Source organism: Pristiophorus japonicus, chromosome 18 (assembly GCF_044704955.1).
Source record: "Pristiophorus japonicus isolate sPriJap1 chromosome 18, sPriJap1.hap1, whole genome shotgun sequence".
Taxonomy (NCBI): Eukaryota; Metazoa; Chordata; class Chondrichthyes; family Pristiophoridae; genus Pristiophorus; species Pristiophorus japonicus.
This window is the reverse complement of record NC_091994.1, coordinates 88,376,461-88,664,818: the sequence shown is the minus strand read 5'-3', so window position 1 is coordinate 88,664,818 and position 288,358 is coordinate 88,376,461. Positions and strand designations below refer to the sequence as shown.

The window sequence follows — 288,358 nt, the reverse complement described above, 5'->3', positions numbered from 1 at the left end:
AAGCGCATTTCATAACCTCAAGGCATCCCAACATTACAGCCAATAAAGTACTTTTGAAGTGTAGCCACTGCTGTAATGTAGGAATTGCCGCAGTCAATTTGTGAACAGAAAAGTGCCCCAAACAGCAATGCGATAAATAAGCAGATATTCCGATAATTTTAGTGATGTTGGCCGAGGGATAAATATTGGCAAAGACACCAGGGAAAAACTCCCTGGCTCTTCTTCAAATAGTGTCGTGGGATCTTTTACATCCACTTGAGAGGGTAGACAGGGACTTGGTTTAACATCTCATCCGAAAGACGACACCTCCAACAGTGCAGCACTCCCTCGGCACTGCACTGAAGTGTCAGCCCAGATTACATGCTCAAGTCTCTGGACTAGAACTTGACCTACGGCCTTCTCACTCAATGGTGAGAGTGCTACCATTTAACCAAGACTGACACGTGGCAGTGTTACTGCACTGTGTTATACACCCCAGCAACATTGGCTTCACTGTGTATACACTCTGTCAATGCTGGCTTCACTGTGTTATGCACCCTATCAGTGTTCCCTGCACTATGTTATACACCCTGTCAGTGTTCCCTGCACTGTGTTATACACCCTGTCAGTGTTTCCTGCACTGTGTTATACACTCTGTCAGTGTTCCCTGCACTGTGTTATACACTCTGTCAGTGTTTCCTGCACTGTGTTCTTCACTCTGTCAGTCTTATACAACCTACAGAGTGATACTAGGGCTCAAAGGGTTAAATTATGAGGACAGGGTGCATAAACTTGGCTTGTATTCCATTGAGTGTAGAAGAGAGAGGGATGATCTGATCGAAGTGTATAAAAGGATTTGATAGGGTAGATACGGGGAAACTATTTTTCCTTGTGGAGAAATCAAGAGCGAGGGACATAATTTTAAAATGAGAGCTTAGCCAATCAGGAGCGAAATCAGGACGCACTTTTTCACACACAGGGTGGTAGAAATCTGGAATTCTCTCTCCCAAAAGTCTGTGGATGCTGGGTCAATTGGAGCTTTCAAGACTGAGATCGATAGATTTTTGTTAGGTAAGAGTATCAAGGGATATGGATCAAAGCAGGTTAATGATGTCAAGGTACAGATCAGCCGTCATCTAATTGAATGGTGGAGCAGGCTCGAGGGACTGAATGGCCTACTGCTGTTCCCACGTTCCTATCTGCATTGGCTGCACTGTATTATACACCTTGTTATTGTTGACTGTGCTGAACTAAACAACATGTCAGCATTGGCTGAGCTGTGTTACACATCCTGTCAATGTTAGCTGGACTGTGCTTTACCCTGTCAGCATTGACTGGGCTAGATTGGAGAATGAAACTGCAAAGGGGAATGTTATATATGCAGACTATATATATACTCTCTGTGTAGTCACTGCATGGTTGCATAAGATGGAGATTGTTACCTGATGTACTATCAATAAGGTTTACACTCTGTATATACTGTGCTGGCACCACTAGAGAGTACAACTGGTGGAGACCGGGGTTTCCTGCCCCTGTGGCAGAGGCTGTCCATCAGAGGGCACTGCGGTGGGAGATCTGAGGGTCACCTGCATAGCCCAGTATAAAAGGCTGCTCACCATGCTTGTGCCTCACTCTGGAGTTACGAACAAAGGACCAAGGTCACTACAGTTTGAGTACAACACTTTGCCTCGTGGAGTCATTCATAAGTGCATTACAGACATAACAACTGGCGACGAGAATACGGACTTTCACGCGATTATGGCTACCTTTGGCACACTATAAGACTGCGCAGAGGGTGATGATTGGGATGCCTTCACGGAAATGTTCGAGCAATATTTCGTGGCAAACGACCTGGCGGGGGAGACGGACAAATTGGCGGAGAAGCGCAAGGCAAGACTGCTGACCAGTTGTGGGCCCGAGGTCTACCGCCTCGTCAGGGACTTGCTGGCACCCACGAAGGCCAAGGATAAGCCATACAATGAGCTGACTGAACTAATTCACGACCAATTTAAACCAAAACAGAGCATCCTCACGGCCAGGCATAGATTCTACACTCACCGCAGACCTGAGGGCCAGGAGATTGTAAAATATGCTGCCGACCTCAGGAGACTTGTGGCACCGTGTGATTTTGGCACGCACCTCAACGAAGCATTGCGAGACATCTTCATTATGGGAATTGGCCACGAGGGCCTCATTCACAAGCTATTATCTGCCCACACCACAGTCAACCTGCAGAAGGCCATCAGCATCAGTCAGGCATTCATGACCTCGACCTGCAGCACCAAGCAAATTATTCATCCTGTGGTCTCAAACCCAGCAAGTATTGTACACAGAATGGTGCCTTTCACAGGCAAGACTGTAGAACATGGTTCTGCCCAGGGCAGAGAGCACAGACCTCAGGGTTCCAGAACTCAGAGTCCGCCGAGGGGTGATAATCGAGTAGCACCAGGTTGGCGTTGCGGAGGAAACCATAGGGCTCACCAGTGTCGGTTTGCTGAGTACATATGCAAAGCCTGTAACATGAAGGGCCACCTCCAGCATAAGCGTAAAAGAAATACGACTCACCGTCTTGCAGAGGAGCTGGTAGATGACGTTGAATCCAGCGGGGAGTATGATCATTTGGCCAGAGAGGCAGCTCAGCCCCAAGAAGAAGTGTACAGAGTGTATACCTGCTCCATCGATTGTCCTCCAGTGAAGATGGAAGTCGAGATAAATGGCATTCCAGTCTTCACGGAAGTGGACACGAGAGCGAGCCAGTCAGTGATGAGCCAGGATGTCTTTGAAAGGCTATGGAATGAAAAACGACTCAAGCTGGTTCCAGTACAGGAAAAGTTGCGCACATACACCAAGGAGCTGATCCCAGTCGTTGGTAGTGCAGATGTAAGTGTAATCCATAATGGCATGGTGCACAAGTTACCTCTGTAGATTGTTGCAGGTGATGATCCAATGTTACTCGGAAGAAGGTGGATGGGGAAGATCCAGAGGAAATGGGAAGACCGCTTCACTCCAGCAATCGATGTCCCCTGTGCTCAGAGACAGAGTAAAACCTGCCCTTCGCTTGGGCCAGGCACCAGAGAACAGACCAGCGCAGCACCTGAGGTACAGACCGTCCATCATGACTGCGTGGCAATGATCCGACCAGAACGACCTAAATATACCTTCCAGTGGCAGGACTCCTAGGGAGGAAGATCGAATTCACAGACACTCTTCCAACTTTTGTGGCAGAATCGCGGGAGAGAAGGATCAAGGCAGTCGATCTCAAGGAAAGAGGCAAGATGGTGTCCCTGCTGCAGCGAGGTGCAGCGTTGCTGAAAAAAAAATGGCCGCGGCAATACCACGAGGTGCAACGCTGAGAGACCAACACGTGGTGTCTAACAAAGGACTTGATTGGAGTAAAGCCAGCAGGCCTTCTTTTAAAGGAGACCTGCAACCAACTGAACTTAAGGAGACATTGTATGCAGGGCAATCAATGTAATGAACCGATTAAGATTGTGAACAAAATGTTGTTGCGAGATGTCGGGAATAGAGTGCCCCCAAAAGTAGCAAGCCAGTGAATTAGGGAGGGTAAAGGCGCTGATCCTGATGCCCTGCCCCAGGTGTCCCCACAAGTTATAGGCCAGCGACCTCAGGAGGGTGAAGGCACTGATCCTGATACCCTGCCCCAGGTCTATCCCATGCTGCAGGCACCTGATGGCACCATTCGCCACGGACCTGTAAACGAAAACGGTGCCAATACACGCAGTTGGCCGCCATTGCCCACCATCCGGGGGGAGACGGCGCAGCCCCCAGACCCTGTCACTACCTCGACCATGTCCCGGAGTGAAAGGTCAGAACCAACGAGTTCCCCAAATGGGACCTGGAACAGCCAGGTTCCCAACACCATTAGAGAGCAGGAAGAAGATTCTGCAGCCCTCAAAGGAGGACAGGGAGGCCACACACATCTGTGGCTCTGCCCACCACTAGGCAATGGCAAAGGGCCGGAGTCCTGGCAAGGTGAGCGAGCAGGGGGCACAGCACCGCCATCAGACGACTTGGACCCGTCCGGTTGTTCTGGCACGAGCGTCCTCGCATACCTCAGCACCGATCATGAATGCAATCTACCCAATCCTGGCGCACGACCGTAAAACATAACGAATGTAAGTCACTGAACCAAGATGACACGATACAAACTGTAACTTCCTTTCTTTGTAATTGCACTGTGTCTGGTCCCGTATGTTAATGTAACGGGCCTGCTGCATGATCTCGCTGTGGGGGGTGGGGGGGTGGGGGGGGGGGACTAGATGTATGTAGCCATGGACACACACATAGATCACACCCAGAACCCACTGGAACCTCCACTGCATCATCGAACCATCCAATCTGGTAACCACTACCCAACGTTGTGGCAAAAGGACTTGGGGGTTAACACGGAGAGAGCCAAGCCAAAGCACAGCCAAGGTGCAAGGGCTATTGACACTTAAGTCTGGGGAGAGTTAAGCCAGAGCACATAATGCAAAGATAATCGGCACAAAGGACTTGGGGGAGAGTGATGTTATATATGCAGACTATAGATATACTCTCTGTGTAGTCACTGTATAGTTGCATAAGATGGAGATGTTACCTGATGAACTTTCAATAAGGTTTACACGGTGTGTATACTATGCTGGCACCACTTGAGGCTGCAACTGGTGGAGACCGAGGTTTCCTGCCCCTGTGGCAGAGGCTGTCCACCAGAGGGCACTGCGGTGGGAGACCTGAGGGTCACCTGCATAGGTGTGCAGGGTCCAGTATAAAAGGCTGCCCACCATGCTTGTGCCTCACTCTGGAGTTACGAATAAAGGACCAAGGTCACTACAGTTTGAGTACAACACATTGCCTCGTGAAGTCATTCATAAGTGCATTACAGACATAACAGGGACTGTACTGTGGGCCTAGTAAGGGTGAGCAACCCTTATCGCCACATCATTCAGTTCCAATGTAAAACCTCTCCCTTGAGATAACTCATGTCTGGATTTGTGAGTGGAGTGAATTGACAGCAGTCAGGACTCGCCTCTGAGGGAGCACTGCACTGTCGGAGGTGCCGTCTTTCAAATGAGATGTTAAACTGAGGCCCCGTCTGCTCTCTCAGGTGGACATAAACGATCCCATGGCACTATTTCGAAAAAGAGCAGGGGAGTTATCCCTGGTGTCCTGGCCAATATTTATCCCTCAATCAACATAATTATCTGGTCATTATCACATTGCTGTTTGTGGGAGCTTGCTGTGCGCAAATTGGCTGCTGCGTTTCCCACATTACAACAATGACTACACTCCAAATGTACTTAATTGGCTGTAAAGTACTTTGACACGTCCGGTGGTTGTGAAAGTCTCTACATGAATCCAAGTCTTTCTTTCTTTGTGAGCAATTTCCCTATACAATTGGAACTGTATTTTTATAACGCTGTATCATGATGGAATATTTCAAAGCATTTCACACCATCAATTACTCTGAAGTGCAGTGAGTCGTATGTAGGTGAGTGTGCAAACCATGCTGAGGCTGGAACTTCCCACAAACAATAATGAGATGAATGACCAGTTAACATGTTATTTGGTGGTACTGCTTGGGGCAGAATGATTAATCAGAAACTGTGAGAACTCCCTGCTTTTACTAGATAAATGTCACGGAATCTTTAACATCGACTTGAACAGATAGCTAGCGCTTTGACTTCATACCTCATTTGAATGGTGGCACCTCCGACAGCGTAACATACCCTCAGTATTGCACTGGAGCGCGGCCTAGATTATCAACAACAACAACTTGTATTTATATGGTGCCTTTAACATAGTGAAATGTCCCAAGGCGCTTCACAGGAGTATTATGAATTTTTTTAAAATTTGACACCGAGCGGCATAAGTAGAAATAAGCACAGGTGACCAAAAGCTTGATCAAAAATGTATGTTTTAAAGAACGTCTTGACGGAGGAAAGAGAGGCGGAGAGCTTTAGACAGGGAGGCTCAGAGTTTGGGGCCTAGGCAATAGAAGATACGGCCATCAATGGTTGAGTGATTATAATCAGGGATGCTCAAGAGGGCAGAATTAGAAGAATGCAGACATCTCGGGGGTTGTGGGGCTGGAAGAGATTACATACAGAGGTGGGGAGGAGCGAGGCCATGGAGGGATTTGAAAATAAGGATGAGAACTTTGAAATCGAGACGTTCCTTAACCGGAGCCAATGTAGGTCAGCGAGCACAGGGGTGATGGGTGAGGCAGACCTGGTGTGAGTTAGGACATGGGCAGCCGAGTTTTGGATCACCTTTAGTTTATGTAGGTCTAACTGGTGATTTATAACGGTTTACCATAACTTCCTTGCTTTTGTACTCTATGCCTCTGTTTATAAGAATGTAAGAATTAGGCTCGTCCCCTCGAGCTTGCTCCGTCATTATTCTTCTTCTTCTTCAGCAGTCCCTCGGATTCGAGGATGACTTGCTTCCACACTAATATGAGTTCTCAGGTGACTGATGAGACCAATGCGGGACCTACAGTCTCTGTCACAGGTGGGGCAGACGGTGATTGAAGGGACGGGTGGGTGGGGTGCTTGGGTTGTCGTGCGTTCCATCTGCTGTTTGCGCTTGGCCTCCGCGTGCTCCCAGTGAAGAGACGCGAGGTGTTCGGCGGCTTCCCGGATGCTTCTCCTCCACTTTGGGCGGTCTTGAGCCTGGGATTCCCAGGTGTCGCTGGGGATGTTGCACTTTTTCAAGGCGGCTTTGAGGGTGTCCTTGAAGTGTTTCCTCTGCCCACCTGGGGCTCGCTTGCGGTGTCGGAGCTCTGAGTAGAGCACTTTTTTTGGGAGTCAAGTATCGGGCATGCGGACGATGTGGCCCGTCCAGCGGAGCTGACCGAGCATGGTCTGTGCTTCGATGCTGGGGATGTTGGCCTGAGCGAGAACACCGACGTTGGTGCACCTATCCTGCCAATGGATTTGCAGAATTTTGCGGAGGCAGCGTTGGTACTTCTCCAGTGCTTTGAGGTACCTGCTGTACATGATCCACATCTCTGAAACATATAGGAGGGCGGGTATCACTACTGCTCTGTAGACCATGAGCTTGGTGCCGGATTTGAGATCCTGGTCTTCAAACACTCTCTTCCTCAGGTGATCAAAGGCTGCACTGGCACACTGAAGGTGGCATTCAATAAGATCATGGCTGATCTTCTACCTCAACTTCACTTTCCTGCACTATCCCCATATCCCTTGATTCCCTTAATATCCAAAGATCTATCGATCTCTGCCTTGAATATACTCAAGGACTGAGCCTCCACAGCCCTCTGGGGTAGAGAATTCCAAAGATTCACCGCAGTTTCTCCTCATCTCAGTCCTAAATGGCTGACCCTTTATTCTGAGATTGTGACCCCTGGTTCTAGACTCCTCAGCCAGAGGAAACATCCTCCCTGCATCTACCCTGTCAAGCCCTGCAAGAATGTTGTATGTTTAAATGAGATCACCTCTCATTCTTAGAACATCTACAGAATATACAGTCTATTCAATCTCTCCTCATAGGACAATCCCCCATCCCGGGAATCAGAGGCAAGCTAGTCTATCTAACTGAGCCTATCTGATATCCTTCCCTTCTGCTTCACATTGTACCCAGTCTATCCTTTGTTGCTGCGCTATGCATCCCGTCAGCTGGCAGCATTTGCTGACGACTGCCAGTCCCAAAATATCTGATCAGGAGTCACACAGGCATTGGAAGACACCGTGACAGACACTAACTAGCGACTGTGAGTGGTAAAAGTCACTGTGCGCATCAAGGACAAAGGACAATTACCCCAAGTTCCTCCCTATATTCTGTTCCCCTGGGCACCAGTTGGAGGTGAGCACTGGTTTATTTGTTATAACAGCATAAAACATAACTTTACATGGAAGTCCAATATTTAGCCAATCCACCCAGTCTTATGCAACCAATGCAGCAACATGGATGTTGTGTACCCACTTAGTCCTCACAGTGGAGTGGTTCTGTTGCTGGTAACCCTACCATTCTACGCTCACTGCTACCATGTATTTTCCATACAAAGTTGAAGACAGCAGAGTGGGTAAATACTCATTCATTTTGGTGGCGTACTTTGCAGTTCCTGCCCAGACCACTACAATCATAATGTCGATATGAAAGCCGTTGCCCCCGTTCAGATTCTAGCTGACCTTCCGTGTGTTTCCACTGTGGTGAAAATGGCAACTAGTTACTGAGCAACCAAACATGCAACCATTGTCGCTGGTTTGAATTCGGCCCCAAGTTTCGAGGGCTTGAGATCTATTCCTCTCGTTGGCACCTGTCGTTCCATTGAATCCGGAAGAAATTTCCCAACAGTGTTGGAATCTGAGGGAGAGGCATCGTTTATCGTCGGATTGGCTAGCTTTGTTGAACAAACCAATCTAGCTTGGAACTAGTTTACTGCCGCAGGACAGCTACTTACTTAATTGACAGCTCTCTACAAGTATTTCACATAATTACACATCAAGAATAAATTAAAGCAGACACTTGTAGGCTGGCCTGGGAGCTGCTTCCCTCAGTATCAGCTTTCTCACAAAGTACTGTGCTGTTTGAGGCCAGATCCACAGCACATATAACTCTCATTGTGGTGCAGAAAGTGACTACAGGCTCATGCTAGAGAGCCACAGGGAGCTTGTAGTAATTTGCTGTGCACTCCTCTATAAAACTTCTTAAACAGGGCAGGGAAATTGATATAATACGACCGTGCTCCCACACAGATGACTGAGAGGGCCATAACATTTTTCGGAATGGCTGGATTTCCCGGGGTCATGGAGGCTTTTGATTGTGGTCATGTGGCATCACGTGACCCAAAAGTACGTTCCCATAGATATATGAACTGCAAAGGCTGCCATTCCCTAAATGTGTAGCTCACTTACAATGACGAGCATAGCTTCTTGCACGTGAATTCATAACATGCTGGGAGCTGTCATGACGATTTTATACTTTGTCAGTCCAGTGTCTCAACAGCAAGTGCAAGGGGCAGGATGGCTGATGGGTCACAAGGGCTATCCACAACAGGAAACAGAGAGTAGCTGTAGTGGTGAACGGTTGTTTTTCAGACTGAAGGAATGTATGTATACAGTGGTGTTCCCCAGGGATTAGTTCTAGGACCACTGCTTTTCTTCATATATAAATGACTTGGACGTGGGTGTACAGGGCACAATTTCAAAATTTGCAGATGACACAAAACTATAGTAAACAGTGAGGAAGATAGTGATAGACATCAAGAGGACATAGACAGGCTGGTGAAATGGACAGACACGTTGCAGATGAAATTTAACGCAGAAAAATGTGAAGTGATGCATTTTGGTAGAAAGAATGAGGAGAGGACATATGAACTAAAGGGTACAATCCTAAAGGGGGTGTATGAACCGAGAGACCTGGGGGTATGTGTGCATAAATCGTTGAAGGTGGCAGGGCAGGTTGAGAAAGCAGTTAAAATGGCTTACGGGATCCTGAGCTTCATGAATAGAGGCATGAATAGAGGTATAGAAATTATGATGAACCTTTATAAAACACTGGTTCAGCCCCAACTGGAGTATTGTGTCCAATTCTGCGCACTGCACTTTAGGAAGAATGTGAAGGCCTTAGAGAGGGTGCAGAAATGATTTACAAGATTGATTCCAGGAATGAGGGACTTCAGTTACGTTGATAGACTGGAGAAGTTGGGGTTGTTCTCCTTGGAGCAGAGAGGATTGAGAGCAGATTTGATAGAGGTGTTCAAAATCATGAGGGGGGGACAGAGTAGAGAGAGAGAAACTATTCCCTTTGGTGGAAGGATCGAGAACCAGAGAACACATTTAAGAACCAATGGTGATGTAAGAAAAAACCTTTTTACGCAGCGAGTGGTTAGGATCTGGAATGCACTGTCTGAAAGGGTGGTAGAGGAAGACTCAATTTTATCTTTCAAATGGGAGTTGGATAAGTAACTGAAGGAAAATAAATTGCAGGGCTACGGGGAAAGGGCGGGGAGTGGGATTAGCTGAGAGTCGGCATGGGATCGACGGGCCGAATGGCCTTCTTCCGTGCTGCAACTATTCTATGATTCTACTCCCATGGCTCATGAAGCCTCCTTGTAGGACCACCAGTCCTGGAGAGGAACAGTACATTGACACATCAATTCAAGGAGCAAACCATTGGGACGTCCCATCAGCATTATTTAAATGAGCTGATCCCGGGATTTCTGAATTCTTTGCAATTCAAATGTGCCACAGGATTATTATTGAGCAACCTGATGGCTCCGTTGATGCCGCCAATGAGGCCCTGCACTTTTGAAACCCCAGCCACTGGCAGAAGTGCTGCATCTCACAAGTTCTTTTCTCCATTCCATGGGGAAAGTGACGTATGTGTTGCCCCTGACAGACAGGGCTGCGGTGACCTGCGTAATGCCCCATTGGACGGACATCTGACTGATCTGCACGCCTCACCAGTGGTGACTTGAAATGAGCCCAAAGGTTCAATGTGTTTTGAGTGCAACGGGTAGAGCTCTCCCAATAATATTGTGTGTAGCCTGCAGGGAAGGCATCAGTAAATGGCATAACTTGGTGACTGCCTCCCTGATAAGCAACAACTACTACAACTTAAATGTAACGTTAATGTAGAAAAATGTCCCGAGAAGCATCACAGAGGCGTAATCTTAAATAAATGGATGCTGAGTCAATGGAGAATGCATGACCTTGGACCATGTTGGGTATTCCAATTACAATCATCCTCTCCAAGTGTTTGTTTATTGTATCTTATATAATAATTAATGTACTTAATATTCAACAGGGTATTCTTTATTGAGAATGATCCTCATCCTTCAACACATTCATCCCATTGTAAAGAAAGAAAGACTTGCATTTATATAGCACCTTTCATGATCTCAGTGTACAACAACTTGCATTTATATAGCACATTTGAACATAGAAAAACAGCTCAAAGAGCCTCGCATAATTAAAAAACACAGAGAGCCAGAAGACAGGGATTAGACAACTGACTGTAACAAGAAATAGTGGGGGCTTCTAAAAAGGGAACAACAATAAACATGGTGATTTTAACCTCCATATTGATTGGTCTAATCAAATTGGTCAGGGTAGCCTTGAGGAAGAGTTCATAGAGTGTATAAGGGACGGGTTCCTTGAGCAGTATGTAATGGAACCCACCGGGGGGCAGGCTATTTTAGATCTGGTCCTGTGTAATGAGACAGGATTAATAAACAATCTCCTAGTAAAGGATCCACTTGGAATGAGTGATCATAGCATGATTGAATTTCAAATTCAGATGGAGGGCAAGAAAGTTGGATCTCAAACCAGCGTACTAAGCTTACATAAAGGAGATTACAAAGGTCTGAGGGCAAAGTTGGCTAAAGTGGATTGGGAAAATAGATTAAAGTGTAGGACAGTCGATGAACAGTGGCGTACATTTAAGGAGATATTTCATAACTCTGAAGAAAAATATATTCCAGTGAGGAGGAAAGGATGTAAAAGAAAAGATCGCCATCCTTGGCTAACTAAAGAAATAAAGGATGGTATCCAATTTAAAAAAGGGCATGCAAAATGGCCAAAACTACTGGGAGGACAGAAGATTGGGAAGCTTTTAAAAGCCAGCAAAGAATGACTAAAGAAATGATTAAGAAAGGGAAGATAGATTATGAAAGTAAACTAGCACGAAATATAAAAGCAGATAGCAAGAGTTTCTACAGGTATATAAAAAGGAAAAGGATGGCTAAAGTAAATGTTGGTCCCTTAGAGGACGAGACCGGGGAATTAGTGATGGGGAACATGGAGATGGCAGAAACTCTGAACAAATATTTTGTATCAGTCTTTATGGTAGAGGACACTAAAAATATCCTAACAGTGGATAGTCAAGGGGCTATAGGGGGGAGGAACTTAACACAATCACAATCACTAAGGAGGTGGTACTCAGTAAGATAATGGGACTAAAGGCAGATAAATCCCCTGGACCTGATGGCTTGCATCCTCGGGTCTTAAGAGAAGTAGCAGCAGGGATAGTGGATGCATTGATTATAATTTACCAAAATTCCCTGGATTCTGGGGATTTCTCAGCAGATTGGAAAACTGCAAATGTAATGCCCCTATTTAAAAAAGGAGGCAGACAAAAAGCAGGAAACTATAGACCAGTTAGCCTAACATCTGTGGTTGGGAAAATGTTGGAGTCCATTATTAAAGAAGCAGTAGCAGGACATTTGGAAAAGCAAAATTCGGTCAGGCAGAGTCAGCATGGATTTATGAAGGGGAAGTCATATTTGACAAATTTGCTGGAGTTCTTTGAGGATGTAACGAACAGGGTGGATAAAGGGGAACCAGTGGATGTAGTGTATTTGAACTTTCAGAAGGCATTTGACAAGGTACAACATAAAATGTTACTGCACAAGGTAAAAGTTCATGGGGTTGAAGGTAATATATTTGTTATGTCTTTAATATTCTTATGAATGACTCCACAAGGTCTCGTATTGTACTTGAGCTGTTGTGACCTTAGTCCCATTTATTGTAACTCCAGAGTGAGGCACAAGCATGGTGGGCAGACTTTTATACTGGGCCCTGCACACCTATGCAGGTGACCCTCAGGTCTCCCACTGCAGTGCCCTCTGGTGGCACACCTTATGTGACTATACAGTTAGGATACATGGTCTACATACATGACATCACTTCCCCCCAATTCTTTAATGCAAATTGACTCGTACATTGATGGTGACCTGGGCTTTGCTCTTCCTGATTGACCATTGGAGAGTCACTTCTAGCTTGGGAGGGTTGGTAGTGAGATTTGTTGTCAGTAGACGTCCCCGTGGTTTCTAGTTGTGAGTCCATGACTACTCCATTCTCCCCCCCCACCCCACCACACACAGAGATCATGTTAATGGCCCGTTACATGCAAGTTGCATTCAAGTTCATCACATGGGTTTTACATTTACATCTTGATACATTTGTTGGGTGGATTACAGTTGCGTTTCTTTTTGTGTGGGACATTTACATGATCAGTACTGGTATCTCAGTACAGGTACACAAGGACAGTCTAGTTCCAGCACGGCCGGATGAGATCCGGGTCGTCTGGTGGCGGTGCAGCGCCCCATGCTAGTGGGTCTGTGGGCGAGGTGAGCTCATTCTGCTCGAGTTGCCGGAGCTCAGGCCTCTTGCCGTTATTCCTAGTGTCGGGCAGGCCCAAAGACAGCTGATGTGTCTGTGACCTCTCTGTCCTTTTCGTTTGCACAGTGTCGCTGTTGCTCCCTGGGAAGCGGTCTGAGCAAGTGAGCGTTTCGTCTAAGCGACGGTGGAGCTGCCTCGTCTTGTCTAGCAGTTTGCAGGGGACTGCTGACTCACTTTCCTTGAGGGCACCGTTGTGAGCACTCCCTAGTTTGGGATGCTGGCTGGTCCAGGTCCCGTTAGGAGGAGCTGTTGCGGGTGACCCTTCGCTCTTGGGTATTGTCGTGGTGGTGAGTGGGTTTGTGGGCTGCGCATTTTCCACCCGGGTGGTGGGCGACGGTAGCCGACTGTGAGCATAGGCGCAGTTTACTGTTTCTGGCCCATGGCGGTTCATACCATCGGGTGCCTGCAATGTTAAACCGATCTAAGGCAGGGTATTGCTACCGGTGCCATTTACTCTGCGGCTTGTCTACTTCTGTCAGCTGTGGGGACACTTTATGATACATCGTTCTGGTCCCGGGGACGCAGGCTATAGCATTGAGTAGCCCGCTGGACCTGTATATGACCGTTAGATGTTCGCACGCTACATTGGCTGATTGCAATTTACACCCGACATCGCTCAACAACATTTTGCTTGTTACAGCTGGACTCTTACATTGATTACCAATTTCAAGCAGTTCATTCAAAAATGGCAGGTTGCTGGCCTCCTTTAAAATGGCCTTACTACTTTTACCCCAATCATCTTCCTTGCATGGAACCACGTGTCGTTGCTCCATTAGCGCTGCACCTCGTGGCTTGGACGCCATCTTTTCCCTGTCCATGATCTTCTTTCCCAGGGATTCTGCCACTGAAGCTGGGAAGGCACCTTCGGATCCAATCTTCCTCCCCAGGAATGCTGCCACTGAAACCGGGAAGGTGCGTTCGGGTCGTCTCGGCCGGATCATCGCCACGCAGTCGTGCTGAGCGGTCTGTGCCTCAGGGGCTGCGCGGATCTGCTCTCCGGTGCCTGGTCCAACTGAAGGTGGGGGCTTGCTCTGCCTCTGAGCACAGGAGACGTCGATCGCTGGAGGGATGAAGTCTTCCCAGTTCCAATGAATCTTCCCCATTCATCTTCTTCCAAGTACCGTTGGTCCATCACCTGAAACAATCCACAGTGGTAAATTGTGCACCATGCCATCATGGGATACACTTACATCCGCACTACCAACAACTGATATCAGTTCCTTGGTGTAGGTGCGCAGCTTTGCCTGAACCGGGACCAGCTTGGGTCGTTCAGCTTAATCGTTCCAAAGCCTCTCAAAGGTATCCTGGCTCATTACTGACTGACTCGCCCCGCGTCTACTTCCATGATGTCTGGATTGCCATTTATCTCGACTTCCATTATCACTGGAAGACAATCTGTGGGTGCAGGTATATATTCCATACACTTCGTCCTGGGACTGAGCTGCCTCTCTAGCCATCTCCTCGTAATCTGCGCAGGATTCACAGCCATCTGCTGACTCCTCTTCCATGTGGTGAGTCTCAGCTCTTTTGCACATTCGCTGGAGGTGCTGCAGCCTTTGCACACATAGTCTCTGAACGGACACTGATGAGCCCTGTGATTACCTCCGCAACGCCAGCATGGTGCTACACGACTTACGTTTGCACCCCTCGGCGGACTCTGAGTTAAAAGACTTGGGGGGCCTGTACGCTCGGCCCTGGGCAGATTCACGTTCAACAGTTCTGCCTGTGAAAGGTGCCATTCTATTTACAGTATTTGCTGGGTTTGAATCCTGAGAGTGAGTCATCATCTGCTTGGAGCTGCAGCTTGAGGTCATGAACACCTGGCTGATGCTGATGGCCTTCTGCAGAGTGACGGTGGTTTCGGCAGACAGCAGCCTGTGAAGAAGGGTCTCATGACTGATGCCAATTACGAAGACGATCCGCAATGCATCGGCGAGAGATGCGCCGAATTCACACGGTCCTACGAGCCCCCTGAGGTCGGCAGCGTACTTCGCGATTTCCTGACCCTCAGGGCAGCGGTGTGTATAAAATCGATGCCTGGCCGTGAGGATGCTCTCCTTCGGTTTGAGTTGGTCCGGCATTAACACTTTCAGCTCCTCGTATGACTTGGTCGTTGTTTTCTCTGCTGCAAGCAAGTCCCTGACGAGGCCGTAGACTGCGGGCCCACAATTGGTCAACAGGATAGCTCTGTGCTTATCTGCCAGCGTGGCCGGATCATCGCCTACCAGGTCGTTTTCTACGAAATATTGGTCAAGCCGCTCCATAAAGGCTTCCCAATCTTCACCCTCTGAGAACTTTTCTAATGCATCAATGTTAGTCATTTTTGCGTGAAAGTTTGTAATCTCGTCGCCAGTTGTTATGTCGTTAATACTCTTATGAATGACTCCACGAGGTCTAGTATTGTACTTGAGCTATTGTGACCTTAGTCCCATTTATTGTAACTCCAGAGTGAGGCACAAGCATGGTGGGCAGCCTTTTATACTGGGCCCTGCACATCTATGCAGGTGACTCTCAGGTCTCCCACTGCAGTGCCCTCTGGTGGCACACCTTATGTGACTATATAATTAGTATACATGGTCTACATACATGGCAATATTAGCATGGATAGAAGATTGGCTAACTAACAGAAATCAGACAGTTGGGATAAGTGGTTCATTCTCGGATTGGCAATCAGTAACTAATGGGGTGCCGCAGGGATTAGTGCTGGGACCCCAACTATTTACAATCTATATTAACGACTTGGATGAAGAGACCGAGTGTAACGTAGCCAAGTTTGCTGATGATACAAAGATGGGAGGAAAAGCAATGTGTGAGGAGGAAACAAAAAATCTGCAAAAGGACATAGACAGGCTAAGTGAGTGGGCAAAAATGTGGCAGATGGAGTATAATGTTGGAAAGTGTGAGGTTATGGACTTTGGCAGAAAAAATCAAAAAGCAAGTTATTATTTAAATGGAGAAAAATTGCAAAGTGCTGCAATGCAGCTGGACCTGGGGGTACTTGTGCATGAAACACAAAAGGATAGTATGCAGGTACAGCAAGTGATCAGGAAGGCCAATGGAATCTTGGCCTTTATTGCAAAGGGGATGGGAAGTCTTGCTACAGTTATACAGGGTATTGGTGAGGCCACACCTGGAATACTGCGCATAGTTTTGGTTTCCATATTTAAGAAAGGATATACTTGCTTTGGAGGCAGTTCAGAGAAGGTACACTAGGTTGATTCTGGAGATGAGGGGTTTGACTTATGTGGAAAGGTTGAGAAGGTTGGGCCTGTATTCATTCGAATTCAGAAGAATGAGAGGTGATCTTATCGAAACATATAAGATTATGAGGGGGCTTGACAAAGTGGATGCAAAGAGGATGTTTCCACTGATAGGGGAGACTAGAACTAGGGGGCATAATCTTAAGCCGCCCATTTAAAACTGAGATGAGAAGGAATTTCTTCTCTCAGAGGGTTGTAAATCTGTGGAATTCGCTGCATCAGAGAGCTATGGGTCATTGAATAAATTTAAGACAGAGATAGACAGTTTCTTAACTGATAAGGGAATAAGGGGTTATGGAGAGTGGGCAGGGTAGTGGAGCTGAGTCCATGATCAGATCAGCCATGGTCGTATTAAATGGCGGAGCAGGCTCGATGGGCCGTATGGCCTACTCCTGCTCCTATTTGTTATGTTCTTATGTTCTTATGTATAATCGCTGATTGGCACGTGATGCTCAAACAGGTTCATGGAAATCTTTAGGATCATAAATGATGAGATTTTTGCAAATGAGATATGGATTAAAAAAGCAGCAAAAAGTTGACTAATGTGATATAAGCAAACACGCTGGCAGGTCTGTGACATGTCTGTATGTGGGTTTCTGCAGTTTCCTCAAAACTATCCACCTGTCATGTGGAATTTCCTACCTGATTGTTCAGTCAAAGGTCTGCCCAGTGCCAATGGATTATCCAACTCACAGCAACCTCCGGTGTCAATATATTAAACATGTTTACATTTCTTTTAAGCCATTGAGACCACCCAAAATTTCAGTGGCAGAGTATACAGCCACTTATAATTGAAGGATAGAGACACACAAACTGCTGTTTTTGCCAAACAAATCTTCTATGGACGTGTACTCTGCAATTAACCTCACAACTTCTGCCATTCACAACATTCCTCAGCACGAGCTAGCCCAGGTTTACCCGACAATCTCTATTAACTACACCATCTTTAAGAAGAGCGCTATGCTTTGAACTTGTCCCTTCTGACCTCTTCCACTTTGCTCTCTCTGTGTCTCTCTGTATCTCTTTTCTGCCTCTTTCTCTTTGTCTCCAGATTTGCGTCTTTACCTTTCTCTCTGTGGCCTCGCCTCTTTTTTCTCTCTTCTCTTTTCTCCCTCTCCATGCTTCCACGATCACATGCTTATCCAGGTTTCCAGGTGCCATAGACGTTGATGCATGGATTGGAAGGATGTGGGTTCACTGCCCCCAAACCTCCACGCGGTAAATCATCAGACTCAGCTATGCTATTACAAGGAGCAAAAGGTAGGGGTGTCCTAAAGGGGCAAGGATCACCATCCTGCACCACCCAGTAGCTGTCTGTCAATGAGCACTGTTGTTTATAGAAACATAGAAAATAGGTGCAGGAGTAGGCCATTCGGCCCTTCGAGCCTGCACCGCCATTCAATGAGTTCAACTCCTTTAATAATGGATTTGCATGGATACCTGTTTGGGTGTTTGGGAAGAGAACTGGAGGTTATAAGAAGTACACCTTGATTAAGATGCTCAAATACTCCACAGCACACAGTAGTTCATGTGCTGCAGGATAAGGGAAAGATACTATCTGTGGAAGGTGGCCAGCCAGGGTTGAATACTGGAGATGTGGCCATGGTTGAATAGCCTGGGGTTTTGCTTGTTTGGCCTTAGGGTTCAGGGAGTAATTACACAGGATATTCCCTCATGAATTGATATAGGCGGGGGAGAGATCATATTAGTGTGAAATGTAAATGGTCTGTGGATGGAGCAGGAAGAGTGGGCTGAATGGCCTTTCTGGTTCCATTCTCCTTATGTATTTAAGGCTCAGAAGCAGAGAAGGAAAAATAATAAATACCTTGCAGAAGATAAGCAAGGGCTGTGCAGATTGATTCGACCAGAGTGTTGACAGTTTTTAAGTTACGTCCTGTCCCCTAAATCCCATGCTGATTTGAACATTTCTTTAGTGTAAAATCAGGGCAAGTACTTTTTATGACCAGCAATTGGGGCGGAAGCTTTTCTGTCAGATTTCCGAGCCAAAATTGATGCCCCGAATTTCCACGTGCTTTTTAGCCCTTCCTGCGATCCATCCACTTAAGACCCCAGCCATTTAATTAGCATATATTATAATGATAACTGGTGAAATTAGCATATATTATAATAAGAGCAAGTGGTGCCGCAGCCCCACGTTCCCTGGTTTTACACTCACTATGCACTCGGGATAAGTCGGAGTGAGACTTAAGGTGCAGCTGTAGCAAGGATCAGCTGACACTGAAGATTGCTAAAGCTGAGTTGCAATTACTGCAGTTCAGAATGAATTTTTGGTGTGATTTTATTGCTTTCTTTCAGTCTAGACAGCGTTCAGCTTGCTTCTCACTGCCTGTAGGAGTGTGAGCCCACTGGGCGATTTCGATCCCCCCCAACCCCACAATGAGGGTTCCTCAGTACCCAAACTAAAAAATTACAACATATCAGACCTCTTTGCCCTTCCGTGACCATGCCAATAATAATCACTTGATTGGATAAGTCAGCACAAATAAGTGTACTCTTTCTCTAATCTCCATGAGTAACAACATTATAGAAACATAGAAACATAGAAAATAGGTGCAGGAGTAGGCCATTCGGCCCTTCGAGTCTGCACCGCCATTCAATGAGTTCATGGCTGAACATGCAACTTCAGTACCCCATTCCTGCTTTCTCGCCATACCCCTTGATCCCCCTAGTTATATAAGTGATAATTCTAATATGATAAACTTCAAAGTGAACAGAAGCTAACCTACTCTTTCTTAAGTGTGCTTCTTTTTCTTTATTCATTGGATGTGGACAATTAATGCCCATCACTAATTGCCCTTGAGAAGGTGGTGGTGAGCCACCATTACAGAGGGCAGTTAAGAGTCAACCACATTGCTGTGGGTCTGGAGTCACATATAGGCCAGACCGGGTAAGGACGGCAGATTTCCTTCTCTAAGGGACATTAGTGAACCAGATGGATATTTATGAGAATCCGGTAGTTTCATGATCACTATTACTGATACTAGCTTTTTAATTTAATCAACATAATTTAACTTCCCCAGTTGCGATTTGAACTCACATCTCCAGATCATTAGTCTAGACCTTTGGATTACTAGGCCTGTAACATAACCACTGTGCTACCCTACCTGTCTCCTGGGTGTCTAAATGTGTAAACTGAGTGCCCGTATTGCAAAGGTTGCTCCCGTGCTATATAACACTCATGGAATTGAAGTGAATCTTCTCAGATGGCAGCTTGCTCCTGAGAGGGTGTGGCTACTTGCTGCATCTCTGGAGTTTGTGCCGCGGCAGGCTGATGTTGCAGCGAGTAGCCACTTCCTCCCAGGAACCTGGCAGGTCCTGGCATGTCCTGAGAGATGACAGCCTCAGCAAGTCTGTTCCAGGTGTCACCATTCCACTGGGATCTGTGGCCCCACTGATCAGCAGGCTGGCCGGTCGAACAGCACCTATCAGCTCCTGAAAGCCCTGAGAGGTAACAGTTTATATGTTGCCCCCAGAGGCTGCAAGCTGGTATGCAAGGTGCTGTTTAATCTGTCCCCCTCGGTGCTGTCAGTCTGTGCTTCTGTGCAGGCGACGACACTGATTGGTCCCTGGCTGCGGCTGTGTGCTGCTTCCCAGGGATGCCACATCGACTGGGTAGGTGGGCACCCACTCATCGTAGGCAGCCCCTCGTAATCGAGGAAGACTTGCTTTCACTCTAAAAGTGAGTTCTCAGGTGACTGTACAGTCCAATACGGGAATTACAGTCTCTGTCACAGGTGGGACAGACAGTCATTGAAGGAAAGGGTGGGCGGGGAGTCTGGTTTGCCGCACGCTCCTTCCGCTGCCTGCGCTTGCTTTCTGCATACTCTCGGTGACGAGACTCGAGGTGCTCAGCGCCCTCCCGGATGCTCTTCCTCCACTTAGGGCGGTCTTTGTCCAGGGATTCCCAGGTGTCGGTGGGGATGTTGCATTTTATCAAGGAGGCTTTGAGGTTGTCCTTGAAATGGGCACCCACTAACCAGGTGCCGGCACTAAACCCCGACCGTGCCATCACCCGCAGCAAGTTCAGAGTGCTTCCTCGTCAGCTCGCTGGCTTGCTCTTCATAGTGGGTGATATCCTTGATGGCATTACCCCTGCAGGTGGCCTGTCTCTGCATGGGCATCATGCTCAGGTTTCTTCTGCAACAAGATTGAGCGTATTAGATGAAGGATGGCAATTGATTCCCTGGTGGCACAGGCAGCTGATGTAAGGGCTAGCTATGCAGCTTATAATTTTAGAGGGTAAAAAGTGTCCTGGTGCCCAAGTGAGTAAAGGGAGAATGGTTGATGTGTTACCTTTGCTAGCCTGGTCAGGTCATTGAACTTCTTGTGCTGATAGTGGAGGTGGGGTGTGAGAGAGTACATCTCCCTCCACATGGCACATGAGACATTTCCTTTGAGGATTCCCCCTATGCAGACCAGTCTGTCTCTCCTTAAGGAGAGTTTGGAGGTTGATCTCATTGAATTTGTCACCTCTTTTGTTCATCCTTGCAATGCCCCTGTGCCTTTTTCAGCTGTCTCTGCCACAGTCCCCAGAGGAAGACATTCTGGAAAAGTAGAAGAAAATCATTTAGGCACCACCTAGTGCAGCTACCTGGCAATGAGCTCAGTGATCCACTTTCTGACTTCCCTGCTACTCCCACAAACTGCTACTGCATAGAAGGCACATCAAGTTGCTGGAGATATATCACCAACGATGTCGCCGCAAGATCCTGCAAATCCCCTGCGAGGACAGGCGCACCAACATCAGTGTCCTCGTCCAGGCTAACATCCCCAGCATTGAAGCACTGACCGCACTTGATCAGCTTCGCTGGGCAGGCTACATAGTTCGCATGCCAGATACAAGATTCCCTAAGCAAATGCTCTATGCGGAGCTCCTTCATGGTAAACGAGACAAAGGTGGGCAGCGTAAACGTTACAAGGACACCCTCAAAGCCTCCCTGGTAAAGTGCGACATCACCACTGACACCTTGGAGACCCTGGCCAAAGACCACCTGAGGTGGAGAAAGTGCATCCAGGAGGGCGTTGAGTTCTTCGAGTTTCAATGCAAAGAGAATGGAGAGGTCAAGCGCAGACAGTGGAAGGAGCGCGCGGCAAACCAGCCCCACCCACACCTTCCCTTGACAAATGTCTGTCCCACCTGTGACAGGGTCTGTGGCTCTCGTATTGGACTGTTCAGCCACCAGAGAACTCATTTTGGGAGTGGAAGCAAGTTTTCCTCGATTCCGAGGGACTGCCTATGATGGTGATGATGTTGCAGTCTTCAGCCAGACTTGGCTTTCCAAACGCTGCACTCTAAATTACAATCACCCCCAGCACAATAAGTTTGTTTTACACTGGATCTGCACTGAAGAACTTCCGATGGATATGCAAATAATCTCACGCATTTTAATGGTAAGTATGTTTGCAGGGTTGTAGAACTGTTGATCCACCGGTACGCTCGCTGCCTTCCGCGAGAGGCTGGCACCGGAGGGACTAGAGCGCATCATCTCAACAGGGAACAACATTTTAATTTAATTTGATTTGACAAGGTTCCCTTCAATGTTTAATTGTTAATTTGTGGTTTTTGGTGCCCTTAAAAAAAAGGGGCACTTGATTTTAAGTTACTTTAAAATAGTTGTAGAGCTGTTGAGTTGTGAGTGGCTTAGCCAGTCATGTGGTGTTCACAAGACTCCATAAAACCCCAGCCAGTTGGGTTCAGTGGATCCACGATGAGGCAGGTGGTTGTGAGCCTGGTGGATGAACTGGTACTGTGTAGTGTGATTGTTAAACCTTTGCTAATAAACCAACTAGTTCTTAATGGCAATATGTTGCTAGGAATTCTTAAGCAAAGAACCCATGAAGCAAAGAACTCATGAAGCAAAAACATTACACACATGAAATTCTGTTGGTCCAGCTCTGTAGAGCAGCGGTGGGCTGAACTCCAGGTGCAAATCTAGTGCAACTCATCACGTGGAATTTTGGGGCCACTTCATTTATTTAAATCCCGATTCAATAAAATTGCTCTCATATGCATTTTAAGTAATTTTCCTCCTTCTATGCTTTATTTCCACACTTCCTCTGGTATCTTTGTGCACACTCTATCCCCCAACTAAAGCTGCTTTCATACTGGTGTTGTGCCGTGTTAGTGACACTGGTTCCTGATGCCTGGGTCTCATGCAGCTGACAGCAACCCCAAGCGAATCTTTGGGTTTGCTTTACGATGCCACCTCGGTGCATGAGACCTGTGAGTCAGGAGCTGGACGCATTGACCGGCACAGAAGCAATATAAAAGTTGGCAAGGAAGCATCTCTCAGAAATAAAAATAGAAAATACTGGAAATCTCAGCGGGTCCGGCCGCATCTGTGGAGAGAAACAGAGTTAACGTTTCGGGTCGATGACCCTTCGTCAGAACTGACGAATGTTCAAAACAACAGATTCTTAAGGCACACTGAAAGGGGGAGGGGAAGAAAGAACACAAGGGAAGGTCTGTGATAGGGTGGAAGACAGGAGAGAATTGAGAGACAAAAGGAATGATGGGCCGACTTGAGATGGTAATGGCAGAAGATAAAAAAAGATTAGGGTGTGAATGGCAAGCTAATTACCAGCTGCCATGGGAAACACAGAGAGAGAGAAAATACATAAGAGCAAAATATGGGCAGAGGTTAAGGTCTGAAATTGTTGAACGTGATGTTGAGTCCAGAAGGCTGTAAAGTACCTCAACGAAAGATTAGGTGCTGTTCATCGAGCTGGTGTTGAGCTTCACTGGAACAGGGCAGGAGTCCGAGGACGGAGAGGTCAGAGTGGGAATGGAGCGGAGAATTAAAGTGATCTTTCAGATCTCTGCTAGACCCGGTTGTCAGGGGTACATCAGATTCCCTCTCCCTTGTCCCCTCACTCGATGCGAGGGAGTACCTGCCCACTTCTTCGGATCTGCTCCTTACTGCGTTACAAGTTGGACCTTGCTGAAGCTTGAAGTGTTACCTGTGGTACAAGCCCTGCCTGCAGGCTTCAACCTACGGTGATTTGAGTCCTTCAGAAAAACCAGGCAACAGGCAGAAAGGATTAAACAATGTGCCTGTGCAGATAATTACCGGCTGCTTGACTTCGAGAAAGAAAACAAGTAGCGACAGGACATGGAGATATTTAAAGGTTTCAGTCAAGTTTCAGTTGTTCAAGTGAATGTCAGGAATTTGCTTAAACGCAGTGAGTACCTAATGGGAGGAGAGACTGAATAGTTCGAGAGGAATGGAACTTATAAAACAATGCCATCAATTGTAGTCCTTTGCTTGTTTTCTCCATTCCACAAGTTAGGAAAAAGTGCAATGAATTAACACAGTATTGTGAATGGGAAAGAGAGAAAGAGGGGTTAGGATTAGGGGTTGCTGAATAAAGATGCTTCTGAGATGTACGTTCCACAAGTTTAATTTGCAGTCACTAATTTCTGTGCACCCTCTATTAGAGGGATCATCTCTGGATACTGAGGTTCCATCTTACTTCAATGGGTAAATGTAATTGCTGTTTGCATGTAGGTTAGTGATAATACTCGTTTCCGTAAAACATGTTTGCACTGTAACTGATTCTGTCTGTGTGCGTTTGCATATGGCCAATTCAAGTCTCCTGCACCTACCTTTCTCCCTAACGATTGACTGCATTAATTAGGGGCCCAGTGAGTAACCTTGCATCACATGCAATTACTAGCTCCAATTATATGAGCTCACTACAGACGCTAACAAGAGCTGATAGATCCAGATATTAAGGGTAGGCAATATGCAGAATAAATGCTACGGAACTGTACTTTATACAAAATAAGCCCCAAGTGGTGCTGACTGGGTCCAATACTCCAATGACACAAATTTGGAGGCTATGCACACCCATGTCAGAGGGATTATGTGTCTGTGATGCATTGAGTGGTTCACACCCAATTTTTGCGGCCTATTTTGATTCGGGTACAAGAGAGCTTGCCTTGAAGCACGTTTGGCTGGGATTGCAAAAGTGGGGGTAGGAGCAGCTCGTAAAGGGCTGCAGCTCACTTTAAAAGAGAAAGCTGTGGTGGGGACAGAAAAGTTGACTAAATGTTCTATGGAAACTTATGGGCAATGCTGCTCCCTCCCTTTGATGTTGAAGGTTTGGGAGTCCTGCTGCAGAATGTGAACCAAAGTTAAGTGGCCTTATTTGGGGCTGTAGGCCACCTTTCCGCAAAAGGACAGGGTTAACTGCAGGAAGAGAGATCTGCACCTAAATTAATGCAGTCTGCCAGCATCCTTGTACTTGTCTGCAATGAGGAAGACATGTCCTGCTCTCAGGAACTAGACAAAATGGGTGTGTTCCTCTCTTTAGTGACCCTCTGAATCTTACATGCTCCTCCCTCCATAAACTCCAAATTGTCCACATATTTTTTGCGAGGCCTATCAAACATGGCACAGACCCTCTAAGAGATAATCATTTCAAGCTTAGCCCTATTGCATATACTCTTTCCTTGTGTCCAAGCTGCATGGCACACATTTCTTATAGATAAAGCCCTCATCCATGCCTTTGTTACCTCTAGACTTGACTTTTCCAATGTACTCCTGGCTGGCCTCCTACATTCTACCCTATGTAAACTAGAGGTGATCCAAAACTCGGCTGCCCGTGTCCTAACTCGCACCAAATTCCGTTCACCCAACACTGGCTCCCGGTTAAGCAACGCCTCGATTTCAAAATTCTCATCCTTGTTTACAAATCTCTCCATGGCCTCGCCCCTCCCTATCTCTATAATCGCCTCCAGCCCCACATCCCTCCGAGATGTCTGCACTCCTCTAATTCTGCCCTCTTGAGCATCCCTGATTATAATCGCTCAATCATCGGTGGCCGTGCCTTCTGTTGCCTCGGCCCCAAGCTCCGGAATTCCCTGCCTAAACCTCTCCACCTCTTTATCTCTCTTTCCTCCTTTAAGACGCTCCTTAAAACATACCTCTGTGACCAGTCACCTGCCCTAATTTCTCCTTATGTGACTCGGTGTCAATTTTTTTGTCTCATAATACTGCTGTGAAGCATCTTGGGATGTTTCACTATGTTAAAGGTGCTATATAAATACAAGTTGTTGTCGTTGTGAAGGTGACAGAACTGCATCAGAGGCTCAAGCCTCCAGCACAAGGCTGTTACGGGATTATTCAGCAGCCATGGATGCAGAGGATACCTTAGCACTCCTAACAACCATCCACCTAATATTTTGCAGCCCTCACAGAATGTGGGCACCATGGGCTATTGCTTCCTGGATAATGCTCGCTGATATGTATGATGACGTTTTTATTGGTCAGATACCACCTGAGCATTGACTTTGTGCAAATCCTTTTTCTTCATAATGGCCATGGCCGCTGAGGCCTACGTAGGGTCCACCTGTGATTCTTTGCACTCGTGAGAACCCTGCTATCCATCGGACGCCTTCTTTCCACAGAAAAAGTGATGAAGGTGCTGCCCATTGTCAACAAAGGCATTGTCATTTCCCCGATAAATTGACACTGTTAACTGCCTGATGTGACGGATCTCCAGGGGTAAGTTGGAAGGATGTGGTTGCTTCATGCTGTGATTGTTATGTCTATAATGTACTTATGAACTGTAGTGACCTTGGTCCTTTGTTCCAAACCCCAGAGTGCTGTACAAGCATGGTGTGCAGCCTTTTATACAGGGCCCTGCCACCAGGGCAGAAAACCCCCTGGTCTCCACCAGTTGCACCCTCTAGTGGTGCCAGCATGTATGTACACAGTGCAAACCTTATTGACAGTACATCAGGTAAACCAGTCTCCATCTTATGCAATCACACTGTGACTACACAGAGAGTACATCCATAGTCTGCATATACAACATCACTCTCCCCCAAGTCCTTTGTGCCCATTACCTTTGCACTATGTGCTCTGGCTTAGCTCTCCCCAGACTTAAGTGCCTATAGCCCTTGCACCTTGTTGTGCTTTGGCTTGGCTCTCTCCCTGTTAACCCCCAAGTCCTTTTGCCACAAGGTTGGGTAGTGGTTATCAGATTGGATGGTTCGATGATGCAGTCGAGGTTCCAGTGGGTTCTGGGTGTGATCCATGTGTGTGTCCATGGCTACATACATCCATTCCGCACCCCCCCCCCCCCCACACGAAATCATGCAGCTGGCCCGTTACATTAACATACGGGACCAGACACAGTGCAAGTACAAAGAAAGGAAGAAAAAAACATTTTTTTTCAGTTTGTATCATGTCACCTTAGTTCAGTGACTTATATTTGTTACATTTTACGGTTGTGCGCCAGGATTGGGTAGATTGCATTCATGGTTTAGTCATGGTCAGTACTGAGGTAGCAGTACAGGTATGTGAGGACGCTAGTTCCAGAGCAACCGGACGGGGTCCTAGTCGTCTGATGGCGGTGTTGCGCCCCCTGCTAGTGGGGTGGGCTTGGTTTGCTGAGCCAGGACTCAGGGCCCTTGTCGTTGCCTAGCGGTGGGCAGAGCCACAGATGTGTGTGGCCTCTCTGTCCTCCTTTGAGGGCTGCAGACTCTTCTGCCTGCTCTCTCACGGTGTTGGGAACCTGGCTGTTCCAGGTCCCGTTTAGGGAACTCGTGGGTTCTGACCTTTCGCTCCCGGACATGGCTGAGATAGTGACTGGGTCTGGGGGCTGTGCCGTCCCCATCCAGGTGGTGGACAACGGCGGCCGACTGCGTGTATTGGCACCGTTTTCGTTTCCAGGTCCGTGGCGAATGGTGCCATCGGGTGCCTGCAGCGTGGGATAAACCTGGGGCAGGGTGTAAGGATCAGTGCCTTCACCCTCCTGAGGCCGCTGGCCTATAACTTGTGGGGACACCTGGGGCAGGTCATCAGGATCAGCACCTTTACCCTCCCGAATTCGCTCACTTGCTACTTTCGGGGACACTCTATTCCCAACATCTCGCAACAACATTTTGTTCTTTACATTAGGACTGGTACCGACATCTCGCAACAGCATTTTGTTCTTTACAGTACGACATCTCACAACAACATCTTGTTCACAATCTTAATCGGTTCGTTACATTGATTGCCATGCATACAATGTCTCTTTAATTTCAGTTAGTTGCAGGTCTCCTTTAAGAGAACCTTGCTGGCTTTACCCCAATCAAGTTCTTTGTTGGACACCACGTGCTGGTCCCTCAGTGTTGCACCTCGTGATATTGCCGTGGCCATCTTTTTTTTCAGCCACGCTGCACCTCGCTGCAGCAGGAACACCATCTTGCCTCGGTCCTCGAGGTCGACTGCCTTGATCCTTCTCTCCCGTGATTCTGCCACAAATGCTGGAAGGGTGCCTGTGAGTTCGATCTTCCTCCCCAGGAGACCTGCCACTGGAGCCAGGAAGGTACTTTTAGATCGTTCTGGTCGGATCATTGCCACACAGTCATGATGGACGGTCTGTGCCTCAGGTGCTGCGCTGGTCTGTTCTCTGGTGCCTGGCCCAAGGGAAGGTGAGGTTTTGCTCTGCCTCTGAGCACTGGGGACATCGATTGCTGGAGTGAAGAGGTCTTCCCATTTCCACTGGATCTTCCCCATCCACCTTCTTCCGAGTAGCGTTGGACTATCACCTACAACAATCCACAGAGGTAACTTGTGCACCACGCCATTATGGATTACACTTACATCCGCACTACCAATGACTGGGATCGGCTCCTTGGTGTAGGTGCGCAACTTTTCCTGTACTGGAACCAGCTCGGGTCGTTTTTCATTCCATAGCCTCTCGAAGGCATCCTGGATCATCACTGATTGGTTCGCTCCAGTGTCCACTTCCATGAAGACTGGAATGCCATTTATCTCGACTTCCATCTTCACTAGAGGACAACCGGTGTTGCAGGTATACACTCCATACACTTCTTCTTGGGGCTGAGCTGCCTCTCTGGCCAAATGATCATACTCCCCGCTGGATTCAACGCCATCTACCAGCTCCTCTGCAAGACGGTGAGTCGTATTTCTTTTACACATACGCTGGAGGTGGCCCTTCGTTTTACAGGCTTTGCATATGTACTCAGCAAACCGACACTGGTGAGCCCTATGGTTTCCTCCGCAATGCTAGCATGATGCTACTCAATTAGCACCCTTCGGCGGTCTCTGAGTTCTGGAACCCTGAGGTCTGTGCTCTCTGCCTTGGGCAGAGCCATGTTCTGCAGTCTTGCCTGTGAAAGGCAACATTCTGTGTACAGTACTTGCTGGGTTTGAGCCCACGGGACGAATGATTTGCTTGGTGCTGCAGGTCGAGGTCATGAACGCCTGACTGATGCTGATGGCTTTCTGCAGGTTGATTGTGGTGTCGGCAGCTTGTGAAGGAGGCCCTCGTGGCCAATTTCTATAACGAAGATGTCTCGCAATACTTCGTTGAGGTGCGTGCCGAAATCACACGGTGCCGCAAGTCTCCTGAGGTCGGCAGCATATTTTGCAATCTCCTGGCCCTCAGATCTGTGGTGATTGTAGAATCTGTGCCTGGCTGTGAGGATGCTCTCTTTTGGTTTAAATTGGTCGTGAATTAGTTCAGTCAGCTCATCGTATGTCTTATCCTTGGCCTTCGTGGGTTCCAACAAGTCCCCGTGAAGTGGTAGACCTCGGGTCCACAACTGATCAACAGTATAGCCTTGTGCTTCTCCGCCAATGTGTCCGTCTCCCCTGCCAGATCGTTTGCCACAAAATATAGCTCGAGCCTTTCCATGAAGACATCCTAATCATCACCCTCTGCAAAGTCTTTTAGTGTGCCAAAGGTAGCCATGATCGCGTGAAAGTCCTTATTCTCGTCACCAGTTGTTATGTCTATAATGTACTTATGAATGACTCCACGAGGCAATGTGTTGTACTCAAGCTATAATGACCTTGGTCCTGTATTCCAAACTCCAGAGTGCTGTACAAGCATGGTGTGCAGTCTTTTATACAGGGCGCTGCCATCAGGGCAGGAAACCCCCGGTCTCCACCAGTTGCACCCTCTAATGGTGCCAGCATGTATGTACACAGTGCAAACCTTATTGATAGTACATCAGGTAAACCAGTCTCCATCTTATGCAATCACACAGTGACTGCACATAGAGTACATCATATACAACAGTGATAACCATCACTTGTCCAGGAAGAGCCATCTCTAATCCAGATGTTTTGTGCCAATCAAAAGACAACAGATGACACAATTTTGTGGCAAGTTATCCTGTGAATTGGAGGGGTAAGATGGGACATCTCTGACTTGCCCACATATGACTCATAGAGTAGTGACAGGTATGGCACAAATGCCTCAGAAATGATTGCACGTTGATTATTAGGCCCCTGATGAATTCTCCTTATTTTAGTTATTCAGCATGTTTGGAACTTCTGGAGATATAAACACCGTTGCCTATTCGAAAGGTACCACATCAAAGTGAACATCTCTTATCTAAATAAAATCAATAGCCTTGGAAAATAAGTCCTTATAACTCACAAACTCCTCTCCTGTAATTGCGGTGTCTTGTTGGCTCACAGCACCCTCGGTGCTGGCAGAACTCCTGTACCTCCACCCAGTGGTCATTCTTCCTGTGAGAGCCCAGGCAGGGAGTGTTGAGAGGGCATTCAATTGTGGAGGCATCGCAGCAAAGTTTAATCCTGTCCTCACCCGACATCCACATTGTGATATATTCTTACTACATCACTAAGAAGCACTAAGGTGGCTCTTAACAGAAATGGTCATCATGTGACTTTGCCACATGACCCTTTTATTGTATTTACATCAGTAGTTGCATTACCAGAGGTGACGCAGTAGTCCACTAGGAGGAGCTCTATTACACACATATTTTCACTTTCAACCTTGGAATGTTGATCGATAAAGATTAGGAATGAGAACTCCTGCCTGATACCTGCTGCCCCACCCCCCCAACATTCCCTGGCCCAGGAGTGCTGTTATTGCTGCCTCAGCAGAGATCAATTAACTCAGCACACACTGGAGATCAAATGTGGGATTTTATGGTCAGTGCGGCTCAGTCATATGCTGACTTCCTGATGAGGCTCGTGGTCTCCCCGCCCAGGGATCTGTATTAGAGCCTCAGCTTTTCACTATATTTATCAATGACTTAGATGAGGGAATAGAGAGCTGTTTATCCAAGTTTGTTGGTGTCAGCAGTGGCTCAGTGGGTAGCACTCTCACCTCGGAATCAGAAGGATGTGGGTTCAAATCAGAAGGTTGTGTAAGCACAAAAATCTAGGCTGACGCTCAGGAAGGATATATTGGCCTTGGCGGAGGCGCAGCACAGATTAACCAGAATGATTAACCAGAGTGTTTAAATTATGAGGGCAGGTTGCACAGACTAGGCTTGTATTCCTTTGATCAAAGAAGATTAAGGGTGATCTAGTTGAGGTTTTTAAGATGATTAAAGGATTTGATAAGATAGAGAGAGAGAAACTATTTCCTCTGGTGGGGGAGTCCAGAACAAGGTGGCATAATCTTAAAATTAGAGCTCGGGCGTTCAGGGTTGATGTCAGGAAGCACTTCTTCACACAAAGGATTGTGGAAATCTGAAACTGCATAACATAAAAACACAAGAATTAGGAACAGGAGTAAGCCATACGGCCCCTCGAGCCTGCTCTGCCATTCAATAAGATTATGGCTGATCTGATCATGGACTCAGCTCCACTTCCCCGCCCGCTCCCCCTGACCCCTTATTCCCTTATCTTTTAAGAAACTGTCTATTTCTTAAATTTATTCAATGTCCCAGCTACCACAGCTCTCTGAGGCAGCGAATTTCACAGATTTACAACCCTCTGAGAGAAGAAATTTCTCCTCATCTCAGTTTTAAATGGGCAGCCCCTTAGTCTAAGATTATGCCCCGTAGTTCTAGTCTCCCCTATCAGTGGAAACATCCTCTCTGCATCCACCTTGTCAAGCCCCCTCATAATCTTATACGTTTCGATAAGATCACCTCTCATTCTTCTGAATTCCAATGAGCAGAGGCCCAACCTACTCAACCTTTCCTCATAAGTCAATCCCCTCATCTCTGAAATCAACCGAGTGAACCTTCTCTGAACTGCCTCCAAAGCAAGTATATCCTTTCGTAAATATGGAAACCAAAACTGCGCGCAGTATTCCAGGTGTGACCTCACCAATACCCTGTATAGCAGTAGGAAGACTTCTCTGCTTTTATACTCCATCCCCTTTGCAATAAAGGCCAAGCTTCCATTGGCCTTCCTGATCACTTGCTGTACCTGCATACTATCCTTTTGTGTTTCATGCACAAGTACCCCCAGGTCTCGCTGTACTGCAACACTTTGCAATCTTTCTCTATTTAAATAATAACTTGCTCTTTGATTTTTTTTCTGCCAAAGTGCATGACCTCACACTTTCCAACATTATACTCCATCTGCCAAATTTTTGCCCACTCACTTAGCCTGTCTATGTCCTTTTGCAGTTTTTTTGTGTCCTCCTCACACATTGCTTTTCCTCCCATCTTTGTATCGTCAGCAAACTTGGCTACGTTACACTCAGTCCCTTCTTCCAAGTCGTTATTATAAATTGTAAATAGTTGGTGTCCCAGCACTAATCCCTGTGGCACTCTACTAGTTACTGGTTGCCAACCAGAGAATGAACCATTTATCCCGACTCTCTGTTCTCTGTTAGTTAGCCAATCCTCTATCCATGCTAATATATTACCCCCAACCACATGAACTTTTATCTTGTGCAGTAAACCTTTTACGTGGCACCTTGTCAAATGCCTTCCGGAAGTCCAAATACACCACGTCCACTGATTTCCCTTTATCCACCCTGTTTGTTACATCCTCAAAGAATTCCAGCGAGTTTGACAAACATGACTTCCCCTTCACAAATCCATGCTGACTCTGCCTGACCGAATTTTGCTTTTCCAAATGTCTTGCTACTGCTTCTTTAATAATGGACTCCAACATTTTCCCAACCACAGATGTTAGGCTAACTGGTCGATAGTTTCCTGCTTTTTGTTTGACTCCTTTTTTAAATAGGGGCGTTACATTTGCAGTTTTCCAATCTGCTGGGACCTCCCCAGAATCCAGGGAATTAAATTACAACCAATGTATCCACAATCTTTGCCACTACTTGTCTTAAGACCCTAGGATGCAGGCCATCAGGTCCAGGGGATTTATCTGCCTTTGGTCCCATTATCTTACTGACTACCACCTCCTTTGTGATTCTGATTGTGTTAAGTTCCTCCCCCTGTATAGCCTCTTGACTATCCACTGTTGAAATATTGTTAGTGTCCTCTACCATAAAAACTGATACAAAATATTTGTTCAAACTCTTCCTCAAAAAGCTGCTGAGGCTAGGTCAATAGAAAACTTCAAAACGGAGATAGATTTTTGTTAGCTAAGGGGATTAAGAGATAGAAAACAAATTGAGGTGAGATTTCGATCAGCTGCGATCTAATTGAATGGAGGAACAGCCTTGAGATGCTACTCCTATTTCTATGGTCCGATGATCATAACAATTAAGGCATTTTTATTTAACTCAGTCAAGCTTCAATAATGTTTTCATGATTTACTTCAGTTTAGCTGTAATTCATATTTCAAATGCAGTTTGACACTGAGTGATTCATTGTCGTTCAGGTGTGTCACTGCACGTACTGTGGGTGGGGAGCAAGTCAGTTACTGGCACGTCTTATGAAAATGAGCAATTATATTTAAATTTCAAGCAATTTTATCAATTGATTCAAGAAATTGCACTTTGAAGTGTTTGTTCTTTGTCAGCACTTGCAGCCCTACCCTGGTGTCACCAGATAATGACACAGTTTGTCCACCGTGAGAGTCAGATCTCCAACATACTCCAATTGCGACATCTTAGGATAAGAGAGAAATTTTCCTTTCTCTGACTATAGCAACAACAACAACTTGTATTCATATAGCGCCTTTAATGTAGTGAAACATCCCAAGGTGCTTCACAGGAGTATTATGAGATTAAAAAATTGGGTCCAATTATCATCATCATAATAGGCAGTCGCTCAAAATCAAGGAAGACTTGCTTCCACTCTAAATGTGAGTTCTCAGGTGACTGTACAGAGAATTACAGTCTCTGTCACAGGTGGGACAGACAGTCTTTGAAGGAAAGGGTGGGTGGGGAGTCTGGTTTGCCGCACGCTCCTTCCGCTGCCTGCGCTTGTTTTCTGCATGCTCTCGGCGACGAGACTCGAGGTGCTCAGCGCCCTCCCAGATGCTCTTCCTCCACTTAGGGCGGTCTTTGGCCAGGGACTCCCAGGTGTCGGTGGGGATGTTGCATTTTATCAGGGAGGTTTTAAGGGTGTCCTTGAAACGTTTCCTCTGCCCACCTGGGGCTCGCTTGCCATGTAGGAGTTCCGAGTAGAGCTTGCTTTGGGAGTCTTGTGTCAGGCATGCGAACAATGTGGCCCACCCAACAGAGCTGGTCGAGTGTGGTCAGTGCTTCATTGCTGGGGATGTTGGCCTGATCGAGGATGCTGACGTTGGTGCGTCTGTTCTCCCAGGGTATTTGCAGGATCTTGTGGAGACATCGTTGGTGATATTTCTCCAGCGATTTGAGGTGTCTACTGTATATGGTCCACGTCTCTGAGCCATACATAGGAAATGTGCCTCAACCCAGTTCCCTGCAGAAATGGGCCGACCGCACAAAACTGGTGCTAAATTCGCAATTTCATTCAGAGAGTCTTTCTGGATCAATGAGCTAGCATTAGCCAGATAACCTTTCAATCGGTACTTCGCTTGTGAGAGACCACCGGATGGCTGTTGTGGGAAATGGAAAAATGTTACAGTACAGTAGGAGGCGCTCTTCGAAAGTTAAGGTCGCGTCGAAAGGGTTTGACTTTACATCCAATCCGTGCTGTTTCTAACCTGGGAGTGTTTGGTGGGATAATGTAGAGGGAGACTTACTCTGCACCTAACCGGTATAGTTTGTGACCTGGAAATGTTTTATGGGACAGTAGAGGTGGAGCTTTACCTTGCTCTACTTGACCTCCTTTATACTGAGACTAGATAAGTAAAGTTTCACAAAGAGTGCACCACTCCCTAGCACTGATGTTCTTCAGCTTAAACAGCATAGAATTCACCTCAAAACAAAAACAATAATCGCTGAAGTAGAAAATATAGGTCTCAGTCTTGACTCAGTGGTAGTGCTCTTGCCTCTGAATCAGAAGGTTGTGGATTCAAGCCCCCCCTCCAGAGATTTAAGCATATAATCTAATCTGACAATTCAGTGCAGTACTGAGGGAGTGCGGCATTGTAGGCAGTGCTGCCTTTCAGATGGGACATTAAGCTGAGGCCCAGTTACTCTCTCAGGTGGGTGTAAAAGATCCCATGGCACTATTAGAAGAGTAGGAGAGTTATCCTGGTGTCCTGGGCAAAATTTATCCCTAAAAAACAGATCATCTAATCATTTATCTCATCGGATTTGGTGCAACCTTGCCACGTGTAAATTGACTGCTGAATTTTCCCGACATTATAACAGTGATTATGCTTCAAAAGTATCTCATTTCCTGAGGTCATGAAAAGCGCATATAGATCTGTTCTGTCTTTTATTTTGTGACAGCTTTAAATCATGACTACAGATGTTGCCGAGTGATCATATCAGCCCTTCGACACTGGCATTTTCATAACATTTCATCATGTCGCACTATCACTTGTAAGATGAGCTCCACCCACACATTTGCACGCAATGAGAGGGATGAACAATGGGCCAACATGACAGGAGCTCACTAAAAACAACTCCTTTTTAAAAACCTTGACAGGTAAACAAAATATGAACAAATAGCAAAATACTACAGAGGCTGGAAATCTGAATGAAAATGGAATCACTCAGTGGGTCGGGCAGCAGCTGTGGAGAGAAAAGTCAAGTCGACGTTTCTGGTGTGTAGACTGTTTGTCAAGACTGGAAGATGTTACTGATCAACAACGTTTAAAAAGGAACAGAACAAGGGGAAGGGGAGAGAAAACACACGCACGTAAACACAAATTAGCTGTGTGAGCTGTTCTAGTACACCTACAACACTGGCATTTACTCGACAATGTTGCAGCTGTCTGTGTCCTAACTTGCACCAAGTCCCACTCTCCCGTCACCCCTGTGTGAACTGACCTACATTGGCTCCTGGTTAAGCAACACCTCAATTTCAAACTTCTCATAATTATTTTCAAATCTCTCCATGACCTCGTCCTTCCCTGTCTCTGTAATCTCCTCCAACCCCCCGCAATGTCTGCACTCCTCTAATCCTGCCCTCTTGTGCATCCCTGATTATAATCGCTCAACCATTGGTGGTCATGCTTTCTGTTGCCTAGGTCCCAAGCTCTGAAACCTCTCCGCCTCGCTACCTCTCTTTTCTCCTTCAAGACGCTCCATAAAACCTACCTCTTTGACCAAGCTTTTGGCCACCTGTGCTAATGCAGGTCATCTACTGATGTGGCTTGGTGTTAAATTATTTGTCTCATAATACTCTTGTGAAGTGCCTTGGGATGTTTCACTATGTTAAAGGTGCTATTTAAATACAAGTTGTTGTTGTTGTTGACGATGTGGAATATGCCCAGAAGCCCGACACCGTCCAGGACAAAGTGGTTCACTTGATCGGCAGCCCCCTTATACATCCACTCCCTTCACCACCACAGCACTGTGGCTGCAGTGTATAGGCCAATCCCATCAGTCTACTCCTAATCATCAGCAAAGTGATGGAAGGTGTCGTCGACAATGCTATCAAGCAGCACTTACTCACCAACAACCTGCTCGCTGATGCTCGGTTTGAGTTCTGCCAGAATCATTCAGCTCCAGATTTCAATCCAGCCTTTGTCGAAACATGTACACAAGAGTTGAATTCTAGAGGTGAGAGTGACATCCCTTGACATCAGGGCAACTTTTGACCCAGTGTGATACCAAGGAGCCTTAGCAAAACTGAAGTCAATGGGGATCATGGGATAAACTCTCTACTGGCTGGAGTCATTCCTGGCACAAAGGAAGATGGTTGTCATCATTGGAGGCCAATCATCTCAGCCCGAGGACATCGCTGCAGAAGTTCCTCAGGGCAGTGTGCTCGACCCAACCATCTTCAGCTGCTTCATCAATGTCCTTCCCTCCAACATAAGGTCTGAAGTGGGGCTGTTTGCTGATGATTCCACAGTGTTCAGCCACAGGTGCGCCACAATTCCTTAGATAATGAAGCCATCCATGCCCGCATGCAGCAGGATCTTGACAACATTCAGGCTTGGGCTGATAAGTGGCACGTAACCATGGCACCACACAAGTGTCAGGCAATGACCATCCCCAACAAAAGTGAGCATAACTACCTCCCTTGACATTCAATGGCACTACCATTGCCCGGGACCCCAAATGTCAACATCCTAGGGGGTCACCATTGAACAAAAACTGAACTGGACCAGCCACATAAATACCACAGCTACTAGAGCAGGTCAGAGGCTGGGTATTCTGTGGCGAGGGGCAGAATACCTGACTCATCAAAGCCTTTGTACCATCTACAAGCCAGGGGTGAATTGGAATACTCGCCGCGTTGCTGGAAGAGTCCGGCTGCAGCAAACTCAAGAAGCTCGACACTATCCAGGACAAAGCAACCCATTTGATCAGCACCCCATCCACCACCTTAAACATCCATCCCCTCCACTACCAGTGCACTGTGGCTGCAGTGTGTACCATCTACAAGATGCACTGCAACAACTCGCCAAGGCTTTTCTGGCAGCACCTCCCAAACCAGCGACCTCTACCACCTCCAAGGACAAGGGCAGCAGGCGCATGGGAACACCACCACCTCCAAGTTCCCCTCCAAGTCACACACCATCATATATCACCGTTCCTTCATCATTGCTGGGTCAAAATCCTGGAACTCCCTCCCTAACAGCACTGTGGGAGCATCTTCACCACATGGACCGCAGCGGTTCAAGAAGGCGGATCACCACCACCTTCCCAAGGGAAACTAGAAATGGGCAATAAATGCCGACCTTGTCAGCAACGCCCACATCCCAAGAATGAATAAAAAATACAGGTGCACAGGAAAAAATATTTTTTGTGTTTTTTCCCTTTGCTTTGCCTAGTTTTGTTCCTTTTAAACACTGTTCATCAGTAATATCTTCCAGTCTTGAAATGTGTCCACAAACCCCCACCGTCGACATGTCTGTCCTCTCCACAGACGCTGCCTGACCAGCATTTTATGTTTTTGTTTGAAACAATTAGAAACACAGCTTTTATAAATGTTATGAATCAAATTTAGAGTTAGTAAGCTTTCCTTTTGCATAAGCACGTTTGCTCTTTTACGTCACTCGGCAGAAAGTATCTGGGAAGCAACAACGACTCTCAGCATCCAGAACGAGGTTTTATTGAAACCACCAGCTGATCTCCTGTAGCCCGAGTGCCTCTGCTTGAAGAAACATTCAGCCAGGATTCCTGCTCCTGATCGCTATCCACTGACCCCTCCTGGATGTGGGCACATATGTGAGGACAGAGTCAAGCTCAGCTGTGATTCTCTTCATGATCAGAAAGATTGGCAACAATCTAATGTCAGGCTCACACATGAATGGCCTCTGGGTGAGATACTTGGGGAAGGAGTCAGCAGTTTCAGGAGAGGGGTGACAGGGAGAAAACTGATAAGGAATATACAAGACCCATCAACACTCAGTCCCCCACACTTTGCACGAGTTATATACAAACCAACCCAATGCTGAATTGAAAATCTATCACAAACAGTAGTATTGCCACCATTACATGCACAGCAATCAGAATAGCTGCACCCCTTTGGAAATCTTCTAATTACTGTGCCAACAGACTACAATGGCACCAAAGGTTTCTTAAGGACTCATTTGTTTCCTTGAGATGACAATGCTGATCTTCCTAGGGTCCACACTTGCCAACGCAACATGTGGGTGGAAGTGCACTGTGCCCAACTGCGACGTTTCAGTGTCTCAATTTCCTGTCGAGGCTTATTTTAATGGACGCGGCTGCTTGGAGGTGAGTGGAATAAGCTGTGATTCGGTGCAGTCATGAGCACGCAGGTAACGGGAGCACTGCTACAGGCTTTAAAGGGGATACAGCTCCTTGTTTCTGTGTGAAAGCTTATGAAGGAAAGGCGACAGACAGGGGGAAGTGGGCGATTTGGAAAGCCTGCAACTTCCCTCCAAGAATTCTGGAGCGAGTCGGAGGAGGTTTTATTTTTTGCCAGCAGATCAAAATTCAGAGACCCAAGGAAGTGTAGCTGGTGGCTGAGTGAGACGATTGTACCAGCCATCACCATGCCGAGCAGGAGGACTGGGCATGTAAAGGGCACCCCGCCTTGAGGAGAAAATTGAATTGTAGGAAGTGGAACAAAAAAGGGATGCCCCACTTCCCTGCCCGTAAGGACGATATTCAAGGCTGGGGCATGCAGAGCATGGCAAGAGGCAGCCAAGGTCACAAACTCCAGCAGCACTGTCTAAATGGCCTACTCTTGTTCCTATGTTCCTGGAACCTGCAGGAAGCAGCTCCCCGGCATCCTATCCTGTCCTCCTGCATGAGGCCGTTGCTGGCACTTGGGTGTACTTACAGCCTGTGGGTGGAGCAGACCAATCAGAACCTTGCAACTGTCCGGATCCTGTCCTGCTCACCCACCTGCCCTATCCTCACTGACCTCCATTAGCTTCCCAACTCCCAACATAAATATTCAGAATCTTTGTCCTCATTTAATAGTCCCTACCTGGCTTCACACCACTCCTTCTCTGCAACCTCCAACACTCCTCCGTCCCGGCCCACGCCCTTTGTTCCTCCGACTGGTTTCTCTACCTTTGCTCCACCATTGGTGCCAAAGCCCTACTCTCTGGTACTAAGACGCTCCCCCCCGCACCACCACCGTGCTACTTTTCCGGCTGCTTTATAGTCTCCTGAGAACCTAATCTTTTGATCATATATTTAGTCTTCTCTCTTAACTCTTCGACTAATGTTTGGTGATCACTTGAGACATTACTACGTTAAATGTACTATATAAATGCGAGTTGTTGTTGTTAAGGAATTAATGGAGGTGACCAAAGGAGGCTTTTGAAGATGGGGAGGGATACAACATCTATCAACTATTTACAATCCAACTATTTACAATCTATATTAACGACAGGGAGGAAGGGACTGAGTGTAACGTAGCCAAGTTTGCTGACAATACAAAGATGGGAGGAAAAGCAATGTGTGAGGACATAAAAAATCTGCAAAAGGACATAGACAGACTAAGTGAGTGGGCAAAAATTTGGCAGATGGAGTATAATGTTGGGAAGTGTGAGGTCATGCACTTGGCAGAAAGAATCTAAGAGCAAGTTATTATTTAAGTGGAGAAAAATTGCAAAGTGCCACAGTACAGCGGGACCTGGGGGTACTTGTGCATGAAACACAAAAGGATAGTATGCAGGTACAGCAAGTGATCAGAAAGGCCAATGGTATCTTGGCCTTTATTGCAAAGGGGATGGAGTATAAAAGCGGGGAAGTCTTGCTACAGCTATATAAGGTATTAGTGAAGCCACACCTGGAATACTGTGTGCAGTTTTGGTTTCCATATTTACGAAAGGATACACTTGCTTTGGAGGCAGTTCAGAGAAGGTTCACTAGATTGATTCTGGGGATGAGGGGGTTGACTTATGAGGAAAGATTGAGTAGGTTGGGCCTCTACTCATTGGAATTCAGAAGAATGAGAGGTGATCTTATCGAAATGTATAAGGTTATGAGGTGGCTTGACAAGGTGGATGCAGAGAGGATGTTTCCACTGATGGGGGAGACTAGAACTAGAGGGCATGATCTTAGAATAAGGGGCCACCCATTTAAAACAGAGATGAGGAGAAATTTCTTCTCTCAGAGGGTTGTAAATCTGTGGAATTCGCTGCCTCAGAGAGCTGTGGAAGCTGGGGCATTGAATAAATTTAAGGCAGAAATAGACAGTTTCTTAAACGATAAGGGGATAAGGAGTTATGGGGAGCGGGCGGGGAAGTGGAGCTGAGTCCATGATCAGATCAGCCATGATCTTATTAAATGGTGGAGCAGGCTCGAGGGGCTGTATGGCCTAGTCCTACTCCAATTTCTTATGTTCTTATGTTCTAACAAGGCAAAGGAGTTTGGGAAGCAAATTCCAGAGTGTAGGAATGAGATGGTTGAAGGTTGTGCTACCAATGGACCAGACGATGGGGAACGGACAGTAAACCAGAGGCAGCAGAGGGTGTGAATGGGAAAGTAGGGCTTGACATGGGGCAATGGAGGAATGTGTTGATGAAGATCAGCATTTAGTAATCAATGCAATGAAGGAAGGAAGTGAATGGAAATTGGTAAGTATAAGGATAATAGATGCGCAGGCCTTTGTGTGGAACAGGATGTGGGTGGCAGATTTCGAGAGTTGGAGTATATGTAGGATGGATTTCAGGAGACTGGGGAGGAGAATTTTGGAAAAGCTGAGCCTGGAATTGACAACAGTGTGGATGATGTTCCAGCAGGTGTGGGTATACGGTTGGAGCAGAGACAGACAATATTGGGGGAAGATATCATCATAGGCAGCCCTTCGAATCAAGGATGATTTGCTTCCACACTGAAAAGAGATGAGTTCACAAGTGTTTCAATGAAGGACCTAATATTCCAGATCCCGAACTATATCTTGAAGAGTGGAAGATGCCTGTACGTGGATTTTTTTAACATGTGGTGGCTGGTGTGCAACGGTCACCACACGGGCTTGACAGAGCTAGGTCCAGTGGCAAGGATTAACCAAGACGACTGGAAACCAGCTCTGCTGCATGGACCTAGTGCGCACACATATCGCAGTGTGGGCTGGCCCGTGCTGCCCCTGGGCCCTCGCCTCTTCTGGGCCCCGATCACATCCCTCTACGAGCTCTTGCCGCTCCTTCGCCCCGACCTCACCACTCCTGCTGTACCTGCCCCGCACTGCAGTCAGCCGTCGCCCTCCTGCAACAGCACGTGCTGCTCCCTGCAGTGGTATCCCGCCACACGCTGCTCCCTCCAATGGCCCCGGCCTGCTGATGGTCTTTCAGGCCGAGATCGCGCCGATTTCCGGGGAAGTAAGTGGTGTTGACGATGAAGTGGATACAGGATTTGAAACTGAGCTCAGGGTCAGCGATAAAAAAGAAAGACTTGCATTTATATAGCGCCTTTCACGACCTCAGGATGCTCCACTACCCTTTACAGCCAATGGAATGCTTTTGAAGTGTAGTCACTGTCGTAATGTAGGACATCGAGGTTGTACAGCATTGGGTTCGAGCAAAGTGCTAGGAAGGACCTAAATTCAAAGGCTGAGGTGCAAAGTTTCTGGTGCGAGCTAAACACAATGGCGTTGTACTTGCCAATATTAACAATTAACACACGCAGCATAAAACCTTTGCTAATGACATCCCTTCATTGTGTACACTTTTCATCTTTCTTGTTATCCTGTGCCACACCTTATATTTTAGCCATTAAAATCCAATTACCCATTTAGCCACCTACTTGATTTATCCTGATCTTTTGAATGATACTTACCTGCCTTGCAATAATGAGATCGAATAACAAGAGGCAGTGTAAAACTTAGGCTGAAAAATTGGCCTCCTTAGCACCTCCCGTTATCACCTCCGGGGGGCGATAACGGGGTGCTAATGACTTACTGACCGGGCATGGCGCAGGAAACACCTCCCGCCAAATTTGCCGAGAGGTTTGCGGCAGCGGCAATACCTGCGCCCAGAGATCGTGACGTCATCGTCCTGCGCATTGTCCCGGTAGCGCCCCAGACCCAAACTTCGGTTCTGTCCCCTGCAGCATCGCCGGGCGACAACATCAACAGCTACAGGAGGCGTTGTTCGGGAGGCCTGGTACTTCGGGGGAGCAAGTTAAAGGGGAAGTTGGTGCGGTAAGTAGAAAAATTGTTCCAATGCATAATGTTAATTTTTTCCGATTTTTCATCGGCCGCGATCCATCAGCACGGGACTCTGCTGGAGTGCTTGGGACTGTTCGGGCCGGATTGAGGTTGCTGTCGGGGACCAGTTAACTGGTCCCAATGCAGGACCTGCAGCGATGGTCTTTCCCTTTAAGGGAGGGAAGGGCCTCAGACCCCGGCAGCGCTGCACGGGACATAATATAAGAACATAAGAATTAGGAACAGGAGTACGCCATCTAGCCCCTCGAGCCTGCTCCGCCATTCAACAAGATCATGGCTGATCTGGCCGTGGACTCAGCTCCACTTACCTGCCTGCTCCCCGTAACCTTAATTCCCTTATTGGTTAAAAATCTATCTATCTGTGATTTGAATACATTCAATGAGCTAGCCTCAACTGCTTCCTTGGGCAGAGAATTCCATAGATTCACAACCCTCTGGGAGAAGAAATTCCTTCTCAACTCGGTTTTAAATTGGCTTCCCCGTATTTTGAGGCTGTGCCCCCTAGTTCTAGTCTCCCCGACCAATGGAAACAACCTCTCTGCCTCTATCTTGTCTATCCCTTTCATTATTTTAAATGTTTCTATAAGATCACCCCTCATCCTTCTGAACTCCAATGAGTAAAGACCCAGTCTACTCAATCTATCATCATAAGGTAACCCCCTCATCTCCGGAATCAGCCTAGTGAATCGTCTCTGTACCCCCTCCAAAGCTAGTATATCCTTCCTTAAGTAAGGTGACCAAAACTGCACGCAGTACTCCAGGTGCGGCCTCACCAATACCCTATACAGTTGCAGCAGGACCTCCCTGCTTTTGTACTCCATCCCTCTCGCAATGAAGGCCAACATTCCATTCGCCTTCCTGATTACCTGCTGCACCTGCAGGTGCAAGGGTCAAGGATGTCTCAGAGCGGATGCAGGACATTCTGAAAAGGGAGGGTGAACAGCCAGTTGTCTTGGTGCACATTGGTACCAACGATATAGGTAAAAAAAGGGATGAGGTCCTATGAGACGAATTTAAGGAGCTAGGAGCTAAATTAAAACGTAGGACCTCAAAAGTAGTAATCTCGGGACTGCTACCAGTGCCACGTGCTAGTCAGAGTAGGAATCGCAGGATAGCTCAGATGAATACGTGGCTTGAGTAGTGGTGCAGCAGGGAGGGATTCAAATTCCTGGGGCATTGGAACCGGTTCTGGGGGAGGTGGGACCAGTACAAACCGGACGGTCTGCACCTGGGCAGGACTGGAACCAATGTCCGAGGGGGAGTGTTTGCTAGTGCTGTTGGGGAGGAGTTAAACTAATATGGCAGGGGGGATGGGAACCAATGCAGGGAGACAGAGGGAAACAAAATGGAGACAAAAGCAAAAGACAAAAAGGAGATGAGTAAAAGTGGAGGGCAGAGAAACCCAAGGCAAAAAACAAAAAGGGCCACTGTACAGCAAAATTCTAAAGGGTCAAAGTGTAATAAAAAGGCAAGCATGAAAGCTCGGTGCCTCAATGCAAGGAGTATGCGGAACCCAGGAGAGGGCTCTGAGCTAGTTAGAGTGGGTGAGAGCTCAGATGAACAGGACCCCAAGAAAGAATGCAAAAGGCAGGAGGCAACAGAGCAGAGTAGCACTGGGGTAAGTGTAAACGACAAGGTGATAGGAAGGGACAATATGTATGAATATAAAGGGGCTGCAGGAGGGGTCAAAACTAAAAATCATGGTTTAAAAACTAGTATTAAAACACTCTACCTAAACGCACGCAACATTCAAAATAAAGTAAATGAGTTGACGGCACAAATCATTACAAATGGGTATGATTTGGTGGCCATTACAGAAACGTGGTTGCAGGGTGGCCAAGACTTGGAATTAAACATACAGGGGTATCTGACAATTCGGAAAGATAGACAAGAAGGGAAAGGAGGTGGGGTAGCTCTGTTAATAAAGGATGATATCAGGGCAGTTGTGAGAGACGATATTGGCTCCAATGAACAAAATGTTGAATCATTGTGGGTGGAGATTAGAGATAGTAAGGGGAAAAAGTCACTGGTGGGCGTAGTTTATAGGCTCCCAAATAATAACTTCACGGTGGGGCGGACAATAATCAAGGAAATAATAGAGGCACGTGAAAAAGGAACGGCAGTAATCATGGGGGATTTTAACCTACATATCGATTGGTCAAATCAATATGGTGAGAAAGCAGGAATGGGGTACTGAAGTTGCATGTTCAGCCATGAACTCATTGAATGGCGGTGCAGGCTAGAAGGGCCGAATGGCCTACTCCTGCACCTATTTTCTATGTTTCTATGTTTCTATGTTTCTAAATCGCACGGGGTAGCTTTGAGGAGGAATTCATAGAATGCATACGGGATTGTTTCTTAGAACAGTATGTTACAGAACCTACAAGGGAGCAAGCTATCTTAGATCTGGTCCTGTGTAATGAGACAGGAATAATAAACGATCTCCTAGTAAAAGATCGTCTCGGAATGACATTGAGCAGCGCTGCACCACGACCGTCCCGCCTATGACCTTTGGCGCTCCAACGGAAGTGGTATCGCCTGATTTAGCGCTCCACTTCCTTCCTGGAACGCTAACACCCAATTTAGAGAAAGCTGAGAACCATTAGTGCCTGGTGCTAAATTTTCCAGCTTTCAAAAGTTAGCGACCCTGACCGAGCCCTCCCAAATTTCTCCCCTAAATTAGTGTCATCAGTAAATAGCACCAGACTAATGCAAATAGCCTCTTTCAGGTGTATACACAGCAGGAGACTCAGACAGGCCATTAATATTCCCTGCTCCTTCAGGCAGAGTCTTTTCCATTCATCATCATCTTCTGTTTTATGTTGATGAACGAGTTTTTGAATCTGTAATTAAATTGCCATTAATTTCATAAATGTTAATCTTCTGGCTGGGATTCAAGTCCAGGTTCAATAGAACAATGCTCTAAAAAGTTGTGCAACACAGTGTATATGTTAAATCAACTCTCCCTCTCTATTGTGCTCATTGACTCCTCCATGTCAGTCATCTGATAAACAGACCAACTTAAATACATGGGATGGAAGCCAAGATATAAATCACAACTGTTTATAAGTTTTATGAGCAGAATTGTGAGAGTCTGATTCTTCTTGAATGTGCCTTTTCTCTTACTATGCATGATGTTCCTGGAATAAAAAACAGAAAATGGTGGAAACGCTCAGCAAGTCAGGCAGCATCCGCAGAGAGAGAAAAACAGAGTTGATGGCTGGTGGGTTTGGAGTGTGTGAGGTAGTTAAAATGTTAAAATAGGATTCCTAACCTGATCCAGTCTCCAACCCGGAGATGGGATGGGCGTGGAGGAGTGGGGGGAGCAACACTTTCCCAGGGTGTAGAACGTCGATTTAAATATTGTAATGAGGCTGAAAGTCTCTTTTTTCGCCTCCATTTTGAATGTGACTGCCTGTGGACAGGTTTCACACAATCCGTGAAAGCCAGCAGTTAAACCGAGACGGGACTGCTGCATCCAGGAGATAAGTGGCTTTATATCTTCCTCCTGGATCCAGGGTCCCGACCTAACGGGCAAATCAAGCCCTGCCCTTAAAGTGGGCAGGACCTGAAGGAAACTCCGCCTCCCGGGTTTCCTGCCCGCTTCGGAGGCCCTCAGCCCACCTACCTGGAGAAAACGCCACCCAATGTTTCAAGTCGATGACCTTTCATCAGAACTGGAAGAAGTTAGAGATTTAACAGTTTATAAGCAAGTACAAAGTCAGGATTGGCGGGGGGGAGTGATCAAAACAGGTCTGTGATAGGGTGGGGGCAGCAGTGACTAAATGATGACGGTGATGTTCCTGGGTTTACTGAAGCCTACCACGAGCTTCCTGCGAATGTTACAGCAGCATCTCCAAACACACCAAGAGTATCTCGGGAGTGCCAATATTACACTGGAATGTGCCGCAAGTTGTAAGCCCAAATAAAAGGTTCTGGGACTGAGCTCCTTGGGCTCCGTCTATAACATATTTCCACCAATCTTAATGCTTGGGGGGCACTAAGGGAAGTAATTAAGATGCCACATAGGGAGTCAGAGCACTCCCGGTGCCAACTAGAAATAGCAAAGCTTAAAATGTAAGTTAGGGGAGCAGCAGGCCCTTGTATCGGTAGTAACACGGGGAGCCATAACGGAGAGAGCATGGCAGCCCTGACCTGCGAGAGACCATCAGAGGCAGGTCGGGCCTTTAAAAGGAGCGGCGAGCGGTGGCCATGAGCAGTGTGGCGTCATACCACTGCAAGGTACAGCGCGAGCTGGTGCAGGAGGGCATCGGCAGCGAAGAGGGCGACCGGATTGGACGTCATCAAGGTCCAGATCGGTGATTGGAGCGTGGGTAGGTACAGCAGGAGCAGCGAGGTTGGGCGCAGGAGCGGCGAGTGATTGTGGAGCGACATGATCGGGGCCCGGGAGAGGCGTGAGTTTGGGGACCAGAAGAGGCGAGGGCCCAGGGGCAGCACGGGCCAGTCCACACTGCTGTATGTGTGCGCACTAGGTCCGTGCAGCAGAGCTGGTCTCCGGTCGTCTTGGTTAATCCTTGCCACTGGACCAAGACCTAGCCACCACACGTTAAAAAAATCCACGCACAGGCATCTTCCACCCTTCAACATGTAGTTCAGGACCTGGAATATGAGGTCCTTCATTGAAACACCTGTGAACTCACCCCTTTTTGGCGTGGAAGCAAGTCATCCTCGATACGAGGGACCGCCTATGATCGATTGATTTCCACCAAGCTGTCATTGTGACTTACCTGTCCAACAACAGGGCTTCTGAGGAAGGGTTCACAGATAATGCCTGACCTGCCGATTGTTTCTCGCATTTTCTCCTTTTGCTCAGTTTGACTGGCAGGTTCTTTTTGATGGGCGAGTTTCCTCTGGCCCACACAATGAGTGAAGTCTTTACAGGTTAATCAACATAACGAGCCTTTATTTGCATTCCCAGACATCCCAGCCTCAAAGACGACCTTAGCTGTTGCTCAGAAGAATTTTGAGACACCTTGCTGCTAAAGATATTCTTCGATTCAATTAACCAGCATGGTATACAGACAGTCAGGCAATGAGAAGTCTCATTCTTCACTAAAACATTATAGGCAATTGAGAAGCCCCAGCCTAGGGTAAAAAAAATAGAAAGACTTGCATTTATGTCGCACCTTTCATGACCTCATTTACAATGACGTTGACAAGTAAAGAAAGAACTTGCATTTATATACATCATCATAGGCGGTCCCTCGAAACGAGGATGACTTGCTTCCACGCCAAAAAGGGATGAGTTCACAAGTGTTTCAATGAAGGACCCGAACTACATGTTAAAGGGTGGAAGATGCCTGTGTGTGGATTTTTTAACATGTGGTGGCCGTTGCACACCAGCCACCACACGGGCTTGACAGAGCTAGGTCTTGGTCCAGTGGCAAGGGTTAACCAAGATGACTGGAGACCTGCTCTGCTGCACGGACCTAGTGCACACATATCGCAGTGTGGGCTGGCCCATGTTGCCCCTGCAGCAGCAGTGTATGACACACACACACACACACACACACACACCCCTATAGCAACAGTGTGCCACACATACACACACACACAGCCCTACAGCAACAGTGTATGACACACACACACCCCTATAGCAGCAGTGTGCAACACACACACACACCCCTACAGCATCAGTGTGCGACACACACACACTCCTTTAGCAACAGTGTGCGACACACACCTACAGCAACAGTGTGCAACACACACACACCCCTATAGCAACAGTGTTCGACGCACAAACACCCCTATAGCAACAGTGTGCGACACACACACACACACACATCCCTACAGTAGCAGTGTGCAACACACACACATCTCTATAGCAACAGTGTTCGACACACAAACACCCCTATAGCAACAGTGTGCGACACACACATACCCCTATAGCAACAGTGTGCGACACACACACACACACCCCTATAGCAACAGTGTTTGACACACAAACACCCCTATAGCAACAGTGTGCAACACACACACACACACACACACACCCCTACAGCAGCAGTGTGTGACACACACACACACACACACACCTACAGCAGACTGCAGGCAGTCCCAAAGTGCTTTATAGTCAATGAAGTACTTTTGAAATGTAGCCACTGTTGTAATGTAGGAAACATGACAGCTGACTACACATAGCAAGATCCCACAAACAGCAATTCAACAAATGACCAGATCATCTGTTTTTTTAAGTGTTGGTTGAAGGATAAATGTTGGCCAGGACGCTGGGAGAACTCCCCTGCTCTTCTTTGAATGGTTTCACTTGATCGTTTACATCCATCTGAGAGGGAAGACATGCAAAAGACTGCCACACTCCCTCAGCACTGCACTCAGATTATTGTGCTCAAGTCTCTGGAGCGGGGCTTAAACTCACAACCTTCTGACTCAGAGGCGAGAGTGCTACCCATTGAGCCAAAGCTGACAAATAAAAAGCAAAAATAATGTAAATATTGGAAATCTGAAACAGAAAATGCTGAACACGTACAGCAGGTCAATCAGCATCTATACAGAGAATAGAAAAATCTGCTTCAAAACATTGAAGTAAGGTCTGCATCGGAAACATAAACTTGTCTGTTTTCACCACAGATGCCGACCAACTTGCTGGTTTCTTTCCAGCATTTTCTCTTTTTGCTTTAGTGACTTTGACAGCTGTCCCGAGACCTCTTGAGAGGGAACAGTCCGACCAATTGGATGGCGCTTTCTATGACGGGCAGTTTGGGGAAGAAATACTTTTACAGAATTATATGGGAAGTTCATACAAAAGCAAAATACTGCGGGTGCTGGAACCTGAAATAAAAACAGAAAATGCTGGAAACCTCAGCGGGCCAGGCAGCATCTGTGGAGAGAAAAACAGAGTTAACGTTTCGGGTCGATGACCCTTCGTCAGAAGGTGAAATATATCTATTTCATTAGTGGTTTCAGGGCAGTGAGAGAACTTTGCAATCAACAGCTAGAGGGTTATCTGTGCTTTAGAAAGTCGTCTGAGTTTAGACAAGGGAGCTAGGCTGATTGTGGCTACAGCAAGCAAGCCTCTGTTAGAGATTACATTACAGGAGCGTATAAATATAAATATTTCACCTTCCGAAACTGATTACTGTTCATTCATCTAGCTTATGCCAATATCATCATCATAGGCAGTCGCTCGGAATCGAGGAAGACTTGCTTCCACTCTAAAAATGAGTCCTTAGGTGGCTGAACAGTCCAATACAAGAATCACAGTCCCTGTCACAGGTGGGACAAATAGTCGTTGAGGGAAGGAGTGGGTGGGACTGGTTTGCCGCACGCTCTTTCTGCTGCCTGCACTTGATTTCTGCATGCTCTCGGCGATGAGACTCGAGGTGCTCAGCGCCTTCTCGGATGCCTATCCTCCGCTTAGGGCAGTCTTTGGCCAGGGACTCCCAGATGTCGGTGGGGATGTTGCACTTTATCAGGGAGGCTTTGAGGGTGTCCTTGTAACGTTTCCTCTGCCCACTTTTGGCTCGTTTGCCGTGAAGGAGTTCCGAGTAAAGCGCTTGCTTTGGGAGTCTCGTGTCTGGCATATGACCAATGTGGCCTGCCCAGCGGAGCTGATCAAGTGTGGTCAGTGTTTCAATGCTGGGGATGTTGGCCTGGTCAAGGACGCTAACGTTGGTGCGTCTGTCCTCCCAGGGGATTTGCAGGATCTTGCGGAGACATCGTTGGTGGTATTTCTCCAGCGACTTGAGATGTCTACTGTACATGGTCCACGTCTCTGAGCCGTACAGGAGGGCGGGTCCTAAGCTTGTGCCTCAATTCGTTTAGAGTGTGTAACCAGCCCAGCAATTAAAGAGTGAAGTATTACATGGTGGCATGTGATACATTCTAGTATCCCATACAGCGTAAGGGTTTTCTGTTACAATCCCTGGGTCTTACAAATTGTTTACAACAACAGCAACAACATGTTCAAGAGGGCAGAATTAGAGGAGCGCAGACATCTCAGGGGGTTGTGGGGCTGGAGGAGATTACAGAGATAGGGAGGAGCGAGGCCATGGAGTGATTTGAAAATAAGGATGAGAATTTTGAAATCGAGGTGTTGCTTAAACTGGGAGCCAATGTAGGTCAGCGAGCTCAGGGGTGATGGGTGAGCAGGACTTGGTGAAGGTTAGGACACAGGCAGCCGAGTTTTGGATCATCTCTAGTTTATGTAGGGTAGAATGTGGGAGGCCAGCCAGGATTGCGTTGGAATAGGAAAGTCTAGAGGTAACAAAGGCATGGATGAGGGCTTCAGCAGCGGATGAGCTGAGGCAGGGCAGAGACGGGCGATATTATGGAGGTGGAAATAGACAGTCTTAGTTATGTTGCAGATATGTGGTCGAAAACTCAGGGTCAATGATGACACCAAGGTTGCAAACAGTCTGGTTCAGCCTCAGACAGAAGTTGGGGAGAGGGATTACCTGGATAATGGATATGAAAAGCACTCCTCGGCACATAAGGGACGCAAGGTCCACTTACGGGATTGACTGGTGAGTTTATACCCGAGAAAGTATCTAATGTAATAACCCCAAATCTGACAGCAGCTTTGAAGCCCACATAAGCTGCAGATTGTTAACTATCTCTTATGGGTTTAAAGATATGCAACAATAGTTAATAACTAAAGAATGGTTATTTAAGAAATAAATCTCATTCAAGGAGTGCCCCAGTGAATGAGCCCTCAGGCACAATCAGTACTTTATGAAATCTTTTGCAGAGTTATTTGGAACGAAGGCTCAACTTTGACTAGTTAATCCAGGCCCAGAGGTTTGATCAGCTCCTGCCAATCAAACAAGGATTAGATAGGTGAAAGATGAACAATTTACTTGTTAAAAACATTTTACTTCTGTCATGTGAGTGCGGTACCTACAAGGGTTCCTCATGTGTGCGGCTCGGAGGGAGGAATTGAGAAGGTAACACAGCAGCTTTTAGGCAGAAATGTGGTTTCAGCAAGACGTGCCTTGTGTGGAATACACAGCAAAACCAGACCTGCCTTGTATAGAATAAGCAGCAAAACCAGACCAGCCAAGCGTTGCTGGAGCTCAATCCAGATCTTCCACGTTGACACCGTGAGAAGAGGAGGTGCTGCACCTCCTCAGTCTGAATCAAAATTAAAGCTGTTATGGATCTGGACTTGTATATACTCTGTACAGCCATCAGAGGGCTCATTCACCAGAGTCCCAAGGGATCTCATAATCCCTTGGGAGCACAGGTATTTAAGGAGGCTTCACAGGTTGGAGAGGCATTCTGGAGACCTGCAATAAAAGACTAAGGACACACTTCACTTTGAGCTCACGGTGTTCAGTCTGACTCTTCCTACATACACTACAACTGGCGACGAGATACAGATAGCGAACCCAAAGATGCAGTGAACAGTGGGCATCCTGGAGAAATTCTCGGAGGGAAATGATTGGGAGACTTTTGTGGAGCGACTCGACCAACACTTCGTGGCCAACGAGCTAGATGGGGAAGAGAGCACTGCCAAACATAGAGCGATCCTTCTCACCGTCTGTGGGGCACTAACGTATGGCCTCATGAAGAATCTGCTCACTCCAGCGAAACCCACGGAGAAATCGTACGACGATTTGTGCACACTGGTCCGAGAGCATTTGAACCTGAAGGAAAGCGTTTTGATGGCAAGGTACCGGTTCTACACCTACAAAAAATCTGAAGGCCAGGAAGTGGCGAGTTATGTCGCCGAGCTAAGACGCCTTGCAGGGCATTGCGAATTTGAAGGACATTTGGAACACATGCTCAGAGACTTTTTCGTACTTGGCATTGGCCACGAAACCATACTTTGCAAACTTTTGACTGTAGAGACCTCAACCTTGAGTCAGGCCATAGCGATAGCCCAGGCGTTCATTGCCACCAGTGACAATACTAAGCAAATCTCTCAGCACAAAAGTGCTGCTACAAGTACTGTGAACAAAGTGATATTGTTTTCGAATCGTAACGGATAGGGCAGGTCACACATACCTGCAGCTGCACGTTCACAGATGACTCAGAGTCCACCATCAAGGGGGATGAATACAAGGCCATTAACACCTTGTTGGTGCTGCGGGGATGATCATTGTTTCCATTCATGTTGATTCAAAGGATACATTTGCAAGGACTGTTGAACAATGGGACACCTCCAACGAGTGTGCAGGTAAGTAACTAGGCCTGCTAAACCTGCAAACCACCACGTTGCAGAGGAGGACAGATCCACGGAGGATCACGACGAAACAGATCCACTGATAGAGGAGGCAGAAGTACATGGGGTGCACACATTCACCACGAATTGTCCCCCGATAATGCTGAATGTTGAACTAATGGACTCCCGGTGTCAATGGCGCTGGACACGGGTGCGAGCCAGTCCATCATGGGCAAAAAGACTTTCGAAAGGTTGTGGTGCAACAAGGCCTCAAGGCCAGTCTTAACTCCAATTCGCACGAAACTAAGAACTTACACGAAAGAACCGATTCATGTAATCGGCAGTGCTACCGTAAAGGTCTCCTACGATGGAGCAGTGCACAAGCTGCCACTTTGGGTGGTACCGGGCGATGGTCCCACGCTGCTCAGCAGGAGCTGGCTGGGAAGGATACGCTGGAACTGGGACGACATCCGAGCGCTATTGCTCACTGACGACACTTCGTGTGCACAGGTCTTAAACAAATTTCCTTCGCTGTTCGAACCAGGCATCTGGAAATTCCAAGGAGCAAAAGTGCAGATCCACCTAATTCCGGGTGCGCGACCCATCCATCACAAGGCGAGAGCAGTACTGTACATGATGAGAGAAAGGGTAGGAATCGAGCTCGACCGGCTACAAAGAGAGGACATCATCTCACCGATCGAGTTCAGCGAGTGGGCCAATCCTATTGTCCCAGTCCTCAAGGGAGACGGCACCGTCAGAATCTGTGGCGATTACAAAGTAACTATCAATCATTTTTCCCTGCAGGACCAATACCCACTACCAAAGGCCGACGACCTCTTTGCAACACTGGCGGGAGGAAAGACATTCACGAAGCTGGATCTGACCTCAGCCTACATCATGACGCAGGAACTGGAGAAATCATCGAAGGCCCTCACCTGCATCAACACGCACAAAGGTCTTTTTGTTTATAACAGATGCCCATTTGGAATCCAATCAGCGGCGGCGATACTCCAGAGAAAAATGGAAAGTTGACTGAAGTCGGTCCAGCACACTGTGGTCTTCCAGGATGACATCTTGGTCACAGGTCGGAACACAGTCGAGCATCTGCAGAACCTAGAGGAGGTTCTTAGTCGGCTCAACAGCGTGGGGCTCAGGTTAAAACACTTGAGGTGCATTTTCCTGGTGCCTGAAGTGGAGTTCCTGGGAAGGAGGATTGCGGCGGACGGCATCAAGCCACCAACGCGAAGACGGAGGCAATCGAGAATGCACCGAGGCCACAGAACGTGACGGAGCTGCGGTCGTTCCTGGGACTCTTGAACTACTTTGGTAACTTCTTACCGCGTCTCAGCACCCTGCTAGAACCACTACATGTCTTACTATGAAAAGGGGGCGAATGGGTTTGGGGCAAAAGCCAAGAAATTGCCTTTGTAAAAGCGAGAAAATTGTTATACTCAAACAAATTGCTTGTGTTGTATGATTTATGTAAGCGTTTGGTACTAGCATGTGATGTGTCGTCATATGGTGTCGGGTGTGTATTACAACAAGCTAATGATTTTGGGAAACGACAACCGGTTGCTTATGCATCCAGGAGTCTGTCTAAGGCCGAGAGAGCCTACAGCATGATTGAAAAAGAAGCGTTAGAGTGTGCCTATGGGGTAAAGAAAACGCATCAATACCTGTTTGGGCTAAAATTCGAATTGGAAACTGACCATAAGCTACTTATATCCCTGTTTTCCGAGAACAAAGGGATAAATACCAATGCATCAGCCCGCATCCAGAGATGGGCGCTCACGTTGTCCGCATACAACTACGCCATCCACCACAGGCCAGGCACAGAAAACTGCACCGATGCTCTCAGTAGACTGCCATTGCCCACCACGGGGGTGGAAATGGCGCAGCCCTCAGATCTAGCCATGGTTATGGAAGCATTTGAGAGTGAGCAATCACCCGTCACTGCCCGGCAGATCAAAACCTGGATAAGCCAGGACCCCTCATTATCTCTAGTCAAAAGCTGTGTGCTTTTGTCCCAGTGGAAATGCAGGAAGAGATAAAGCCGTTCCAGCGACGCAAAGATGAAATGTCTATACAGGCAGACTGTCTTCTGTGGGGCAATCGAGTAGTGATCCCAAAGAAGGGCAGAGACACCTTCATCAATGACCTCCACAGTACCCACACAGGCATCGTAATGATGAAAGCGATAGCCAGATCCCACGTGTAGTGGCCCGGTATCGATGCGGACTTAAGAGTCCTGCGTTCACAGATGGAATACATTCTCGCAGTTAAGCAATGTACGCAGGGAGGCGCCGCTAATTTATGGTCTTGGCCCTCCAAACCGTGGTCTAGGGTACACGTCGACTATGCAGGCCTGTTCTTGGGAAAAATGTTCCTTGTGGTTGTAGACGTGTACTCCAAGTGGATTGAATGTGAGACAATGTCAGCTAGCACGTCCACTGCCACCACTGAAAGCCTGCGGGCCATGTTTGCCACAGATGGCTTACCCCATGTCCTGGTGAGCGACAACGGGCCATGTTTTACCAGTGCTGAGTTCAAAGAATTTATGACCTGTTAAGGGATCAAACATGTCACATCTGCCCCGTTTAAACCAGCGTTCAATGGTCAGTCAAAGACAGCAGTGCAAACCATCAAGCAAGGCTTGAAGAGGGTAACTGAAGGCTCACTGCAGACTCGCCTATCCAGAGTCCTGCTTAGCTACCGCACGACACCCCACTCACTCACTGGGATTCCACCTGCTGAACTCATGAAAATAGCACTTAAGACAAGGCTCTCGTTACTTCACCCTGATCTATATGAACAGGTAGAGAGCAGGCGGCTTCAACAAAGTGCATACCATGAGAGCACAAATGTGTCACGCGAGATTGAAGTCAATGATACTGTATTTGTATTAAATTATGGGCAAGGTCCCAAGTGGCTTCCCGGCACTGTCCTGGCCAAAGAGGGGAACAGGGTGTTTCAGGTCAAAATTTCAAATGGGCTCATTCACAGGAAACACTTGGACCAAATAAAACTCAGATTCACGGACTACCCTGAGCAACCCACCTTGGACCCTACCTTTTTTGATCCCCCAACACACACACCAGTGGTAACCGACACCACGGTGGACCACGAAGCAGAACCCATCATCCACAGCAGCCCAGCAGGGCCCAACAAATGACTCAACAACACCAGCCTTCACACCGAGACGATCAACCAGGGCAAGAAGGGCTCCAGATCGACTCACATTGTAAATAGTTACACTATTGACTTTGGGGGGGAATGTTGTTATATATGCGGACTTGTATTTACTCTGTACAGTCACCAGGGGGCTCATTCCCCGGAGTCCCAAGGGATCCCATTATCCCTTGGGAGCACAGGTATTTAAGAGTGCTTCACAGATTGGAGAGGCACTCTGGAGACCTGCACTAAATGACTAAGGCCACACTTTACTTTGAGCTCACAGTGTTCAGTCTGACTCTTCCTCATACACTCCAAAAGCGTCTGCACAGAATCGGGGCAGTGAAGCTTTGCAAACCACGTTTCCTTTCCGCACAGCTCCACTCACCGCTCTTCCTGCTTTCACATCGGGGATTTGGTTTGGCCACCAACGAGCCGGCACAGGCATGACGGGCCGAATGGCCTCCTTCTGTGCTGTATGTTTCTATGGTCACAAGAAGTAGAATTTCTCCCATTCTTTCTGTGCTTCCAACAAGCACCAGCATCAAACCTATCGGTTATCTGTCTCCATTACAGTTGCAGTTGGCTGCTCTCCGTTATTTTGCTGCCAAATGTACAAAAATTAAGCCAAAAAAAGCTCTTTGAAAAGAATGTATCTCAAAATATCTGACTCAATCCATTCAATGGTGGGTGGGGGGTGGGTGAGGGGGTGGGTGGGGGAGGGGGAGGAGGGTGGGGGGTGTGGAGGGATTGGGGATGGGTGGGGGTGGGGGAGGAGGGTGGGGGTGGGGAGGGATTGGGGGTGGGTGGAGGAGGGTGATGGGGGATTGGGGGTGGGTGGTGAGGGGGTGTTGGGGAGGGATCGGGGGTGGGTGGGGAAGGGTGAGGGGGGTGGGGGATGAGGGGGTGATTGGGGGTGGGTGGGGGAGGGTGAGGGAGGTGGGGGATGAGGGGGGATTGGGGGTGGGTGGGGGAGGGTGAGGGGGTTGGGGGGTGGGGAGGGATTGGGGGTGTTGGGGAAGGATTGGGGGTGGGTGGTTGAGGGGGGTGGTGGGTTCACGGGAGTGGGGTGTGAGGGGGATTGGTGGTGGGTGAGGGGGTGAGGGGGAGATTGGGGGTGGGTGGTGGGGTGAGGAGGGTGGTGGGGTGAGGGTGGATTGTGGGTGGGTGGGGGAGGGTGATGGGGGATTGTGGGTGGGTGGGGGAGGGTGGGGGGTAAGGGGGGATTGGGGGTGGGGGGGGGAGTGAGGGGTGCTGCAATTGACCTCAGTCCACAAAGGGGTTGGGTGGGGGGGGAATCGGCCAATGTCCCTGCTCCTGATCACTCATCCGTTCCGCCACATTTCCACCCCACAACGTGCAAACGTATGGTCATTAGTGCAGGATTGGGCTCGGCTGTGATGCCCGATGGGTTAATACTCTGCCAACACACTTTGTCTCGGCTCGAAGATAAAGAATGACCAGTGGGTTGAGGTGCTGGAGGGTAGCATGTCACCCCTGGCGTCGTGCCCCAACCGAAGTCAGCGATGGGCAGACATGAGCGGAAAAAGAAGTGTTTAAAAATAAAAAGACCACACATGTTGCAAAGTGATTACTGTCTCTAATGGGTATGAAGATACACAGTAAAAGTTAATAAATATGGGAAAGATTATTTTAGCATAAACTTCAATGAGGGAGTGGCCCCTCTGAATGAGCTTTCAGGTGCAGTTAGTACTTTAGGAAATTGAATCAAAGCCAATTGCAGTGAAGGCTTTAAACCCATTTGACTATTTAATCCAGACAGAGCAACACAGCAACAGTCAAACTGAGAGCTCTGATTGTAAGGAGATCTTCACGTGTACAGCTTGAGAGGCAGGAATTTTCAGGGTAGATAGCAGCATTTTTTCATCTGGCTAATACATTGTCCTCTTCCGTTGATGTTGTTGACTCTTGCTGCGGTATGAAGCCACATAAAAAGGAGCCCCCCAATCATCATCATTATAGGCAGACCCTCGAAATCGAGGAAGACTTGCTTCCATTCTAAAAGTGAGTTCTCAGGTGGCTGTACAGTCCAATGTGGGAATTACAGTCTGTCACAGGTGGGACAGACAGTGGTTGAAGGAAAGGGTAGGTGGGGAGTCTGGTTTGCCGCACGTTCCTTCCATTGCCTGCGCTTGGTTTCTGCATGCTCTTGGCGATGAGACTCGAGGTGCTCAGCATCCTCCCAGATGCTCTTCCTCCACATAGGGCGGTCTTGGGCCAGGGATTCCCAGGTGCCGGTGGGGATGTTGCATTTTATCAAGGAGGCTTTGAGGGTGTCCTTGAAACGTTTCCTCTATCCACCTGGGGCTCGCTTGCCATGTAGGAGTTCCGAGTAGAGCACTTGCTTTGGGAGTCTCGTGTCGGGCATGCGGACAATGTGGCCCGCCCAATGGAGCTGGTCGACTGTGGTCAGTGCTTCGATGCTGGGGATGTCGGCCTGGTCGAGGACGCTAATCTTAGCGGATTTGCAGGATCTTGCGGAGGCAGCATTGGTGGTATTTCTCCAGCGCTTTGAGGTGTCTACTGTATATGGTCCATGTCTCTGAGCCATACAGGAGGGCGGGTATCACTACAGCCCTGTGGACCATAAGCAAGGTAATTCATTAGGGGCCAGGACGATGTGTGGGATTTGGGGTTTCTGCTCCTCCTGGCTCCAGCAAGCAAGGTTAGTCCAACTTACCTTAGCGGGCCACGCAGTGGGGCCCCCCTCAAATGCCAGTTCAGATTCCATCGGGGTCCCATGTACCGCACGGACCCTCAATTTGCATATGTTAATGAGGCTCCTGCCGGAATCTAGTAGGAGTGTCACCCGCCGTCAAAACCAGCAGTGTTAAAATTGCAGGTCAGCGGGAAATGGAGCCGTCCCATTGTAACTGCTCCCCCACTCTGCCCCCGCCAACCGGGAAGAGTTAAAATTGCTGTTTGAGTGTCGGTGGCCTCTACTCAGAGGGTCGTGAATCTTTGAAATTCTCTACCCCAGAGAGCTGTGGCGGTTGGGTATATTTAAGGAGGAGATAGACAAATTTTTGAACAATAAGGGAGTCAAGGGTTATGGGGAGCGGACAGGGAAGTGGAGCTGATCAGTACAGCCATGATTTATTGAGCAGGCTCGAGGGGCCGAATGGCGTATTCCTGCTCCTATTTCTTATGTTCTTATGTACTCAATCACCAGGGCCATCGCAGCTGTGCCTGATCTTGTCTCTGAATCTAAAAACCACACAGGGAGTTCTCTCGGTGCCCTGGCCATAATTCCTCCCTCAACCTGCACAACCAAAAACAGACCAACTTGTCTCAATGTGTTTTCTGGCAGCAGGCCGTATATTTGTTTGCATAACAGTGAGTGCACTTCAAACAGTAATTCATTGGATGTGAAGCGCTTTGAGATGTGATAAGGTGCCACATAAATCCAGGTTCATTCTTTGCTGCCAACTCCCGGCTGAGACTCACGAACCACGGCCCAGGGATTGATCCTGGGATCTTGTCAGCATGACTCACCAGCTAAAGTCACTGCGGGGAAAAGAAAATCGCCGTTCGGTACTCGCGCCTAACAGGCCATAATGAATCAGCAATTCATTCAAAACAGAATATGATGGAAACCATGCAGGAGGTCAGGTAACATTTGTGGAGAGAGAAACAAGTTAACAAGGCAGGTCGATGAGCCTTCCTCTTTTTCACACCCATTTTACTATATTACAGTCAATTAAAAAGAAAATCGGGAGGGGCATAAATCGTGGTGGGGAGGCGGGGAAGGGCTGGGTTTTTATATCGGGTGTGTAAATCGGGAGGTGTAAATCGGGGGGATGTAAAGTGGGGGGGGGGCGTTGTAAATCGGAGGGTGTGAATCGGGAGGGGTGTAATTCGAGGGGGTGTAAATCGGGGAGATATCGGGGGGGCTGTAAACTGGGGGGTGTAAATCGGGGGGTTTATCGGGGGGGGGGTTTAAATCGGGGGTATAAATCCGGGGGGGGTTATCGGGGGGCTGTAAATCGGGGGTTATCGGGAGGGGGGTAAATCGGGAGGTATAAAAATCGGGGGGTTTATTGGGGGGGGTGTAAATCGGTGTGTAAATCCGGGGGAAGTATATCTAGGGGGTTGTAAATCGGGGTATAAATCGGGAGGGCTGTAAATCGGGGGGGGGGGTAAATGGGGGGGGGCGTGATGTAACTCATGGGGGAGTAAACCGGGGGGGGGGGAGGGTAAATCGGGCGGGTGTAAATCGGGGGGGGGGTGCAAATCGGGGGGATGTAAAGTGGGGGGGGGGGTGGGTGTGAATCGGGAGGGGTGTAATTCGAGGGGGTGTAAATCGGGGGGATATCGGGGGGGCTGTAAACTGGGGGGTGTAAATCGGGGGGTTTATCGGGGGGGGGTTAAATCGGGGGGTATAAATCGGGGGGTTTATTGGGGGGGTGTAAATCGGGGAGGCTGTAAATCGGGGGGTTGTAAATCGGGGGGTTTATCGGGGGGGGGGTATAAATCGGGGGGTTTATTGGGGGGTGTAAATCGGGGGGTATAAATCGGGGGGGGATTATCGGGGGAGGTTAAATCGGGGGTATAAATCGGGGGGTTTATTGGGGGGTGTAAATCGGTGTGTAAATCCGGGGGGAGTATATCTAGGGGGTTGTAAATCGGGGTATAAATCGGGAGGGGTGTAAATGGGGGGGGGGCGTGATGTAACTCACGGGGGAATAAACCGGGGGGGGGGGTGTATATCGGGCGGGTGTAGATCGGGAGGGGGGTGTAAATCGGGGGTTTATCGGGGAGGGTGTAAATCAAGGGAGGTGTAGCCGGGGTGTATAAATCGGGAGGTATGTAAATCGGAGGGGTATAAATCGTGGGGTGTAAACCGGGGGGTTTATCGGGGGTGTAAATTTCCGGGGGGGGGCGGAATTGGGGAGTGTAAATCGGAGGCGGTAAATTGGGGGGTTGTAAATCACTGGGTGTAAATCGGGAGGATGTAAATCGGGGCCGGGGGGGGGGGGAGGGATAAATCAGGGAGTGTAAATCGGGGGGCGGAGTAAATCGGGGATTTATCGAGTGGTGTAAATCGGGGGGGGGGGGGTAAATCATGGGGATGTAAATCGGAGGGGTGTAAATCGGGGTATAAATCAGAGGTTGTAAATCGAAGGGTTAAAATCGGGGGGGTGGTGTAAATTTGGGGTTTATCGGGGGGGCTGTAAATCGGGGGGGGTGTAAATCGGGGCTTTATCGGGGGGGGGTAAATCGGGGCTTTATCGGGGGGGGGTATAAATCGGGAGGGGTGCAAATCGGAGGGTTGAAAATCGTGGGGGGGGGGCGAAATCGGGGGTGTAGCCGGGGTGTATAAATCGGGGGGGTGTAAATCGGGAGGGTGTAAATCAAGGGGTGTAAATCGGGGTGTGTGTGGGTATAATAGGGGGGTGTACATCTGGGGGTGTAAATCGGGGGGGGGGTAAATCGGGATGATGGGTGTAAATCAGGGGGTGTAGATCGGGGGGGTGTAAACCGGGCGGTTTATCGGGGGTGTAAATTAGGAGGGTAAATCGAGGGGGTGTAAATTTCGGGGGGGGGAAATCGAGGGGTGTAAATCGGGGGGGGGGGATATTGGGGGGGTGTAAATCAGGGGCGGTAAATCGGGAGAGGTGTAAATCGGGAGGGGTATAAATCAGGGGTGTAATTCGGTGTGTGGGTGTAAATTGGGGGCGGTAAATCGGGGGATGTAAATCAGGGGGGATATTGGGGGGTGTAAATCAGGGGGGGTGTAAATTGAGGGGTGTAAATCAGGGGGGATATTGGGGGGTGTAAATCAGGGGGGGTGTAAATTGAGGGGTGTAAATCAGGGGGGATATTGGGGGAGTGTAAATCAGGGGGGATATTGGGGGAGTGTAAATCAGGGGGGATATTGGGGGGTGTAAATCAGGGGGGATATTGGGGGAGTGTAAATCAGGGGGGATATTGGGGGAGTGTAAATCAGGGGGGATATTGGGGGGTGTAAATCAGGGGGGGTGTAAATTGAGGGGTGTAAATCAGGGGGGATATTGGGGGGTGTAAATCAGGGGGGGTGTAAATTGAGGGGTGTAAATCGGGAGAGGTGTAAATCAGGGGTGTAAATCGTGAGGGGCTTAAATCAGACTGCTGAGTCATTGTTTCTCGTTTTGCTCTACTGACAAACACCAGTTTCACGCCCACTGCGATATCAGAAGAATCACTGGGAAATTACATCTTACACTGAAATCGGATTACTACACCCTGCCGGCCATGCATGAAACAGCCACAAAGTTAGGTCTGCCATGGGTCAGACGATACAACATGTAAACAGACCATCCAGTCCATCAAATCTCTGCCCGTGCTTTTCTCCACATGAGCTATATAATTCTCTTCTTCTTCCTAGGCAGTCCCTCACGTCATGTATCCTACATGGCTACTGTTTGTACTATCACAAGCTGTGCCACCAGAGGGCACAGCAGTGGGAGACTTGTAGGTTACCTGTACAGGTGTGCCTGGCCTAGTATAAAAGGCAGGCCGCAAGGTGTGATCCTCACACTGGAGTTATCAATAAAGGACTAAGGTCACTACAGTTCAAGTACAAGAAACACATTGTCTCGTGGAGTCATTATCAGAGCATCCAAGGACATAACAATTGGCAACGAGATTAGGACTTTCATGCGAAAATGGCTACCCTTGGTACATTGCAGCAGTTCGCCGATGGTGATGATTGGGACGTGCGACCATTGTCTCCTGCCAGCAAATGACCTGGCAGGAGACAACCTGGCCACACTGGCGGGCAAGCGCAGAGCTATCCTGCTAACCAGTTGTGGGCCCACTGTCTATGACCTTGTCAGGGACTTGCTGGCACCAGTGAAGACAATGACCAAGACGTATGAGGAGCTCGTAACACTGATCCATGAGCAACTCAAGCCCAAGGATAGCATCCTCACAGCCAGACACCGGTTCTCCACCCACTGACGGCCCGAAGACCAGGAAATCGCGAAATATGCTGCAGACCTCAGGAGGCCGGCGACACCGTGAGATTTCGACAACCACCTCACCGAAGCGCTGCGGGACATTTTTGTCATTGGAATCGGCCATGAGGGCCTTCTTCATAAGCTACTGTCGGCAGATACCACAGTCACACTGCATAAGACCATCTCTGTGAGCCAGGCATTCATGACCTCGACCTGCAACTCTAGGCCGATGACTCACCCTCAGGACTCAAACCCAGCAAGTACTGTGCACAGAGTGGCGCCTTTTAGAGGCTGGACTGTAGAATGCAAACCTTCTCAGGGAAGAGAGAACAGGCCCCCGAGTCCCTTAACTCAGAGTCCGCCGAGGAGGGCTAATCGAGTAGCTCCATGCTGGCGTTGCGGAGGGAATCACAGGGCTCACCAGAGCAGTTTTAAAGACTATGTATGTAAAGGCTGCAGCAGAAAGGGCCACCTCCAGCGAATGTGTAAGAGAAATATGACTCACTGTGTCGATGAAGGGTCTGCAGATGGCCATGAATCCAGCGTGGATTATGAAACGATAGGCAAAGAGGCAGCCCAGTCCCACGGGGAGGTATATAGCATGTTTACCTGCACCACCGAGTGTTCCCCGCTGAGGATGGAAGTTGAGATAGATGGCGTTCCAGTCTTCATGGAAGTGGACACGGGGGCGAGCCAGTCAGTAATGAATCAAGAAGCCTTTGAGAGGCTATGGGACAATCAAGCTGAACGACACAAGTTGGTCCCGGTTCAGGCAAAGCAGCGCACCTACACCAATGAACTTATCCCAGTTGTTGGTAGTGTGGATGTTAAGGTACTCCATGATGGCGCGGTGCACAAGTTACCTCTGTGGATTGTTGCAGGTGATGGACCAACGCTGCTCGGAAGAAGCTGGATGGAGAAGATCCGTTGGAAGTGAGAAATCTTCACCCCTCCAGCGATCAACATCCTCTGCACTCAGAGGCAAAACAAGCCCTCACCTGAGTTTGGATCGGGCACCAGAGAACAGACCAGCACAGCACCGAGGCACAGACCGCCCACAGCACGACTGCGTGGAGATGATCCCGCTGGGACGACCCGAGCGCACCTTCCAGGCTCCAGTGGCAGGAATCCAGAGAAAGAAAATCGGATCCAGAGGTGACTTCCCATCTCCGGAAGCAGAACCCGAAAAGAAGAGGATCACCGCAGTTGACACCATGGATAGAGGAACGATGGCGTCCGAACCACGAGTAAATGCGCTGAAAAAAAAGATGGCGGCGGCCAGATCACGAGGTGCAGCGCTGAAGAAGCAACACGTGGCACCAAACGGAGAAGAGGATTGGGGTAGAGAAAGCAAGGCTCTCTTAAAGGAGGCCTGCAACCCACCACACTTAAAGGGACAGTTCCACACACTCAAGCAATGTAATAGCAACCGTGAGTTAGAGATAAAATGTGTAACTGATGATCAAAGTTGTGTACATGCAATAAGCAAGGAAAAGTCGGGCGATTGTGATCGGAGCTACAGGGTATTCACAATAAGTAATGAAACGTTGTGCGATGTAGGATTTCAACTGCACACAGCCAAGGCAGTGGGCAGACACCCATCGGGAGCACACAGGTCCAGCGAGCTATCCAACGCTGTAGCCTGCGTGCCTGGGACCAGAGTTATGCACCATGGAGTATGGCCACAAGCAGCCGATACACACAAGCTGCAGAGCAAGTGTTCTCAGGAGGGCAACGGCATCGGTATCGATACCCTGCCCCTGATCGGCTCTGCTTCTCAGGCACCCGATGGCACCAACCATCACGAGCCTGAAAGAGCAAACTGTGCTAAGGCGTAGTCCCCAGACCCCATCGCCACCAAGGCCATACCCGGGAACGAAGGGTCACCCGCAGCAGTCCTCCCAAAGGGGACCGGGACCAGCCAGGATCCCAAACCAAACAATGCCCAGGCTAGCGAGTCAGCAGTTCCCTGTACACTGCTCGACGACAGTTTCTCAGGGAGCAGCAGCAACCCAGGGCGCAAAGAAAGGACAGGGAGGTCACAGGCATCTGTGAACCTGCCTGACGCTAGGAACAACAGCCCCAAGAGCAGGCAACTTGAGCCAACCTGGTTCCCACTGCCAGCACTGGGTACTGTGCAGCCACCATCCAGCAGTTCTGGAACTAGCATGTCCTTATGCACCAGTCACCGCATCAATAATGTATCTCACCAGTCTAACATTCTTGTCTCACAACTGAACCACAAATGTAACGCAAACTTGTTTTTCTGGACTTGAATGTATATGAATGCAATGAGCTTCTGGCATAATCCATATGTGGGGGGGGGGGGTGGGTGTGGAGAGTGGAGTGGTCAGGGACACACACAAACAGCAACCACCAACACTTTACTGCCAACGTAATACCAACTACTCACCCAAGATTTGAACAACTCGCCAAGCGTCAACCAGATAGAGCTAAGCCCAGAGCACAGTCAATGCACTAAAGGCTTCGGGGAGATTGATGCCATGTATCCTACATGGCTACTGTTGGTACTATCACAAGGTGTGCCACCAGAGGGCACAGCAGTGGGAGACTTGTAGGTTACCTGTACAGGTGTGCCTGGCCTAGTATAAAAGGCAGGCCAATCGGTGTGATCCTCACACTGGAGTTATCAATAAAGGACTAAGGTCACTACAGTTCAAGTGCAACACATTGCCTCGTGGAGTCATTATCAGAGCATCCAAGGACATAACACCTCGTATTGAGGATGACTTGCTTCCACACCAAAAAGTTCACAGGTGTCACAATGAGGGACCTGACATTCCATGTCCCAAGCTACATGTTGAAGGGTGGAAGATGCCTGTGTGTGGATTTTTTTAACGTGTGGTGGCCGTTGCACACCAGCCACCACACGGGCTTGACAGAGCTAGGTCTTGGTCCAGTGGCAAGGGTTAACCAGGACAAATGGAGACCAGCTCGGCTGCACAGACCTAGCGCACACACATATCGCAGTGTGGGCTGGCACGTGCTGCCCCTGGGCCCTCACCTCTCCTGGGCCCCAATCATGTCGCTCTGCAATCTCCCGCCGCTCCTTCGCCCCGACCTCGCTGCTCCCGCTGTACCTGCCCGCACTCCCATCAGCGACCTGGGCTATAGCTACAAAAGGAGCGGCATGGATGCAGCCCAGCACAGAGCGGCCCTGACCTGCGAGGGAACATCAAACATCAAACATCCTCCTCCAAGTCGTCGCCCTCCTGAACCGACTCGCGCAGCTCCCTGCAGTGGCATGCCGCCTCCCGCCGCTCCTTTTGTAGCCATATAATTCCGTCTCACTGTCCTGCTTGTTTCCCACATTTTAACAGTTCTCATTTTTAAGCAACCATCTAATTCTCTTTCAAAAGAATTGATGGATTCTGCTTCACCAATGGTTTGTGGATGAGAATTCCACATTCCAACCATTACCTGTGTAAAGATGTGTTTCCAACCTTCCTTTCAATTTGTGCCACTTGATACTGCCTCACTGACCCATGGGAACAATCTATCATCTTCTCTCAACCCATTTTAATCAGGAAGAGCTCCATCAGGTCACCCCTTAGACATTTTGGCTACATGGAATAACCACAATTCCTTGCCGTAGACACGTGGAGTAACCAGGCTCTGTGATGTTGGGGGAGGCCGTGATGTTTTCAGTTCACTGCAACCCAGAACCTGCCATTGTTGATGCCAGTGGCTGAGTGTGTAATGCATTCTGTGGTTGTCCTCTGTGATCAATCAGAGACAATGGCCCTGAGTTTCCTTTGACTTTCTGTTTATTCTTCACCGGAAGTGGGGAGGAAACTCCGTCTCCATGTGTACACAAATCGCACCTCCGGCAAAGTTACCGCAGCAGAAAGTCTGAGGAAATTCAGGGTCATTAACTTATTCAAAATAACTTTGTTAATGCCTGCATTACTATCGCAGACAAAAGAATGTAGTAAGAATGTGTTTGGTGTTCATCCACTGACATCAACAGCAACTTCTGGGCATATCTCTTCTTAGACAGTCCCTCGGAGTCGAGGGTGACTTGCTTCCACACTAACATGAGTTCGAAGGTGGCTGATGAGTCCAATGCGGGACCTACAGTCTCTGTCATGGGTGAGGTAGGTGGTGGTTGAAGGGACAGGTGGGTGGGGTGCTTGGGTTGTCGTACGCTTCTTCCACTGTTTGTACTTGACTGCCGCGTGCTGCCGGCAAAGAGACTCAAAGTGTTCGACGCCTTCCCGAATCTTCTTCCCCACTTTGAGCGGTCTTGGGCCAGAGATTCTCAAGAGTTGGTGAGGATGTTACATTTTTTCAGGGAGGCTTTGAGGGTGCCCCTGAAGCGTTTTCTCTGCCCTCCTGGGGCTCGCTTGCCGTGACGGAGCTCGGAGTAGAGCGCCTGTTTTGGGAGCCTTGTATCAGGCGTGTGCACTATGTGGCCCGCCCATCGGAGCTGATTGAGCGTGGTCAATGCTTCGATGCTGGGGATGTTGGCCTGAGAGAGAACACTGACGTTGGTGCACCTAGCCTGTCACTGGATTTGCAGAATTTTGCGGAGGCAACGTTGGTAGTACTTCTCCAGTGCTTTGAGGTGCCTACTGTACATTGTCCATGTCTCTGAAGCATAAAGGAGGGTGGGAATCACTACTGCTCTGTAGACCATGAGCTTGGTGCCAGGTTTGAGAACTTGGTCTTTGAACACACTTTTCCTCAGTCGACCGAAGGCTGCACTGGCACATTGAAGGCGGTGTTGGGTTTTGTCATCGATGTCTGCCCTCGCTGTCAGGAGGCTCCAGAAGTATGGAAAGTGGTCCACGCTGTCCTAGGTCTTGTCGTGGATCTTGATGATCGGGGGGCAGTACGGTGAGGCGAGGGCAGGTTGGTAGAGAACCTTTATCTTATGGATGTTTAATGTAAGTCCAAGACTCTTGTACACTTCAGTGAAGGTGTCAACGCTGATTTGGAGTTTGACCTCTGAGTGTGCGCAAACACAAGCGCTGTCTGCATACTGTAATTCAATGACAGGTTGGGACAACCTTGGTACTCAACTGGCAGCGATGGAGGTTGAACAATTTCCTGTTTGTCCTGTAGATTAGCTCCACTCCAACGGGAGCTTGTTGGTGGTTAGATGAAGCGTTGCAGTGAGAAAGATTGAGAAGACCATTGGTGCAACGATACAGCCTTGCAGTCAAGACCACCTGCGGCCCAAGCACCCAAGGTCCTACCCCATTGAGGGCTAAGAACGGAGAGGTGCTCATCAGGGACAGAGAGGCAGTCAATACCTGCTGGAAGGAGCACTTCGAAGATCTCCTTAACCAAGACTCTGTGTTTGACGTGGAAGGCCTCGACTCAATCCCACAGCATGCCACCCGCCACCATCTCGGCACAACACCAGCCTGGCAAAAGGTAGAAAAGGCCATCTGGCAGCTGAAAAACAACAAGGCCTCAGGAGCAGGTGAAATCCCCACCAAAGTACTAAAGCATGGCGGAGAAGTACTCTTGGAGCGAATCCATGACATCACTCTCATCTGGAAGGAGGAGAGCATGCTGGGGGATCTCAGAGACGCTGTAATCGTGACCGTTTTCAAGAAAGGTGACAAGACTTATTACGATAATTACAGGGAAGTTTCCCTGCTGTCTGCCGCAGGGAAAATTGTTGCAAGAATCCTCCTCAATCTTCTCCTCCCAGTGACTGAAAAGCTCCTCCCAGAGTCGCAATACGGATTCTGCCCACTAAGGGGCACAACGGACATGATTTTCACCGTGCACAAATCCAAGAAAAATGCAGGGAGCAGCACCAACCTCTGTACATGGCCTTCTTTGACCTCAAAAAGGCCTTTGACTCTGTCAACCATGAGGGATTATGGCATGTCCTCTTCAAATTCGGCTGTCCTCAAAAATTTGACACCATCCTCCGCCTGCTTCACGATGACATGCAAGCCGTGATCCTCATCAACGGATCTACCACAGACCCAATACAAGTGCAGACTGGGGTCAAGCACGGCTGTATGGGCATATCAGAGCATGACTGGCGCAGCAGCACAGGCGTTATTGGAGACCCAAGGTTTCCAAGTCTGTGTCATGAGCACAGAAGCTGCTACAGTCACAACACCACTCTGCACCAAATCGAAATGTTCGCACTGAATTTCTGCAATCAAGCATCACATGCTTCTTCTCCTGCCTCCAGTGTTATATATGTGGACTTGTATTTACTCTGTACAGCCACCAGAGGGCTCATTCCCCGGAATCCCAAGGGATCCCATAATACCTTGGGAGCACAGGTATTTACGAAGGCTTCACAGGTTGGAGAGGCACTCTGGCGACCTGCAATAAAAGACTACGGTCACACTTTACTTTGAGGTCACAGTGTTCAGTCTGACTCTTTCTCGATACACAACAACTGCCGACGAGATACAGATAGCGAACCCAAAGATGCAGAGAACAGTGGAGCATCCTGGAGAAATTTTCAGAGGGAGATGATTGGGAGCGACTCGACCAATACTTCGTGGGCAACGAGCTAGATGGGGAGGAGAGCACTGCCAAACGTAGAGCGATCCTCCTCGCCATCTGTGGGGCACCAACGTATGGCCTCATGAAGAACCTGCTCACTCCAGCGGAACCCACAGACAAATCGTACAATGATTTGTGCACACTGATCCGAGAGTATTTGAACCCAAAGGAAAGCGTTCTGATGGCGAGGTACCGGTTCTACACCTACAAAAGGTCTGAAGGCCAGGAAGTGGCGAGTTATGTCGCCGAGCTGAGACGCCTTGCAGGACATTTGGAGCACATGCTCAGAGACTTTTTCGTACTCGGCATTGGCCACGAAACCATACTTCGCAAGCTTTTGACTGATGTAGAGATCCCAACCTTGAGTAAGGCCATAGCGATAGCCCAGGCGTTCATTGCCGCCAGTGACAATACTAAGCAAATCTCTCAGCACACAAGTGCTGCTACAAGTACTGTGAACAAAGTGATGTTGTTTTCGAATCGTAACCTACAGGCCAGGTCACACATACCTGCAGCTACACGTCTGCAGATGTCTCAGAGTCCACCATCAAGGGTGATGAATGCAAGGCCATTAACACCTTGTTGGCGCTGCATGGGTGCTCATTGTTTCTATTCATGCCGATTCAAAGGATACGTTTGCAAGGGCTGTGGAACAATGGGCCACCTCCAATGAGTGTGCAGGCGAGCTGCTAAGCCTGTTAAACCTGCAAACCACCACGTTGCAGAGGAGGACAGACCCACGGAGGATCACTATGAATCGGAGCCTCAGATAGAGGAGGCAGAGGTACATGGGGTGCACACATTCACCACGAATTGTCCCCCGATAATGCTGAATGTTGAACTAAATGGACCCCCTGTGTCAATGGAGCTGGACACGGGCGCGAGCCAGTCCGTCATGGGTAAAAAGACTTTCGAAAGGTTGGGGTGCAACAAGGCCTCAAGGCCAGTCTTAACTCCAATTCGCACGAGACTAAGAACTTACACGAAAGAATTGATTCCTGTAATCGGCAGTGCTACCGTAAAGATCTCCTACAATGGAGCGGTGCACAAGCTACCACTCTGGGTGGTACCGGGCGATGGTCCCACGCTGCTCGGCAGAAGATGACTGGGAAAGATACGCTGGAAACTGGGACGGCGTCCGAGCGCTATCGCCCACTGAGGACACTTCGTGTGCCCAGGTCTTAAACAAATTTCCTTCGTTGTTCGAACCAGGCATTGGGAAATTCCAAGGAGCAAAAGTGCAGATCCACCTAATTCCGGGGGCGCGACCCATCCATCACAAGGCGAGAGCAGTACCGTACATGATGAGAGAAAGGGCAAAGATCGAGCTAGACCGGCTGCAATGAGAGGGCACCATTTCACCGATCGAGTTCAGCGAGTGGGCCAGTCCTATTGTCCCAGTCCTCAAGGGAGACGGCACCGTCAGAATCTGTGGCGATTACAAAGTAACTATCAATCGTTTCTCCCTGCAGGACCAATACCCACTACCAAAAGCTGATGACCTCTTTGCAACGCTGGTGGGAGGAAAGATGTTCACGAAGCTGGAACTGACTTCAGCCTACATGACACAGGAACTGGAGGAATCATCGAAGGCCCTCATCTGCATCAACACGCACAAAGATCTTTTTGTTTATAACAAATGCCCGTTTGGAATCCGATCAGCGGCGGCGATATTCCAGAGAAACATGGAAAGTTTACTGAAGTCAATCCCGCACACTGTGGTCTTCCAGGACGACATCTAGGTCACAGGTTGGAACACTGTTGAGCACCTGCAGGACCTGGAGGAGGTTCTTAATTGACTCAACCGCATTGGGCTCAGGTTAAAATGCTCGAACTGCATTTTCCTGGCACCTGAAGTGGAATTCCTGGGAAGGAGGATTACGGCGGATGGCATCAGGCCCACCAACGCGAAGATGGAGGCAATCGAGAATGTACTGAGGCCACAGAACGTGACAGAGCTGCGGTCGTTTCTGGGACTCGTGAACTACTTTGGTAACTTCTTACCAGGTCTCAGCACCCTGCTAGAACCACTACATGTCTTACTACAAAAAGGGGGCGAATGGGTTTGGGGCAAAAGCCAAGAAAATGCCTTTGTAAAAGCGAGAAAATTGTTATGCTCAAACAAATTGCTTCTGTTGTATGATCCATGTAAGCGTTTGGTACTAGCATGTGATGCGTCGTCATATGGCGTCGGGTGTGTATTGCAAAAAGCCAATGATTTCAGGAAACTGCAACCGGTTGCTTATGCATCCAGGAGTCTGTCTAAGGCCGAGAGAGCCTTCAGCATGATTGAAAACGAAGCGTTAGCGTGTGACTATGGGGTAAAGAAAATGCATCAATACCTGTTTGGGATAAAATTCGAATTGGAAACTGACCATAAGCCACTTACATCCCTATTTTCCGAGAATAAAGGGATAAATACCAACGCATCGGCCCGCATCCAGAGATGGGTGCTCGCGTTGTCCACATACAACTACTCCATCCGCCACAGGCCAGGCACAGAAAACTGCGCCGATGCTCTCAGTAGGTGGGTGGAAATGGCGCAGCCCGCAGATCTAGCCATGGTTATGGAAGTATTTGAGAGTGAGCAATCACCCGTCACTGCCCAGCAGATCAAAACCTGGACAAGCCAGGAACCCTTATTATCTCTAGTCGAAAGCTGTGTGCTTCACAGGAGCTGGTCCAGTGTCCCAGTGGAAATGCAGGAAGAGATAAAGTCGTTCCAGCAGCGCAAAAATGAAATGTCTATACAGGCAGACTGCCTTCTGTGGGGCAATCGAGTAGTGGTCCCCAAGAAGGGCAGAGACACCTTCATCAATGACCTCCACAATACCCACCCAGGCATGATGAAAGCGATAGCCAGATCCCACTTGTGGTGGCCCGGTATCAATGCGGACTTAAGAGTCCTGCGTTCACAGATGTAATACATGCTCGCAGTTAAGCAATGTACCCAGGGAGGCGCTGCTAAGTTTATGATCTTGGCCCTCCAAACCGTTGTCTAGGGTACACGTCGACAATGCAGGCCCGTTCTTGGGTAAAATGTTCCTTGTGGTTGTATACGCGTACTCCAAGTGGATTGAATGTGAGATAATGTCGGCTAGCACGTCCGCTGCCACCACTGAAAGCCTGCGGGCCATGTTTGCCACACACGGCTTACCCGATGTCCTGGTGAGCGACAATGGGCCATGTTTTACCAGTGCTGAGTTCAAAGAATTCATGACCCGTAATGGGATCAAACATGTCACATCTGCCTTGTTTAAACCAGCGTCCAATCATCAGGCAGAGAGAGCAGTGCAAACCATTAAGCAAGGCTTGAAGAGGGTAACTGAAGGCTCACTGCAGACTCGCCTATCCCGAGTCCTGCTTAGCTACCGCACGAGACCCTACTCACTCACTGGGATCCCACCTGCTGAACTGCTCATGAAAAGAGCATTTAAGACAAGGCTCTCGTTAGTTCACCCTGATCTACATGATCAGGTAGAGAGCAGGCGCCTTCAACAAAGTGCATACCATGATAGCGCAAATGTGTCATGTGCGATTGAAGTCAACGATCCTGTAATTGTATTAAATTATGGACAAGGTCCCAAGTGGCTCCCAGCACTGTCATGGCCAAAGAGGGGAGCAGGGTGTTTCGGGTCAAACTTTCAAATGGACTCATTCACAGGAAACACTTGGACCAAATCAAACTCAGATTCACGGACTATCCAGAGCAACCCACCTTGGACCCTACCTTTTTTGACCCTCCAACACACACACAAGTGGCAACCGATTCAGCAGTTGACCATGAAGCAGAACCCATCATCCACAGCAGCCCTGCAGGGCCCAACACACCAGGCAGCCCAGCAAGGCCAGCTGCACAGCAGCCCAGCGAGGGCCCAACAAATGATTCAACAACACCAGCTTTCACACCGAGACGATCAACCAGGGCAAGAAGGGCCCCAGATCGACTCACATTGTAAATAGTTACACTATTGACTTTGGTGGGGGGGGGAATGTTGTTATATATGTGGACTGGTATTTACTCTGTACAGCCACCAGAGGGCTCATTCCCCGGAGTCCCATAATCCCTTGGGAGCACAGGTATTTAAGAAGGCTTCACATGTTGAAGAGGCACCTTGGAGACCTGCAATAAAAGACTAAGGTCACACTTTACTTTGAGCTCACAGTATTCAGTCTGACTCTTTCTCCATATGCTACATAGAGAACTAGATATCAAAAGAAGGAAAGCCTTATATAGTGTTGTTGACCACCTCAACACTTCCCAAAACGCCTTATAGCCAATGAAGTACATTTGAAGTGCAGTCACTGTTGCAAACTAGGCAAGCTTGGGAGCCAATTTTCACATAGCAAAGTGCCACAAACAACAATGAGATAAATTATCAGATAATTATTTTAGTCATAAAGCAAGATTTGCATTTATATAGTGTCTTTCAAGTCCATCGGGCATCTCAAAGCGCTTTACAGCCAATGAAGTATTTCTTGGAGTGTAGTCACTGTTGTAATGTAGGAAACATGACAGCCAATTTGCACACAGTAAGCTCCCACAAACAGCAATGTGATAATGACCTGATAATCTGTTTTTTGGTCGTATTGATTGAGGGATAAATATTGGTTAGGACACCGGGGATAACTCCCCCGCTTTTCTATCAAAATAGTGCCATGGGATCTTTTTTGTCCACCTGAGAGAGCAGACGGGACCTCAGTTTAACGTCTCACCCGAAAGATGGCGCCTCCAACAGGGCAGCACTCCCTCAGCACTGCACTGGAGCATCAGCCTAGATTTTTGTGCTCAAGTCCCTGGAGTGGGACTTGAACCCACAACCTTCTGACTCAGGCGAGTGGGACACCCACTGAGCAACGGCTGACACTGTGTGAGTTGAGAGATAAATATTGGCCAGGTCACCGGAGAGAACAACCTGTTCTTCTTTAAAATAGAGCATGGGATCTTTTACCTCCACCTGAGAGGGCAGACGGAGCCTCAATTTAATGTCTTGTCTGAAAGACGGCACCTCCGACAGTGCTGCACTAGTTCACTGCTATGCTGGAGTCTCAGCCTAGATAATATGCTCAAATCTCAGGAGTGGGGTTTAAACCCACAACCTTCTGACTCAGAGGTGAGAGTGGTACCACTGAGCCAATGCTGTCCCTACAAGCACAATATTTCCAGTTCTTGATATGCTCGAAGCAACCAGCAGAGCTGAATCTCTTAGATGTCTTTGTTACATTTGCCTGAAGCGGCTTGATGCTTTGCCACTAAATATACAAAACAAATCTCAGCCAAAAACAGAGCTCTTTCAAATTAATTTATTGGTACATGTCAGACTGAATCCAGTTATTTGAAATAGAAAGCGGGTGAGTGCACTGGCAGCTGTGGTGATTGAGTCGCACAGACCAGGAAGACCAGGAAGACGTGACCCCAAGCTTCCGGTCGCCTGTCACTTTAATTCTCCGCTCCACTCCCACTCTGACCTCTCCGTCCTCAGCCTCCTACACTGTTCCAACGAAGCTCAACGCAAGCTCGAGGAACAGCACCTCATCTTTCATTTAGACACTTTACAGCCTTCTGGACTCAACATCGAGTTCAGCAATTTCAGACCATAACCTGTGCCCATACTTTTCCCCTTTTCCTCCCTTTTGTTTTTACAACCCACCCCCACCTTTTTATTGTTTTTCTCTTTCCCATGGCAGCTGGCGATGATTCCTCCATTCACACCCCATCTGGACTCTTCTTTTGTTTCGTAACTTGTGCCATTACCATCTCATTTTTGCCCATCGTCTCTTTTATCTCTTAAATCTCTCCTGACATCCACCCTATCACAGAACTTTCCATTAGTTTGTTCCTCCGCTCTCCCTCTCACTGCCCCTGCACTTCCTTAAGAATCTGTTGCATCTCGAAGTTTTCCAGCTCTGACGAAGGGTCACAGACCCGAAACGTTAACTCGGTTTCTCTCCCCACAGATGCTGCCTGACCCGCTGAGTATTTCCAGCATTTTCTGTTTTTATTTCAGATTCTAGCATCTGCAGTATTTTGCTTTTGTCCAGGAGGACCCAGGTTGGATTCCTGGTTTGTGCAGGATTAGCTGATTTCATCTAGATCAGTAGTCGGAGCGCTACAACTGGTTTCAATGTGCCTGGACTCAGGAGGAGGGAGATCAGGTAGGGATCCTGATTACTCCCAGTGCTGCAACATGGATGTAGGTGTTACGGGCGGACAGGATCGGCCCTGGCGATTGAATATCACGCTGCCGCTCCCCATTCAGGCTCAGACATGAAGTGTTGCCACTCAGGTGACATCATCATCATCGGCAGTCCCTTGAAATCGAGGAAGACTTGCTTCCACTCTAAAAGTGAGTTCTCAGGTGACTGTACAGTCCAATACAGGAATTACAGTCTCTGTCACAGGTGGGACAGACGGTGGTTGAGGGAAAGGGTGGGCGGGGAGTCTGGTTTGCTGCACACTCCTTCCGCTGCCTGCGCTTGTTTTCTGCATGCTCTCGGTGACGAGACTCAAGGTGCTCAGCGCCCTCCCGGATGCTCTTCCTCCACTTAGGGCGGTCTTTGGCCAGGGATTCCCAGGTGTCGGTGGGGATGTTGCACTTTATCAAGGAGGCTTTGAGGATGTCCTTGAAACATTTCCTCTGCCCACCTGGGGCTCGCTTGCCGTGTCAGGGTTCCGAGTAGAGCACTTGCTTTGGGAGTCTCGTGTCGGGCATGCGGACAATGTGGCCCGCCCAGCGGAGGTTTAACTTTAGGTAAGGTACCGGAGGTTGACAACACCACTCGAACTGAACCCGATCGAGGAGTCAGTAACCTTGAGGAGAAGGGAGGAATGAGAAAGGATATAAAAATAAATGATAGTTTGGAATTTCCCCTTATTATTTGCTTGACAAAAGTATTCAGTGAATGCGTATGTGCTTTGACAAGTGATAAGTATCTAAATCATTCAGATGCACTTACCTACAAAGGATGGAATGTTTTAGTGGGTCTTTTAATGCCATGAATCACATTAGCACAGCCACACTAATAAGCAACCTGGTTAACTATTGGCTGACTCAGGTATTCCAACTTTAACAGCAACTCAAAGCTCTCGTGCCGCAGTCATGGTTAAACTCATTCCCGTATCGTTTTACTCACACTTGTCTTCTTCCAAAGCTGTTGAAGTGTGAGACCTTGCCAATAGCAGATCTCATCCCCTGCCACCGCAGCTTGTTTGATCGTTGTTGCTATGACGAGAGAAAGGGTTTTTTTTTAAAGCATTTTCTGTAATCCTGCCTGTTTGTGACTTGTGCGGGAATACAAGTGTTGCGTGTCAGGCAATCTGATAGTGTGTCCGGGAAGGCCTTTGAAATGGACTCGATTCGATGTGCTTCTGGAGAGAGAAGGGATTGGGCAATATAGAGAGCGGGTGGGTAAGTGGGGCTGACCATTGAGAAAGGAATGGACTTGTTGGGCCTAATGGCCTTTTCCTGTCACACAAGACCATCAGCAGGCCGGGGCCATTAGAGGGAGCAGTGCATGCTGCTGCAGGAGGGCGACGGCTGACTGCAGTGCGGACAGGTACAGCAGGAGCGGCGAGGTCGGGGCGAAGGAGCGGCAAGAGTTCGTAGAGGGATGTGATCGGGGCCCAGGAGAGGCGACAGTTCGAGGCCCAGGGGCAGCATGGGCCAGCCCACACTGCGATATGTGTGCACACTAGGTCCGTGCAGCAGAGCTGGTCTCCAGTTGTCTTGGTTAATCCTTGCCACTAGACCAAGACCTAGCTCTGTCAAGCCCATGTGATGGATGCTGTGCAACGGCCACCACACGTTAAAAAAATCCACGCACAGGCATCTTCCACCCTTCAAGATGTAGTTTGGGATCTGGAATATTAGGTCCTTCATTGAAACACCTGTGAACTCATCCCTTTATGGCATGGAAGCAAGTCATCCTCGTTTTGAGGGACCGCCTATGATGATGATGATGATGATGACAAGGTGACACAATGCCCTACACCATCATATTATCATCATCATCATCATCATAGGCAGTCCCTCGAAATCGAGGAAGACTTGCTTTCACTCCAAAAGTGAGTTCTCAGGTGACTGAACAGTCCAATACGGGAATTACAGTCTCTGTCGCAGGTGGGACAGACAGTCATTGAAGGAAAGGGTGGGTGGGGAGTCTGGTTTGCTGCATGCTCCTTCCGCTGCCTGCATTTGTTTTCTGGTGACAAGACTCGAGGTGCTCAGTGCCCTCCCAGATGCTCTTCCTCCACTTAGGGCGGTCTTTGGCGAGGGACTCCCAGGTGTCGGTGGGGATGTTGCATTTGATCAAGGAGGCTTTGAGGGTGATCTCGAAACATTTCCTCTGCCCAACTGTGGCTCGCTTGCCATGTAGGAGTTCCGAGTAAAGCGCTTGCTTTGGGAGTCTTGTGTCCGGCATGCGGACAATGTGGCCCGCCCAACGAAGCTGGTCGAGTGTGGTCAATGCTTCGATGCTGGGGTTGTTCCCTGATCGGGAACACTGATATTGGTGCATCTGTCCTCCCAGGGGATTTGCAGGATCTTGTGGAGGCATTGTTGGTGGTATTTCTCCAGTGATTTGAGGTGTCTACTGTATATGGTCCACGTCGCTGAGCCATACAGGAGGGTGGGTATCACTACAGCCCTGTAGACCATAAGCTTGGTGCCAGATTTGAGGGCCTGATCTTTGAACACTCTCTTCCTCAGGCGGCCGAAGGCTGCGCTGGCACACTGGAGGCGGTGTTGAACCTTGTCGTCAATGTCTGATATCGATGGCCCGATATCGATGCAGACTTAGAATCCTGCATGCACAAATGTAATACCTGTTCCCAGTTAAGCAATGCACCCAGGGAGGCACCACTAAGTTTATGGTCCTGGCCCTCCAAACCGTGGTCTGGGGTCCATGTCGACTATGCAGTCCCATTCTTGGGAAAAATGTTTTTAGTGGTACTCCAAATGGATTGAATGTGTGATAACATTGGCAAGCATGTCCGCTGCGACCATTGAAAGCCTATGGGCCATGTTTGCCACGCACAGCCTGCCTGATGTCCTTGTAAGTGACAATGGGCCGTGCTTTACCAGTGCCGAATTCAAGGAGTTCATGACCCGCAATGGGGTCAACCAGGGAAAGGAAGACCCCAGATCGACTCACATTGTAAATAGTTACACTAATGACTTTTGGGGGGGGGGGGGAAGTGTTGTTATGCATGTAAATCTGTAAATACCATGTCTAACCACCAGAGGGCTTATCCCCTGGAGTCCCAAGGGATCCCACAATGCCTTGGGAGCACCTGTATATAAGGAGGCCTCACAGGCTGGAGAGGCACTCTGAGATCTGTAATAAAGGACTATGGTCACACCTTACTTTGAGCTTGCAGTATCTAGTCTGACTCTTTATTCAAGATGTAACAGAAAGTAGTCCACGTTATCCAGGGCTGCTCCGTGGATCTTGATGACTGTGGGGCAGTGCTGTGTGGCGGGGTCAGATTGGTGGAGGACCTTTGTCTCACGGACGTTTAGTGTAAGGCCCATGCTTTCGCATGCCTTGGTGAAGATTTTGATGATGACTTGGAGTTCAGCCTCTGAATGTGCGCAGACGCAAGCGTCGTCTGCCTACTGTAGTTCAACGGCAGAGGATTGGACGGTCTTGGATCTGGCCTGGAGGCGACGAAGGTTGAACAGGTTCCCACTGGTTCTATAGTTTAGCTCCACTCCAGTGGAAAGCTTGTTGAGTGTAAGGTGGAGCATGGCAGCGAGGAAGATCGAGAAGAGGGTTGGCGTGACACAGCCCTGCTTGACCCCGGTCCGGACGTGGATTGGATCCCTTGGTCAGGATCACGGCTTGCATGCCATCGTGGAGCAGGCGGAGGATGGCGACAAACTTTTGGGGGCAGCCGAAACGGAGGGGGACGCTCCATGTCACTCGCGGATAACAGTGTCAAAGGCCTTTGCAAGGTCAAAGAAGGCCATGTACAAGGGTTGGTGCTGTTCCCTGCATTTCTCTTGTAGTTGTCACACTCGTAGGGTACTAGGTGACACAATCTCACACACCAGCACAGCACTAGGTGACACAATCTCACACACCCACACAGCACAGGTTGATACATGTCAACACCAGCAACTTACGTTGATATAACGCCTTTGATGTAGTAAAACATCCCAAGGCGCTTCACAGGAGTGTTACAAAATAAAATTTGACACCAAGCCAGATAAGGAGATAAGGGCAGATGAAGTAGGTTTTAAGGAGTATCTTAAAGGAGGATAGAGAGGTGGAGAGGTTTAGGGAGGGAATTCCAGATAAGGCCTTGGCAGCTGAAGACACGGCCATCAATGGTGAAGTGATTATAATCAGTGACGCTCAAGAGAAATGTCAATGGAAATGAATCAATGATCAGTGCCTGGAGTGAGGGCGTAGTAACTGATACCAACATAATGATTATTGTCACATTCACAGCTCTTGGCCCCCATAACATGTAGATGGTTACCGGATTGTTGCAGGTAGAGAGTGACTTAAACAATCACGCACTATGATTAAATTATAAAAATAGTTACAAAGTAGCAGGCGACACCATTTCTGAAGATGTTTTCCCTGGGGAGGATTGACGCTGGCACAGTTCACTTTGGCAATTAATTCTATTCCGTGCACTTTTCAGCACAGACAGTATCATAGGTGCCAGAGAACCACAGTGGGCGTGGTGCAGTCACTCCCACAATAGACCTGTCACTCACAGCACAACTCAGAAAGCTTCTGATCCTTTCGAAGCATTCACTGCCAAGATTAACTCATACCCGCATGCAACTCTAATTATTTTGTGGTCCACTGCGCTTTAAAAGAAAGAAAGGCTTGGATTAATATAGCGCCTTTCACGACCACCGGACGTCTCAAAGCGCTTTACAGCCAATTAAATACTTTTGGAGTGTAGTCACTGTTGTAATGCAGGAAACGCGGCAGCCAATCAGCTCACAAGCAAGCTCCGACAAACAGCAATGTGATACTGACCAAATAATCTGGGTTTTTTTGTTATGTTGATTGGGGGATAATCTCACAGGCAGTCCCTCAAAATCGAGGAAGACTTGCTTCCACTCTAAAAATGAGTTCTCAGATGACTGTACAGTTCAATACGGGAATTACAGTCTCTGTCTGTCCCACCTTTGACAATCATCGAGGGAAAGGGAGGGTGGGACAGGTTTGCCGCACGCTCCTTCCACTGCCTGCGCTTGGTTTCTGCACGCTCTCAGCGATGAGACTCGAGGTGCTCAGCACCCTCCCGGATGTACTTCCTCCATTTAGGGCGGTCTTTGGCCAGGGACTCCCAGGTGTTGGTGGGGATGTTGCATTTTATCAAGGAGGCTTTCCTCTGCCCACCTTGGGCTTGTCGTGTCGAGGCTCCGAGTAGAGCGCTTGCTTTGGGAGTCTTGTGTCCGGCATGCGTACGATGTGGCCCACCCAATGGAGCTGGTCGAGTGTGGTCAGTGCTCCGATGCTGAGGATGTTGGCCTGATCGAGGACGCTAACATTGATGCGTCTGTCCTCCCAGAGGATTTGTAGGATCTTGCGGAGACATCGTTGATGGTATTTCTCCAGCGATTTGAGGTGTCTACTGTATATGGTCCACATTTCTGAGCCATACAGGAGGGCGGGTATCACTACAGCCCTGTAGACCATGAACTTGGTGGCAGATTTGAGGGTCTGATCTTCGAGCACTCTCTTCCTCAGGCGGCCGAAGGCTGAGCTGGCGCACTGGAGGCGGTGTTGAACCTTGTCGTCGATGTCTGCCCTTGCTGATAATAGGCTCCCGAGGTATGGAAAGTGGTCCACACTGTCCAGGGCGGGGCCGTCGATGTTGTTGACTTGGGGGCAGTGCTGTGTGGCGGGGTAAGTTGGTGGAGGACCTTTGTCTTACGGATGTTTAATGTAAGGCCCATGCTTTCGTATGCGTCAGTGAAGATGTTGACTATGAGAACATAAGAACATAAGAGCATAAGAAATAGGAGCAGGAGAAGGCCAAACAGCCTCTCGAGCCTGCTCCGCCATTTAATACGATCATGGCTGATCCGATCATGGACTCAGGTCCACTTCCCCGCCCGCTCCCCATAACCCCTTAAGACCTTAACGGTTAAGAAACTGTCTATCTCTGTCTTAAATTTATTCAATGTCCCAGCTCCCACAGCTCTCTGAGGCATCGAATTCCACAGATGTACAACCTTCTGAGAGAAGATATTTCTCCTCATCTCAGTTTTAAATGGGCGGCCCCTTATTCTAAGATCATGCCCTCTAGTTCTAGTCTCCCCTATCAGTTGAAACATCCTCTCTGCATCCACCTTGTCAAACCCCCTCATAATCTTATACATTTCGATAAGATCACCTCTCATTCTTCTGAACTCCAATGAATAGAGGCCCAACCTCCTCGACCTTTCCTCATAAGTCAACCCCCTCATCTCCGGAATCAACCTTGTGAACCTTCTCTGATCTGCCTCCAAAGCAAGTATATCCTTTCGTAAATATGGAAACCAAAACTGTACACAGTATTCCAGGTGTGGCCTCATCAATACCCTGTATAACTGTAGCAAGACTTCTCTGCTTTTATACTCCATCCCCTTTGCAATAAAGGCCAAGATTCCATTGGCCTTCCTGATCACTTGCTGTACCTGCATACTTTTGTGTTTCATGCACAAGTAGCCACAGGTCCCGCTGTACTGCAGCACTTTGCAATTTTTCTCCATTTAAAATAATAACTTGCTCTTTGATTTTTTGCTGCCAAAGTGCATGACCTCACATTTTCCAACATTATACTCCATCTGCCAAATTTTTGCCCACTCACTTAGCCTGTCTATGTCCTTTTGCAGATTTGTTGTGTCCTCCTCACACATTGCTTTTCCTCCCATCTTTGTATTGTCAGCAAACTTGGCTACGTTATACTTGGTCCTTTCTTCCAAGTCGTTACTATAGATTGTAAATAGTTGGGGTCCCAGCACTGATCCCTGCGGCACCCCACTAGTTACTGATTGCCAACCCGAGAATGAACCATTTATCCCGACTCTCTGTTTTCTGTTAGTTAGCCAATCCACTTCCGTGCTAATATATTACCCCCAACGCCGTTAAACTTTATCTTGTGCAGTAACCTTTTATGTGGCACCTTGTCAGATGCCTTCCAGAAATCCAAATACACCACATCCACTGGTTCCCCTTTATCCACCCTGACTTGGAGTTCAGTCCCTGAATGTACGTAGACACAAGCGTTGTCCGTGTACTGTAGCTTGACAACAGAGGTTGGGACGGTCTTGGATCTGGCCTGGAGATGACGAAAGTTGAACAGGTTCCCACTGGTTCTGTAGTTTAGTTCCACTCCACTTGTTGAGTGTGAGATGGAGCATTGCAACAAGACCATTAGCAGGCCGGGGCCATTGGAGGGAGCAGCATGCGGCGGCCCGGCCCGGAAATCGGCACGGTCCCGGCCTGCAAGACCATCAGAAGGCCAGGGCCATTGGAGGGAACAGCGTGTGGTGGTATATCACTGCAGGGAGCAGCGCGTGCTGCTGCAGGAGGGCGACGGCTGCAAAGCCAGGTCGCTGATTGCAGAGCGGGCAGGCACAGCAGGAGGGGCGAAGGAGCGGCAAGAGTCCGTCGAGGGAAGTGACCGAGGCCCAGGAGAGGTGTGAATCTGGGGCCCAGGAGAGGTGTGAATCTGGGGCCCAGGAGAGGCGAGGGCCCAGGGACAGCCTGGGCCAGCCCACACTGCGATATGTGTGTACACTCAGTCTGTGCAGCAGAGCTGGTCTCCGGTTAGTCTTGGGTAATCCTTGACACTGGACAAAGACCAAGCTCTGTCAAGCCCGTGTGGTGGCTGGTGTGAAATGGCCATCACACGTTAAAACAATCCAAGCACAGGCATCTTCCACCCTTCAAGATGTAGTTCTGGATCAGGAATATTAAGTCCTTCATTGAAACACCTGTGAACTCATCCCTTTTTGGCGTGGAAGCAAGTCACCCTCGCTTCGAGGGACTGCCTATGATGATGATGATGAGCAAGGAAGATCGAGAAGAGGGTTGGCGCGATGACGCAGCCTTGCTTGACCCCGGTCCGACGTGGATGGGATCCATTGGTCAGGATCACGGCTTGCATGTCGTCGTGGAGATAAATATTGGCCAGGACACTGGGGATAACTCCCCTGCTCTTCTTCGAAATAGTGCCATGGGATCTTTTACATCCACTTGAGAAAGCAGACGGGGCCTCGGTTTAACTTCTCATCCGAAAGACGGCACCTCCGACAGTGCAGCACTCCCTCAGCGCTGCACTGGAGTGTCAGCCTAGATTTTTTTTGTGCTCAAGTCCCTAGAATGGGACTTGAACACACAACCTTCTGACTCAGGCGAGAGTGCTGCCCACAGAGCCACGGCTGACACTAAATCAGTTTGTGCATGTATAGCTTTAAAAAAAAAGTCACAGAATGTTACTTCTCACACATGCACCCAATGAGGGACACGCACATCAGCTTTAAAAATTAATTCATGGCATGTAGTCATGGCATTCCTAGTTGTCCAGAAAAAGGTGATGGTGAGCTGCCTTCTTGAACCGCTGCAGTTCGTGTGGTGAAGGTACTCCCACAGTGCTGTTAGGTAAGGAGGTCCAAGATTTTGACGTAGCGATGATGAAGGAACAATGTCCAAGTCAGGATGGTGAGTGACTTGGAGGGGAATGTGGAGGTGATGGTGTTCCCATCGACTTGCTGCGCTTGATCTTCTCGGTGGTAGTGGTCGCGGGTTTGGGAGGTGCTGTTGAAGGAGCCTTGGCGAGTTGCTGCAGTGCACCTTGTAGATGGTACACACTGTAGCAATGGTGCGCCGGTGGTGGAGGGAGTGAATGTTTAACATGGTGGATGGGCTGCTTTGTCCTGGATGGTGTCGAGTTTCTTCATTGTTGCAGCTGCATCAATCCAGGAAAGTGGTGCGTATTCCGTCACACTCCAGACTTGTGCCTTGTAGATGATGGAGATGCTTTGGGGAGTCAGGAGGTGAGACACTTGCTGCAAAATACCCAGCCTCTGACCTGCTCTAGTGGTGACTGCATTTATGAGGTTGGTACAGTTCATTTTCTGGTCAATGGCGATCCCCAGGATGTTAACGGTGAGATATTCTGTGATGGTAATGCCATTGAATGCCAAGGGGTAGTGGTTAGACTCTTGTTGGAGATGGACAACGCCTGGCACTTGAGTACCCTGCAGCACAAGGCATTGGCAACTCAACGCATTGGCAAAGCTGATACATCATCATCATAGGCAGATCCTCGAAGTCGAGGAAGACTTGCTTCCACTCTAAAAGTGAGTTCTCAGGTGACTGAACAGTCCAATACAGGAATTACAGTCTCTGTCACAGGTGGGACATTCAGTCATTGAAGGAAAGGGTGGGTGGGGAGTCTGGTTTGCCGCATGCTCCTTCCGCTGCCTGCGCTTGTTTTCTGCATGCTCTCGGCGACGAGACTCGAGGTGCTCAGCCCCTCCCAGATGCTCTTCCTCCACTTAGGGCAGTCTTTGGCGAGGCACTCCCAGGTGTCGGTGGGGATGTTGCACTTTATCAAGGAGACTTTGAGGGTGTCCTTGAAACATTTCCTCTGCCTACCTGGGGCTCGCTTGCCATGTAAGAGTTCCAAGTAGAGCGCTTGCTTTGGGAGTCTTGTGTCGGGCATGCGAACAATGTGGCCTGCCCAATGGAGCTGGTCGAGTGTGGTCAGTGCTTCGATGCTGGGGCTGTTGGTCTGATCGAAAACACTAACGTTGGTGCGTCTGTCCTCCCAGGGGATTTGCAGGATCTTGCAGAGACATCGTTGGTAGTATTTCTCCAGCTCTTCTACTGATACCCCTTCCACCTGCCCAGCTTCATTCCCTAAAACTAAATCCAGAACCACTCCCTCCCGTGTTGGGCTTGCTACATACTGGCTAAAAAAGTTATCTTGAATGCATTTTAGGAATTCCACACCCTATATAACTTTCACACTAATTTTGTCCCAGTTCATATTAGGATAGCTGAAATCCCCTACTATTACTGCCCTATAGTTTTTGCATTGCTCAGAAATTTGCCTAAATATTTGCTCTTCTATCTCCCTCTCACTGTTTGGGGGGTCTATTGTACATGGTCAGCAGTGTGATCGCTCCTTTTTTGTTTTTCAGTTCGACCCATATGGCCTTGTTTGATGATCCCTCTACATATCATCCCTTCTCACATCTTAATAGTTTCTTTAATCAATACCGTGACTCCCCTCCCTTTTTGCCCCCCTCTCTATCCCATCTGAAGATTCTGTAATCAGGAATGTTGAGCTGCCATACCTGCCTCTCTTTTAGCCATGTCTCTGTAATGGTTATAACATCATACTCCCAAATGTCTACCTGTGCTCTCAGCTCATCTGCCTTATTTTTGATACTCCTTGCATTGAAGTATATACCATTTAGTACAGCCAGACCTCCTTGTTGACTACTTTCTAGCCCTTGTTTCCTCTGTCCTTCAAATTCATTTTCTACATTTTTGCTTTCCAATTCCAACTTTACTCTCTTCCCTACTGAATCTATTCTCAGGTTCCCATCCCCTTGCCAAGATAGTTTAAACCCTCCCCTACAGCTCTAGCAAGCCCCCCCGTGAGGATATTGGTCCCGGCTCTGTTGAGGTGCAACCTGTCTGGCTTGTGCAGGTCCCACCTCCCCCAGAAGTGGTCCCAATGCCTCAGGAATCTAAAGCCCTCCCTCCTGCACCATCTCTCCAGCCACGCATTCATCTGCTCTATCCTCCTATTTCAGTACTCACTAGCTCATGGCACCGGGAATAATCTGGAGATTACTACCTTTGAGGTCCTGCTTTTTAATCTCTCTCCTTTGTCTCCTTTCTGATAGTAGTATAGACTGGTATGTCCATAGAGTGACACATAGCTACTACTGAGGTGCCTTAACTATGAGTGGGGTGGGGGGGGATCCAAAAACCTTCCAGTGAACAGACCCTGTGAAAGGCAGTCAGAAGAAAATGCAGAACTTTGTACAGACTCTCTCTTTGAACTTTTTGAAACCTTTTTCTTGCACTTTTCTCTGCAAAGATTCCAGATTCTTCAAGCTCACAAACTCAACAACAACAATGTGAATTTATATAGCGCTTTTAACCTAGTAAAATGTCCCGAGGTGCTTCACAGGAGCGTAATCAAACAAAACCTGACACATGAGCTATTCGGTTTTAAGCAGCATCCTAAAGGAGGAGAAAAAGATGGGAGGGAATTCCAGAGCTTAGGGCCTAGTCTGCTGAAGGCAATAGAGGGAGCCAATGTAGGACAGCGAGCACAGAGGTGATGGGCGATCGGGACTTGGTGCGAGTTAGGATACAGGCAGAAGAGCTTTGGAAGAACTCAAGTTTATGGAGCGTGGCAGATGTGTGCAACTTTCAGTAAAGATAAATCAGTGTAATGCCTTGCTGCTCCTTAGGATGGCGCTGTTGTATAATGGTGCAATGGTCACAGACGGCAGGTAATATTCTTGGTGATGCACTAGGTGGCACGATTGTATATAATCTCAGCCTTGGGTCTACAGGAGCCTTTGCAGGTTCCAGTGATCCCTGACAAGAGATTACGGACGGGTAATTCCTCAGCTTCCCCTGCTCCAATGCCATAGTTTCACCATAACTGTAGCGGAAACCCCATTTATGTGCACATGGCTCTGAAAGTCCTGTAGGGCCACACGATGGAGTAGAATTTACCCAAGCACTCAGCCCCAGACCCAGTCTTTGGCTCAGTGGTAGGAAAAAAGTGCATTTATATAGCGCAGTTCCCTTAGCAGAGGGGTCAATAATCAGGGGACATAGATTTAAAGTAATTGGTAGGAGATTTAGAGGGGATTTGAGGGGAAATCTTTTCACCCAAAGCGCTTTACAGCCAATGAAGTACTTTTCAAAGTGCAGTCACTGTTGTAATGTAGGAAATACGGCAGCCAATTTGTGCACAGCAAGTTCCCACAAACAGCAATGTGATAATGACTAGATAATCTGTTGTAGTGATGTTGATTGAGGGATAAATATTAGCCAGGACACTGGGGATAACTCCCCTGCTCTTCTTTGAAATAGTGCCATGGGATCTATTATGTCCACCTGAGAGAGTAGACGGGGCCTCGGTTTAACGTATCATCCAATAGACTCTTAACTCTCAGTCAGAAAGTCATGACATTAAGCCTTACTCCAGAAACCTGAGCACATAATCTAGATGGACAAATTCACTCCAGCTCTGATGGACTGCTGCACTGTCGGAGGTGGCATTTTTTTTCAGATGAGATGTTAAACTGAGGCACTGTCTGTAAAAGATCCCACGGCACTTTTCCAAGAAGGGCAGGGGAGTTCACCTGGTGTCCTGGCAAATACTGGTCCTTCAAATAACATTACTAAATAATAATTACAGATCATCTGGTTATTTATCTTGTTAGGTATACTAGAACTCCACGAGGCTGAGTACTGTGAGCTAAACTTAGTATGACCTTACTCTTCTTTATTACAACACCAGAGTGCCTAAACAACATGGCATCCAACCTTTTATACTGGCCCTGCATGTGTGTGCAGGTGATCATTAGGACTCCAACAGTCATGCCCTCTGGTAGCAAGTATTACATAGTTACATACATAACATCACTCCCCCGCAAAGTCTTCGGTACAAGTTATTTACAAGTTGAGGCGATCCGGAGCCCTTCGTTCCCCGGTTGATTGTCTAAGTTCAAACCCTGGCGTGTGTGAGTTGGCCGGACCATTGCTGCACTGCACCGCGGCTGGTCTGACCGGACTGTCAGGAACGGTGGGTTCATCCTCGTGAGTGACAGTGAGGTCGATTGCTGGTTGGGTGTGTGTTGATGGATCGTCGATGGTGATGTCCTCTTCAAGTCGTTCCTGGTTGTCAGTAAATCGCAATTTGGTCTGATCTAAATGCTTTCTGCACGTTTGGCCATTTAACAGTTTGATTATAAACACCCTATTCCCTTCCTTGGCCAAAACAGTGCCAACAACCCACTTGGGACCATGACCGTAATTCAGGACAACCGCAGGGTCGTTAACATCAATGTCACGTGAAACAGCCGCGCGATCGTGGTACATGTTCTGCCGGTGTTGCCGGGTTTCCACATGATCATTTAGATCCGGGTGGACTAGGGAAAACCTGGTTTTGAGGGCTCTCTTCATTAACAATTCTGCCGGGGGAACCCCAGTAAGCGAGTGGGGTCCCGTCCGGTAACTGAGCAGAATGTGAGACAAGCGGGTCTGCAGGGAGCCGTCCGTCACGTGTTTCATGCTCTGCTTGATTGTTTGGACTGCCCGCTTCACTTGACTGTTAGATGCGGGCTTAAACGGAGCAGACCTGACATTCTTGATGCCATTGCGAGTAATAAACTCGTTGAATTCTGAGCTGGTCCATTGTCGCTGACAAGGACGTCAGGCAAGCCATGGGTGGCAAACATGGCCCAGAGGCTTTCAATGGTGGCTGTGGACGTGCTGGATGACATGATTATGCATTCAATCCATTTGGATTAAGTGTCCACTACTACTAAAAACATCTTTCCTAGAAAGGGGCCGGCAAAATCTACGTGGATCCTGGACCACGGTTTGGAGGACCATGACCACAGACTCAGTGGAGCCTCCCTTGGTGCATTGCTCAATTGCGAGCAAGTGTTGCACTGATGCACGCATGACTCCAAAACCGAATCAATGCCGGGCCACAAAACATGTGACCTGGCGATAGCCTTCATCATGACAATGCCTGGGTGGGTACTGTGTAGGTCGCGTATAAACATTTCCCTGCCTTTTTTTGGCAAAAGCACACAATTACCCCAGAAGAGACAATCCGACTGGATGGACATTTCATCTTTGCGTCGGTGAAACAGCATAATTTCATCTTGCATTTCTCTGGGAACTGCCGAACAGTTCCCATTTAGGACGCAACTCCTAAATTCATGGGATTGAAGGCCGATAAATCCCCAGGGCCTGATAGGCTCTGCATCCCGGACTACTTAAGGAAGTGGCCCTAGAAATAGTGGATGCATTGGTGATCATTTTCCAACATTCTATTGACATTGGATCAGTTCCTATGGACTGGAGGGTAGCTAATGTAACCCCACTTTTTTAAAAAGGAGGGAGAGAGAAAACAGTGGTGGGGGAAAATGTTGGAATCAATTATTAAAGATGAAATAACAGCGCATTTGGAAAGCAGTGACAGGATCGGTCCAAGTCAGCATGGATTTATGAAAGGGAAATCATGTGCCGCATGATCCGCACCAGATCGATCATTCTCTGCCACGTGGTGTGTCGCAGCACGTTTGCACATTCGCTGGAGGTGCCCCATCGTTACGCAGCCTTTACACACATAGTGCTTGAATCGACATTGATGGGCCCAATGATTACCCTCGCTAACGGATTCACATTCACTCCCGATGGCGGACTCTGAGTCATCACAGGTCTTGCAGCCACAGACGTATAGGCCCTGCCACATGCAGTTCAGCCTGCTAGCGACATCAGTTTATGCACAGTACTTGCCGGTGAGCTTCGATGTTGAGAAGATATCTGTTTGATGTTATCGTCCGTGGCCTTGCATGCCTGGACGATCACAATGGCCCGGCTCAGGTCTAGGGTTTCGGCAGCCAGCAGCTTTCGAAGAATGACCTCGTGGCTGATGCTCAGCACAAAAAAGTCCCGCAACATTTGCCCCAACGCAGCTCCAAAATCGCAAGGTCCCGCGAGATGTCTCAGGTCGACGACATAATCCGCCACGTCCTGGCCCCCGGAGCGATGGTGCGTGTAAAAATGATACCTGGCCACGAGGACACTCTCCTTCGGCTTGAGGTGGTCCCGAACCAGCGTGCACAACTATTCCTTCTCCGTTGGTTTTGTCGGTGCGAGCAGATTCTTGATGCGGCCGTATATTTTAGGCCCACAGACAGTGAGGAGAACCGCCCTGCGCATTGGCCACAAAGTACTGGTCGAGATGCTCGACGAAGGCTTCCCAATCATCACCCTCTACGAATCTCTCTAATATTCCAACGGCAGCCATGGTTGCGTGAAGGTTCGCATTCTGTTTCTCGTCGCCAATTGTTAGGTATACAAGAACTCCACAAGGCTGAGTACTGTGAGCTAAACTTAGTGTGACCTCAGTCTTTATTACAACTCCAGAGTGCCTAAACACATGGCAGCCAACCTTTTATACTGGCCCTGTATGTGTGTGCAGGTGACCATTTGGCCTCCAACAGTCGTGCCCTTTGGTGGCAAGTATTGCATAGTTACATACATAACATATCTCATTGTTGTTTGTGGGACCTTGGTGTCACATATCCCTACAGTTACAACATTGACATTCTGTAAAGCGCTTTGCTACGTCCTGAGGTTTTAAAAGGCTCTATAAAAATGCAATTTATACACAATAAATGGTAGGACACTGAGAAGTGTAGAGGAACAGAGGGACCTTGGAGTGCACATCCACAGATCCCTGAAGGTAGCAGGACAGGTAGGTAAGTTGGGTAAGAAGACTTTATTAACCGAGGCATAGAGTACAAGAGCAGGGAGGTTATGCTTGAACTGTATAACACACTAGCTAGGCCACAGCTTGAGTACTGCGTGCAGTTCTGGTCACCACATTACAGGAAAGATGTGATTGCACTAGAGAGGGTATAAAGGAGATTTACGAGGATGTTGCCTGGACTGGGGAATTTTAGCTATGAGGAAAGAAAAACTGGGGGAGGAGTAGAGGAGGCTGAGGGGAGACCTAATTGAGGTGTAAAAAAATTATGAGGGGCCTAGACAGAGTGGATAGGAACGACCTTTTCCCTTAGCAGAGGGGTCAATAACCAGAGGGCACAGATTTAAAGTAACTGGTAGGAGATTTCGAGGGGATTTGAGGGGAAATGTTTTCATCCAGAGGGTGGTGGGGGTCTGTAACTCACTGCCTGAAAGGGTGGTAGAGGCAGAAACCCTCATAGCATTTAAAAAGTACTTGGATGTGCATTTGAAGTGCCGTAACCTACAAGGCTACAGACCAAGAGCTGGAAAGTGGGATTAGGCTGGATAGCTCTTTGTCGGCCGGCGCAGACACGATGGGCCGAATGGCCTCCTGCCGTGCTGTAAGTTTCTAGGATTCTATGAATTTCTTTCTTTCCTAAATCTCAGGGTCTGGGTTATTTTCATAGTCCGGGTGGGCACATCATCAGTACCTGCTCCAAATCAGCAGTCGAGTTTCGAGAGCCACCTTATGCTGCTCTGACAGCAGAGAGGAACGTCTTCGAACATCATCTGCTCCCAATAGAGCAAGCGGGCCACTTGGGGAAGATGATCGATCCCCAGGCATTGACGGAAGATTTCTCTTCAGCTTCTCGCTCAGTAGCTTTTCAAATCATTGTGAGAAGCAGATTTCAAAACCAATTATTGAGGTAAAATTTATATTGAGGTTTTTTGAAAACAGAGGCTGCGTGCAGAATAGAATAATTGACTGTTCTAATTGTACACTCGCTGTGGCTATCTTTCATGTTATACAAACTTTATATAGTTTATTAAACTATGGGAGAGAAAAAGAGAGACTAGGGTCGGAGAGAGGGGCTGAGGCGGAGGGATAGAGGGAGATTTTCTACATTTATTGTTAGTCCAATTTTCAAAACAAAGTTGAATTTTGAATCCATCTAATTGGAGGAAATTTTAAGCCCCAATCCTGGTGGGTTGGGGTCAGGTGGGAGGTTCAAGAGTTAAAAACTGGAATCCCGCCCCCAACCCGCCAACTGGCAGTTTTAACGGAGGTGGGGCGGGGCAGCGGGGAGGGTGGGATTGGGAACCCAGGTCGCTCATTTGAATATTATAATGAGGCTGGTGTGCCTCATGATAATCCACCATTTCAAATTTAACTCTGGCTGCCCGGGTACTCAGGCCTCAGGGATCCCACCAGCTAAAGGGAGGCGAGGATAGCTTGATCCAGGAGGTCAGTACCTTTCAACTTACCCGCTGGATCCAGTGTCCCTGCCTCACCACCCCCCCCCCCCCCTAACCCCCCAACGATCAGACTACCCCCACCCCTCCACCCTCCCGACCCTTCCAACCCTGAGCCATCTGATCTCCTCCCAATACCTTTGAACTCCCTCCGGGCCCCCTTCGATTGTTGGCCCCCGGCTACTGAGCCCCGACCTCCCTCCCCCACCCCACCACCCCCCCCCCCCCCCCAGCCACTGAACGCCCCCGCCCCCGCTCCATCTTTCCAGCCCTCCCCCCTCTTGATCCTCCTCCTGGCCTGATACACCCTCCAGCCTCTGACCACTCTGGCTCCCAACCACACGCCCCCAATGCTCCCCCGCCCCTTATCCTCCTCCTTATCCCGCCCCACCCCCCCCCCCTTGCCCAATCCCTCCCCCGCTCCACTCTGTGGCCTAGTACCACAGGCCTGTCCGCCAGCCCGCTAGCCTCTCCATCTGTCTGGCTGCCAGTGAAAAACAGAGCTTTCAAATGTTTGGCGGGGTCTGCTGTTAAATTCGGCTGGGCCTGCGGGAAACCCCTTCCCTTCCCACTTCCTATCCAACTCCAGATTGAATTTCCAGCGATTGTCTCACCTGTGTTTTGTTGACGGTTAGAAAAGGTAACAGCTAATTGTGCCTGAGACAGAGGGTGAGTCACAGTGAAAAAGGCAGACTTCCTTCCTCCTTCTAACGTAACGCCCATCCTGGATGGTTTTAATGTTCGTGTCTAGTTAATTAAATGTCCATTGAATTAATGAGTTGACATAACGTCCATAAATTTGATGTGACAATGAGTAGTTGATGTGACAATGATAACATGAAACCAGTAATTTAATATTTTTGTGAGGCAAATAACATCCTGTGCAGAGTAATGATTCCTTCAACGATAAGATTAAGACAAGTTTTTAGATTCTGCCACCCTAACCATCATCACCCTGCCGGCCATGCCAAGACACCTGTTGAAATGAACTGTATGTGCCACAACATGTTGGATTATAGATCAGTGAGCATGGTAATCAATACAAGCAGGACGTAGGGCCCAAGTTTCCACACGATAAAAAAACGGGCGCCCCTCCGAGCTGGGCGCCCGTTTTTCGCGCCTAAAACGGCGCCGGAAACAAAACGTGCGATTCTGGAGAGCCCTGCAGCTCCTTGTCTGTTTGGCGCGGCGCCCAGGGGGGCGGAGCCTACACTCGCGCCGATTTTGTAAGTGGGAGGGGGCGGGTACTATTTAAATTAGTTTTTTTCCTGCCGGCAACCCTGCGCGTGCGCGTTGGAGCGTTCACGCACGCGCAGTGTGAAGGAAAACATTGGCACTTGGCCATTTTTGTAGTTCTTTGTAGCTGTTTAATTTTTGAACATTTTTTAATAAAAGCACATTGCCATCAGCACATCAGCACTGTGGCTTCCTGCAGCCTTCTCACTGTCTCCCTCCCTCCCGCCGTCTGGAACGTCTTCCTCCCCCCCCCCCCCCCCGCTGCGTTCGGGCAGGGGGATGCAAAAGATCCCACAGCACTATTTCGAAGAAGTGCAGGGGAATCATCCTGGGTATCCTGGCCAATATCTATCCCTCAATCAACATAAGAAAAACTGATTATCTGGTCATTATCACATTACTGTTTGTGGGAGCTTGCTTGTGCACAAATTGGCTGGCACGTTTCCCACATTACAACAGTGACTGCACTCCAAAAGTACTTCATTGGCTGTAAAGCTCTTTGGGACGTCCGGTGGTCGTGAAAGCTGCTAAATAGATGTAAATCTTTCTTTCTTTCTTTAGATGAAACTAAGAGCCTGGTGGTGAAAGAGTTAACGCCTAGGTGCAGCGTGACTGACAGCCCTGTCCCTGTGTGTTTGTGTCTGTGTCTTTCTCTGGTTTCAGCAGAGCTCAGAAGTGCAGACCAGGGGCTCTGAGATTGAAATCACAGACGTCAATACTAGCTGCCTCTGCAAGCAGTGTCTTCAACTACTCTCGGGAAGGCTCTATAATCATAAAAAAAAGATATGGTACATCTTTTTAAAGATAGCAGAAGATAGCCTGTGTTTCTCCCTTCGCTGCTCATTATGGGTTGCTGCATCTCCAGAGGTAAGTCTAGATTGTGAAAAATAACCACTTCATCCCAAATCAGACCAAAATCCCTTGTTGTCTGGTTAAATTCCTCTCCTTTAATTGTGGTGTTAAATAGTTGCCCTGGAATTTCAGGGAGACTCTGTCCGATATGGTGAATTAAATCAATCTGGTTTGCTGTTGCTATGGTTACAAATACCAATGGAACAGGACCTCGCTGCCAGTATCAGGTCTTTGTACGAGAGTGCTACACTGAGCACAAATACAAGGGTGCCTAATACTACATTCAGTGTAGGCTTGTTGGAATATTCTAGAACTGTACAGCCACTTTTTCTGTGTTTGGCTTTTTAAATCTGCGGTAATATAATCTCCCGTAATTGTGATTGAGGAGTGCGCAATGCTGCAAATTCTATTGTCATCTCTGAAAATGTAATCAAACGGGAAGTCATGACAAAGAGTAACGGGCATGTAGTCAACAGTCACCATTAACAGCTGGCAAGGCTGGCATTTATTGCCCATCCCTAGTCGCCCTAACACTTTGATACAATTGAGTGGCTTGCTCAGCCACTTCAGAAGGCACATTGGTGTGGGACTTGAGTCACAAAGCCCTTTCCATAAGGGACGTGGATGAACCAGTTCGGGTTTTTTTACGACAATCCGACAGTTTCGTGGTCACGTTCACAGATGCCAGCTTTTTATTTCCCGATTTCAAATTCTCAAATGGGCTGTGGTGGGACTTGAACTCACATTCTCGATATTACTAGTCCACTCAAGTGGTGATCAAAGGACTGGGAAATGAAAGAGAGGCCTTTCAAAGCTGGAAGATTCAATACGCCAAAGAGATCAGAGGAAAACCTGCAGTGCAATGACCCAGTAACAGGTTGAAGAGAGCGGGGGTGGAGATAGTGAAGGGCAGGGAGAGTGAGGGAGTGAAGGAGAGGGGAAAAGAATGAGTGTAAGATTTGGATCACAGGTCACACACAGATTACCTAGGAGTTGTAAGGATCAGTAGTTCAAATATAGTCAAACACAACACACAATCAGGATAGACATAGTAGACATATGACCATGACAAGTAGCTAATATTAGTCCCGATTGGACATGCGGCAGCTCTTCTCTGTACCGTCTGCCCTGAAAAGCACTTTAGATAGCTCTTTTATTGTCTTTTTAGGGGTGGGCCTGGGGTAAAAAGATGGACAGGACCATTTAACCTATAAGGGCTCTTCCCAAACCAAGGTGCCCAATGGCTCATCGAGTTCTTTGTCTCAACTCTTAGGTGAAACCCTCCTCTTCACATATCTTTCCTGTTTATACTTTCTGAAGGCCCATCTCTCCTCATCTCCCCAAGGTTAGAGTCAGACATGCCGTTCTTGGCCTTTAGATGTTTGTAGCTGCCTTAAATCAGTTATTTATGCTCACGCTGTTCAAGTAACTTTCACTATTGTACCATGGAACGAATCCTTCAATTATAACACCAGTCTGAAGACACTTTTTTGTCGCAAGTTATTTCTTCCAATTCACGATTTCTTACATAAGTGAGGAGATGGGGAGAGAGGGACAGGGAGAGTGGGTGAGGAAAGTGAAGAGATGACTGAAGGATAGAGAGCAAAGTGAGTGAAAAGAGGATTGGGGAGCGAGTAATTAGAATAAAGGTAACCAATGCATTCCTGGCTGGCCTCCCACGTTCTACCCTATGTAAATTTGAGGTCATCCAAAACTTGGCAGCCTGTGTCCTAACTCGCGTTCACCCATCACCCCTGTGCTCGCTGACCTACATTGGCTCCTGGTTAAGCAATGCCTCAATTTTAAAATTCTCATCCTTGTTTTCAAATCCCTCCATGGCCTCGCCCCTCCTATCTCTGTAACCTTGTCTAACCCCACAACGCTCCAAGATATATGCACTCCTCTAATTCTTGCCTCTTGAGCATCCCTGATTTTAATCACTCCACCATTGGTGGCTGTGCCTTCTGCTACCAAGGCTCTAAGTTCTGGAATTCCCTCCCTAAACCTCTCCACCTCTCTTTCCTCCTTTAAGACGCTCTTTAAAACCTACCTCTTTGACCAAGCATCTGCCCTAATTGCTCCTTATGTGGCTCGGTGTCAAATTTTACTTGATAATCGCTCCTGTGAAGCACCTTGTGAAATTTTACTAAGTTAAAGGCGCTATATAAATACATGTTGTTGTTGGTGTTGTAAGTGGCTGAGTGAACTGAGGGAGAGAGCGGCCAGAGTGACAAGAGCGAAGTTAGCGAGGGTGAGTGAGAAGTGAGTGAAGAGGCAGAGTTTTACCACAAAATGGCGGACCTTCTTCTTTCGGATGGTAATAGCAAAGCAAATCACATGTCAATATGGTGAAATTGGACATGGGATTGCATCGGCCACCTGTTTATACGCCTCGCCCGCCATTCAGAATTCAATAGAACTGGTGGCTGTTTTTACATCCCCACACATGTCGACTTCCACCCCTATGAGGACAAACAGGAGCGAAGTGATGGTTTCTCAGGAATACCACCTGCTGCTGTAACTAGTCTCAGGGAGTGGTCAATTGTCAGCTGTTGTCTTTCTTTCTCAGGAATTTAGCAACTAATTAATCATGATTGCTTCCGCCAATAGCAAAAAGGTAACTGCACCACCCTGGACTGAGGCATATATATCATATAGCAGAAGGCCCCAGGTTCAATTCTTATTCTGTGGTGAGTTAAACAGGCTCAGCTTTAAGGTGCAACCACATTCCATTCAGGAAAGTGAGGAAATCATGCAAATATTATTCATTATTTTTACTAAACAAATATAAATTTATATCCTTCATCCATCATCTCCCACCCAATATTTGAGATCAACCACTTTGTTTGATGAAACAATGAAACAGTAAAAGCTGTGGTCAGTGTTTCTAGCTACACATGAGGTGCGACTGACTCAATATTACTGATTGCGTGATGATGCTGGATACACAATACTACAGCTGCAATGCCTGTCAAAATGTATTAGTTCACAGGATGTGGGCGTCGCTAGCAAGGCCAGCATTTATTGCCCATCCCTAATTGCCCTTGGGAAGGTGGTGGTAAGCCATCTTCTTGAACTGCTGCAGGCCATGTAGTACATAGGAACATAGGAACATAAGAACGTAAGAAATAGGAGCAGAAGTAAGCCACCTGGCCCCTTGAGCCTGTTCCGCCATTTAATATCATGGCTGATCTGATCATGGACTCAGCTCCACTTCCCTGCCTGCTCCCCATAACCCTTTGCTCCCTTATCACTCAAAAATCTGTCTATGTCCACCTTAAATATATTCAATGACCCAGCCTCCACAGCTCTCTGGGGCAGAGAATTCCATAGATCTGAGAGAAGAAATTCCTCCTCATCTCAGTTTTAAATGGGCAACCCCTTTTTCTGAGACTATGTCCCCTAGTTTTAATTTCCCCCACGAGTGGAAATATCCTCTCTGCATCCACCTCGTTGAGCTTCCTCATTATCTTATGTTTCGATAAGATCAGCTCTCATTCTTCTGAACTCCAATGAGTATAGGCCCAACCTACTCAACCTATCCTCATAAGTCAACCCCCTCATCTCCGGAATCAACCTAGTGAACCTTCTCTGAACAGCCTCCAATGCAAGTATATCCTTCCTTAAATACAGAGACCAAAACTGTACGCAGTACTCCAGGTGTGGCCTCACCAATACCCTGTACAGTTGTAGCAGGACTTCTCTGCTTTTATACTCTATCCCCCTTGCAATAAAGGCCAACATTCCATTTGCCTTCCTGATTACTTGCTGTACCTGCCAACTAACAGTTTGTGTTTCATGCACAAGGACCCCTAGGTCCTTCTGTAAAGCAACACTTTGCAATTTTTCTCCATTTAAATTATAATTTGCTTTTCTATTTTTTTCTGCCTACGTGGATAACCTCTGTAGTAACCAAAGCAGTGAAGGTGCTCCCAAAGTGCTGACTTTGTCGTAGCAGTTTGGTACAATGGAGTGATTTATTGGCCATTTTAGAGGACAGTTAAGAGTCAACCACATTGCTGTGGGTCCTGAGTCACACATAGGCCAGACCGGGTAAGGACGGCAGATTTCCTTCCCTAAAGTACATTAGTGAACCAGATAGGTTTTTCTGACAATCCGATAGTTTCATGGTCACCTTTACTGATGCTAGCTTGTAAATTCCAGATTTAATTGGTCACTGGTCACCAGGTCATTGGTCAAGACAAATACCACTGATTTAAAAAAAAATTGAGATTCCAACGTGAAGGGTCACAGTCTATCATGACAGACGGCTTCTAAGGTCGAAAAGAGTAGGAGAGAAGATGAAGTAAATCAGGAAGTGGTGATTAAGTGATCCCACACTCTGGTTTGAGAAGCCCGTAGATTCTGAAAGGATGGGAAGACTGAACAAAGTGAGGAATTCCATGGTTTCGAGGTCCTGCGAGAGAATGAGTCAGAGTAGGAGACGGTGTAATGTGTCTTTATTTCAACACAGCAAGGATTGAAAAGACTTACTTGAAGCTTAGAAAGAACAAGAGAGGAAATTTCAGAGGATTACTAACTATCATACTGATATAAAATAAGGGGATGGGATTAGGACAGGGAGAAATTCGAGAATTATTGTGTTTCAGATGATAAACCTTTTGGTGTTCAATTCAATATTTATTACTGGTGCATACATTGCTTGCACTTCTATCAATATTTTTAATTATTTAATCTTGTCAGAAATTCTCACAAATACTTGTGAAAATCCCTCAAGAGTCAGCGACGTCCCTCAGATTATGAGCAATGCAGTTGCCCAGGAGAAGAGGGAACCTCCACCAACTGCGGAGGACCATGAAGTCTGCAAGGTAATGTGACATCTCTACACTTGAGCAAATCACACAAAATAATCAATTAAAAACAACAAAACTATCCCTAACCCTCCATCTTAACTATAGCACCATTTACGAAATGTCCTTCCTCTAAGGTTGCTACTCAAGTCTCTACTTGAAATCCGCAGTCAGACCTTCTGTCTAGCCCAAAGCACTGAAACCTCCCTCGTCAAAGTCACCAACAATCTGCGTGTTAGTGACTACGGTGCATTATTGTCCTCTTCAATCCCTCTGCAGCTTTTAACACAATCAATCACCCTATTGCCCTCTACTCTGTGCTCCACCTCCATGGCATTGCTCTCATCTGGTTCCATTCTTTCCTGGCCCACTGGGGTCTGCACCTCTCCTATAGTGGTTTCAGCCCATAACAACATTATTTGTCAGAATGAGGTCAGTTTTCATGTGCATGCTGACTATATCCAGCTTCATCTCTCCATTACCACTCTTGATTTCACGGTTGTTGCTGTTCTGTCTGTCCAACATCAAGTTGTAGATGAGCTAAAGCTATTTGCAGTTCACTATCAGCAAATCCAAAGCAATCTTGTTTGGGCCCAGCTAGAAATTCTGCTTGTTGACCCCAATCCTATCCCCTTTCCTGGATGCCTGTTCAAGCAAGAGGGATGGAGTATAAAAGTAGGGAAGTTCTGCTACAACTGTACAGAGCGTTGGTGAGACCACACCTGGAGTACTGCATAGTTTTGGTCTCCTTATTTAAGGAGGGGATATACTTGCATTGGAGGTAGTTCAGGGAAGGTTCACGAGGTTGATTCCTGAGATGAAGGTGTTGTCTTATAAAGAAAGGTTGAGCAGGTTGGGCCTATACTCATTGGAGTTTAGAAGAATGAGAGGTGATCTTATTGAAATGTATAAGATTCTGAGGGGGCTTGACAGGGTAGATGCAGAGAGGATGTTTCCCCTCGTGGGGGAATCTAGAACCAGGGGACATAGTTTCAAATAAGGGGTCGCCCATTTAAAATAGAGTTGAGTAGGAATTTCTTCTCTCAGAGGGTCGTGAATCTTTGGAATTCTCTACCCCAAAGAGCTGTGGAGGCTGGGTCATTGAATATATTTAAGGTGGAGATACAGATTTTTGAACGATAGGAGAGTCAAGGATTATGGGGAGCAGGCATGGAGTTGAGGCCAAGATCAGGTTAGCCATGATCTTATTGAATGGTGGAGCAGACTCGTGGGGCCAAATGGCCTACTCCTGCTCCTATTTCTTATGTCCTTATGAAAACTCAACCTAGTTGTCTTACTAGACACTGAACTGATCTTCAAACGCTGCATTTAGTCTGCCAACTTCCACACCTGGAATAAAGCACATTTCCATCCCTACTTCATACCCACTGGAACCCTCATCAATGCCTTAATCGCTGCCAGACTCGACTTTAAAAAACACCCTCTCCACCAGCCACTCCAGCTACATCCTCCATAAACTTCAATTAATCCAGAACTCCGCCGGCATCGTATTCCCCACAACATCCCATTTACCCATCACCCTGTCCTTGCTGGCGTACATTGGCTTCCCAGCTCAAAATCCTGTCCTCACCTAAAAATCTTTCCATGGCCATGCTTCACACCACCTCTACTACCTGCTCCAGTCCTGTATACCTATTCGCACTCTGCGCTCGTCCATCTTTGGCTTACTGCACAGTCTCTCTTACTTCTGCTCCATTGTTGTTGGCAATGCCTTCAGCCATCTTACCCCACATTGGAACTCTCTCTCTGACCCCCACCACCTTGTAACATCTTTCTCCATCTTCGAAAGCTTTCTCAAAACCTATCCCTTGGACAGTGCCTTCAGTCACCTCTCCTGATTTCCCCATCCCAACTGTGAAATGCCTTGCGACATTTTGCTTTGTTAAAAACACAAAAGGTGGAGAAATTCCTCGGAGCTGCTCCGTCAGCGCCACTTTGCAGGAAGTGTGACGGAAAAGCCATGTAGGCAAGTAAACGGTCTCCGCCACACTCCCATTCAAATAACGCTGGCAGAACAGGAGCAAATCTGAGGAATTTCCCAATCCTACGTAAATATAAGTTATGAAATATTTATATTCTGAAAATGTTAGCAATTCAAAGCTTTTTCTGTGATTTCTGTAATTCATCTACAATTGTAAAAAGAGGATTTCATTTTACCATCCAAGAAGGTGAAGTTCAAATGCCAGTCCATGCTGTTTGTCGGTCTTAGCTGGGACAGCAAATTGGGCCTCCTCACCCCTGGACAGCCAGGGCTCTTGCTCCGAATTGCTATCCAGTGGCTCCCGATGAAAATTGTGAGTGTGTGGATATTGGGTAAGAAAGCATCGAGCTCAGCCATGATGGCTAAATACCCTACCAACATCCACCGTCTTGGCTCACACATTAAAATGGCTATTTGGCTGAGATAGAAAGATCATTTCATGCTAGTGAGATTGTGTAACGTACTTGCTTCATGGGTTCTTTACTGAAGAATTCATAGCAACACATTCCTATTAAGAACTAGTTGGTTTATTAGCAAAGGCTTAACAATCACACTACACATTACTAGTTCATCCACCAGGCTCATAACCACCTGCTACATCGTGGATTCCCCGAACCCAACTGGCTGGGGTTTTATTGAGGCTTGTGAACATTAAGTGACTGGCAAAGCCACTCCCACTCAACAGCTCTACAACTATTTTGCTGCAACCAATCAAGTGGCCCCTGATTAAAGGGGGATCACACTCCAAGAACTTTTCAAGTGCCCCCTTGTTTTTTTTTGTTTTGTTTTTGAGGGCACTAAAAAACACAAATTATACAAGTGCTCCCTGGCTAAAAGTGGGGGGAGGGCACTAAATACGACACAATAAACAAATTAAACGTTGGCAGTAACTTAAATCAAATCAAAATTTGGTTGTCGGGGGTGATGATGAACTCCAGTCCCTCCAGCGCCCACCTCTTGCGGAAGGCCGCGTGCGTACCGGTGGACACCGCATGCTCCATCTCCAGGGACACCCTGGCTCGGATGTAAGCGCGGAAGAGAGGCAGGCAGTCGGGCTGAACGATCCCCTCGACCGCCCGCTGCCTGGACTGGCTGATGGCCCCCTTGGCCGTGTCCAGGAGCAGTCCTACGAGGAGGCCCTCGGACCTACCCGCTCCCCTCCGCACAGGGTGCCTAAAGATCAGGAGTGTGGGACTGAAGTGCAACCAGAATTTGAGGAGCAGCCCCTTCAAATAATGGAATAGGGGCTGCAACCTCGCACATTCAATATATACATGGAACACGGACCCCTCTAGACCGCAGAAATTACAGGCTGCCTGGGAGCCTGTGAACCGACTTAAAAACTTATTGCACAGGACTGCTCCGTGCACCACCCTCCAGGCCAAGTCAACAGCTCTGCAGACCTGTGAGCATCCTCACAGGTGTATACATTACAGATTGTACCTGAGCAAGAATCAGCATGGTGAAGAGGAGTGAACATTGGAAAAGGGAATGAAACTATAATTCCACTGTTGATTTCATTTATTTTTTGATTATGTTTCAGCAAGACAGGACGGATTTCTGCTGGGACCCCATAATACAGGTCAGTATTTCTTTCATTGCATGATACTGTGCAACAACCCAGGTCCTAAACATGGTTAAATGCAGGACTGCATTTAGAGAAAAGAATCAAACTGACCAGGACCTTCCTGATCTTAAATGCAGTGCCCAGTATGGTACAGAGCTATACAGTGCAGGAATTTCCTTTCAGTTGTGCTTTTACTTATTCAGGAACGTAGGTGAAGTGCCAAGGCCTAGAGTAGGGGACACCACCAAGGTAGGCAAGAGGAGGGAAACCAAGATACTCCAATGAGCAGTGGTTAGACGGCACCAAGCTTGAGCTTTGCCAGGGTAGCACTCTCGCCTCTGAGTCAGAAGGTTATAGGTTCATGTCTCACTCCACACAATCCAGGCTGACACTCCAGTGCAGTGCTGAGGGAGCGCTGCACTGTCGGAGGTGCCATATTTCGGATGAGATGTTAAACCACGACCCCGTCTGTTCTCTCAAGTGGACGTAAAAGATCCTATGGCACTATTTCGAAGAAGAGCAGGGGAGTTCATCCCGGTGTCCTGGCCAATATTTATCCCGCAATCAACATCACTAAAAAACAGATGATCTGGTCATTATCACATTGCTATTTGTAGAATTTTGCTGTGTGCAAATTTGTTGCCGGTTTCGTGCATTATAACACTGACTACACTTCAAAAGTTTGGTTGTAAAGCACTTTGGGACGTCCTGAGGTTGAGAAAAGCGTTATATAAATTCAAGTCTTTCTTTCTTTAAAAGCCTTTAGGAAAAAGGGAAGACTGATGGTGAGGAGTTGGGAAGTAATAGTAATTACTGTACTAATGTACTGGAATCACAATAGGAGACTGTTTGTTGAGGCTGCAGTGAGAATGGGAAAGCTGATCTCCGTCAGTAAGGAACACTACAATTGGGCTGAACATCTCCGAGCAAAGCAGGGGAAAATCAGGCAGGATTCCTAGGCTGGATTGCTATCCAGTGACCCCTGTTCAAAAGGACATGTGTGAATGTAGTGTGAGAAAAGAACTGGCCTCAGCTGTGCTATCCTCTTCTGTCAAATATTCTGGTCATACAAACCATTTAGGCCTGAGTTTTGAAGAATCAGTGAAGTATAGAAGAGATGCCAGCTCCCTTGGAATCTTAGCCCAGCCTGCGAAGGGAAGGGGAGAAATTTGCAGAAAATAAACCAATCTGAGCTCTTCCAGCCCCCAGCCCTGATATACCCGAAGCCTCCACATTGCCCCTCTGCGATATGTCACAGAGGGATGTCACAGTTCATAAAGGCTGTCTGCATGGGTTCTAAGGGAAGTTACATTAAAAGGCATACTATACCAGCAAACCGATTTCATAATGTAGTCGTGTGATATCGCGAGGGATATAGAATCATAGAAATTTACAGCATGGAAGGAGGCCATTCGGCCCATCGTGTCTGTGCCGGCTAACAAAGAGCTATCTGGCCTAATCCCACTTTCCAGCTCTTGGTCCGTAGCCTTGTAGGTTACGGCACTTGAAATGCACATCCAAATGATTTTTAAATGTGGTGAGGGTTTCTGCCTCTACCATCCTTTCAGGCAGTGAGTTCCAGACCCCCACCACCCTCTGGGTGAAAAAATTTCCCCTCAAATCCCCTCTAAACCTCCTACCAATTACTTTAATAAGAACATAAGAACATAAGAAATAGGAACAGGAGTAGGCCAAAAAGCTCCTCGAGCCTGCTCCACCATTCAATAAGATCATGGCTGATCTGATCACGGACTCAGCTCCACTTCCCCACCCGGTCCCCATAACCCCTTATCCCCTCATCATTTAAGAAACTGTCTATTTCTGTATTAATTTTATTCAATGTTCTAGCTTCCACAGTTCGCTGAAGCAGCGAATTTCACAGATTTACAACCCTCGGGGAGAAGAAATTTCTCCTCATTTCTGTTTTAAATGGGTGACCACTTATTTCAAGATCACACCTTCTAGTTCGAGTCTCCCCCATCAGTGGAAAAATCCTCTCTGCATTCACCTTGTCAAGCCCCTTATATGTTTCGATAAGATCACCTCTCATTCTTCTGAACTCCAATGAGTAGAGGCCCAACCTACTCAACCTTTCCTCATAAGTCAACCCCCTCACCCCCAGAATCAACCTAATGAACCTTCTCTGAACTGTCTCCAAAGCAAGTATATCCTTTTGTAAATATGGAAACCAAAACTGTACGCGGTATTCCAGTTGTGGCCTCACCAAAACCTTGTATAGCTGTAGCAAGACTTCCCTGCTTTTGTACTCCATCCCCTTTGCAATAAAGGCCAAGATTCCATTGGCCTTCCTGATCACTTGCTGTACCTGCATACTATCCTTTTGTGTTTCATGCACAAGTATCCCCAGGTCCCGCTGTACTGCAGCACTTTGCAATCTTTCTCCATTTAAATAATAACTTGCTCTTTGATTTTTTTCTGCCAAAGTGTATGTCCTCACACTTTCCAACATTATATTCCATCTGCCAAATTTCTGCCCACTCACTTAGCCTGCCTATGTCCTTTTGCAGATTTTTTGTGTCCTCCTCACATTGCATTTCCTCCCATCTTTGTATTTTCAGCAAACTTGACTACGTTACACTCAGTCCCTTCTTCCAAGTCGTTTTATAGATTGTAAATAGTTGGGGTCCCAGCACTGATCCCTATGACATCCCACTAGTTATTGGTTGCTAACCAGAGAATTAACCTTTAAATCTATGCATTAGGTATGATACATTAGAGTGTGCGCATATGTTTGGGGTATCACTGTATATAACAGCCCATTAGTAATCAGCCCTAAGTGACATTATTATATAGCTTTATATCTCACTTTTTAACTGAAATATAATTGATTATATTGTATTTTTTTAATTCTTCTTTTCTTTGGAATTTAGAACTGCTTTGGAAGCACAAATGGAATTTTTTCTGGCTCTAAGCAGACTCTGAATGGCTATGACATCAATGCACTCGCAAGTTCGTCACTGGTTGGTAGGTTAATATAAATTGTTCATATGCATCCTGGGGAGAAAAAAATCCTGATCCCCTTCCACTCAGCCTTTACCATGTGCAACATTACTTTGTCTGCAAGGAGTTTACTCTTTACCACAAACTAGGCCCCCAAACTTCTTCAGGGCCTACAGAGCCATCGAACCCATGGTAGGTTGGACGTTCCACCTGCTGACCCCAGGAACTGCTGACCCTGTTGAAATCCATTTCTAACCGGGTTCAATGAACAACAATCAGAAAGATAGAAAATAGGTGCAGTAGTAGACCATTCGGTCCTTCAAGCCTGCACCACCATTCAATATGATCATGCAACTTTAGTACCCCAACCCTGCTTTCTCTCCATACCCCTTGATCCCTTTAGCTGTAAGGGTCACATCTAACTCCCTTTTGAATATATCTAATGAACTGACCTCAACAACTTTCCTACAGAATTCCACAGGTTCACAATTCTCTGAATGAAGAAATTTCTCCTCATCTCGGTCCTAAATGGCTTACCCCTTATCCTTAGACTGTGACTCCTGGTTCTGGACTTCCCCAACATCGGGAACATTCGTCCTGCATCTAACCTGTCCAATCCCGTCAGAATTGTATATGTTTCTATGAGATCCCCTCTCATTCTTCTAAATTCCAATGAATATAAGCCTAGTCGATCCAGTCTTTCTTCATATGTCAGTCCTGCCATTCCGGGAGTCAGTCTGGCAAACCTTCGCTGCACTCCCTCAATAGCAAGAATGTCCTTCCTCAGATTAGGAGACCAAAACTGTACACAATATTCAAGGTATGGCCTCACCAGGGCCCTGTACAACTGCGGTAAGACCTCCCTGCTCCTATACTCAAATCCTCTCACTATGAAGGCCAACATGCCATTTGCCTTCTTCACCGCCTGCTGTACCTGCATGCCAACTTTCAATGACCATGACATCCAGGTCTTGTTGCACCTCCCCTTTTCCTAATCTGTCACCATTCAGGTAATATTCTGCTTTACTGTTTTTGCCACCAAAGTGGATAAGCAAGAAATGGCCAGAAAATGTACCAGCTTTTCTGCAATAAGCCAGTTAGCCGACTGCAATTGATGGGCTGTGATCTACTGCAGTGTGGAAACTAATGGCTAGTGTAATGTATGCACCTGTATGCTCACAGGTTGGTAGAGCTGTTGAGTTGTGAGTGGCTTAGCCAGTCATGTGATGTTCACAAGACTCAATAAAACCCCAGCCAGTTGGGTTCAGGGGGTCCATGATGAGGCAGGTGGTTGTGAGCCTGGTGGATGAACTGGTAATGTGTAGTGTAATTGTTAAACCTTTGCGAATAAACCAATTAGTTCTTAATAGCAATGTGTTGCTATGAATTCTTAAGCAAAGAACGCACAAAGCAAATACATTACAGTCTTCAACAACTTAACTGCCTCTGGTGCCCAGGACCGATAGGCATCCCTTCAGCCCAGCATTGCTCAGGGTGTAAATGTAGAAATAACATATGGCATCATTCCTGTATTTGCATGCACCTGCCTATTAATGGGTGGATGGACCATGCACCCACACATCATTTGCGACAGGGAAAAAAAGAGGCAGAATCTGGATAAATACTTCTCTCCCTTGTCTCCTGCAATGTAAGCCCTGGGCACCAGAGGCAGTTAAGTTGCTGAAGGTACTCTTGCTGAGGTATGACTGCGCTGGGCTCAATGGCCTTCTAATACCTCACCCAAAGTGACCATCCTTCATGTATGAATCTAGACAGCAAATGTGGCAGGTTGTTCAACCAGAGGTGGTGTCACAGCTGAGCATGATCTTGTTCTCACCCAATGTTCACACCCATGCCCTTTCTAGCAGGGCTCAATGAACAAGAACCCTGGTTGATTTTTGTTACCCTCCCTAGCCTCGGGCCAGAGACCAGTTATACACCTCAGCTGCTGTGGTGTATAGCTCCCCTCTAAACCTCCTACCAAATACTTTAAATCTATGCCCCCTAGTTGTTGACCCCTCTGCTAAGGGAAATAGGTCCTTCCTATCCACTCTATCTAGGCCCCTCATCGTTTTATACATCTCAATCAGGTCTCCCCTTAGCCTCCTCTCTTCCAAAGAAAACCACCTAAGCCTATCCAATCTTTCCTTCTAGCTAAAATTCTACAGTCCAGGCAACATCTCATAAATTTCCTCTGTACCCTTTCTAGTGCAATCACATCTTTCCTATAATGTGGTGACCAGAAATGCACGCAGTACTCTAGCTGTGGCCTAACTAGTGTTTTATACAGTTCAAGTATAAGCTCACTGCTCTTGTATTCCATGTCTCAGTTAATAAAGACAAGTATTCCGAATGCCTTCTTAACCACCTTATTTACCTGGCCTAACATCTTCAGGGATCTGTGGACATGCACTCCAAGATCCCTTTGTTCCTCTACATGGCCTATATCTGGGCTGTAATTACAAGACACTATCGCAGGAGAACGGGATTGGGAGGGGAGCGTATATACAGTAAATACATGCTCAGCTAACCAAGGAAGGGTTTCCAATCACCACCATAGACGAATGACAGACAGCAATTATGTGTGTAGTTTACAAGCGACCCGTGAGGTGTGTACATGTTATGAAAAATGTTGAGGTGTTAGGATTATGGGCTAACCCACGGAGCCATTCAGTTCCCTTGGAGCAGCAGTTTCATAGATTTAATGTGTTGAAATTGTGACTCATTGGAGCTTGACAGCATTGAGTAGAGCAGCTAGTGAAAACTGCAAGGCTACAGTAGAATCCATGGGAAGTTAAATTGAAGTGATTTCATTCGCAAAGTGTTCAACTGTGGATCTGATCGATTATATTAAACAGTGTCACTGTATATATTAAGATTGAAACCTTATGTGGATACTTGAAGGAGGAAAAGAAATGCTGTTCCAGTCAGGCTGCAGCTTTGAGTGAGATTAGGAGATGATGTTGGTGAAGTGTGAGGCGTCTACACTGCACCATAATGAGGAGCACTGCAGTCAGGAGTATGACTCCGTTGGGCGGGCCACATCGTCCACATGCCCGACACGAGACTTCCTAAGCAAGTGCTCTATTCGGAACTCCTATACGGCAAGCGAGCCCCAGGTGGGCAGAGGAAACGTTTCAAGGACACCCTCAAAGCTTCCTTGATAAAGTGCAACATCCCCACCGGCACCTGGGAATCCCTGGCCAAAGACCGCCCTAAGTGGAGGAAGAGCATTTGGGAAGGCGCTGAGCACCTTGAGTCTCGTCACCGAGAACATGCAGAAACCAAGTGCAGACAGCGGAAGGAGCGTGCGGTAAACCAGACTCCCCACCCACCCTTTCCTTCAACCACTGTCTGCCCACCTGTGACAGAGACTGTCATTCCCATATTGGACTGTACAGTCACCCGAGAACTCACTTTTAGAGTGGAAGCAAGTCTTCCTCGATTTTGACGGACTGCCTATGATGATGACTTGCAATTCCTTAGGTCTGCCTTTGAATTTCGTGTGCTTCTGTTGAAGGTTCACATACAGTGAAATTGTCTAGAATGAGGAGCACAATATTTTTCTGACTCAAGAATATTCAACTGTGACTCATGTAAAATTAATTGGTAATCAATTTGAAACAGCTGGCAGAATTGGGACACCTTGCAGCTTACCCAAGACATTTTTAAATCTCCGCTGCAGATACGGCCCTTACAGCTATAGGGATCAAGAGGTATGGAGAGAAAGCAAGAAAGGGATGCTGAAGGAATGATCAGCCATGATCATATTGAATGGCGGTGCAGGCTCGAAGGGCCGAATGGCCTACTCCTGCACCTATTTTCTATGTTTCTAGGCAGAGGCGAAAAGTAACCAGCCGGCAATTACGGGCCAAATACAAACTTCTTCCGACCACCTGCAGTTGCAAGAGCCACAGAATTCAGGAATCAGAGTGTACAGCACCAGGAGTGGGAAAGTCTGAATTTTAGGACTGGGTTTAGTGCTTTTTAACTGTGCCTTTTTTGTTTTGTTTTATATGGAACTGTTCAGCAGTTCCCTGATGGTCCAATAAGGAGAAACATGTCCTTAATGGTCCAATGCAAGCTTTTCCTAAATCAGCTATGAATTCAAAATTGAAATTTATAAAAATGCTCCTCCCATCTCTAAATTTTTAATTACCAGTTGAGCCCAGAGCTTCAAGCCTGTGTCCAAACCTCGTTGCATTTAGTCTGCTTGTCGAGTGTCTTCGTGACAATGGAGCCCAAATTCACACAGAGGTCAGTGGAAGCAGCCCGGTGGAAATAATCATCTACGTGCATGTTACTAAGTAGAGCAAAGCTTTGACAAAATTCACCCAGCTGAGAGAAATGGATCCTCCGTAAAATGAATTTTTGAGTTGACACAAGCCCATGTGATCTAAGCTATTTGCATTTGGTGTCGTTTCTGCCCGTGAGCAAAATAACTCCACACAAACCTGATCATGGCACTTCAAGGTTGACAGCAGGTTGTCGGTTCAAGCCCCACTCCTGATTTAAGCACACAATCTAGGTCAACACTTCAGTGCAGTACTGAGGGAGTATGACATTGCCTGGACACAACATTACTGTTGGGAGAATCACATGATAAGGTGCTACATAACTTCAAGTCTTTTTCTTTTTCTGTTGTAAGTTTGACACCTATTCCTATCCCTATGGAATGTGAAAAAGTGTTTCCTGTCCTCTTCTAAGTTCAGCACAAAGAGAGTTAACCCGCTGATGGCTAACATTACTTTTGCCTCAAAAATGGTAATAGAAACAAAAAGGTAAATAGAAATAATTACCTATTATTTTAATTAAAGAGGGAGACATCAAACAAAGGGGACTACAAATGGAGTATAGTGCAAATGGAGGGTTTGTGATTGAGGGGATTGTGGACTGTAACAGGAGTCCTTCCTTGAAATCTCATTTATAATATCCTCCGTTGAAAATGCAGATAGTTACTTTTTCAAGTATATAATGAAACATATGAATTAATTTTACCGTGGTATTAAAGTGTGACTTTGGCTTTCTATTGCAGGTCTGGTTCAGACAGTAAAAGATCACATTACTAAGCCAACAGCTATGGCACGTGGACGAGTGGCTCATATCATTGAATGGAAGGGTTGGGGTTCCCAGCGTAGAGGATGTGATACATGTCCTATTGATGAAGACCATTACTCCAATCTCACTGATGAACTGAAAGAAGCTCGTTTTGCAGCAGGTAAGATGGGCAGGAGTGAAATTGTGCTGGATATCGGGCCCCGCTCAATATACACGGAGATGGAAGTAAAGCAAACAGTTATACTAGTAGTTTCAATCCAAATATCTACTCAATCAATATGGGGAGATAGTCTCTCCACACCCACTGGATTTCCTGCTGGAAGTAACAGGTGATGCTCAATATATTGGCTGGGGCATTGAAATATTTAAATGACAGAAATATGTCATCCGATGTATCTTCCATCATTTGACCTACAGCAACGCTGGATATCAGGAAATCAGCTCATTGGCGGTGACCAGCTTTTGCAGTGGAGGAGAGAAGGACTTAAATTTTGAAAGCCAGGAAATCTGTGCAGAGGGATCAATGGTACATAATTCATTTAAAATAAATAAAAATGCAATTACGTTTTACCAGCATCTCAGAAGCTGTCGGCCTACCACAGCAAACCTACTGGCTGACTCCTTGGAGAAGGCTGGGAGCCCATCAGAAATATTGAAATAATCCTGAGGACAGAAGATCAACTGGGTCAGGGGTGCATCTGTGTGGTGGACAGAAGTCCTGCCACAGCCAAAGAGGCACAGGTTCTGGACTATTGAAATATTTGAAACAAAGTCATGGCAGAGGACTGAAGAGTAGTCCCCTAACTGGAGATAGAAAGAAGCCAGGAAGTAATTAGGGAATACTTAGATTGTACTTCTATTTTACAAAAACAAACTACCGGCTCTCTCTGGCGTTGCTCAAGGGTTTATATAAATTGGGTTTGGGGGTGTAGCTAACAATTTGAAGCATCTAGACAGTAGATGATCCATTGGCTCCCCCTAGTGAAACCTAATGAGTAAGCAGCAACAGTAACAACTTGCACTGTGATATGAGGTGAGATACTGTGTTCCAGTGCCCCGCTGTATGCCAGGGGCACATGTTAAGAAATTGTGGTTCATCAGCCCATGATTTTAATGGATGGAAATTCATGCGTTGGGGGTATGCTATTCCCTGATTTGTTCTCTGCATGCACCAGGTGCACTAAAACAGAACGTCACTCCTATAATATAAAATAAATGTTCAAGGCATTTTGCAGGGTGGAGAAGAATTGGACAGCAAGCAGCAATTGTGAGAAGAGTTACAGAAGGGGTGTCTGAAGAGAGAAGTTTTGAGAGGATTTTTGAAAGTGGAGCGAGAGGTAGCAAATCTAAGGGGTTTACCTAAAGAATACCAGACAGTAATTTCGACCCTTATATAGAAACATAAAAAATAGGTGCAGGAGTAGGCCATTCGGCCCTTTGAGCCTGCACCACTATTCAATATGATCATGGCTGATCATGCATTTCAGTGCCCCATTCCTGCTTTCTCACCATACCCCTTGATCCCTTTAGCCGTGAGGGCCACACCTAACTCCCTTTTGAATATATCTAACGAACTGGCCCCAACAACTTTCTGTGGTAGAGAATTTCACATGCCCACAATTCTCTGCATGTAGAAGTTTCTCCTCATCTCGGTCCTAAATGGCTTACCCCTTATCCTCAGACCCTTAAAGTAGATCAGACTTGGGTCCAAAGTTTATCAGCAGGTGCAGACTTGCATTTTCCAAACAGGAAAGGCTGCACATTTCAAGATTAAAGCTCCAAGATGCTAATACCTGGGTTCTGTCTTCCGTGACTGGTGGGCACCCAGGACATTAATTGTGTAATTGACAACAATGAGATCCTGATTTAGTTTCACATTATGCTTCTTTCAGTTTGATTGGACCTCGGGTTAGATTATTTTATTAGTGGTATCTGATTGAGGGAGCACTGGTGGTAGGTTTCTGTTCAGTGACATTGGGGCTTACCCAGTGCCCCCCCTATTGCTCCAATTAAAATAGGCTTGGTTCCTGTCAATTATTGGGCTGAGTTCTAATACTCTTTTTAATCATGTTCTTTAGCACTCATTGGCTAATTCAGTCTATATTTTTTTAAACAGGTGTTGCTGAACAGTTTGCCATTACTGAAGCAACACTGAGTGCCTGGTCCTCCCTGGACACAGAACAGGTAGTTGGAGGCAGTAGTCCAAGCAACACAGTTAACTACCTCGGTAGGTCAAGGGTTTTCTATTCCTTCCTCTATTTATTATCCATCTATCATGTGTAGCATAAATATTATTATAAGATAGGTTTGGATGAAAGGCTCTTCAGCCCTTTAACCTAATCCCTCCAGAATACCAACTCTTTACTGTTTCTTAAATGACTCGTGTGAACTGGCTTCAACCACGCTTCCTTATAACACATTCCAGTTGTTGATCATTCTCTAAAGAAATACTTCCTAACATCTGTCCTAAATTCTCATTTCACAACCTTGAGCCCAAGTCATCTTATCTTGATGCCCTGGTGTATTTCTCCGAGTTAACTTACTCTATTCCATTAAGTATCTCATATACTTCCAAGATCCTCTCTGTCACCTCAATTTCAAGACTGAACAGCCCCAGTTTATTGTTTCTCATAGTCCATCCTTCTAACACGGAGTACACTCGTGCACAAACAATCTTCCAGGTTACTGACAGAGGCACTGGCTGTATTCATATAATGGGTTCATTAGAAATGACAGCACAGAAGGACATTGAGCCCATCATCCTGTGCTGTTAACTTTTTAAGTGGAGCCTTCTACTAAAATCCTACTTTCTTGATCTATTTCTGTATCCTTTTATAATTTCCTTTTCAAATACTTATCTCATTCCCTCTGAAATGTTATGGGTGTCTGCCCCAGTAGCCACTTGTGGTAAGCTTTCTTAACTTTCCCCTTTATCCTTCTGGTGAATCAATGCCCCTGTTCCCAGGGAAACAAGCTTTTACTACCCTTTTTTTAAAAAAACTCTCATAAGCTTTAAAAACTCAATTAGATCATCTCTTTTCCAGTGAAATTGCCGTTTTGGTAAATGCTCTAGTATAGGCATCCAGGGCCCACGCCTGAAACAGGCATTAGGCTATTTGCATATGCAAATAGGGGGCCTTATGCCCTTTTTGAAACCTGCTTCCTTGAACACAGCTGGCAATTTGCACTGAATTGTTTTTAAAGATCTGGAGACTTTGCACCAACTAATCCTCTTTACAAATACAGTCCCCACCACTTACACTGTTCATGCTCACCCTGGGCAGCCGCTGATATTGGGCAAATGGCACTAGCCATCTGTCGTTACCATAGGAGTCAATGACAAAGGCATCGCTTATAACCTATTCTGTGCACTGACTATTCCGGGCAGTTTTAAGTACTTACCCTGTATTTACTGATTTAAAAGGCTGTGCTGATTTCAGGCAAAGTTGGGTCTTCAAGCTATTTCAATCAGCTGTTTGCACCCAGTTAAAGTGCAGTTCTCTTACTGATGCGATTCAGATGCAACTGCAAGCAAGTAGAAGAAGCAGTTGCTAAGTGAGATTTCCTGTTTTAAAAAAAAATATGTTTGCTACTTATCTTTTTGGTTTGACCATCCAGCAGGCAAGTCACGTTATTAACACACCCGCTATAAGCGGTGGGGACTGAAACAACAAAATATTATTTGGGGATGAAAACTTTGAATATTTCAATGTTTTGCAGGCCAGTACTCAATGAGGTGGATATTTATAATCCTCATTTATAATCCTTTGGAAAGCAACACTAGTTTAATACAAGTTTTCTTTTTTTTTAAGATACAGATGAAATTTATCTTGAAGATCACTCTCTCGGTGGACCACAAGGCTTTTACTCTTTGACTGTCGAACGTCCTTGCACTGTCGTAACTCCTCTCTTGTCATATGTAGCCAGCCCAGCTGGCGAACCGGTGCAGATAGACATGGCTACTCTACGTCCTTTCCACAACGCAACTCTCGCAGGAACCTTACTGACTCATGACCCTCCTAACTACCTGTCTCTTCCAGAAGCCCCCCCTTGTGGAGCGGAATTGCACAGAACACTGCGACAGAGCACTGGCAGTCACCCGCGCCATTCACACTCCAGCAACAGCAGCTCAATCATCGAAGATGACGTATTTTATAATTAAGACTGAACAAGAAATTAAGGTCAGAAGCTGTACTCTTAGACAATGTACTTACGGCTTCCTTTGCTAATCCTGAAACAAAAGCTGAATTGTCAGTGTTTTATTCTATTTTAACTGTGTGTGTGTTCATTGAGAGAAGGCATAACTGAAAAAAATGGGACCCTACAATTGGCCTCATTGTCCCAGAGTTAGGCAGGAGAAAAAAAATCTGCTATGGGTCCTGCTCTTCACTATCCAGTGACCCCCGCTGGATGTTATTGGGCTCAGCTATGATACCCATCACAGCCTACTAACATCCAAGCCTTGAAATTTGATGCGTGTTCTACTGGTCTTCCACCATAACTGCTAGAGGAAATTGGCAGAACTTGCAAAGAAACGGTGTAAATGTCTAGGCTCACACATCATTTCATTTAGAAGAATGAGAGGTGATCTCATTGAAACATACAAGATTCTGAAAGGAATTGACAGGGTAGATGCTGAGAGGTTGTTTCCCCTGGCTGGGGTGTCGAGAACTAGGGGGCACAGTCCCAGGATAAGGGGTAGGCGATGTAAGACAGAGCTGGGGAGGAATTTCTTCACTCAGACGGTTGTGAATCTTTAGAATTCTCTGCCCCAAATGGCTGTGGATGCTGAGTCTCTGAGTATATTCAAGGCTGAGATAGATAGATTTTTGGAGTGATGGGGGATCAAGGGATTTGGAGATCGAGCGGGAAAGTGGCGTTGAGGTCGATAATCAGCCATGATCTTATTCAATGGCGGAGCAGACTCGAGGGGGCATATGACCTACTCCTGCTTCTATTTCTTATGTTCTTGTAAGGAATGATCAGTTGGGCAAGGTACTGGAGGACAAACAGAGCTTATGGAATTGTACACCTCCAACCGTCAGCACCCTGGGAGAGGAGGGCAGAAAAACATCAGATATGTCTTGGCTACAACAGAGATGTTTGGTCAAGTACAACATTGCTCTAATATAGAGCTTCTCCTTTTTAGATGACAAGGATTTGCCTTAAAATAGTCTCTCTTTCTTTTATACTCCTGACACTGTAACTATATCTCTAACCTTGGCACAGCCCTCTCATTAAACATTAAAGCTAAAAGGTTACGCTGATATCATTTATTTCATTCCTTTGATCTTTTACTGAACCCCAGTTTGTCCCCTCAGGTATTAGTCATCCCATACCTCAATGAGCACATTGTTAGTTCTCCCTCAGTCACGCAATGCATAAAACATTGTCATGTGGGAGTTCGCAAGGGTATGTGGTAAATGTCTGACAGGCGGCTGTGATCTACTAGTCTGCCTTTGTTGTGAAATGTACTTGGAATTTATTCACACTTATGCAAAAAAACTAAAAATCATTTAAATGTGCTATTCTATTTATTAGATTATTAATGTCTTCGACATTAAAATTCTGTGAACAGTCTCAGGTGTGAATACTGTAGGGAGGAGATTGGATTGAAAGACTTTTTAAAAAAAAAAGTAAAGTAGCTGAAAAATGTTGATACATGAAACTGCAACATCTAAATATACCTAGGCTGCGGTACATATACACAGTAACCACAGCCAGACACATGATGCAAGCTCTTGTTGTGCAGTAAGGCTAAAGGCCAGCATTTTGTACTGGTAGCAATGATCACTATGTGAAAATCTATGAGCTTCTGTGACATTTGCGATGACTGCATGGAAATAGCATCCTTAAAACTGGTGGGTGCAGCCAGTCTCTGGGAAACACTGCTTGAAGGAAAAGTGACGGACTGATTTTCAGGTTAAAGATGTGTTACATAGGAACATAAGAAATAGGAGCAGGAGTAGGCCATACGGCCCCTCGAGCCTGCTCCCCCATTTAATATGATCTTGGCTGATCCGATCATGGACTCAGGTCCACTTCCCTGTCCGCTCCCCATAACCCCTTATCCCCTTATCCCCTTATCGGCTAAGAAACTGTGTTGTGATCATCCCCTCGGTAACCCCCCCCCCCCCCCCCCACCTTATACTGTATTCATTATAAAGCAGCAAGAATAGAAGCTGGTCCTGTCCTGAATATGTGGTACTGGCATTATAACTTGAGTCTTGCGCTGTACAGTACCATATTTAACAAGCAATGGGTGAAACTTCAGAAATACTAGATTATACTCTAAAGATTATATCCCCTTGTTATGGTCAATACAAAATGTAACTCTGCTAAACAAGGATGGAGGGAGAGAAAACAGGGAACTACTGACCAGTTAGCCTGACATCAGTAGTTGAGAAAAAGCTGGAATCTATTATTGGGGATGTGGTAACAGGTTACTTAGAAAATCATAATACGATTCGACAGAGTTAACATGGATTTATGAAAGGGAAATAGTGTTTCACAAATCTGTTGGAGTTTTTTAAGGTTATAATTAGTAGGGTAGATAAGGGGGAACCAGTGGATGTAGTGTATTTGGATTTTCAGAAAGCATTTGAAAAGGTGCCACACAAGAGGTTATTAAACAAGCTCCGCATGCCCGACACGAGACTCTACTCGGAACTTCAACACGGAAAGCGATCCCCAGGTGGGCAGAGGAAACGTTTCAAGGACACCCTCAAAGCCTCCTTGATAAAGTGCAACATCCCCACCGGCACCTGGGAATCCCTGGCCCAAGACCGCCCTAAGTGGAGGAAAAGCATCCGGGAGGGTGCTGAGCACCTCGAGTCTCGTCGCCGAGAGCATGCCGAAACCAAACACAGACAGCGGAAGGAGCGTGCGGGAAACCAGACTACCCACCCACCCTTTCCTTCAACCACTGTCTATCCCATTTGTAACAAAGACAGTAATTCCTGTATTGGATTGTACAGTCACCTGAGAACTCACTTTTCGAAGGACTGCCTATGATGATAAAATTAAGGCTCTTGAGATTGGGGGTAATATTAGCATGGATTGGTTAATGGACAGAAACCAGAGAGTAGGAATAAACGGGTCATTTTCGGGTTGGCAGCTGTCACTAGTGGGGTACTGTAAGGATCAGTGCTGGGGCCTCAGCTATTCACAATCTATATCAATGACTTAGATAAGAGGACTGAGTGTAATGTATCCAAGTTTGCTGACGATACAAAGCTAGGTAGAAACATAAGTAGTGAGGAGGACACAAAGAGGCTGCAAAGGGATAGAGACAGGTTAAGTATGTGGGCAAGAACATGGCAGATGGAATATAAATGTGGAGAAATGTGAAGTTATCCACTTTGGTAGGAAAAATAGAAAAGCAGAATATTTTTTAAATGGTGAGAGATCGGGAAATATTGGTATTCAGAGGGACCTGGGTGTCACAAAACGTTAACATGCAAGTACAGCAAGCAATTAAGAAAGCAAATGATATGTTAGCCTTTATTATAAAAGGATTAGCGTATAAGGGTAAAAAAGTCTTACTGCAATTACATAGAGCTTTGGTGAGACCACAACTGGAGTATTGTGCACAGTTCTAGTCTCCTTACCTTAGGAAGGATATACTTGCCTTAGAGGGAGTGCAAGAAGGTTCACTAGACTGGCTCATGGGATAGGGGGATTGTCTTATGGGGAGAGATTGAGGAGACTAGGCCTATATTCTCTAGAGTTTAGAAGAATGAGAGGTGAAACATATAAAAATGTTAAGGGGCTTGACAGGATTGATGCTGAGAGGATGTTTCCCCTGGCTGGGGAGTCTAGAACTAGGGGCCACAGTCTCAGAATAAGGGTCAGCCGTTTAGGACTGAGATGAGGAGAAATTTCTTCACTGAAAGGGTGTGAATTTTTGGAATTCTCTAGCCCAGAGGGTTGTGGATGCTCAGTCGTCAAGTATATTCAAAACAGAGATCGATAGATTTTTGGATACTAAGGGATATGGGGATAGTGTGGGAAGGTGGAGTTGAGATAGATCTGCCATGATCTTATTGAATGGTGGAGCAGACTCAAAGGGTCAAATGGCCTACTCCTGCTCCTATTTCTTGATATGTTCTCTCACTCAAATGTTAGTCGTGATGTCTTTCCACTAACTTACAAACCCATCTAGAGTTCTAGCTCCTATGGCTTAGGATGAAATAACTTGGGTAACATTGGGTGAAACAGTCAGAGGGTCCCTTGTTTACTTGGGCCAGGGTAGAACATAATTTTTTGAACACTTCTCGCTCTTCCCCAATATACAATGGATTTTTCATAAGAGTCACTCCAAAGTGCGCCTTCCTTCATATAGCAGATATTTCTTAGAAAACAATACAAGACGAAATTTAATCTTACAAATCAATAATTATAGTGTCCCCAAGCATAAATCTGATTAAGAAACCCATCTGTTTCTTATCATTTATTTTAAAAAAACCATTTTATATAGTTATACAGTTCACCATAAAGTGAAACTCAAAACAATTTGCTGTAGGAATTTCAGCTTTCGTAAAACATTTTGGAATGTTGAAGGCACATTTTAATTGCATTGCGAGGACACACAAACCTTAATGTGTTTGCTGGTATTGGTACAGAAGCTTATGATGTGACATATCATGTTAAAAGAAAATCCGAATAAGACTGCATGATGACACATTAAATGACGCTCTCCTCTTCTGTAATATTTACAGCTTGACTGGGATGCATCCATTGGCCAGGTCTTCAATCACTTTCTTCAGCTGATAGGGAACACAGAGGTATTAGGTACTGTAGCCCACAGCGGAATCAGTGTCATCACAAGAACATACAGTTGTTGATCTCCATTTACAAGCAATATCACAATCTCACACGAACACTATACAGGATGCTGAGCATACACAGGAACATGCTGTTATGATGTAATCTCCTACTCCTGTGTTGTATAAAGTCCCAGGTCCTGGCCAGGTTAGACAACAAAATATCCCATGTTCTGAGCATCTTTTAAAGACACAGATATGGTTCCGAGAGTTTTTTAAATTCACAGATCTGGTTCTGGGCCTTTTTAAATACGCAGATCTGGTTCTGATCATTTTTAAATTCACAGATCTGTCTGGTTCTAAGCATCTTTGAAATACACAGATCTAGTTCTGGGCCTGTTTAAATACACAGATTGGATTCCGGTGATACTTTAGATTCACAGATCAGGTTCCTTGAAATATGCATGTCGGGTTCCGGGGGCCCTTTAAAGACAGATATCTGGATCTGAGTTGTCCTTTAAATACACCAATCAGGATCTGATCTGGGGTTCTTTAAATGCATCAATCGGGTTCTGGAGGTCATTTAATTACACAGATCGGGTTCGCAGGGAGTGGGGGGGGGGGATCCTTAATTACACAGATCAAGGTCTGGGGTTCCTTTAAAAACACAAATCGGGTTCAATGGGTGTTTAAAATACACATAACGGGTAGGTCCTTTAAATATACAGACTGGGAATGTGGGTTCCTTTAAAAATACAGATCGGTTCCGGGGTTTCTTTAAATACGCAGCTCCGTTCCGAATACTTCTTGTAAAAAACAGATTGCGTTCTGGGGGTCCTTTAAACACACAGATCGAAGTATGTGTGTTCCTTTAAATGCATAGATTGGTTTTCGGGAGTCCTTTAAATACACAGTTTGGGTGCCGGGTGTCCCTTTTAATTACGCATATTGGTTTTCAGAGGATTCTTTAAATGCACAGATCGGGTTCTGGGGACACTAAATGCACATCATCCTCTAGAAACGTTAACTGAACCAGACACATAAATACGGTGGCTACAAGAGCAGGTCCGATGCTGGGTATTCTGTAGTAAGTTTCTCACCTCCTGACTTCCCAAAGCCTTTCCACCATCTACAAGCCACAAGTCAGGAGTGTGATGGAATACTCTCCACTTGCCTGGATGAGTGCAGCTCCAACAACACTCAAGAAGCTCGACACCAGGACAAAACAGCCCACTTGATTAAGGAAGTAGTAACATTTAGAAAATCATAATACAGTCAAGCAGAGTCAGCATGGTTTTATTAAAGGGAAATCGTGTTTGACAAATTTGCTGGAGTTCTTTGAGGATGTAACGAGCAGAGTGGATAAAGGGGAAACAGTAGATGTAGTATATTTGGATTTCCAGAAGGCATTCGATAAAGTGCCACATAAAAGGTTACTGCAGAAGATAAGAGGGTTTGGGGGTAATATATTAGCATGGATAGAAGATTGGCTAAATAACAGAAAAGAGAGTGGAGATAAATGGGTCATTTTCCGGTTGGTAAATAGTAACTAATGGGGTGCCACAGGGATCGGTGTTGGGCCTCAACTATTTACAATCTATATTGATGACTTGGATGAAGGGACCGAGTGTAAGGTAGCAATGTTTTCTGATAATACAAAGATGGGTGGGAAAGCAAATTGTGAGGACACAAAGAATCAGCAAAGGGATATAGGCAGGCGAAGTGATTGGGCAAATATTTGGCAGATGAAATATAATGTGGGAAAGTGTGAGGTTATCCACTTTGGCAGAAAAAAATAAAAAAGCTAATTATTATTTAAATGGAGAGAGATTACAAAATGCTGTAGTAAAGAGGGACCTGGGGTCCTTGTGCATGAAACACAAAAAGTTAGTATGTAGGTAGAGCAAGTAATCAGGGAGGGAAATGGAATGTTGGCCTTTATTGCAAGGGCGATGGAGTATAAGAGCAGGGAAGTCCTACAACTGTACAGGATATTGGTGAGACCACACCTAGAGTACTGCATACAGTATTGGTCTCCTTATTTAAGAAGGGACATACTTGCATTGGAGACAGTTCAGAGAAGATTCATGAGGTTGATTCCGGAGATGAAGGGGTTGACTCATGAAGAAATGTTGAGCAGGTTGGGCCTATACTCATTGGAGTTTAGAAGAATGAGAGGTGATCTTATTGAAACATATAAGATACTGAGGGGGCTCGACAAGGTAGACGCAGAGAAGATGTTTCCATACTTGAGGGAATCTAGAACTAGGGGACATAGTTTAAAAATAAGAGTCGCCCATTTAGAGCAGAGATGAGGAGGAACTTCTTCTCTGAGGGTCATAAACCTGTGGAATACTCTGCTCCAGAGGGTCATTGAACATAGTTAAGGCGGAGATAGACAGATTTTTGAACGATAAGTGAGTGAAGAGTTATGGGGAGTGGGCAGGGATGTGGAGCTAAGCCCAAGATCTGATCAGCCATGATCTTATTAAATGGCAGAGCAGGATTGAGGAGAAAAATGGCCTACTCCTACTCCATGTTCTTATGATCTTATTTATCAACACTTTGGGATATAATCAAGCTCCTTTGGGATAGATTACTTCACCATAGTGCCACCCTGGGGTCTGTACTAAGCCCTCACTGGCCCTTAGCTGGCAAGACTTTTGTTAGCTCTTATCAGAGTGTAGTGGACAGAATTTCCAGGATAACTAGGGAACTCCAACAAATACATCTGCTCACCCCAGACAGAGTTTTGCGTGCTCTTTAAAAGGGGAGGAAACGAACAGAGCTAAGTTTCCACTCCAAATTCCAGCAGGCCTTGGCATCCCGTTAGAATTTAGGGCTGTTTCCCCGGAAATTAATTATAATTACTTTGTAATGTGGTCACTGGAGACAGGATTCCACAGCTGTACATTGACACTGGGTGATTGCGCTTTTCTACATTTTTCACACTGAGGAACCTAAGTGAATGGCTAAGGTTCATAAAACAGGACACTGCCAAGGTTGAAAACAGTAGGGGAGAAAGTAGCAATGAAGTGATGCCAACCTTGGGATTTAAAAGCCTGTAGATTGTAGGAGGAAACAAAGCCCAAGGGATGGAAGAAGCGCCATAGTTTGAGGACTTGTGAAAGATTGAGTTATGGTTGCCGATGGTATAATGTCTACTTGTAATTTTGCTACATGCCCTTTGATTTGAGATGCACAGTATTTTTTCTTCAGAATCTTCACCACCGGTATCCCATGAGACACTGAACAGACTCATGAGGGTAGTTAATAACAGTTTATGAGACCCTCCACCACTGTTTAAATAAAGAAACCATTTTCAGTGACTTGGATCTCAATTTTTATGGGGAGACGGGGAGGGAGCATGCTTGTGGGAATTTCGGAAATTCAGGGAACAAGGAGGTCCTGCTGAATTTAAAGCAGGATCTCATCCACATTTTTTTTACTCTGTTTCATACCCGACAGCCGCCCAGCTTAACAGACGGATGGAAAAGCCAGCGGTACAAAGCCACAGCCAGGAACCATTCACAGCAACTGGGAAAGGTCGGGGGGGGGGGGGCGGTGTCATAAAGGCAATCAGGAAGAAGGGGGGAGAACCGAGAGAACATGGCAGAATGCTCGGGATCACGGGTTTGGAGGGGGAAGTCAGCTGATCGTAGCAGAAAATTTGTTGTGGGGCCAGGGGGCAGAACTCCTGCTCCTCCTGGCCCACAAGCAGTGCTATAAAAAGCACTTGTCTGCTGAATCCAGCGACTTCCACCTCCCTTTAGCTGCCGGGCCAGTCAGCATTAAATTTAAATCTGGCTCCCAACTGCGCTATGGGAGCCTAATTTAACTATTATAAGGAGGTGCCCCGCCTCTTGAGAGCAGGGGATGACATGCAACGCAACCTGCCGCCGTTAAAATGGTGGCAGGCGCGTACGCGGTCGTTTGGTGTCAACGTATGCAATTTTTAATTTTTAACGCTCCCCCGACCATCATGATGGGATTAAAATTCTTCCCTTGGTCTCCAGAAGAGTCAAGTATTTCAATCATCTCTTGTGCTGAATGGGACATGAACGCTATTCTAAAGCTCATCGCTTTCCTCCCTGCCTATGTCGGCACCTAAACCAGTGTCCACACAAGAATAAAATTGACCCGAAATATTTTGAATTTATATACGAATATCTTTTTTCCTATAGTCCCAGATTACATTTTCTATTTAAGACTTACCTCATTCCTAGTTACAAAACCAACCACCTTCCCTGCAGAGCTAACAAACATGTGCTGAAGGACAAGAAGATCGAAGAGTTTGTGGGCCTGAAAATAGATTAAATTTTTTAATGATATTTCTCAAAACAATTTCACTGCAATTTCTATTTATTATTCCTGTATGTGCTGCCTGGCAGTTGAGAGATAGAAAGGCTTGACTGATTGCAAGTTATTACTGTTAGCAACACCACAGAGAAATTGTTAAATGGTTTGCAATGAACACATCAGTATGCCTCAAAGGATTTCACACAATGAATGACTTACAAAGTGAAGTGACAGTTTTTTGTAGACAAATACAGCAATCATTCTGCACCAAGAATATACCACAAAAAGTACAGAGATAAATGATCAGTTAACCATTTTCGGCGGTGTTGATGGAGAGAGAAAGAAGATAAGAACATAAGAATTTGGAGCAGGAGTAGGCCATTTGACCCCTCAAGCCTGCGCCGCCATTTAATAAGATCATGGCTGATCTGATCTTGGGCTCAGCTCCACTTCCCTGCCCGTTCCCCACAACCCTTCACTCCCTTATCGTTCAAAAATCTGTCTATCTCCACCTTAAATACACTCAATGACCCAGCCTCCACAGCTCTCTGGGGCAGAGAATTCCACAGATTTACGACTCAGAGAAGAAATTCCTCCTCATCTCAGTTCTAAATGGACGACCCCTTATTCTTAAACTATGACCCCTAGTTCTGGATTCCCCCCACCAGTGGAAACATCCTCTCTGCATCTACCTTGTTGAGCCCCCTCAGTACCTTATGTTTCAATAAGATTACCTCTCATTCTTCTAAACTCCAATGAGTATAGGCCCAACCTGCTCAACCTTTCCTCAAAAGTCAATCCCCTCATCTCCGGAATCAACCTTATGAACCTTTTCTGAACTGGCTCCAGTGCAAATATATCCTTCCTTAAATTAGGAGACCAAAATTGTACGCAGTACTCTCGGTGTGGCCTCACCAATACCCTGTACAGTTGTAACAGGACTTCCCTGCTTTTATACTCTATCTCCTTTGCAATAAAGGCCAACATTCCATTTGCCTTCCTGATTACTTGCTGTACCTGCATACTAACTGTGTTTCATGCACAAGGACCCCCCAGGTCCCTCTCTACTGCAGCATTTTGTAGTCTTTCTCCATTTAAATAATAATTAGCTTTTTTATTTTTCCTGCCAAAATGGATAACTTTCCCACATTATACTTCATCTGCCAAATGTTTGGCCGCTCACTGTCTATATCCCTTTGCAAATTTTTTGTGTCCTCCTCACAACTTGCTTTCTCACCCATGGCTGGCCAGGACACCAGGAAAACATATTGCTCTTCAAGTAATGTAATTTGAACAGGCAGACGTAAGTGGAGGAAGCGCATCCGGGAGGGTGCTGAGCACCTCGAGTCTCATCGCTGAGAGCATGCAGGAAGCAAGCGGAAGGAGCGTGTGGCAAACCTGTCCCACCCACCCCTTCCCTCAATGACTATCTGTCCCACTTGTGACAGAGTCTGTGGTTCTCGTATTGGACTGTTCAGCCACCTAAATAACTCATTTTTAGAGTGGAAGCAAGTCTTCCTCGATTCCGAGGGACTGCCTATGATAATGATGATGGAGTGTCAACCTCACCTGTGTTCTCAAACACCTTACCACTGACTCAGAGGCAAGAGGGCAGTGAACTGAGCTAAGCTGCAACACATTATTTAACAGGGTGTAACATGGTGATGAATTTGTCTGCCCCTGCCCATCAGCAGCACAAAAATTGGTTTATGATGTGTCACCTGGAGGATGGCTATGATGTGCCACCAATGATAGTGGTTCCCGATCATGTGGATACACCATTAGTCGATTAAAAGGACTAATGACTTACTGGTTTTGGATGTCATTCCCAAATTTCATCACAAAAATTTAACTTTTTAAACTGTATATGGGTTTGATTTTCCGGTCTTCTGTGCTCCGCGTTTCACCCCAGAGCGGCGGCAATGGCGGCGGTGAGGTCTTTTGTGCCCCTCAGCAATCCTCGGGTCCGGTTTTGTGGCGGCGCGGAGCAGCACTGCCCGGAAGAGCTGCGCCGGGTGTTCAACGCCCCTGGTTACGACACCGACGCGAGTTTGAGCTCTTGCGCCCGACCCGTCTGCCACAATGACCGCCTGGGAAATCAGGGCGGGCCAACCATCCTGTCGGTGGAGAGGCAGGTAATGGGCTCCTAAGGTCAGTGTGATTGTTTTTTTCTTTTAATTTTATTTAGCGATTTGTGCTGTGGTGGCATGGCCAATGTTTTAGGAATGTTTTTGTGGGGTTTTTTTTAGGTTCCCCCCCCCCCCTCCTCCCCCCAAACCCCTGATGTCTCCCGGAGTGCTCCTGGCCCGGCTCTTTAGCTCGGAGTTTCCCATCCTTTACCCCAAGAGAAGTGTACAACGGGCGGGAAAATGGTCCCGGGCACCGCTCCTAATACGCGAAGGGCAATTTACAAAATGGCGGCCCCTCCCCGGAGAGTCGGCAGCCATTCCACACCACCCTTGGCCGCCACGTTCAGGTGGCCAGAGGCCTTATCGGGAGTGGCAATTCTGACCCCACAATTTTCTAAAATGTCAAGGATCACTCCATGCCAGGCTGGAAGCCCCGGATCATGGAATCAGCTACCCTAGAGGGTATGTGTTTTTAGCTGAGCATGATAGAGTACACTTCCAAGGACACTGGCAACCATCCATTTCTTTCTTCAGGTGAGGCCGTCTTCATGTGCGCTTAGACAGTGAATGTTAGTAGTCTATTTGACCATAGAGGGCTATACTTCAGATCATGATCTGTCCTCACCAGTAGGTGCACTGGAGAGTGATCGCTCAACTCCCAGTGATGAACTCTGGCTGAATTTTCCACTCCGTGGGCTCCTGAGACTACTCGTAGCAATGTCGGCAATTCCCTGGCAGAAATCAATTAAATCAGTAGAGATCAGATACTGAACCTGGGACCTTCCTGGTCTCTACCACCAGGTAAATTTACTCACTAAGCCAGTAGAACCAAACTCCATTGTCTGGTGGGGGGAGGGCTGTGACTAGAATGATCAAAACAAGCAGATTTAAAAAAAATGCTGCTTTTTATCTCCTCCTTCTTACTTTTCCTCACCTGCCACCATAGTTCCATTTTAATCATCATCTGAATGTTGAACGTATCAACGGTATTCCAAAATGGTCAGTTTACTCATACGCTGCTGGATTGAAATGTTAGGTGTTCTGGGCTTTGAACTCATGCCTACAGCATTGTGTGACAATCAGCTCACTCACGGGTTGCTCAACTGAACTGCCAAGAGACCTGGCGTCCAATCCCTTTGCCCACAGCTCAGTGAAGCAGAACTGCTGGGATTTAAATGGTGGGTCAGATCAGCAATTGGAATGCATGCTTACATTTCCATGAAGCAGTTCCTGGATTTAAGTGTCAGACAGCCAGCCGCGGGGACTCAAATGCTGATCCTTTTTATTTCTGTCTGTCTGCTGATCATTTTGTTTAGACAGTGAATACCAATGGCACATTTTGAAAGTTGGCTTGGAGAGTGCCAAGAAGCTGAATTACACACACAGTTGGAAATGATCACATTGCTGAAAACTGAAAACATCAGGCAAATTAATTGAGTGATAATATACTTAGTTAACACACTATCATGGATTTTCTAATTGGCGTTACTTTAATGCTGACAATAACCCCATCAAAATTAACATGCATAATATGTTGTTACAGTAACGTCGATTGGAAAATCTTGGCTCATATCTTTTCACCTTTGTTCTAGGTTATAATCCTACTGTGATTGATGAGAGGCAATTCTTCTTTCTCTCTGCTAGCAGTAAGAACCTTACTTCAAATGAATCTTGGCAGCTTCAACCAAGTTGTTAGTGGCTGCAGGCCCACAGCATGAAACTTCCTATACTTCAACACTAATCAGCATTACACTGGCAATCGTACTCAGAGGCGACAGTGACTGCATGGAGAATGGAAATATTAAAATGGTTCACTAGGTTCTCCTAAGGTTGCATTAATGCTCATTTTTAAGTCACAGTAGAGGAACATTACTTTGTATCTAACCCAAGATATATCTGACCTACAACTGCTTGATGCTGGCATTGGGTTCTAGAAAATAGAAGAAAGTAATCTATTAATAGAAAAGCAAAATACTGTAGATGCTGGAAGTCTGAACTAAAACCAGAAAATGCTGAAAATATTCAGCAGGTCAGGCAGTATCTGCGGAGAGAGAAACAGAGTTAACGTTTCAGGTTGGTGACCCTTCATCAGAACAGTAATCCATTCCCTAGCGCTGATATTCTTTGTCTTGCTATACACGGTTACAAAAAATTCAGAAAATGTCAGGCAGCTCCTGTGACCTCTCACTAACATGCAGATTCTTCGATTTATGTATTGTTTTGCTCTTTGGACTGGCTTGCAGCATTTTGAAATACCAGATGGATTACAGTTCCTTGGGTGGAAATGTCAGACAACGGGCTCAAAGGACTTAACCCTCTGCCGTAACATTTTGAAAACCCCACGTGACTTCTAAGTGACTTTGTAAACTCCACAAGCTACATCAGCTGCTTCACTCAGTTGACAGCCTCTGAGTCAGGAGGTTGCGGATTAAAGGGCCACTCCAGGACTTGAGTACATGATCTAGACAACCTAGTGTAGCACTAAGGTGCTGTTCTACAGATGAGACTTTAAGTTGATGTCCTGTTTACCTGTTCAAGTGGATGATTAAAAACCCCATGGCACTATGTAAAGAGGAGGACAAAGCTCTCCTGGCCAATATATTTCTGTCAACCGACACTACCCAAAATAGATAAACTGTTACTTTGTCTAATTGCTGCTTATGGCATCTTGCTGTGTGCTTACTCAACAACAGTCACTGTTTATATGTGAAGTGCTTTGAGATATATTTATGAGAAATATGATCATATGAATCAGATGAATCTGGCTTTCTTTTTTCTAATTAGTAATAGTACTAAATATTTATTAGGGTTGAACGTTTACCCCACCAAAACAAATACAATTAAAATATGAAAGGATGCCTGAAAGGGCGGTGGTGGCAGATTCAATCGTGGATTTCAAAACAGAATTAGATAAGTACCTGAAGGGAAAAGAATTGCAGGGCTATGGAGCAAGGTACTAGCTGAAGGTCTCTTGCAGAGAGCCGGTATGAGCTCAACGGGCCGAATGGCCTCCTTCTGTGCTGTAACCATTCAATGATTCTATGAACTTGCATATGTCTTGATACCGAATATTATAACCATTGTCCACCTAGTCCTCCCCATCCTTTTATTCATTTACCTGGTGTAATGATGTGCTTGGAGACAGCTGGAAAGTCACTGGATCAATATGGCACTTCTCCCAAAGGTTTATATCCATTTCTTTCTACAAAGTAAATGATACATTTCAGACCAAGATTTTCTTATCGACATAGTAATGACAATCACTTTTTGGGGATAGTAGATGAAGGAATTTAATGGGCCAGATTTTCCTATTCCTGTATCTAAGTTTATTGCTTTGAGGAAAACTGGGCGAAGAGGAACTCATGCCCCTGAGTTCCCACCTATTCATTTTAATGGATGAATAATCAAACATGGTTAGTTATGGCAGTGTGCTGCTTCACATCTGATTTACCAGCATGCAGTGCCAAGGCAATCCAATCCAGGTACAGGAAAAATCGGTCCCACAGTATTTCTTTAAGTAGGGGACCAACAGTTGTGATGTGGTGTGGGAGGGAAGACCCTGATAGAATCATCATACATGGTCTATGGATTGAGCAGGCTTGATCAGCTGAATGGCCTCTCTTCACTCTAGACTTTCTAATGTTCTTCTTCCTATTTTAGCAGTTCTACATCAACTCAACAATTCATTCAGCGCATTCTATTCAAAATCCTTCCATGTATCCCACTGTAAATCCAATGGAATTCTAAATAATGAAGTGACGTGGGTTGGGTTCGTTGCAACTTTATAAAATGAGAGCTGAAAAGGCAGTTGGTATACTACGCTAACATTAAGCATGCCTTTGTTCATGGTTTTTAAACTCGGTATATTTCATTTCGTTTTTTTTAAATTACAATTTAACAAAAGAACTCCCCAGTGAAGAAGGGTACAAAAGTGTCTTCAGTTAGGTCTCATGACCGAGGCTGAAGGGATGATAGTCCTTATCGCCATCATCCCTTTAGCTTCAGTAAACTTCCGAGTACCAGTACTAATCAGGTTAGGTTCTCATCCTGTTCCAATACTAACCAGGTTAGGGGCCCTATTTTCGCCACCATTCTGCGCCGATTTTTTGGCGTCGGCTGTTTTTTTTTGGAACAGACCTAAATCTGCAAGTTTCACCAAGGTTTCTGCGCCATCATAGACTACTTACGGCCAATTTTTTTTAGTTCCCGATTTTTTGACGTCACTAGGGCTGCCGGCTGCCAGCAGTGCTGTTTCTGGCCATTTAAGTGAGTTTGGCCAACTAGGATTTTTTTCAAAAACGGCGCAGTGCACCGTTCTGAAAAACCTTACCTGCACTTGAGAAAACCGGCGCAGAGAAGAGAAAATTGGTGCAGAAAAGACGCCATTGTTTTAGCAGATCTGAGTTAGGTTTTGGAGGGAGGGAAGTCTTTTTGCAGAGGGATAGGAACGGCAGCGGCACTGGCACTGGGGACGGGCGGGTCTTTTGGCCCGGGATAGGAGTGGCACCAGCACCAGCACCGGGCCGGGCAGGGGGTGGCCTTTCGGCCCTGGATAGCAGTACTGGGGTTCTACAAAAAAGCGGTAATCTAATGTGCAATTGTGTGTGGAATGACTTTCATTTTATTAGGCCTGTTTCATCTAAAATTAAAGAAATAAATATTGCAGAGTATGATAGTTTGTCACGACAATCTTCCAATAAACAGAAGAGGAGAGATCTTGGCAATGGTAATATGTACCTGCATCTGTCTTGCTGCACCTTGTATGTTTCACTTTGCAGCCTCAGCCCTTCAGTGTGTCCCTCGTTACCCTGGCAACCTCAGTTTTTCGGCGCAGACCTTAAGCTCCACCCACCGAGCTGAAGGACAATCTGCGCCGCTCCAAAATGAAAGTTTATTTCGGCGAAACTTGCAACTTTTCTTTTGGCCCAGTCGGCTACTAAACAATTGGACGTACCTCTACAACTTCGCCAAAAATTGGCCATGTGGAAAATTGGCCCCTAGGTTCTGAGCCTGTTCCAGTACTAACCAGGTTAGGTTCTGATCCTGCTCCAGTACTAACCAGGTTAGGTTCTCATCCTGCTCCAGTACTAACTAGGTTAGGAGCCTATTCATTTGCCTACACAGCAACAGTCACTGCAATTCCAAAGTAATTTATTGTACGTGAAGTGTTTCAAGATGTTCCCGAGAGACACGATCAAGTGCAATATAAATATGAGACTTTATTTTTTCTTTCTTGCAGTAAGAATAAGTTACTTATGAACATATTGATCGGCTTTGGAATCAGAGACTCAGAAGCTGGGACAAAAATAAATAGAAATCTGCATCCTAAAACTGTACAAGAAAGCCTTCAGATCTCGTGGAGTCAAACATGTCACACATGACATTGCAAATCCTGATTTGTTTCAGAGTGTGTAGCGTACAAATGAGGTAGAAACACAGCCAGACTCATTCTGAGGCTACAGGCTATCTTAGATCGCTATATCAAAGAATAAACTTAAAAAGCAGCAACTCAAACAAATAAAAAAAAAGAGGATTTAAAATAAAGAATAATTATTGACGTGCTGGAAAGCCTCCAGTCCTGATAGAGTCAGTGGTGTACTTGATAAAGTGTCTTTTTTAGAATTTTAGCCTGAGGTGCTAACACACACAGTCAAACTTCCCTTTTATTGAGTCCAGATAAAGGTATAAGGTATCTCTGATCCATGCTTAATCATGATTAGGGATAGAATATTGTCTTTTGCAATACAGTGCGTCATCATAGAATGATACATGATACAGCACTGAAGGAGGCCATTCGGCCCATCGTATCTGTGCTCGGCAGTTTGCTTACCAGCTGTATTTTTTCTTTGCAGCATTTCTCTTCTCGTTGAGTCTGAAGGAATTTGGCAAGTTCCTTCCTTTGAACTGATCCCACTAGCACCATGGATTCTGTTAACAGAAACAGAATCTCTGCTTATACACAAGGACTAAATGCCTTTTAAACATAGAAACATAGAAAATAGCTGCAGGAGCAGGCCATTCAGCCCTTCTAGCCTGCACCGCCATTCAATGAGTTCATGGCTGAACATGCAACTTCAGTACCCTCTTCCTACTTTCATGCCATACCCCTTGATCCCCCGAGTAGTAAGGACTTCATCTAACTCCCTTTTGAATATATTTAGTGAATTGGCCTCAACTACTTTCTGTGGTAGAGAATTCCACAGGTTCACCACTCTCTGGGTGAAGAAGTTTCTCCTTATCTCGGTCCTAAATGGCTTACCCCTTATCCTTAGACTGTGACCTCTGGTTCTGGACTTCCCCAACATTGGGAACATTCTTCCTGCATCCAACCTGTCCAAACCCGTCAGAATTTTAAACGTTTCTATGAGGTCCCCTCTCACTCTTCTGAACTCCAGTGAATACAAGCCCAGTTGATCCAGTCTTTCTTGATAGGTCAGTCCCACCATCCCGGGAATCAGTCTGGTGAATCTTCGCTGCACTCCCTCAATAGCAAGAATGTCCTTCCTCAAGTTAGGAGACCAAAACTGTACACAATACTCCAGGTGTGGCCTCACCAAGGCCCTGTACAACTGTAGCAACACCTCCCTGCTCCTGTATTCAAATCCCCTCGCTATGAAGGCCAACATGCCATTTGCTTTCTTAACCGCCTGCTGTACCTGCATGCCAACCTTCAATGACTGATGTACCATGACACCCAGGTCTCGTTGCACCTTAGAAACATAGAAACATAGAAAATAGGTGCAGGAGCAGGCCATTCAGCCCTTCTAGCCTGCACCGCCATTCAACGAGTTCATGGCTGAACATGAAACTTCAGTACCCACTTCCTGCTTTCACGCCATACCCCTTGATCCCCCGAGTACTAAGGACTTCATCTAACTCCCTTTTGAATATATTTAGTGAATTGGCCTCAACTGCTTCCTGTGGTAGAGAATTCCACAGGTTCACCACTCTCTGGGTGAAGAAGTTTCTCCTTATCTCGGTCCTAAATGGCTTACCCCTTATCCTTAGACTGTGACCCCTGGTTCTGGACTTCCCCAACATTGGGAACATTCTTCCTGCATCCAACCTGTCCAAACCCGTCAGAATTTTAAACGTTTCTATGAGGTCCCCTCTCACTCTTCTGAACTCCAGTGAATACAAGCCCAGTTGATTCAGTCTTTCTTGATAGGTCAGTCCCACCATCCCGGGAATCAGTCTGGTGAATCTTCGCTGCACTCCCTCAACAGCAAGTATGTCCTTCCTCAAGTTAGGAGACCAAAACTGTACACAATACTCCAGGTGTGGCCTCACCAAGGCCCTGTACAACTGTAGCAACACCTCCCTGCCCCTGTACTCAAATCCCCTCGCTATGAAGGCCAACATGCCATTTGCTTTCTTAACCGCCTGCTGTACCTGCATGCCAACCTTCAATGACTGATGTACCATGACACCCAGGTCTCGTTGCACCTTCCCTTTTCCTAATCTGTCACCATTCAGATAATAGTCTGTCTCTCTGTTTTTACCACCAAAGTGGATAACCTCACATTTATCCACATTATATTTCATCTGCCACGCATTTGCCCACTCACCTAACCTATCCAAGTCACTCTGCAGCCTCATAGCATCCTCCTCGCAGCTCACACTGCCACCCAACTTAGTGTCATCCGCAAATTTGGAGATACTACATTTAATCCCCTCGTCTAAATCATTAATGTACAATGTAAACAGCTGGGGCCCCAGCACAGAACCCTGCGGTACCCCACTAGTCACTGCCTACCATTTCGAAAAGTACCCATTTACTCCTACTCTTTGCTTCCTGTCTGACAACCAGTTCTCAATCCACGTCAGCACACTACCCCCAATCCCATGTGCTTTAACTTTGCACATTAATCTCCTGTGTGGGACCTTGTCGAAAGCCTTCTGAAAGTCCAAATATATCACATCAACTGGTACTCCTTTGTCCACTTTATTGGAAACATCCTCAAAAAATTCCAGAAGATTTGTCAAGCATGATCTCCCTTTCACAAATCCATGCTGACTTGGACCTATCATGTCACCATTTTCCAAATGCGCTGCTATGACATCCTTAATAATTGATTCCATCATTTTACCCACTACTGAAGTCAGGCTGACCGGTCTATAATTCCCTGCTTTCTCTCTCCCTCCTTTTTTAAAAAGTGGGGTTACATTGGCTACCCTCCACTCGATAGGAACTGATCCAGAGTCAATGGAATGTTGGAAAATGACTGTCAATGCATCCGCTATTTCCAAGGCCACCTCCTTAAGTACTCTGGGATGCAGTCCATCAGGCCCTGGGGATTTATCGGCCTTCAATCCCATCAATTTCCCCAACACAATTTCCCGACTAATAAAGATTTCCCTCAGTTCCTCCTCCTTACTAGACCCTCTGACCACTTTTATATCCGGAAGGTTGTTTGTGTCCTCCTTAGTGAATACTGAACCAAAGTACTTGTTCAATTGGTCTGCCATTTCTTTGTTCTCCATTATGACTTCCCCTGATTCTGACTGCAGGGGACCTACGTTTGTCTTTACTAACCTTTTTCTCTTTACATACCTATAGAAACTTTTGCAATCCGCCTTAATGTTCCCTGCAAGCTTCTTCTCGTACTCCATTTTCCCTGCCCTAATCAAACCCTTTGTCCTCCTCTGCTGAGTTCTAAATTTCTCCCAGTCCCCAGGTTCGCTGCTATTTCTGGCCAATTTGTATGCCATTTCCTTGGCTTTAATACTATCCCTGATTTCCCTAGATAGCCACGGTTGACCACCTTCCCTTTTTTATTTTTACGCCAGACAGAAATGTACAATTGTTGTAATTCATCCATGCGGTCTCTAAATGTCTGCCATTGCCCATCCACAGTCAACCCCTTAAGTATCATTAGCCAATCTATCTTAGCCAATTCATGCCTCATACCTTCAAAGTTACCCTTCTTTAAGTTCTGGACCATGGTCTCTGAATTAACTGTTTCATTCTCCATCCTAATGCAGAATTCCACCATATTATGGTCACTCTTCCCCAAGGGGCCTCGCACAATGAGATTGCTAATTAATCCTCTCTCATTACAACAACACCCAGTCTAAGATGGCCTCCCCCCTAGTTGGTTCCTCGACATATTGGTCTAGAAAACCATCCCTTATGCACTCCAGGAAATCCTCCTCCATCGTATTGCTTCCAGTTTGGCTGGCCCAATCTATGTGCATATTAAAGTCACCCATTATAACTGCTGCACCTTTATTGCATGCACTCCTAATTTCCTGTTTGATGCCCTCCCCAACATCACTACTACTGTTTGGAGGTCTGTACACAACTCCCACTAACGATTTTTGCCCTTTAGTGTTCTGCAGCTCTACCCATATAGATTCCACATTATCCAAGCTAATGTCTTTCCTAACTATTGCATTAATCTCCTCTTTAACCAGCAATGCTACCCCACCTCCTTTTCCTTTTATTCTATCCTTCCTGAATGTTGAATACCCCTGGATGTTGAGTTCCCAGCCCTGATCATCCTGGAGCCACGTCTCTGTAATCCCAATCACATCATATTTGTTAACATCTATTTGCACAGTTAATTCATCCACCTTATTGCGGATACTCCTTGCATTAAGACACAAAGCCTTCAGGCTTGCTTTTTTAACACCCTTTGTCCTTTTAGAATTTTGCTGTACAGTGGCCCTTTTTGTTCTTTGCCTTGGGTTTCTCTGCCCTCCACTTTTCCTCATCTCCTTTCTGTCTTTTGCTTTTGCCTCATTTTTGTCTCCCTCTGTCTCCCTGCATTGGTTCCCATCCCCCTGCCATATTAGTTTAACTCCTCCCCAACAGCACGAGCAAACACTCCCCCTAGGACATTGGTTCCGGTCCTGCCCAGGTGCAGACCGTCCGGTTTGTACTGGTCCCACCTCCCCCAGAACCGGTTCCAATGCCCCAAGAATTTGAATCCCTCCCTGCTGCACCACTGCTCAAGCCATGTATTCATCTGCGCTATCCTGCGATTCCTACTCTGACTAGCACATGGCACTGGTAGCAATCCCGAGATTACTACTTTTGAGGTCCTACTTTTTAATTTAGCTCCTAGCTCCTTAAATTCTTTTCGTAGGACCTCATCCCTTTTTTGATGCACTCATGTTCCAAACCAGCTATAGAAAAGGTTCTCTAGCATCTTCCACACTTGTTTTGTGCTTGGACGCTCATGTTAGGGTCCAATGTGACACCAGGTTGATCCCCGGCGTCAGGGCTCTGAGTTATGAGGAAATCATAGAGAGACATGGGGCTGGATTTTCAGTTCGTTGCTGCCTCTGTAATGGCAACGGGAAGCATTTCCAGGCTTCCAGTGTCCCGCCATGACATTTAGTGCCGGGTTTGCAGAGGCACAGAGCAGCACCGTCCGAGAGAGGCGAGCCGGCGTGCAACGCGCCCCTGGTTGTGACATCGGCTCGAAATTTGAAACTCGCCCAATCCGTAGCACACCGCAGCGCGCCCTACTGGGACCACCTGTGAAAGCTGGCGGTTCCAGCTGCAGCGGCCGCAGGGAGGGAAGGAATGTCAACCTAAGGTAACTGTGATTGGTTTTAATTTTTTAATTTTTGCGATTCATGTGCATGTGGCATGAATAAAATATTGGGAATGGTTTTGGTGGTTTTGTTTCCGATTGTTTTTTTTCACGGAAGCCTCTCTTAGGGCGCTCCGAGGCCGGCTGTTTACCTCGGGATTTTCATTTGCTCAGCCAGCCTAGCGCTCTAAAAGAGATGTGGAACGCCTCCCTGAGCGCTCCGCCCCACACTCAGGGCGTGCTCGTGAATTTTGAGGCTGGAGACGCAAACCATTTCCCTGCGCAAAATTTACCACTCCGCCCGGGTTAACGCCGCAACAGAGTCGCGACCGAATTTCCACCCCATGGACTTTTCAGCCTGGAATGGAGGTGTCTGAGAGACAATCTTATGGAGCTATACAAGATGGTAAAAGGTATGGAAAAAGTTAAATCAGTAACATTACTTTAAATTAAACTGTAGGAGTAGGAAAAGGGGACATGGGCTCAAACTGATATAATGTCATGATACCAGGATGTTCCTCTCCACACAGAGTGATCAACACATGGAATGAACTTCTAGGCAGAGTGGTAGATGAAATCCCTGGAATCATAGATGCAGCAAATGAGGAGAGTCTAACTTTCTTCTGGATGGACAAATAAAGGTGGGCTGAATGGCCTTCTTCATCCGTAAGTACCTTGTGATCCTGTGAACCCATTTTTACTGTTTGTGTTAATGTCCTTCTCTGGGAAAATATTCCACAACTCTATTACCTTCTGGTGAAAAAGTTCTTTCACCTCCCTTCTTACTCTTAACTTCTTGTTTAATTTTTAACTCTGATATTTGAATCCTTCAGCAGGTCACCTCGAAGTCTCTTCTTCTCCAAAACAAACCAAACTACTTCCTTAGCTTAATTTAAGTTCCTGATACCTGGAAATCTTCTTAGGTGCTCACTTCTGTGCCCTCGCAAGCATAATGATATTCCTTCTATGATTAGGTGAACAGATTTGAACGTAGTATTCCAAGGGATCTGACTAGTGCCTTATTCAGCATCAATGCATCCTCTTTAGTTTTGCACCAGTCCTTGAAAGCTGGAACCTTTCAACTGAAGCATGGATGCAGTATAGCAGAAAATAATGTGAATACATTTAACTACTTCGCTCAATCATAACAACAACTTGGGCCTTTAACATAGCAAAACGTCCCAGGGTGCTTCACAAGAGCATTATCAAACAAAATTCAACACTGAGCCACATAAGGAGATACTAGAGCAGATGACCAAAAGCTTGGTCAAAGAAGTATGTTTTAAGGAGCGTCTTAAAGGAGGAAAGAAAGGTAGAGAGGCGGAGAGATTTAGGGAGGGAATTCCAGAACTTAGGTCCTTGGCAGCTGAATGCATGGCCACCAATGGTGGAGCGATTAAAATCAGGGATGCTCAAGAGGCCAGAATTGGAGGCGCGCAGATATCTCGGAGGTTTATCCTAAATAGAAGATGTCAGAAATCTGCACCATTAGTGTGTTCCAGAGTTGTGCCATTCAAAGGTATTGGTCTCAAATCCGTAATGAAAGTCTGCCCCGGCAGTTTAGGTTAGTGTTTTGTATTGAAGGGAAGTTTGCATAATTCTAAAAGGTAATTACCTGCATTCTCTACAACAGGATATACAGCATCTGAATTTGAGGTCACCAGTTGTAAGATATCAGAGTAGCTGAATCTTTTGTCCAAACATGTGATATTGGTGTTCATGAACTCTTCCACTGTCACACTATAGGAGCTGAAGAATAGATCAATATTATCTAACCATAACAGGAAGATTCAGTCTAAGCGTGTTTCACTAAAGATAACAGGCTGAAGCTACAAAGTAATAAGTGATAAATATGTGTTGTGCGGATGTTTAACAAGTACGTGCAAAAAGGAACATCTCAGAAAGGACTACATTGACTGATTTGGTTTGGACAATAAAAAAAATGAACAGAGGGGGTAATTTTTACCCCAAAAAACAGGTGGGTTTGGGTCGGGTGGGATGTTAAAAAAATGTTAAATCTCAAACCCGACCCTAACATACCTCCAACCCACCCACTTCTGGTTTTAACGGAGGCGGGAGGGGGTCGGGCAACCAACTAATTCCCAGGAGTTATTATAATGAGGCTGCATGCCTCATATTTAACTTACCTTCCAGGTTTAACCCTGGCCAGCCGGGTTTCCCAGGCCTCAGGAAACCTGGCAGCTAAAGGAAGGTGAGGACTGTTTCGGGGAAACGGCAAGTCCCTTTACATTACTGCTTGTAGGCCAAGAGGAGTAGGAGTGCTTCCTCCCAGCCCACCAACCTTACCTTCTTTCCTGCCTGCCATTGGAACCCCCCCCCCCCACCACCTTGCCCCAGATCAGCGACCACCACCCCTGCCCGCCCCCCACCCCCAACTAACAGAGCTGTAAGCTCTCTACCCGCTCCTGGCCTGCGGCCTCCTCCAGAGCGTTCCCTGCTCGATAGGGAGCCAAACCTGTCAATCGGGCTGGCTTCCAGGCAGGAAACCCACTTTAAAATAAAACATGCCGTGACATTAAAACTGCACAGCATGCAAGGTTCCAGGTTTCCCAGCCAAAACTCCTTTCCCCCGCTTACAAAACCCATCCCAGTAAATTGTGGTGCCTTAGTCTTTCATTAACACACAACCCACCACACTTACCATTACCCACCCATCAGACATCCCAAGCCACCAACCTACTGACGTTAGAAATGGTACCTACCCAATGTCAACGCTCCTTATTTTGGGTAAATATGGCAGCTTCTTTACAATGATAGTTCCATCGTAGAAGGAAGGTTGGAATTTCTGTGCTATGGCATTTGCTACAAGTACAGCTAATAGGACAGGTAAGAAATGCGCCATCTGTCCCGTGAGCTCGAATACCAACAGCGCTGTGGACAATGTATGAGTCACAGCTCCAGAGAATGCTGCTGCTCCTGCCAAGACAAAATGATTTATCTCATATTCTTTAAGTTTATGGAAGAGAAAGGTTACAACATCATATAATGATTTATCGAGGCAGAACTTTCACCGCCTGAAAAGGTGTGAGACTAGCAAAGCAATGCCTGGGTGCCATAATGATTATCCATGCTAAATAAGAGCTTGTGACAGAAAGGCTGGAATTGTTGTGAAGGAATAAAGAGAGAAAGGGTGAGACGATGCACCCTACAAGTCATCCAAGAGGATTACAGTTGATCAGTGCTGGTCCTGGCACCTGGTATTGTAGGCAAACCTCCTGACTGAGCTGCTCCAGACAAGGCAATAGAGCAGTGCATTTAGAAGGCTTGCCTGTAATGCCGGAAGTCAGGTAGGTACAAGTAATTTGCAATCCTACAGCAAAGATCAGGAGACTTGTATGGTAAATCGGCAATATAGTAGCTCGTTTAGGAAATGAATTACCAGCACATACTTGCCTGCAAGGGCATATCCCCCAGGGATTATCGGGTTCATAACTCCTTCTGACTTGATGCCATTAGGAAATATAAGAACCATAACCTCTCCTACCAAACGACCTATAACAGCACCTACATAATGCAAAGCACACGGGATAAGTGTCAGGGCTTTATAAACCATTACTTATACAACAAAATAAATCACAGATTTAAAGTTCTCCTGTGACAGGTTTACATGCTCCCCTTATATAGCCGTCCTGGAACAGGCTCTATATACTCCATTTATAATCACTCTGGAGGAAGGCTGTACATCTCCTTGTCTATAATTAACCCCCAGGACATGCTGTACATCCCCTTGTTTATAGCAACCTAGGGAGAGATGACATACCCTCCTTTTCTATAAACAAAACAACCAACTGTTCATCACTGATGACATTTGCATCTCCACAGCAGAGGTATCTCTAGAGATGGTGGGAGGGTTTCATTCCAGAATGCATGTGAAGAGGAAATGCTCATTTCAGGCTGATGCCAGATCTGAAGGTTAAACCATGTGATACATACTGTACAGTCACAAATTATTAGATTGCATGTCCATGTTTTGAACACAAGTGGTGCAGGGATTTAACTGAACCAATTCCTTCTACTTCAGAGTTGTAGTAAACATTTATAAAGAAAGGCAGAGGTTCAGATTCAGGTGGTTTTGTTCAAGATAACTATTGATGTGAAAGCACAGCTCTGTTGAATGCATTTAGTGCACACCTTAACTAGGATGAAGATTTGTTTGCCAAACTTACCATATATAAGCACAGGCATGAAGTATCCAGCCGGCATTGGCATTGTGGTTGCAAGAATCAGCATCCAAAACTGGAGACATAGGAGAAACAATGCAGAGTCAGTCTAGCACTGAACCTTTAACCTGTTTGGTTTTCCGTTAGATGTTTATGGCCATGTGTGGGGGCTATTCATAAATGCAATGAATCATACACGTTTGACTGTGTTCCTGGGCATTGAATCACTAACACTCATTTTGGGTCGGCAACCAATACTGGGAGTGAATGCCACACCTTACCTTCATGAATAAGAAGAACAGGAGCGTGCCAAAGAAAGTGAAGGTTGGGTGGCACCATTCAATCCAGAGATTGTCAGGGTCTACTCTTGTATGGATGTCAAGTGTTGCATTCTGGGAAAGCACACCCCAGGACCGGTGATCAAAGAGTGAGGAGAGAAGCTCCTTCATGGTGAGCTGCACAGGGGAAACACATTCAGAGATTATCCTTTCTACACGTCATTTCTTCATTGATAGAATTAGAACAATGTGAAAGTTTGACCATCCCATTTGTGGGACTGATAAACACTTTTTATTTTGTTTTTTCCCCCCCTATAACCTTGTTCCGTTGACTTCTTCACTGAAGTTCAATGGCTGCTAGTGTCTCTCCAGGACCTTTCCCAAAATGTCATTATCCATGCAAGAACCTTGACTAGCTGCCAGTAAGCTATCCAACTGTGGAGGATATCACAACTGAACTTAATTCTGTGCTCACCTGCTGTTCACACACATGCACTTCCAGTAGGGATCACTGTATGATGATCAGGTGAGGGAACCATGGGTGACTTCTTTCTCTTAACCCAGGGGTGCCAATACCAACTGCAGTGCCCCTATTGCCTCTCCAACTGTGGTCACCCGACACAGCAGACTGGAACCAAACCCAACATTTCCTTGTATGGCTTAGAGACGTTTCCTCTGAGACATTGGGACAGCGAGGTAGATTGATGGCTGAAGTGACCCTAGCTCCATAAGTAGACAATCTCCAAAAAGGCAGAAGATTAGAGATATGGGTAGAGCAATGAATCAGACTGAACATAAGTGAGAAAAATGCCACTATGAATAACATAACCCTTTCTATGGTACAAACACAATGCAATTTTTGTTCCAGTATTGATTTGCCAACATCATGGTAGCTGGTGGGAAGCAGGCAGCATGTGTGTTTGGAACTTTTTTTAGTTTCATACCATCTGACCTGATGGGCAGAGGGATATCCATATTTGTTGGTAGTCCAGTAATAACTATGTGTCAGGGAGAATCTGCTTCAATGTCTCTGATAGACCAGTACCATGTGTGTCTCTGAGTCTTTATCAATCTAGTTGGTACATTGGTCTCCCTAATGGTCAAGTGGTGCCACCTTTGGCTGAGAAATCCTGAAGTTCAGTATCTGCCTTATTCTGTATAGTACCGGGAAGTGATACAGAATCTGGCTACAAAGTTTGAAAATGTTCATAAGTACTTACCCTGCTTGCCATAAACTGACCCAGACTGGCAGGGAAAGTGATGGACGCCAAGACTAAGGTCACAAGTCCAGAGTACACTGCCTTCCTATTGATAGAAAATTAATATTAGGATATTAGCCAATGTCTCATTCATTAATCTAAAAAAGTCTGAACACTTATATCAGAAACTAACTCAATCAAACACCAGATTCAGTCACTTTCACGATAATGGTGCAAGTAAAGCGAAAGGGATGATTGATCCGTCAGTGAACTTCTTCAGCAGAATTTGTAAATCTCCTCTCACTGCGGCCGTCTATTAATAAACACTTTAACTTCACTGCATCGCTAACTAATGAATGCTTTACTCTCACTGCAGCTGTCAATTAATGAACAGTGAAAGGCAATAGGATGACCCATCATTATAGATTTTTCTGGAAACATTTCAAGTTTCAATGTAATACAGTTAACTCAAGATAGCCTTCCAGCGAGCCAGCACAGAATTCCAATGGATTCCCTCACTTCTTATTCAACAGCGCAGCACCTACATTCTGCTGCAGAATGGAAGTCTATATGTCATGCTCTGTACACTGAAATTTGGCAATCCATTGTTTGTTTCATCTAAAGACATTTGGGAAAAAAATCAAACTCTATTTTTCTAACATCAACACCTTACTGCAAAAAATCATTTATATATTTATTAGATTGTAGAATGTTGCTTTAATCAAGACGCACTTGCAGAAAAAATGATTAAAATGCCTGAGTTACAATATTGGAAACCTAAGGTTTCACAAGAATTTTTATGCAAAGGAAATGGTCATTAGATGCAACAAGTCCTTTTTCATAGATCATACCCTCGGATTTGTATCTAGAAGCATAGAATTACAAAAGCAAAGCAATAATGCTGAACTTGTACAAGACCTTAGTTAAGCCGCAATTGGAGTATTGGTACAGTTATGGGCACCCCATTATAGGAAAGAATGGAAACTGTGCAGCTTTGATTCAACAGCATGTTACCAGGGATACTGGATTACAGTTCTGAGAAGAGACTCAAGAAGTTAGAGCTTTTTCACTAGAGCTCAGAAGATAAAAAAATTACTGATAGAGGTTTTCAAGGCTATGATAAGGCAAATGGTGATTGATTGTTTCCACTGATTGATGACCTGATAACGAGAGAGCATAAACATAAGAATAATCACAAAGAATTAAAGTGTGGGTTAGAAAAAAAATTATTTACAGAGGGTGATTAGATTGCAGAATTCTCTGTTCTACACTATTATTTAAGCAGAGTTCATAAACTCTTTTTAAAAGGGAATTAGATGGTTGCCTGAAAAGGATGAATATGAAACGGTATGGAGAGTGGGATTAGACTAACGGGGAGAAAAACAATGAGACAGATTTGATCGTCTGAATGGCCTGTTTCTGTGCTGCAACATTCCATGATTCTATAATCCTAATTACCCACATTCTTGCCATATCAGTCAGCCTTTTCTCTTGCTAGAAAAGATCCAGGGGTGGCTCATCCATTTGCATAGTATTACTTTGTGTGTTACTCTAAAAATCATTATTTATTTTAATGGCTGCATTAAATACAGAGGAATTTTACAGAAATACATTAACTATTGCGCTTCCAGAGAAAATTAAGTCCCGTAATTGCATCTTGAAACCATTTATACTGCCCATTTTGATGGCCTTCCCTGGTAACGTATTCCACAACTCTATTACCCTTTGGCTGAAAATAGTTGCAAATGACTTTTTCGACGTCTCTAGAATTATTAACAGAACGGATTTTACTCTGTTGCCATGAGTTTCAGGATGAAAGCATGTCTCTTGATGTATCCCAGCAGCCAGCGCTGACAGAAGAGGTAGACACAGCTCAGCATCCCACAGATGATCCTAATAAGAGAAGTAGGATAATAACAATAAGCAAAGATAAAGAAGTTATTTTCTAAACTAAACAATGAAAGCAATATTGCAGATATAAAAACTGTGCTGCATATAATCAGATAATGTGCCTGCTCCAGTCACCCACTTCAGTCTCAGTGTCCATCAGAGTAGAGCAACCCCACAGTGGTTATATTCTTAATAGTGACCAACAGCCTATCAATAACAGCATCAACCTCAGCACCTCACCTCTGGCCTGAGAGTGCTACTATCAGTATCTCCGTGCATCACACCGGTCCCAAGTGTGATATTGCCAGTACAGGCACCTTACTTTGTCACATCTGTCCTGAATAGGAGACTGCCAGTATCTGAATGTGTCACTCCTGAATGTGTCCCGAGAGTATGATACTGTCAGCCATTATCTGTCCTGAGTGTGACAATGTGAGTACAAAAGAGAACAAAAAGTTTTATTTCCAGCTCCATTCCACTTGACTTTGAAAAGCAGATAATGACCCAACAAATAGGTCCAAACCCGAGCAACAAAGAGAAAGAGCAGTTTCTGGAGGTGAGAACTCACTGTAACTGCATCAAGCTCAGCGAGTCAGAAAGGTTTTTTCTTTGCTTGTGCTGAGATTACCAAAAATGTATTTGTCATTCCTTTTTCGTTTTCACTGAAAGAAGTGCACTATTTAAAGCTCAGTACGGTTACGTGCAAGTGGCACAATAATGTTTTCAACACAATTTAACTTTACTGCACTTGCATTTACAAATAGATTTATTCGTGAAGACACATGCCCCTTGAAGAATGCTTGAGAATAGTGACTTAACTTATTTTCTTTGGGTCTGGTCCAGTCTTTTACTAGTATTAACTATTACTCTACCTTCTAGTAGATGGTCAGTATTAGTCCACTCGAACACATAAGCTTTACTGCATCACTTTGCATAAATAACTGGTATTCTAGATGCCCATGTATCCTATAAATCTGTGTGCCAGCTTGTGTGCCACTCTCAAAGGTCATGATGCTGTAAGAAGCTGCAACTGCCATTGATTTCATTGCTATCTTATCTTTTAAAAAGATACACATGAGATAAAGCTGCTAAAGACACCTCACCCAAGGATGATAAAGATTAACGTTTCTGGTAAATCGAATGGGAAGTCAACTTTGAATTTTGTCTTGAAAAGAGCGATGATAGTTTCTGCAGAGAAAAGAAAAAAAATGAAAATTAGGAATACATTTCAACTTTAAAGCAAAGATCTGGCGCAGGCAGTGATCCGATCGGCTTTCCATATAGCTGGGACATTCCCTTGGATTTCTGATTTTGCTTCCCTCCGATGTTCCTGTCTTCCTTCTCCACTTGGAGAGAAGTGTGAGCATGGGCAGTGAATCCGGGCAGGCTCTCCAACCGTGGAGGACATCACAGTCCAACCTAATCGTGCCCTCACCCAGCATCTGACCACGTGCCCAGGCAATAACAATAAGAAGCAGTCTCAGGGCCCAGCATCCCCACTGCTGCACTTGGACATAAACCGGCTGGCTCAGCATGGACTATTTAGCTAGGTTGTATAAAATAAAAGTGGTTAAAAATCTTTCAAAAATGAATTAAAAAGCAAATTTTTTCTTGTTTAAAAGTCATTAGCGATGGACTCACGCAACATTCCACAGCTGCACAAATCAAAAAGTGAACAATTTATTCCTGATCTAACCTGGACGTTGCGAGATTAATGCAGGGAAAGATTTCAATGCATCATCAAAGCAGTGACAAAACTCAATACTGCACAATATCATCATCATAGGCGGTCCCTCGGATGAGGATGACTTGCTTCCACATGAGTTCACAGATGTTTCATTGAAGGACCCGATGTAGTTTTCTGGCTGGCAGCATGGATGGAACGGCCATTGGTGGGTATATCATTGTGCAGCAGGCCAGATACCAGCTGAGTGCACAGAGGGCATTTAAAGCTTAGGAGTAGCAGCAGGTACTACAGTACTCAAGGCAGCAGGTACATGCCACCAAGCTAGCTATCAGGCAAAGGAGAAATGCATGAGGAGATTCGGGCTCACGGGAAGGTTGTGACTGGTGTGTACCACTTGGTCCACAAAAATCTACAAGGACAATGCCAAATGGTGCATTGCAAATGTCTCAATGAATTACACCATTTCCCTTAATTTTTATTCCCTCAGGCAACTTCAGGCACCTGCAGAGTACACCCCAGGAGTCATTCAGGCTCAGAGTCTGTGCTGCGTAACCAGTGAAATAGGTCCTTGGGCAACATCACCATATACGTCGCGAGCTCCCGTTACTAGTCTTGCCCCCAAAGACAACTGACCGAGCAGCAATATCAACGTCGGGTTGCCTGCTTTAGTGGCAGCGGCCCTCAGTTAGGTCCTGGGATGGGGGATTGGAGCGGGCTACGCGGAGCGGGAGGGTAGGGTGATCGTGACTGCTCTGGAGTGGGACGACCACTCCTGCTCCTCCTGGCTCAATGGAATGTTTTTTTTAAACAAAAGAAACATTTCACTGACCTGCAGTTGGCACACACTGGAGAATCCAGTGATCATCATCGACTAATTTCTCTATGGGGACCGTCAACAGGTGTTAGGCCCCTAATTTACCTATTTAAGGGATCTAATGCCTGTTTTAGGCCTCTGCCCGGGACAACTAAAAAGAAATAAAAGGCCCCACAAATTTAGTGGGACCAATGCCTGCACACATTGAGCGCAGGCCATCCCACTGCTACATTGGTATGCTATGCCCCTGTTTTACACCCCAAAAACAGGTGCGACACATACCAATCTCTGCCCCATCAACATTGTTTGACTTTCAACAACTGATGCATTATTTCTGTGCAATGAAAAAGTGACAGAGTGGATGATACATTAGAAAAGTGAATGCACTGTAATTCATTAAGTTGTGTGGTTATTCGTGTTTAATGTATTTTACTGCTGCATTTCCCATTTTGTGTTGTAAACTTTGCTGCGTTGGTTGTGGATATGACTTACCATTAAATACCAATAGTTGAGATATTATCACTGCTGAGTGCTGGAAGGCTTAAAAGCCAACTGGCAAGTTGCATGTGAATTCTGTAACTAACCCGACAACACTGCATCAATTCGAGGAGCGTCTGTTGCTTAAGTCACTGTGCTTTCATGGGCAATGCCTAGTGTCCCTTCTCCAGGCCTACGTGATGGCCTGCAGAAGCTCCTTCTAGCTATTCCTCAGATGACACACGCGGGGAGGATATCCTCACAATATCTTCATCATCCTCCCCTATTCATTTTAGAATCATAGAATCTTACAGCACAGAAAAAGGCCATTCGGCCCATCTGCCTGTGTTGGCTCTTTGGATTTTCTTCATCGTTGAAATCAAGCACTCACTGGGTATAATTTTGGAGTTGGACAGTATTTTGGGAGAGATGTATAACAAGTCGCTGAATCGATATCACCTGTTTTACACCATCGCAAAAGTCAAAATTAACCCCGCTGTGTGTGAAATTAATGTCCTGTGAAGCGCCTTGGAAGGTTTCACTATGTTAAAGGCGCTATATAAATTTAAATTGTTGTTGTTACTGTTGTCGTGTAGCCGCCTCCTGAATCACTAACTTAAATCACGGGCCTTTCCATTTACAGTTGGATAAATATGTCAATCCTGTCTTACTTGCACCACCTGTGAATGGAAGGGTATTTCCAACTCTGAGGCCAACTTGTGTTTTTCAGAATTAACCTGTTACAGAACATTAGCAAAATGGAGAATTCTAGTGGATGTGGTGCAGAGATTTGCAGCCTCACAGGCAGAGTGGTGAAGAGGCATAATGTGGCGTTTACCTTGTTCGTTGTTGAACACAGCAAGTAGTCGGAACATGAATGCGCCACAGGTAGCAGCGAAGAAGCCTCTCCAATAGTTACGCACCGCAAAATGAGATGACATCACCTCCACACTGAACAGGACACCTGAGAAAAACAAGCACAGATACAGGGATCTTAGGACAGGAGTGATTGGTTTCTGTACTGATGTACAGCAAGGATCAGTGATACTAACACTGTTATTGTAAAAATACCCAGGTCACTCATTGACAATAAAGCTTTGAACATTACAATTTAAATAAGGGCCCCATTTATTGCTTTAAATCCTGACATTTATTGTTAGCCTCTTCCCTGGAAGTGAATTTGTACAGCTAAAGTTTCCAGCTAACAGCAATGACAATATTTGAATGTAACAAATCAGGTATAGCTATTTTAACAATAGTTTATTTTTCCATTTTCATTATTTGTTCACATTTTCTCAGGTGTAGCCCTGTAGTGCTTCATGTATGAGCCCAGATAGTGAATGTGGGCAGGCTTTACAAGTACAGGGTCTTGCGTTAGATATTCTGTTGGGTACAGCACGACTAGTCACTTCTAAAAGTAGTCTGAGCGTCTTCTGTTTAGGAGTGTGCCTGTCCTGACCAAAATCTAACTGTCATGTATGTAACCTTTATGTAACAACACGGCAATACTGTATATACGTAAGAAATGCACACCTTGACCACAGAGGGTGAACTTGTGGGAGACACTCCTCACCTGGTCACCTAGGTATATAAAGGGAGGTCCCACGCAGGGTCATCACTTCTTGGTCCTGTGAATAAAGGTTTAGGTCATGGAGTGACCTTGTCCATAGAATGTGCCTCGTGTGGATTTGTGATATTGTGTAAGGACTTTACATTGGCGACGAGAAACGAGAATTAACGACCATGAGAATGGCCACCGACAGCACAGATGAACGGTACTGTGTTGGTAAGGACTGGGACGATTTCATTAAGAGGCTCCAGCAGAGTTTTGTTACGAAGGACTGGCTGGGAGACGCAGCGGCCGACAAGCGAAGGGCTCATCTGCTGACCAGCTCTGAACCTAAGACTTACGCGCTCATGAAAGACCTGCTAGCACCTGAGAAGCCGGCGGACAAAACCTTTGAAGAGCTCAGCAAACTAATCGGTGAGCACCTCAAACCGGCGAGCAGTGTACACATGGCCCGACACAGATTCTATACACACCAACGTTGGGAAGGACAGAGCATACTGGATTTCGTTGCGGACCTCCGGCGCTTGGCCAGCCTCTGTAAGTTCACAGACGCTTTCAGGGGGGAGATGCTAAGGGATTTCTTTATTGAGGGCATCGGTCATGCTGGGATTTTCAGAAAGCTAATTGAGTCCAAGGACTTGACCTTGGAAGTGGCGGCGTTGATGGTTCAGACTTTTATGGTGGGGGAGGAGGAGACCAAGATAATATACGCGCGCAATTCTGCCTCCAACGTGGTGATGGATCAGGGAGTCAATATCATAAACGCGACACAGAGCCCCGCAGGCAGGCAAGGGCAGTTCGACACACCCCAGGCAGCAATAGACCCAAGAGTAAGTCTCCAACAGAGACAATGGCAGGCTGAACGGATATTTGCGCTCCTCCAGTGGACAATGCAGCCCGGGATGGGGCCATTGACACCCACGAACAGGGTGCTCAAGAGCAGTCAAAAGGACAATCAGTGAGGAATGCCTTGTAACAGCTCTTTTGTTCACAACAATAGGACTCTCAGTTCATGCTGGAGGTGTGGGGGCAGACATGCTGCCAGGACTTGCAGGTTTCAACAGTTCGCCTGCAGAAATTGTAACCTCAGTGGCCATTTAGCCAGAATGTGCAGAAAGCCTGTAACCAGGCTAATGTACGAGGCGGGTGAACCAGATGAGGGGTCTGCGAGGCAGGAGGATGCTTGGGGCAGATCAGTGGATGCTGAAGTTCAAGCGGGTTCATGTGGCAAACATTCACAGCTCACACACCAAAACGCCACCAATGATGATGAAAGTCCTATTGAACGACATCCCCGTAAGCATGGAGCTGGGCACAGGGGCCAGCCAGTCACTCATGAGCGTTCAACAATTTGAAAAGCTATGGCCACTCAAAGCCAGCAGACCCAAACAAGAATGCATTGAGACGCAATTACGGACGTACACCAAAGAAATCATTCCAGTACTAGGCAGTGCAATGTTGGCGGTCACACACAATGGATCGATGAACCGGCTGCCGCTCTGGATTGTCCCAGGCAATGGTCCCGCACTGTTGGGGAGGAGCTGGTTAGCTGAGATGAACTGGAAATGGGGGGATGTGCACGCCATGTCATCTGTGGAGCGAAGTTCATGCCCACAGGTCTTACAGCAATTTGAATCACTATTTCAACCTGGCGTTGGGACGTTCAAAGGTACCAAAGTAGTGATACGCATCACCCTGGACGCCAGACCAGTGCACCACAAAGCCAAAGCTGTGCCGTATGTGATGCGAGAGAAAATTGAAAGCGAGTTGGACCGGTTACTGAGAGAGGGCATCATCTCGCCCGTTGAATTCAGCGACTGGGCGAGCCCCATCGTTCCCGTCCTAAAAGCGGATGGCTCGGTCAGGACTGTGGCGACTACAAGGCCACTATCAACTGGGTGTCCCTACAAGACCAATACCCGCTCTCGAGAGCGGAGGACCTTTTTGCCATGCTGGCAGGCGGCAAGCTGTTCACCAAGTTGGACCTCACTTCAGCCTACATGACCCAAGAACTAGCCGACGAATCTAAACTACTGACCATCACCACGCACAAGGGACTGTTTGTTTACAACAGGTGTCCGTTTGGCATTCGATCAGCGGCCACGATTTTTCAAAGAAACATGGAAAGCCTGCTCAAATCCATTCCCGGAACAATCATATTTCAGGACGACATCTTCATCACCGGTCGTGACACCGAGGAACACCTCCACAACCTGGAGGAGGTACTACGCTGACTGGACCGAGTAGGCCTGCAACTCAAGAAGTCTAAATGTGTGTTTTTGGCTCCTGAGGTTGAGTTCCTGGGCAGGAGGGTTGCTGCAGATGGGATTCGGCCTACCGAATCCAAAACAGAGGCGATTCGACGTGCGCCCAGGCCCTGCAGCACATCGGAGTTGCGTTCATTTCTGGGACTCTTGAACTATTTCGGGAACTTTCTGCCGAACTTAAGCACATTGTTGGAGCCGCTAAACGTGCTCCTGCATAAGGGTTGTGATTGGTTTTGGGGGGACTGTCAGGAACGGGCTTTCAATCGGGCGCGGAACCTACTTTGTTCAAATAAGTTGTTGACCCTGTACGACCCCCGCAAGAAATTGGTTCTGACGTGTGATGCATCGTCCCATGGGGTTGGGTGCGTGTTGCAGCAGGGCAGTGCTGAGGGCCAACTACAACCTGTGGCTTATGCCTCCAGGTCACTCTCTCAAGCTGAACGGGGATATGAGATGGTTGAGAAGGAAGCACTCGCATGTGTCTATGGGGTGAAAAGATGCATCTGTACCTTTTTGGCAGGAGGTTCGAATTAGAAACGGACCACACTCGGGCTTTAAGATCCCTGCTGTCAGACAGCAAAGCTGTCAATGCCAATGCATCAGCTCGCATACAGCGATGGGCTCTCACGCTCGCTGCGTATGACTACACCATCCGGCACCGGCCCGGCAACAAAAACTGCGCTGACACGCTCAGCAGGCTTCCACTGGCCACCACTGAGGGAGCAGCGGAGCAAAGCGCTGAGATGGTCATGGCTGTCGATGCCTTTGACAGCGCAGGCTCCCCCATCACAGCCCGCCAGATCAAAATCTGGACCAACAGAGATCTCCTCCTATTCTTGATTAAAAAATGTGTCCTGACTGGGGATTGGGCGCCCACACACGGAGCATGCCCTGAGGAGGTCAGACCGTTTCACAGACGGATGGATGAGCTCTCCATCCAAGCCGACTGCCTACTATGGCGCAGCCGGGTAATCATGCCCCAGAGGGGCTAGGAAGCATTCATTAAGGAACTCCATTGCGAGCACTCAGGCATCGTGCTGATGAAGGCCATTGCCTGGTCACATGTGTGGTGGCCGGGAATTGATTCAGACCTGGAACATTGTGTTCGCAGGTGCATGCCGTGTGCCCAGCTAGGTAATGCCCCCAGGGAGGCCCCGCTCAGCCCATGGCCCTGGCCCACCAGGCGATGGTCACGTATTCACGTAGGCTACGGGGGCCCATTCATGGGAAAAATGTTTCTCATTGTGGTTGATGCGTACTCAAAATGGATCGACTGCATCATTTTGAATTCGTGCACGACATCCACCACTGTGGAGCGTCTGCGCACGTTCTTTGCGACCCACGGCTTGCCGGACATCCTTGTTAGCGATAATGGCCCATGTTTCACAAGCTACGAATTCCGGGAATTCATGTCGGGTAATGGCATTAACCATGTCAGGACAGCACCGTTCAAGCAGGCCTCCAATGGCCAGGCGGAACGTGCGGCCCAAATCATAAAACAAAGCATGCTCCGGATTCAAGGACCCTCCCTTCAATGCCGCCTATTGCGCCTCCTGCTGGCCTATAGGTCCCGACCGCACTCACTCACGGGGGTCCCGCCCGCGGAGCTACTCACGAAACGGACACTCAAAACTCGGCTGTCCCTCATTCACTTAGTCCTGTCTGACATTGTTGAGGGCAAGCGCCAGTCCCAAAACAAGTACCATGACCAAAATTCAAGGGGGAGATGTATAAAAATTGATGACCCCGTATTTGTTCTCAATCACGCTTTGGGGCCCAAATGGCTTGAGGGTACTATAATAGACAAAAGAGGGGAATAGGGTCATAGTAGTTAAACTTAACAATGGGCAGATATGCTGCAAGCATCTGTACCAAGTAAAAAAAAGGTTCAGCATGGACACTGAGGAACCTGAGGAAGATCATGAGATGGTATTCACACCACCGCCAGTGAACAAGCAACAAGAACATTCAGCAGCATGCACAGTCCCTGCGGTCAGCCCGGACAGGCCGGAATCACCACAGGTGACAGACACGCATACCAAGGCTCAACAACCAGAGCCCCAACTGTGGCGCTCCACGAGAGAGCGCAGACCACCTGAGAGACTTAACCTATGATCCCAATAAGATGTTGAGGGGGAGGTGATGTCATGTATGTAACCTTTATGTAACAACACTGCAATACTGTATATACGTAAGAAATGCACACCTTGACCACAGGGGGTGAACTTGTGGGAGATACTCCTCACCTGGTCACCCAGGTATATAAAGGGAGGTCCCACGCAGTGTCATCACTTCTTGGTCCTGTGAATAACAGTTCAGGTCATGGAGTGACCTTGTCCATGGAATGTGCCTCGTGTGGATTTGTGGTATTGTGTAAGGACTTTACACTAACTATACAATAGTATAACGCAAGGTGTAACAATAGTATACTCCTTGTGATCTGAGCTGGGTATTCATGTCTGCGCAGGTGAGGTTCTTCAATCTTCTTGAAGGTGGAGTGAGAAAACACAGTTCAAAGAGGCCAAATTCCAAATTGTTAAGTAGTTTTACTTCGCAACACGTGAACATACAGAGCAACAGTTATAACTGGATTCACTAATTTCAATTAGTACAACTTGTCTTTGCACAATAATAAGGAAGGTGCTACATTTCCCCACATCAGTAGGCTGTCTTTGTTGTGTATAGAAGAACTCCACAAGGCTGAATACTGTGAGCTAAACTTAGTATGACCTTACTCTTCTTTATTACAACTCCAGAGTGCCTAAACAACATGGCAGCCAACCTTTTATACTGGCCCTGCATGTGTGTGCAGGTGACCATTAGGACTCCAACAGTCGCGCCCTCTGGTGGCAAGTATTACATAGTTACATACATAACATCACTCCCCCGCAAAGTCTTCGTACAAGTAATTTACAAGTTGAGACGATCCGGAGCCCTTCGCTGCCTGGTTAATTATCTAAGTTCAAACCCTGGCGTGTGTGAGTTGGTTGGACCATTGCTGCACTGCACCAGGGCTGGTCTGACCGGACTGTCAGGAACGGTGGGTTCACCCTCATGATTGATAGCGAAATCGATTGCTGGTTGGGTGTGTGTTGGTGGATCGTTGATGGTGATGTCCTCTTCAAATCATTCCTGGTTTTCAGTAAATCGCAATTTGGTCTGATCTAAATGCTTTCTGCACGTTTGGCCATTTAGCAGTTAGATTATAAACACCCTATTCCCTTCCTTGGCCAAACAGTGCCAACAACCCAAAAGGGCACCTGTGGTATATGAACAGCCCTTTGTGTGTGTTGATGCACATCAGTCTTTTCGAAGATTCAGCCAACTCCTGTGTCATGTAGACGGAGGTTAGGTCCAAATTGGTGAACGACTTCACCCCCGCTAACTTTGTGAACAGGTCATCCACCTTGGGCAGCGGGTACTGGGCCTGTAGTGAGACTCGGTTAATCGTTACCTTGTAGTCTCCGCAGATTCTGACCATGCCATCGCTTTTCAACACTGGAGCAATTGGACTGGCCCACTCGTTCAACTTGACTGGCGATATGATTCCTTCGCGTTGGAGTCTGTCCAGTTTGATCTCGACTTTTTCCCTCATCATGTATGGAACTGCCTGAGCCTTGTGATGGATGGGGCCTAGGTAGATCTGTACCTTGGCACCTGTGAAGTTGCCGATACCTGGTTCGAATAGCGAGGGGAACTTTCTCAGCACTTGAGCACATGAGGCGTCATCCACTGAAGATAGTGCTTTGATGTCGTTCCAATTCCATCTAATTTTTTCTAGCCAGCTTCTGCCAAATAGTGTTGAGCCAGTGCCTAGAACAATCCACAATGATAGGTCATGCACAGCTCCATCATATGATACCATCACTGCCACACTTCCAATAACTGGTATGAGCTCTTTGGTGTAGGTATGCAGCTTTGCATTAATCGGGCTCAGTTTGGGCCTTTGTGCTTTATTGCCCCACAGTTTCTCGAAAGCCTTCTGGCTCATTATTGACTGACTCGCACCCGTGTCCAACTCCATGGATACTGGAACTCCATTTAATTTGACTTTCAGCATTATAGGAGGGCTCTTGGTGGTGAAGATATGTACCCCATACACTTCTTCCTCAGGTTGTGTTGCCTGTGCTGCATGATCCGTACCAGATCGATCATCCTCTGCCACGTGGTATGTCGCAGCACGTTTGCACATTCGCTGGAGGTGCCCCATCGTTGTGTAGCCTTTGCACACACAGTGCTTGAATCAACATTGATAGGCCCGATGATTACCCTCGCAGCGCCAACACGGTGCTAACGGATTCACATTCACTCCCGATGGCGGACTCTGAGTCATCACAAGTCTTGCAGCCGCAGACATATAGGCCCTGCCACATGCAGTTTGGCCTGCTAGCAACGTCATTTTGTGCGCAGTACTTGCCGGTGAGCTTCGTTGTTGAGAAGATATCTGTTTGGTGTTATCGTCTGTGGCCATGCATGCCTGGGCGATTGCGATGGCCCTGCTCTGGTCTACGGTTTTGGCAGCCAGCAGCTTTCGAAGAATGACCTCGTGGTTGATGCCCAGCACGAAAAAGTCCCGCAACATTTGCCCCGATGTAGTTCCAAAATCGTAAGGTCCGCGAGGCGCCTCAGGTCAGTGACATAATCCACCACGTCCTGGCCCCCGGAGCAATGGTGCGTGTAAAAGCGATATCTGGCCATGAGGATACTCTCCTTCGGCTTGAGGTGGTCTCGAACCAGCGTGCACAACTCTGTATATTCCTTCTCCGTTGGTTTTGTCGTTGCGAGTAGATTCTTGATGAGACCATATATTTTAGGCCCACAGACGGTGAGGAGAACCACCCTGTGCTTGGCCGCGTTAGTGTCTCCTTCCAGCTCGTTGGCCACGAGGTACTAGTCGAGACGCTCGACGAAGGCTTCCCAATCATCACTCACTATGACTCTCTCTAACATTCCAACGGCAGCCATGGTTGCGTGAAAGTTCGTATTCTGTTACTTGTCGCCAGTTGTTGTGTATAGAAGAACTCCACGAGGCCGAGTACTGTGAGCTAAACTTAGTGTGACCTTAGTCTTCTTTATTACAACTCCAGAGTGTCTAAACAACATGGCAGCCAACCTTTTATACGTGTGTGCAGGTGACCATTAGGACTCCAACAGTCGCGCCCTCTGGTGGCAAGTATTACATAGTTACATACGTAACAGTCTTACTTGACTGAAACAAAATAACTCCTAACTAATATCATACATTCACCTTCTGAGCCTGGCAAAAGCTTAGCCTTGCGGCATCCTGTTTTAAAACATGACTGATTTTGCAGCCTTTGCTGGGTCTGACTGACTGCCTATAGATCCAGGATCGAATTTAATACCTCAGCCTGCGTGCCAACAGCCAGCTGCCAGGCCAAAATGGGTGGAAAACAGCTGCTGGTCAGCGGATGGGGCAGGGGAGGCCGTGATTTTCCTTGTGGGATCTGTAGACGCACTTCTTCTCTTCCGCAGCGGCTTCCGCACTCAGGCCCGAGCTAAAATCCAATCGCTACCCTTTTGATGTAATGGGAACCCGATTTGCATAAATTTATTCATAATTTAGATTAAATCAGAATTCCACCACGCAGGTGGAGAATTTAAATTCAGTTAATTAAATAAAACTGAAATTAAAAAGCTAGTATCAGCAATAGTGACCATGGAACTATGATCGTCGGAAAATCCTAACTGCTTCACTAATGTCCTTGAGGGAAGGAACTCTGCCGTCCTTACCCAGTCTGGCCTATATGTGACTCCAGATCCACAGCAATGTGGTTGACTTTTAGCTGCCCTCTGACATGGCCCAGCAAGCCACTCAGTTGTAACAAATCTCTACAACAAAGTCAGCACTGTCGGAGTACCTTCACCACACAGAGTGCAGCGGTTCAAGAAGGTGGCCCAACACCTTCTCAAGGGCAATTAGGGAGGGGCAATAGATGCCGGCCTTGGCAGCGACAGCCACATACCGTGAACGAATAAAAAAACAAGTTTCCCCATAGTTCAGCAGGCTTGCACAGTGCGTAGTTGAGCCATACAGACCAGGCCTCGCTACCCTGAGTTAGGGAGCTAAGTAGGGGGAAAATTGCCCAGTCCCCCCACTTTTGATCGCTATTCGGTGACCTCCACTGGAACGCATGCGTGCGTCAATATTGCGTGAGGGTAGGAGTGCTGTACCTGTGCTCTCACAGTTGAATATTTTGCTGGGAGTCACTGTTAAGGCTGACATGACTGATAGCCACTTGGAATAAGCATAAAAACATAGAAACATAGAAAATAGGTGCAGGAGTAGGCCATTCGGCCCTTCGAGCCTGCACCACCATTCAATAAGATCATGGCTGATCATTCCCTCAGTACCCCTTTCCTGCTTTCCCTCCATACCCCTCGATCCCTTTAGCCGTAGGGGCCATATCTAACTCCCTCTTGAATATATCCAATGAACTGGCATCAACAACTTTCTGCGGCAGGTTAACAACTCTCTGAGTGAAGAGGTTTCTCCTCATCTCAGTCCTAAATGGCCTACCCCTTATCCTAAGACTGTGTCCCCTGGTTCTGGACCTCCCCACCGTCGGGAACAATCTACCCGCATCTAATCTGTCCCGTCCCGTCAGAATCTTGTATGTTTCTATGAGATCCCCTCTCATCCTTCTAAACGCCAATGTATAAAGGTCCAGTTGATCCAGTGTTTCCTCATATGTCAGTCCTGCCATCCCTTGAATCAGTCTGGTGAACCTTCGCTGCACTCCCTCAATAGCAAGAACGTCCTTCCTCAGATTAGGAAACCAAAATTGAACACAATATTCCAGGTGAGGCCTCACCAAGGCCCTGTACAACTGCAGTAAGACCTCCCTGCTCCTATACTCAAATCCCCTAGCTATGAAGGCCAACATACCATTTGCCTTCTTTACCACCTGCTGCACCTGTATGCCAACTTTCAATGACTGATGAACCATGACACCCAGGTCTCGGTGCACCTCCCCTTTTCCTAATCTGCCACCATTCAGTTTCTTACCACTGATGGGTACACCAAAGCAATGAAGGGTAACAGGCTCCTATGGAACTGTACCCCAAGGAGGAATCAACAATTTCAAGAGAGATGGGGCAAGAATTAACACAGAAAAGAAATGGTTTCAAAGATCAAAAAAGAGATGAGGGGAAGGGGGAATTTCCTTGGAATTTCTTCTGAACCTCTCCTGTAACCTTAGCAGTAAAGCCACAGAAACCCTGGAAAAATGCATGCCATTTTTCTGCAGTTTTCACAGTTCTTCCGCTGAAGTTACAGTGGACAAGCGGGAAACATCGGCACATTTCCCCACCCCCCCCCCCACCCCCAATGGAAATTCATACCCACGATCTCAATAGAAGTAGAAGACGGTGACTCTAATGCCATGTAAATAAGCCAACACATCAGGGATAGTCAAACATCAGTAAAAAAAACAAGTGACTTCCAACCAAACGGTCTTTTGCCGCATTATACCTCCTTCCTTTCTGTTGCGGCCATCATTACGCCGTGAATGAAATCCTGCATTTCCTCCACTGGGAGTGGGGGTTATATCTGGCTTACACCAGAGTGGAGTTACCTTTCTTCTGACCAGTTTCTTACCACTGATGGGTGCACCAAAGCAACTTGCGACCCCAACTGCTGCTGCCGCCACCAGCATCTCATACTGCTTGTTCTTATTCTGCAGAAAAGGAATATATCACATGGTGAAACGGGCTTGCTTCTGTGGAAATACAATTATCATAAGCCAACTAAAGTCCATTTAGATCCAGACTGGACTTGGGCAAGTTGAGATGTTTTAGGAATTCCTTTGCCGAATGCATGAAATAACATGATTACTACATACTCTGTTTATGCTATATTCCAGGAGGAATGTCTTCTCCCAATGAGTTAATTCAATGTTGCAAAAATTTGGAGAAATTTTATTTTCCTACAGTTGTCACCCTTCCTGTCCTCTCCTGAAGACACTGATTCCCTCACTGGGGTAATGTTTCACAGACAGGTGTGGCCCTCAGTTACCTCACCCAAGTGACCATCATTCGCACATAAACCTTGACAGAGTGTCCACAAGCATCACAGCCAAGCCCCATTCTGTTCTCGTCTAGCGACTGAAGATTTGCACTTTCAGTAAGTGTTGCTGGACTGCAGTCAGCAGCAGGAACCCTGGCTGACTTTTCCCTTTCCTAAGCCAGGGGCTGCTGAGACCAATTGTACTCTCTCTATCACCACTCCAGGGAGATCAGCTAACAGACAAGAGTTCAAACCTTACCATTTAAATGACTCAGAGACAAACTACAATTCTTTAGTTTTGGACATGGGAAAATAGATTTGAATGCTACATACGATGAAATGTTATTCTTGATATAGCCAGTACACAGACTACTGACACATAATACAATAGCGTTGATGGGCATAGGTTTGTGGGAGGCAGTAAGCAGTATTCAGGCATCTCTTTCCAGGGAAAAGAAAATGATTAGAAGGCAAATCAATAGCAGGCCCCTCTCGCATTTCACAGAAAGAGGCTTAGCACACTGTAAACAGAGGTCAGGAAAAAGGTTGTCTATTCTCATTGTCAGCAACAATTGGTATATGGCTCAGTGACACCCAAGTTAAAGGAGAAAGAAAACTAAAGTTTAGCATACCCTTGAAAAAAGTAACTGTTACTACTGATGTCACACATCACAGTCCTATAACAAGCAATGATATCACAACATTGTAATAGAGTCACTGATGATCAGTGTGATGCAGGAGATTCGAGGAAAAGATTCTACAAATCCAGGAAAGGTTTGGAGGGAGTCTGTTGTCCTTGATATATTGATACTCTAAATGTGGGAAAAGTACCGAGTAAAGACAGCTTGTTCCCGGAATTGACTTTGGTATACTTGATCTAGCATTTGGGCAGTTCTTTGTGCTGAGTTTTTCTAACACAAACCAACTGTTACCACACTGAAGGAATGTTAATGTCCTGCAATTTACCTGATGTTCACATACCAATCACCCGATTTGATTTACTCTAATGATTTATAAATGTAACTTCAATGTCCCTCCTTACCTCATAATCTCTGGTGACTGTGGTTCGAATTCTTCCCAAGTAGGTTGCAATCATGCTGGAGATGTGGACAAAGGGACCCTGGGGATCAGTCAAGCAATGTTATACAATCATTTTCCCCTTCCTCACTCAATCTTCTCTGTTTTCCATTAGATATTGTCCTTCAAACAACAACCTACTTGTCCCTGTGCCAAAGCTCCAAGCGTCAATACTGAGCACCAGCCCACCTCCTCCTCGAATTCTTTCTCCCCCTACTTGTTTGTTTATCCTTTCAGTACTGTTTCCCTTCTTGCTTCTCTATCACTCCAGCACTCCCTTTCTCCTTGCAGCTCTCCGGTTCCTTCTCCCCTCTCTCACTTCTCTATCCCTCCTCCACTTTCTTTCTTCCCTTCACTACTCTTTTTTCCCCCTTCTTGTTCTCCTACCTCTGCAGTACTTGCACTCTCTCCACCCCTACATGCTTCACATCTCTTTCATATTATACAATTAAGCCTTAACTTACCACTTTTCCCAAAAAGATTGTGCTTCCTGCTGCCAGTGAACATGTCAAACCAACCACTTTTGCTCCAAAGATTTTCATAGTCAGATACTCCTCCAGAAGTACTCCAGTCAGAATTGTCTTCAGTTCGGGAATGCCTGAACCTAGATGAGAAGGACATGTCCATTTGGATAAATCTTTGAAACATCACAAAGAGAAACAACAGAACAGACAGTCCTGGCACAAATAAAAACATCTGAGGTTTTGAAATATCAGAAATATATATAACGAGCCCCAAACAATTGGAGAAAGAAAGTCCCTTTTACTCTGTCGTTTTGAATCTTTTCTTGTTTTACTCCGTCTGAATTGCTCCAATCAGCACTGAAACAGCCCGAACCAAAGTTACAAATGATGTCCTCTGTGACTGTGGTGCTTTAACCCACCACAACCTCTTTGCAGCCTTCATCATGGTCAACCAAATATTCTCCTCCAACATCTCTCCTCCATTGTCTATAGTGCGACTGCCCTTGCTTGGTTCCACCCTTACCTCACCAATTGTAGTCAGAGTATCTCGGGCAATGGGTTATTTTCCTGTCAAAGCATTGTAACCTCTGGAGTCCCAAAAGGATCAAGCCTTAGTCCCTTCCTCTTCTCCATTTACAAGCTGCCCTTTGGCAACATCATCCACAGAATGTGGTAAGCTGCCACACGTATGCAGTTGGTGTTGTGTTCCTAACACAGATGAGGCTGCACACAGGGAGGTTCAAGTAACAGTGACCTCGGTCTTTATTAAGACACTCCAGAGTGAGGGGAACAGGTCTTAGGGGCCGGCTTATATACAGTGCTCCCAAGGGATGCTGGGATCCCTTGGGACTTCAGGGGATGAGCTCACTGGTGGCGGAACAGATACACAACATCACTCCCCCCCAAAGTCAAAGTGAAAACTATTTACAAGCTGAGGCGGTCGGGAGCCTTTCTTTCCCTGGTGGACCGCCTCGGTACAAATGTCTGTTCTGGTGTGTTGGCTGTGCCCTCACTACGCTGGCGTGTTGTTAGCCCTGCAGGGCTGCTGGGTGAGCCTGGCCTTGCTGGGCTGTTGGGCGTGATGGGTTCGATTTCCTGCTTCGGCGTGGTGTCGTTGATCCATTGGGTGTGTGTTGTCGGCTCGAAAGAAGGTGGTGTCTGCTGTGGGTTGTTCAGGGCAGTCTGTGAACCGCAGCCTCGTTTGGTCCACGTGCTTTCTGCAAATTTGTCCATTGTCTAGTTTGACTACAAACACCCTACTCCCTTCTTTAGCTATCACCGTGCCCGCGATCCACTTGGGACCATATCCATAGTTTAGCACATACACAGGGTCATTCAGATCAATTTCCCGTGACACAGTGGCGCGACCATCGTTTACATTTTGTTGCTGCCGCCTGCTCTCTACCTGATCATGCAAGTTGGGGTGAACCAGTGAGAGTCTGGTTTTTAGTGTCCTTTTCATGAGTAGCTCAGCCGGGGGCATTCCTGTGAGTGAGTGGGGTCTCGTGCGGTAACTGAGCAGTACTCGGGACAGGCGGGTTTGGAGTGAGCCTTCTGTGACTCATTTGAGGCTCTGTTTGATTGTTTGTACTGCCCGCTCTGCCTGCCCATTGGAGGCTGGTTTAAACGGGGCTGAGATGACATTTTTGATCCCATTGCGGGTGATGAATTCTTTCAATTTGGCACTGGTGAAACATGGCCCGTTGTCACTGACCAGTATGTCAGGCAGGCCGTGGGTGGCAAACGTGGCCCTCAGGCTTTCAATGGTGGCAGTGGCGGTGCTTCCCGACATTATTTCACATTCAATCCATTTTGAAAAAGCATCCACCACCACAAGGAACATTTTACCGAGAAACGGGCCCGCATAGTCGACATGGATCCTCGACCATGGTCTGGAGGGCCACGACCTCAAACTTAGTGGTGCCTCTCTGGGCGCGTTGTTCAACTGAGCACACACGCTGCATTGCCGCACACAGGACTCTAAATCAGAGTCGATACCGGGCCACCACACGTGGGATCTGGCTATCGCTTTCATCATTACTATACCCGGGAGTGTGCTGTGGAGATCCAAGATGAACATCTCCCTGCCCTTTTTGGGTAGCACTACACGGTTACCCACAACAGGCAGTCTGCCTGAATGGACAGCTCATCCTTTCGCCGCTGGAACGGCTTGATTAGCTCTTGCACTTCAACGGGGTTGCTGGCCCAGCTCCCATGCAGTGCACAGGTTTTTACTAGGGACAGCAGAGGATCTTGGCTGGTCCAAGTCCTAATGTGGCGGGCCGTGACAGATGATTTATCATTTTCAAACGCTTCCATGACCATCAACAAGTCTGTGGGCTGCGCCACCATCAACAAGTTTGCAGACTGCGCCATTTCCACCCCCGTGGTGGGCAATGATAGCCGACTGAGAGCATTCGCACAGTTCTCAATGCCTGGCCTGTGGTGGATGGTATAGTTATACGCTGATAGCGCAAGTGCCCACCTTTGTATGCGGGCTGAGGCATTAGTATTTATCCCCTTGTTTTTGGTGAACAGGGATATGAGGGGCTTGTGATCGGTTTCCAGCTCAAATTTGAGGCCAAACAGATACTGATGCATTTTCTTTACCCCGAACACACATGCTAATGCCTCTTTCTCAATCATGCTGTAGGCCCACTCGGCCTTAGACAAGCTCCTGGAAACATAGGCGACAGGTTGTAACTTCCCCACAACGTTAGCTTGTTGTAATACACACCCGACTCCGTACGACGACGCATCACATGCTCGCATGAGTCTTTTACACGGGTTATACAATACAAGCAGCTTTTTGGAGCATAAAATGTTTCTGGCTTTCTCAAAAGCAATTTCTTGCTTTTTACCCCATACCCAGTTCTCACCTTTATGCAATAACACATGTAGGGGCTCTAAGAGAGTGCTTAACACTGGTAGGAAGTTACCAAAATAGTTGAGGAGTCCCAGGAATGACCGCAGCTCCGTGATGTTCTGTGGCCTGGGCACGTTCCTGATAGCCTATGTCTTAGCGTCTGTGGGCCAAATGCCGTCCGCCGCGATCTTTCTCCCTAAAAACTCCACTTCTGTTGCCATGAAGGCGCATTTCGACTTCTTCAGCCGCAGCCCTATGCGATCCAGTTGCTGGAGGACCTCCTCCAGGTTTTGTAGGTGCTCGACGGTGTCCCGACTCGTGACCAATATGTCGTCCTGAAAAACCACCATGCATGGTACCGACTTGAGTAGGCTCTCCATGTTTCTCTGGAAGATCGCTGCAGCCGACCAAATTCCAAACGGGCATCTGTTGTAGATGAACAGTTCCTTGTGCGTGTTGATGCAGGTGAGGCCCTTCGAAGACTCCTCCAGCTCCTGTGTCATGTAGGCCGAAGTCAGGTCGAGCTTGGAGAACATCTTGCCTCCTGCCAGTGTCACAAAAAGGTCGTCTGCCTTAGGTAGCGGGTATTGGTCCTGTAGCGAGAAACGGTTAATAGTTACTTTATAATCGCCGCAAATCCTGACTGTGCCATCACTTTTGAGTACTGGAACAACCGGGCTGAATTCCACTGGGGAGATGATGCCCTTGTGTTGCAGCTTGTCCAGCTCGATTTTCACGCTCTCCCTCATCATGTGAGGTACCGCTCGCGCCTTGTGGTGAATGGTTCATGCCTCTGGGGCCAAGTGGATCCGCACCTTCGCCCCAAAAAAGCTTCCAGTGCCTGGCTCAAAAAGGGAAGGAAATTTATTAAGAACCTGGGTATATGAGGCCTCATCAACATGTGATAGCACTCAGATGTCATCCCAGTTCCAGCGGATTTTGCTCAGCCAGCTCCTTCCAAGCAGTGTGGGGCCATCACCAGGAACAATCCAGAGTGGCAGTTCATGCACCGTGCCCTCGTAGGTGACCTTGACCATGGCGCTGCCCAAGACAGTAATAAGCTCTTTGGTGTACGTTCTTAGTTTCGTGTGGATGGGGCTCAGGGCTGGTCTGAGTGCCTTGTTGCACCACAGTCTCTCAAACATCTTTTTATTCATGATGGATTGGCTAACGCCAGTGTCCAGTTCCATGGCTATGGGTAAGCCATTCAATTTTACGTTTAGCATTACAGGTGGACATTTCATCGAAAATGTGTGCACCCCGTGTACTTCAGCATCTGCCTCCTCTCTCTGAGGCTCGAAATTGCTTTGGTCCACCATGGACCGATCTTCCTCTGCCACGTGGTGGTTAGCAGGTTTTGCAGTGCTTGCAGCTCAGCTGCAAGCTCGTTGGAGGTGTCCCATTGTTCCACAGCTCTTGCAAACATACCCTTTGAAGCGGCATGAATAGGCTGAATGGAAGCCTTCACAACGCCAACAAGGTGTGAATTGCCTTGCATTCCTCCTTTGTTGCGGACTCTGAGTCATCTGGGTCACCTGAGGCCTGCTGCCAGTTGTAGACTCGTGGTTTCTGCCCTGTACATTTCTGCTTGCAAACATAGTTCCAGTTAATTTATGAACATTGCTAGCACTTGTGTGTTGAGAGATTTGTTTGGTGTTATCATTGGTGGACATAAACGCCTGTGCTATCGCAATGGCCTTACTGAGGGTCGGTGTCTCTACAGTCAAAAGTTTTCGTAGGATGGTCTCGTGGCCAATGCCCAGTACAAAAAAGTCTCTGAGCATTTGCTCCATCAAACTCACATTGTCCTGCAAGTCGCCTTAGCTCGGCGACGTAGCTCGCCACTTCCTGACTTTCAGATCGCTGGTACGTATAGAACCGATACCTCACCATCAGCATGCTCTCCCTCGAGTTAAGATGCTCCTGAATTAGTGTACACCGCTCCTCATACGACTTATCTGTGGGTTTCACTGGAGCCAGAAGATTCTTCATGAGGCTGTAGGTCGGTGCCCCGCAGACTGTGAGGAGGACCGCTCTCCTTTTTGCAGCGCTTCCTTCTCCGTCCAGCTCGTTGGCTACAAAGTACTGGTCTAACCATTTGACATAGGCTTCCCAGTCCTCACCCTCCGAGAACTCCTCCAGGATGCCCACAGTTTGCTGCATCGTTGCGTTGGATTCGTGTGCTCGTCGCCAGTTGCTGTGTTCCTAACACAGATGAGACTGCACACAGGGAGGTTAAAGTAACAGTGACCTCAGTTTTTATTAAGACACTCCAGAGTGCGTAACAGGCCTTAGGGGCCGGCTTATATACAGTGCTCCCAAGGGATTCTGGGATCCCTTGGAACTTCAGGGGATGCGTTCCCTGGTGGCGGAACATGTGAGTGCATGCTTTACAGATACACAACAGTTGTTGTTGTTGCATCAGCAATTGAATGCAAAATAGAAATAAAACTAACTAAATAATCTGGGATTAAATATAATGGTACAATGAAATAATCAGATAGTTTGTATTTCCGTTACCGTTAACATGCACCACGAGGAATGATCTATTTATTGATGGTTTGAGCCTCAAGCTCTAATCACCTCAAGGTGATTTTTTTGTTCTTCATATTTTTTCCTGTCAATTCTCTCCCCTCCCTTGCTGCTCCCTTAAAGGCATTAAGAGCTAAAAATTCGTTAACCTTGCACCTGTTTTTTTGCCACTATTTCGCTGTTTTTGGTGAAAAACGGTGAACAGGGAAATTCGGAAAAGTTGTGCACCGGCGGTTGTTAAAGTACCGCTGGGGAGAGGAGCGCCGGCGCGCAAGACTCGAAATAGCGCTTTCGCCAAAAATTTGGCTCACAGCGCACCCGTAGTTAGGACGAAAAAAACGCCCGGGTTAAACCGGCGTTGCAGCCCTTGGAACAGCGGTAGGGATGAAGACCGGCGAAAAAGGTAAGTTAAAGTTTTTATTTTTTAATTCTTTTTCAGCAATTCGATAGTTAAATGTCTTGTGAATGTTTTGTGATTTTTTTTGTTTTTTGTAATTTTTGGGGGGTTGTTTTCCACTCTCCCAAGGCCTCTCTCGCAGCGGTATCAGCCTCGGAGAAAAGTTGCAGAAAATGCGCGGTTTGCGCCACGAATCCTCGTGCAACACCGATTTTTACCGCTGGGCAAAGTGAAGCCCAAATTTTAGGCCTCGTAGCGGTAGCCAAGTGATGGCGGTATTTTTGGCGATAAAATACCGCTATCACCAAAAATCGAATTTCTAGCCCTTTAAAGTGCTTTTTAGGGTACTGTTCAACTTGCACCAGTCGGCCTCCAGCACTTCGCTCAAGTAGCCAATCTACGTGCATGCGCTGCAGTACATAGGTCAATATCATATTCTACTGCAGGGGCCATCACAGTTGCCTGATCCTGTCCTTGGCAACATTTACACACATACACTTTCCATAATCCTGGTCGATTCACCCATCTAGGTCCCAAGCTATGGAATTACCTCCCCAAACATCTTCGCCTCACCACCTCACTCCCCTCCTTTAAGACACTTCTTAAAACACACCTCTTTGACCAAGCGTTTGGTCACCTGTCCAAATGTCTCCTGCTTTGGCTCAATATTTTCTCTGATTATGTTCCTGTGAAGCGCCTTGGGACGTTTTACTACATTAAAGGCACTATATAAATGTAAGTTGTTGTTGCTGGTTTCCTCTCCATAACCCAGATTTGCTGGGGCCCATTGTAATGTTTCCACCTCTGCCCGGGCTGAGATCAACCAACTCAAAATAGACACCAGGGATCAGACATGGATATTTCTTGTTTTACACAGTTTACCCACTAACTGGCTTGACCAGCTGAGCCATCATAGTGCTGGCAAGCACTTTTTGCAAAGGACGTTGCAAACGTGTTGTTGGGATCATCTGTTTAAGGTTATGGATGGAGATCTATGGTGTCATTTTACATAGAATTACATGGAAGTTGCAATAATTTCATTTAATCCAGCACCACTTCATCACCTTACCTTCGGTCCCATCAGAGACCCAAAGAGGGAAGTCCGTGAAATGTCTAGTTTGTCTCACAAATGTTTCCCTACAACCGTGGCTACACTTCAAAAGTAATCCATTAGCTGAGAAGCGCTTTGAGACACCCTGAGGTCAGGAAATACACTTTATCAATGCAAGTTCTTTCCTTATTTTCTTTCATTACCAAACTGATATTTAATTAAAATGTTTAATCCTATCTGGTAATTCTGCTCTATATTCTCTGTAATTTCTGTCAGCATAACTAACTTGCTGCAGTGATGTGTAAAGCCGAGTGGGGCGCTCCATCCACACATCGCTGCATTTATAAACGAACTAGCGTTGAAAAGGTGGACAGTGTGTCATATATTATAACAAATAAGGATAATCAATACACTGAACAATAAAAATCAGTAATATCACTCCTATAGCAGTAATTCGCCCAGACTGGTAATACATCATCATCATCATCATAGGCAGTCCCTCGGAATCGAGGAAGAATTGCTTCCACTCTTGAAGTGAGTTCTTTGGTGGCTGAACAGTCCAATACGAGAGTCACAGGCTCTGTCATAGGTGGGACAGATAGTCGTTGAGGAAAGGGGTGGGTGGGATTGGTTTGCCGCACGCTCTTTCCACTGCCTGCGCTTGATTTCTGCATGCTCTCGGTGTTGAGGCTCGAGGTGCTCAGCACCCTCCCGGATGCACTTTCTCCACTTAGGGCGGTCTTTGGCCAGGGACTCCCAGGTGTCAGTGGGGATGTAGCACTTTCTCAGGAAGGCTTTGAGGGTGTCCTTGTAACGTTTCCGCTGCCCACCTTTGGCTCGTTTGCCGTGAATAAGTTCCAAGTAGAGCGCTTGCTTTGGGAGTCTCGTGTCTGGCATGCAAGCAATGTGGCCTGCCCAGCGGAGCTGATCAAATGTGGTCAGTGCTTCAATGCTGGGGATGTTGGCCTGGTCGAGGACGCTAACATTGGTGCGTCTGTCCTCCCAGGGGATTTGCAGGATCTTGCAGAGACATCGTTGGTGGTATTTCTCCAGTGACTTGAGGTGTCTACTGTACATGGTCCATGTCTCTGAGCCATACAGGAGGGCGGGTATTACTACAGCCTTGTAGACCATGAGCTTGGTGGCAGGTTGAGGGCCTGGTCTTCGAATGCTCTTTTCCTCAGGCAGCCGAAGGCTGCACTGGAGGCAGTGTTGAATCGCATCGTCAATGTCTGCTCTTGTTGCTAAGAGGCTCCCGAGGTATGGGAAATGGTCCACGTTGTCCAGGGCTGCGCCGTGGATCTTAATGACTGGGGGGCAGTGCTGTGCGGCGGAGACGGGTTGGTGGAGGACCTTTGTCTTACGGGTGTTTAGCGTAAGGCCCATGCTTTCGTACGCCTCAGTAAATACGTTGACTATGACTTGGAGTTCAGCCTCTATGTGTGCAGACGCAGGCGTACACGCAAACATGCTTTCCCGCAGGGGTCACTGGATAGCATTCAGGAGCAGGAACCCTGCCTGATTTTTCCTTTCCCTAGTTCAGGAGCAGAGATACTGTAGCCAAAAGGCTGAGATTCTTCAACACAGGACAGACTGGCAATCAAATCTGGCCACCATATTTGTTATGTCTTTAGATGCTCAGATAATGACTCCACGAGGTAAAGTATTGCACTTGAACTGTAGTGACCTTAGTCCGTTTAATATAACTCCAGAGTGAGGATACCACATGGTGGACTCCCTTTTATACCTGGGTACCTGTGGTATATAGGTGACCCCTAGCCCTCCACCAGTTGTGCCCTCTGGTGGTGCCAGAATACAGTGTGAACCTTGTTGATGGTACCTCCGGTAAACAAGCCTCCATCTTATGCAACTATACAGTGACTACACAGAGAGTATATCTATAGCATGCATATATAACAATATTGGACAGCGCTGCTTTCAGATGACTCTGGTGGGCACTAGAAATCAGTGCTGGCCCAATTTAAATTTGTAAAGTAGGGTTCTGGGCCTGTTACATAAGAAAATAAGAAATAGGAGTTGGAATAAGCCATTTGGCCCTTCGAGCCTGCTCTGCCATTCAATAAGATCATGGTTGATCTTCTACCTCAACTCCACCTTCCCGCCTGATCCCCATATCCCTTAAATATCTTCGTTCCCAAAATTTTATCGACCCCTGTCTTGAATATAATCAACTGAGCATCCACAGCTCTCTGGGGTAGAGAATTCCAAAGATTCACAACCCGCTGAGTGAAGAAACTTCTCCTTATCTCTGTCCTAAATGGCTGACCCTTTACTTTGAGACTGTGATCCCGTGTTCTAGTTGCAGGACCATTCTGCCATACATGTCACCGCTTGCCGTTCCGCGTTCCTTTTGGAGTACCCCTCCTCATTGCACATTAAAACTAGGGGCTGCTGCTGCCTGCCCGCACTAGCCCCCTCCCAATTTCACAACCTCACCCTGACTTTCTGCCCTTGGCCAATGTCCCAGCCAGTTGATTGTATTCCTCCTCTCAATTGGCGAAATACCTCTTGGGGCACAACTAGTGCCCACAATGAAGGGCAGTGCCGTAAGAAATGCCAATTGGGAAATCTCGGTCTCTCAGCGCATGATTTTCTGTCCAGTAATTATTACTGTCAGAAAATCGCAGCTGCATGCCCAAGATTTTAAAAGATCCACCTGCGAGCAGCAATTCCCACTGAGAAGGTTATAATTGCAGTATCACGTTTAATATATTCGCCTATTAACAAATCATATAATTAATATGGCTTTTGCCTGATTTTCTCTCCTCATCCCCTGAAGGTGCTGACTCATGTCCATTCTTTATGTGCAAGGCTTCAAACTGAAACCCTACAATTACTACGACTTCAACAACAACTTGCATTTATGCAGTCACTTTAATGTAGAAAATGTCCCAGGTCACCTTACAGAGGAGGAGAGGGAAAAAAGGAATAAAGTAACAGATTCCAAGCCATGGAGGGAAAGATTAGGACGTGACTGAGAGTCTGGTTAGAAAGATGAGTTTTAAGAGATTTTTTAAGATAGCGAGTGAAGAGGAGAGGTCAAGGACTTAGGGAGGGAGTGTAGAACCAAGTCATTGCGGCAAAGGTAGGAGAGGAATGCACAAAAGGCTAAAGTTGGAAGATCAAAGTGTGCAAGAGTGGACATAAAGCTAGAGGAGGTTGAAGAGATAAGTTGGAGCAAGGTCATGGAAGGACTTGAAGACGAAGACAAGGATTTTAAATTTAAACATTGGGGGCCTTGGAGACAAGTTGGGTCAGCGAGGACACCAATGATGGGTAAGCAGGACTCTGTGGTGAAGGTCTGTTAGGGAGTTCCAGGATTTTTACCCAGCAACGATGAAAGAATTGCGATATATTACAAGTCAGGATAATGTGTGACTTGGAGGGGACACGGTGATGGCGTTACCATGCGCCTGCTGCCCTTGTCCTAGGTGGTAGAGGTCGTGGGTTTGGGAGTTGCTGTCAAAAAAGCCATGGCGAGTTGCTGCAGTGCATCTTGTAGATGGTACACACTGCAGCCATGGTGCGCCGGTGGTGGAGGGAGTGAAAGTTTAAGGTGGTGAATGGGGTGCCAATCAAGCGGGCTGCTTTGTCCTGGATGGTGTTGAGCTTCAAGTGTTGTTGGAGCTGCACTCATCCAGGCAAGTGGAGAGTATTCCACTCGTGCCTTGTAGATGGTGGAAAGGCTTTGGAGAGTCAGGAGGTGAGACACTCACCACAGAATCCCCACCTCTCATGTGCTCTTATGCCACAGTATTTATGTGGCAGGTCCAGTTAAGTTTCTGGTCAATGGTGACCTCCCCCAGGATGCTGATGGTGGGGGATTCGGCAATGGTAATGCCGTTGAGTGAGAACAGGTGGTAATTAGACTCTCTCTTGTTGAAGATAATCATTGCTTGGCACTTGTGTAGTGTGAATGTTACTTGCCATTTATCAGCCCAAGTCTGAATGTCGTCCAGGTCTTGCTGCATGCTGGCATGGACTGCTTCATTATCTGAGGAGTTGCGAATGGAACTGAACATTGTGCAGTCATCGGCGAACATCCTTATGTCTGAACTTAGTGGCATTAGGGTAACTGAGGATAGAGGTGACAAAAGCATGGGTAATGCGCAGATGCAGACAGTGTTTCAAAGGTGGAAATAAGCAATCGTAATATTGGATAGGATATGAGGTTTAAAGCTCAGCTCAGGGATGAACAAAATGCTGAGTTTGTAAACAGTTCAGTTCAGCCTGAGCAAATGGCCAGAGAGGAGGAAGGAGGGAGCAGAGTTTGGGGCGGAATGATGTTCAGTTGGAGGAAGTTGAAACTCATCCATGACTTGATGTTGAAGAGGAAGTCTGACAATATGGAGATGGTTGTGGAGCTGTGGGGAGTGGTGGAGAGGTAGAGCTGAGTGTCACCAGCATACATATGGTGCACTACTGTATGCCATTGGCACCATCGTACTGTCAATTGTTACTAGTTAACTGCTGTCCAAACTGAGATCAGCACAGATCAGACTGAGAATTGGACCTGTGACCTGCCTGGTCTGTATGCCTTAGTATTACATCAGACAAAGGTTGATAACAAAAGGGTAAATTCACCAATCCGTGCTCCCAGTGGGATGCTGTGCTCAAAGGTAGCATGGGTCAGATAATCAGCACTATAGTATTTTAGCCCCATCAGCTGGACACACAGAGTGCTGGGAGTATGGGAACAGTAAATTTACCTTCGCTCTCAGGAGAGTTTTGCTAATGACACCTTTATTACACTATTACTGCACGAACAGTTTGAATCCCTGAATCTACAACTGGAATTTATGCGTGGGAATTCAAAATGGTCTGCTTAATATCTAACTGCATTTCAGTTCATCTTGACTTGGGAGCATTCTTTGAGAAAACAGGATTGAGCAGCTGTATTTTGTGGCAAGTTCACAGTGCCAGTGAGAAACAGATTATGTGAATAGTGTTTGCTCTATAAATAAACTGTTAGTGCATGTAAAGTCCTGTCCCCTCAGTACAGATTCACACGAGGCATGTAGTGAAGTCAAGGTCACTCTGGACCTGCACCTTTATTTCACAGCTCTGGAATGCTGCACTTGCCTGAGACCTGTCCTTATATACCTGTCTCTTGCAAGTGCACCCTTGGTGGTAAGGTATGCTGGTGGTTACAGGTCATATCTTATTACAGTCATGTATAGCATGTTAGGATACAATTATATATAATAATGTAAGATACATGACAGTGCAGACTTACCTCCTGACTGTGGTGACACACATTGAGAGAAGCCAGTGGAGAATGTGGTCATTGCAATAGGGTACACAGTCCAAGAGATGTACTGCAGAAGATTGCTGCCATCTAACTGCCCATACAGCCATCGGTGAGCTGGAGAAATGTACAAAGCATGAGAAACCCCAAATGCATAATTCAGGAATAAACAAAACAGGCTTTGCATTGTGCTTGTGTGTCATGGTCAAATTCAATTTGCAGATGTGCTCAAACCTACTTTGTTCACCTACATGCTAATGTTGTTTTCCCTGTGTATGTTGACAATAGGCTGTTTTTACAACTCATAACTTAGAAATATTACTACTTGCTCAGCTTTTTTTGTACTATTTCCCCATTAATCTCATGGCCTAATTGCATGGGTTATATGTACAGCTATTGTAGTCTCTACAACTATTTTAGGAAACATACTTGGTTGAAAAGTACAGCCTGCTGCAGCACTTAGTTACTGAAGCAAATGCCAGGCAGCAATTAATGTAAGTGTCATGTATGTACTTTAGGGATCACTAGCCACTAGATGGCGTTGCTGTTAGAGGCCATTGGGCTGCACGCAGGTGTGTGCAGCCCAAGCATAAAAGGCCAGCCATTTTGTATATTAGTCACTTTGGGCCTTAATAAAGCAGAGCCAAGGTCATACCTCTTGGAGTTAAACAGTACTCAGTCTAACAGTAATTGCATACACAACAGTAAAGAGTTGCAAAGGCAGGACAAGGGCAGAAAGTGAAGGAGGACAAGAATGAAACATAGCTTTGATTATTTACTAAACACATGCACTCATTATAACCAATGAAATTAGATCACTCTGTATTGAAAACAACTTGACAAGAGGATTTTAAAATGTTCGGTTGCTGACTGCAGTCTTCAATCTCGATGTATAAATAGGAATTGTCAACTCACAGAGGAAAATCATCTTGGACACTGCAACTAGCAGTCAGGTGATCTATCTCCATTCTATTGTATACAAGGGCTTATTGCGGGCATGCCTTTGTTTTTTGCCGAGTTATTAATTGATTATCCGGAACCCTCAGGGTTTGGCCTGTTCTGGATAAAGGATTTTTCCGGACGAGGGGTGGTCACGTTAAATTGGATGTTACAGCTTCTGAGCAAGGAGCTATTGGGGCTGGTTGGCTTGGGACTGGGAGTGCGGAAGAGAAATCATGGTGGGGGGGGGGGACCAGTGGATTGCGGGGTCAGGCCAGCGATTATGGGAGTTGGCAGCGAGGAAGGACTTCAATTTGTTCATGTCAGAGTTCTGCGCATGCGCCAGCCGGTGGCCGGGAATGGTTCTGGACGAGGGGAGGTTCCGGAGAAGGGAGTTCTGGATAAGGGAGGTTCAACCTGTAGTAGGAAAAAGCTTCATCAGTGGTCTAGTGGTTAAAGACAAAGGGCTGGATTTTCGGCTTTTGAGATTTCGGGGCGGTAATGACGGCAGGTCAGTCCTCATAATGCCTGGAAAAAGTTTGCGCCCTCGCCCACAAAATCCGGCAGAAAGTGAGGTTCCATGATCGGGGCGCAAGATCGGGCATTACACCAGGGAGTTTTACTGCCACAGTCGAAAATCGCGGAGTTAAAAAAGATCTAAATTTTGCACATGCGCAGGCACGTTCCAATCTTCCTGGGCGCAGACGAATCTAATAATCCCCACATTAAATTCTCTCACTGAATTTGTAAGGACACTGCAATGGCAGATGAAACTGCCGCTTTCAAGTCAGAGCTTCACGCAGCGTGCTGTGCACACCTATTGCAGCCAACGTGACCTGCGATGTAGTATCCTTCTCCCTCAATTTAAAGACGCGGCAAATACCGCCTACTGGACCGTGGGACCGCCTGGTTTTTCAGGCATCTTTTGGGCGGACGTATAATGCGGCGTTAGGGCCCAATTTTGAAGAAGGGGTGCTAGCGGAGTGTTGCATGATGATTGATGTCATGATCTCATTGAAACTGGAGAGGGGACAGTACGTTTTAGCGCTGCCGCAAACCCCGAGTCGAATTTGTTGACTGGCCGGTAACAACTGGCCGCCTGCCATTATGCCTTAAAACATCCTTTAGCGCCCCTCCGGGGCACTACCAGAGGTGCAATGGAGCCAAAAATCCAGCCTAAAGTACCAAACTATACAGAACTGAAATGTCCAAAGTTCAATCCCCAGACTGTGCTGGTAACTCACCTCAAGGAGGAGCCAGCAGGTAAAGATGTACATATGGCCTCAGTGCTCCTGGTGTAGAGAAGGAGAAAAAAATCCAGCAACGTCGCTTGCCCTGATCACCATCCAGTGACCTGCTACTTGAAAGGGTGCATATGTTGATAGTGGGTAAGGACTGGATTGAGCTTGGCTATGATGCCCTCTACAGTCTAATAACTTGGTTAACATGAAAAATGCCAACCTGGAGGAGTTGGCATTCTTCATGTGCTGCAATATGGGTGGGTGTCTGGCATTTTCCTCTACGGTGGTTATGTAACTGTAGGAATGGCAGATTGGGACATGTGTCTGAAGAATGCACTTTTGGCAAATATCCTGGGGTTAGCCTATTTTACTTATTTTTGGGCTTCCAGCAGGATTCCCCCTGTCTTGGTGGGTGGGGAGAAGAATGTCTGCTGCAGGCCTCAGGCATTTTCAGCAAGTTTGCGAGGGCAGCAGTCTGCGGGGCAGGAAAAGGCATCTAACATTTTTCTCCAGAAAGTTAAAATTTCCACGGCTCCTTTGGAGAGATGCAAGTTTTAAAGTGGCTTCCACCAATGCTGGACACCTGTAACATGCGGACATTCTTTCTGTCCAACATTGCTGTGGTAATGATGGGAAATGTTGCATGCGACATCACACCACTCGGTCACTCGGCCAGGAAACATCAAGACTGGTTTGACGAGAACGACCAGGAGATCCAGGAACTAATTAGCCGCAAGCGCAAAGCATTTTTGAATCTAAAACAGCAACCCAAAACGAGAGCAAGGAAGCAGCTCTACAGACGGCTGAAGGCCAAGGTCCAACAAAAAACCCACAACCTAAAAAACAGATGGTGGGTGGAGAAAGCACAGGAGATCCAGCAGTTAGCCGACAACCACGACGTGCGTGGATTCTTCAGCGCAGTCAAGACCATCTACGGCCCAAGCACCCAAGGCCCTACCCCACTGCTGGCCAAGAACGGTGAGGTACTCATCAAGGACAGAGAGACAGTCAATACCCGCGAGAAGAAGCATTTTGAAGATCTCCTTAACCGAGTGTCTTTGACACGAGTGTCCTCAACTCCATCCCGCAGCATGCTACCCGCCACCATCTCAGCACAACCCCAGCCCGGCACGAGGTAGAAAAGGCCATCCGTCAGCTGAAGCATAACAAGGCAAGAGAAGCAGATGTAATTCCCACCAAAGCTCTAAAGCATGGCAGAGAAGCACTATTGGCACGAATACATGACCTCATTTCTCTTATCTGGAAGGAGGAGAGCATGCCAGAAGATTTCAGGGGCACCGTATTTGTGATTACCTTCAAAAAAGGGGACAGGTCCGACTGCCGTAACTACAGAGGAATCTCTCTGCTGTCTGCCACAGGCATTGCAAAAATCCTCCTCAATCGTCTTCTCCCTGTGGCTGAAGAGCTCCTCCCAGAGTCACAATGCAGATTCCGTTCATTAAGGGGTACAAGAGACATGATCTTCACCGCGCAACAACTACAAGAGAAATGCAGGAAACAGCACCAACCCTTGTACATGGTCTTCTTTGGCCTTCTTTGACCTCCCAAAGACCTTTGACACTGTGAGGGATTATGGATGATCCTCCTCCGTTTGGGCTGCCCTCAAAAGTTTGTCACCATCCTCCATCTGCTCCACGATGACATGCAAGCAGTGATCCTGACCATGGATCCATCACAGACCCAATGCACGTCCAGACCAGGGTCAAGCAAGGCTGCGTCACCGCACCAACGCTCTTTTTGATCTTCCTTGCTGCAATGTTTCATCCCACCCTTAGCAAGCTCCCCGCTGGAGTGGAGCTAAATTATAGAACAAATGGGAATCTGTTCAACCTCCGCCGCCTCCAGGACAGATCCAAGGTCGTCCCATCCTCTGTCATTGAACTACAGTACGTGGACAACGAGGGACTGCCTATGATGATTACCGTCCGTTATGAATATTTGGGCAGGGGCATTCAATGTCCGCCATCACTTTCAGCAGAAAATCCTAGAACTAACAGCGACCACCAGGGAGGTGGAGTAACTCTCCAGACAATTTTCTGCTCCTAGACGCTGCAGTAAGATGTGCAGTATCTGAAAGTCATGCCAGAATTCCAAACTTTGGTGAAAGAGAAAAACTACAAAGTTTTGCAGTGAATGGTGGTAGATGTTCATTTATTAAATATACATATGAAGTTGTGCAAGGTGTGCAAGGTGTTTTCTAATAAAATTAATGCATTTGGCTAAAATTGTGTCGATGCAGTTACACCTGTGGCTAGTCAGTGATTTCTACTGGACAATAGTGCTTAAAGGGATGTGATTGCTGCAGAAAATCCTGCCCAGTGCCTTCAAGAAAGTAATGGAAAAAAATAGCCAAAAATAAAAATTCAAAACAGAAGGCATCAACAATAGTAAGGCAGCTGTGACCAGCAACTTCCCCCAGCGATCAGTCATAGGACCACTGCTGGTAATTACATTTATTTGTGTGGTATTGCAAATAGAATATCTAACTCTGAAGAGAATACAAAGGTCCATGAGAAAGCAGGCCTTTCCAAGGAGGTGGATACTGTCCAATCTTTCCAATTCTTTGTCAAATCACAAACGCCAGAGGTCACCTTGCACACATCAAGGATCACTCTGCGCCAATGCTCTTAGCCAAAAGGCCTAGAGCCACTGCACCGTTCCTGGAAGTACTGCAATACCAGGTTCGTGCCATGGAGGTGGATGGGTCAGGCCCCCCACACACCTCCGTGGAGGTGGATGGGTCAAGCCACCCCACCCACCTCCTCCAAAGAGATTTACAACTGAGCAGGTGAACGGTAAATGGCATTTAATATTAACAAATAATAATATATTCTCTGAACTGGGTTAGAGCGACCTTTTGTAAAACAAATGAAAATAAAATAATCTGTCATTCTATACAAGAAAGAGTTTTGGGTGTTGGTAACGTACCCAACAGCTTACTAACATTCAGAAAAAGCAATGTTATATGACACAAAACAATCTTTTGGTGTGGATAGATGGTCCAGGCCAAAGCACACCACCTAGCTTGCAACTGATCACCTCTTTAAGGGTTGTTAGCTTTCCTCCTTCAGAACAAGCTCCATGAACACTACATGTAATATGTTTGGTTAATTCTCAACCAGGTGAGCATAAGAAGTATGACAGTCTGTCTCACCCTGTAGCTGAACAACATATGACCCTCCCAGCTATAAGGTGTAGAGAAGGATATATCATTGAAGAGGAAGGCACAGTAAAACAAATAATGTCTTTGTTTACCTTTGAAAAGTTTGACCACTGTGAAGTCCATTGCAAAACTAATGAGAGCCATTAATACACCAAGAATGAAGAGAAAATACCAGTCATCTCCTACCCGGAAGAGCTGGCGCTTGACAAAGGCCAAACATCCTGCAAGACAGAACAAATGAAGCATGAAAAAGATTCATTAATAAGGACATACATGTGAATGTCATTACAGAGACTGTTCCATTTATCATTGCCCAGATTTTACAGTAGGAATAATAGTGAGGCTATCGGCGTTCACCATTATTATGGAGTAAATTGGACAGCAACTTCTGCCGTCCGCACATGCACAGTTAAACGCGGTAATCGGAAAGTTGTTGTCCGATTTGCCCTGCTCCTCCTCAAGCTTCGCTACTGTGATACTTCGTTGATAGATACGTCAATAAAACACATGAACGACGTGAAATTGCTGTACTTACCCACTAGATACCCATTAAACACACCAGAAAGAGTTAAGGCGGGTCCATTCAAGTGTAAGTGAATTTTTAAAGGCATATTAAGTCTTAATTACTACTAAACAACCTCTCTGGCACTGAAAATTTACTTTTACAAGTGAGGAGTCTTATCCTTCAGATTTTAATTATTGTTAGAGATTTAAAAAATGTTCTTTTAAAACTTTTTCTCTCTGACTCTTAGCGCTCTCTCTTAATCCAGCTTTCTTTCCCTCTCTTTATTTCGCTTTCTCTACATGATTTTACATTGAATTAAATTTTCTAACTTACACTTCCTGATTTAGACTCTGCATGTCTCAGTAAGGATTCTTCAATTGATTCGTTGAAGAGGCATGCTGTTGCTTTCCCTGTTCACATAGGTCCTAGATCTCTAATTACCGTAAGTTGCCACGCAAAAGCCTACTAAAAGTCTGTGGGAAACTGTAAGTGTAATGAATGGCAAGCGCCGTTTGTTCGCTGCTAACCGCAAAATCAGGGCCATTGTGTTTTGCTCACGGCACAAGGTTACACAATTAGAGCTCCCTGACAGTTCAGTTGGTAAAATAAGCAACTGAGCTATGAAAACTTGAAGATGCCAAGTTCTGCTCCCACTTTATGCTGAGTTTGTTGCTGCAGGAACACAATAATTGGCATCACTGCCGAGTTAGGGAGTTAAAGAATCAGCCAGAGTTCCTACTCTTTATCACTGTAAAGTGATCCCTAATGGTAAAACTGAATATATGTAGACATTAGGCTAGGAAATCAGGGCCAGAAGAATCACTTCGTGTGATCAAATACTCTGCCGAAATTCTTTATCTGGTGTCATGCATGACGAATGGCTAGTTAGGCAAGTTACAGGAGGTCAATGGATGGTCATGGAATCGTACCATCAGTGTGAATCGATGCCTTCAAGAGGAGAGCAGGAGAGAAAATTGCCCTAAAGTGTTACACAATTAATCCCAACAGGCTTCACAGAGCCACAGACTTACCTTCCAACTCCCTACAAGAGGTAATATATTTGGTTTATACCCCACCTTCACTTCACAGCTTCTGTCCGATAAAGAAATGCTCCACCATGTATCCTATGAGGATTTCCTCATTAACTTGGTATGACTGTAATTTCATTATTCTGAGATGTGTGGCAATTCCTTCCAATCTTGCTTGAGACATGTTCATTTTGTACTCTTCCCTCACATAACCTTCTACACAAAGTACACGAGTACAAGATTTACAAACCTCAAGCTAAACTGGAGATTGGGAGAAATTCCCACACACCCAGAGTAGTAGGAAAATACAGATACACATTAAAAGTTATATCTACTACTCCTAAAAAAAAGAACGGAATTGAAAGTTGTTGGCATAGACATAGACAACCACGCACACTGCTCTATGGCACATAATAGGTATTGTACTACTGCAATCATGGAAATGCTATCTGAGGAATGTAACTGGTCATGGTTCAGTAATGTAGGTTTTAATGATAGATTTATATCCTGGAGTTTTTGTTTAATTATGCTTGAGATCAGAGGGAATTTTACTTCACTTACTCGAAATGTTTTATTCTGGTCACTCACCTCCCTCAGGTGGTTATGTACTTTGGGTAGAATTCACAATAGCGCACATTGCACAGGGTCTGTAGAAGGAATGGCTTTCTCAGCCAAGTTACTGTTACATATTCCAACTGTTACAATGGGAGATATCTGTACATTTAATACCATCTCTCTGTTCCCCCTTGTTATTATGTTATATACCTTAAAACTGAGAAGAACTCTGTAACAGGTTTTTATGTAGATCTCCTCATCACATAATTCTGCACTGATTATAGTTAGACCTGGCTAATACATGTTTCATTTGTCTGGAGTTACATAACAACATGATGCATTAATATGCCTTTAGCGTAGTATAACATCCCAAAGGTGTTTCGTGGGAGACAGAAGTTGATAGAGTCAAAGAAGGAGATATTAGGAAGTTGACTAAAAGCTTGGTCAAAGGGATAGGATTTAAGGAGCATCTTAAAGAAGGAGAGGTTTAGAGAGGGAATTCCAGACCTTAGGACCGAGATGGATGAAGGCACTACCGCCAATAGTGGGGCGATGGGAGTGAAGTACAAGAGGTTAGAGTTGGAAGAATAGTGTTCTTAGGGCTGGAGGAGGTCAGAGATAAGGAGGGGAAAGGCCACGGAAGGATTTGAACAGGAGGATTAGAACTTTAATACCAAGGCATGAGTGTACTGGGAGCCAGTGTAGGTCAGCAAGCACAGCAGTAATGGGTGCAGGTTAGAACATGGGTAGAAGAGTTCTGGATGAACTCAAATTTGTGAAGGATGGAAGATAGGGGGAGGGGTCAGCCAGAAAGGTACTGCAGTGGTCGAGTCTGGAGGAGCAATTAGTTGAATCTGGAAGGTTACAGCAGATAAGCAAAGGCAGGGGCAGAGTTGGGCAATGTTATGAAGATGGATGTAGGCGGGGTTTATGATGGCGAAGATATGGGGTCGGAAGCTCAGCTCAGGGTCAAGCAGGACGCTGAGGTTGTGAACAGTCTGATCCAGCCTGAGACAGGTAGAGTTGGGTATCGTCACTTGAATGATGTTGCCAAGGAGTTCTGACGAAGGGACATTGACCTCAAATGTTAACTCTGTTTCTCTCTCCACAAATACTGCCTGACCTGCTGAGTATTTCCAGCATTTCCTGTTTTTATTTCAGCATCCGCAGTATTTTACTTTTGAATTTAATTTAAGCCATTGTTTTTCACACAATTAATCCATGTGATACATTACCTGTTTCCAAAAACAAAACTGTTTAAAATGAATACCAAATTTCCACTGTTTTTAACCTCGAATATGAAGAGCCAGTTAATACTTTTCACCTGCCATATTGGCTCTGCCGTGCATGATCACTGATGATTGCCAACATACAGATTGAACAGAGCTAGCTGCACAATCAGTATCAGCAATTAAACACACTTATTGGGGCTTAACTGTTGGAGACAGTCATTCTCAGAGAATGCCAACACAGAGGTTTGTGCTATTTCCCAGTGAAATACTTACTCAATTTAAATGACCATAGTAACATTTTGGTGCTATCATAATATAGTGAAATGAAATGAACTCTCCATACTCTAATTGAACAAAAGACTGTGATAATAAAGATTACTTGTTTTATGCAATATTGATGCAATGAATTTAAGTAATTCAATTTTAATTTTTTTTACTACATTAAAAAATTGGGTTCTCCCAATGCATACAGATTAAGCAAGCCGAACAACATATCCGCTTTTGTTAGCTATTCAGCATAAAGAAAGCAGTGCAGTGTTGCTAGCCACTAGGGATGATAAACTGTCGGGAATCTGAATGTTTAACCTTACTGGCTAGTAAAAATAACTAAAGAAATTAAAGCAATCAAGATTCAAATAATCACTCAATAAAAATCATGACATTAGTATCACTGAAGCGCATCAGAATGACAACGTAACATAAATTTAGAACTGGTTTAAGAATTATGACTGCACGAAGACATTGTTATGGAGTGGGGAATTGCAGGGGTTGCTTCATAGAGCAGATCAGACCTTTTTGCTGGCAATGTCAACCAGTGATACCCAGCACTTGGTTTCCAAGCTGATTCCTCAAGTTTAATGGCCTGCCACATGTAACAAGCTACAAAAAAACACACTAAGTAAGAATTCTTCTTTTGTTCTGTAAATATTTTGAATTCTACTATGGCACATTCAACATCTAAGATGTATATGTGCTACATGGTGACAAAGACAGACATAATTCTAAAGCCGGAAGATTATTCAGTAGGCTAGTCTTACTTACCTGTCACATTCTTCCTCGTTTTGGGCCAGGGTCTCTGTAGCTTTTGCTGCAGAAAATTGCTTTCTTCTGCTCCGAGAGTGGAAGCTTTCTCTCGTCTCCATACTTCACTCATTGCAGACATAAGGCACTGCCAAGTTTTGTGCCATTCACCACACACACAGTCCCTTGCTAACAGTCCCCTGCCTGGTACACCTGAACGACTCAGTATGCTGCAAACCTGGTTTAAACAGGCTCAAAGCACCTGCACCCCCGCACCCCCCCCCCCCCTACATAGCACACATAACATTTACAGTCACAACCCGCCTGTCCTTGGAAGGCTCTTTATAAGAGTCAAAAGCTTTTCCAAAAGGACGCAATCTGAAGAGAGTATTTGAAACCCACCTCACACACACGCACAAACATCCATTACTATCGTGAACAAGTCCATTTACTATTAGAATGCTGTCACTTATTAACTCTTAGCTTCCACTGCCGCTTTGGGCCAGTTAGTCGCCATTTTTGAAATCAGTTTTCCAGTTTGATATTTTGCACATTTCTTTCTGAAACTATTACATAGAAACACAGGAACAGGAGTAGGCTATTCAGCTTTTTAAGCCTGTTCCACCATTCAATTAGATTATGACGGATCTGTACCTCAACTCCATTTACCTGGCTTTGTTCCATATGCCTAGATACCCTTATCTAATAAAAATCTATCCATCGCAGTCTTGAAAATTTCAATTGACCCAACATCCACAGCCTTTTGGAGACCGAGTTCTAAATTTCAACAACAACTTTTATTTATATAGCACCTTTAACATAGTAAAACATCCCAAGGCGCTTCACAGCAGTGTTATAAGAGAAAACAGATAAATTTGACACCAAGCCACATAAGAAGAAATTACAGCATGTGACCAAAAGCTTCGTTAAAGAGGTAGGTTTTAAGCAGCGTCTTAAAGGAGGAGAGGTAGAGAGGTGGAGAGGTTTAGGGAGGGAGTTCCAGAGCTTAGGGCCCAAGCAGCGGAAGGCACGGCCACCGATGGTTGAGCGGTTATAATCAGGGATGCTCAAGAGGGCAGAATTTGAGGAGTGCAGATATCTCATGGGGTTGAGAGGCTGAAAGAGATTACAGAGATAGGGAGGGGTGAGGCCATAGAGGGATTTGTAAACAAGGATGAGAATTTAGAAATTGATGCGTTGCTTAACCGGGAGCCAATGTAGGTCAGCGAGCACAGGGGTGAAGGGTGATCTTGACTTGGTGCAAATTAGGACAGAGGCTGCCAAGTTTTGGATGACCTCAAATTTACGTAGTGTAGGCCAGCCAGGAGTGCATTGGAGTAGTTGAGTCTAGAGGTAACAACGGCATGGATGAGGGTTTCAGCAGCAGAAGAGCTGAGGCAGGGGCGGAGGCGGGCAATGTTACAGAGGTGGAAATAGGTGGTTTTAGTTATGCCACGAATATGCAGCCAGAAGCTCATTTCAGGATCAAATATGACACCTAGGTTGCGAACAGTCTGGTTCAGCCTCAGACAGATGCTAGGCAGAGGGCTGGAGTCGGTGGCTGGGGAACGCAATTTGTGGTAGGGACCAAAGACAATGGCTTCGGTGTTCCCAATATTTAATTGGAGAAAATTTCTGCTCATCCAGTACTGGATGTCGGACAAGCAGTCTGACAATTTAGAGATCATGGAGGGGTCGAGAGAAGTGGTGAAGAGGTAGAGCTGGGTGTCGTCAGTGTACATGTGGAAACTGAATCCGGGGCAGCATGTAGATGAGAAATAGGAGGGGGCCAAGGATAGAACCTTGGGGGATATCAGAGGTAACGATGTGGGAGTGGAAAGAGAAGCCATTGCAGATTTTCTCGCTATGAATGGAACTAGGCGAATGCAGTCCCACCCAGCCAGTGGAGAGGCTTTAGAGGAGGATGGAATGGTCAACTGTGTCAAAGGCTGCAGACACGTCCAGGAGGATGAGGAGGGATAGTTCACCTTTGTCACAGTCACAAAGAATATCATTTACGACTTTTATGAGAGCTGTTTCGGTACTGCGGCAGGGGCGGAAACCAGATTGAAGGGATTCAAACATGGAGTTCCGGGAAAGATGGTCACGGATTTGGGAGGCGACAACACATTTGGAGAAAAATAGGGAGGTTGCAGATGGGGTTGTAGCTAGCAAGCACAGTGGGGTCAAGGGTTGTTTTTTTGAGGAGAGGGGTGATGACTGCAGATTTGAAGGAGAGGGGAACAGTGCCTGAGGAGAGAGAACTGTTAACAATGGAGCCAAAAAAGGAAGTTGGGTGGTCAGCAGTATGGTGTGAATAGGGTCAAGGGAACAAGAAGTGGGTCTCGTGGACAAGATGAGCTCGGTGAGGTCGAGAGGGGAGATCAAAGATAAGTTAGAGAAAGATGCGAGTATAGAGCTAGGGCGGCGGGGGGTGGGGAGCCCCAGAGGAAGTTTGGCCCAGTGGGCTAGGAGAAGGAGGGGAACTCGCAGAGGCAATTGATCGGATGGTCTCAATCTTTGAGACAATGAAGTCCTTGAGCTTCCCACACTGGTTGTTGAAGGTATGTGTGGTGGAGACAGGGGAGAAAATTTGAGTGAAAAAGTGCTTCCTGATTTCACTCCTGAATGACGCAGCTGTAATTTTAAGTATATAGCCTCTTGTTCTGGAATTGCCCCACCAGAGGAAATAGTTTCTCTGTATCTACCGTATTGAATCCATTAATAATTTTAAATGCCTCGATTAGATCATACTTCAACTTTTGATACTCAAGATAATACAAGCCAAGACAAGTTTATGCAACCTTTTAGTAAGGTTAGGAATGTCATCCAAAATTGAATAGAAGAGGACGTTGGCTGGGAAGGTGGGATCACGGTTTATTAGCTGATAAAAAATAATTGAAAACCTGACTAAACGCAGTAACTGATGCATCCACATGATAAGGCACAGAATCAGAAAAGTAGTTTAACTTGTGCATAGCTGGAGACTGGCACTTATGATGGCCTGGACTCGTGAGCGGAGATTTTCTGATTAGGTTTGCCCAATTAACAGACAGAAATCTGGTCAAAAGATTGGGTGAGCATCTGTAATGCCAGGTCTCTACTCACTTTTGTGCCTGCCCCATTTTCCATCATCATTTCCAGTGGCCACATCAAGACATGCACATTTTCTAGGTGGTTGCCTGCAAATGAGTCTAAAATGACACTGTTACATTACATGCCCCATTTTCCATCAATTCCATCTCATTTGTACTGTTTCATCTTCTCACCTATTTAAAATGGTCATCCAGGATCACTAGATACTCAGCAGCAGGCAGAAAAAATGTAAAGGGCCCACTACCAATGTTTTGGCACGATCAGTGCTCACGATTTGCACTCCTTCGGGATCACAGCCAATTGGAAAATGTAAGGTCAGCTGCCTCCCCTGCCCACTCAACCTTGGTATTGTGTAGCCCAGAGGAACCAGCAAGAGGGGCAAATTTAGGGTGAAAAAATATTGTGCGTATCTTCAAAACGTAACACACATTTACAAAAATAACTATACAGAATCATTTTAGACAAACTTTCACTACAAAGTCAAAAAACATGTGAAGCGGGGAAAAAGCACTCTCTGCAATGTCTCACTGAGTATCCCAGCGCCATGAATTAAACACTGCAGAATCCCAACAGAATGGCATTTTGAATCAATTCACGAATGTTTATAGAAACAGAGAAAATGACAGGGGACGTGTAAAATCTTTTATTTTTAAGATGCCACTGAAAAGACAAAAGTCAGAGTTCACCAAAAAAAGGAGAGGTAGTAGAATGGAACTGTAATGTGTGTAGGATCTCTCTGTTTCATGAGTAGCAATATAAGTAAATATCACATGATAATAGTGAAATTTGGTCCACCACTTACAATAAGTAAACAACACTTGAAAATTCAACACATATTCTTACAGCATTGTCAGAGTGCCGTAATGATATTATATTTGGAGGTGAAGCAGGCTCTGCTCTGGTATGAAGCTGCAGAATTTTCCACACATCCCAACAACCAGACGTAATCACCCTGATAGCACAAGAGTGATTTTCCATGAGGTAGACTGGTTGCTGGGTTAAGCATTGAGGGTGACCTCAACACAATCTAACCATTAGTCCTGATTATAAGGCACACTAACATGAACAAATACAGGTCAACTGATGCATGTCCTTACACCGGAGACAAAGCAAGGATGACAAGAAGCAATTGTCATTCTCTCGCTATAACATTTCATTCCAATGTATGCTATTTAGTGTGCTGCAGTCCCTCTAACCCGAAGATATGTCCGCCCATTAGCTCTCCTGACCAGCTAATCTCTGCAGGACACCAATATTTCTTAGATGCACTATTTATTCACCAGATCAGGGACCAAAGACTATGCTCAGGCCTTGTCTGAAAGCGTTAATATAAAACAGCCAATTGTTTAAAAAATTGGATGAGGTAGATGGATTCAAGGATGATCGTGTTATGGTTAATCTTATTGAGTGTTGTGTGATGGATAACCTAAGTTTATTGTGACAACATTAGCTGCCATTTCATTTACGGAACTGACAACACCAGCTGCCAATTATTTAAACCAGCATTAATGGCTTACCCAAGGTTCTTCTATACAAAGCCTCCATAATGCACAATTTTGAAACATTTCCCAGTGAAATCCAGTTCCAACAAAGCAATGTCATTCCACTCGGTTCAGTCCTCTCCACGTGAATCCACAGCATACAACTCAAATCTGCACCATGTCCTTCTTCTCCACTCTTGTGACATGACCACTCACTTGACCACATGCATTGTCTACAGCATACCTCTGGCTTCAAGTGGCAGGACAGGGTGCCAAACACTGATATTCTCAAAAGCTGCACTATAACTTTAATTGAGGCCATGATCAAAAAGATCCAGTTGCACTGGTCAGAAAATTAGGTACATTTCTGTAGCATTCATCACATGCAGGAAGATGTGTCATTGTTTTACAGGGCAATGGACAAAAAGTGGAAACCAAGCAGGAGAGACAAAGGAAAAGGAGCATTGAAGGTCAAAAGCACAATTGAAGAGGTCTTTTTCGCAGGCTTTTCAAGCAGAGAGAGAAATGACAAGGTTTTGAGAGAGGGATTTGAGGGGATGATCATGATCGTTGGTCTGTTTTTAAACAAGGTTGTCAGCAATCTATCCTCAGGGGTCAAGGTTGTTTACAGAATATGAGGGACACTGTGCTCGGAGGCACATAGCACCTCACTGAAGTGTAACTTAATGCCTGGAATGAAAGAAGGATAATTAATGATTAAACTATTTAAAATGCAAATTAAATAGAAATATTCACTGCATTGTGCTGCTGGCCTGATCACACTTTGAGAGAATTTTCACATTTACATCAAATACAGCATTTCTCAAGGTCCATCCACATGACTTACCTCGATGTGGACCGGGGGGCGAGGGTGGGGGAAGAGAGGAGGCGGTGGTGTTGGAGAGGGATGCGTAATAAATAGCACGTGTGAAAGACATGAATATCCAGTCCAAATCATTACACTATTGCATAGTGGGTATAAGACGCTCAGACTGTTTACAGGAATGACTAGCACCATTGTATCTGAGAGAATAGATAAGACACTAAGCTTTTAACAGGGGAAAAAGGCTGCCCAAGCAACTCCTTTATTGTGTAATTTTGTGACTTTGTTTAATATTTTAACACACAAAATAATTTTATATTGAATGTGAATCTGCTACAACAATTATGGGAGCTCAATATATAGACACATCAAAGCAGGAGCAGAGATCAGTTCCTCCATTACACCAAGAATGACACAGATCTTGTGCACTTCCATCAGAGTAACAGTACAATCAGCCATCTCAATAGATTAAAGAAAAGACTTACATTTATATAGTGGCCATTCCTGACCGCTGGACATCTCAAACTGCTTTATAGCCAATGAAGTATGTTTTGGAGTGTAGTCACTGTTGTAATGTGGGAAATGCGGCAGCCAATTTGCGCAGAGCAAGCTCCCACAAACAGCAATGTGATAATGACCAGATAATCTGTTTTTGTTATGTTGATTGAGGGATAAATATTGGCCAGGGGATAACTCCCCGGCTCTTCTTTGAAATAATGCCATGGGATCTTTTACGTCCACTTGAGAGAGCAGATGGAGCCTTGGTTTAACACCTCCTACAAAAGATGGCACCTCCAACATTGCAGCACTTTCTCAGCACTGCACTAGAGTGTCAGCCTAGATTTATATGCTTAAGTCCCTGGAGTGGGACTTGAACCCACAACCTTCTGACTCAGAGGCGAGGGTACTGCCCACTGAGCCACAGCTGGCAGATTGAAAGAGCTTTCTTTGAGTGACTCACATTCCAATCATTGTCAAAAGTACATTTTACATTTCTTGTATCTATACTCCTCTCTATCATTTGGGGGTAGAAAAAGTCCAGGCTATGAAGGCACCTAGCAAGAGCGGCACCAAGGGTCTATATTATACTTTGACAATAAGGTAACTTTTCTTGTTTTTTTTAATCCTTATAATACTCGACAAATTTGTTTAACCGTAAGTTTCAGTATTTCTTGTTTCTATAATCGTACCAAGCATTAAGGTGCTTAAAATATAGAGGATTAGAAATGTTATGTCTTTAGATGACCTGATAATGACTCCACGAGGCAAAGTATTGCACTTGAATTGTAGTGACCTTAGTCCGTTTAATATAACTCCAGAGTGAGGATACCACATGGTGGACTCCCTTTTATACCTGGGTACCTGTGGTGTACACGTGACCCCTGGCCCTCCACCAGTTGCAACCTCTGGTGGTGCCAGCATAGTGTATACAGTGCGAACCTTGTTGATGGTACCTCCAGTAAACAAGTCTCCATCTTATGCAACTATACAGTGACTACACAGAGAGTATATCTATGGTATAACATATATCACTGTTCCCCAAGTCTTTTGTGCCAATACCTTTGCACTATGTGCTCTGGCTTGGCTCTCCCCAGACTTAAGTGCCAATAGCCCTTGCACCTTGGCTGTGCTTTGGCTTGGCTCTCTCCCTGTCAACCCCCAAGTCCTTATTGCCACAACGTTGGGTAGTGGTTACCAGTTGGGATGGTTCGAAGATGCAGTGGGACTTCAGTGGGCTCTGGGTGTGATCCATGTGTGTGTCCATGGCTACATACATCCATTTTCCCCCCCACATGTAAATCATGCCGGTGGCTCATCACATTCATATACATTCAAGTCCAGAAAAGGAAATTTGCATTTACATCATTGCATTTGTGGTACTGTTGTGAGACAAGTATAGTTGACTGGTGAGATACATTGCTGGTACATCTTTGGGATCAGTGCTGGGGTCAGCACCGGTGCGTGAGGACAAGCTAGTTCCAGAGCTGTTGGATGGTGTCCAGGCTGCCTGGTGGTGGCGGGTTGCCTGGTGCTGGCAGTGAGAACCCGGTTGGCTGGAATTACCCGCAGTCGGGACCTTTGCCGTTGCTCCTAGCGTCGGGCAGGTTCGCAGATGCCTGTGACTTCCCTGTCCTCTCCTTGCGCCCCGGGTCGCTGCTGCTCCCAGAGGAGTAGTTGTCTAGCAGTGCACAGGGAACTGCTCCCTCGCTTGCCTGGGCGTTATTTGGTTTGGAATCCTGGCTGGTCCCGGTCCCAATTGGGAGAACCGCCGCGGGTGACCCCTCGCTCTCGGGCGTAGCCTTGGCGGTGATTGGGTGTGGGGGCTGGACCTTAGCGCAGTTTGCTCTTTCAGGCTCGTGGCGGTTGGTGCCATCGGGTGCCTGAGAGGTGAAGCTGATCAAGGGCAGGGTATCGATACCGGTGCCGTTGCCCTCCTGAGATCACTTGCTCTGCAGCTCGTCTATTTTAGCTGCTTGTGGCCACACTCCATGGTGCATCATCCTGGTCCCAGGGGCGCAGGCTACAGCATCGGGTAGCCCGCTGGACTTGATGGGTGTTTGCCCGCTACATAATCAGAATACAGTTGAAATCCTACATCGCACGTTTCATTGCTTATTGTAGATAAATTGTAGCTCCGATCGCAATTGCCCGACTTTTCGTTGCTTATTACATATATAAAACTCTGATCATTAATTATAAGCTTTACATTTAACTCACAGTTGCTGTTACATTGATTGAGAACTGTCCCTTTAAGTGTGGTGGATTGCTGACCTCCTTTAAGAGAGCCTTGCTATCTTTACCCCAATCCTCTTCTTCACTTGGTACCACGTATTGCTCCATCAGCGCTGCACCTCGTGGTCTGGCCGCCACCATCTTTTCCTTCAGCGCTTCATTCACCTCATGGTTTGGGCGCCATCTTTCTTCCATCCACGATGTCGGCTGCTGTGATTCTCTTCTCCCCGGGTTCTGCCACCGAAGCTGGGAAGTCGCCTTTGGATCCGATTTCCTTCCTCCGGAGTCCTGCCACTGGAGCCTGGAAGGTGCGTTCAGGTCGTCTCAGCTGGATCATCTCTGCGTAGTCGTGCTGAGCGGTCTGTGCCTCGGGTGCTGTGCTGGTCTGCTCTCTAGTGCCGGATCTAACCTCAGGTGGGGGATTGCTTTGCCTCTGAGCACAGGGGACGTCGATCGCTGGAGGGATGAAATCTTCCCGGCTCCAATGGATCTTCTTCATCCACCTTCTTCTGAGTAGCGTTGGTCCATCACCTACAATGATCCATAGTGGTAACTTGTGTACCGCCCCATCATGGAGTACCTTAACATTCGCACTACCAACGACTGGGATAAGTTCATTGGTGTGGGTGAACAGCTTTGCTTGAACCGGGACCAACTTGGGTCGTTCAATTTGATTGTCCCATAGCCTCTCAAAGGCTTCTTGATTCATTACTGACTGACTCGCCCCTGTGTCCACCTCCATGAAGACTGGAGCGCCGTTTATCTTAACTTCCATTCTCAACGGGGAACATTCTGTGGTGCAGGTAAATATTCTGTACACCTCATCGTGGGGCTGAGCTGCCTCTCTGACCACCTCTTCATAATCAGTGTTGGATTCGTGGCCCTCTGCAGACTCTTCATCAACATGGTCAGTCCTATTTCTTTTACACATTCGCTGGAGGTGACCCTTTGTGCTGCACCCTTTGCACACATAGTTCTTAAACGGCACTGGTGAGCCTGGTGATTTCCTCCGCAACGCCAGCATGGTGCTAACCGATTAGCCCCCCTCGGCGGACTCAGAGTTAAGAGACTTAGGGGCCTGTTCTCTCTCCCCTGAAGAGATTCACATTCTACAGTCCAGCCTCTAAAAGGCTGTGTACAGTACTTGCCGGGTTTGAGTCCTGAGGATGAGTCAGCCACCTAGAGTCGCAGGTCGATTCATGAATGCCTGGTTCATGGTGATGGCCTTCTGCAGTGTGACTGTGGTATCTGCAGATAGTAGCCTGTGAAGAAGGCCCTCGTGGCTGATTCCGATGACAAAGATATCCCGCAGCGCTTCGGTAATCACACGGTGCCGCCAGCCTCCTGAGGTCTGCAGCATATTTCGCAATTTCCTGGCCTTCGGGCCGTCGGTGAATGTAAAACCGGTGTCTGGCTGTGAGGATGCTTTCTTTGGGCTTAAGTTGTTCTTGGATCAGCATTGCAAGCTCCTCGTACGTCTTGGTCATTGTCTTCGCTGGTGCCAGCAAGTCCCCGACGAGGCCACAGACGGTGGGCCCACAATTGGTGAGCAGGATAGCTCTGCGCATGGCCGGACCATCGCCTGTCAGGTCGTTTGCCGTGAAGAAATGGTCGAGCCTCTCACAAAGGCGTCCCAATCATTCCCATCGACAAACTGCTGCAACGTACCAAAGTTAGCCATTTTCGCGTGAAAGTCCGTAATCTCGTCGCCAATTGTTATGTCTTTAGATGCTCTGATAATAACTCCACGAGGCAAAGTATTGCACTTGAACTGTAGTGACCTTAGTCCATTTAATATAACTCCAGAGTGAGGATACCACATGGTGGACTCCCTTTTATACCTGGGTACCTGTGGTGTACAGGTGACCCCTGGGCCTCCACCAGTTGCACCCTCTGGTGGTGCCAGCATAGTGTTTACAGTGTGAAACTTGTTGATGGTACCTCCGGTAAACAAGTCTCCATCTTATGCAACTATACAGTGACTACACAGAAAATATATCTATGCTATGCACATATAACAAGAAAAACAATATTGGGCTAGAAATTCATTGGCTTGGTGCCACCCGTTAGCGCCCGAGGAGGGCGCTACAGTCCCCTAAGCACCTACCGCCCGAGCGCTAAGACAGCCTGCCACGAACTTCATTGCTGGTTTAGCGGCGGCACTCTCATTTAGCGCTGCACTCTCTAGTGCCACCCATTTGGTGACGCCACGCATGTGCAATGCCCCCTTAGCACCACATTCATCAACTTGACTGCTTTCGCCTGCTGTAGCGCCTGACGCTACTCCCGACAGGGAAAGCAGATGCTGCAAAGAGGATCCCGGGGCGATATCTGAAGGACTGACCAGGTAAGTGTTCAGATTGCACTTTATTTACAGTTACTTACCTTTCTGACCTCGAGAAGACTGTTGCTAACGTTCCTTCCATTTCCTTGCAGTTTTTGCCTGGTCCACCTCACCTCTTTAGGCGCTAGGTTGCCAGTATTCTAGTGCTTCAACTTCAGTAGCACTCCCGCACTACTGCCCTAGTGCCCTAAGAGGACACTCCAGTTAGCGCTCCACCCCCCTCTTGGGGCACTAAAAATTAATATTCTGGTTGGAGACGGTAAACATCACCTGGGGCTAAAGTTAGCGACCAGGCGATGTCACTGCCTCAAACCGGGCTATACTAAAAGGGTTTGAATCTTAATGCTTCCAGGCAGTATTATTGTGTTCAGCCTTTTCTGAAAGCTCAGTATCATCACTGGTGGAAAGTCAGGGTTACTGCAATATGTTTGAACACGGATATTATTCAAAATTACAAATGCATAAAAAAATTTCATCAATTGAAGTCAATGGAAAAGAAAATCGGGCAGTGTAAAACAGGCTGCCGATTCACAACCGCCTGCTTTGCGCTACCGCCCAAGACAAATTTCATGCCCAATATCTGGGTCCCTATTCTGTGTGCTCTCCAGCAGGCTGGTTCAACAACTTTGATGGAATGGCTAGCCAGCAGCGAATAATAACATTCGTTTCAGCACTTTAACTTTGGCATCCACTGGTCACCGTCTTCTCATATCTTGACTGCCTCTTCTTACCCTGGTTCTACGAAGCCGATAAAGCCTCGTTGGATCATCTACTTCTCTTGAGGAAGAAGTAAAACTCAGACTGACCGTACAGTCACCACACCCTGAGGTCTAATAAAGTCTTGTCCTAAAAAGAAGCTTCCCCTCCTCACAGCAAGTAGAGTATTTATGTATAGAATGATCGTATGGGAGGCTATTTGATCGATCAAGTCTGCCTATCTTTCAAAGAGCAATCCAGTCAGTCCCACTCCCTCACTCTTTCCCCATATCCCTGCAATTTTTTCTCCTTCAAGTATTTATCCAATTCCCTTTTGAAGGCCACTCATGAATCTGTATCCCCCATCCTATCAAGCAGTGCATTCCAAATCTTAACCATTCGTTGCGTAAAAACCCGAAGATCCAAGTTCAAATTTGACTTCTGAATGATATCACGTTCACACTCCGTGTTCTACTGCTTTAAATGCGAACTCATTTGAAATGATAAGGCTTTTGACAATGTATTGCACAGATTGTGAAACATCCATGACAGAATGTAACCAGAGATTTTTCATTCAGCTCTGTTTTGTACGAACCGTTTAAATGAGTTGCAACTTTCCTAGCAACTTTATTGACTGAATGCACAGCAATTTATATTCAAAAGGTCTCGGCAGACTTTCTCGAATCTTCACTATTTGTCCCAATCAGACACTCAGTCTAAATAAAGAATTTTCCAGTTTTGGGACAGCAGAGCTGCAGCTTTAACAAGAATTGCAATGCAAGGAGTCAAATTGCTTTTTTAGGTTCTCCATTGAGCTGGGCTGGAATGCTTGCTATGAGGACACATTCCTGGATCACTCCGTTTGTTTAGAGGACTCTGGCGACCTTTCATCTGTTAGGATTTTCACAACTGCATGCCTGATGTGGCCAGAGCTAAAATTAACATCAAGTTTTGACATCGGCAGTCAGGCGAGTCGGCAGGAGTCTGTATAAAAGCACAGTAGAATACCATCGGAGCACAAAAGCTGATTCGGTCTTCGGAAGCTTATCCAGTATTACCTGACCGTTGAGGGTTGCTAGAAAGGAGCCGCTTAATTTGATATTTGAGATTTAAAGTTTATCTGCCTTCCATGAGTGTAAAATCCTCTACTGCTTTCAGATCTGAGCGTTGCTTTCATCAGAACACCTCTTCCTCCTCCTCTTCCTCGGGCCCAAGCTTGGATCAGTGCATGGATAAAACAAGGGGTCTCTTTGGGGACGAGTTTGAGAAGTCCTCAATCCTCCATGGAAGCTTCTTGAGGCCCCGAAATGAGCAACTGGGATTTTCAGGCAAGTGAGATCTGTCCAGAGCAATAAATGCACACTGTTACCAACATCAAATGCGCTGAAGAATTGAAGTGCTGTCCTAGTTTTATTTAAATTGATATTGGTATTTAAAAGTTGAAGTTGAATCTTACATCTCCTGAAAAAATGCACACAGAAAAAAGATCTAATTTCATAAAAATAGAAAATAATGATCAATAAATCGCAAAAAAGTGGAGTGATTGTATCCTAGAGGATACCGAGGACTCCCATGGGATTATAGCCGAGCAAAAACTTAAAATCTTTGAAAAAAGGTAAATATACAATTAAGGCAGATAAAATTAAATGAAGGTTTCTTGCAAGATTCAAATTGATCAAATTCATACTTTGGAATGAGTGTCGCTGTACATTGGCTTATTTTGGAAATGTGTGTGTTTGTCAGAAGATGTATGGTTATAATTACCCAAATTAATTTTAGGGAACAAATTAAAACACCTAAACATGATTATGCAAAATAAGAAAACATTCTATGGATGTTAACTGTATACTAACCTAGGAGAAGGAAGCTAACTAAAGTACAAGATTAGTCTAAGACTGGAGCATGAACCAGTGGGTCTCGTACTGGAGTAGCAGGTTGAGAGAGGACAGAAAAAAAACACATGGTGAAAACTGAGCATGAGGCGATAATCAATGCTACTTTACAACTGTCCTGATTTAATTTGGGCATGCCGATTGTGTGAGTGAATTTCAATCCCGCCTTGCCGTCTCAACCTCAGAGTGGCATTCCAAATTTGCCAAGTTTAAAACCGTTGGTCCTAGACTTATTTTTGGAGTTACCAGTGTTGAGGGATAAAGCAAGTCTGAAATGTGCTTAATTTGGGTTTTAAAAAACTTTTTCAGTTGGAGGGAACACTTTACTGTATTTTGATGCCATATGGACTTAAACTATGTACTTACTATATAACGCAGTAAGATATAAATCCTGCTGATTGTCAAAGGTAAAAAATACAAATTAACCTGTAAACTACTCCCTTAATCTGTATTTGTGGAAACCATAATAATGCATCAAACTCCTTAGAATCACATGATAGTACAAAATCTGAAAATCTCATGGTTATTTAAATAATTATGACACTTTGCACAGTAAAATAAAGTCTCCCTGGTTTTTAATCTTTGTCCCTGATGATTAAGGCCTGTGACCCTGATTTTCAAGTTTGCAGATTACGTGATATGTAATGAATGATCCAGTAAGGATTGAGAAATCTAATATACACAGAACCCCAAGAGCACCTAAAAGCCTTTCGTGCGCAGACGTCCACATAGAAAAGCTAGAAAGGTATTGGAATGAAATAAGTACGACAGAAAAAAAGAAAAAGTAAAGTGCGATATTTTTTAAAAGGGAGTATCCCTTGGGGTTCAGTGGGTAAGTTCACCATGTAATGGAACAATCACACAGACCAGATATGTCCCAGCTTCAATCTCTGGCTTGTGCTGTTAGCCAATCTCAATACGGATGGTGGTCGGGGTATTACAGTGAGCCTCAGGATCATCACGTTGAGGGACTGGAGGGCAATTTCTGTTCCTGATCTCGTTCCTGTGAACCTACTGAAAGAGTATGTGTGTGGATGTCAGTTAAGGGTCAGCTGCGATAAGCCTCGTGATTCAGTATCACACTAACACTCATTGCTTAGGCTTACACATAAAGTATGGCCACCTTGGTGAGACACTGGAGGACTGCCAGCATCTATGGAACCATACTTAACAGCCTTCAGAAAAGGGTGGCTAAGAGGATTTTTTTTTTAATTGGAAGAGAAACACTAAGAAAGAGATAAATGAGTAACTGGGAGTCAAAAAAGAATCAAGCAATAAAGGATCTTCATTACAAAGAAAACAAATCAAATGGCACTCAAATAACCAAGCTTCATTATAGACTAGCTCTACTCTACTTTGTTTAATTTTGCTATGTTTATGGATGCAAATTTTTGGATTATAGTTTGTTTATCTCCATCTTGTCTCTGCAGTAGTCTATATCCGTTGTGGTATAGCAAGCTCCATTGAAGGCTTCTGAATTCAATTTGGATAACTCATATTCCAAATGCATCTTCCTACTCATTTGCTACTATGTATTGCTGCTTCATCAGTCTGAAAAGCATGTGTTACCCATAACCTGCCTGCAGATGGAATATTAATGGGATGGAAAGGTCACATTGCTGATTTCAAATTAAAAGTGTGTGGGCATGATAATGACTCATGCTTTTTAACATATTGCTAACAAATACCAAATTGTTAGCTTGGTCTATCATTGCACTTATACAGAATTGACTCCAGTGCTAATTCCCAGTAACTAAACATCTACATAGTGATTTTCCCCTCTGTGACCTGCACACCCCACTATAATGGACAGAGTCCAACTCATCCAACAACATGCACCGTCCATTTCACCCAAATACAAGCATAGCTGATGGTTTTGCACAATATATTTTACCCAAAATAGGCCGCCCAGGAAACATGGGGAACGAAAAGACTCTGGGAGACAATTACCAATTCACAGTAGATGTGAACGACTTCTCACCTGAAGATATTATTGTTACCACCTCCAACAACCAGATTGAAGTCCATGCTGAGAAGGTAAGGCATCATTATCAAGCTCTTGATCGCTGTCATACTATGATATATTCACAGAGCACAGCACACACTGCTCCTAACATGGCAGGCAGCTCTCTCTCGGAAGCCTCCAGAAATCTGCCTGGTTCTGTTTAATGATTAACTCTGCAATTGCAGTACACAATACGTCCACATCCACAGTGTGGAGCTACAAACATTACAAGCTTACAGACATTACACTTCTCCCTCCTTAATGAAGAAGTTATTATAACAAACATCATACACAACTTTCATGTTTATACATAACACAGGATATAAACTTATTTTTTTTCCCCTATTTACAAATTTAACTTTACCACTTATTTTTTGTTTCGAAGAGGATACCTTCGCTCTCGAACAGAACCTTCCAAACCTGGTGTCGAATCTAAACTCATTCGAGGCTCATCCTGAGGAACATTTTCCTCCACGGAATTTCCTTGATTTTCATTTGAACTCACTCTAACTTCAGGCTCTCTGTTTTCCTGACTCGGACTCAGACTTTCATTCTGATTCTCTCCTGGATTTGTTTCCAGTACATTGGATTTAGGATTTGCTACTGGTGTATCAAAACTATCTGATGAGTCAGAAATAATTGAATCATTCCCACCTTCAACTCCTTCCATGTCTGTAGGTAAAATATGATCAATATGAACAAACCTAACCTGTCCATTATCAAACATCTTTACCAAATATGTGCGAGGACCACATATCTTCACCACTCTTCCTGGTAACCACTTTAGCCATTTATGGTGATGGTTCTTCACTCTCACCTTCTGGTTTAATTTCACACTTCTCTCTTTTACTCTACCTCTATCATGATTCTCTTTCTGTCTTAATTGTGTCTCTTCTACGGACTGTGCCAAATTTGGTTTTAACAACGAGAATCTGGTTCGTGGCTGTCATTTGAGAAACAACTCTGCTGGTGTCCTACCAGTAGTTGTATGAGGAATATTTCGATATGTAATCAAAAAATTCGCCAACTTGTGATCCAATGACAACTGTCGTTTCCTTGGATTTGGATCTAACATTTGTTTTATGAGGGCATGTTTTACAATTTGTAAAGTGAGCTCTGCTGCACCATTCGAAGCAGGATGATATAGTGGAACCTTGGTATGTTTCACACCATTTTTGCTCGTGAATTGTGCAAATTCTTCTGAACGAAATTGTGGTCCATTATCCGAAACAATTTCAATCACAATGAACAATTATTGTCCTTCTAACTCAGCAAAATCAATATGTAGCCTTTGCCACACCCTGGAAGGCCATTTCCATGGCTGTAATGGTACTGGTGGTGGTTGCTTGCTTACCGATTGACATGTCGTACACTGATTCATGATGTACTCTATATCTTTATCAAGACCTGGCCACCATAAATAACTGCGTGCAAAACTCTTGGTCAAGAACATTCCCAGGTGCTGGTCATGGAGGTCTCCTAATAATTTGGACCTGAATTTATTTGGTATAACCACTCTTGCACCCCACATGATACAATCTTTATCGACTGATAATTCATTCCTATGAATGAAGAATGAATGTGTATCTTTGTCTGTTACCTGCTTTGGCGATCCATTTGCAATATACTCATACACCTTTGACATCATTGGGTCACGTTTGGTTGCTCTACCAATCTCTTCAGCTGTGACTGGCAGTTCATCAATGTATGAAAAATAAAACACTTCTTCCCTATTGGGTGTAACTTGCGATGGGGAAGGCAATCTAGACATTGCATCAGCATTACTGTGATCAGCTGATCGTCTGTATTCATTATCATATGTATCTGCTGACAAAATCAAAGCCCATCTCTGCATTCGGGCTGCAGCTAATGTTGGAACTGGGGACTTTGGATGGAGGATTGCTGTTAGGGGCTTATGGTCCATAACGATGGTAAACTTCTGACCATACAAGTATTTGTGAAACTTTTTGACCCCAAAAATTACTGCCAAAGCTTCCCTTTCAATTTGCGCATAATTACTCTCACTGGCACTGAGAGTGCGTGAAGCAAAAGCAATTGGTCTCTCCTCGCCACTACGTGATACATGAGAGATCACTGCCCCAATTCCATATGGAGAGGCATCACATGCTAGTTTAATCTTCTTAGATATCTCATAGTGAACTAACATGGTGCTCTCTACCAAATTTGCTTTTACACTCCTTGAATACTGTATCGCATTCTTTTGACCACTTCCAATGGACCTGTTTTTTCAAAAGTTCATTCAGTGAATGTAATACTGTAGCCAAATTTGGTAGGAACTTCCCATACTAGTTCAAAAGACCCAAGAATGAACGAAGTTCAGTGACATTCCTGGGAGTGGGTGCATTTCTAATTGCATCCAGTTTTTCCATGGTTGGATGTAAACCATCTTTGTCTACTCTGTACCCTAAGTACTCCACTGAGTTTTTAAATAACTCACACTTACGAGCAGACACTCGTACTCTGTGCTTCTCTAGCCGTTTGAGGACTTCATTCAATATGTTATTATGAATTTGACTATTTGGTGCTGAAATTAGTATGTCATCCAAATAACATACTACCCCTTCAATACCTTGCAAAATCTGGTTCATCACCCCTTGGAATATGGCAGGGGCAGAAGACACTCCAAACGGTAGCCTATTAAATTGATATAGGCCTAGATGAGTATTTATAGTCAAACATGACTTGGACTCCTCATCTAGTTCAAGCTGTAAGTAGGCATTCGTAAGATCCAGTTTTGAGAAGATCTGACCACCTGTCAGTGTTGTGAACAAATCTTCTATATTCGGCAATGTAGTGGGGACATTATCCTCTAGAACCTGGTTTACGGTTACTTTATAATCACCACACAATCTTACCTTACCATCGGACTTAGGTACAACAACAATGGGTGTAGCCCAATTACAGTGATCTATCTTACAAATAATGTTCTCAGTCTCTAGTCTTTTGAGTTCTTACTCAACTTTCTCCTTGAGTGCATATGGTACAGAACGTGGCTTGTAGTAAACTGATCTAGCGTCCTTCTGTACCCTGACACTCGCCTTGAAGCCTTGGATCGGACTGCCCATTTCGCAGAACACCTTCGGATACTTCTTGATAACCTTATCCGTTGATGAAAATCTCGCTTCCACACAGAAAGTCTTACTCCAATTCAGCTTCAGTGAGCTCAACCAATTTCTTCCTAGTAAGGCAGACTTGTCTCCTTTCACTACCAGTAGAGGCAAATTCTGAAATTGATCTTTATATTTAACTGGTACGGTGATGCGACCTACCACAGGAATTTTCTCTTCCGAGTAGCCTCGCAGCTCTATCTTGGATTTCTTCAGTTGAAAATCACACAATTTGTCGCGGTATGGTGACTCCAGTACTACACTCACGGATGCACCTGTGTCAATTTCCATTGGTATCTTGAATCCCGCAACATCTACGTGGATTTTGATGCTTTCCGAATCGCTGTCCGTTAACCTCGTGCTCCTGATGACGTGTAACTCTAACATCTTCTAGTCCTGTTGTTGTTCTTCCATGTTATGTAGTCTCTTGGGATTTCTACTCATAGCTTTGAACGCTGGACTCATAGCTTTGAAAGCTGGTTTACCCTTCAGTTGGCATGCCTTCGCAAGATGCCCAGTCTTCCTGCAGAAGAAACACTCTGCCTTCACGTATGGACAACTTTGAGCAATGTGTTGTCCCAGGCACCTATAGCACGACTTCGACGCTCTGTTAGAATTTCCAGTTTCTGAGACTTTGGGCCCCCAACATCTTTTACTTTGAATCTGCAGGTGATTTACCTCAGTTGACTGATGACCGTAATCATTATTTAATTCTCGGGAATATTGTTCGGCCATGCCCATCGATCTCGCTGTCTGACAAGCAATCTCAAAAGTCAAGTCATCCATCGTCAATAACTTCCTTCTGATCACAACATTTTTCACCCCACAAACAAAACGATCCCATAATGCTCGGTTTTGAAAGTTTCCAAAATTACAGTGCATCGATAGCTTTTTTAATGCTACGATGTAATCACTGATACTTTCATCAGTTTTTTGATTCCGAATCCCGAAATGATAGCTTTCAGCAATTTCTAACGGTTTGGAGTTATAATGCTGCTCCAGCTTCGTTAAAATCTCTTTAAGCGTTGTGTGCTTTGGCTCGTCAGGCACAAGCAGATTTACAAGTGTGTAATACAATGCCGGACCTGTCTCCGATAAAGAAGATCGCTCTCTTACGTTCCAACACAGCCCAGTTCTGGACTGCATTGTCTGGAACTTCGATTATATTATTTGCAGTGAAATTCATTTCTAGCCGATCCACATACGCTTTAAAACATTCCCGGTCGTGTCTATAGTCCCCCAAATGTCCCATTACACCTGCCATTTTATTCTCTAGCTGTTCACACCGTGTGCTGTATTTTACCTCGGATTTTGTAGCTTTTTTCCAAAGACAGAAACGTCCAAAGTCTCTCTGTCGGCTGGCTGAATCCTTCACCAACAAAATTTAAGCTTTAAATCATCCGAAAAATCCCATCTCGCCGCCAAATATGATATATTCACAGTGCACAGCACACACAGCTCCTAACATGGCAGGCAGCTCTCTCTCGGAAGCCTCCAGAAATCTGCCTGGTTCTGTTTAATGATTAACTCTGCAATTGCAGTACACAATACGTCCACATCCACAGTGTGGAGCTACAAACATTACAAGCTTACAGACATTACACATACCTAAAATTAAAAGCTGAAGAGAGAAAATCCTCATGAGTTTCAGTTGGGTCAATTGTACATACCTTCAGGATATATATATTGCTGTACTATTGGTTCTTCCAGTCACTGTATTTGATACATCCAAAGACTTTCACTTTAACAACTCCTGTACACCTTATTCTATCATACAACATGCATAATGCTCAAAGAGGACCAACTCTCAAACATACATTCCACAACTTTCACAGCCTACCGTACAGCCCAACAGCTGTAAACCACCATAACTCTGTCCTCTGGTCACAAGGCGGTTTTGTCCTCTGTTCAGAGGAGATCGCTGCAAGCTTGTCATCATTGTGAAATACCACCAGTGACATTTACAGTGCCCACGGAGGTGTGTGGGAGGCCTGACCCATCCACCTCCATGGCACGAACCTGGTATTGCAGTACTTCCAGGAACGGTGCAGTGGCTCTCGGCCTTTTGGCTAAGAGCATTGGCGCAGAGTGATCCTCGATGTGTGCAAGGTGACCTCTGGCGTTTGTGATTTGACAAAGAATTGGAAAGATTGGCTACGAATTAAAAAAAAAATTTTTTTTTTACAGTGCCCAGTGGTACATGACATGGTGAAAGTATGAGGGCAGAGTATTACCTCCACTTCCCACCCTCACGCCACCCGGCAATGAACTCTGAATCATGTTGGTTTTTTTAATGATCTTCCTCAAATCTTTAATTCAATATCGACTTTTTCTTTTACATACTGGGCTTAATGAAAAACAGATGAGCTGTATTTCATCACTTCTAAAAAGAATTCTGGCTCTCAGCACACCAGCCATTTAAAAAAGGCCCAAACTAAAACCATGCTCAATCTCAACTGCTTATCACAGCAACATACACTCTGAGATCAGGCTCAGTATTGGGAATTCATTCTAAGAATTGCACATTCCAAGTGGATTTGAAGCCATTTTAACTGAAATAGGGGTTTCCAAAATATTCATAGAACCATAGAATGATACAGCATAGGAGGCCATTTGTGCCATCTGCCTGTGTTGGCTCTTTGAAAGAGCTACCAATTATTCCCACTCTCCTGCCCTTTTCCACATAGCCCTACAAAGTTTTCCCCTTCAAGTATTTATCCAATTTCCTTTTGAAAGTTACTATTTAATCTTCTTCCACCACTCTTTCCAGCAGTGCATTCCAAATCAGAATACAAATGTTGCCCACTCTTTGGAATCAAATATTTCCTTCATCAAAATATGTTTCGGTGAACTTTTGTCAGCTTAACATTTTACACAAAAAGGGGCAGAAAATGTTGGCGCCCATCAGCATCTTTTTAGCCTGGCAGTGACCCCGCCTGCCCAGCGACCTGTGTCTTCTTCTCAGGCCTGGCTCAGCTCACGATGATTCACCGCCTCTGCCGCAAATCCCAGCCAGATACCGGTCAGGAACTGCTGAAAAGAAGTGTGCAGGAAAGGTGTCTGCTGGCAGGTGGGTCTGCGAGGTACAGCAATAACGGACCCGGATTTTGGAGGGGGGAATCGCCGCAATCTATCGTTTTGTGAGCGCAACGAGCGGCCTAGCTGCCGGAGTCGAGCCTGCTCCCAAGAGTCTAACTGTCGTGTGTGAGCATTCCCGCCCAAATGCTCCTCTTCCGGTCAGCTGTCATGGGAGCATCTTCCTTCCACACCTTGGCCACTCTATAGCATGGGAGCAACTACTGGCAAGGCCATTTGTTGCCATGGGCTATGCCTCCTTTTCCCCTCAGTCTAAATCCTGGAATTGTCCCAGTGATTCTCCCAAACATGGTTGTGCCTCCTTAAGAAGATGTATATTGTCTCACTTAAAGCCTCTCCATTTTGTACCAGCCCTCCAGTTTTGCACTCATGATACAAAGTAATGCAAGTCTGCTTACATCATAACAACAACTTGTATTTCTATAGCGCTTCTCATTTGCAGAAAGAGGTCAAACATTTAGCAATCTTTGTAAAGGATTTCCTCCTAAGATATGTTTTAAATTTATTTTTCACGAATTTAATTTTTTTTCCTACTTTCCTGGATTTTTCTTTGAAATAATATTCTTGCTTTACCTTACCTGCACAGTTTAATATTCTATTCACCTCAATGAGGTCTCTCTCTCTCCCGAATCTCCACCTTTATAAGAGCATCAGCAGTTTAAGAAACTGAATCATAGTTCCTCAATCTTTATTTCAAACTTGAAAATAAACTAAACTCATGATGTCTTTTAATAACTAAATGTCCTGCTACCCCTTCCTGGTGTGGCTTACATATGATTCTAGTTCCAATGTAGTTGTCTCTTAATACTATCTGATGTGGGCTAGCAAGCCACTCGTTTGTAAAAAAAAATTGCTAGAAGAATGCCTATCATATTTTAATAATTTGTTCTTGGGATACGAGCAGCATTGGCAAGGCAGTATTCATTGTGCATCCCTAGTTGCTCTGAGGACATTAAAATTCAACCACAAAGCATGGAGCAGGAGTCACATGAACCTCAGAACAGTTCTGCCACTCCCTGTAAGACATTAGTGAAATAGCTGGATACTTCAATAATCCAGCAGCATTCACTGGTGCTAGCCCACATTACTAGATTTATTAAAATCAATTTCCAACTTGCCATAGTGGGAATATGAACTGGGCTACTGGTCTAATCCTATAACCATTAGGCTACTGTACCCACTGTGTAAGGCAACTAGGAACAGTCAATAAATACACCCTTACCAGTGTCAGTGACATCCCAAGAACAAATTAAACACTTAAGGGTAAATGTTCTGCTTGCACACAACTGGCGCAAAGCACTATCTGCCAAAATCACATATTGAGAGTGTTCAGCCCACAATTTTCTACCTGTTCATTTTAATAGACAGAAAATCATGGGCTACTACAGGTGATTTTCCAAAATGTGCTGCTGGTGGATGAGGCTCTGTGCCCAGAGTGCACAAAAAGAAAATTCACCCTTTAACACGTTCAGTCCTAGAATCACCCTCCTTGGTCTTCCCTGGATCTCCAACATACCAGCGTCCTATAAAGGTGGGGTGAACAAATCACATTATTCATTGCATTTGGCCCGAGAAACATTTCTCTAATTTAACGCAAAAACAATTAAAATGTTAAAGGCTCTCATGTCTTTAGTGTGACACCATTAAGTAGCATTGAAAATTTCTTCAAAATTGACAGCTCTTGTGCTCCCAACAAGAGAAGTGCTGCTCATTACCACCACTGTCAATATACATGCCCTTGTGGCAGTACAGCACAATTTCAGGTGAAAGTCTGTCCAAATGTGGGAGTAGGTCCGGAGTTTCCAAATGCTCAAATATCTATAACTTGTACACATATAAAGCAAATGTCTTTCATTTTCAGCTTGCTGCAGATGGAACTGTAATGAACACATTCACACACAAATGTCAGCTACCAGATGATGTGGACCCCACCTCTGTGACATCCTCCTTAGGCGATGATGGTACGCTGACCATTAAAGCGAAGAGGCACCCAGCCAAGCACACCGAGCATGTGCAACAGACTTTCAGAACTGAGATTAAGATCTGAGCAGGGAGAGATGAGAGCTACTTCATGGTAATGTGGGGTGGTGCCAGTAGTAGTGTATCAGTAATGCAGAATGCAGCATGTGCTGATGTTTGTTTAACACTGCACCCCACCGATGTACCATTGTAAAATATCATCTCAACTCTTGTAAGCATGGAAACAATGAGCAAAGCCTGTGCAATAAGATATTTAACACCTTCTATCACATTTAGTAATTCCATTTATATTATGTATCCATTACTAATCTACGACTCACACTACAGTGGCAGACCTGTTTGAATGCTTACCTGTTCCATAATGACTGCTTCATTATATGGAGACGATAATGGCGATAATGAATGCTTTGAGTGTGTGAAAGGTCTTGTACTGTAAGGTATAAAGATCAGTAATGTTGGTAGCATAGCTTACCAGTTGACCCCTCCTAGGTTTAATTTTCCTGTATCTGTGTTTTGTATATAGATTTGCATCATTACACTTATTTTGTTATTTAACAAAAGATTAATTTCTGTTATTTAGACAAGTGTAAAAGAGAGTGTATGTTGTTAGTAGTATTATAGAGAAATGGTTCCAGAACATAAGGATATAATGCACTTCATGAATAGGAAAAGGCCATTATGCCCTAACAGTCCTGTCCCTTTTTCATAGATGAAAATAAAAATTTGATAATATGCCCAAAAATCAATGTGTGACCCTCCACTTAAGTCATGATGCTGCCATCTTACCACAAGACTGCAGTTCTACCGATAGTGTAACTGCAGGGTGCTCCTCCGATGTAGTAAATGCTTAGAAATCTTCAATAAAATAATTTAATCATCAGACCAAAAAATATACCTGGTAGGAGTGTGAAATGATAACTGTGGCCACAGGTGGTGGTGGGGAGTTGGCAGGGGGTCGGAGGTAGTGCCTTTATTCAGACAACTAAACTGAGCGGCTGTGTCTGAACCGTCCCTTTAATCATTGTTGTTACTGTGTCCAGATAAGCCTACAAGTTCTCAGCTCTTATTGCTGATTTTTTACTTCAAAAGCAATTTACAATAAAAATGGCTTTTGTTCATCTCTCACAATGGCAAAGTTAACTCTTTATAAAGTACTTATTGCAATCTATACATCCACAATCTTTTGATAAAATAAGAAGTTACGGATGAGAAAAAACCGTGAAAGCTCATCCTATTACAGTCTTGGTCATGCCTCTGAGTCAGACGGGCACGGGTTCAAGCCCCACTCCACCAACTTACCATAGTGGGAATTGAATCGAGGCCCTGTCTTTCCTCCCAGGTGGACTTAAAAGATCCTATCTGAAGGAGAGCAAGGGAGCTCTCCTGGTGTTGTGGCCTACATATATTCCTCAATCACCACCACTATCAAAACAAATTATCTGGTCATAGCTGTTGTGGGATTTGGTGTGTGCAAATTAGCTGCTACATTTCCCTACATTACACCGTGACTACACTTCAAAAAATAAATACTTCATTGGCTTTGAAGTGTTTTTGATGTCCTGAGGCCATGATAGGTGCTATATAAATGCAAGTTTGTTCTTTCTTTCTCTAGTTCCCTAACTTTTCCATTATAGCAGCCATTTTGAATAATCCAATGCTTCTGCCCTAATACCTGGCAGATTATTATAAACATTTATTACTTTTTAAGTACAGAAGTTCTTCATAAATGTATTTTTCATTCATTTAAATTATGTCCTCTGGACTTACATTCTTGGCTTATTTCAAAATAGTATTCCACATTTATCTTGTCTATACCATTTAACAAATATACCTTGATGAGGGTCCCATTAACCATCTTTCTTCTACACCATAAAACTTGAATTTCATTCATTTTCCTCATAGACCACATCCTTTATACTCATCAAGATTTATTACTTGATATAGTTTCCTGGGTGCCAGCTGCTCTTCAGCACCTCACTCTAAATATTGACACATATTGTATTAAGATCAACAGAGACCATTCTGTATAATAGCACTGAGCATTTTCTTATACCACAGCACCAGGCATTCTTCTGATTCAAGCTAATTACTTAGAGGAATTCCAATTATCCTTGTTAAGAATGCATGGAGTTGTCATGGGTTCTCTTGAAAGTACACAATGAAGTTACAGGGCTTAGAGGCTTTCTGTGGGTTTATATCTGAGGCATTCATCACCAGTGGGAGTTCCTTCACCACAAGGACTGCAGCGGTTCAGGAAGGTGGCTCACCACCACCTTCTTAAGGGCAATTAGGGATGGGCAATAAATGCTGGCCTTGCCAGCGACGCCCACATCCCAGAACGAATGCCAAAAAAGTCAAGGCTCTTGAGGGTTCAAAATTACTCCTCCCACACACACAATTTGATCAAGCAAGATGATACAACTGTGCTGCAGTTTCACATCACGTTATGCTAATCAGCATAATCATTAGTGCAAATGGTGCTGTCCTCTGTAAAAACATCTTTGGTCTCTTTCAGGATCTGAACAAGGTGTTGTAAAGGAAGCAATCATCAATCCAGTGCTGACACTTAGTTTCCCGCTGCTGAAGTTCTTGTTCTGCACATTTAGCAATCTCAGTCATTGTAGCAGATGGCCACTTCTGTTAGACTCGACAGTACAAGAGAGGATAACTATACATATGTTTGTCAGATAGAACAGTATTGATGTATCATGGATATTACAGGATATTTGAGATTTATTTTGAGTATATGTGCGCTTGAATCCACATACAATACAGAACATGCCATTTTGGAAAAGAAATTCTGGAAAATTCTTGATTTTTACCCCATTTTAATGTTTTCTTCACTTATAGTCAGCACAAGTATTGATGTCACCATTACATAAATAAATGTTGTTTCTTCCTTCCTATTGTATCTAACAGATTCTGCTGTACTTGTATTTTAATGAATAAATATACTCCTTTCTGATTTCATGGCAATTGAGTCTCGACTGTTCTGGAAGATATGTTATGCATAGCAGCATGTTTTCATGAAACTATGATTACCACATGCACTGACCTTCATTGCTTCACAATAGTGAGCTTTCATGGTATTTAGGAAGATATCCAAAATGGGGCCATACCCTGATGAGTATTGTCTCATGTCATTGAATGCTACGTGCTCCTATGCATCTACTCTGAAGCAGTTACAAGGAGGTGAAGCAGTCAGGGCGGGAGGGGTTCAGTCTCAAGCATAGCACACGAAGGATACACAGCAAAATGCAGGTACTACTTAGTCCTGACAGTGCAATGCTGAGGGAGTGCTGCACTGTCGGAGGTGCCGTCTTTCAGATAAGAAGTTGAACTGAGGCCCTCTCTGGTGGATGTAAAAAATCCCATGGCACTATTTCAAAGAAAAGCAGGGGAGTTATTCCCAGTGTCCTGGAACAATATTTATCCCTCAATCAACATAACAATAAAAGTTCAGTTTATCTGGTCATTATCGCAATGCTGTTTGTGGGAGCTTGCTGTGCGCAAATTGGCTGCCGCATTTCCCACATTACAACAGTGACTACACTCCAAAAGTACTTAATTGGCTGTAAAGCACTTTGAGACGTCCGGCGGTCGTGAAAGGTGCAATATAAATGCAAGTTTTTTCTTTCTTTTATCTTCCTGTGCCAGCGTCCTGCATGTACCAAGTGATGAGAATTACTGGGTACCATCACATGATCTCAAAATGTTCATCGTCTTCCCAACACTTACACATTATTCTAGCTCTGTATTTTTATATTGCTTGCTATCAAGCTCCTACTCTTCTACACATCCTTGTATCTTCCCTTCGGTTCATTCCTGTTTCATACACTCCTCTCCAAAAAGTGGGTTATTGGCTTAGAGATACCTTTCCCTCATAGCTTCATGGAAATTGCTACAATTCCTATGATTGCTTGTTTTTGTACTGATTCTGTGCTGAGCAGGAGGTGGGTGGGGTGGTTTGACCCATCCACCTCCATGGAGGTGTGTGGGGGGCCTGACCCATCCACCTCCATGGCACGAACCTGGTATTGCAGTACTTCCAGGAACGGTGCAGTGGCTCTAGGCCTTTTGGCTAAGAGCATTGGTGCAGAGTGATCCTTTATGTGTGCAAGGTGACCTCTGGCGTTTGGAATCTGACAAGATGATCTGACAAAAAAAATTGGAAAGATTGGCAACGAGTAAAAAAATAAATAAAAAAATTCTGTGCTGAGCAGGAGCTGTGGCTTAGATAAAAGAGGGCCTCTTTTCAAACAATGCTCCCACTCCCTGGCAAGGCTTGCAGTTGCTTATCTATTTAAAGCTGTATTTCTATTTAAGGCTGTCCTTTGCGATCTAACACTTTTATGGGCAGCCTGAGAAGCCAACGTAATGGAGGTGTAGGCTAGACCATGTATAGCACTCTCACCAGACTCCACATGGAGAAAGTCCATTCCTCATCCCTGAGTCAGCCCCAGCAGAAACACAGATAACATCATATCCTGTCTGAGCCTATTACTAATAGCACTGGAACATTATGTGCCTGAACACTGAAGCCAGAGCTTAAAACCTTCATCTGAGGCCACTTGAAAGCTGCTGGAGAAGTGAGCTAGTTTCTGGCTGGATATGGCCCTCCAATTGCACTTTCACCCTCACTGACCCTTCCAACAGTGCTCACACAAACAGATAATTCAGTCCTCATTCCACCAGTAAACAATGAGACCATTTCAGCAAAGCAAATCAACGACTGGCAGAGTGAACCCCCCATCTCCCCCCCACCCTTGGCTCAATGGGTAAAGGCACTGCCACATGTGGTGATGAAGTAAGCTGTATAGACCTGCAACTCCCAGCTTAGATTCTATATGTCTCTGCTCAGATCGCTGATATCACCCAGGATAGCAGCTATAGAGCTCTAATTAACCACGGACCTACATCAAGAAACACCAACGAGCTTTTGTTCACTATCACTGTGATGCCCTTCATGGTAAAATAGCTTCCCAATACTGACTGTCTGGGCTTAAATGTAAAGAGTGAACATTTGGGTGAGGCACCGGAGCCAACTGCAGCGGCCTAGGAAGCAGCTGCAATCCATCTGCTGATCAGAAGTCATTTCCTCTAACTTCTCATTAAGGTCAGTCACTGCCGACGCTCAGGAATCAGCACTTTCAGAAAGGAGGGGAGAAAATCAGGGAGAAGAAATACCGGTCAGAACAACAAACGGCCTGTGCTGGTGTAGTAACACCTAACATTGAATTTGTTACATTGATATCTGTCACTGTAAGGGAAATAGTGTTCCAAGTCATTCTGATCCTTCAGTGTCAACTGGGATCATATACAGCCTCTGTTGAGTAAGGTACTGAATATCTCTACCTACCCCGAAGATGCTCCACTTTCTCTGCCTACCCTGATAACTCCTTCACACTCTCCAAGTGCAGTAAGTACTTCAGCGTCCCAGGAAGCAACTGAAATCCATCTTCTATACTGGAGTTAGTTATTCAGACTTCTCATACGATGCCACACCTTCAGAATTGCTTAGTCACCTGGTGTCCAGACTCCTGTCATTTTGTTCTAACACCCCAGAGGAAGCGTTAATTGATTTGAATGTTAGTGTGGAATTTAATTTGTTCTGAAAAGACTGTGAAATCATTACAAAGTGTTGTAATGCTGTGTGAGAGGCATTCCCCCCCTCCCCCCCACCCCCATTTATGTGGGTAGGAAGGCTGTTGATATCTGGAACAAGTAGAAAACAGTGGAATAGACAGAAACAAATGTATTATTGTACATGTTAGGCTGTTGGCAACATGACCATTCTCAGCCAGACATGGAAAGGCCAAAGGACATTTTACACTTGTCAAGGACAGAGCTGTTTGTTCCAATTTTGGGTCGGAGTGGCAACGATGCTGGGGGTTGGGGGTGGCAATCGGGTCCTTTGATGTAGGGTTGGCAGGTGCACGCCTGCTCCTGGCTCCACATTCAGGGTAAGTTAATTACCTTCTTTGTTGCAGGTGGTTCCAAGGGCTGGTTTACTTGAGCTCAGCCCTTAAAGGCATTGCTGCTTCGGGGCAAACCAATGTTGGCGAGGGGACCTCCAGCAGGCGACAGGCCCCTTATTTGCATATTCAAAGGGCATAACGTCTGCTTCAGACGTGGGTAAAGGACGCCTCTCGTTTGTGCTTACCCAATACGGTAGGCGACGTGCTCACGGCCGGAAATGTGCAGGCGCTTCCTGCCCACCATTTTGGGGCCTTAGTAGGCCACATCACGCCTGAAAAACAGGTGCTATGTGGCCCAATTTCTAGGCCGCAAGGTTGGATTTTCCTCCTCTCTATCACCTGATTTTGGATGATGTAGGAACAGATGAGAGAGCAAAATGAGCAAGCAAGCCATTCTGGCAGCATCCACGGTCACTGCTACTTCATCGATTTACCTCCAGCAGTGACCACGGATGCAGGGTGGGTCTATTCAAATGACCTACTAATAAATGCATTATCTGGTGTACTTTGCACCATTAAAATGGCATAGAAACACAGAATGTCAGGAACGGTGTTGCATTCCAGCATTCAGCATTGTTAAGGAGCTGGAGGGGGTTATGAATTTTAAATGAGCCCGAGCCGAGTGCAGTTGAATGTCGGGTGATTGATTGCTGCTCAGTCAGTGGACAATTTAAGATTTGTCAAAATGTTGCTGCCTGTTACTGTGGGTGCCCAAGGCCAACAGCAACAACACCTCCTTCCCACCAGAGATACATTCCTCTGCAGAGCATGAAATACCAGCAGGAACCCGCCCAACATTATTTAAGTTGGCTGAGACAGGAAAAATAAAAGCAGGATCAGCTGCAGGAACTATGGGCAGGTGCAACATCTGCTTTAGCACAGTTCTGGCAGGATTACTGCTGCAGAGGAAAATCTCAGCCAAATTCTGCATGTAAAGAAAAGAACAAATGTGAGGTATGCAACAGGACACGCCTGTTCGTACAAACTGAACAGCTGGAACTGTCTAACTGAAAAATATTTTTGTTTCAAGAATGTTATTCCTTTCCACACAGGATTCAGCTGCACGGTTCGTTCTTTCTTTTGTTCTTTTTTTTCCTCCAATTTTTTTCCCAAAGAGACAACTCGCAAACCCAAAGGTTCCGAGGCCAATTGTTGCACCTCCACTGCTGCCTAAAGTAAGGTCACTCAACTCAGGACAGACCAGGGACTCGGGTGACCAACTTTGGTTGGAGCTGTTCCTGGCGGTTCGGTCACATGACATTCGGTCACATGACATATTAGTTCCTTTAACATTGTACAACGGAAACGAACAGCCTACCTATAAATGTCCATTATACTGCTGGTCATTAGAAGTTGTCTGCTGGCCAGCAGAAGCAACCGCAATCAGGTGAGAAGTTTACATTTTTTAAATTTCAAACCCGACTCTCACCCGCTACGAACCCGCCCACTTCCGGTTTTAACAGAGATGGAACAGGGGGCAGGTGACCAATACCCCCTCAGAAGGCGGGTCAGTCAATGACAGGTTTTAAGGAAGCTGAGTTCCACCATTTTAACAAGCTTTTTATTTTTAACTAATTTCCTGCAGGTTTCCCTGGCCTCGGGAGAACCGGCAGGTAAAAGGACCCATAAGGTAAGTGCCTTTACAGTGCTACTTGTTGGGCCTGGAGGAGCAGGAGTGTTTCCTCCTAGTTCGACAAGCTAACCTGTAAACCCTGCGCCCCCCTGCAATCTGTCCGTTCCTCCCACCGTGATCTCGCCCCCCCCGACCACCATCTCATCACCGCTCCCCCTGACCATAAGCTTCACTCCCCCCCACCACCATTTCGCTCATTCCGACCAGCACCTCGCCCTCCTGACCACCATCTCCCCCCTCCCCGACCACCATTTTGCTCCCCTCGGCCACCATTCGGCCCCCTGACCACCATCTCACTGCCTCAACCACAATCTTGCTCCCCGACAACCATTTCACCCCCCAATCACACTCAACTGCCCGTGATCTCACCCCCCAGATCTCATCCCCCCCCTGAACGCTCCCTCCCCGACCACTCCCAACCACGATCTTGTCCTGCCATCCTACCTGCTCCTCCGCTACCTCCTTCAGCAGCAGGCTTTCCTGTCCGACAACAGGAACTTGTCAATCAGGTTGGCTGGTTTCCCGTTCATAACTCCTTTCCCCCTCCCCACTCCCTGTAAATATCGAGGCCAAAATCTCTCCGGGCCTCGGCATGAGAGTTTTTTGCTTGCCCCAATCCTGCTCGACTTAAAATCACGGCCTACATTTCAATTCATGGATTAATAGAATGATTTAACAATGAAAAACAGTAATGATATAATAAAACATTACCAATTTGTGCACATGTTGACAGCATAGAGAATTCCAAAATGATGAATACGATTCCATGCCTAATGTATGATTCATGTATCGCCATGCTTTTACAGAGTACCAGAGATGACTACACCATCACAAGTGTATACTGATACAAGCGGCTGACCTAGAATCTTTCAATAAGTAAATCTAAAAATATCCCCTACAAATTTCAGCAGCTGTTGGCAGGAGATGAAAGTAGTTTGTTCGGAAACCTGAAGTTAGATTTGTCACAAGCATAAAAACCATACCAGACCACTGCTGCACAAGTCCACAATGTGTTAAACAGAGATTTTAACAACTCCCAAATAAACTGGCAGAAGAGGTGGTAAAAGGGGTACAGTTTTTACAATGTGTGCAGGATTCCTTTCTTACCCAGTGTATATAAAAAGCCCAATTACAGAGGTGTAATGTCATCACCATCATCATAGGCAGTCCCTCGGAATCGAGGAAGACTTGCTTCCACGCTTGAAGTGAGTTCTTTGGTGGCTGAACAGCCCAATACAAGAGCCACAGACTCTGTCACAGGTGGTACAGATAATCGTTGAGGGAAGGGGTGGGACTGGTTTGCCGCACGCTCTTTCCGCTGCCTGCGCTTGATTTCTGCATGTTCTCGGCATTAAGACTTGAGGTGCTCAGTGCCCTCTCGGATGCACTTCCTCCACTCAGGGCAGTCTTGGGCCAGGGACTCCCAGGTGTCAGTGGGGATGTCGCACTTTACCAGGGAGGCTTTGAGGGTGTCCTTGTAACGTTTCCGCTGCCCACCTTTGGCTCGTTTGCCGTGAAGGAGCTCCAAGTAGAGAACTTGCTTTGGGAGTCTCGTGTCTGGTATGCGAACTATGTGTCCTGCCCAACGGAGCTGATCGAGTGTGGTCAGTGCTTCAATGCTGGGGATGTTAGCCTGGATGAGGACGCTGATGTTGGTGCGCCTGTCCTCCCAGGGGAATTGTAGGATCTTGCGGAGACATCATTGGTGATATATCTCCAGCGACTTGAGGTGTCTGCTGTACATGGTCCACGTCTCTGAGCCATACAAGAGGACAGGTATTACTACAGCCCTGTAGACCATGACCTTGGTAGCAGTTTTGAGGGCCTGGTCTTCAAACACTCTTTTCCTCAGACGGCCGAAGGCTGCATTGGCCCACTGGAGGCGGCGTTGGATCTCATCGTCGATGCCTGCTCTTGTTGATAGGAGGCTCCCAAGATATGAAAAGTGGTCCACGGTGTCCAGGGCCACGCTGTATATCTTGATGACTGGGGGGCAGTGCTGTGCGGTGAGGGCAGGCTGGTGGAGGTAGAAAAAACCCTAAGACAGCTTAAAAACAACAAGGCTACGGGTGCGGACGGAATCCCTGCTGAGGCATTGAAGTATGGCGGAGAGGCACTGCTGGCGCGAATACACGACCTCATCTCTCTCATCTGGAGGGAGGAGAGCATGTCGGGGGATCTCAGAGATGTAGTGATCGTGACCATCTTTAAAAAAGGGTACAAGTCTGACTGCGGCAACTAAAGAGGAATCTCCCTGCTATCAGCCACTGGGAAAGTCGTCGCTAGAGTCCTCCTCAACCGTCTTCTCCCAGTGGCCGAGGAGCTCCTCCCGGAGTCACAGTGCAGATTTTGTCCCCTACGGGGCACAACAGACATTTTTTTTGCAGTGCGACAACTACAAGAAAAATGCAGGGAACAGCGCCAGCCCTTATACATGGCCTTCTTCGACCTTACAAAGGCCTTTGACACTGTCAACCGTGAGGGTCTATGAAGCGTCCTCCTCCGTTTCGGATACCCCCCCAAAAGTTGGTCATCGTCCTCCGCCTGCTCCACGACGACATGCAGGCCGTGATCCTTACCAACGGATCCATCACAGACCCAATCCACGTCCGGACCGGGGTCAAACAGGGCTGCGTCATCGCCCTAACCCTCTTCTCAACCTTTCTCGCTGTCATGCTCCACCTCACAGTCAACAAGCTCCCCACTGGAGTGGAACTAAACTACAGAACCAGTGGGAACCTGTTCAACCTGCGCCATTACCAGGCCAGGACCAAGACCACCCCAACCTCTGTCGTCGAGCTACAGTACGCGGACGATGCCTGCATCTGCGCACATACAGAGGCTGAACTCCAGGACATAGTCGACGTATTTACTGAGGTGTACGAAAGCATGGGCCTTACATTAAACATCCATAAGACAAAGGTCCTCCACCAGGTGTAATGTATGCACCTGTATGCTCACAGGTTGGTAGAGCTGTTGAGTTGTGAGTGGCTGAGCCAGTCACTGATGTTCACAAGACTCAATAAAACCCCAGCCAGTTGGGTTCATGGGGTTCACGATGAGGCAGGTGGTTGTGAGCCTGGTGGATGAACTGGTAATGTGTAGTATGATTGTTAAACCTTTGCTAATAAATCAACGAGTTCTTAATAGCAATGTGTTGCTATGAATTCTTAAGCAAAGAACCCATGAAGCAAATACATTAAAAGAGGGGACATAGCTGGAACCAGCAATGGGAAATGAACCAGAACAGATAAGAGAAGTAAACATGGGGAACATCTAGACAATCATCATAGGCAGTCCCTCAAAATTGAGGAAGATTTGCTTCCACTCTAAAAGTGAGTTCTCAGGTGACTGTACAATCCAATATGGGAATTACAGTCTCTGCCACAGTGGGACAGACAGTAGTTGGAGGGAAGAGGTGGGGAGTCTAGTTTGCCGCATGCTCCTTCCGCTGCCTGCGCCTGGTTTCTGCATGCTCTTGGCGGCGAGACTCTAGGTGCTCAACGCCCTCCCGGATGCTCTTCCTACATTTAGGGCGGTCTTGGGCCAGGGATTCCCAGGTGTCGGTGGGGATGTTGCACTTTATCAAGGAGCCTTTGAGAGTGTCCTTGTAACGTTTCCTCTGCCCACCTGGGGCTCGCTTGTCGTGTTGTTGTTCCGAGTAGAGCACTTGCTTTGGGAGTCTTGTGTCAGCCTTCGGTTGCCTGAGGAAGGGAGTGTTGGAAGACCAAGACCTCAAATCTGGCACCAGGCTTATGGTCTACAGGGCTGTAGTGATACCCGTCCTCCTAAATGGCTCAGAGACGTGGACCATATACAGCAGACATCTCAAAGCGCTGGAGAAGTACCATCAGCGCTGTCTCCGCAAGATCCTGCAAATCCACTGGGAGGATAGACACACCAACATCAGTGTTCTTGATTAGGCCAACATCCCCAGCATTGAAGCACTGACCACATTCGATCAGCTCTGTTGGGCGGGCCACATTGTCCGCATGCCCGACACGAGACTCTAGACAATAGCGATCACAACACAATAAGGTTTAAAATAAAAATTGAGAAGAACATAATTAAGACAAAGACCAAAGTAATACATTGTAAAAAGAGCTGAATTTAAGGGGATGAGAATGGAACTCGGGAAAATAAACTGGAAAAATTTACTGACAAACAAAGGGATAGAACAGCAATGGGAAACTTTTAAAACGGTGATCAATAGAGTCCAGGAGAAATATATTCCCCTAAAAAGCAAGAACAAACTAGCCAGTAATGACACACCATGAATTAATAAAGAAATAAAGGCAAAATTGAAACTAAAGAAAAAGGCATACAGTAAGTACATAGACAAGAAAGGAGAGGATGACAAAAGAGAATATGAAAAGATTAGGACAGAAGACGAGAAAACAATTAGGAAGGCAAAGAGAAACTACAAAATTAAATTATCAAGGAATATAAAAAGAAATAGTAAAGTATTCTACAGACAAATAAATAACAAAATAAAATTCAGGATAGGGATAGGACCACTAAAGGATAAACATGATACATTCATAGGTAATGTCAGTGAAGTGACATAAATATTAAATAATTACATTGCCTCGATATTTACCACGAAGACAAACATGGTGGATATGACATTAGAAGAAGAAATCAAAAAAGTAATAAAGACATTTAAGATAGAAAGTGGGAGATAATTGCTAAACTAATAAAACTTAGGGATAAAACCCCATGTCCAGATGGATTGAATCCGTACATATTAAAATAAGTTAGGGAAGAGATAGTAGAAGCATTATTATATGTATATAAAAATTCATTAGAAGAGGGAATTGTACCAGAGTTCTGGCAGACAGCTAATGTGATTCCTATATTTAAAAAGGGAGATAGGACAAGTACAGAGAACTATGGAGCAACTAGCTGAATGTCAGTGGTAGGAAAGATAATGGAATCCTTTCTCAAAGATGTAATAGAAAAACATCTTGAAACTGAAAATATAATAAAGAGTAACCAGCACAGACGTCAAAAGGGAAAGTCATGCTTGACCAACCTTATTGAATTCTTGGAAGAAGTAACAGAAAGGGTAGAGAAGGGTAATATCTCACCATAAAAGAGATTACAATTTAGTCAATACATAACTTATAATAGATAGTAATAAATGCCTAAAAATTAGAGTTATAATCATTTTAGTGAAATCATTGATCATTTAAACTAACAAAGGATCCAAAATGTGATTGCACTAATGGGAAAATGGACCTTCTCACAGCTCATCAGTAATTAGTGCATGATCAGAATGGTGATATCATTGTGACAGCCATCCTACAGTACATTTGTGTGAAAAGGCATTTTTCTTTGTCAACCCAGATCTGATAATTGCCCAACTCTCAAACGAGAGTCCAGCAATTTATATTGCACCTGTCTGAGGGCTAGAAATTCGTCTCGGCCGGAGGCACAAAATGGGTGGCATCAGATCGGCCGCCCATTATACACAGCACCTGATTGGCGCCACGGCTGAGAACAATTTCTAGCCCGAGCTCCCTTACACAGGTAGAATTAACTCATTCTCAGTCCTCACTACTCTGTATTTAGAAGTATTGATTCTTAGCAGTAGATATGCTTACCAAATTGACTATTCGTGGTATAAAAGAAAGACTTGCATTTATATAGCGTCTTTCGTGACCACCGGATATCCCAAAGCGCTTTACAGCCAATTAAGTACTTTTTGGAGTGTCATCATAGGCAGTCCCTCGGAATCGAGGAACACTTGCTTCTACTCTAAAAATGAGTTCTTAGATGTCTGAACAGTCCAATACAAAAACCACAGTCTCTGTCACAGGTGGGACGGATAGTCGTTGATGGAAGGGGTGGGTGGGACAGGTTTGCCGCACGCTCTTTCCACTACTTGCGCTTGATTTCTGCATGCTCTCAGCGATGAGACTCGAGGTAGTCACTGTTGTAATGTAGGAAACACGGCAGCCAATTTGCGCACAGCAAGCTCCCATAAACAGCAATGTGATAATGATCAGATAATCTGCTATTAGATGTTGATTGAGGAATAAATATTGGCCAGGATACCGGGGAAAGCTCCCCTGCTCTTCGTCAAAGTAGTGCCATGGGATCTTTTATGTCCAGCGAGAGTGTAGACGGGGCCTCTGTTTAACGTCTCATCTGAAAGACAGCACCTCTGACAGTGCAGCACTCTCTCAGCACTGCACTGGAGTGCCAGCCTGGACATTTGTGCTCAAGTCCCTGGAGTGACAAAAAAAGGTAGGAACAAAGGAAGTTATGCTTTACAATGTCTACTGTATACAATTCAACAAGTGATCCTCATTCTGGGAAACACACTGAAATTATTCAAATCAGATTAAGAAAGATTTTTCACTAACTTCAGCCTTTGAGCTAAATTCGATTACTCTCTCTATTGCATTCATGGTATGGCACAGATTTATGCGACAATGCACTCTGCTTCCTAGTTCGTGGCTTGGAACATTTATTGCAATAAGTAGCTATCCATCGTGGACATGGGACAGTGTTATAGGTAATATCTCCTGGAGACATTGTCCATATTAAAGCACTTTGTTTTACGACTATGGGTATATGCTTACACAGAATCACAGGACGGAATATTTTGGAATACTTCTTATTTTCGGGAATTGACAGTTCGGGGGAGGTGAACAGGCACGAACCGGAACGTAGAAGTACTTTTCTCCCAGGAGATTGATCATCCATTCCAGGAGACTCCCGGGCAATCTGGGAGGGTTGGCACCCCTACCAGGGACCGAACCGGAGAGCCTCTGGCCTGCACAACTCTATATCGCATTACATGGTGCATCCATCTACCAAGCCAGCAGGATACTCTTGGATAATTGGGTATGAAATGATGCTTACTAGCTGTGGGGCTTCACTGTACATCCATGTGGAACAGTGCGATACAGGTTAGCAAGGCCATAAAAAAAGAAAACCAAGCATTAGGGTTTATTTCTAAAGGCATACAATTGAAAAGGAGGGAAGTTATGCTAAACCTGTATTGAACCTTGGTTAGACCACACTGCATAGAGTTCTGGTTGCCATATTATAAAAAGGATATAGAGGCACTGGAGAGGATGCAGAGAAGATTTACAAGGATGATACCAGAAATGCGAGGGTATGCATAAAGAATGATCTCTTTACTCTTGAAAAAAGGCGGCTAAGGGGCGACCTAATCGAGGTCTTTAAAATTATGAAAGATTTTGATAGAATGGATACAGAGAGAATGTTTGCACATGTGGGGAAGAGCATAACTAGAGGCCATCAATATAAGATGGTCACCAAGAAATCCAATAGGGAATTCAGAAGAAACTTCTTTACCCAGAGAGTGATGAGAATGTGGAACTCGCTATCACAGGGAGTGATTGAAGTGAATAGTGTAGATGCATTTAAGGGGAGGGTACATAAGCTAATGAGGGAGAAGGGAATAGAGGGTTATGCTGGTAGATTTAGATGAGGAAAGACAGGAGGAGACTGAAGTGGAGCATAAACACGGCATGGACTGGTTGGGCCGAATGGCCTGTTTCTGTGCCGTATATCCTATGTAATCCTATATGAAAGGGATTTGCGGAAGGGTCACGTGTTAACTAGCTCCAGAACCATGAAAGTAGGTCCGGCCTTAGCTTTGCCGAATGTTGCTGAAACTGCCCTGTCCAATCTCTGGAATGAACAGCGCTGCACTGTTGGAAGTTATGTGCTGTTTTGTCCTGCTAGGCATGGCAAACAGTCACTTGATTGTGTTTGAGACAAAGCAGAAGATCATAAAAGGAACACATTTGCATTTATGAAGCAAAGTCAGGCCAAAAAAGGAGGGCGCAGCACAGAAAATGGGGAAAGCACAAAGTAATTTATTTCAATTCAAAAGTATTTTTGATTTTTTAATTAAGCAACAGCTTTTTAAAAAATTGCCATGGGGGAATGGACGATTACACAAAGAGAATGGGGAGGGACAAGAAAAATATTGGAAAATGAAGGCGACAGGAGGAAGAAGCTGTAGAGGTATATGAGGGAGCGGGAGGGGAACAGTCCAGCGGGACAGCCCATGACAGCAACCTCCGAACTACATTCAGCGCACTGACTGAGGTCATTTGTGGATTCCAAAGGTTCTGTGCTAGTTAAAGAGCTGATGTGACTGCTGTCTATTTAAGAGCAGCGTTATGTCAAACCAATCGTAATAAATCAAATAATGTTACAAAATCTCATTTCCTTACCAAGTTATTTATTGACTGGGACTTCACATTGAAATATTGCTTCAACTTTGTGTGTCCCGTTTAGAAGCAACAGCAGGCATGTTGTCAGCGAGAACTCTAAGATGAGCAACGCTGATTTTGCAGCAAACGGGATGGTTCTGTGCGAATTGTGACCTTGAGGAAAACGCTAAACCAGATATAAGATGATCTAACAAGCCCCCCCCCCGGTGTTTCCTCGTATACTGTCTTACACAATTTTAAATTACAATCTCAATGTGTGTTGAGCACTTGTCTTTGTCAGTGTGAAGAGCTATTTTCAGACCCTGACTCACTTATTCCTTGCTCTATTTTAACATTATCAGCTGTGTTCTCGACCTAGCTCAGGAATCCAACCAGGAGACAGGGGCACAACAGAGAGGCCGGTCTTTTGTCTCAAGAGACACATATAAACAAAAGGCGGGGGGGGGGGGGGGGGGGGAGAGTGAGTGGAAGGCACACAGGGGCAGGTAACACACATTATGGCCTCGTTATTAACCCCTCCCCGCAACGAAATGCGGGATAAGGTCAGGGCGGGAGAATATTTTTTTTAATGGGGTTCGCGTTCCCCAACCCGCTGCGCATGTGCCCGTTACCATTTTTGCAGCAGCGGGTTTAATGTCACGTGAGTGTCTCACCCTCGAGAGAGGGGGGAACACTTCATTAACATATTTAAATCAGGCTCCCACCGTGCAATTGGGAGTCTGATTTAAAGTTAACAGTTGCTACATAGGGTTTCCGGGACATGGGAAACCCGGCAGCAAAGTGGAGGCGGGAGGTGCCGGCTCAAGAAGTGAAGTGCCTTTTATAGCCCTCCTTGTGAGGTGAGCCAGGTGGAACAGAAGTACCATAAAATACTTTACTGACCCCTAAAGGAAGCCTTCAGCCTTCCCCGGCCGATCGCAGCCGCTCCCTCCCCATCCCGGGTTCAGCGCCCTCCCCTCCCAAGCCCCGATCTCTTGCTCCCTCTTCCCAAAGAGTCACCGACTGCGACCTCCTGCCGCTGACTCTCCCGCCCCGGCAGCCGGCTAGCCTGTCAAATTGACAAGCTGCGGGACGGAAAATGGAAGAAAAAAATTATAATGAGGACGTGCCATTCAATTTAGCAGAACGTCTGCATCCCCGGGCTTGCCGGGTTGGACAGGGCTCAGGATCAGGGATCAGGAATAGTCAGGAACAGGGCTCAAGAACAGTCAGGATCAGGGCTCAGGAACAGGGCTCAAGAACAGTCAGGATCAGGGCTCAGGAACAGTCAGGATCAGGGCTCAGGAACAGTCAGGAACAGGGCTCAGGAACAGTCAGGAACAGGGCTCAGGAACAGTCAGGATCAGGGCTCAGGAACAGTCAGGATCAGGGCTCAGCAACAGTCAGGAACAGGGCTCAGGAACAGGGATCAATATAAAGGGCTCAGGATCAGGGCTCAAGAACAGGGATCAGGAAAAGGGATCAATGAATAGGGCTCAGGAACAGGACTTAGAAACAGGGATAAGGAACAGGGCTCAATGAAAAGGGCTCAAGGAACAAGACTCGGGAACAGGGATCACGAACAGGGAACAGGAACAAGGCTCAAGGATTGGACTTAGGAACAGTGCTCAGGAACAGGACTTAGGAACAGTGCTCAGGAACTGGAACAGTCAGGCACAGTCCGGAACAGGGATCAGGAACAAGGCTCAGGAACAGTCAGGAACCTGGATCAAGAACAGTCAGAAACAGGGATCAGGAACAGTCAGGAACAGGGCTCAGGAACAGTCAGGAACAGGGATCAGGAACAGTCCTCAGGAACAGGGATCCGGAACAGGGATCAGGAATAGGGATTTGGAACAGTCAGGAACAGGGATCAGGAAAAGGGCTCAGGAACAGTCAGGAACAGGGATCAGGAACAAGGATTAGGAACAGTCCTCAGGAACAGGGCTCAGGAACAGGGATCCGGAACAGGGATCAGGAACAGGGATCTGGAACAGTCAGGTACAGGGATCAGGAACAGGGCTCAGGAACAGGGATCCAGAACAGGGATCTGGAACAGGGATCAGGAACAGGGATTGAAGATCATAAGGCTAGACAATATTGACAGCTCTGGTCACTAAGCCCTGTTGACAGTGAGTGGGGTAAAATGAATCTGGTTGTTTCAAAGAGTACGTGCACTGTTCTCATGCTGGACACATGATGGAAATGTACTAAAACTAGGTAAGCTTAGAAGACCTGGAGCATGACACAGCAGCTATCAGATTTGCGCCACAACATGTCATGTGATATACTATTGAACTGAGAGCTGGCTTAAATCAGGGTTAGCAAAGGGATGGCACATGGTGCTAGGGTTACATAATATCCTGTGACCAAAGTAGGTGTGCTTTAGTGAAACAATTAAATATGGGATGGATTTGTGTGTTTTTTGTTACTCAAAGCTAAGAGTTATCTTGCATAGGAGCAGTTCCCAGTCCCCAATGAGTATCCTACTTGTGAGTATAATGGACATATTTGCTTGCTTGTAATCACATACAAGTTCAATAAATCTCTACAGTTAGCTTATCCCTGGTGTCCAAGACAACTTATTGCAGGTACGCACACCATGATTTTCCGGACGAAAATGATGGAGCGTACAACAGCAATTGGCCAACATGTGCTCCCAGTGAGCAAGGCTCCAGGATCACACATTTCAGAAAATTGAATTTTGAGTGCCAGCAAGCTCTTCGATCGTGCAAACATTTCATCCAGGTCGATCCTCTCCTCACCCAATAACCACATATAATAATAATAGCGTTGATTTATATAGCGCCTTTAACATAGTAAAACATCCCAAGGTGCTTCACAACAATTTTACAACACATTAGATATTGACCATTGAGGGAAAGAGAGAAAAAGCGTGAGAAGGAAGTGTACAAAGAGGTTAAAGGTTGGGTCCACATATGCAAACTTTCCAGCAGAAGTCACTGGATAAACTTCTGGAGCAGGCCCTCTGGCCTATTCCTCACTTAAGCCATGGGCTCTGATGCCAATTTTATTGCCCTCTACTGCCACCTTGGCAGAGATCAGCTAACTGAGCACAGAGCAGAGAATCAAACTGGACTCTTCTTGGTCTCTCAAGGGTAAATTCGGCATTCCCAGCACTTGAAGGGAGCACAAGCTGGAGACACAAGGAGAGCACAGTAGGACCCAGTCGGAATCACTGAATTTACCCTTCTATCTCAATATCACGCTGGGCAGTGCGTTCATTAACTGGGCACTGCTCAATCTTTATCATTTATATGTCAGTGTGCATGCACACATATTATGTGCACAGGCCATGTCTAATTCCGTCCTGATCAATTATCAGACCTCTCTCGCTTCTGGTAATAATATGTTGTAAATATTATTTACTCCAAAGCCAGGCTGTCATATATCACTAAGATCCCAGATACCAGGCCTCCGGTATTATAAATAAACGGAACTAACCCCAACAGCCGGGCTATCGTGTTAATGGAAGGTCAGGTTCTGTGGCTATTCCTGACAAGTGTGTAGAGTTGCCTGGTAACGTGTTGCACAACAACATTAAACACACCACTGACTGAGAGGCAGTCTCCCGAAGCCAATCAGACTCGATTAGCATCTTGTACAGGACTGTGTAATGGATTGGAGTAACCTCTATTGGATTAGCTCCAAGGAAACAAATGATGAATTAAGATGTGTGCAAGAATGTGTGGGGCTCGGTGAGGTGTTGGGATTTGTTTAACACTGTTTAACTGCTGCAGTGGCGCATTATTCTTCTTAACTAAATAAAAATGACAGTTTCATAGCAACACTCGACCCCACCTCTAACCAGCAATTCCAGCAGTACCGACCCAAACTAGCAACCTACTGACTCTAACCAATGCAACCCCTGCACCCCCACTGGCTCTAGCTAGCAAAACCAGCCCCCACCAACTCTAACCAGCCATTGTAACCCCATATACTTTGACCAGCAACAGCAATTTTACCAACTCCAACTAGTGACCTCCAGCCCCCAACGACTTCAACAGGCAACCCCAATCTCTCTAACTCTAACCAACAACCCCAGCCCTCATCAACTCTAACCCAACCCCAGCCCTCATCAACTCTAACTTGATTGAATTTTTTGAGGAGTTACCAAGGAGGGTTGATGAGGGTAGTGCATTTGATGTAGTGTATTTGGATTTTAGCAAGGCTTTTGATAAGGTCCCACATGGCAGACTGGTCACGAAAGTAAAAGCCATGGGATCCAGGTTGGCACAAAGGCAGGAAGCAGAGGGTAATGGTTGATGAGTGTTTTTGTACCTGGAAGGCTGTTTCCAGTGGGGTTCCACAGGGCTCAGTACTCAGTCTATTGCTTTTTGTGTTATACATCAATGATCTAGACTTGAATCATCATCATAGGCAATCCCTCGGAATCGAGGAAGACTTGCTTCCACTCCTGAAGTGAGTTCTTTGGTGGCTGAACAGTCCAATACAAGAGCCACAGACTCTGTTACAGGTGGGACAGATAGTCGTTGAGGGAAGGGTGGATGGGACTGGTTTGCCGCACGCTCTTTCCGCTGCCTGCGCTTGATTTCTGCATGCTCTCGACGTTGAGACTCGAAATGCTCAGCGCCCTCTCGGATGCACTTCCTCCACTTAGGGCGGTCTTGGGCCAGGGACTCCCAGATGTCAGTGGGGATGTCACACTTTATCAGGGAGGCTTTGAGGGTGTCCTTGTAGCATTTCCGCTGCCCACCTTTGGCTCGTTTGCCGTGAAAGAACTCCAAGTAGAGCATGCGGACTATGTGGCCTGCCCAGCTGAGCTGATCGAGTGTGGTCAGTGCTTCAATGCTGGGGATGTTAGCCTGAATGAGGACGCTGATGTTTGTGCGTCTGTCCTCCCAGGGGATTTGTAGGATCTTGCAGAGACATCGTTGGTGATATTTCTCCAGCAACTTGAGGTGTCTACTGTACATGGTCCATGTCTCTGAGCCATACAGGAGGGTGGGTATTACTACAGCCCTGTAGACCATGAGCTTGGTGGCAGTTTTGAGGGCCTGGTCTTCAAACACTCTTTTCCTCAGGCGGCCGAAGGCTGCACTGGCACACTAGAAGTGGTGTTGGATTTCGTCGTCGATGCCTGCTTTTGTTGATAAGAGGCTCCCGAGATATGGGAAGTGGTCCACGGTGTCTAGGGCCACACCGTGGATCTTGATGGGGGGCAGTGCTGTGCGGTGAGGACAGGCTGGTGGAGGACCTTTGTCTTACGGATGTTTAACGTAAGGCCCATGCTTTCGTATACCTCAGTAAATACATGCACTCCAAGGTCCCTTTGTTCCTCTACACTTCTCAGTGTCCTGCTATTTAATGTATATTCCCTTTCCTTATTAGCCCTCCCCAAATGCATAACTTCACACTTCTCTGGATTGAATTCCATTTGCCACTGTTCTGCCCACCTGACCAGTTGTTTGATATCTTCCTGCAGTCTACAGCTTTCTTAGGGGGTATGATTAAGAAGTTTGCAGATTATACTAAAATCAGCTGTGTGGTTGATAATGCAGAAGAAAGCTGTAGACTGCAGGAAGATATCAATCAACTGGTCAGGTGGGTAGAACAGTGGCAAATGGAATTGAATCAGGAGAAGTGTGAGGTAATACATTTGGGGAGGGCTAATAAGGAAAGGGAATACACATTAAATGATAGGACACTGAGAAGTGTAGAGGAACAAAGGGACCTTGGAGTGCATGTCCACAGATCCCTGAAGGTAGCAGGCCAGGTAGATAAGGTGGTTAAGAAGGCATATGGAATGCTTGCCTTTATTAGCCGAGGCATAGAATACAAGAGCGGGAGGGTTATGCTTGAACTGTATAAAACACGAGTTAGGCCACAGCTAGAGTACAGCTAGAGGCAGGTCGGGGCCTTAAAAAGAACCACTACAAGGTACAGTGCATGATGCTGCAGGAAGTCGACGGCTGTAAAGAGGGCAACTGGATTTGACGTCACCCAAATCCAGGTCGCAGATTGGAGTGCGGGCTGGCACAGCGGAGTGGCGAGGTCGGGGTGAAGGAGCGGCGAGAGTTCGTAGATCGACGTGATCGGGGCCTAGAAGAGGTGAGGGCCCAGGGATAGCACGGGCCAGCCGACACTGCAATGTGTGTGCGCACTCGGTCCGTGCAGCAGAGCTGGTCTCCAGTCATCTTGGTTAACCCTTGCCACTGGTCCAAGGCCTAGCTCTGTCAAGCCCGTGGTGTGCAATGGGCAACACACATTAACAAAATCCACACACAGGCATCTTCCACCCTTCAACATGTAGTTCTGGACCTGGAATATTAGGTCCTTGATTGAAACACCTGTGAATTCATCCCTTTTTGGAGTAGAAGCAAGTCATCCCCGATACGAGGGACTGCCTATGATGATGAGAATACCGCGTGCAGTTCTGGTCACCACATTACAGGAAGGATGTGATTGCACTAGTATGGGTACAGAGGAGATTTACGAGGATGTTACCGGGAGTGGAGAATCTCAGCTATGACAGATTGGATAGGCTGGGTTTGCTTTCCTTGGGACAGAGGAGGCTGAGGGGAGACCTCATTGAAGTGTATAAAATTATAATGGGCTTAAATATAGTGAATAGAAAGGGCCTATTTTCCTTAGCAGAGGGGTCAACAACCAGGGAGCATAAATTTAAAGTAATTAGTAGAAGGTTTAGAGGGGAGTTAAAGGACATTTTTTTCACTCAGAGGGTTGTGGGGGTCTGGAACTCACTGCCTGAAAGGGTGGTAGAGGCAGAAACCCTCACCACATTTAAAAAGTACTTGGATGTGTACTTGAGCCTGCAGGGCTACGGATCTAGAGCTGGAAAGTGAGATTTGGCTGGATAGCCTCTTGTTGGCCGGCACGGACACAATGGGCCGAAATGGTCTCCTTCCATGTCGTAAATTTCTATGATTCTAACCCAACCCCAGCCCTCATCAACTCGAACCCAACCCCCGTCCTGACCAACTTTAATCACCAACCCCAACTTGACCAATTCTAACAACAACACCCATTCGACACTGACTCTGATAACTGACCACCCCCCACACACCACCTATGTCAATTATCATCCCGAGACATCATGATGCCTTTCCATCAAGATTTCCCTGTGTCAGTATCCTGCTGATTTCCTTAAAGAAAGCCCCACAGTATCTGTGCTGAGGTCAGTGACTATCCTGGAACAACTGCAGTATTCCATGGGATTCCGTTACCTAACCAATTCACTCCATTTAGGGCCATCAGTTAAATGGTGAACCAGCCAAACAGCATTTATCTAAATATAATTCTTTGTCAGAGTTCCTCTCACTGACAGTTCAATGAGAGGCAGTACGGGACTCCGTCATTGCAATGGGACAAGGGAGTGATTATGTTTCATAACTGCAGCTATTAGTACTGGAAAATGAGGGTCAGCCAGTCTCAGTCCATTGCAATATCGTTTGCTTTGTGAGTCAGATGGAAACAAAATCTTCACATCTGGTCAAAGGAGATTCATTCATTGGAATGAGTGTTCCAGGAAGACCAGCTTCTGTTTTATTAGTAATGTTTGCAAAGATTGGTCTATTTCAAAGTCCTCATGTGTGTGTAATATATAAATAGTGGGTGCGTGTGAATTTCTGTGTGTATGCATGAGTTTGAGTGCATGCATAAATTTGTGTTGTAAGAAAATTTGAGTGTGTGTATGTTTATAAGGGAAAAGGAAATCATGTTTGACAAATTTGCTCGAGTTCTTTGAGGATGTAATGAGCAGGGTGGATAAGGGGGAACCAGTGGATGTGGCATATTTGGATTTCCAGAAGGCATTCGATAAGGTGCCACATAAAAGGTTACTGCACAAAACAAGAGCTCACGGGGTTGGGGGTAATATATTAGCATGGATAGAGGATTGGCTAACCAACAGAAAACAGAGAGTTGGGATAAATGGGTCATTTTTCGGTTGGGAAACGGTAACTAGTGGGGTGCCATAGGGATCGGTGCTGGGGCCTCAACTACTTACAATCTATATTAATGATTTGGATGAAAGGACCGAGTGTAATGTAGCCAAATTTGCTAATAGCAAACACACAGAGAGAAGTTGGTCGATAGCTCGCTGCTAACTGTGGGTCCTTGCCTGACTTCAGTAGGCCAGTGATATTTGCTCACCGCCGTATTGCTGGAATTTGGCCTTCAAGGACAACATGAGTGATAGCCAACTACGAGCCTGTGGACCAAGGTTCTTCCGCTATTCAGGGTATATGTTGTCGTCACGGGCTGCGGTACCAGGTTTCATATTATGAAGTGCAGGGCCAAGCACAGGCTGGTGGGGCGTTCAGGGCATTTCAATAAAAGTGGTGCCATTCAACATGTACTTTCCATTCAAAGACTTTGTTACAGGGCTCTCCTGCCCCTTTCAGTAGGTGACTGGCAACAGCATAGGCTGAACAATAAAAACATATCTTTGGCACTCTCCTGATGACTCAGTGACATTATCCAGTAAGTAGCTGAACTATACAAAGAAGGTCTATGTATATGAGGGGAGATTGAGAACATTAGGCCTATAATTCCCTAAAATTTAGAAGGATGAGAGATGAAACATATAAAATTCTTACAGCGCTTGACAGTGTAGATGCAGGGAGGATGTTATCCCTGGCTAGGGAGTCTAGAACCAGGGGTCGCAGTCTCAGAATAAGGGGTCAGCCATTTAGAACTGAGATGAGGAGAAATTTCTTCACTTAAAGGGTTGTGAATCTTTTGGAATTCTCTACCTTAAAGAGCTGTGGATTCTCAGTCGTTGGAGTATTTTCAAGGCTGAGATTGATAGATGTTTGGATTCTAAGGGAATCAAGGGATATGAGAATCAGGTGGGAAGGTGGAGTTGAGGTAGAAGATCAGCCATGATCGTATTGAATGGCGGACCAGGCTCGAAGGGCCGAATGGCCTACTTCTGTTCCTATTTCTTATGTTCTTATTCTTATTAAGGTTCCAGATTTATTCCCCAATGTGTTAATCTTAGCTGGGGCAGCTGTAAGGGTGCTTCAATTGGCCTCAGGACCCCTGGGTTATAGTGCGGTAAAAATGAGCCAGGGTTCCTGCTACTGATCAGCATCCAGTGATCTGTGCAGGAAAGTGCTTGTATGGATGTCCAGTAGCATGTTTGGATGTTCAGTTGGGGTATCCCTCACGTTCAATATCCTGCCGAAATTCACACATGGAGAATGGCCTCTTGGGTGAGGTACTGAAGGACACTTGGCATAGAATCAGTACCTTCAGAAAAGAATAACACAGCATAGCAGGAGCTCTATTGTGCCTGTGCCGGCTCTTTAAAAGAGCTATCCAATTCGCCCCACTCCTCGGCCGTTTCCCCATAACACAGTCAATCTTTATTAAAGCTTCTTAGAATTGATATTTAAATAGCTCAATGGCACCATCTGGTGTTCAAAAACAATGCTACGGCGTTTGCATCAAAGGGTTCATTTCACCCGCTGATTTATTCATATTTAAATTCCCGCCGAAGTCGCAGGGTTGGATCTCACCCGGTGCAGGGGGGTGACATGGGAAGCGGGCAAGTCAGAAGACTTCCTTGTAGGACTGTTCCTGGGCCTGGCCAAGGTGGCCATTAACAGGTCCAAGCATTGGGCACTCCAGGGGGTCATTCGGCCCAACTGCCTGCCTCTCTTCAGCAGCTAGGTTCTCACCCGAGTGTCCCTGGAGATGGAACACACGGTGCCCACCAGCACGCTTGAGGCATTCTGCGACCGGTGGTCACCGGAGGGACTGGAGTGCGTCATCACCCCTGGAAAATAGAATTCTGACTTAATTTGTTAAGTTTCCTTTAATCGTGATTTAAGTTATAGTTTTTATTGTTAGTGCCCCTTTAAGAAGGGGGCGCATGCTCCTTTTAATGGCTGACGGTGATTGCCATCTACCACCGCAATGAAGAGAGTCAGCGTGGGAACTCCGCGAACCGAGGACCACGTGATTGAAAAACCCCGCCCCTTGAGAATGAATGGCAGGTTAGACCCCGCCCCTTGAGGTCGGCAGCCGGCGCGTCGATGGCAGGCAGATCAAGCCCCGCCCGCACGACCGTCATAAGATGGCGCTCGGCGCGCCCCCACCGGCTTGTTTTTGGACATTCTCGGGCGGCGTCACTTGGTGCGCGCGACGCGGAGCTGTCCCTGGGAGCGCGCAGCGCGCAGCGTCGCCGGGGTTGGGGGTGCGCGCGGAGGAGCGAGAGCCAGAGAGCGGAGCGGCGAGAGAAGAGAGGAGAGGCGGTGGCCGGGGCCCGGCTCTGACGGTGAGGATGCGGAGGCCTCGAGGATGGAGGCCCTGAAAGTGAAGGACCGGATCCTGGAGAACATCTCGCTGTCGGTGAAGCAGGTGAGAGGCCGGGGCCTGGGTTACAAGGCCGAGTCCTCGCCGCCCCGGGTCTGTCAGAGCCGGGGCGGACCCCGAGTTCGGTAGCCTGGGTCGACTGTCACCGGTCCCGGCTGGTACCCAGTAGCAGGGCAGAGGTGGCGCTGCCTGGCAGGGACTTGTACAGAGCTGGGGACCAATGGGCTTCCATTTTTACTTTGGAGGATTCCAATATTTTCTGTATCACGTTCTACCATTCTGACCATTTTTTTTCAATGAAAACTGCAAATCAGTGTCCTTGGTTACTGTGGCTACAAGAGCAGGTCAGAGACTGTGTGACTCCCCATCTACAAGGCACAAGTGAAGAGTTTAGTGGAATACTCTCCACTTGCCTGGATGAGTGCAGCTCCAACAACACTCAAGAAGCTCAACACAATCCAAGACAAAGCAGCCTGCTTGATTGACACCTCATCCACCACCTTAAACATTCACTCCCTCCACCACTGTGGCTGCAGTGTATGCCATCTACAAGATGCACTGCAGCAACAAGCCAAGGTGTCCAATCCCACAACCTCTACCACCTAGAAAGACAAGGGCAGCAGGCTCATAGGAACACCACCACTGCAAGTTCCCCTCCAAATCACTCACCATCCTGACTTGGAAATGTATCCTTCATTGTCATTGGGTTAAAATCCTGTAACTCTGCCTAACAGCACTGTGGGAATACTTTCACCACATGGACTGCAGTGGTTCAAGAAGGCAGCTCACCACCTTCTCGAGGGCATTTAGGGATGGGCAATAAATGCTGGCCTTGCCAATAATGCCCACATCCAGTGAGTGTATTTTTAAAAAAGTAACGAAGAGAATCGGCTCCGGCTTCCTCCTGGTGGGGAAGGGGGTCTATGATCAAGCAATCATGTGTGGCTTGTGCTGGCTAGTCAGCTGATCTAATGCTGGTTTATCACTGTGTTGTGGCATTGGACTGTGTGGCCAGAGATGCGGTATGGGAGGTGGAGCATTTGTCATGTTGATGTTGACACGTTTCCATCAGTCACCAGGATGTTGCTGTTTACTTGTACTGCAACACATTTCAGAGACTTGTACACACTGATTAATGGTATCAGTTTTAACAATATTATTTGATTTGCCCTTTTTTAAAATGTTTTTCAATTTATTACAACAAAGTACTATAACAATGCTTGCAACATTTGTCTCATGATTTACCATCCACTTTTGGCGGGCAAAACGTGTTGACGACAATGCACTGGCTTAAGCAGTGGGTGCTGTATTCAGTGTGGACCATTGTAAACTTTCTGTGCAGTTCCTTTACTTACTGTCTGTCATATTTTCATCTTTAAAGTGAAGGTTGAGGGTACTGGAGAGCAGGGAGGTTTTCACAGATGTCTTGAGTCTAAATTTTTGTGCAACATTTTGTGAGGAATGGCAGAGATTGGAACACTTTTTATTTCAGGCACCCATTGTCAGCATCAAGCACTCACAGTTCAGGTACAGTACAGGTTAGATACAGAGTAAAGATCCTTCTACATGATTGCATCAAGCATTCCCAGGTTGTACAGTGTGGGCTAGATTGAGAGTAAAGTTTAGTTATTGCATGGGTTAGTTGCAAAGTAAAGTACCCTCTGCACTGCCCCAGCAAGCACTCCCAGGTTGAGTACCCTAACTCTCAAGATTTTGAGCTGGTCCCAGAGATGAAAGGCCACTGTGATGTCAAATTCCTAAGTTAGATTAGCCATGGAATAGAACTTTGTGGTGCATGCCCTCCAGCAGAGATTTGAATTTTCTATTTAAGAATACTCTACCTCCAACTTTGAAGCACAATACAAAGGGTTGATATTTGCATGCCATCAGCATCCGGGGTTGCCACCACGCATCCAAAACTGCAGAGATACCAGCCTTCGAGCTGCCTCAAAGTCGGTCCTTGGGTCTCCCACCTCCTCCCTCCCTCTCCCCTCCCCCCACCCTCAAATATGATAGACATCCATTTCTAACATCCATGAGAGTTTTCTATCCACTCGTGATTTTGTATATGGTCTGTAATCGTAGTCAAAACATCATGATAGGCAGTCCCTCGGAATCGAGGAAGACTTGCTTCCACTCTTAACATGAGTTCTTGGGTGGCTGTACAATCCAATATGAGAACCATAGACTCTGTCACAGGTGGGACAGATAGTCGTTGAGGGAAGAGATGGGTGGGACTGGTTTGCCGCACGCTCTTTCCGCAGCCTGCGCTTGACAACATTATCAAAGCAACATTGTTGTGCAATACCCACCACCACTGCTCATGGGTAAATGTATTGATTTGTGACCTACACAAACCAATACGAACTTGGTTCATTCCCTGGTCTACGCTCTATTAGCTGGTTGGTCACCTTAATAAGCAGCGAGGTCCACGTTTTGAGGCATGGTTAACATATCTTTCCAGTAACGATCCTGCAGAACAGCCCTCGTATAATTGCACAGAAATGCAGTTCCCTAATTGGAGTCAGACAATCTCAGAACTGTTCAGACACAGCAGTTGGCATAGCAGGAACAAAGAAGAATCTGGAACAGCTGCTGGCGGCTGAGTACACATGTCCCCGAGTAAAGGCACTCGTGAATTGGTTTAGTTTCTGCATCAGTGTTGTCGGAAAGCAGCCTGGTTAAAGGAGAAATATCCTACTTTGAGAGGGGGATGTTTCTGAGCTTTAACGGTTTGATTGGTCAGCTGTTGACGTGCAGATGAGCATAACGGGTGAATGGCAACAAATCACAAAGGCTCTAAGAACCACCCACCTCGTCTTTCTAAAGAACTTCATCCACATTCTGTTATTTACTTTGAAGAACTTAACGAGGTTACCAGAGGACAATGTTGCTTTGAGATTTATTGGATGCAATGTAATTAAAAGATTTCATGCCCGACATCAATTGAGAAAAACGATCCAACGCGATAGTTTGTCACATTTAACCGGTGTGAATAGCAAGATTGACAATTGGTTTCGTATTAAGTTTATTAAAGATTTTGTTACTTCAAAAAAAAACAGGTGAATGGCCTCCTTGAATCCCGGAATATGGCAATCCATGAACAACTTTCAAAATTAACAAATGGCAGCATAGTCTGACCTTATTTTGTGCAGTGGGAGGGACCCTGTTATTACTCAGGTGACACTCGCCAATAAATTTTGTGATTTTTTTACCCCAGAGTATTGCTTCAATAAATACTTTAAGCTCCCCAGGCTACGCTGGGAACTAGCGCTGTGTAAATGTGTTGTGTATCGGCAGATCTGAGTGAACACCATTGCCACATAATGTGTGTACAGATTGTACACCGGAGTGACAATCTATATAATATTTATTTGGTCTCCTAATCTGAGGAAGGACGTTCTTGCTATTGAGGGAGTGCAGTGAAGGTTCACCAGACTGATTCCCGGGATGGCTGGACTGACATATGAGGAGAGACTGGATCCACTGGGCCTTTATTCACAGGAGTTTAGAAGGATGAGAGGGGATCTCATAGAAACATATAAGATTCTGACGGGACTGGACAGGTTAGATGCAGGAAGAATGTTCCCGATGTTGGGGAAGTCCAGAACCAGGGGACACAGTCTAAGGATAAGGGATAGGCCATTTAGGACTGAGATGAGGAGAAACTTCTTCACTCAGAGAGTTGTTAACCTGTGGAATTCCCTGCCGCAGAGAGTTGTTGATGCCAGTTCGTTGAATATATTCAAGAGGGAGTTAGATGTGGCCCTTATGGCTAAAGGGATCAAGGGGTATGGAGAGAAAGCAGGAAAGGGGTACTGAGGGAATGATCAGCCATGATCTTATTGAATGGTGGTGCAGGCTCGAAGGGCCAAATGGCCTACTCTTGCACTTATTTTCTGTGTTTCTGTGTTATCAATAATAAACAGTGATTCACCATGAGCTATGCCACAAAAGATCTACTCGTATTAATTTTCTTTTATTAGCAAATATGAATAGAATGACGGAGTAAAGGATACTTGTACAGATTGAAAACATTTCTTGAATGTAGTTTTAATAGTAAATGTGGGTGAACTTAGCACTGCAGTGGGTGGATGGAATTTGGAATTCATTGAAGGTTGGTTTTCAGGGTGGCACAGGCATAGGTTTCAAAAGAACATAATAAGCAAGAGGACACCAATCCCACAGCAGTTATACAAGTATATACAATAGTGTAGTGTAGTGTAGTGCACACAGAATGACTGTTTCATACAGTTTGAAAGGCAAATTCTTGGAAAGCTCGAATTGGAGAATAGAAACTACAAGGGACAAATCGGATGTTCCAGCACAGGTCAGGCCATTTAGCTCATCAACTCCGGGGCTGGTGTTTTTCTCCACCTGAGCCATCTAATCGAATCACTCTTTCTTGTTCACTCTCCATAACCTTCAGTATTTCTCTTTTCAAGCAACTATCAAATTCCTATTTAAAAGAATTGATGGACTCCACTGCAATGGTTTGTTTCGGAAAATTTAATGTTCTAACCATGCTCTATGTAACATTTATTTTGACATCCCCGCTAATCCTTTTTGTGGTCATCTTAAAATCGTGCACTCTCATTACTGTTTCATTGACTGGTAGAAACAATCTTTGTCACTATAAACCTTGAACCTAAATATTGGGACGCCCCTTTACCTTTTCAGCTCTGGTGATGAAAAAAGGCCTAACTTCTCACGTTTCTTTTCATAACTACAGCCCCTCGTGCCTTGTAATATTCAATTGAATCTATGTTTCATCTTTTGCATTGCTTTTATGTTGGGGTACCAAAATTACACCATATTCCCAACTGTAGTCTGTGTGAGGTCTCGTACATGTACAGCATTATCTCCTTGCCTCTTTGCCTTGATCCAAAACCAATGGCTTTTTAAAAATAATCTTGTCTATTTGTGCTGTCCCCTTTTAATGACCTGTGTATCTGCACTCCAATGTCTCTCTGCTCATTTAAAGTCTTGCTATTTAAGGTGTATTTTATTTCCTTATTTTTATATATTTCTACATTGAACTGTATCTGCCAATGGTAGTTACCACAATCGGATTTGTCGTCTTTCTTAAAGATGGTCACGATTACCGTGTTTCTGAGATCCCCTGGCATGCTCTCCTCCTTCCAGATGAGAGAAATGAGATTGTGTATTCGCACCAGAAGTATTTCTCTGCCAAGTCTTAGTGCTTTGGCAGGGATTCCATCTGCTCCTGAGGTCTTGTTGTTTTTCAGTTGTCGGATGGAAAACCCGTATCTATGACGATTGGACAATTTTCCATATCTTGGGAGCTTACTGTCAACAAGGGCTGAAGTCGATGATGAAGTCCAACACCGCCTTCAGTGTGCCAGTGCAATCTTCGGTCGCCTGAGGAAGAGAATGTTTGAAGACCAGGACCTCAAATCTGGCACCAAGCTCATGATCTACAGAGCAGTAGTGATTCCCGCTCTCTTATATGCCTCAGAGACATGGACTATGTACAGCAGGCACCTCAAAGCACTGGAGAAGCACCACCAATGCTATCTCCGCAAGATCCTGCAAATCCATTGGCAGGGCAGGTGCACCAACATTGGCGTTCTTGCTCAGGCCAACATCCCCAGCATTGAAGCACTACCACGCTCGATCAGCTCCGTTGGGCGGGCCACGTCGTCCACATGCCCGATATGAGAATCCCGAAACAAGCGCTCTATTCGGAGCTCCGACACGGCAAGCGAGCCCTCGGTGGGCAGGGGAAACACTTCAAGGACATCCTCAAAGGCTCCTTGAAAAAAGTACAACATCACCACCGACACCTGGGAATCCCTGGCCCAAGACCGTACAAAGTGGAGGAGAAACATCTGGAAGGCGCCGAACACCTTGAGTCTTTACGCCGAGAGCAAGCTGAAACCAAGCGTAAACAGCGGAAGGAGCGCACGGCAACCCAGGCACCCCACCCACTCGTTCCTTCAACCATCATCTGCCCCACCTGTGACAGAGACTGTAGGTCTCGCATAGGACTCATCAGTCACATGAGAACTCATTTTTAGCGTGGAAGCAAGTCATCCTCGATTCTGAGAGACTGGCTAAGAGAGAGAGAATGAGAATGAGTGTGAGTAATCTTCCAATCCTGCCAGAATCCAAACTCCTTTGATAACTAAGCAACCCATGCTGGCCTACAGCACCATCAGTGCTGAGTCATGACCATCAACATCCTGTAGGTCATTGACCAGTAGCTTAACTGGACCAACTGTAGTATTAACACTGGCTACAAGAGGAGAGTAGAGGCTGGGTACTCTGTGTGGCTCACCTCCTGACCCCTCAAAGCCTATAAACCCTCTTCATGCATAAGTCAGGAGAGTGATGAAATACACGCCACTTCCTAGATGGGAACAGCGCAACAACATTCAAGAAGCTTGACACTATCCAGGACAGAGCTGTCCGCTTGATCAGTGCCCTTGGACTCCGTATACATCCTCTCCAACACTGGCAAACTGGCTGCAGTATGTACAATCTCACTGAAGGTTACATTAGCTGGGATGCCCTCTCCTGCAGCCTGCAGCCTCCACCAGTGCGAAGGACAAGAGCAGCAATGTCATGGGGATATCATCACCTTCACATCCCCCTCCAATTTTATACATTGGAATGTGTTTTCCTGTTCCCATGCCTAGGAGTATCGGATTGCCTGGGCACAGCGAATACATGAGAGAACCTGTCTGATTTTTCTGTCCATTTTAAACTAATGGATGGACGTTTGTAGATTCCCTTGTAAGTGTACACTCAACCCTGCCTGATTTCTCTTTCTCCCTGCCCCCCCACTGCGTAAATTACTTAGCTCAGGCACTCCAAACATCTGGAAAATCTAACACCATATCTTTCGAAGGGCCATATGACGACCTCCTGCTTTTGTTTCTTCTGTTCTTTAGGGAGTGAAACATCCAGAGATATTCTGTCAGAGGTGTGCAATGATTTGGTGTTTGTGAACCTTTCCTGGCAACACGGAAACACTAGGATAGATCTTGAGCATAATCGGAAATTGTTGAGTGAAATAAAAATACAAAATGCTGGAAGTGCACAGCAGTATCTGAGAATAAAAAAGCCAAGTCAACAGATACTGCTGGACCTGCTCTGTATTTCCAGCACGTTCTATTAATTCCAAATATCTAGCGTTTGTGGCTCTTTTTTAAAATCTTTTGTTAATAGACTTGTGGGCAGTACAGAATTACAGACTGAGGGAGTGAGAGAGAAAGGGGGGGGGGGCGCAGTGGGGGAAGTATTGTTCTCCCTATGCTTGACTAGTTTTGTATTTAATTGGTAATTAATTGCATCAGTTATTAATTGTGACTGTGTCCATGGGCAGCCTCTGCTACTGTATGAGTTGTTTGCGTTCCGTGTTTTAAGTAGGTTTTTAAAATTGCATATCTTTTTTAAATATTTATTGAGTTGATGTAAAACTGACAGGACTTTTTGGCCAGCAGCTGAGGGTGGGTGGGGGGGGGGGGTTATTAATGTGTTTGGAATGGCTTCTACCTTTCTTTCATTTACATGTGCAGCATTTAGGGAAATTGCATTTGGTGTCTTCTCCAAAAAGCTGTGTGGAAGATTCTCAGGAATGGGGACTGGAGCTTAAAGTAACAACTTCAGCACTGAATGAACAAAGATCAGAAGGAGTCTGGGACGTGTATAAATCCAAACATACCAATCACATTGGAGTAGGTTTCCTAGTGCCACGTCTAGGGATATTAGATTGCCTGAGCATGACATATTCAGGGGAGGGCTCCTGATTGATGCTGTCTATCTTCCATTCAGCTCCTGCATTGACTAATGGATGGGGATGTTGATCTGGGCGAGAACACTGACATTGGTGCGTCTATCCTCCCAGTGGATTTGCAGGATCTTGCGGAGGCAGCACTGGTGGTACTTCTCCAGCGCCTTGAAGTGTATATAGTCCACGTTTCTGAGCGATATAGCAGGGCAGGTATCACGACAGTCCTGGAGACCATAAGCTTGGTGCCAGATTTGAGCTCCTGGCCTTCAAATACTCTCTCCCTCAGGCGACCAAAGGCTGCATCCCCAGGCCGACATCCCCAGCATCGAAGCGCTGACCACGCTCGACCAACTCCATTGGGTGGGCCACATCATCCGCATGCCCGACACGAGGCTCCCTAAGCAAGTGCTCTCCTCGGAACTCCTACACAGCAAATGAGCCCCAGGTGGGCAGAGGAACCATTTCAAGGATACCCTCAAAGCCTCTTTGATACATTCCCACTGGCGCCTGGGAATCCCTGTCCAAAGACCGCCCTAAGTGAGGAAGAACATCCGGGAGAGCACTGAGCACATCGAGTCTTCGTCGCCGAGAGCATGCAGAAATCAAGCGCAGACAGCGGAAGGAGCATGCTGAAAACCAGACTCCCCACCCACCCTTTCCTCCAACCACTGTCTGTCCCACCTGTGACAGAGACTGTAATTCCTGTATTGGATTGTACAGTCACCTGAGAACTCCCTTTTAGAGTGGAAGCAAGTCTTCCTCGATTTCGAGGGACTGCCTATGATGATGATGATATATTGACTAAACATGAACGTTTATCGGAAATGTGTGATATCCTATGTGGAAACTTGACAGTGGACATTGTCCAGAGCTTGAAGGTTATCGGCTAAAGTCAGCACGGTGTGCGATGGGCTCTGCCAGTTTCAAAAATTATGGGTGGGACTAGAAATTCTAATCCAGGCCTTGGGAGAGGAGCTTGGTTTTAATGTGGTTTGAATATTGAATCCTATTTAAATTTCAGAAATAAATAATGGAAATAAGCAAAATAAAAACAGAATCCTGGAAATACTTAGCAGGTGTGAGAGCTAGTGTTTCAGGTCGACAACCTTTCATCAGAACTGATGGTTAGAAATGTAACGAGTTTTAAGCAAGTACAGAGGCGTGGGGGAGAGGAGGGAAGGTCTATGATAGGGTGGAAGGCTGGAGTGATTAAATGACGAGGGATGATGGTGCAAGGCAAAAGAGGATGGTAATGTAAAGAAAAATAGGCCTAAAGAAGCTATAAATGGCAGTAGTAGACCCATTACCAATGCAGTCTGGAAAAATGAGATCAGTGGTTGTGATCTGTTGAACTTGTTGAGCCCGGAAGGCTGTAAAGTACCTAATTGAAAAATGAGGGGTTGTTCCTCGAACTTCCGTTGAGCTTCATTAGAACAGTGTAAGAGGCTGAGGTGAGAGTGGGGCAGAGAATTAACATAACCACCAAACGGAAGCTCACAGCGACGCTTGTGGACTGAACGGAGGTGTTCCGCAAAGCGACAACCCAATCTGTGTTTGGTCTCCCCAATGTAGAGGAGACCATATCGTGAGCAGCGGACACAGTCGACTAAATTGACGGAAGTGCAAGTAAAGTGTGTTTGGGGCCCTGGATAGTGGGAAGGGCCAGTGTTGCATCTCCTGTGCTTTCATGGGAAGGGGAGGGGGTGTTGGGATCGATTGAAGAATGGACCAGGGTTCTCTCTCCACAGATGCTGCCTGACTTGGAGTGTTTCCAGCATTTTCTGTTGTTTCAGATTTCCAGTATCCACAGTATTTTGCTTTTGTATTAATAGCAATAAGTGGTTGTGTTTTTGGCGCCTGAGTCAGGACTTCTGAGGTGCTTTTGGCCACCTGAAATCTACACACAATCTCTTTTTGTTGTTGCAAAATTAGTGATTTCTTGGGGAAACTTGCACTGATTTTTTTTTGCATAGGAAAGAGCTCCAAGTACTGGGAATCTGAAATAGTCAGAAAATGCTGGAAATATGTCTGTCAGAATTCAAAGAAAGGACAATTTAACATTTCTAGTGTAGCCCTTTATTCAGTTTGGATTTACATCCGTGTTCTTTTTTGATCACTCCTGCATTGTCTGTCTGATTTAAGCCCTGCCCCCCCCCCCCCCCCCCCAGGGCCTTCCATGGTGCTCTTTGCTCAGCAATGAGTTTAACCTCCACATGGCTGCAGAAACATAATTTCTGCATTATACACTTCAAAAAAGAAAAGTACTTCACTGATTGTAAAGCACTTAGGATGTGCCAAAGATCATGAAAGGCGCTATATAAATGCAAGTCTTTTTGATTTATCCAGTATACTTGTGAATGGTCAGCAGGGACCACAGACAGGAAGTTACATTTTTCATCTTTGGCTGCTCTGAACCCACACTGGGCAAAAAAAAGCAAGAGAATAGGACTTTTGTCACCCAGTGTTAAATCTCCTCCCACCCTCCCACCCCCCATACAGCGCCTGGGGATTTGTTCTTTCCCAGCATGTTGACTTCCTGTAAGATGGAGAACTATTTCTAGTATCATACAAAGCTGTGTAAATATGTTTAAATTATTTCCATGTACTACTTCTGATTTCCTGTTTGGCTCCCTAAGCATTGCATATTGGGTTGTGGTTAAAGAATGGTTTGTGACTGAGAATGCTAACAGTTTTTGTCAGTGTCAGCCTTTTATGTTGGTTAGCTGTCCTACTTCTGCTCAGTGCAGAGATCAGCTGCTCTCTAGCTGGTGAAGAGCTGAGTGTCCTTGACAGTGTCACTTGTTCTTTATTGGTATGGCTGATTTATAGCCAGGAACACGATCACATGACCCTGTTTGTCGTAGATGGGTAAAGTGTGTAGAACTTTACTTTTTGAGATTTCAGCAGCATTGGAATAAAATAGTTTATTTGATGTAAGGTCACCAATTGAACACTTGAGGTAACAGAAGCATAAGACTGAGGGTGCAAGCACAGAGTATGTCCAGTTTCTGAGAACAAAACCCAATTCCAGTTCCCTATTTGACACTTCAGATTCTATTGCACCACTCTTGTGGAGTTCCTTGGGCTGGATTTCACAGCCCTCAGAAAGTGGCAGTCACGGAGTTTTCCTGCAGTGCTGCTCTTATCCTGGAGATCCCTGCGGACCCCACAGTGTTCTGCAGAGAGCTTTGTGACGCTCATGGGAATCTAGGAACTGGTTAGCAACACTGATTATAATCTGTCCCTTTGAACAATTGTCTTTTTTTTAATTAAAAAAAACCCTCTATTTTAACATGGGTAGGTAATGTGCAGAGACCAGCTGGACTGACACCAATGTTTGGTCAGTGCAGTAATAGACATGACAGTCATTTTTATCACATCTGTGCACTGACTTGGGAAAGAGCAGTCAGATGTGAATTCTGACTCCCACCATTGCTGACTTTGATACTGTGTATCTAATTTATTATACAGTAGTTTCAAACATAGAAAGGTGAATTGTGTAAAGTAGTTTAGAGGAAAGATCCAGTATTGCCACATTGCTGCTCTTTGATTTGGACCTGCTTGTGTTCGAAGATTCATGTGGAAACCTGCGAGACGATGGGGAGTGATCTGAGTTTACTGTTTTTCATTGTCACATTGTCTGCATTTTCGAAGAGGCAGTGAGTCATGTACCTCCTGCCTATGCTTGGCAGAATAATAGGGTGATTCACATACTCATGTGCTTGGCAGAACATTGCACATAAGCATATGAATGTTAAATATTGTAGGGTGGGGTTATAGTGGCAAATATAGTTGACTATATTGAATCCATGGAGGCTTTGCTCCTTAGAATCTTGCCAGGGTAAATAGAGTGCTCTTCCTGAGTGTAAACTGCTAAACGAAAGCCCAAGATCTATCTAATTTGCCTTCTATCATCCTGATAAATGATGATGGGAGTTGTTGGCTATTTGTAGTAATCAATCTCTGTCAATCAGTCTACAACAGGCCCAGACATGACTTGTGGAAAGCTTTGGGAACCACAGGTTCAAAATCACCTGTTTTTCCAAGTGTGCCACATTTATCATATCATATGTCTCAAATGACTCGTACTGTATCTCCAATTATTATTTTTTTAAAGAAATCTAGCTAATGTGAATGAATCAATACTAACTGCTTCCACCATCTCCCCAGGGCTTCTGCTCCATAGATTGGCCGCTCACTCACTGAAATAATATTTCCACAGATTTATTTTGGATCAGTCCACCCCTTCTCCCCTTCTCTCTCTCCTCTCCCCACCCCCCCACTCCCCAGGTTCAAGAACAGGCTGAGTCCTCTGGTTCTACTGTTCTGGACAAGATGAAACAATTCCTCGTGGTCTGCAATATCTTGTCCCTTTTAGAATCCTAAAAACAGCAATTGTATCACCTCTCAACCACCTCTCAACCTTCTCTTCCAGTGAAAACATGCACAATTTACATAATCTCTCATTATAATCCAATCCCTCAATCACCTTAATCATTCTGATTGCTCTTTTCTGTACCCTTTCAATAGCTGCAAAATCCTTTTTGTACTGCAGCGACCACAACTATAAACAAAATTCGAAGTGCAGTCGCACCAATGATTTATACAGTGACGGGATTACCTCACTGTTTCAGCTCAATACTGACCTTCATTCACTGGCACCGAACATTGTTACGATAGCTTCAATTTATTGTTATTCAGGACCCAGATCCCTTTTATTTTCCATGCACATTATATTTCCTTTTAAGTTATAATCACTTTTGCATTTCACTACATTGAATTTCATCTGCCACCTGTCTGCCTAATTCCCAAGTATATTCAATGATAAGAGCACATGGGGAGGTAACTGCACTTTTTATACTACGCTGTATTACAATAATCCTGTGTTCACATTGTCCTTCACAGGATAATCTAACTTCCAAGTTTCTCCATGGCTGCAATTAATTCCATTCCGAAATCAACTGTCCAGATTCTTCAGTTGGACAACACAGGAAGGCTCCTCCTGTGGGAGAAGCTCAAAGTGACCCAGACAGCAATTTAGTTCTGTTAGGGTCTCTTGTAGCTGGTGAGTCTCCAGTTTACGAAGAGGAGTTAGCTGTCGAGTGCTTATCAAGAGTGTATCTGTTCAGGCCCCCCCTCATTATGGTTATATCTGAGTACCTCCAATGCAAGTATCCTTGAAGGAAGTGCTACACCACCATGAGTGATCAAAATGTACAGCTGAGGAATGCCATTTACCCCAGTGTTGGTATTCAGTTGCTTTCTAATTATAAGGACGCTACTAATTTCTTGCCTATCTTGGTATTTGAGCACAAGTGTAATAGTGAAGAGGCTGAGAGTAATATATTCACGAGGGAAGCACTGCAGTCGTTGTCGTCGTCATCATCATCATAGGCAGTCCCTCGGAATCGAGGAAGACTTGTTTCCGCTCTTAGCATGAGTTCTTAGGTGGCTGTACAGTCCAATACAGGAACCACAGACTCTGTCACAGGTGGGACAAACTGTCATCGAAGGAAGGGGTGGATGGGACTGGATTGCCGCACGCTCTTTCCACTGCCTGCGCTTGATTTCTGCATGCTCTCGATAACGAGAGTCGAGTTGCTCAGCGCCCTCCTGGATGCACTTCCTCCACTTAGGGCGTTCTTTGGCCAGGGACTCGCAGGTGTCAGTGGGGATGTTGCACTTTATCAGGGAGGCTTTGAGGGTGTCCTTGTAATGTTTGCACTGCCCTCCTTTGGCTCGTTTGCCATGAAGGAGTTCCGAGTAGAGCGCTTACTTTGGGAGCCTCATGTCTGGCATGCAAACTATGTGGCCTGCCCAGCGGAGTTGATCAAGTGTGGTCAGTGCTTCAATGCTGGGGATGTTGGCCTGGACAAGGACGCTAATGTTAGTGCATCTGTCCTCCCAGGGGATTTGTAGAATCTTGCGGAGACATCATTGGTGGTATTTCTCCAATGACTTGAGGTGTCTACTGTACATGGTCCATGTTTCTGAGCTGTACAGGAGGGCAGGTATTACGACAGCCCTATAGACCATGAGCTTGGTGACAGTTTTGAGGGCCTGGTCTTCAAACACTCTTTTCCTCAGGCGGCCGAAGGCTGCACTGGCGCACTGGAGGCGGTGTTGGATCTCGTTGTCCATGCCTGCACTTGTTGATGGGAGGCCCCTGAGATAAGGGAAGTGGTCCACTTGTCCAGGGCCGCGCCGTGGATCTTGATGACTGGGGGGCAGTGCTGTGTGGCAGGGACAGACTGGTGGAGGACCTTCGTATGCCTCAGTAAATACGTCGACTATGTCCTGAAGTTCAACCTCGGTATGTGCGCATCGTCTGCATAAGGTAACTCGACGGCATAAGGTAACTCGACGACAGAAGTAGTACTACACTGACGATTATCAAGGTTTAGTTGTTATGTATTAGGGAGGTTTGTCCAACAGCATAGATGTCAGCTAGTTAAACAGTAACTGCGTCTAACATAGCAAATAATTGCCTGTAATATTTGTCGTGCACTTCATTGGTCCAGAAATTCCGACATGCCAGGCCGTACGAAGTTTCTACGGACCTGGGAAGGCATTGGAAAAGCTGGTTTTCAGGGTGCAATCTGTGCTGCTTGACAGATCCTCCACATCTCTGGAGCGAGGACATTTGCACGGGCAAGATTGTGGGATTTACGAATATCTTGCCCGGCAAATGTCCTCAAAACTCTTGCGCCTGAAAAAGCAGGCGCATGGCCTACTTTTATAGGCGTAAGAGTTTTAAAACACACTTAAAACATAAAAAAATAAAATTTAAGAAACACATTTTTAAAAACCCTGCCCAATACATTATATTTATTTTTAACCAGAATTAAAACTTTTTTAAAAAATCAACAAATTTTTTCTTTAAAAAAACATAACTAATTTCTATTAATGTATTTATGTGAGGTGTTTTTAAAAAAGTTTCATGTAGTGTTTGTGTGTTTTGGGGTGTTTCTCATTCATAGTAATAGGAAATTCAGACTTTACGAATCTCCTATTACTATGAATGAGAAAATATCTATCTGTGATTGGGTGTCCAGGCCCACGTGACTCCTGCGGTTATCCCATTGCCTACTCCTGCTCCTATTTCTTATGTTCTTATGTTCTAAAGGAGGTGTTCCCAGACACTTACGCTAGTTTTGGCCATGTATGCCACTTTGGCCAGCTAAAACTTACTCCAAATCGATTTAGGTCAGCGTATGTGGCCAGCTCTGAAAAACATTGTGGGCAGTTAAGAATTCGGCGCAGGTTAGTACATTTAAAGCACCAAGACTTACAAAGCATTAAACAAACCACAAAAAGTAATAAGCAATCAATCAATAACAAATAAAAAAAAATAGAAGTCCTACCAATTATGCCAGAATCAATTTTTTTTTAATTTTGTCGCTCGCCCCCCCCCCCCCCCCCACAATCAAAACTCTCAAGCACAACCATCAATAAATAAAAAAAAATAAAACTGAAGTCCTACCTCGGCCCGGGAACTCAGCTGGCCGGCCGGTGCGGCCGGGGATAGGGTGCGGTGAACATCGGGGCATCCCTTCGGCCGGGGATAGGGTCTGCGAGCATAGGGTCCTGCTCACAGCCCACAGGGCACGCTGGGAGGGCAGGAGCATGCGCGCAGACTTCACTGCGCATGCGCGCGCAGGTGCCGGCACTGTTTTCTACGCTGGGCTGTTGCACCGCCCCCCACTTCACTAGCTATGCCACGCTGGGACACCGGAGATTCGGCAGAGCGGGCAGAATGGGGCTCCTTTTTTTCGGCGCCGTTTCCAGCACGCATAGTCGCCACATTTAAAGTAAGTGCGCCGAAAAAAGGGGTTGGAAAAAATTGGACCCTATGAAAGTAAGACTGCCAGATTTTATTAGCCCAGAAGTCAGGAAGATCTGTTTTAATATTTGTCACTGGTCTCACTATAAATGTGTTGTATCCATGGGAGTTACAAAAGTCGCTCTTTATAGGCATGCTCCTTTGTGTCATGATCACATATGCAGCCCTGTCCCATGTTAGTTTGGCATGTCATGATGTCACTAGTTGATATATTCTCACAGTTACACTGCTTATACACGGTGGGCAGCTTGTAATGGCAATTGTGCACATGTGCTTCCCCTTTGTTGCTGCTACATGGGGAGACCAAAAGTGTGATTTAAAGATAAATTTGAGACCGTATCTCAATTTCAAAGTCCTGAATTTAACACACATTCCAAATGCTTCCCACTATTAGGAGTTGATGGTCATCTTTCAAAACTAATTATGGAAATGCTGGCTCTCCCAAGTGTTCAGAGACGGTATAAAGAATGGTTGTTTTTCTCTCTCCCTCCCCCACTAGCTCCAGGGTTACTTCGCTGCCTGTGAGGATGAGACGCCAGCAATTCGAAACCATGATAAGGTTCTGCAGAGGCTGTGTGAGCACCTGGACCATGCCCTGCTCTACGGGTAAGGACAAACTTAATAGCACCTTATTGTGTCTCTGGACATCCCAAAGCACTTTACATCCAATGAATTACTTTTGCTGTGCAAGTCACTATTGTCGAATAAGGTTTATGTTGTATTTTAAGCTATGCTCCAATTTCTTTAGTGCTCAGTGTCTGAGACTATTCTCATAAACAAGTCCTCACTCCCTATAAACTAGAATATGACTTTATATATGCGATATTTGCTTTCATATCCAAATAATAACATTTTGTTAACTTTTTAAATACTAAACTGGACCAGTGTTCATAATGTAAAACTTGTATGTGAGGTTTTGCCTACTAGCCACAAAATTGCCACATGTCATTTCCACATAGTCTTTAGTACAATGGTACGAAAAGAATAAACAAACTGCAACAAGATTGTTCTAGATATGCTTTCCTTCCCTTTTGAAGTTCAGCCAGGAATCGATCACTTCAATAGACTATTCAACATCTTCTCATCTATTGAATAGTTATCTTACTTCAGTACTTTCAGAACAAAGCAAGCAGGTAAATAAGGTTTATTGAAATTGTTAACTTATTAAGAGCACTGTTTCATCACTCCTGATTTGGCTCCATGAGTGAATACACTGGTTTAATAAAATGTGCAGTCCTTTAAAGTAATTAATTTAGGGAGGATCTGTTTTAACCCCAGAAATGCAACAAAGGAAAAGACATTTTAAAAAGAAAATAAATAAAATAATTCGTTTTCTGCACATTTACAACTTTCAACTATCTGTCACTGCTAAACCATTAATATTTCAGACCCCCATCCTAAATCCTGGTTCTATCTCTCCTGATGCTTATTTGGGATTTTACTGTATACAGCCATACAGTCCCTCAATGCTGTGAGGGCAGTGTGTGACCCTGAACTTTCACCTCTTCATGTTTAAGGAGTTTCAACATTGGCATCCAAACCCCTCCCCATCCAAATTGAGCCCCAGTGTGAGTCATTTCAGTCCCCTCTTTTGTCGGACAAATTTTAAACGCAGAAACCATCTCTTCAATGAATGCAATTTACGATAGCCTTGCCATTTACTCCAAAAAGACCTGTGGCTGTCCTGTGAAACTCTAGCTCAGGTTAACTTCTCTGCATAAATTAAAGCAGGACTAAAATGGAAGGAATGTAAAACTCATGCAAACTTGCTTTCTGTTGGTCAATTGTGCAGGAATGAAATGGTAACAAACAGCAGTGTCAAAACCTAAATATTAAAAATAAATTGTGAACCTAAACAGGAAAATAATCAAACATTTATTAATTAACATTCTTTGGGAAGTCTTTTTCTGTAATTTGTGTAAGGTACAAGGCGTGATGTGCTGGAATCTTGGATTGTTCCGTTTGGCAAAAGCCAACCATAATTCACAGGTGTGATAATATGATCAATCACTGCAATCTGAATTTCCACCAGCTACACAGTCAATTAAAAAAAACGCCTATAATTGTATGATCTATTATCCAATTGGAGCATCTGAATTATTATATGACCACATGGGAAAAAACAATTCTGCAAAAGCAAAATACTGCGGTTCTGGAAATCTGAAATATAAACAGGAAATGCTGGAAATACACAGCAGGTCCGGCAGCATCTGTGGAGCGAGAAACAGCGTTAACGTTTCAAGTCAATGACCTTTCATCAGAAGCATCAGAATGAAAATAATTATCAGGTTTACGTGAACGCAGTGAGAAAACCAGACCTGCGCATCCATTACTCAAGTTGTGTTAATTTTTCCTAATGGTGATTCCCTTTTTTCCCCTCCAAAAATATTTCTTGTTTTTAAAAAAAAAAATATATGTATATATTTTAAAACTGCTTTTGAATTATTGGCTATAGATGATGCTGCTGACATGTCCTCCAGTATAAATTGTCTGACCTCCCATTTTTGCAGCAAAGGTGGGTATTTAGTTATTTCCGGTACGCGACGTGTTCGGGACTTGCGCTCGGGGCCGAGCTCTGACAGCTGGATATTCCAGCTCATATCTCGATTGAGTGTCTGTGTTGTGCTACTGGTTTCCATCTTGTTGTTTCCCTATTCAGTTTGCAGGATATTTCCTCTGGGTACTGGGTGTTGGTCGTGCACTTTACACGCAGCGAAGCGGTGAAGCAGATTGAGGTACTGCAGCATGTTGCCACTAACCTCGGCCGCAGTGAGTATCACGCTCCAGATCTGCATCAAATTTACATCATGCATTTGAGTTTGTAGCATTTGATTTATATCAGAAATGTATATTTGTTTCTTCCTACTCTCTACCTCTCTATTACCCGCTCCCCCCCCACCCCCCCCCCCCCACATGTACACACCAGACTATTCCATCTTACAGCCATCACAGTTAAGTCTGAACCTGTTGTCATGCAATGCTCACAGCACTTTGTAGTAAAAGTCACTGGATATTCACCCCAGGAGTATTCACTTTCCTGTTTCAATCCCCACCTCAGGTCGAGCCTGGTTGTACCTTGCACTAAATGAGAATTCTCTGGAGAGCTACTTGAGGTTATTCTGGGAAAATCAGAACCTGCTTCATAAGTACTACTTCAAGTAAGTCCAACTCTGTCTGTGCAAGTGAAATTATCAAAACTTGCAGTAGGTGAATCTAGAATGGATGATTGACAAGCCACCAGCCAGTGCGAGTACAGTAGTAGGAGTGCAGCAGGCTCTGTTTTATGCAATATTCTCCTTGTGAAAGTGCTGCAGTGAGAAGCACTTATCAGGGTCAGTGGTGTGCTGGCAGAGTGATAGAAGGTGGTGGTACATTGTTACATGGTCCCCTTCTCTCTTCCAAAAATATTTCGGATGGATTTTCGGCTGGTTTGAAAACAGTGTTTTCGCCGTGTTTTGACCCTCCGTGGCGAAAATCCCGGTCGCGAACCTCGATTCCTTGTTTACGGAGGCGCTTGAAAGCACCGCTGGGAAGAGCTATACTGGAATGTCTCTGCGTTGCCGTCTGAGTTTCAGCACTCGCCCGACCTATACGCTGCACCCGAAAGACCCGTAAAACCTAGTGGTGCAATCCTGCCAGGAACAGTAAGTTGGAAAACCTGGGAAAAAAGGCAATTTAAAGTTGTTTTTTATATTTTTGCAACAATTTGTTAGGTAAGGATCTTGGTAATAATTTTGGAATTCCCCCCCGCCCCCCCCGCAAGGCCTCGCTCGCAGCACTCCCGGCCCCGCACTAAAGTTGGCGAGGATCATGTTTTTGTGCCCCGAATAATAGTGCAACACCTCCCTTTGGGCTGGCGCAGATCCCAAGTGCCGAAAGTTGGGCCTTACATTGGTAACACAGCAAAAACGGTAATTTTCACGTATCACTTATGTTTTCGGCCAAAAACAAAGAAACCCGAAAATTCAGCCCATAGAGTGGAACTTTGACATTATTGCAAAGGAAATTCCACAAAAGATGTCTGTCCTCAAGTTGCCTTCAGCCAACAATTTTGTTTTTCTTTTTCTTTTTTTTAAGAAAAACCCAGCATTGCATGAATAATGACATTAGTGTTCAGGGGTGTAACATTAGGATGGAATCAAAAGGATGTGTCAAAAATACCAGCATTGGATAAATAAAGTCCCTGGCTATATAGGCTGGTGATCACACAAAGTGATGGGGTACATGTGTGTAACTACAAGGCTTGGATTCAGATGAATCCGAGGTACAAGCCAGAGTGCTCACAGGGAAAAATAAAATGAGTATAATCTGGCAGCAAGATGTCATAACCAAGCAATAAGGGGGATGTTAGAGGGATTACCAAATCATTTCACGAGGTTAGGAGGTAAGTGAGTGCGAAGATGAGCTCCCCATTATCACAGACCCATAGCTTCTCATCTTCAGTCGGTGTTTGGGAGGTCTGGCGGGGCTAGATGGGTCCTGCATATGTATACTGCTCATTGTATACTTAGAATGGTGCCCACATCTGGAGGAATTATCCTGATGAGAATGTGAGGATTGTGTGCATTTTTCCAATTGGGTTAATGTCTTGAGCAGCCATTTCAAAACATAGCATCCAAGGAAAATAAAGAACTGAGATGCCCTGATAAATAAATACTGCCTCGTTTTGTAACTCCTATCACATTGAAAATTACTATTTCCACATTGTCATGTTTTGGGATTTTTGTGATCATTTTTACACAGCACATACTTGTAAAAATAGTTACTTTTTTAAGTTATGTTTCAACACATAGTATATTCACTTTAAAAAAAAAAAAATGGCACTGACACAATAAGTGGTTAATATTGTAAACAATAAACTATTAGTTTATTTTGGTTATTAATGAACACCTCATTTATTGTGCTGGGAGGTCTCTGGTCCCAGGCATTTGACACAGGGATCTGTCTGATCCAATGAAGGCTGCGAGGTCAGTCAGGTTTTTGAAGAGAAAGCTGAGACCAAGAAGTTAGAAATGCTGAAGGACAGTTAGAAGTCATATTTAAATCCAATAAAATGGCCCACTGACATGGGGATCCATAGCATGTTCATTGTGTTGTATTATTACATAAGTTGTGCTGATTAAACTAAGTTAATCTTGTCATAACAGTTTTGTATGTCCATTCACTGTGAAATAAAGCATCTTAGCAATTCGCATCTGGCCTCATTTCACCAAGTACTTTCTCGGTCCATCTTCAGAGAGATTGAAGATGCACACATCTGAATATCCAGTGCAGAACACAAAAGGATACTATTGCTACATCCCTGAACCATTGTATAGTTGGATATTGGACAGTATGCGTACTGTCCTAAATGTAAATTGCTCAGTCTACTTATCGGAGTAATGAACTCCACTGTACCTGAAGGCGTATCTGAGGCAAGACCTTACACTTGTAACATAACAAAAGAAAATGCCTTTTATGGATAGAGGGCCGTGGCCTTGTAAACCTGTGATATCTTACTGTCTTGTTTCTCCCAAATCCTAAGGAATGCCCTGGTCTGTAGTCACGATCACCTGACCCTCTTCCTCACACTAGTTTCTGGCCTGGAATTCATCCGATTTGAGTTGGAGCTGGTAAGAAATGTGCCGCCTTTAAATGATATGGTCCAGGTTTTTAAAATACTGAAAGGAATAGATATAAATACGTTCTTTAACTTGGCCTGAACGCACAGGACTAAAGGACAAGTGTATAAAAATAATGAGCCTTGAGCAAGGGACTAAAATAAATATTTTCCTCAGTGTAACATTTGCAGGGCTATAGGAAAGGAGCAGGGTAGTGGGAATGATTGGGTCGCTCTTTCCGAGCTAGCACAGGCATGATGGGCTGAATGGCCTCCTGTGTTGTATGATTGAGTGGAAATGTGAACTAGACGTTATGTATATGTAAATATCTATCAATATCTTGTTGCGCTAAGACTCTTGCTGGTGAAGCTGGTTCCTGGAGTAGAGGTCCATACAGCCTGCTGCAACCCAAAAGTAAACTTGCCAAGATTCACTAAGTCAGGTTTAACCTTTTCTTCTTGGCAATTGGATTTTGTGATCCCTAGCAAATTTATTTTTGGACTGTAGCTGGCTCAGAGACCCAAGCATCAGTAACCAGCATCAATTGCATGGGTCTTGCACAAAGTAAAAGTAGCTTTGGTCCTGAGCTGCGAGACCATGGGAACATTGGATCTAGAAAACAAGGAGACCTATAAGGCAGAAGAATAAATCATTTGTTTTGCTTGATTTACTTTTTGGGGGCTTAGAGGGAGAAAGTTTATAGAACCTTCCCTCCCCTGAGATTGACTATCAGATGGAATCAGTGATAAGTGGATTGTACACAGTTTGTGGAAGGCCCAAGTATGATTGACCAAAAGGCCTTTCGTGTCCTTGCCTTTATATTCTGAACTGCCTGCAATGCCATTCTGCTAAATGGCACTTTGCAGTATTTATCACTTCTGAGCTACTTGCAAATTCTGGAGAGATTGTTGATCCATTTTTAAAGACAGTCTGAGGTATATACATGGAGGAAGAGCAGCTTTTACCAATGGGGAAAATTTTATAATCTTCACAATAACATCATTGTACAGTTTGCTTTTTGGTTACTGATCACCCAGTCACCTTGTAGTTTTCTGTTTGCTCCTCTAATTGTAGGATGTTCCCTATCTCGACTTGGCTCCATATATGCCGGAATATTACAAGCCACAACACTTACTCGACTTTGAAGAGCGCCTACCCAACTCTGTGCACGGTTCCGACAGCCTCTCACTCAATTCATTCAACTCTGTCACCTCCACGAATCTGGAATGGGACGATAGCGCCATCGCTCCCTCCAGTGAGGGTAAGTTCCAGGATTTTGCTGTATCCAAATAATCCATTCAAACCTCATTACCAACTCCTTACCCATACATGCATTCATGTGTTATAGCTGGAGCACTCTACTAATCATGATGGGGGTTCTGGGTGAACAGATTATAGCATTTTGTGTTGTACTAAGAATAGGCCTCACCAGTTCTGGATTAAAGAGTGGAAAAAGCCAGCATTTCCTTATCCTAATCACGGTCCAGTGACCCGTACTCGAATGCATGTTGGACGAGTACAGGATTAGGCTTGTCTGTGATCTCCTCTGTGGTAGAATAGCCTATTGATACTTGCCATCTAGGCACCCAAGTGGAACAGGCACTTGAATAAGGTCCTGGATTGGCATGTGAAACCATACTGCAGTAAGAGTCAAAACCTTCAGGAACGGAGATAAATGGAGGGTGGTTGTTTTTTTTTTCCTGCATGCTGTGCATTGCCTTTAAGAGGGACTGGGTGAAGTGGGATAATGGAAATTATTTCCATTAACTATTGGTACAGCAGAACCCCCAAAGAAACTTGTCTCGGGGACAGAGCTGGAAAGTGACCATCAGTGACGGTGACCTCGTGAGCTCTTTCAGCCCCTCAACCTGATGAATGAGGAGAACATGCATGTACAACATGAATAACTCTGAACAAGGAGACAAAAATCAAAGTACTTAAAAAATCTCTCTCTTATGGAGAAGATTACTTGTGTTAATCAACACCATTCATAACAATTAAATGACTGATTGGTGCTGTGCTGCAGTAAGTGCAGTGAAAATGCAGGCATCCTCCGATGTGACCGTTGTAAATTCATATTGTGCACATGCTTCGATAATTAATAACGTGAATATTGTGTGGGATCTGTATGGCAAAGCACAAATGCTGTTTTCATGGGAGATGTGGTTTTGTATTTGAAATGCTTCAAAAGCTAATAATGGATAGTCCATTACAAGCATTGCAGTGTCATATCTACTGTGCTGTTGTAATGTACAAACAACTTGCATCTATATCCTGGAGGTGTTCACTACCTTTTCACAGTGGATACAAGTCGCTTTGAGAAATTTGGGTAGCGTATGGCTTGTGGGATTCTTGAAGCTTGTTTGAACTGCAAACATGATTTCATTGCAAACACTCGGTCATGATAAATGGACATTTGCCTTGTCACAGAACCTGTGCAGCAGACCCTCGTGGAAGCATGCTTGGAAGCCATCCCATGTGCTGACTCTGCACACTACAGAATAGTTAACGACTAATCACTGGATGCAGATATAACTAGAACTACTATACAGGGGGTTGACAAATTGTATGCTATCTTCAGCACTGAGAAGATCAAGTCAATATCTATTGCAAAGATGGACTGCCATGTTGCCCAATCACCATTAACTACTGCCACCAACAGATACTACAAGCCTGTATCTGTGCAATGATGGAATACTGCAGCTCTGTTTGTCAGGCTGCAGACAAAACCCACCTTTTTTTGCTTCTGGGTTCAGTACAGTCCAAGCCATGCAAATCAGTGGAACTGGAAGCGTTTGTACATCACCAAATCAATCAAAGTCCATTCTTTACAGCGTCCCAAGACATTTCCTCTATTAAATAATGACTGGAGCAGCACCACAAGAATTGTTACGCTTCAGCCAGGTCAAGTACATCAATCTACAAAGTATACCAATGGCAAGCTTTGACACATCACTGCAACCTGTGGAACTCTGTCAGACAATTTTATCACCTTGAACTTTGACCCTTGAATGCAGAATTTATAAAGAGCCAACCATTACTTGATGAAGCAAGGTTGTAAGACCAAGCATTGGGTTATGGAAAGTTTATTATTGATACAACAATGCAATTTTTGCTGATCTTTCTAATGCTTTCAGCAGTCAAAACCTTGTGGGACATCTTTCTTTGTTCTAGCTTTTGATTGCACACTGTTGTTATGCCACCCAAAGCACAAAAAAGTGTTTGCAATGTACACTACTTAGATCATATTTACTTTGCAGTCAGCAGCAAATGCCAGGGTAAGTGAGGTTCACATTAGGCAGTATACATCATCAAAAGTGTCATGTTAGCCAACGCTTCTGGCTGTATTGCTTCAAGCAACAACCTAAGCACTCTGCTGACAGCAATAGTGTGAATAGTTAAAACACTCATTCCCACACAATACTGGCTCGAAAAGCAGTTTTGCTCCCACTAGCCTGTACTGCGTCTTTCTTAACAAAAATGTTTGAGTGGCAACATCTTATACTTCATAGCCCAACCTGCCATATAAACAGGTAGGAGCTGCAGCTGGTGGTATGGTACTGTCAGGAAATGATTCTGCAATAAGAGTGCAGCATTAGTCAGCAAGAATCATGGTGGGTTTTTTCTTGTTTGAACTCAGCTGTTTCTAATCTGTTAACAGGAAAGAGGATAACACAGCAGCAGGATGGTTGAGTTATAGGCTGTAACGGAACCGAGACAAGAGATACAGAAGCCAGTTATTTCAACAGAAAATAAACCAATCATTATCAGAAGATAGTGCAGATAACTGGAGAACTGAATACATACTCTTTCTTTTCTTGCTGAAAGCATGCACATGTTTGTATTGGGAACTGTCACAGTTATGGGGCACACAAGAGCAGAGGCTGGAATTAGGAGTCCATTGTCTCTCCCACCCCCCCCCCCCCCCCCAAAACATATCTTAAAACTGGAGTTGGTGTAGCTGTTGCTAGAAATACATTTATGGAAAGAGGAGAATGAGGAGGCAGGGAGAGCCCAAACACACAAGAGGTGGAGACATGCCTACAGCTGCATTTTGTCCAGATTGTTCTTTTACAACTGAACACGTCCACGTCTTGTGCCAACTACCTGGTAATTCTACAAACTCATTAAAATTGAACTTGTCTATCAAACATTACACTTTTTAGGAAGTTGTAAGATGGCATAACCCAGTGCCAATCTCTGCATGGTGTGAACGTCTTTACATTTGTTCCTGCAGTGCGTTGGAGGGACAGCAATCTGACAGGGCCATTCGCAGGTATGTCTTGCTCTTTAATCAGAAGGCTGCTCACCAAGTAATTGAAACATTTTCTATCCCTGTGCTGTGGGTAATTTATGAAGACAGACTTGCAAAGCTGAACCTGCTGCAGTTGGAGAAAATAAGATTTTTGAAGGAGCATGGTCCATTTTGTTAAAATGCTGAGAGGCTCTTGTACTATAGATGTAAGCAGGTTACTTGATTTCAGACAGGCCTCAACCAGGCGGCATAGGTTTGAAAGAAACCAGCCTCTGGTGAGATTAGAAGAAATGTTTTCCAACCAAGTAGCAGATGCAGATCAGACTCTGGAAAAGCAGCTAATGCTGAGTCAACTCCATCTAAAAAGAGCAAAAACAGAAAATGCTGCAAACACTCAACAAGTCAGCAAGCATCTGTCAAGAGAAGACAAGTCAATGATTCGGGTATTGAATCTTTCCCATTTTAAAAAGGAGCTGAATAAAATGATTGAATTAGATTAATTCTTGCAGGAGAGATTGTAGACTGATGATCAAAAACTTCATGATGCTGTGGTTTCTGCCTTGTTAGCACTATGGTAGCAATGGGTTAAAAAAAATGTGAGGATAGATGACTATTCTAGTTTTACTTGATAATCCAGGAGTATTTATATAAAACCTTCCCTCAGGAAATGAAAGGGCTAGAACGGAGTCCCTGGTGTGGTAGCAGTGATCTTGATGGGCTGAAGGCCTTTAATCATTATGCTGCTTTTTATTGTGATGGGAAAGAAGTGTTTTGATGCAGAGGTTTAACATCACCCCCTTTACAAAAACCGTGATTAGGCAGCCTCTTAATTTGGCATCGAGCAGTTGCTTCTTTTTTTAAAGCATCATATTGTGGGTTTGTTGAGAGGAGGGAGGAAGTGTGAGACTGTGTGCTCTTCAGGCAGATTTTGGTATAGTATCATCTGGAAGATGGTCATGGATCCTGGTTGTGCTGTGTTGTATTCTGGCCCTGGTTATGGTCGTCGAATAAGTATCCCCCAAAGGAATGGATTCCTCCTCCGTTATTTTTTTTTACCGTTTCTCTTGTATTAGAGTTTCTGGCAATGAGTAAACCTGATGAACGAGACCAGATTCACTAGAAACTCTTAATTGTTGCCCCGTCAAGGAGAGGTGTGTAATACCACAGCCTGTGATTCCATCCATGGTGGAATAGCCTGCCTACACACCTGTCTGTTCACACATTAAGAATGGGCATGGGTGAGGGACTGAAGTATGTCCAGCATCTGTGGAGCAATAGACCATTGAGTTAGTAATATCAAGAAAGGGATCCCAAAATTGTGGGGTGGATTCATGCGAATGAATTGTCAATCAGCTTTGCACTATCCCTAGACTTCAGTTTAGGGGGGGGGGGGTTGTGATACTGTTAATTTTATTCCTCCTGTTTGAAGCTTTTGTCAAAGTGCGTACAACAGGTCAGATGCTGCACCTGCAGATAATACATACTATTAATCCATTTCATATCTTTTCTTAATTCATTCTTAGGATATGGGCATTGCTAATAAGGCCCGCATTTTATTACCCAGCCCTAATTGCCTTTGAGAAGGTAATGGTGTGCTGCTGCCTTGACCCATTGCATTCCGTGGGGTGTAGATACTCTCACCGTGCTGTTGGATAGGGAATTCCAGGATTTTGACCCAGCAGACTGTAGTATACTCTGATTCTGGGCTGGGAAGTCGTGGTTGAATTATTAGTGAGGTTTGTAATTAGCTACACTGCACCCAATAATAACATCGTCACAAACATTGACTGGTCAGTACAGACACCAATGCTGAGTGTGCTGGATCTATGTTGCCAAATTGCAGTGCTCCAATTTCGAATGTGTATTTTACAGCACAAATCCTAGCTGGACTGTGGGATGTAGAGCCCTGGGAATGCAAGTAGTGATGTTTCAATGTTGCTCTGCATTGGTGGACTAATATCCGCTGTGAGAAGTATGTGTAAAAATTGGTCGCTGGCAGGATCCATGTTGGATGGGAGCGTTTAATTGAGCAATAATCTACAGCGGATGGGGTGAGTGGAGGATCAACTGATTGATTAAATACTAGTGCCCCACAGCAATATGTCTACAAGGTCATTGATACTCAACAGTATATTTTTAAATGTTCAATGCTGTTCATAAACAGCTAAAAATTGTTTTCACTCTTTCCATTATCGACTTGACATTTTCACTTCCAGTGACTTTTACACTGGTCAAGTTGTGGCATGTAGTGATGGAAATGGAACATTTTACTAATTTCAGTACTCTGTGTCTGGTTAAATGCAGAGCATCGTCCCTCGTAAGCTGTATGGCCTGCCTCCCCCACTGCGCGGCCCATTCAAATTTTTGTATGTGTGCAGTATCTACAATGTTAGCCAGTGAGCAGTCTGTGTGGGACCAGATGACTACGCAGCTTAGCGGGAACATTGCAGAGTAAAACTCTTCCACCTGAACCAGAATGTCATTTATTTCCATTTACCAGTCTTTTTGTGGCCTCTAAAGTGTGATTGCCAATTAGGGACAGCTTTGTATGGTAACAGAATGCCCGATAGGAATTGGGTTGAGACTGTCATTTCACATGGAACCTTGTGCCCAACAAATAGAGAACATTTTTGTTCCATTGGCCTGGTCTGGTCTCAAACCCAGAGTGAAAAGCATCATCCAGTTCCTCTGAGGGGTAGCTGCCCCATCTCATGAGTGTATGTAGCACTTGTAAAAGGATGGTTGAAAGGCAACTGGAATGTGGAATTTTCCATAGGTATGGTGGAATAATCATATCTATATATGACAGGGATTTCATCTCGTGCTATTGGAACATCTGAGACCACGGTTTTCATTGTTACAGATTTTTTTTTGTTTCTTTCTCTTCCTTCCATTATAGATTATGATTTTGGAGATGTGTTTCCTGCAGCACAGTCCATACCCAGCACAGACTGGGAAGGTGGGACTCTCTCAGGCTTGTGTTTCACACTCTGTCGCTGCCTGCTGCATGCTCTCTGTCCCTAACCATGTCTGTCTCACTCACTGCATGCCTGCCAGGGCTGCTTCAGTGGTTGTTTACATGTGCATATGGTGGGAGTGTGTTGGATAGAAAAATAGATAATGGCTGGGAATCATGAACTCAGATCTGTAACGTGATTGCTTCTTAATCATATAGTGGTGAATTTCACATTGTAATCAGAGCTGCTATAATTCTGGCTGTCGTGCAGAAATCTTGATTGAAATTTGTTTTGGGGCTAATAAATACAGCCTTGCTAGTTTTGCTTGCATTCCAAAAATGTGTTTTACTTCCATGGCATAGCACAGGAGAACTGCCACTAGTATCTGAGATGGGTCACGAGAACCTGGCAGTCATTGGGGAGGGCAATGCCAGATCTCCATCATGCATTGATACCGGTTTGTTTAAAGTAAACCACCTTTCTCACCTGTCATTTATTAATCAACTAATGGTTGCCCAATTACTAAAGTCCAACACATTGAACAGTGTGATTTTGATTTGTTACCATATAATGGTTTTGGATCACCAGGAGTAATATTCAGGGATAATTTTTCCACTTTGGATTGACTCCAATCTCATTGTATTTTTACTGCAGAGCTGTTCCTTGGAATTCTAGAACTTTAGAAGCACTGAGTATTGCTGCACATAATGCAGTTCATTTTTCATCTTTTACTCAAGTCCAGTTTTCCAATGCAGTGTGGCAGAGCAACCAACCTGGACCGACCCAAGAGTTTCCTTATTGCCATCCTGTACAATCACTCCTTGCTGTTGCCTGTTTTTACCAAATTAATCCATATGTCATGTCTTCAGGACTTAAAAACCTTGTATGAAGTGTAGCTGGACCTTCACAATGCCCTCGGTGGCTTCTGTCAAGATATGATTTATTGTGATGTGTAGTTGCTTGGACTTTTCTTAGCTAGAGGAGCCACCTGGAAAGATGGAGAACAACATTCCCTCTGGTTCTGCTTTACGCATGTGTTTTGAGAACTCTGGCAAGTGTGGTGTTGGTTGACTCCAGGTGTGAGAAGTACATTTTGTGGTTATCAATCAACTCTTGGTCTTTATTAGTAGCAAGTGGTGATAGCCTCTCTCCCTGCCCCCCACCACCTTGTCCTTTCCACTTGGGTTGAGTAGTCCAGAGTCTCCTGTCTCTCATCATCTGTAAAATCATGGCAGTTGTTTATGGCGTGGGATTTTCCTCAGTGAGTGCCTTGATTCAGCAGTACACAGATGATCATTTCTGTTGTAGCTGTGGATGTAAAACCCAGTACATTGCCAGGTGATTCTGTAACCTTCCCCTTGAAGAAAATGAGGATGAGATGTCTCTGACAGAGTCTGGCTAAGAGAAGTAGGTGAGTGGAACCATCAGAACTTCTGATTGCTATCCCTGTTGACTTGTGAGGCAGAGGGTTTGCCTACTGTTCTTCACCCAAACCAACTGCCTGTGATAGCTACAGTGGGACTTTTTTATTGGATCCATGCTGCTTTTATTATTGTACTTCACAGTTTCCTCAATGCACCTGAAACATGACTGAACCTTCAACAAAATATCTCCCTTGGCTAGGAACCCTCTACTTCCAGAGAAGAAATTAAAGCAGCTGGATTCCTGGGACAGGAAATATTTTTATATTCGGAATGCTACAGATGTGGATAGTTAATGTAACCATGTGCCATAGATGCTGGTGTCAAGTGAGTGGATGTATGATCGTCAGTGTAGATTTACAGGTGCAGTTCTAATCTTTGCTAGGTGAACATGGGAGACGAGCTTGACCATGCTAATTTGTCAATCTTGCTTAAAACACTGCTTCAGATATCTCGTTCTTCTTGCTGGTCTGTCATTTTGTTAATTTAAGAGAAAAATCTAATTTCAGTCAAATGAAAACCATTCCAGAAATAAACATTGGGCCCTACAGTATTTCTTTTTTTTTCTGTAGAGGGCGAATTGACTGACACAGTCAGCAGCTGCCCCCGATCTGGGACCTCGGAGAGTCTGCCATCAAACAGCAAGCCCAACACAAGGAGTCCAACATTGCGCTACAACCCCTTCAACAGTGAGAAAGAGGAATCTCCACATATACCAGATGGCACTGCAGTGCCATGTGCTGAGCCTGAGAGAGAGGACAGCACACCAGATCTCCAGGATTCTGCCGAGAACAGCACAGAGCTTGAAGTAATTAGGTCAGTCATTGTGATTAAGGCTTTACAGGGGAGGAGAGGTTTGTGGGGGGTGGTTAACTTTCTTGCCTTTAGATACCAGATATGGCTTGGTTGGTATCATTCCTGCCTCTGAGTCAGTAAGTTGTGGGTTCAAGTCCAATCCGGAGACGTGAGCACATAATCAAGGCTGCTGCTCCAGGGCCATGCTGAAGGAGTACTGCATTGTCTGAGGTGCCGTCTTTCGGATGAGATGTTAAACAGAGACCCCCTTAGGTGGGCGTAAGATCCCACAGGACTATGTCTGAGATGAGCAGGAGAGTTCTCCCCGGTCCTGGCTACTATTTGTCCTTCAACTAATATCACTTTAAAAAATAAACCGATTATCTACTCATTACATAACATATTAGGAGCTGGAGTAGGCCATACGGCCCCTGGAGCCTGCTCCGCCATTCAATAAGATCATAGCCTCAACTTCACTTCCCTGCCCGCTCATTCAAAAATATGTCTATCTCCACCTTAAATATATTCAATGTCCCAACCTCCACAGCTCTCTAGGTAGAGAATTCCAAAGATTCGCAACCCTCTTTGAGAGAAGAAATTCCTCCTAATTTCCGTCTTAAATGGGTGACCCCTTATTCTGAAACTGCCCCCGAATTCTAGATTCCCCCACGAGGGGAAACATCCTCTCTGCACCTACCCAGTCAAGCCCCCTCATAGGGCCCAAGTTTCCACATGATTTGCGCCTGATTTTTAGGAGCAACTGGTGGAGAACGGACTATCTTAGAAATCGCAATTCTCCACATTTTTTTTTCTGCAGTTCTAGTCAGGTCGAACAGTTCTACTTTGGAACAGAATTTTTTCTTCAAAAGGGGGCGTGTCCGGCCACTGACGCCTGATTTGAAAGTTTCCACAGTGAAAACGTACTCCAAACTAAAGTAGAATGGAGCAAGTGAAGATTTTTGTAGAACTGAAAAAACCTGTTCTACATATTAAAAAATCAGGCGCAGGTTACAAATTAGGCGTCCAGAACGAGGTGGGGGGGGGAAGGGAAGTCATTAAGTTCTATAATAAATCCTTATTTATACTTATATTATACAAATAAATCCAACCTGAATAAACATTTATAAGCAAAGAAAAGATGAAATAAACCATCTTCCTACCTGTGTGAAAGTGCTTCAGGCATGGAGAATTCTGCAGTCAGCCTGAGGCGCCCGTTCTTCCTGCGGGGGTGGGGGGAGGCGCCCGTTCTTCCCGCGGGAGGGGTAGGAGGCACCCGTTCTTCCCGCGCGGGGGGGGGGGGGAGGGAGACAGACAGTGAGAAGGCTGCAGTGAGATGTGCTGATGGCAATGTGCTTTTATTAAAAAAATGTTCAAAAATTAAATAGCTACAAAGAACTACAAAAATGGCCGAGTGCCAATGTTTTCTTCACACTGAGCATGCGCAAACGCTCCAACGCGCACGCGCAGCGTTGCCGGCAGGAAAAAAACTAATTTAAATAGTACCCGCCCCCTCCCACTTACAAAATCGGCGCGAGTGTAGGCTCGCAGACAAGGAGCTGCAGAACGCTCCAGAATCGTGATTTTTTTTTTTTAGGCGCGAAAAACGGGCGCCCAGCTTGGAGAGGCGCCCGTTTTTTATCGTGTGGAAACTTGGACCCATAATCTTGTGCGTTTCAATAAGATCACCTCTCATTCTTCTAAACTCCAATGAGTATAGGCCCAACCTGCTCAACCTTTCTTCATATGACAACCCCTTCATCTCGGGCATCAACCTAGTGAACCTTCTGCCTCCAATGCAAGTATATCCCTCCTTAAATAAGGAGACCCAAAACTGTACACAGTACTCTAGGTGTGGTCTCACCAATGCCCTGTACAGTTGCAGCAGGATTTTCCTACTTTTATACTCTACCCCCCTTGCAATAAAAGCCAACATTCCATTTGCCTTCCTAATTACTTGCTGTACCTGCATGTTAACTTTTTGTGTTTCATGTACAAAGACCCCCAGATCTCTCTGAACCGCACCATTTGTAATCTCTCCCCATTTAAATAATTTTCTTTTTTACCACCTTGCTATTTGTGGGAGCTTGCTTTGCGCATATTGGTTGCCACATTTCCTGCATTACAACAATTACTACTCCTCAAAATAAGTATTTAATTGGCTGTAAAGCACTTTGGGAAGTCCTGAGGTCGTGAAAGGTGCTATATAAAATGCAAGTCTTAAGTTGAGGCACAGCAATCACGTTGGCAGTAACCTCCTGCATCTATGTAAACTAGTTTGTGAGGAGCTGTGACTGAAATGCTACAAAACGGTGCCTGACCACTGCTGGAATACAGAACCCAGTGTGTTTGGAATTGAATGTAAACCCATGGCTTAATGCATTATTGTGCACCGAGTTGATACAGCCACGTGCTGTGCTGCTGTCTTTGATTTCTGCAAGTTTTATATTTTCCTTCCAAGTTGTCATCCTTCCACAATAAAATGTGTTGTCTTGTGGCCTGTCTGAGAACTGGTGAAATACTGCCCATGGCGAATGCCAATGATCTTGAATGGGCAGTACCAATGCTTCACTGCTTCTGAGCATCAGGTGACAAAACAACTGGGAATAAGGTCGGTGTTGGTCCTCTCTGACTTAAATTTGAAATTCATTCTTCCAAGATTGCTGTTCATACAACTATGTGTTGGGGAGAGTTCTGCCCGGAGCACTGGAGAAGCTTGTTACTTTTTTTTTTCTCTTGCTGCAATATAGTTCCATTGCTGCTGGGTTCCCTCTGGTACTCTGCCCAAGTGGCCATTTTTCATCTGTAAGCTTAAATACGGAGTGTCACCAGAATATTTGGTTCTGCAAGGTACCACAGTTGAGTCTGATCCTGATGCCCAAGCATACATTATCCACAGGACTCACTGGAGAGCAATGAGGAGCAAGAACCTTGACTCCTTTTTCCTCTCCCTAGCCCAGGGCACTGAGGCCAATTGTATGGTTGGCAACTGCTGCCCCAGCTGGGGTCAGCCAGCACTGAACAGACTGAGGGTGGAACCTGGAGCCTTCTGCTCTGTATGGGTCAGTGGATGGTGCATTACCTCCTGAGCCATTGAGGGAGTTGCTGATTCTAATTGTTTGTGATATCCACTCCACAGATTGGCAAAGAAGAAGAGAACGCCCAAAAAGAAGAGAGCAAAATCTGAGGAGCAAATTCTTGATGCTAAAAATGCAGAAGTACAGCTGTCGACAGGAGAAGATACAAAGTCCAAGCAGTGTTGCGATGCTGAGTCACAAGAAGAACCAAGCGATAAAATGGGCTTGCAGAAATCCAAAGAGATTTCTGCTGGTGAGGAGGACTGCAGTCCCCAGGACAAGATGTTACGGGTGGCGCGTAGAGAGTCCGATGCAGATGCCCCCCAGCCAGGCCTGCTGATACCACAGATGAAGGACACAAGTATGAACAGTGTAGGGAATCCTTTGAGCAAGGTGATGGAGCAGCTCAATGGAACACTGGATGCCAACGCTTGGACGTCAAATGGTGATCACCCTGAGCAGCCCTTTCGGACTTGTGTCCCGGGGGAAGCCCCGGATGAACCTCCGTATAGTCAGTATAGTGAGCGGATGCCACCTGCCATGGACTTCTACAGGTTTGCCCTCGAGAGTCCAGGCGCTAATGCGACAGGTAGCTGCAACTATGACCTTGCAGGGGATGGCCAACCAGCGCATGTTTTTAGTGGCCATGAGGCTGCTTGCACAGAAACGTGCAAAGGAGAGAAAATCCCTGGCGCTGTAGAGGAGCCAGGGACCACTGAGGAAGCTGCCGTTCCAGAGAGCCACAGAACAGAGAATGCAGAGGCTCTTCCAGAACAGGAGAATCCAGCTAATGTTACAAATGGCAAGGGATGTGAAGCTAGTCTGGAACTGTTGGAAGTTCAGACCTTGGCCTCTGAGGGTACAGAGGAGGAGGAGGAGGAGGAGGAGAGAGCTCAAAGTAGCCCTTCCGATCTAACTCATCCAGCTGACTTCAGGTAAAGTGTTGTGATTATTAAATACTTTGAACTGTGTTTAGTAGTAATTAGAAATATAAGTTTCCTAAAGTACAAAGGAAATTAAGTTTAGTATGTGCCTAATGGAAGCTGTGATTGTTTATTAACTGCTACAGATACTTTGCAGAACCTCTCTGGGCTGGCGATTTGAGTCCTTGATCTCTGTACTTGAAGTTCAAAATGTGGAGTTCACGGGAAACTTTGTGATGCCCTTAATCCCAATCTTCAATACCAAAGTAACAAGTCAGAATCACGGCCAGTAAAGGCAACTGCACTCCACCTGGCCTGTGCCAACATTTCAAAAACTCCTCTGCTTGCTATTTCTGCTATCAAAAAAAACTATTCACCTCTAGAATTTACTGATACTATCAGCTTCCATGTTCTCTGTTGGCAATCTGCCCCACATATTGACCAGCAGTATGATTCTAATCTATCATTTGTGTATATGTAGAATTTTCCAGTTCCCATCCCTGATTTCATTGAGTGAGGGTTTAAACCAGAGGGGCTTGAATAGTGTATTGGATTAAACATTGGCCTTTCACTTCTGAAACCTTGGCTTGAGTGTCGCCCAAACTGATGGAATGAAAGTCTTCTCTTGTGACTGGCTGCTAGCTGCTCAAAATAAAAGTGTTCCACTTCCCAAATGCAAACTTGTGTCTCAATAATGACCAAATAACTCACCAAAAAGCTTTTCACTTCCCTCCAATTTTCTCACCATCTCTTCTGAAAGCACTGCTCCTTCTTTGATAGTGTTTCATGGGTACTGGCCATTCTTGACTACTTTTTATCCATATGCCTTCCTGCTTTCATTCCTTTCCTTCCCTCCTCCCAGCCCCATCTCCACCTTGTGTCCGCCTCAAAGGAAGTCCTGAATTATCCATCTCTACATCCAAGTACTGACGTTTGGGTTGTTCACAGTTGACTCAATGTTCTCTTTGGTCAGCCAACATGTGACGGCAGCCTGTGATGAAACCTCTCTGGGGTTTATCTCTTTCTGAGAGCAGCACATTACAGGTTTGGAACTGTACAGAGGGAGATTAAATTTGCATCCTTTCACTCGATTGCACATTGGACCTGTGGAGAGATCTCTCTAACGTATAATAAGATCTGAGGTTTAAATACGTTGAATTTCACTTGTGTGATGTGATGTATCCATTTGCTGCAGCTGTCTGGCTGTTCGTATTATTTTCTTCATCCTTGCCTTCATGGCCATAAATCTTCCTCTCCAAAGACAAACTTGACCCTTTAGTTTCCAATCTGAAGCTCAGCCGTATGAAGCGAGTTAAATGGCTTGTGTGTGTTTCACGTTCCCATCTCTCTCGTCTTCCTTGAACTTTTTATTAGAGGATTAAAAGTGTGAAGCTGCCGGTTGGAACAGGAGTTGGCCATCAAGCCTGCTCCACAATTTTGTTAACCGTAGCTGCTCTTTATCTTTTTAATCCTGATCTCTCCACCATTTCACTATCTCCCTTAATACCTCAATTGATTCTACATCTGGTGCCATGTGTCCACATTTTAACAATACTTTGCATGAAGACTTTTTTCCTTAAATTTACTTTTAACCAGTTTGATTCAAATAGAAGCCTGGCGAGTGGCTCTAATGCTTTAATACAGATGTTGCCACAGCTGGAGGCAGCAGTCTCATCGTTCATGTTTTTGCCCTTTCCCCTCAGGGTAGACAATAATCTGCTGCTTCTGCTGATGATTCATGTTTTCAAGGAGAATGAAGAGCAGCTCTACAAGGTAAGGGAGCTGTGTTAGGATCGTAGTAGAAAAATCAGCTTGGAAGTATTTTAAAAATAAGTACGAGCTTCCTGATCACTCACTGGGTAAATGCACTGTCTGGTGAGGTACTGTGCAGCATAGACAAGGAAGGTGCCACGTTCAATCCCCAATCTATTGATCATAGCTGGGTAGCAGTGGGGGCATTACAATTGATATCAACATCGAGTTAGAGAGGAGTAAATCATCCAGAGTTACAGCTACTGATTGCTTACTGGAAAGTGTGTATGTGTGTGGATGTGGGCTGGTCAGGCTCACATATCTTGCTGACACTCTCACAAAGACAAATGATGCCTTGGATGTGGTACTGGGTAGCTGCTGGCACCAAGGATTGGGAGAGGGAGGGGAATGGTTCAACTGTTTTGTGTTGGGGCTTCTGAGGAGGTTGGCTGTTCTCTCATTTTCCTATACAGTATCCTAGATCCTACTGTCAAAATAAAATGGGAAATGATAAACCAGTGGGTCATAAATGAAGGAAAGCTCGGGGTAAAATATCAGGAGAGGTGAAAATAAGCAACTAATGAAACATAGGCATGGCAGTAGAAAAGGAAATAGAAACTGAGAAATGAAATAGTACAAGAGGAGAACAAACCTGAATCAGCCAGAGGAAACATCAGTGGCCAGATGTGGTCTAATGCTGCTGCTTGGGTGGGAAGTAGAAGGCACCTCATTTGAGAGCCTAATGATTGCTGTATGCAGAAAGGTGATGGTCTCGTCTTTGGGCAAAGGATCTTGAAAGTTGCTGACAATGTTATGGGTTCTACTGGTCCAGCAATGAGAGAAGAGCTGGTTAATTGAAGTGTTCATGTAAAACTTACTGAAGTTCAACAATAGAAGCTAACTGGGCTAATTATGGTAATCATTCTTTTTTGGTGAAGTAAAAGGCGCTGCTCCAATCCTCACTTCATTTTTTTTTCCTTTCTCTGTTTCTCTCTCTCCTCCTCTCCACCTACGTCTCTTCCCAGATGATGAGGATGTGGACAGGTCACATGGAGGGAAACCTACAGTTGCTGTATGTGCTGTTGACCGACTGTTACATCTACCTGTTGAGAAAAGGTAATTCTGTTTGTTTGGGGGCATCCACTGAGTGAAACAAGATCCCCTTGAAGACCACATACCATCCCCTTTGCTGTTTGAATGGAAGCTTCACACTCTCGTGATTTATGGTGACCAAATAAGTCAACTTCTGTTTCGATACTTACTTCATAACCAGCATTTTGTAGAGCCTATTCCACAATTCTATCCATTGTTTTTTTTAGTGGAGGGGAGGGGGAGGAACTGACTTACAAATGGGAGAATGCAGCCACATTTCCCTTCATGGTTGAATAACCTGGCATAACAATATTGAGGCTTATTATGAAGAAAGGCCTTGAGTAAGCTGCTAAGCGACTGACACCCATAGAGCTGTACACAACACGAGTCAGTGCTTTCAGTTCAGGAGGGAAGAACGGCAAAAACGATGCTTTCTTCAGAACCCTAGTAGCTGAGATGTGTGGTGTGTAAATGAGAAGAGCTAAAGGTCTTATATCATTCAGATTGTTTCCAGTAAAGCTTAATGTTGTATACAGACGAAACTGTAATCGAGAAGCTGTTTTTAGTTGTTGAAATGTGAACAGTGCTGTGAGCTGGAATGCAGTATTTGTGGCTGTGCCTGACTCAATCTGTTGGTCTGTATAGGAGCTGCAGACAAGCCCTATACAGTGGAAGAAGCGGTGTCTTACAATGAGCTTGATTACATATCGGTGAGTTGTTTGTGTTTATAAAACTGACTTTTCAATTGGAGAGCAACAGTCACGGTTTGATTGAAGCGCATTATTTACCAGGGATGTTACGCTGTCTCTTGTTAGTCCTGTTCTGGTAGTTGGGACAAGGCGAGCGTTTCCATTACCTCTCCCTTTGCAAAATAAAATCTGCCAGTCATGGCGCTGCTGCTAATTTATAAGAAATCTTGCCATGGTGTCAATAGGGGTGCTGCAATTGGTCTCACCACCCCTGGGTAATGAGGGGAAAAAAATCAGTCTGGATTCCTGATCACTGTCCAGTGACCTGTGCTGGAAAATATACAGGTGTTGGATGTTAGCTGAGGACGGTACTTGGTTATGATGTTCTCGATCTCATCCTTCACTTTTCCCCACCCCAATATCCTGCTGAGGTTCACTGCTCTCTTCTCTTGCATGAAGAATGGCCACTTGTGTTGGGTACTGGAAGGCTGCTGCCACCTATCGAACTGGACCCCACAAGACTGTGCCTTCAGGAGAAAAGGATAACATTTGGTGAGGGGATGATTGCTGTAAAATTCAGCTATCGTGTGTACCAAACGGGATCCTATTGTAGCTCAGTGACAAACCTGTCTGTTATCTATAAATGTTTTGTGAAGCTACAGCAGGAAATTCTACCCGTGTTGGTCATCAGTGGGTTGTCAGGAGGCAGAGTGAATCTGCTTATCTTTTGGGGATAGGGAGAAACAACACAAGCTGAACATACCACAGTGTAGTACCGAGAGAGGTGGTATCTGAATGTTCAAACGGGGATGGGCACAGGTTGTTTTTCTTTGGCTAGTTCCTGCACATCTAGAATGCTTCCATAAAGCTATGCAGAATAACTGGGAAAGAGCAGATTTAATTGTATTCACTGTTTTCCCAAAAAATGTAAAGCAGCTTTGTAAAATGAGATCTGGGCTGCTATATTTGACAATGAGCAGGCAACTGTATTGTATGTAACAGTGTTGTCTTGTGATGTACCCCTGTATTACACACTCGGGTAATTTGTGGTGTTGTGTACTCCTGCCTCACTCGTAATTTGCAGTGTTTCACTCATTCACGCTCTTCTTCACTGTCAAAGGTGGGCCTCGGCCAGCAGACCATTCAGCTTGTCTGCACCAACCGGCGGAGGCAGTTTCTGCTTGACACGGCGGACGAGTCTCTTACAGAGTAAGTACAAATCGTGGTGATTTTCATAAATAGGTAGTGCAGTCCACCGTCTCCTCTATATTCCTCCCTTTACCCAACCTGCCTCTTCCCCCCCCCCCCCCCCCCCCCCCAACCAGACATTGTGATCACAAAGCGTCTGCATTCATGCAGTAACCCAGTTACTTTTGGTGTTGAATCTCCCTTTTGATTCTTGTGTTTATGCATTGTGTCTCGGGATGTGTTTGGTTTTAAATAAACATTGAAGATGCCTGCCGCTTTCAGTCCCGCTCGGTCTTTAATTATATTGTGTCTTGTGTCTCAAAAACAAGCTGTAATGATGCTACCGTGAGCCAGCTGACCTTTCATTCCTCCATAGCTTTTTCTGCTTTTCTCCAGAGTTTGGAGGTTATAGGTTCGAATTAAAGACTTTTTTTGTATCTGGGTGGTGAATCAAGAAACATTTTTTTTTAATCCTTCAATCTCTAAAAGGGTGAAGAAATCTTTTACTTATATACACAGCAAAAGAGATACTTGTACATCTAATTAGGTACTCGCTGCAATGCCAGTCTGTGCTGAGTTAGCTGATCTCCGCCAGGGCCGCAATAAGCATGCTTCAGTTGGCGTCTGTGCCCTTGGACTAGTTCTAGCTCCTAACTGCAATCCAGCGAACCCTGCTGGAAATTTGTGTATATGTGGATATAGGACAGGGAAAGATCAGGCTCAACTATGATGCTGCCCACAGTCACACACAACCTGTCGACTCTCGATCTAGGTTTGAACATGCCACTTGGGTGAGGTATCTGAGGGCACCTGTGGAACTGTACATCAATGCAAGCCAAGGTCTCAGGCCTGGAGAGAAGAAAATTGGGGTGGGGAAAAGGAAACTGCTGATTATACCAATATGTATTAACAGTGGCAACTGGCATGTGGCTATAGTGATGTGATTAATATGTACCTGTAGTGTTATAGGTATGTGCCTAGAACTGTAGTCTCTTGGCTTATGTAGTCACCAGTTTATTTCAGCACCAGTTATAGTGTTTTTTTTCCTGGTGTTTAGGTTTTTCCTCACTGCTTTGAGATCTGCCATGATTAAGGGCTGCAGAGAGCCCCCATATCCCAGCATCCTTACAGATGCCACCATGCAGAAACTGGCACTGACCAAATTTGTGGCCCAAGAATCAAGATGTGAGGTAATGTGGTGTCGGTTTATTCTGCGTGATGGTGTCAGGTTGGGTTTTCTGGTGGTAAGCTAGCGAATACAAGTGTTTGCTGTTCAATCACAAAACAAACACAACTGGGCTACGTAGTTGTGTTGGGTGGGGTACGGACAGGATTTCATTTAGTGGAGGGTGAAATACCAATCACTTGATCTCTTCACTTCGCAATGGGAAAGTGAGTGGAGGTCGGAAAGTGAAATGGGGAGGACAGTGTCATTGAAAAACCAAGATAAGGGGCCAATGCCCATAGTGCAGGACACCACCAAGATTGTGGTAAATTGGAGACGTATTAGCGTAATGAATAAAGCTCGGTATTTAAAACCCTGTGCATTTTAGGAGGGAAATGAGACCTAAGAAGGTAAGGAATGTTGCACTTCTAAGATCTTGTATAAGATTAGGAGACAGTGAAGAATGCAGAAAGAAAGACTTGGATTTATATAGTGCCTTTCATGACCAATGGTTTTTCAAAGCGCTTTACATAAGAAATAGGAGCAGGAGTAGGCCGTGGCCCTTTGAGCCTGCTGCGCCATTTAATAAGATCATGGCTGATCTGATCTTGGGCTCAGCTCCACTTCCCTGCCCACTCCCCATAACTCTTCACTCCCTTATCGTTCAAAATTCTGTCTATCTCCACCTTAAATATATTCAGTGACCCAGCTTCCACAGCTCTCTGGAGCAGAGAATTCCACAGATTTACTCCGTTCTAAATGGGCGACCCCTTATTCTAAAACTATGTCCCCTAGTTCTAGATTCCCCCAATCGTGGAAACATTCTCTCTGCATCTAGCTTGTCGAGCCCCCTCAGTATCTTATGTTTCAATAAGATCACCTGTCATTCTTCCAAACGCCAATGAGTATAAGCCCAACCTGTTCAATCTTTCTTCATAAGTCAACTCCTTCACCTCCCGAATCAACTTAGTGAACCTTCTCTGAACTGCCTCCAAAGCAAACATATCTCTCCTTAATAAGGAGACCAAAACTGTACGCAGTACTGTAGGTGTGGCCTCACCAATACCCTGTATAGTTGTAGCAGGACTTCCCTGCTTTTATACTCCATCTCCCTTGCAATAAAGGCCAACATTCCATTTGCTTTCCTGATTACTTGCTGTACCTGCATACTAACTTTTTGTGTTTCATGCACAAGGACCCCCAGGTCCCTCTATACTGCAGCATTTTATAATCTCCATTTAAATAAAATTTTGCTTTTTTATTTTTCCTGCTAAAGTGGATAACCTCAAACTTTCCCACATTATACTCCATCTGCCAAATGTTTGCCCACTCACTTAGCCTGTCTATATCTCTTTGTAGATTCTTTGTGCCCTTCTCACAACTTGCTTTTCCACCCATCTTCGTATCATCAGCAAACTTGGCTACATTACACTTGGTCCCTTCATCCAAGTCATTAATATAGATTGTGAATAGTTGGGGCCCCAGCACCAATCCCTATGGCATCCCACTAGTTAACATTTGCCAACCGGAAAATGACCCATTTATCTCCACTCTCTGTTTTCTGTTAGCTAGCCAATCCTCTATCCGTGCTAATAAATTATCCCAACCCAACAATGAAGTACTTCTGGAATGTAGTCATTGTTGTAATGTAGGAAACATGGCAGCCAATTCAGAGAAAGATCAGTTCGTGCAATGTATTTGGAAGTGAAAGGAAACAACCGGAAGATGGCAATGGAGAGAGGTGGGAAGCTAGAGCTGAGAAGAAGGAACCCCTACTTGACGAGAGTTTTTGAAAAGTTAAATGAAAATTGTTTTCTGTGCATGCGTCTTTTCCACCAATGTTCCAGCTGCTGCTGTGCCTAACTATGGTGGATGTGTTTACAGGTGTCTGAAGTCACCATCCACCTCTACAGTTTGATTCACTGGGAGGATCCCATGGATGTGACAGCAGGACCCCAGAGGAACCTCTACATGGCGCCTGTAAATACAGTTATAAAAGAAGGCATTCTGCATTACAAGGCTGGTACCAGCTACCTGGGCTCCCCGATCTGGAAGGCCTCCTATGTAGTGCTCAGGTGAGGCTCTATCTGTCATGTCATCTCTCTGCATTTAAGTTTGAAGCCCACGTTCAATTTATCTCCTGGTTGGGATCTGTTGGCTATATTTAACGAGATGCTTTTTAAATACCTTTTATGGTAAATATTTATAGACTAACATTTCTACTTTTATTTCAATGTGTTTCCCCCTTTCTACCTCTGCTGCCTTGAAGGCACTGACTCGCTGGGTGTTAGAAGCTGTCCGGTACTTCTCCCAAGTGGCTATGCTTAGTGCTTCAATTTTTTTTTTCCCTTTCTAACCCTGCTGCCCTGAAGGCACTGACTCACTGGGTATTGGCAACTGTCCGGTACCTCTCCCAAGTGGCTACGCTTATTGCATGAGCCTAGACAAGTAGTCTAAAATGCGCTGTTAGATCATGGGTGGCACCATAGGCAACCCAATCAAAGTCCTCACCCAACCTCCACGTTTTCATTTCTAGCATTGGTTGAGAGTTTTTCTCTCCGTGGCACTGAGTGCCTTGGTTAAGATTAGCTAACTCCACACAGGCCTGGGATTGAATTGGAGGTCCAGCTTTTTAAAAATATTTGTTCTCTGGATGTGTGTGGCGCTGGCAAAGCCACATTTATAGTTCATCCTAAGTAAGTAGTGGTGGGCTTTCTTGAGCTTCTGCAATCCTCGTGTGATGATGCTCCCACAATAGTGTCAAGGGAATTCCAGGACTATGAAGAACAGCGATTATATGTCCAAATCAGAATGGTGTGTGACTTAGAGAGGAACTTGGAGGGGATGGTGTTCCTATAACATTGCTGTGCTTGTCCTTCTCCTTGGTAGGGGTCACTGGTCTGTTGTCTTCACCAACTGAGCCACTGAGTAGAGACTATTTTAAATGATGTCCGATTACTTGCACAAGATACTTGAGCACCATACCTCCATCCTAGTAATTCTACCTGCCAGTGCCGTGCCTGCCAAAGCCATGCCTCACTTTCCCTCACACTCACTTTCATTTTACGCTGTTGCTATCCAGCTGAGCTGTTAACTCTCTACCAAAACTACCACTCTGTTTAATTTCAGTAACATTACATCAACATTTAGGTATTGTAACACAATGATGCAGTTTGTAGTAATAACTCAGACTCGGCTGTGAAATGGAATATTAATGGAGAGTTTGTTTAGGTTTTCAGTAGAAAGTGATCTGTTTGGAGAAGAAAGTTGTAAGTGACCCATCTCCAGTTAGCATTTCTATTGTTGAGAGCAGTAGCCAGCTTGTGCCTTTCTATTAATGAGGATGTTTTATTTCTGCAGCAACGGGATCCTCAATCAGTACCCGGACAGGATAGATGTGATGCCGCTCATGTCAGTAAACTTGGCGTAAGTACTTCTGTGGAAAGATGTGCACTTGATTCTCCGCTCTCATTTCTCTCCCCTCCCTCCCTGCTCCATCCAACCCCTTCCCCGCCCCCCAATTAAAGATGTTGACCTTGCTAGGGTACAATTCCACAGGCACAAGAAATCCTCTAGTACGTCACCTACAGTACCATTCTTCATGCATGTGCCTAGACACTGATTATTGACAGGCTACTCAACATGGAGGGCATTGCAGCTGAGCCTAATCCTGCCCTAACTTGTCTTCCATATATGTACTTTGCAGCAGTAGTCACACAATAGTGATCAGCAGCACACACCCTGACTGACTTTCCTGCTCTGTATCACAAGGACAGAGACCAATTAGTGTCCCTATTGTTAACTGCATCTGTACCAGATATCAAACCTGGGACCCCCCTTCATCGCTCAGTTCCACTTGGTGCACCTAGCACCTGGGCTACCCTGAAAGGTGGATGTGTTTTTGTAAACCATCGGAGTGTCTGTCTAGGTCGAGCTAAACTATCTTCGCCGTGCATGTGAGGTGGGACCATTGGCTTTAGAAGTTAAAGGCAAACAGTAATTTGAGACTCCAGAATTCATAATATACTTACCAGAAAGGCATACTGTTCACTTTAACTACTTCTATCCCAAAAATATTTGATTTCATCAAGAAAGAATTCTGGCCTAATTGATGGAAAAGTAATGTTCTTATTTTGTGGTAGATAAGAATGTATCTATGGATGTTATTTATATGGACTTTCAGAAGGCATTCGATAAGGTTCCACATAAGAGACTGTTAACCAAAATGAGTACATGGAATTGGAGGCAACCTATTGGCTTAGATAGTGAATTGGTTGAGGTAGGAGACAGAGCAGGGATACTGGGTATCTACTAAAATTGGCAGAATGTGACAAGTGGTGTTTCCTCTGGAATCTGTTCTGGAGCCACAGCTTTTCACAGTATTTGTAAATGACATGGATGAAAGCATATATTCAAGTTTGCTGACAGGTGGCACAGTAGATAGAGTAGATGGGAGCAGCAAGTTGCAAAGGGATAGATTAAGTGAGTGGACAAAACTCTGGCAGATGGAGTTCAATGTGGGAAAGTGTAAGGTCTAGCACTTTGGACCCAAGAAAGATAGATCAGAGTATTTTCTATATAGTGAGAAGCTAGGAAATGTGGATGAGCAGCAAGATTTAGGGGAGCAAGTACAGAAATCACTAAACCTAATGGACAGATACATAGAAACATAGAAAATAGGTGCAAGAGTAGGCCATTCGGCCCTTCTAGCCTGCACCGCCATTCAATGAGTTCATGGCTGAACATGCAACTTCAGTACCCCATCTAACTCCTTTTTGAATATATTTAGTGAATTAGCCTCAACAACTTTCTGTGGTAGAGAATTCCACAGGTTCACCACTCTCTGGGTGAAGAAGTTTCTCCTCATCTCGGTCCTAAATGGCTTACCTCTTATCCTTAGACTGTGACCCCTGGTTCTGGACTTCCCCAACATTGGGAACATTCTTCCTGCATCTAACCTGTCTAAACCCATCAGAATTTTAAACGTTTCTATAAGGTCCCCTCTCATTCTTCTGAACTCCAGTGAATATAAGCCCAGTTGATTTAGTCTTTCTTGATAGGTCAGTCCTGCCATCCCAGGAATCAGTCTGGTGAACCTTCGCTGCACTCCCTCAATAAAAAGAATGTCCTTCCTCAGGTTAGAAGACCAAAACTGTACACAATACTCCAGGTGTGGCCTCACCAAGGCCCTGTACAACTGTAGCAACACCTCCCTGCCCATGTACTCAAATCCCCTCGCTATGAAGGCCAACATGCCATTTGCTTTCTTAACCACCTGCATGCCAACCTTCAATGACTGATGTACCATGATACCCAGGTCTCGTTGCACCTCCCCTTTTCCTAATCTGTCACCATTCAGATAATAGTCTGTCTCTCTGTTTTTACCACCAAAGTGGACAACCTCACATTTATCCACATTATACTTCATCTGCCATGCATTTGCCCACTCACCTAACCTATCCAAGTCGCTCTGCAGCCTCATAGCTTCCTCCTCGCAGCTCACACTGCCACCCAACTTAGTGTCATCCGCAAATTTGGAGATACTACATTTAATCCCCTCGTCTAAATCATTAATGTACAGTGTAAACAGCTGGGGCCCCAGCACAGAACCTTGCGGTCCCCCACTACTCACCGCCTGCCATTCTGAAAAGTACCCATTTACTCCTACTCTTTTCTTCCTGTCTGACAACCATTTCTCAATCCATGTCAGCACACTACCCCCAATCCCATGTGCTTTAACTTTGTACATTAATCTCTTGTGTGGAACCTTGTCGAAAGCCTTCTGAAAGTCCAAATATACCACATCAACTGGTTCTCCCTTGTCCACTCTACTGGAAACATCCTCAAAAAATTCCAGAAGATTTGTCAAGCATGATTTCCCTTTCATAAATCCATGCTGACTTGGACCTATCATGTCACCTCTTTCCAAATGCACTGCTATGACATCCTTAATAATTGATTCCATCATCTTGCACACTACCGGGCTGGCCGGTCTATAATTCCCTGTTTTCTCTCTCCCTCCTTTTTTACAATATTTTAAAAGGCTTCAATGTTGACTTTTATCTCGAAGGCTGGAATACAATGGGATAGATTACAGCTGTAGAGAGCTCTGGGGAGACCCCATCTGGAATACTACATTCGGTCCTGGGCACCACACCTCAGGAAGGATATATTGGTCTTGAAGGGGGAGCCGCACCAATTCACCAGAATTGTACCTGGACTAAAAGGGTTAAGTTATGAAGATAGGCTGCATAGACTAGGCTTGTATTCCATTGAATATAGAAGATTATGGGGTGATTAAATTGAAGTGTTTAAGATGATTAAAGGAGTTGATAGGGTAGATAGAGAGAAACTATTTTCTCATAGCCCAGAACAAGGGGGCATAAACTTAAAATTAGAACTAGGCTGTTCAGGGGTGATGGTTGAAAGCACTTATTCACACAAAGGGTAGTGGAAATCTGGAACAATCTCCCTCAAAAAGCTGTTGAGGCTGGGGGTTAATTGAACATTTCAAAGCTGAGATTGTAGATTTTTGTGAGGCAAGGGTATTCAGGATTACGGAACCAAGGCGGATAGATGGAGTTCAGATACAATGGCAGAACAGGCTTGAGGGGCTGAATAGATTATTTGTGTTCCTAAAGGAAATCCAATTCCCAGCTTTACTAAGATGCTGCAGCAAAGATCAATATTGCTCAAGATCTAAGCTCTTCGAGCGACATTTTTTGTGTTGGGTGCCGACTTTGGGTTAATGAGAGAGCTACCCCAATGGGTCAGCTGATTTTAAGATAATGAATTGCTGAACTTGCAGACCAGGAAGGTCCCCACTTCAGTTCCCAGTCTGGGCTCCGTTAGCTGGCCGTGGCAGGTTTATTAAACTCTGAGGGAGCAGCTGAATCTGAGGAAGCAGTTTGGGAACTACTAAATTAGTTAGATCATAAATGTAAGTGGATGGAACAATGGCAGATAACATTTAATATGGGCACGTGTAAAGTGCTGCGCATAGGAAAAACAGACAGGTGACATAAGCACTTCATGAATGGTGTTGAGATCTAGAATTTCTAGTTAACGTGGTACTCCAATCATTGCAGAATAGCAACCAATAAAGCCATTGGATACTGAATTATATAGCCAAAGCAGTTGGATGCCCTACTCCAGCTGTAGTGCTCTGTTCAGACTGCACTTTTGTCACTGAGACACGAGAGACATTCCAGCCCTGGAGGCAATGCAGAGAACAGCTGCAAGGCTGACCCCTGGTGTCAATAGGACTAACTTATGAGAAAAGATTAGAGAAACATGGGCTTGTCAGCTTTGAAAGGAGGTGACCGAGACGTGACATTATTGAAGTATATAAGATAGGAAAGGAGAATCAGGAAAACTAATGTGTGCTAATTCCTGACTTGGGTTAAAACTAGCAAAAGGCAGATTTGAGAGTGATCCATATATGATATGGACTTCCAGGTAAAGCAGTGGAGGCAAAAACTCTGAAATCATTGAAGAAATAGTTGGATACCATGATGGATCTTTCTGGATGGATGAACCATCTAGATTTTATCTTGTGATCATGTGAACTGAGAGCAACTATTTCTGCACAGACCCCGGATTGAATGTGAACCTTCTGGTCTGTGGCTCAGGTACCACATCAGGTCATACCATAATCCACAGAGCCAACAAGAAACAAAGATTTATTGGACTTGCAGAAACAAATTTATTTGTGTGTATTTTCTATCTTGACAATTGGTGAAAGAAGTCCAAACCCCTGTAGCATAAACCAGATCTCATAATGGTCCAAATCTTCTGTTCATCCCAGTTATTAGATCTTGTTTTAGCACAGTCAGACTGACTGATGGACCACATGCTGTTTATATTGTAGTGGAGAGCAATGTGGAGGCTGTCGTAGGTCGAGCACAACTGAGCGACCCCACACATTCCAGGTGATTCTGACAGATCGCCTGGCTTTGGAACTGAGTGCTGAGAATGAGGAGGAGATGGCAGACTGGATGCAGCACCTCTGCCAGGCAGTGTCCAAAGGGGTAAGTGAGCTCGAGCTGCAGTGAGACCCCAGTTACATAATGCACAAAATACTTTTCCTGGGATTGAATAGGGTAAGCTATTCCATCCTTCCTTTATTGTACTCCACCTACTTTGGGCTTCATTCTGTAGCACTGTCTTGATGCCTTTTGTAACTGGTTGCATTAGATACTGTATTTCTACCTGAAAATGACTATGCCTTCTGCTAATTGGGATTCTTCTTTCTCCCCAATTTTCTCCTGAAGGCTGAGCTTTGGTCCACCGACACTGGGCACCCTCCAGTATCTCGCCCATGTGGCCATTCTTCATTGTGAGCCCAGATAGTGATTGTTGGCATATTAGACTGGGTCATCACAACCACATCTCTGGTCGCTGTGCTGGCTGAGATCTGCTAACCCAGCCGGGGGTGGGGGGGGGTTAGTGTCTCCCTGAGAGATACTTTTCTCAATGAGGTTTTGGGGGAGCAGTGCAGATTGGAATGAGTGATTTTTAACGTTTCTGTGGTCTATATCAGCCTTTGCTCTGCAGTAAATGGTGGCAGAGTATAAAGTGCTTTGTTTTGACTGTCTTGCGCTGGTCAACAGCTGAGGCTGCACTAGAATTGCAGAAAGGAATTAATGCACTGATCTGGTAGGTCCATAATTAATATGAAAATTCGCTCTACTCCAAGTTAGGAGTTGGCGAATAAAATGGCAATTCCACACTACTGCTGTCTGGAAACCCCTGTGCTCACTGCTTGTGCAGTTGTGTACACAACTTAATTTTGAGCACACAGTGCAATTTCTTTAGTCCCTCCTGCTTTGTCCAGGGAGTTGATTCCCTGTAGCAGATAACTAGGCATTATCTGTCATTGGCTTTTCTAAAAGCTCGATACTTTTCAAGTACCCACAAACCCATGTATGCACCTGCTGTAGTGAGAATGGTTTCTGTATTATTAATTAACAAGTCATTTGTGGCTTCAGGAATATCACTGAGAATGTGTGCCAACAGCCATGACTGAATCCATGGCGAATTTGATCCTTGAGTAGTAGAGAGGACTGGCTGGCTGATTCTAGACTCACAACCTGATTCTGATGCTGTTTTGCTTGCCGTTGAGTTTAAAAATAGCCACAAGACTTCAGGGGTTCCTTATTTGTTATCCTAGCTGTTTGTGTATTAACTGTTGTGTTGTCAGATAATTCCCCAAGGTGTTGCACCCACTCCATGCATCCCATGCTGCCTTGTTGTGTCGGACAGAATGGTGTTTACATGCCATGAGGATTCTCAGACCAGCTTCTTCCGATTATTGGGCAGCACTGAGCTAACGAGTGTCAGATGTGTCTCCACCGGCCCCAGCAGGGAGTACTGTCTGATGGTGAGTATACTTACTAACTTCATTGTTAGAAAATGTTTTGTGTTCGCAAATTTTGTTCCTGAAGGTGCTCACTGTTGCTGGGTTACAGTTCCATGGGTGTCCTCTGGTATCCCTATTCTGCAGTATAGTGTGTGGAGTGAGCAATTTTAATCTAGAGCACAGTGGGGTGGAAGGGACCCCAACTCCAGAGTGGGAGGGACTCCTACTTCAGAGTACAGTGGAATGATTGGAGGGGGTGGGTAATCATTTCTTTAAACTCAGTGAAAACTGTATCCAGAATTCGAGGTTTTGAGATTGTTGCTCCAGCTCTGCAGTTCAGTGCTGTGTCTGCATGGTGTTGATGCTGTAAAGCCTGTGTTGGTTGAGTTGGCTGCAATGCATAGATCCTGATAATTACAGCTTTGTACATTTCCCTTCCTAGTGCTCCAGATCAAACACTAATAAATGTTGTCCTATAATTTCAACCTTTTTCAAGGTCTCTGAGCCATGAAAGCGGGCATGCAACTTGCCCCCTGGCCTGTGCCTGTCTGTAACCAGCCACTGGGAGTGCAGTCCAAGATCACTCTCCCTTCCTCCCAGATGTGAAGTGCCTGGTCACTACTCTGCTGTGGTTATGATCAGAACTTGCCATGTAAGCAATTACAGGCAACCCTGCTCCATGGTACAGTGCATTGGGGCTTGAAGGCATCATGTCTTCATGCTCGCTGTTGTTTGTTTTTAATACTGATTATATCGAGGAGCCCCTGCCAGTGTAATAGGTTCAGCTAAATGAGCCATTTGATTGCGCTGAATTAGCGATAATGACAAAGAAATTGCACTCGAGCAGTTTTACTATTTTGCCTGCGTGTGTCAGGAGAAAGAATATACAGGTGAGCAATGAATGACATTGACGGTCTTTACAGGCCAACTGAGGACTTGGCCAGTCTGCAAACAGAACTGACAGGCAATCCCAGCGGAAAGCAGCAACAATCCATCCCTCAATTAGATCATGGCTGATCTCTTCCCCTTCCCCCAGCCCCCCCCCCCCCCCCTCCCTCTCTCTCTCTCTCTCTCTCTTCCTCCCACTCCAGTCTCTCGTTTTCTCTCCTCTTTCTCTCTCCTTTCCCCCCCCCCCTCCCCCAGTCATTGTATTTAGGGGGGCGGTGGGGGGTCCTTGGTGTACATTTAGCTGTACTGGGCCTTGGTGAGACCTCACCTGGAATATTGTGTTCAGTTTTGGTCTCCTAATCTGAGGAAGGATGTTCTTGCTATTGAGGGAGTGCAGCGAAGGTTCACCAGACTGATTCCAGGGATGGCTGGACTGACATATGAGGAGAGACTGGATCAACTGGGCCTTTATACACTGGAGTTTAGAAGGATGAGAGGGGATCTCATAGAAATGTATAAGATTCTGACAGGACTGGACAGGTTAGATGTGGGAAGAATGTTCCCGATGTTGGGAAAGTCCAGAACCAGGGGACACAGTCTAAGGATAAGGGGTAGGCCATTTAGGACTGATGAGGAGAAACTTCTTCACTGAGTTGTTAACCTGTGGAATTCCCTGCTGCAGAGAGTTGTTGTTGCCAGTTCATTGGATATATTCAAAAGGGAGTTAGATAATGGCCCTTGCAGCTAAAGGGATCAAGGGGTATGGAGATAAAGTAGGAAAGGGGTACTGAGGTGAATGATCAGCCATGATCTTATTGAATGGCGGTGCAGGCTCGAAGGGCCGAATGGCCTACTGCACCTATTTTCTATGTTTCTATCTCGCTCTGCTGCCAGTACTTTGCCTCCATAGACAGGAACATGAGAAAGAACACAAGTAGGACAATCCGTCTTTCAATTAGATCATGGCTGATCTGTGTCTTAATTCTACTTACCCGCTTAATGGGAGAGTGTATACCAAAAGGGGGCTGTAATATAAACTGGGTGTAAAATCCCGTTCATCGAGAGTGTTCTGTAACTGATCTGACGCACGTGCCCTCACCCTGTTCATAGATTTGAATGGTGCCCTTGCCACTGTTGGTATTATCTCAAGATTAAATATTTTAAAAGTCTAGTTAATCACGGCTTGCTTGTATTGCTACCTACTTGCACTTTATTCTCGTTTATTCCATTGTTTCTCAAATTGTGTTCCAGGAGCTGTCTGACGATCAGAAATCCCCTCCCTGGTTCCTTTATTTCAGTTGTGCTGAGGAGCTGCAGCGTTTTCTTGCTGCGTTGAATGGTGCTTGGAGGAAGATCTACCAGGTGAGCTGGAACTGTGCAGAGTACTTAACCTAACTGCATCTTCTGTCAGCAGTGGTGCGCAGTGTAAATGGCAACATCCCATTTGGCATTGCACTTCTCTTATCAGAAAGGTGATCGCTCCTCGTCAGTCTGTGGTCATCAACTTTAAACTATCTGCTTGGAGCTCCCCTGATGACAGCAGATTAATGCACTATGTGGTGTGATACTGAGCCATTAGAAATAAGGAAAGTTTCCAATTCAGTCTTACTGTATTGAGTTGTTGTCTGATCTCTGCCAGGATAGCAGTAGGGGCACTTCAGTTAGCCTCAAACGCCCCCACCTCCTGGGTTTGGGGTGGGAAAAGTTGGCCAGGGTTCCTGCTCATGATTGCTATTCTAATATCTCCTGCTGTAAAGTGCATATGTATGGACTTTGGATGAAGGCAGGATTAGACTTGATGTGATGCTTCATGGTTGACTAGCCTGTTGAGACTCACTCGTGAATAATGACCACACCTAGAGTACTGGAGGGGAGCCCATGCCCATGGCACTGTACCGCAGTTTGAGAAAACACCAAGAGTACAAGATCAGAAATTGGGGAGGGGTCGGGGAAATCTTATCTTGAACATAACATAACATAAGAAATAGGAGCAGGAGTAGGCCATACTGCTCCTCGAGCCTGCTCTGCCATTCAATAAGATCATGGTTGATCTGATCATGGACTCAGCTCCACTTCCCTGCCCGCTCCCCATAACCCCTTATCCCCTTATCATTTAAGAAACTGTCTCTTTCTGTCTTAAATTTATTCAATGTCCCAGCTTCCACAGCTCTCTGAGGCAGCAAATTCCACAGATTTATAACACTCAAAGAAATTCCTCCTCATCTCTGTTTTAAATGGGCGGCCCCTTATTCTAAGATCATGCCCCCTAGTTCTAGTCTTCCCTATCAGTGGAAACATCCCCTCTGCATCCACCTTGTCAAGCCCCCTCATAATCTTATATGTTTCGATAAGATCACCTCTCATTCTTCTGAATTCCAATGAGTAGAGGCCCTACCTACTCAACCTTTCCTCATAAGTCAACCCCCTCATCTCCGGAATCAACCTAGTGAACCTTCTCTGAACTGCCTCCAAAGCCAAGTATATCCTTTCGTAAATATGGAAACCAAAGCTGCACGCAGTATTCCAGGTGTGGCCTCACCAATATAGCTGTAGCAAGACTTCCCTGCTTTTATACTCCATCCCCTTTGCAATAAAGGCCAAGATTCCATTGGCCTTCCTGATCACTTTCTGTACCTGCATACTATCCTTTTGTGTTTCATGCACAAGTACCCCCAGGTCCCACTGTACTGCAGCACTTTGCAATCTTTCTCCATTTAAATAATAACTTGCTCTTTTATTTTTTTCTGCCGAAGTGCATGACCTCACACTTTCCAACATTATACTCCACCTGCCAAATTTTTGCCCACCCACTTAGCCTGTCTGTCCTTTTGCAGATTTTTTTGTGTCCTCCTCACATTGCTTTTCCTCCCATCTTTGTATCGTCAGTAAACTTGGTCATTTCTTTTAAGTCGTTAATATAGATGCTGTACTCTGACTGACTTATGCTGACTCTCCTGTTCAGGTGGATCTGCCTCAGAAACCGCTTCAGGACCCCTCCGTTCAGAAGAAATGCGACGATGCAGTTTTGCTTATTCGGACCATGTGGCAGCGAAGCGACAGTCTATCCCGAGGACGCGCCGAGCGTGATCCGTGGTGTTGAACACCTTGGGAACCCTGGGCGTATGGTGCGAGAATGCTGCTGACATCGCTTGCTTGCTGCCTGTCTGGATATTGCGTGTGACTCAGAATGCACAATGTTACTGGAGGTGTAGGGAGGAACACTGGCACACAAGAGTGTAAAGGAAATGGCACCAATCCAAATGTACAAAACATCAAACTCCAGAAGACCACCCATGTCTTGGGAATGCCTCAACAATGTCAATAATTGGATGGGGAGGGTGGCGAACAGAAGAGATCTTGAATGAAAACCTGCCTATTGAGCTAGGTAACAGGTGTGACACAACCCCCCCATCCCCTTCCCCCATTCCAGATCTGCATTCTCATACAACTGTTTCTCCACTAAGACATATTCAATGAATTTCCCATCCCTCCAAGCTTGTGTTCTAACTACATGTCTCCTGTAAAAATAGTTTTTTATGAAGAGACTATTGGACAAAACCGATGTCTTTCCTCATGGGAGAGTAAAAGGAATAGTGTACGAAGACCGAGGGAGGCGGGAAACCCTTCTCTCTGAATCACTGCCTTGCGCTGCTGGAGACACACCTGTGCTTCTAATATGGAGCAATGTGACCTTGTCGATGTTGTTACATCCCAGGATCTGAACGCCAGCCTTGAGCTCCATTTGTCCAACGTCTGTCTGAAGGTTTTAGTGAGTTTGTTTGCTTGTCCCTGCAGGAGAAGCAGTTGTGACCCTGATGTCAGTAACTAAAAGTACTGGGTATTAGCATCTGACATAACCATCTACATGGAGCATGGGGCCTTTCCAGAACTTTAGAAAATAATTTTTATAGACAAAGCTTTCATTAATATTGTTATACTATTTAGATCTGACTGCACATCAGCCACTTTTCAATGGCACTTCATGTTTAATCTGTAAATACGTTTAGATTGTGTGCACCCCTGAGGTCAGTGTCTATAATAGCCCAGTTTCTGATCTCCTTCCTGGTTGATGGAGAATTTTGCACATGATAGTTTTCATGATGGGGGTTCTATGGACTGAGAGTCCTGTCTTCAGATCTGGTGAAGCAACCACTGTGCACCCTCTCCTTTTAAGAGCACAGTGTATAACTCTATCTGATGCTGTTTAATGCAAATCTACAATGAGATATTAGACATACCGTGACAGATTTGGCATTGGGTAACATCAAACTGAAAGCCGCCTTAATTCTCAGTCAATTGAAAGGAGTTGGATTTTCCCAGTAGATATCTGAAAAATTGTTTGTAAGAAACTGCAGGAAGCTAATGGGTTGTTAATCTGTAACTCAAGGTAGATGCTGCAGTTTGTTACTCCTCTCATGAATTGAGAGTTCTGTCCAGCAACATCTTGTGTATTTTCCTAAACAGTTCAGTCAACTAAAGTTGTAATTCTAACCTGGAAGTGGCTCCACTGCTGAGATTGTAGGCAGTGTAATAGTATCCAAATGACATAATAGCATGCACTACTGTTTACAAGAACCATCTTTCAGGACAGTAACCTTTACAGCAGCATGCCTGGAAGGCTCCCCAATGGCACCAACTAGTGTAGCACTAAGCCATACACACCAGAAGGTCCAGGTTCAATACCACCTCTGTGCTGACCTAGCAAATCTCAGTGCTGTTCTCAGTCAGTTATTATCTATGTAGTATAACCATATAAAGCTCTCATATTCTTTTACTGCCACTAGGTGTCTCTAGCATGTGCTTTGAATACACTACAGTATAGTATTCATTGACCCCCCCACCACCCACCTAGTGGCAGTATCCCAATGTTGCATTAACTTTGTGTAGTCTACCTCTTCTTCATCTTACCTGAAGATTCCTCGTTCCTGTGAACCCAGCAGTGAATGTGGCCATGGCCTCCATTTTTCCTCTTGTAATTTGTAGTTCCTGGATTCGAGAGAAATGAAGTAATGTGCAATCTGTAAGGGCTATTTGTGGTTTAGGCAGTTAAGAGAGTTTTGTAGTTTAGTGGAAACCCATCTCTGTGTCAACATGCTAATAATATACAGATTTCTGTTTGAGCTGTATATCTACTCTGTTGTTCAGGATTATATTTCACACCCCTGATGACAACAATTCCCAAATACTAAACTCCTATGATTGACCACGTAATGAGCTACTGGTGCCTATACAATCATACCTAGTCAGAGTTGGCTCCTATGGAACCAGTACCCCAGCAAGAACTCATGCCCTTGGAATTAATTCCCCAACAAGAGTCAGCATCCTTGTACTCTGTGCCCCAAGAGTCGGTGCCCGCGGACTCTGTGCCCCAAGAGTCGGTGCCCGCGGACTCTGTGCCCCAAGAGTCGGTGCCCGCGGACTCTGTGCCCCAAGAGTCGGTGCCCGCGGACTCTGTGCCCCAAGAGTCGGTGCCCGCGGACTCTGTGCCCCAAGAGTCGGTGCCCGCGGACTCTGTGCCCCAAGAGTCGGTGCCCGCGGACTCTGTGCCCCAAGAGTCGGTGCCCGCGGACTCTGTGCCCCAAGAGTCGGTGCCCGCGGACTCTGTGCCCCAAGAGTCGGTGCCCGCGGACTCTGTGCCCCAAGAGTCGGTGCCCGCGGACTCTGTGCCCCAAGAGTCGGTGCCCGCGGACTCTGTGCCCCAAGAGTCGGTGCCCGCGGACTCTGTGCCCCAAGAGTCGGTGCCCGCGGACTCTGTGCCCCAAGAGTCGGTGCCCGCGGACTCTGTGCCCCAAGAGTCGGTGCCCGCGGACTCTGTGCCCCAAGAGTCGGTGCCCGCGGACTCTGTGCCCCAAGAGTCGGTGCCCGCGGACTCTGTGCCCCAAGAGTCGGTGCCCGCGGACTCTGTGCCCCAAGAGTCGGTGCCCGCGGACTCTGTGCCCCAAGAGTCGGTGCCCGCGGACTCTGTGCCCCAAGAGTCGGTGCCCGCGGACTCTGTGCCCCAAGAGTCGGTGCCCGCGGACTCTGTGCCCCAAGAGTCGGTGCCCGCGGACTCTGTGCCCCAAGAGTCGGTGCCCGCGGACTCTGTGCCCCAAGAGTCGGTGCCCGCGGACTCTGTGCCCCAAGAGTCGGTGCCCGCGGACTCTGTGCCCCAAGAGTCGGTGCCCGCGGACTCTGTGCCCCAAGAGTCGGTGCCCGCGGACTCTGTGCCCCAAGAGTCGGTGCCCGCGGACTCTGTGCCCCAAGAGTCGGTGCCCGCGGACTC

The 288,358-nt window shown here is 45.8% G+C and overlaps 4 protein-coding genes across 9 annotated transcripts; 3 read left to right on the top strand and 1 right to left on the bottom strand.

Annotated features, from left to right (window-relative positions):
• The first annotated feature begins 58,916 nt into the window (after positions 1-58,916).
• Positions 58,917-116,557, top strand: fam131c (family with sequence similarity 131 member C). Of its 4 annotated transcripts, none has more exons than XM_070860941.1 (8): positions 58,917-59,146; positions 93,747-94,052; positions 98,742-98,866; positions 102,394-102,432; positions 105,309-105,402; positions 110,414-110,596; positions 112,553-112,663; positions 114,249-116,557. In XM_070860941.1, the coding sequence occupies exons 2-8, from the start codon at positions 94,031-94,033 to the stop codon at positions 114,596-114,598; spliced, it is 924 nt and encodes a 307-aa protein (XP_070717042.1). In that variant the 5' UTR covers positions 58,917-59,146; positions 93,747-94,030; the 3' UTR covers positions 114,599-116,557. The 4 variants fall into 4 exon arrangements, with proteins under 4 accessions (XP_070717042.1, XP_070717044.1, XP_070717041.1 ...); XM_070860943.1 differs by having other exon boundaries at positions 58,917-59,151; positions 93,852-94,052; XM_070860940.1 differs by having other exon boundaries at positions 58,917-59,151.
• A 2,405-nt stretch (positions 116,558-118,962) lies between these two features.
• clcnk (chloride channel K) lies at positions 118,963-182,064 on the bottom strand. The gene is made up of 19 exons (XM_070860939.1): positions 181,944-182,064; positions 177,675-177,803; positions 172,207-172,335; positions 160,104-160,243; positions 159,605-159,682; positions 158,155-158,233; positions 147,538-147,663; positions 144,825-144,909; positions 143,623-143,724; positions 141,853-141,937; positions 140,636-140,809; positions 140,361-140,430; positions 139,588-139,698; positions 138,897-139,110; positions 137,789-137,922; positions 131,460-131,557; positions 128,748-128,831; positions 123,417-123,503; positions 118,963-119,204 (listed from the first exon to the last, which is right to left on the bottom strand). Exons 1-19 carry the CDS (start codon positions 182,062-182,064, stop codon positions 119,151-119,153), a joined length of 2,100 nt encoding a protein of 699 aa, XP_070717040.1. The 3' UTR covers positions 118,963-119,150.
• A 12,027-nt stretch (positions 182,065-194,091) lies between these two features.
• Positions 194,092-208,172, top strand: hspb7 (heat shock protein family, member 7 (cardiovascular)). Its single transcript, XM_070860282.1, has 4 exons — positions 194,092-194,423; positions 196,891-197,024; positions 205,078-205,290; positions 207,712-208,172. Exons 1-3 carry the CDS (start codon positions 194,225-194,227, stop codon positions 205,261-205,263), a joined length of 519 nt encoding a protein of 172 aa, XP_070716383.1. The 5' UTR covers positions 194,092-194,224; the 3' UTR covers positions 205,264-205,290; positions 207,712-208,172.
• Positions 208,173-231,111: 22,939 nt separating this feature from the next.
• Positions 231,112-287,579, top strand: plekhm2 (pleckstrin homology domain containing, family M (with RUN domain) member 2). 3 transcript variants are annotated; one of them, XM_070860278.1, is made up of 21 exons: positions 231,112-231,379; positions 247,436-247,542; positions 249,596-249,705; positions 249,995-250,094; positions 252,461-252,548; positions 253,611-253,797; positions 256,774-256,812; positions 259,691-259,750; positions 261,742-261,985; positions 265,101-265,973; positions 267,665-267,734; positions 268,739-268,829; positions 269,451-269,515; positions 270,615-270,703; positions 271,740-271,872; positions 273,732-273,922; positions 275,208-275,273; positions 279,718-279,877; positions 281,050-281,229; positions 283,348-283,458; positions 285,059-287,579. In XM_070860278.1, exons 1-21 carry the CDS (start codon positions 231,320-231,322, stop codon positions 285,194-285,196), a joined length of 3,162 nt encoding a protein of 1,053 aa, XP_070716379.1. In that variant the 5' UTR covers positions 231,112-231,319; the 3' UTR covers positions 285,197-287,579. The 3 variants fall into 3 exon arrangements, with proteins under 3 accessions (XP_070716379.1, XP_070716380.1, XP_070716381.1); XM_070860279.1 differs by lacking the exon at positions 256,774-256,812 and having other exon boundaries at positions 231,113-231,379; XM_070860280.1 differs by lacking the exons at positions 256,774-256,812; positions 259,691-259,750 and having other exon boundaries at positions 231,113-231,379.
• The last annotated feature ends 779 nt before the right edge of the window (positions 287,580-288,358 follow it).

Excerpts from the sequence above, each read along its gene's own strand:
- fam131c (XM_070860941.1), top strand. The coding sequence starts at position 94,031 with ATGGGTTGCTGCATCTCCAGAG. Across the intron at positions 98,867-102,393 it reads AGGACCATGAAGTCTGCAAG|CAAGACAGGACGGATTTCTG; the intron begins GTAATGTGACAT and ends ATTATGTTTCAG. Across the intron at positions 102,433-105,308 it reads GCTGGGACCCCATAATACAG|AACTGCTTTGGAAGCACAAA; the intron begins GTCAGTATTTCT and ends TTTGGAATTTAG.
- clcnk (XM_070860939.1), bottom strand. The coding sequence starts at position 182,064 with ATGTCTGCAATGAGTGAAGTATGGAGACGAGAGAAAGCTTCCACTCTC. Across the intron at positions 160,244-172,206 it reads TGTGTCACCACAGTCAGGAG|GTTCAGGCATTCCCGAACTG; the intron begins GTAAGTCTGCAC and ends CTTCTCATCTAG. Across the intron at positions 147,664-158,154 it reads CTTTGGTGCACCCATCAGTG|GTGTCCTGTTCAGTGTGGAG; the intron begins GTAAGAAACTGG and ends TGTTTTTCTCAG.
- plekhm2 (XM_070860278.1), top strand. The coding sequence starts at position 231,320 with ATGGAGGCCCTGAAAGTGAAGGACCGGATCCTGGAGAACATCTCGCTG. Across the intron at positions 249,706-249,994 it reads TGCCACTAACCTCGGCCGCA|GTCGAGCCTGGTTGTACCTT; the intron begins GTGAGTATCACG and ends TCCCCACCTCAG. Across the intron at positions 259,751-261,741 it reads ACCCAGCACAGACTGGGAAG|AGGGCGAATTGACTGACACA; the intron begins GTGGGACTCTCT and ends TTTTTTCTGTAG.
- hspb7 (XM_070860282.1), top strand. The coding sequence starts at position 194,225 with ATGAGTGTAAAATCCTCTACTGCTTTCAGATCTGAGCGTTGCTTTCAT. Across the intron at positions 194,424-196,890 it reads TGAGCAACTGGGATTTTCAG|GCCGCCCAGGAAACATGGGG; the intron begins GCAAGTGAGATC and ends TACCCAAAATAG. Across the intron at positions 197,025-205,077 it reads TTGAAGTCCATGCTGAGAAG|CTTGCTGCAGATGGAACTGT; the intron begins GTAAGGCATCAT and ends TTTCATTTTCAG.